The sequence below is a fragment of the Chiloscyllium punctatum genome, chromosome 5 (assembly GCF_047496795.1).
Source record: "Chiloscyllium punctatum isolate Juve2018m chromosome 5, sChiPun1.3, whole genome shotgun sequence".
NCBI classification, from domain to species: domain Eukaryota; kingdom Metazoa; phylum Chordata; class Chondrichthyes; order Orectolobiformes; family Hemiscylliidae; genus Chiloscyllium; species Chiloscyllium punctatum.
The window spans coordinates 5,573,561-5,861,918 of record NC_092743.1 but is presented as its reverse complement, the minus strand read 5'-3'; the positions used below and the strand labels follow the sequence as shown (position 1 = coordinate 5,861,918).

The window sequence follows — 288,358 nt, the reverse complement described above, 5'->3', positions numbered from 1 at the left end:
CGTCGTGCAGCTTGGCGTCTCTACAGTGACCCTCTCACTGCAGTCATCACCAATGGGGTGAAATCAAGCAATTTTAACATTTTTAGGGGCAGCCAGCAAGACTGTCCCCTTTCAACACTGCTTTTTATGTTGGTGATTGAACAATTGGCAAAGACCAATATACCAGCTCCAGAAGTGGGGTTAAAATTACACAAGATTTTGTTGTATGCAGACAATGTCCTTTTTTAAAATCAAATCCAGCAGTTTTGGTGCGTTGCCTGATACAATGCGTCTGCGTGTTTGGTGCCTTTTCGGGGTACAAGATTAATCTTGCCAAATCAGAGGCTGTGCCTATGGGTGGTCTTACGAAGGTGTTAGGTCTTGAGGGCGAATATCGATTCCCATTTAAGTGGTCACGGGGCGGGGTTTGTATATTTGGACATATTCATCATTTCAGTTCTGGATCTCTGTTCAAAGCCAATTTTGTACAATTATTCGGCAAAATCAAACAAGACCTTCAAAGATGGGAGGCACTTCCAGTTTCATGGTTAGGTCAAATAGCGCTTATTAAGATGAATATTCTACCGTGTTTGTTATACCCTATACAGATGCTCCCCCTGATTTTCGATGAGCAAACATTCAGGAGACTGAATGGCTGGTTTCAACTCTTATTTGGCATTGTAAGCAGCCCCTTATTAAATTAGCTAAATGGCAATTGCCTCGCAGATTAGGGGGAGTCGATCTCCCAGACATTCAAAACTATCAACTTAGCTCCCTTTTATCTTCCGTGAGTGATTGGGCTTGTGGGGACCCTCTTTCAGTCTGGTTAGATAACAAAACCTCTCAGGCAGGATGGCTCCTTATTAGCTTGTTGTTTCTGGACAAATGGGGACAGTTAGGGAATATTGCCATAACCCAATAGTCATCAGTACTGTTAAAGCATGGAGGACAATTCGGCAGAGGGAAGGTAATACTGGCAAAACATCTTCTCTTACACCTACTGTGGGTATGCTGGGTTTTCAACTGGGGATGATACATTCAGGATTCAAACATTGGGCAGCTCGGGGTGTGTCTTGCATGGGTAATTTATTTGAGGGAGACACAATGATGTCCTTTGATCAGTGAGCACAGAAATATGAGCTATCTAACAGGGACCTCTTTCAGTTTTTTTCAAGTTAGGAACTTTATTCAAAAAAAGACTATGCTTTTGATTGGACCCTACAAATCTGACATAGAGAGGAGGGTACTCAGCGCTAAGAGTACACTTTATATCATCAATTGGGGGTCGGTCTCAGGTGAGTTCGATCGACTCTGCAGATTGTGGGAGAGAGAGTTAGGTGTTGAAGTCTCCTCAGAGGCATGGGAAGATATTTGGGAAAACACAAGAAAGCTATCAGTTTGCAATAGGACCCATGCTTTACAGTTGAAGATTCTCCACAGGTTCCACTTGGCTCCAGGTCATTTGTCAAAATTAAATCAGGGGTATCTTCTGCATGCCCCAAGCAATGGGCACCCTTACCCATTGTCTTTGATCCTGTGGTAGGCTTCAAGCATACTGGAGCACTGTGGTGGGTGCAATGGAGGGGATTTTGGGTGTAAGGGTGGAGAAGGACCCGATTTCTCCTCTTCTTGGCCTGCCCAGTCTGTTCCCCATAGATGTGCAGAAGAAAAAAATGTTTCAATATCCTCACTTTCTGTGCAAGAAAGAATATCTTGTTAGGTTGGGTATCCGAAAATCCCCCCGGCCTGTTGGGTTGACGGAAGATTGTTATGGAGCATATCCCCTCGGATTTTCTCACAAGTATGGTACACCACAAAACTGAGAATTTCTAAAGATATGGCAGCCCTTTTTGGAATACCTGGACACAGCTTTGTCTGCCACACTAATAAGGGCTTTTATATAGCCATAACGATTGTGCTTTACGAGTCCGGGGTGGGGGGGGCGGTGAAGACGACTGCAAATGTATGAATATGTGAAAACTAATGTTCTCGCTATCCGAGAATGAGTGTTTGGCTGAGCTGAGTCATTATTATTTATTCATTTGTTGTTGGTTATTACCTATTTAGTTAAGTAGTTAGTTGGAGTTTTTAAAATGTTTTTAATACATATTTATACATTTGTACCTGAGGGCGGTTTGGGTTTTTTTAACACAATTTTGGTGTTCTTTCTTTTGAGTTGTATTATCTTGTATTTGTTGTAATATTAAAAAATCTAGTTTTCAATAGAAATATATTTTTAAAAAAGGATGTGGAATCTAGATGAGCAGTGTGAGATAAAACCCAGATCAACTATGATCTGACTGAATGTCAGAACAAGATAGAGGGGCTGAGTGGTCTTCTCCTGTTCCTACACTCCTTAATGCTGCTGACAGTTCCAGCTCCCTCATGAATTCAAGAGTTTTTTGGTGAAGGTGATTTATTGAAGAGAGATGGAACTCAAAAGTGGCACAATGTCTCTGCTATACATAATTGAAGCAGTCATCAGACAGCTATGGCTCTACTTAGGTATAGCTAATGAATTGCTCTATCTGTACTAACCAGACAACATCCCGAAACTATAATCTCCAGAGACATCTCGCTGCAGCACCAGTGTAATTGTTCCACTTCTGACATGGTCTATGTTTGTAACTTGTCGGAATTGCCAAATCAGTACAGAATTAATGCCAACTTAAAGACGGTTTTTGCACAGTAGATTTGAGCCCACTGGGAAAATGCAATGAGTTTGTGGAAACGGATTTCACTCAGTACCTTTAAGAGATGTCACAGAGAGCAAACCTTCATTAAATCCGCCTGCACTTGGTGCAAGTCCAAGCTCCCATAAGTGAGAGTCTGCACACAATTTAAATATCAGAAGTAAATGAAAAGCAGTTGGGGATTGCAGGGAATAGTCAGTCAGAGTATCTCTGGATTTTTTTCTTAAAGATAGAAATTTTAAATAGGATTTAAAAATCCTGAATTCATATGAAATTAAATGAGAGAACAAAACAATGATTAATTTATTTAATATTAGCGTCTTGCATACATATATAAATAAGATTTTCAAATGCCATGCTCTTGATACTTAATAATTCATATTTAATCTTCATTTCTGCCTTTGCCTATTTGTACAGGATCGGATTTTAAACAATTTTACCCCATTCAAGTTAAAATGACCATCTTTAAATATGATTTACTATAATTTATAAATTGATTTTGCAAATTTTGCCACATTTGTTTAACAGTCACAATGAATCATAACAAAGATTAACCCAACAGGCTGGCTTATTCTAAGGTAACTGTGTGTGTTTGCACATGTACATGTGTAGATATATGTAACTGTACATGTGTCTGTATATGTAAAATTGAGTGGGTGTGTGTGAATGCTTACATGTGCACATGCAAATGTATGTGTGTAAATGCATGTATGTAACTGAATGTGTATGTGTGTGCGTAAAGATGTGTGTAACTGTTTGCATGTGTAATTTTATATGTATAACTCTGTGTGTGCATGCACACAAATAGCTGTGTGTAACTCTGCATGGATGTAACTATGTGTTTGCACACATATAGCTGTGTATGTAACTACATGTATGTAACTGTGTATAAGTGTGCATGTGTATATAACTGCATGATTGTAAAGGTGTGTATGTACCTGCATATGTGCAGCTGTATGTATGTAACTGCAAATATGCAGCTGTGTGTAAGTATCTGTGCATGTGTAACAGTGGGTATGTAACTATGTGTATCTAACTGCATGTTTGTAACTGTGTGTATCTGCATGTGCGACTGGATGTTTGTATCAGCACATCTGTAACTGTGTGTATGTATCTGCACGTGTGTAGTTCCACGTGTGTAGTTCCACGTGTGTAGTTCCACGTGTGTAGCTGTGCATGTGTATGCACATTCACGTACAGAGCTGCATTGCCAGGACACAGGCAAACAGCACTGAAAGGCTTTATAACAGACACACTGCACACGGGGACAGCACCCAGTTCCTGGACTGCACCAGGCTGCTCTATTAGCTCAGACTTCATCCTCTGAACATCTCTGCCTTTCAGAGGGTGTAGACCTCACTCAAGCACATGGAGACACCATTAGGTAGGGCGTCTTGACATAGTAAGTCAAGGGTAGCCTTTCATACTAGTCTAGGGGATTGGCTCCAATCAGGAGTCCATTTTGGGTGCTCCCAGACAGGGGTCTGTATCTCTGGAGACCAGGGAGTGGGTCACGGTCAGTCCCAATGCTACATAGCATCAGTCCAGGAGGGGAAAGGTTATGGCTAATGCAGCTGGGTGGAGCAGGCTCAATGGGCTGAATGGCCTCCTCCTGTTCTTATGTTCGATTCTACTTTCATTTTATCTGTACAGTGATAGACATTCTCACAGTTATTTAGTCAAAACCAACGAGACCCTGCCCATTGACAATAATCGAGTTTTGAGAAGATTTGTAGTTTGTTGTAACGCTTTGAAGATTCGAAACAAATTAGAGGTATCCTTCAAGACCAATCAATAATACCCTTACTGGCATAAAATTCACTAAAGAGGAGGAAAACAGCAACAAACTGCCATTCATCGATGTCGCAGTAGAGCAAACCAGCATCTACAGAACAACAACACATACAGACCAAATATTCAACTACAGAAGCAATCATCCCAACATCCACAAACGAAGTTGCATCAGAACATTATTTCAATGAGCCACCACACACTGTAGCACAGAGGAACTACGCAGAGCAGAGGAAAATCACCTACACTATGTATTCAAAAAGAACAGGTACCCAATGAACACAGTCCGCAGATTTCTCAGCAACAAACCCAAAAACAAGCAAATAAAACATGTCCAGAAACCCTAGCCACTCAACTCTACATCAAAGACATCTCACAAATGACTGCAAGACTACTCAGACCCTTTGGCACCATGGTAGCGCACAAACCCACCAACACACTAAAACAGCAGCTAATGAACTTAAAAGACCCCATACAGACAACAAGCAAAGCCAATGCCATTTACTTGGACAAATAGGCAGAAAACTAGCCACCAGGATACATGAACACCAACTAGCCACAAAATGACATGACCCATTCTCACTAGTCTCTTTACATACAAATGAGGAAGGACACCACTTTGACTGGGACAATACATCCATCCTAGGACAAGCCAAACGGAGATATGCATGAGAATTCTTAGCAGCATGGCACTCCGACTGAAACTCTATCAACAAACACAGCGATTAGACCCCATCTACCACCCTCTGAGAAAAAGAACGGGAAATGACATCACCACAGGAAATGATGTCACTGACCCAAGGAAATGCAAACACATAAAAATAAAGCGGGCCATATCATCAGTGTCTCATCCTGATGACGTTACCTAGTATGGTGACAAAACATCTGAAAGCAAACCTTCATCCACAATAATCATGTTCAGGACATTTGCTTTCCCTGCTGATTGAGGCTGAAGAAGATTGTTGGTGCCATATTGGGAGATTAATTTCCAGTCATGAGTTGGCACCATCCTAAGTCCATCACCAGCCCCAAATCACAGTCTGATTTTACTTGTCTCTATTCATCTGATACTAGAATCTACATTTATACTTTTGTTACTTCCAGACTCGATATTTCTAACATGCTGTGATTAGTCTCACACCTGTTCATCCCTGAAAAATTCTGAAACCAAAGCTCTGACACAAAAATGTCAACTCACAGCGAATCATCAGCCCAGACCTACACTGGCTCTCACTCAACTAGCACATCAATTTCTAAATTCTCATCCTTGTTTTCAAATGCCCCCGTATCCTCACTCCTCCTGACCCCTGTAATCTCCTCCAAACCTCCGAGATCTCTGTGTTCCTTCAATTCTGGCATCTGGAGTGTCCCTGATTTTAATCTCTCCAACATAGATGGCTTCATCTTCTTGGAGTTCCAAGCTCTGACTCTCTACCTCTTCCTTCCCATCCCTTTTAAGATGTTCCTTAAAATCTACCTCTTTGATGAAGTTTACAATAATCTAAGACCATAGGATTCCAGAGTAGGATTAGGCCATTCAGCCCATCAAATCTGCTCCACCACTCAATGCGATCATGGCTAATCTGATAATCCTCAACTCCACTCTCTTGCCTTTTCCCCATAACCCTCAATTCCCCTTCCTGATCAAAAACCTGACTCAATGCCCCAGCCTCAACAGCCCTCTGAGGTAAAGAATTCCACAGATTCACTCCCCTCTGAGAGAAGAAATTCCTCCTCATCTCTGTCTTAAATGTCTGACCCCTTATTTTGAAATTATTCCCTCTGCTCCTAGACTCTCCCAAAAGGGGAAACAACCTGTCAACATCTATCCTGTCAAGTTGCGTAAGAATCTTAAAAACAAAAGATTACAGATAATGGAGATCTGAAACAGAAACAGAAAGTGTTGGAGAAGCTCAGCAGGACTGGCAGCATCTGTAGAGAGAGAAACAGAGTTAACATTTTGAGTCCAGTGACCCTTCGTTAGAACTGAAAATAGCCAGGGAAAGAAGTATTCATGCTAATAATGGAGTCGGGTAGTGAATAGGATATATGGAGATGGGGCTGAGAGGCGTAGAAAGAGAGAAAGGGATAGGTAAACAAAGAGATAGTTGATGGTAAGTCAAGAGAGAGATAAATGTTGGAAAGGGTCCTAATGAGAAGTGTAAATACTTGCGAATGGGTTGGCTGTGCTGGAAGCACAGGGCCTAGTAGTGAGGGGGAGGATAACAAATATAGAGGATGGTGCTCATGGTCTGAAATTGTTAAACTCAATGTTGAGTCCTAAAAGCTGTAAGGTACCTGGGTGGCACCGTGGCTCAGTGGTTAGGACTGATGCCTCATAGCACCAATGGCCTGTCCTTGCATTGTAGGGATTCTATGAAGACGAGGTGTTGTTCTCCATCTTGTGTTGAACTGGACAGGAGCACCATGGCAGGCCTGAGACAGAGATGTTGGCGTGTTGCAATCGCAGACCAAATACCACTTGCCTGTTCACCACACCGCCCAGGTGAAGCAGCAATTTACCTTCACTTCAGTCAATCTAGCATTTGCTGCTCACAATATGGTCTCCTCTAGAATGGGGAGAGGAAGCACAGACTGGGTGACTGTTTCGCAGAACACCTATGATCTGTCTGTACAAATGACTCCGAGAATCCAGTTGCCCCCTCAACATGCCATTGTGTTCCCAACCAACATTTCTGTCTCAGGCAACCTGTACTTGTGCAGTTAAGTTATCTATTTTGTTCTGAATAATACACACATTCAAGTGAAGAGCCATTAAGTTTGCTTTTTTACCCTTTTTTTGCTCTTTTGACCTTATTTACTGCAGCTTTTCTATGTTTGCACACTCTGTCCCTTCCTGCCCCTTCCTGGGTATTGATATCTATAATTGTCCTGTATTGCTGACATCACCTTTTAATAGAAACTGAAGGAGCTGCGGATGCTGTAAATCAGAAACAAAAACAAATTGCTGGAAAAACTCAGCAGATTGGGGCAGCATCTGTGGATAGAAATCAGATTTAATGTTCTGGGTCCAGTGACCCTTCCTCACAACTCAATAACCTATAGCCTCTTACTTTGTAAGCATACAGTTCCCCTCTTCCGGACTCTTTTCGCTCCCCCAGTTAGTTGAAATCGCTCTCTATGACCTGAGTTATCCACTTTGCCAAGATCCTGGTCCCAGCACAGTCCTAGTGAAGCCAATCCCACCAAAACAGCTTCCTTCTACCTAGTACTGGTACCAGTGCTCATGAACTGAAACCCATTCTCCCACACCAATCTTTGAGCCATGTGTTTATCTCCTTGACTTTATTTAGATTATTAGATTAGACTCCCTACAGTGTGGAAACAGGCCATTCAGCCCAACGAGTCCACACTGACCCTCCAAAGAATAACGCACACCCCTCTGACTAATCCACCTAACAACTATGGGCAATTTAGCATGGCCAATTCACCTGACCTGCACATCTTTGGAATGTGGGAGGAAACCAGATTACCCGGAGGAAACCCACGCAGACATGGGGAGAATGTGCAAACTCCACATGGACAGTTGCCCAAGGCTGGAATCAAACCTGCGGCTCTGGCGCTGTGAGGCAGCAGTGCTAACCACTGAGCAACCTTGCCACTCTTAGCCTATGCCAGTTTGACCAGGGCTCAGGTCATAATCGTGAGATTATTACCTTGGAGATTCTGCTTTCTACTTTCTGCTCCTAATTGCTCAAGGTCTTTCAGTAAAACCTCCTTTCTAGTCCTCCCAATGTTGTTAGTACCAACATGGGTAAGGATTCCTGGACCCCGGCCTTCCCTCTGTCTCCAAATTATTTTCCAGCCCCAAGGAAGTGACCTTAACCCTGGGACCAGACAGACACCACAGCATTCAGGACTCCTACTCACTACTGCAGAGAATAGTATCTCCCTCCATAATTACATTGACCCCTACCACCACTATGTTCTTATTTCCTCCCCCCAACTTTCTGCTGACCCTACTGTGTTCTGCACAATTTGAAAGAATCTCGTAATTATTGGACAATCACAGATGCTAAGGTTCCTCAATTTTAACCCCCTGGATCCTCAAACCTGCCTCACCTGCTGCCCCTGTAGACAGACAATTTGGTATTACCTAGACTGAGGGTTGTAATCATGTATCGCCTGGAGTGAAAGGTCCAGGTAATATTCCCCTTCCACAATGTGGTGCAATATCAACAGCTCAGACTCCAGCTCCACTACTCAGATCTGTGGTTTCTTTAGCTTAGCCAGTTACTACACGTGTTCACTCTGGATCACATTGGTATCCAGCAGCTCCCACATACTGCAGCAACCACACATCACCTTTACATCATTATTGACTCAGCACTACTTCACTGACTCTGTAAACCAGTACTGACCCTGTGCGCTTTCATTGCCTATCTCCCTGCACTGACTCAATTTGCTTGCATTGCCCTGTCTCCTGCACTGATCCTATCTTCTTGCATTGTTCTTTTTCCCTGCACTGACCCTATCTCCCTTGCACTAACCCTATTCCCCTGCACTGACCCTATCCCCTTCCACTGACCCTATCCCCTTCCACTCACCCTATCTCCCTGTACTGACCCTTTCTTCCTGCATTGTTAAGTCCCTTTACACTGATCATCAAATAACTGATTCAAACTGCATCGAAAGCAATCCTGTAAATCAAATGAACTGTGCACCTTTATCTTCCTGGTTATTAACTTACTGCTTTCCCCTCGACTCATAGAAAGTTAGCAAAACAAATCTGATAATTAATAACCAATTAACTAAAAAACAACGCTTCCTCTGTGAAACTGCAGGTTAATTACCCATTGCTGAAAAGCATTTGAAATGCAGCATTCTGGACAAATTCTCAGAACTCACTTTCTAAGTATTGCTACAAAACATTAACAGCTAATGAACAGTATATTACAGCTGAATACCAAGAAAAAAAATAAGTGGTAAACTAATGTTTTAATAGAGTTTAGATGATTTGCAAACTTCACTGTGAGGAGAGTAAAATAGACAAACCTTTGCCTTGAATAAAATAAATCTGTGAACTGTGGATGATGGAGATCTGAAGCTCACAAAACAGAAATTGCTGGAGAAACTCAGCAATCTGGCAGTACCTGTGGAGAGAGAAAGAGAGACACAAGGTTAATATTCCAAGTCCAACATAAGATACAGAAGTGGAAGTAGGCCATTCAGCCCATCGAGATTGCTCAACTTCTCAGGAAGCCTGCCCTCAGGAATTCAGCTTCTGAAGAAGTCAGACCAGACTCGAAGCATTAACTCTGTTCCTCTCTCCACAGACACTGCCAGATATGTACTCGATGGAGAAGTCACTCTGTGATGTGCTGTGCTCAATGAGTTTTTAAAAATTAATTCATGGGAATGTGGGGTTTGCTGGCAAATCCAGTATTTATTATCGAATCCTGATTTCCCAGAGGCCAGTTAAAGGTCATTTGCTGTGGGTCTGGAGACCCAGACCAGGTAAAGATAGCAGATTTCCTTCTTTATAGGACATCAGTGAAGCAGATGGGCTCAGTGACATTAGGATAGCTGTGTTTTTTTTCAAGTTCCAGATTTGTATTGCATTTAAATTTAACCACCTGCTCTGATAGGATTTGAACCCAGGACATTACCCTTAAGTTCTGGAGTACTATTCCAGTGACATCACCACTGCCTCCCCATGTACTTAGTAATAACTATGAAGCACTTAAAATAAAAATATTAACCATTGCTGATGAGTATGTTGTAAATAGAATCAAACACAGTCATCTGCAATAGCCAAAGTTTAATAGCTGGTACAGAGGCGAGAGCAATGGAGACCATTTAGCTTATCCTATCTTTGCCAGCACTAAGAGCTATTCAGTTAATCCCAATCTGTATATATCCTTCCCCCTCCAGCCCCTGTAAATCCTGATATGTTTTCATTTCCATCTTTGGAATAAGTATTGAATCAGTTTCTACTGCTCTGTCAAGCAGTGCACTCCAGATCATAACTCAACGCAAAAAAAAATCTCTTCACCTCCTCTCCAATTCTTTAGCCAATTATTTTTGCATCCTCCTGCTACCAACTCTCCTGCTGTTGGATCTTCTGTAATTACTGTGTCAGATTGCTTCAAATGTCTCTGCAAATTTCCTCTGGGTGCACTAGTTGGTCAGCAACTGCAGTCGGAGGTGCTGGGATTGGTTTGAGACTGCCCTTCCAGGTGAAAAGGAGTAGCCCAGGTCCATTGTGGGGGCACCACCTGAGCTGGTGCTTATCTCTCAATCAACGTTACCAAGCTGCAGACGACCTGTTCATGAACTCACTCTTGTTTGCGCGAGCTTGCTTTCTGCCAATGGGCCACCACACTTCCTACGTGGCAACATCAATCATCCTGAATTGACTGGAAGAGTGCTTTGGGATCTTCAGAAGTGTTTAAAGACACTACATAAATTCAAATGCTCATCCATCGCCACTGCACAGTTCTCTGGGAGATTTGGCAAACACCTTTCTTCCCTGAAGTGACTTGTGTCAGCTCTTGATTATTATCTGTTCCTTTGCGGCTCTGCTTAGTTGATGCCAGCCTTTAACTCTGAGGCATGGGAACCTAAGAACATCATCTCAGTGTACAAAATGAAGTTTCCTTTTGGGTTCTGCTCCTGAAAAGAACTGACAGCAATAACTTTCTGTAAAGAATTCCCCAGTCTTCCACCACTCCAAAAGCATCTCATTTGTCGATAGTTTTTATTGATTTGTTTTCAGGAAAGAATGTACAAAAATGAGTTGTGTTATTGTTATACTGTATAATTGAACACAGAGGGAATTTACACATATATTGGCAGGACTTTGCTGGGAAAAATAAAACTATTGTTTATGCTTCATTATTTGAACTGTGTGCAGATCTTTAATCTCCTGAGAATTTTGACTTCTCACGTCAAAGCATTAACTTACTCCTTAACTACTGGGAAACTAATTGTGAAGCTCTGGACTATAAAATCGACACAAATAATAATTTCTGTTATGGTAATCTTCTGGTAGATTATTTGCAGAAATAATTTGAACAGGACACATCTTCGTGGTAAATTAGTGGCAATGAAGTCTGTTATTAAAACACAAGTTGGCCAATCAGCTTAGGAAATGTCTATTTCTGCAACTGGCTACTGGATTGATGCTGCTTCCACAGAAACAGGAGAATGAATAGGCCATTCAGCCCTTCAAGCCTGCTGTACCCATGATTATGATCATGGCCAATCTTCTAACTCTGTCCCCAGTTCCTGCTTTCTCCCCAGACCCTTTGATCCCTTTAGCCCTCAGAACTGTATCTAACTCCTTCTTGAAAACATTCAATGTTTTGGCCTTAACCACTTCCTGTGGCAGAGAATCCCACAGGCTCCCCATTCTCTGGGTGAAGACATTTCTCCTCATAGAACCCCTACATTCAGCCCATTGAGTCTGCACCTACCCACCAAAGAACATCCCACCCAGACCTAGCCCCCAACTCTCTCCCTGTAACTCTGCATTTCCCATGGCTAACCCACCTAATCTACACATCCCTGAATACCATGGGCAATTTAGCATGGTCAGTCCAGCCTACCCTCACATCTTTGGACTGTGTGAGGAAACTGGAGCAACCAGAGGATACCCATGCCGACACGGGAGATTGTGCAAACTCCACACAGATTAAGGCTGGAATCAAGGCTGTGGGAGGCACGGTGGCACAGTGGTTAGCACTGTTGCCTCACAGTGCCAGAGTCCCAGGTTCAATTCCCGCTTCAGGCAACTGTCTGTGTGAAGTTTGCACATTCTCCCCGTGTCTGTGTGGGTTTGCTCCAGTTTCCTCCCACAGTCCAAAGATGTGCAGGTTAGGTGAATTGGCCATGCTAAATTGCGCATAGTGTTAGGTGACGGGGTAAATGTTGGGGAATGGGTCTGGGTGGGTTGCGCTTCGGAGGGTCGGTGTGGACTTGTTGGGCCGAAGGGCCTGTTTCCACACTGTAAGTAATCTAATCTAATCAAACCTGGGTCCCTGGCGCTGTTGGGCAGCAATGCTATGACTGAGCTAACATGCCACTCATCTCAGTCCTAATTGTATCCGTGGACTATGGCCCCTGGTTCTGGACTCCCTGGTCATTGGAAACATCCTTCCTGTGTTCACCTGTCTGGTCCTTTTCGAATTTGATAGGTTTTTATGAGATCCCTCTCATTATTTCAAACTCCAATGAATACAGCCCTACCTGAACCACTCTCTCTTGACATGCCAGTGCTACCATCCCAAGAATCAGTCTGGGAAATCTTTTGTTGCATTAACCTTTGTTTCTGTTGAGCTACATATAAACCCTTGCTCTGGGCATTCCCCAATCATTAAGAATTTCTGGATTTACACTGTAATTGCTCAGGAATGGTGAGTGAAATCTACTGTCCTTATCACAGTCTGGCTGACAGCAATTTGTTTAACTATTAACTGCTTTTGCAAATGGTTCAGTAAGACATTTATCTGCTCGAGGCAATGAGCGATTGTCAATAAATAGGCTTTACCAGCTATGCAAACACCTCAAGATTGAATTATCAAGAAGTCACCCACTCTGTGGCTGGATTCTTACCAGGTTCTGAGAAGCTGGGGTCAATGGTGAGATCGCTGTTAGAAACTGACGAGAGGATTGGAGAGGCCTGTCTCCATGTCAAGACCATTGCACTGCAACCTCTCGAGCAAAGTAGTGGGGTTCCCACTGGGCAGCAATGAGTTCCCAATTGACATTCACTAGTGCTTGTTAAACACCTTGTTAACAGTCCAACGCTGCACCCTCCTCCCCTCTCTCTCGCACACACACACACTCACGCACCATCAGGGAAAGTCAACAAGGAAACCAGAGCAGGTGCTTGTTGGGTTCATTTCACCACCTGCTCCAAAAGACACCCGCCCGTCATGTTCACAGCCAAACTACAGTCCCCACTGGCACCCAGCCAGACATCCCCTCCACCACTGGCATCCTACTTTCAATGAGACATTACGGGCAGCACAGTGGTTAGCACTGCTGCCTCACAGCGCCAGGGACCCGGGTTCAATTCCTGCCTCGGGCGACTCTCTGTGTGGAGTTTGCACATTCTCCCTGTGTCTTTGTGGGTTTCCTCTGGGTACTATGCTTTCCTCCCACAATCCAAAGATGTGCAGGTCAGGTTAATTGGCCATAATAAGTTGCACACAGTGTTAGGTGCATTAGTCAGGGGTAAGTAGGGGAATGGGTCTGGGTGGGTTACTCTTTGGAGGGTCAGTGTGGACTTGTTGGGCCTGTTTCCACACTGTCGGTAATCTAATCTATAAACATCATTACCACGCTGGCATTATTCAAAGCACTGGTACTGCACCCTGCAAAGGCTGACTGATCCAGGAGGGCACCTTGGCAACCAGCAGTGTATGGCTGTATCAGGTACAGGTCCTGCATGGAGAGAGGATGCCAGGCTGTTCCCTTACTCCCCCAGTGTGCATTCCCCTGGTGCTTACTGGTATGCCCACACAGCCAGGTGAATGGTAGGTAATAAACAATGGGCAGTGAGGGTGGTGTCAGAGTGAACCAATACCCTGCACACAAATTGCTAGCCCTGCTCCCAGAATTGGCACCCATCATGTACTCCCCCAAACCACTGCACCTCATTATTGGCCTAACCGTGATGCCACCGCACATAATGAAGTATTGATTATTCTATCTTGATCTACTTTAGTTTTAAATTTTAAATGATTCAAAGTGTTCAATGAGGTGGATCAGGTTTGACCTTCCTATTTAAAACCTATGCTGACTACCCTTGATTACATCATCAGTTCTACAATGAAACTTTGATGAAAGAATCTTTCCTCCCAATAACTTAAAGCTAAATACTCCCTTGTTATCTGGACTTGTTCAATCTCACTTTTAACTGCAGAATAAACGATAGCTACTCTGTAACCCATGGGCATTATCCTTTTACCGAATGGACTTTCATTTAAATAGCAGTCATGTTCTAGGGCCTTTACTCAATACCTTTCAATTTGACAAACTGCACCTTCCAAGCCCATGACTACCCCCAGTTGGGAGGATACAGGAGAGAGGGTAGACACAAACACTGCCCACTGGAAGCTCCCCTCCAAGCCACTCTTGAAAGGGAATCGGATAAATCTGAACGGCAATTGGAGAAAACAGCAGACTGCTCTTTCACAGGGCCAGTAAAGACAGGATGGGCCAAATGATCTCCTTCTGTGCTGTATGATTCTGTGGCCAGGATTTATCTCTAGAGAACAGGACTGCACATGATCTATACATTGCTGTAGCATCTGTCCTTTCTTGTGAAGGTCTGCAATGACCACTTGCCTCAGCAAGACGCCTTTGACCACTATTCTGAGTGAGCAAGGCTTCATTTCTTTGTTCCATCTTGGTAGGCAGCAGCCATTTCAAAGCATTCATCTACATTTATTTGAATACCACACACACACACACACACACACACACAATGAATTCTGCATGAATTTAAAATGTCTGCTTTAAACATTAATGCTCACGGGCAAAGGGCTTTTTACTCGAGACTTCAATTTCTTTCCCCCATCCACGGCTCCAGGGAACCTACAGCAAATAAATGTCTTGGTTTGAATTATCCTCAGGGACTGTGTAGCCAGTGGCAACCACATGGTTGTGAGGAGGCAAAACCACTTTCTGTGAAATATGAGATAAAACACAGAGGAGTTGAGTGCTTTTGGATTTGTTTATTTCTGTCTTTCCATTTTCCTGTCTTTGCAGTTGTGAAACAACTGGCACCGATATTTGAAAATGGAGCTTTCAATTTCCTCATTAATTATAAAATATCCATGTTGCTTCCTCTGATCATTTTCCCCTCTTGTTCTTTGGCTTTTTCTTCTTTATTGATGTCCTTGAACCTTCACCCTGAAGTTAAAACAAAAATTTGAGTGCATTGTTCAATAATAAAACCGTCTGAGAGACTCAGAACGTTGCAGCCAGTTGCAAAGGGACACAGACACCCAATGGGAGAAGGTTCGCGAGGATGATCTCCGATCGAGAGGCAAGTTGGGATTCTCTGGAGTTGAGAAGAATGGGAGGTGATCACATTGAAACATATCAGATTCTTAAGGGGCTTGATAGGGTCAACGCTGAGAGGATGTTTCCCCTCATGGGTGAGTCTAGGAGCAGAGGGTACAGTCTCAGAATAAAGGGGCACCAATTTCAGACAGAGATGAGGAGGAATTTCTTCTCTTTGAGGGTTGGGGGTCTTTGGAACTCCTTGCCCCAAAGAGCTGTGGGGGCAGAGTCTTTGTGTATATATAAGGCAGCGATTGATAGATTCTAGATCAGTCGGGAAACAAAAGATTACGGGGAAAGGGTGGAAAAGAATGTCGGATCAGCCACGATCCTATTGAATGGGTGAGCAGGCACAAGGGGCCGAATAGCCTACACCTGTTCCTATTTATTATTGAGTTACGACCAAACTACAGCAGATGCAGCTCGATGTTGAAAAGTATAATCTCAAGAAAAATAGACTGTAGCAATTCCAAATTGGCATGGAGAAGGTAGGTTCGGTGGAGAAAGTTAGCACCCTCGTACAGAAATTATTTTAAAAAGCCAGAACAAAAGCCCAAATTTGAATTAAGCAAGATGTGTAAAGAATTTCTTTGAAGGCCCCCCCCAAGACACCCAAACAAGCACAGTATTGTTCTCGATGGTGGGCTCTGCACATCAGGAATTGGCCCAATGGTCAGAACAGCTGCAAAAATATTTGTTCATGGGATCTGGGTGTCACTGGCCAGGTCAGCATTTATTGCCCATCCAAATTGCCCAGAGGGGAGTTGAAACTCAATGACATTGCTATGGGTCTGGAGTCATGTGTAGGCCAGACCAAGTAAGGGACAGCTGATTTCCTTCCCTAAAGGGAAATCCTTATCCAAGGACTGCATGAAGACTTGGCATTCACCGTTTGAAAGTGTTTAATTAGTAGATTACAATTTTTTTTCATTTTTCTTTTTAAATTACCCCTTAACTGTGTTGGTCTACCTGTATGTGTGTGAAAAAAGATACTCATTAGCTTAGCTTGTTGCTTAGCTTTGTTTTCTAAAGTTACAGTATTAATAATAAATTGTTAATTTTTGTTTAAGTTATAAACTTTGTGTCTAAGATCTGTCATTTGTAGAGTTTGGTTAGGAACAACGAATATTTTGATTTCACTGCGTTGCAAATCCGGTGATAGTTTGGCTGATTTGGTTTCACTTCCTGTCACTGATTGTAACAAATCTACATTAGATCAGATACTGGATTAGTGGTGCTGGAAGAGCACAGCAGTTCAGGCAGCATCCAACGAGCAGCGAAATCGATTTCGCTGCTCGTTGGATGCTGCCTGAACTGCTGTGCTCTTCCAGCACCACTAATCCAGTATTTGGTTTTCAGCATATGCAGTCATTGTTTTTACCTACATTAGATCAGGATCTTGTAGGCCTTTCTAAAAGTGCTCACCATTGCTCTTCCATCTTCTCTAAATACTTTCATAATTTTAAACACAAAGCCCAGCACCCCCCACCACCACCGGCTCCCCCTCAGTCCCCCTGGTCACTCCTCATTTCTCAGGGGAAGGCACCCGGTCTGTTCAATCTTTCCTCAGTGTTAACACCTTCATTTTATCCTTCTGCCAGCTGTACCCATCACTGCAGTCTGAGCTATTTTGCGTTGTGTCTTTGGTCTTACTGCAAGCTCGGCGTAACCTTCATCAACAAGGATATTTCTGGCACAGTTATTGATGTGCTTGAAGCGATCAGGGCCCAGTAAGATTCCTCCGTACCACCGCGAAACAACCACCAGCACGTTTCGTGCATCCAAAATCTGTTGAAGTAAAACGTTATGTAAGGAAAGGTCGCATTTAATCTTTACTAATAATCGCAGAGATGTAAATGAAAGACAAGATCAGTTGATTGAAATCTCACTTTAAGAGTCTCTATAAATCACAGGCTGGACACCGTTTGGAGTCCTCTGCCTAAATCTGACCACAGTCGAGAATCTCCCAACCACAGCCTCTAACCCCATCATCCGCGAACTTAGCACCGTCCGATTCTTCACCTACTGAAGATTCAAAACTCCTCACTCTCTCCTAATTCTGAAAACAGCCCATTATCGAAAGGACACAATTCCCTGAAAAGGATGCAGGGAACAATTACTCAAACATTTTTCATTCTTTCTGTAAAAGTTGATCATTACTTCCTTAATTTTGTATGTATCTACTTTTTAACAAATGTATCCTTTCATGGAATAAGGGCATCCTTGCTTTGGCAGACTGTGGCTAGTGGGTACCACAAGGATCAGGACTTCAGCCCCAGCTGATCACAATATAGATCAATGACCTGGACATGGGGACCAAATGAAACATAGCTTTGTGTCCTCACAACCTTGGCAAAGTGGGGAATGTGTACAATGAGGAAGTACAAAGCAGCTCCAAGAGGATTTCCACAGACTGAGTGAGTCGGTAAAAATCACAGCAGATGTGTGTCAAAATTATGGAACTCATTCCCCAACAGGATTATGGGTCTACCCACACAAAATGGGTGGCAGTCATTCAAGAAGGCAAAGTACTCCCACTCGACCTCTGGACCAGGAGATCAGAGTTCAAGTCCTACTGGCTCCAGTAACATCTCTGAACAGGCCAATTAGAAAATCACAGCAGCCAGCTCAACCTTTTCAACGGACAATTAGGGAAGGGATAATAAATTATTTTTTTTTAAAAAGGCAGACAAATATGAGATACAGTCAGGATTAGAGTGATGCTGGAAAAGCACAGCAGGTCAGGCAGCATCCAAGCAGCAGGAAAATCGACGTTTTGGGCAAAAGCCCTTGATCAGGAATACTGAGATACAGTCAGTTCTTCTATAACACAATGGTTGTGTTCTTGTGCAACCCCATGTGATAGAAAAATCACAATTTACCAACAGTGCTTAAAGTGTTGGTGATGTAGTTGCACTCCAGCCAACATAGGTTTAAAACGTTTGTGCTGTAGGAACAGCGTCCCCAATTTGTCAACTGCATTACAGTGAATTTGCGTTGACGAAACGTACATGATAACAGAACGACTTGTATCCACTTTGGTAGAATTAACAGAAATAATTTGCTTTTTCCAATTCACTCAAAGGATATGGGCATCGCCAAGACCAGCAATCAATGCCCATCCCTAATTGCCCAAAGGGTGGGCATTTATTGCAATCAAGATGACTGCCATTTGACTAGTACTTTATTCAACTATTGATTTATTTTATAATATCACAGTCGGATTTGAACTCATGTCCTCAAGAGCGAAGGCTCTGGCTTCCTACAGAAGTGACACCACGACCGACACCATCAGCCCCTGATAGAGCTCAGAAATGTTCAGTTACCTGCAGTAAATGCAGAAGACGACCACCAGCTGCAGTTTCTCCATCATCTTCACAATCTTGCAGGAATGTCTGTTTGTCCTCGCAATGTATCCTACACAATTAATCCCCACACTCTATTCATTATTCCAGTGAACACTCCCACAATTACAGATCAAAATACACATGTCTATGCTGCTATCACTTAAAATGCATAGCATCGGCAATAGCAAATTAATTTTTTACAATTATAATCTTTGACACTGGTGTCACATCAAGCATACCTGAGGGTGTCTCAATTTATAAAATAAAATCTAAAGCAGGCATGCCCTTTTTAACAGGAGTTTTTTAACATGTTAATCCTTACCATTGCTGCCAAGGGTCACCTGACATTTAGAATGCCAGTCAGCCGAGTTTCTGGAAGCTTCCAAATGTGGATTACGATGGAAACGTAATCTGGACAATTTCCCTGTGGCAAGTCATGCCTGCCACAGATAGGACATAACACAAAACAACAAGTCCTCAAGATTCTCTGCTTGTTCTTTCATGGGATGTGGGTATCCACACAAGAATGATATTTGCTGTCCACCCCTAATTGTCATCTGACATAGTGGCTTGCGGGGGGCACTCAAGAGTCAACCACATTGCTGAAGGTCAGGAGTCATGTGGAGGCCAGATGAGGTAAGAACGACAGATTTCCTTTCCTGAAGGACATTGGTGAACCAGATGGGTTTTCAATCATTATTGATAATGGTTACATGGTTACTTTAGTCTCGCTTTCAATTCCAGATTGTTTGCTAAATTAAAATGCCACCATCTGCCACAATAGGATTCAAACACATTTCTCCAGAACATTGACCTGCAGTTCTGGATTGCTAGACAAGTGACATTACTACCATTATGTCACCGCCTCCCCTCTTTACACATTTGCCAGGAGTGAACAAAAATAAAACTTTTCCAGGACAAACCTGGACAATTTTCCACATTGTTGGGTAGATGCCAGTGCTGTAACTGCACTGGAAGAGCTTAACTAGAGGAGCAGCAAGTTCTGGAGCACATGTCTTCAGTATGTTGTCAGCCACAATAAACAAAAACATAAACAGCTGGAGAAACTCAACAGGTATGGCAGTATTGGTGGAGAGAGAGACAGAATTAATATTGTGAATCTGGTATAACTCCTCGTCACACTACCGCCATTGCAGTAACCATTGCCTTTAACCGATAGCACGTCGAGTGAATCGAATTAGCTGAAGACTGGCACCAGGACCACTGGAGGCAGCCGAGATGGATCATCTGCCCGGCACTTCTGGCTGAAGATCGTTGTGAATGCCTCAGGCTTGTATTGTGCACTGATGTGCAATTGAGGATGGCGATAGTTGTGGAACCCCCCCTGGCTGAGGAGGGGATATGCCGGGCCATGAGGTTACAGATTGTGCTGGAGGTACAATTCTGCTGCTGTTGGCCCACAGTGCCTCATGGATGCCCAGTCTTGAGTTGCTCGATCTGTTTGAAGTCTGTCCCATTTAGCATGGTGATAGTGCCACACAACACAATGGAGGTTATTATCAATGTGAAGGTGGGATTTTGTCTCCACAAGGACAGTGTGGTCGACACTCTTACCAATATTTGCATGGACAGATGCATCTGCAGCTAGCAGACTGGTAAAGATGAGGTCAAGTATGTTTTTCCCTCTTGTTGATTCCCTCATCACCTGCCACAAACCCAATATAACAGCTAATAATTGACAGTGGTTTCATGGTCTCTGCTGCACTGTTAATTGCAGATTCATTAACTTAATGTAAATTCCACCATCACCTGAGTGGGTGTGGGACCCTTGTGTTCAGAGTAGTCCATATACAGTCAGAGTCATACAGCCTGGAAACAGACCCTTCGGCCCAACGGTCTACGCTGACCAAAGTCCCAAACTGTACTAGTCTCACCTAGCTAACATTTATGTGCTGGGTTATGTTACATGTCTCCAATGAAGCTGAACCCAGTCTTGAGGAACAACACCTCATTTGCTGCTGATCCACTTTGATATGATGTGTTTTATTATTGTCGCATGTACTGAGAAACAGTAAAAAGAATTGCATTGTGTGTTAACCAGACAAATTATACCTTACACAAATACATCAGGGTAACAGATCAGAATGCAGAACCTAGTGTTAACCTTCCAGCCTCGAACATTAAATTCCAGAACTTCAGAGCACGGCCTCCGGCCTTTTATTCTTACAGTCCCCACCCTCCCTGGCTGGCACAGCAGACCCATTTTCTCCTTATTACACCGAACATTGACACCTATTCCACATCTCAATAATTTCTTTATCATCCTTGTCACTGGTTTTGTCTTTTGCTCTGGGCACCCTCCCCCTTTGTCAACAGAATAAAATCCACCCTTTTCCAGCTCCTTTGAATTACAAAGAAGAGTCATAATGGACCCAAAACATTAACTCTGTTCCTTTCCCTCCACAGGCACTGCCACATCTGCTGCGTTTCTTCAGCATTTTCTCTTTTTATTTCAGATCTTCACCATCCGCTGTATTTTGTTTTGACACTGGGCCTCTCGATTCCAGCTCAGTGACAACAGTTTTGTTTTCAGTGATACATTTCTTATTCAATTTTGACCATCATTTAAATGTTACAAAATTCCTGACGTGACTGAACCAATTGGCCTTTGCTGTACCTGTAAGCATAGATGTTGTGTGTGGCATTCGCAATCTTTTTGTTCTGATAAAGTTCCTGTAGAAGCAGTTTCACCTAAAGAGGAGACAAAGCAGACAAACATCTAAACCTCTGAGTTCTGCAGTAGGTTTGTAGCATCTGCAGGACTAAAATTAAATTCAAAATAATGGATACCCTTCACTCTACAATCCCAAGTATTTTTACTGGCTGCGGATTTGGATCAGACCGTGGAAAAGAAAAGTATTAGCATTTCCATATTCTCCTGTGTGTGAGGAATGGGGAACAGATGCCAAATGACTCCTGTGTTGTCACACTTGCAGCTCACTGCAATATCAAAGCCAGCAACAATAACAGAGCAATTTCACTCTCACCTTTAGCAGGGGGGGCCTCTGAACAGACCACCCTGAACAAACTTGGCATTGGGGCAGAAACTGCTCAGTGTGGCTTTGACTCTGATCACACCACAGCGTGTTCACAGGGAGACACATCCAGGACAATCACCTCAAACAGAATGCCATTTTTGTTGACCTCAAAGACTGAAGAAACAGTCAACATGGTGGGGCCGCTGGTGAATGCTGGTCCAACTTGATTGCCCAATGACATTCATACAGCTGACTCACAATGGGCTGAGTTAATTTAAACCACGGGTCAACAACTCAGTTTGAGATGTCAACTGGAGTGAAGTAGGATTGTGTTTTAGTATCAGCCCTCTTTAACCTGTTCTTCACTTATGATCTTCACTGTGCTGATGAGGATCATGAAGGAGGAGTGCATCTCTGATACGGTCTTGATGGCTCACTCTTTGACTTGCGGCAGCTCAGTGTATAAGCTGTGTGGAGCGAACTGAATCAGTTAGAGACTAGAATATGAGAGTTGAGGACCTCACTGCAAGTCGCCCTGCATTGTAGCTTCGTAAAATTGTCTGCTGGTCCACCGTTATTTACGACTGGATGTGACAGGAATACAGGGCATGTAGGATTGGTTAGCTGTACAACCTTTAGCCCTGACAATCTGCTGTCAGGGCTAAATCGTCCTGTTTAGTGACTTCACCAGGTTGACACATCTAGTTCCTCCTGTTGACATACCCTGGTGGATATTTTCTAATCAACCCATTCAGAGATGTTACTACACACTTGTAGAGCAGAGGGGGACATGAGCCCGGGCCTCACAGTCCAGAGGAAGGGACACTACCACTGCACCACATGACCCATCTAGAGTAAAGATTTCACAGATATTTTCTAACCACCCAGATCAAAGATATTGCAGCTCAACCTCTGCAGGGGGTGGGCTTGGACCTGGATCCTTTCTTCTGAATGTCTCCTTTAGCCAGAGCTGGGCCCCAGCTTGATGGTAATGGCAGAGTAGAGGATACTCCAGGTCATGACAATACAGGCTGTGTTGGAGCTTGATTCTGCTATTGGTAAGGGCCCACCATGCCTTAAGGGCACCCAGTTCAGAAAAACCATTGCTAGTGATTCGATGGATATGAATGGGACTGGGAGGAGCAGCACCCCCAGCTGGAATGACAGCATTGCTGGGAGTGCCAGGGTGTGTGCGCGTGCGAGTGTGCATGCGCGGGGGTGGGGAGGAGGTTAGAGTGGTCACCTGTGTACAAACCTAGGAGGATGGGGAGGACAGGTCACTTTTGTCACAGTCCTAGATATCATTTGTGAACTCAATGAGAATCAAGAAACAGTGAAAATCTGATTTAAGATTTAGCAAAATGAAGTTTGAGGGGAGTCAGACGTGGAAGGCTTGCGATGAGTATGACAGTTTCTGCAAAGAAAAATCTTTAAATATGTTCCAGGTTGGCTGCTTTCCCATTGCTAAAACACATTCAAAGAATTGTGCAATTGTGCTAATGGGTGCCGAGAGCAGCGGCAGCCTTTCATATCCAAGGGAGGGAATGGTATCCAATTGCCAAACTAACCTCTTGTTGATCAGTGATCCCCAACCCCTCAGCTTCTCTCCTGCCTGATGTGTCACACTCAATAGTCTCATTAAACCGGGAAGCTAAGCTGCCCACACATATTTGTGTCATTCATGTTTCAAGTCATCAGAATTGAGCCATAGCCAAACTAAACTAAATAATTCACATTGCAACTGCTTACAGGAAATAGCTTGCCTGTGGAGGAATAGTGAAGACTAACTCGGAATTAAGAACAGTTAAGAAATGTTTTGTTGCAGAGGGTCAGGAAGTTGAAAATTAAATGCCCTTTTTAGTGGGATGAATGCACACTGACAAAAAAGAATCCTCTCTATAATTTATGACTTTCAATTTTTAAAAGTCCATTCATGGTTGTGGGTGAGCCTGTACTTATTCCCCAACCCTAGTTGTCCCTTGAGAAGGTGGGGGTGAGCTGCCTTCTTGAACCACTGCAGTCCATGTGCTGTAGGTAGACCCACAATACCCTTAGGGAGGGAATTCCAGGATTCTGACCCAGTGACACTGTAGGAACGGCGATATACTTCCAGGTCAGGATGGTGAGGGGCTTGGAGGGGAATTTGCAGGGGGTGGTGTTCCCATGTATCTGCTGCCCTTGTCTTTCCAGATGGAAGTGGTTGTGGGTTTGGAAGGTGCTGTCTGAGGATCTTTGGTGGATTTCTGCAGTGCATCTTGTTGGTAGTATACACTGCTGCTACTGAGCTTCGGTGGTGGAGGGAGTGGATGTTTGTGGGTGTGGCCAATCAGGTGGGCTGTTTTGTCCAGAATGGTGTCATGTATCTTGGGTGTTGTTGGGGCTGTGCTCGTCCAGGCAACAGGGGTGTATTCCATCACACTGGCTTGTGCCTTGTAAACGGTAGGCGGGTTTTGGGGGGTCGGGGGGTGTGTTACTCGCTGCGATGTTTATGGTCTCTGGCTTGCTCTTGTTGCTATTGTTTGTGTGGCACGTGTGGTGGTGGTGGTCCTCCTCCTCCTCCAAGGATCTCTGTACTCTGACCAGCCCACTCACAATTCTGAAAAAACCTCTATCCAATTTCCTCTCAACCTTCGTCTCGGAAAGGTGGAAGTCTCAAGTTCTTCCATGTATCTTCATCCCTGAAGATATTCTTGTAAGCTGCTTCTGCACTCTCTCAAATGTAGTCACCTCTTTCCCATAATGTGGCACCCACAGCTGTACACAATACTCTGGATGAGAGCTTACTCATATCTTGTACAAGTTTAACAGGCCCCTACCAATAACGACAAGGATACTGTATGTTTTATTTACTGCTCTCTGCCATACTCAATGATCTGTGCACAAGAGCACCCTGCTGCTGCACCCCCTTTTAGACTGAAAGGCAAAGTTGGGGTACAATGTTCTTCTTACCAAAGTGTATCACCTGACACTTCACTACATTGACCCTCACCTGCTACCTGTCCACCCATTCCACCAACTTGTAAATGTCCTTTTGGACTTGCGTCTTCACAGTTTACAATTTTTCCGCGTTTCAGGGGCTCCATTTTGAATGATAACTGGGTCATTAGGTATATTCAAGGCAAAGACAGGCAGATTTTCCATCAGTATGAATCAAGGATTAAAGGAAAAAGGCAGGAAGGTGGAGTTGAAGATTATCAGATCAGCAATGGTCTTATTGAATAGTGGAGCAGACTTAAGGGGCTGAATGGCCTGCTTCTGCTACTGATATCTTTTGGTTTTGTTGTCAGTGGTGACCATGACAACCATAATTGATTCTTGTAAAAACTCATAGGGGTCATTATGTCCTTTAGGGAACGAAATCTCCCATGCTTACCTAGTCTGGCCTGCATGGGAGTCCAAGTCCAGAGCAATTACTGCCCCCTGAAAAGGCCAAGCAAGCCAACCTGCTGAAGGACCATCAGAGATGGACAACCAGTGATGGTCTTACCAGCGATAGTCACATCCCACAAAAGAATAAGGAAAAAAGTTAGAGAAGGCAACTTAAATGTTGGCCTTCATTACAAAAGATGGTGATTAGATGTACAAATGAGTTACTACATCCGTAGAGGATAGCAGTGAGACTGTTCATAGAAGGTTCTCCAGGATGATTCCCGGGGAGAAAGGGTTTGTGTTGGGAGAAAACATTGAGAAGGTTGGACCTATACCATTGAAGCTGAGAAGAACGAGTACTGGTCTGACTGAAATAGAAGATTGAGTGGGCAAGGCAAATTGGATGCTGGGAGGATTCATCCTCTCGGGAGGGAGCTGGGGCTTTAGAACTGGGAAATTTTAAACCTTTTCCCATTTAAGATGGAGATGAGGAAAAATTTCTTCCCTCAAAGCTTGGGAATTCTCTTCTCAGAGGCTGGGTCATTGAGTTTGACAGATGTTTGATGACAAAGACATCAAGGGTATTGGCGAAGGAGAGCAAGAAAATGGAGAAGGTTCAAATGGGTTGAATGGCCTCCTCTTGCTCCTGTTTCTTACAATGTGATAGATTTTACCCCTAAAGGCAATTCTTTTCTTTTGCTCAATTCCAAAACCTATTCTCAAAAAGTCTCTTCCATACCTGCTGCCTCAGGATCTCTCCAGTACGTACTTCAGGGGCAGCACAGTGACTCAGTGGTTAGCGCTTCTGCCTCACAGCACCAGACCCTTGGGTGACTGTCTGTAGAGCTTGCACGTATTTCCCATGTCTATGTGAGTTTTTTCCAGGTGCTCCAGTTTTCTCCCACAGTCCAAGGATGTGCAGGTTAAATGGATGGCCATGCTAAACTGCCCAGAGTGTTCAGGGATGTGCAAGCTAGGTGGGTTAGCCATAGGAAATGCAGGTTACAAGGATGGGGGTGGGGTCTGTGTGGGTTTGATGGGCTGAATGGCCTTCTTCCACACTGTAGGGATTCTCTGGAATATTGCTACAATCTCTTCCCAAACTTTGGAATTTATCATTAGGCCATACAAATTAATTGGTAACTTTCAAAAACGGACCATGACCAATAATTGATGGCAGAAAAATAAATTGCTGGGGTGTGGAGAAGAGAGAGAGCGAGAGAAGGACTAACCTGGCTGCACTTTGAAAGAGCTAGCATCAAATGGACAGGGGGAAGGATCACCGTTCCCAAGACTGCTTGTTGTTTCAACTTGCAAAAATCTATATAAAAAGTATAAACAAATTTGCTAGGCCCATCTACAAATAAGCAAATTTGCAAAATAAATTTGTTTTTGCTTTTCTATAAATCAACAATTAATACAAATAAATGAACCTGAATACTTAATGATATCTTTTGTCTGGTCAGCACTTAATTCTGGGAGATAAGCAGACTTTTCATTAGGCCCATAATTGGCTGTATTCACTCCCTCACTTTGTGGTGCATTTTGCTACAACTTCATAAATTATACAAAGGCTGCAACTCTAAATGGACATCAAAGTATTCATGAAGCATCAAATCAGCCTTAATCAAGTCTTTTCTCCTTTGATTTCAAAAGCCTAATTTGATATCTTACCATCATTATATATTAACATAGGGGCGAGGATAAAAATGCCAAGTTAATGTAGTATGGGTTATAGTTTGCGAAGAGAAATTAAAATCTCTTTTCAAATCAAAAAGTTCTTAAAGAGCTCATAAAATTTCAATTAAATTCTCTTTGGAGATGTGTTTTTTTTTATAAACAAAGGCCTTCCTCATCATTATAAACATTTTCTTTTTCCAATCAGCCCTTAACTCATTATCAAACTCATCAGTGATATATTTATTCTACTGATAAAATGATTTTGATGAGGTTGTTAAAACTTCAAATGGCCAAGTAACCGAGGGAGCCTTCCCAGATCGCAGAATATCAAGAGTGCAACAGGAGGCCGTTTAGCCCATCATGTCTGTGCTGGCTCTTGGAGAGAGCAGCCTGATTAATCCCAATCCCTTCTGCTCTCTTCCCAGATCTCAGCAAATTCCATCCATTTCTCCAATTCCCTTTTGGAAGTTCCTATCGAGGCTGCTTCCACTGTCCTTTCAGGCATCATGTTCCAGATCACAATATACTGCATTAATTAGATTCTCCTCTACTGGGATCCTGAAGGGACATTGATGTAAAGCTTTCATCAGCACCAAATCACAAGAACACCAAATTTCACAGGGAACATCAATTTATACTGCATGAGAAAACAGACATTGATTGGCAGAGCCATCATTATGAAAAATGCACCAGGGAATAGTCGAACCCAAGCTTTTGTTTATTCAGACAGATTGCAATTACTGGACATGTTGTTATTGTATGCAGGGGGTAAGGTCCTATATAGAACTATGGATGTAACGTTCATCAAGAATAAGCATTGAAATTGGACTGATAATCTTAAATCTATTATTAATGTAATTCTTAGCATAATCAGGATTGTTTTGTAAGTGCTGTCCAATCGTGAAATTGCACCTAATGTTTGGAGTTTCACAAGCACCCATTGGTTGATGTGGTCAACACCTGTGCGGAAATAAGCAAGTGGCAATCCTCCTGCCCAGTTAGTACAGCACAGGGAAGACATATCTGATGCTTCCTGTATTACAGCAAAACATTGGACGAATAAATTTACTCACTCAGTAACTATGTGGTTTAGATGTCAGGTGTTATGGAGTGGTAGGCTTGATGGGCCAAAGGGCCATTTCCTGTGCTGTAGACCTCTATGGTCTTAGGAAAGATGAAGGAAGAATGGGACTAATTGTTGTCGGCAGAGAGCTAACACAAGCACATTGGCCCGAGTGCCTCCCCATGTTGTAAGATTCGATGATTAGTGAGTACCTTAACTTCCACATTCAAATACACACAACTCGCTAGCACACCACATTCAGCACTGTAAGAGGAGGATGAGCTTTAAACAAATGCAAAAACTCCCCAGTCTCCTGTGAGACAAAGGACAAAACTCCGTAATCTGGAGCATCAGAGATGCTGGGCCTGAGATTTCCCTGAAGGTTAGAATCTACGATGACTGCCCGCAGGATTCTGAGCATATCTGGAAGATCCACAATATTTCTGAGGCTCCGACAGCAGTTCTGTGCCTGTACCCAAGAACTAAGAAAACGCTGAAATGTTCTCTAATAACAGCGGAGTTGAAGGGGTCACAAGCAAAGCTGGTGGAGAGTTCTCCTGGGATGCTGCCCCATATTCATCCATCGATTGCCACTGAACCCAAAGACCTCTGGTTTTCCAACTATTCATTCAGCTTGCTCGTGGGATCTTGCTGTGCAAACACAAGCTGCTGTCTGTGCCCACTCAATGATGGTTATACTTAAAAATGGAATCATTGGATGTGAAGGTGACATGAGACAAATTAACTGTAGTTCCTGTGATCACAAAGGGCGGTCGAAGGCCATTACATAAGAACTTTCAAAGATAAACCCATGACCACATCCATCCAACAAAAGTAAACCAAAAAAGCTATGCAGTCATACTTGACTCAAAACAGTTTTTCTCTCTCCACAGATGCTGCCAAGCCTGCTGAGTTTCTCTAGAATGCTCTATGTTTGGACCACTTCTATCTAGAAGGACAAAGGCAAGCAGATACATGGGAACACCATCCCCTGCAAGTTCCCCTCCAAGCCACTCATCACCCTGACTTGGAAATATATCCTTCGCTGGTGCTGGGTCAGAAGCCTGGAGTGAGTGAACATGTGTGAGACCTCGAACAAATGTATGAGAACACAAGAGAGCGCGAGAAAGTGAGTTTATACACACGTGTGCGCGACTGAATGGGTGAAAGAGGGAGTGTGAGTGAATGCATGTGAGAGTGAGAGAGAGGGTGTGTGTGTGTGTGTGTGTCAGAGAGAGAGAGAGAGAGAGAGAGAGAGAGAGAGAGAGAAAGTGAATGTATGTGAGTCTGTGATGGTAGCTAACAAAATGGGCTGCAGTGATTCAAGAAGGCAGCTCACTTTCTCAAGGGCAAGTAAGGATAGGGCCAATAAACAATAGCCAAGCCAGAGACACACACACTCTCCCCATCAACAAACAGAAAAAAAATTATGAATCCCTGTAATTCCTTCTCCCTTTTATGAACATACATCTTAGCAAGTTTCCCAAGTACCTACCTGGTTAGGTGTCACTACAGGAGATAGATGTGCCTGAAATGTACTCCTCCGATCAGTGATTGGTTCTCCGTGAATTATTGGAGGAAGTTGTTCAACTGGAAGTTGATGGAAGAATGATGTGATGAGATATAGGTCAAACTGTACTTCCACTACCCGCCCTGTGTTGACGTGATCCAACTGGGACAGCACGACAGGGTGTAAGCTGAGAGGGCTCGAACAGGCCTGGCTGCAGAGTCTAAAACCCAGGGGTCACAGGCTCAGGGTGAGGGGTTGATGGCTTACAGAGACATAGTCATACAGCTCAGAAACAGATCCTGCAGTCCAACCAGTCCATGCCGAACATAATCCCAAACTAAACTAGTTGCACCTGCCTCCTCCTGGCCCACATCCCTCCAAACCTTGCCCACATATGTACTTATCCAAAGGGCAGATTTCTTCACACACTTGACTGACAAATTTTGGAAATTGAAAATGTGTTGCTGGAAAAGGTTCCTGAAGAAGGGCTCATGCCTGAAACGTCGATTCTCCTGCTCCTTGGATGCTGCCTGACCTGCTGCGCTTTTCCAGCAACACATTTTCAGCTCTGATCTCCAGCATCTGCAGTCCTCACTTTCTCCTAGAAAATTTTGGAAATTCCCTATCCCAGGTAGAGGCTCAGTTGTTGTCTGTATTCAAGTCTGAGATTGACAGATTTGTGAACTAACAGAGATAGGGATGGTGAGAGGTACTTGTGGGGGCAGTGCCTAAACAGTGAAGGAAACCATTATACGTAGGAGCAGAAGCAGGCCATTCAGCCCATCAAGTTTGTTCCATGATTCATTGAGATCTTGGCTGATCTGGTAATGCTAACTCCACTTCCCTGTCTTTTCCCCATTATCTGGTGTTCCACAGGGATCATTGCTGGGTCAACTGCTGTTCGTGGTCTACATAAGGATTTGAAGGAAAATATAGCTCATCTGTTTAATAAGTTTGCAGATGATACAAAGATTGGTGGAGCTGTGGATAGTGAGAAGTATTGTCAGAGGATACACTAGGATACAGATCATAGAGTCATAGAGAGGCACAGCATGGAAACAGACCCTTCGGTCCAACCCGTCCATGCCGACCAGATATCCCAACCTAATCTAGTCCCACCTGCCAGCACCCGGCCCATATCCCTCCAAACCCTTCCTATTCATATACCCATCCAAATGCCTCTTAAATGTTGTAATTGTACCAGCTTCCACCACATCCTCTGGCAGCTCATTCCATACACGTACCACCCTCTACGTGAAAAAGTTGCCCCTTAGGTCTCTTTTATATCTTTCCCCTCTCACCCTAAACCTATGCCCTCTGGTTCTCGACTCCCTGACCCCAGGGAAAAGACTTTGTCTATTTATCCTATCCATTCCCCTCATAATTTTGTAAACCTCTATAAGGTCACCCCTCAGCCTCCAATGCTCCAGGGAAAACAGCCCAGCCTGTTCAGCCTCTCCCTGTAGCTCTGATCCTCCAACCCTGGCAACATCCTTGTAAATCTTTTCTGAATCCTTTCAAGTTTCACAACATCTTTCTGATAGGAAGGAGATCAGAATTGCATGCAATATTCCAACAGTGGCCTAACCAATGTCCTGTACAGCCACAACATGACCTCCCAACTCCTGTACTCAATACTCTGATCAATAAAGGACAGCATACCAAACACCTTCTTCACTATCCTATCTACCTGCAACTCCACTTTCAAGGAGCTATGAACCTGCACTCCAAGGTCTCTTTGTTCAGCAACACTCCCTAGGACCTTACCATTAAGTGTATAAGTCCTGCTAAGATCTGCTTTCCCAAAATGCAGCACCTCGCATTTATCTGAATTAAACTCCATCTGCCACTTCTCAGCCCAATGGCCCATCTGGTCCAGATCCTGTTGTAATCTGAAGTAACCCTCTTCGCTGTCCACTACACCTCCAATTTTGGTGTCATCTGCAAACTGACTAACTCTACCTCTTATGCTCTCATCCAAATCATTTATGTAAATGACAAAAAGTACAGGGCCCAGCACCGATCCATCAGCCTCCAGTCTGAAAAACAACCCTCCACCACCACCTTCTGTCTTCTACCTTTGAGCCAGTTCTGTATCCAAATGGCTAGTGCTCCCTGTATTCCATGAGATCTTGTTGGAGACATGGGCAGAAAAATGGCAGATGGAGTTTAATCCAGACAAATGTGAGGTGATACATTTTGGAAGATCATGTACAGGTAGAAATTATACAGTAAATGGCAGAACCCTTAGGAGTATTGATATGCAGAGGGATCTGGGTGTGCAGGCCCATAGATCACGGAATGTGATAGTGCAGGTAGATAAGGTAGTAAAAATGGCCTATGGCATGCTTGTCTTTGCTGGAAGGGACATTAAGTATAAGAATAGACAAGGAAAGGGCGGTGACTGCCTGGGACATACTGCCAGAGGTGGTGGTGGAAGCGAATACAACAGCAGCATTCAAGAAGCTCCTGGATGAATACATGAATAGGAAGGGAATAGAGGGATATGGATCCTATAAGACAGTTTTAGTATGGAAAGGCAAAATGTCGCAGCACAGGCTTGGAGGACTGAACGGCCTGTTCCTGTGCTGTATTGTTCTTTACAACCTTCAATTTGCCTTCCTGGAAGGGAGAGAGGGGTGGATTATCAACCATATCTTTACAGAACAGCAGAACAGACTGAGGGACCAAATGGTCAGTGTCTGCTCCTATATTGTTTCAGTAATCCCATGGCACCATCCAGGACAACAAGAGGCCATTCTATTCCTCATCACAATGCCAATTCTTTGAAAGAACTATCCCATTTCTTTCCACTCTCCCTCCCTGCACATTTTCTGCCCGATTATTCCAAAATTTCTTCTGTTAGATTTAGAGTTACAATCCTACTTTGAGCTCTGATCACATTTGAAGATCCTTTGGTTGTTAACACACGATGAGGGATGAGATACGAGTAAAAGCTTGCTTTAAAATGATGAGGGGTTTTAATATCCAAGAGAACTGGCTGGAGGGCTAGTTACCAGAGGACACAGATTGAAGGTAATCTGCAAATGTCTCAGAGCGGGGATATAGGAGAATTTGTAACTCAGGTCGTTAGGATCTGGAGCGCGCTGTCTGGAAAGGTAATGAAAAATTCGATTCTAGCTTTCAGAAGCTAATGGATAAATACTTGAAGCGAAAATTTCACAGGTCTACAGGGAAAGAGTTAGGCAATGGGGGCGAATTGTTTGCTGTTTCAAAGCATAAGCACAGAAGTGATGGGCTGACTGGCCTCTTTCTGTGCTGTATCATTCTGGGATTATCAATGATATGGTTGCAGTAGAGGCGGAACAGTGGGAGATGTTGCTTGGAGTGAAGAATTTTACCGTTGGGAAAACGCTGGAGAAGCTGGAGCAGTTTTCTCTGGAGCAGAGATGGCTGAAATGGATAAAATAATGATAGGCTCAGATACAATGGGTATAAAGGTTCTGTTACTACTCCCTGGGAGATCAATGACCAGGGGATCATATAGGGAAACGTCGATTATTGAAACGAGATGGGCGGGCACTATTTAGTTCGGATAATTGAGGATTCAGTTAATCGATTCAATGCCTTTCGGCTGGGGTTCGGAGTTTTCTATTAAGTCTGCTCCCCTTTCAGGAGACTAGCAGCAGCACAGTGCACCCGAGCCCTCGCCCGCTCCACCCACGACAGGTGGACTGGACACCAACAAGACTGCTGCTGCCTTTTGGGTGATGAGTCTCCAAATAGGGCACACGCGTACACAGACACAGGCAGCCCTTTCTACTGCAACATTTTGACAGGTTACACCTTTGCCCTGTAGAGGACAATGTTGGAGAGATTATCTGGGGAAAAGGGGGAAGAGAGAGAGAGAGAGAAAGAGAGAGAGATTGCACATTCTCCCCGTGTCTGCATGGGTTTCCTCCGGGTGCTCCGCTTTCCTCCCACAGTCCAAAATTGTGCAGGTCAGGTGAATTGGCCATGCTAAATTGCCTGTAGTGTTAGATGAAGGGGTAAATGTAGGGTCTGGGTGGGTTACTCTTTGGAGGGTCGGTGTGGACTTGTTGAGTAGAAGGGCCTGTTTCCACACTGTAGGGAATCTAAAAAATTTAGAGACGGTGCCTGCGCTCCCATCAGTCCAGGACTGTTCTCGGCAGCACTTTTAATCACTGTAAACAAAAGAAGCGATCAGTGTTGGACACACGTCTTTAATGTAATGTTTCTGTCAGGACCTCGAGATCTCCTTCGGATAATCTGATTTTCGGATAATTGACATTCGGATAATAGAGGTTCCTCCGTAGATTGAAAGCAATTGTTGGAAAGAGTAGTTGGGAGTTGGGAAGGTGCTTTGTCCATCCAGGACAAACCTATAAATAGAAACAGGAGACAACAGCTTCGCTTCACTTGGAGGTCGCCACTGATGATGTTACCCAGCCAGGTAATGAAACGTCTGGATATCAAACCTACAGTTCAGCAAGCAAACCTACACCCTAAACCTCAACCTGAGCTACAAACCTTCACAAACCTTGCAAAAACCAATGGGCGCAACACGCTACAACTTGCCCGAAGATGGAAAAAGGAATGCCATCCGAGAGAATTCCACCCGTGAACAACTGTACTTCCTGAATGAATGTTTAAGAAAACAGATACTGCCAAAATGTCTCCAATATAAACCGTCGATAAAAACACCTCAAGCCAGAAGGTTAACAGAACAAAACGGCCGCAGAACGCTCCAAGAACTAATCAATGACGCCCACCACAGACTCCGAAAATACAACCAGGAAATTGCGCGCCAAAAACCGTTATTCAAACAAGCAACAAATCAAGAATGGCCAGATGTGGTAGAACGTGCCATAAACACCAAACAACGACAAACACAGATAAAGAAAATCAGGACCTGAAGAAAAAAACTGGGCAAACTCACAAAAAAGACAAACCCGATAACACAGGGGCATGGATAAAGTACTTATCAGACCGGACCCTATCAGACACAGAAAAAGCGGTACTAATAAAAGGACTAAATTTTAATTACCGAGACGCTGACAAGTAGGATTTCCTAGCGGCATTAGAAACACATTGAAGGACAACAATCTCACGGAAGAAACACAACAAACGATCAGACAGACAGTTGCACCTACTCTGAGCCGAAAGAGGGAAGGAAACAAACTGAACACACAAGAAAAGAAAGCCCTAGAAAACCTCAAAAAAGACAAAAACATCGTTATATTACCTGCAGACAAGGGTCGGCTCACAGTCATTCTGAACAGAAGGGACTACATCCAGAAAGCCAATGCACTACTCGCAGACACCAACACCTACCAACAGGTGGTGCTAGACCCGACCCCCACAACTAGAAAACAAAATTACATATCTCCAAAGAAAATTACACAATTCCGGACAATTAAACGAGACAGAATTCCAGAAAATGCAACCAGACGGGACCAACACCCCACGATTCTACGGACTACCAAAATTCCATAAACCAGGAGCCCCCCCCCCCCCCCCCCTCCTCCTTCAGACCCATAGTCTCACTACCCGGAACACCAACTTACAGACTGGCCAAAGAACTACACGCAAGACTGAAATACCTAGTAGAAGAGTCACAGCACTCCATCCACTCCACCCAGGAATTCCTAAAAATCATCAAAAACACCAAAATAGAGGAAGATGAAACAATGATCTCATTCGATGTAACAGCACTGTTCACCTCCATCAACATCGACCTGGCAAAGGAAACACTTACCACACTTTTAGAAGAGACCATCACACACACCCCAACCACCATCAATCACATACCAACGAAAACATCATGAAGCTGGTGGACCTGTGCCTCACCACCTACTTCACCTTCAACAACATAGTCTACAAACAAACCAACGGCACACCGTTGAGAATGAGATCTCTGCTATGAGAATGCAAAGACTAGAACAAACAGCCCGACCAACCATCAAACCAAAAATCTGGGTCCGCTATGTAGATGACACCTTTGTTATAACAAAACAAAACAAGATAGAAGAGACATTTAACATCATCAACAACACCCTCACAGGCATAAAGTTCACCAAGGAGGAAGAAACCGACAACAAACTCGCATTCCTGGACGTCACAGTCGAAAGAAAGGACAATGGACAACTACAAACCTGCGTATACAGAAAACCGACAAACACTGACCAAATACTTAACTACACCAGCAACCATCCCAACACACACAAACGAAGCTGTATCAGAACACTATTCCAACGAGCCACCACACACTGCAGCACAGACGAACTTCAGAAAACAGAGGAGAACCACCTATACAATGTATTCAAGAAGAACGGATACTCAAAAAAATACAGTCCGCAGATTCCTCAGGAACAAACCACGACGAGCAGACAAACACAGCCAGAAACCCAAACCACCTTACCATACATCAAAGAAGTTTCAGAAATGACAGCCAGACTACTAAGACCCCTCGGAATCCTAGTAGCAAACAAACCCACCAACACTCTCAAACAAAAACTAACAAACTTAAAAGACCCAGTACAACCCATGGACAAAACCAACATCATTTACAAACTTCCATGCAAGGACTGCCACAAACACTACGTAGGACAAACAGGAAGAAAGTTAGCCACCAGGATACACGAACACCAGCTAGCCACAAAAAGACACGACCCTCTCTCCCTCGTAGCCCTACACACGGATTTAAAAAACCCACCATTTCGACTGGGACAACACATCCATCCTGGGACAGGCTAAGCAAAGACATGCCAGAGAATTCCTAGAGGCCTGGCACTCCAACCACAACGCCATAAACAAACACATAGATCTAGGTACCATCTATCAACCCCTCAGAAAACGAACAGGAAATGACATCACCACAAACCCCAGGAACCCCATCCAGGAGAAAGATATAAATAGAAAGCAGGAGACAACAGCTTCACCTCACTTGGAGGTCGCCACTGATGATGTTACCTAGCCAGGTAATGAAACGTCTGGATATCAAACCTACAGCTCAGTGAGCAAACCTACACCCTAAACCTCAACCTTAGCTACAAACCTTCACAAACCTTGCAAGGTGCTTTCTTTTTGAACTCAAAAGGGTGATGAGAATCTGGAACCCAGTGCCTGAGGGAGGTCAGGGTAGTAATCCTCATCACTTTGTAAAACCACTTCGTTGTCCACTTGAGACATAGTAACCTGCAAGACTAGAGGATGAGAGTTGGGGAGTGAAATAAGGCTGGATGGTTCTTTCCTGAGCACAGACTCAATGAGCTGATTGAAAAGCCCTACTTCCATTTATCGGGGAGGCAATGACCGAGTAGTATGGTTACTAGACTATTAACCCAGAGACCCAGGGTAACACTCTGGGGACAATGGTTCGAATCCCATCCCAGCAGTTAGAAATCTGGAATTGGGAGTCTAATAGCAACCATGAAACTGTTGTTGATTGTCAGAAAATCCATCTGGTTCACTAATGTGTTTCAGGGAAGGAAATCTGCTGACCTGACCCAGTCTGGCCTATATGTTTCTTTAGACCCACAGAAATGTGGTTGACTCTTAACTACCCTCTGTCGGTAATTAGGGATGGGCAATAAATGCTGGTCTGATCATCAGCGACCAGATCCAGCAAATGAATTTTTAAAATGAATAGTACTTTTCACAACTTCACAGTTAATGGAGTTTTTATTAGTGTCATCACTGTTGTAACTTGGGAAACACTGCAATTGATTTTTTGAATATTTATATGTGGCGAGACCATCGCTGGCAAGACCAGCATTTGGAGCCCATCCCTAATTGCCCCTCAAATTCAGTAGCTTCCTCAGCCGTATCAGAATCAATCCTGGACTAATGTTACATATCGGCCAGACTTGGTAAGGATGGCAGATTTCCCTCCCGTTAGGTCATTACTGAACAATTGACAATTGTTTCATGGTCATCATCACCAAGACGAGATTTCAATTTCAGATTTCCTTTAGTAAACAAATTTAGATTTCACCAGACATCACGGCTGGGCTTTGAACCAGAAATACCCTGGAAGAATGGTAAACTGCGAGAGGACCCCAGAAGGACATGGACAAGGTGATGGAGTGGGTTTGTTGGTGGCAGACTACGTTCAATATGAAGAAGTGAGATGATGCGTTTTGATAGGAAGAACGTTGAAAGACAATGTAAAATAGGTGGAGGTACAATTCTAAAGGGTGCGCAGGATCAGAGGGACCTGGATGTATATATGCACAGATCATTGAAAGTTGTAGGATGGATGGAGAGAGCATTCAATAAAGCACAGTGTCCTCAGCTTTATTAATAGGAGTATACAGTACAAGAGCAAGTGGATGATGTTGAACTTACATGGGTCACTTTTTAGACCTCATTTGGAGCATTGTGTACAGTTCCAGATGCCAAATTATTGGAAAGATATGAATGTTTTGGAGAGAGCGCAGAAATGGTTTACATTAGCAGTTCCAGGGATGAGAAACTTCAGAGATCAGGATAAATTGAAGAAGCTGGCTTTGTTCTCCTTAGTGAGAAAGAAACAGAGAGAAGATCTGGTAGCGATGCTTTCAAAGTCATCAGAGGGCTGTATATTGTTGATAGGGAGAAACGGTTCTGGTTTGTCAAAAGGAACAAGGGATTTAATGAGATCAGCAAAAGAAGCATTGAAGTGTGAAAACTTCTTTCACCCAGTGAGTAGTTAGGGTGTGGAATGTACAGGAGACAGGTTCAACTGAGATGTTCAAGAGGGGCACTGGATGTGTATTTGGATAGAAATGAAGTGCGGGAATACAGGGAAAAAGCAGGAGATTGACATCGGGTATGACACTCGTTTGACGGGCTAGTAAAGGCAGGATGGGCTGAACGGTCTCAGTATGCACCATAAGAATTCCGAGATCTTTCTTTGTTCTTTCATGGGAGGTTGGCATGGGAAGGGGCAGTATTTGTACTCCATCCCTAATTACCCTGGAACTGAATGGCTTTCTGGGATATCTCAGAGGGCAGTTAACGGTCAATGACATTTCTTCTTATTTAGCAGCCTCTTGTGTCAAAGGCTTTCTGGAAATCCAAATAGATCACAACCACTGGCTCTCCTTGGTCTAACTTGTTCATTACCTCCTCAAAGAATCCTAATGGATTTGTCAGGCATGACTCCCCTTAACAAAGCCATGTTGACTCAGCCATATTTTGCCATGCACTTCCAAGTCTCCACAATCTTATTCTTAATAATGAACTCTAAAATCTTACCAAACACTGAGATAAGACTAACCGACTTACAGATTCCTGTCTTCTACTTCCCTCCCTTCTTAAACAAGGGGGTTGCGTTAGCCATTTTCCAGTCCTCTGGGACCCTTCCTGACCCAAGCGATTCCTGGAAGATCACTACTAATGAATCTACAATCTCTTCAGCATTCCCATTCTGCACTGCTTTTTGACTGGAGACCTGTGACCGGTGGTGTGCCACAAGAATCTGTGCAAGGTCCACTGCTTTTTGTCACAGAACATAGAACAGTACAGCTCAGTACAGACCCTTCGGCCCACGACGTTGTGTCGAGCATTTACCTTAATCTAAGATCAACCTAACCTACACACCCCTCAACTTACAGCTGTCCATGTGCTTGTCCAGCAGTCGCTTAAATGTGCCTAATGTCTCTGACTGTGCTACCTCTCTAAATCATTTTATATAATGATCTGGATGTGAACATAGCAGGTATGGTCAGTAAGTTTGCAGATGACAACAAAATTGGAGGTATGGAGCTGAAGAAGGTTACCTCAATGCACAATGGAATCTTGATCAGATGGGCCAATGGGCCGAAGCGTGGCAGATGCAGTTTAATTTCAATAAATGTGAAGCGCTGCATTTTGGAAAGGTAAATCAGGGCAGAACTTGTACACTTAAGGTCCTGGGACTGCTGCTGAGGAGTGTAACAAAGAGACCTTGGAGTGCACGTTCATAGTTCCTTGAAAGTGGAGTCTCAGGTAGCTAGGATCGTGAAGGCGGCATTTAGTATGCTCTCCTTTATTGGTCAGAGCATTGAGTGCAGGAGTTGGGAGGTCATGTTGTGGCTGTACAGGACATCGGTTAGGCCACTGTTGGAATACTGTATTCAATCCTGGTCTCCCTGCTATCGGAAGGATGTTGTGAAAATTGAAAGGGTTCAAAAAAGATTTATAAGAACGTTGCCAGGTTGGAAGGTTAGAGGGTTTGAGCTTCAGGGAGAGGCTGAATAGGCTGGGGCTGTTTTCCCTGGAGCATCGGAAGCGGAGAGGTAAACTTATACAGGTTTATAAAATCATGAGGGGCATGGATAGGGTGGATAGCCAAGGTCTTTTCCCAGGGTTTGGGGAGTCCAAAGCTGGACAGCACAGTTTTAAGGCGAGAGGGACAGATTTCAAAGGGACCTAAGAGCAACTTTTTACACAGAGGGTGGTATGTGTATGCAATAAGCTGCTAGAGGAAGTGGTGGAGGCTGGTACCATTGCAACATTTAAAAGGCATCTGGATGGGTATATGAATAGGAAGAGTTTGGAGGGACTTGGGCCGGGTGCTGGCAAGTGGGAGTAAGATTGGGTTGGGATATCTGGTCAGTATGGACTAGTTGGACTGTAGGGACTGTTTCTGTGATGTATATGTCTATGACTCTACCTCTTCAGCCCATCTGGTCCTGGTGATTTATCCACCATCAGACCTTTCAAGCTTTCCCAGCACCTGCTCCTTAGTGACTGGCCACTACACTCACCTCTGCCCCCTGATTCTCTTGAAGTTCTGGTATGCTGCTGGTATCTTCCACAATGAAAACTGATGCAAAGTACCTGTTCAATTTCTCCACCATTTCTTTGATCCCCATTAGTAATTCTCCAGCCTCATTTTCCAGCAGTACAATGTCCACTCTTCAGATATCTAAAATAAAACTCTGACGAGCTTACTCATATTTCACCCTCTCCTCGTTATTGCTTGTTTATGTATCCTCTGCTGGCTTTTAAAGTTTTCCCAATCCTCTGGTTTCTCATTAATCTTCACCATATGGTATGCTTTTGCTTTTATCGGAGAAAGTGAGGACTGCGGATCAGAGTCGAGAGTGTGGTGCTGGAAAAGCACAGCAGATCAGGCAGCATCTGAGGAGCTGGAGAATTGAAGTTCAGGCATAGGCCCTTCATCAGGAATGAGGCTTGTGGGCCGGGAACGTGGGGGGTGGGGGAGCTGAAAGATAAATGGGGGGATGGGGGGTGGAAACGGTGGAGCTCGGGGAAAAGGTAGCTGGGAATGCAATAGGTAGATGAAGGTGGGGAAAAAGGTGATAGGTCAGAGAGGAGGGTGGAGTGGATAGATGGGAAAGACAATGGACAGGTCAAGAGGTCGGTGCCAAGTTGGAGGCTTGGGACTCGGATAATGTGGGGGAAGAGGAAATGAGGAAACTGTAAAATGCACATTAATCCCATTTGGTTGCAGGGTCCTGAGGCGGAAGAGGAAGTGTTTTTTCTCCAGACATTGAGTGGCTAGAGTGTGGCGATGCAGGAGGCCCAGGGGACCTGCATGTCCTTGGCGGAATGGGAGGGGGTGTTGAAGTGTTTAGCCACGGGGCTCTGGGATTGGTTGGTGCGGATGTCCCAGTGATGTTCTCTGAAACAATCTGCAAGTAGGCATCTCGTCTCCCCGACGTAGAGGAGACCACACCGGGTACAATGGATACAGTAGATGACATTGGTGAAGGTGCAGGTAAATTTCTGTCAGATGTGGAAGGATCCTTTGGGGTCTTGCACAGAGGTGAGGTGGGGGGAGGTATGGATTCAGGTTTTGCACTTCCTGTGTTGGCTGGGAAAGGTGCCAAGAGTGGGGCGTGGGCTGGTGGGGGGGGGGCATGGACCTAACAAGAGAGTCGTGGAGGGAATGGTGTCTCCAGAACACTGATGGGATGGGGAGGGAAATATATCCCTAATGGTGGGGTCAGTTTGTAGGTTGTAGAAACGACAAAGGATGATGTGATGTATACGGAGGTTGGTGGGGTGGAAGGCGAGGACCAGGGGGTTCTGTCCTTGTTGCATTGGGACGGGTGGGTTTCTATGGGCAGCAATGTGGGAAGTGGAGGAGATGCGCTGGAGGGCATCATCGACCACGTGAGGGGGGAAATTGCAATCTTTAAAGAAGGAGTCCATCTGGGATTTTCTATGGTGGAATTGGTAATCCTGGCACCAATGTAATCTACTGTATCCATTGCACCCAATGTGGTCTCCTCTACAGGGAGGCTGGACACCAACTTGCGGATGGTTTCAGAGAACATCTCTGGTACACCCACAAAAACCAACCCCACTGCCCGTGGCTGAATACTTCAACTTCTCCTCCCACTCCGCAAAAAACATGCAGGTCCTGGATTTCCTCCATCACCAAATCCGAACCACCCGACACCTGGATGAAGAACGTTCCATCTTCCGCCCTGGGATCCTCCAACCACACAGGATCAATGTGGATTTCACCAGTTTCTTCATTTCCCCTTCCCCCACATTATCCCAGTCCCAAGCCTCCAACTCAGCACCGCCCTCTTGATCTATCCATTGTCTCTCCCATCTATCCGCTTCACCCTCTTCTCCGACCTATCACGTTCTCCCGCACCTTTACCTACCTATTGCATTCTCAGCTAGCTTCCCCCCCCCCAGTCTCACCCCTCTCCCATTTATCTCTCAGCCCCCTGACCCACAAGCCTCATTCCTGGCGAAGGGTTTATGCCCAAAACGTCAATTCTCCTGCTCCTTAGATGCTGCCTGAACTGCTGTGCTTTTCCAGTACCACACCCATGACCTTTGCTTTTATGCTGTCCCTGACTTCCCTTGTTGCCTCATCCTCTCCCTAGTTTGATGATGCGATAGCTTTAAGAGGTGTAGTTTGTCCTTTTTTAAAAATGAAGAAAGATTGAGAGAGAGGCGATGAGCAGTCTACTTGTTTGCTGCTCACTTCTCTGAAGGGCCCTCATAGTTTGCTCAATTAAAAGATGTTATATAAATGTAAATTTTCATCACTGATGGAGTTGTACCATAGTCCTGCTCACTTAGTAAGAATAAGGATTTCTTTGTAGCTTACCTTCTGAGCTTTCAGGAAAATCCACATCCACTGCTAATTGCTGAGGGGGTGGCTGGCACACAAGAAAATAATCATCTTGATCATTCACTTCAGCCTCTTCTGTTGTTTTCCGTGTTTCTGGAACTGTCAGAAACAACGTAGTAAAGTCTACACTTTAAAAATATATTGTTCCACTTTCTTCTAGATGAAGAACAGAAATTTAAACACAAAATCCAAGTCATTATTCCTTTCCTTTCAAACATCTTAGTTCAAATATCCACACTCTCCTTCACCACCAGACAATATTCCAAAGCAGTCCTCTCAAAACCCGGATTTTTGGAAAGGATCCTGCATACTACCTACAAAGTGAATGAATTCCCAGAGAACGAGAATTCAGACTGCTGCAGTCCCTAAGGTAAGCCATTCTGTCAGATCAGAAACTGCAAGAACATTCATTACTCATTGACCGACTGATACAACCACAAAGTGGTGACAAAACTCAACAGGTCTAGCAGCATCTATGGAGAGAGAAACAGAGTTAATGTTTCAAGTTTGGCATAACTCTCCTTCAGGTCTGGTGTAGCAGAGGCAAGTTCAGCTGAGGCTTTTAAAAGGGAATTGAATAACCACCAGGAGGGGGAAATGTCACAGAGCTATGGGAAAGGGTCAGGGAGTGGGACACACTTGGGAAAAGCTGGCAGGGACACAATGGGCCAAATGGCCTCCTTTTCACCTGCAAGCATTTTCAAATCACTTTCTGCACGCTGAATTCCTTAGTGAGTGAGTGAGTGATTGAGCAAGTCAGTGTATATTTGTATGTTCACAAACACATACGTGTAATCATTTATATCATTATCACATTTATACAAGCCATAATTTTTAACAAATTCTTTCAAGGGATGGTGTGTTGCTGGCAAGACCAGCATTTGTTGCCCATCCCTATATGCCCCTTGAATTTACTGGCTCGCTTAGCCATTGCAGAGGGCAGTTGAGAGGTGACTGAGGTGTATATAATTATAGTGGTGGTGGTGGTGGTAGTTATGTTGGTTAAGACTAGATGGGTGAAAGGGTATTTCTTGCACTGTATGAATCTATGAGAATCGACCAAATTACTTTGGGTTTAGAGTCACATGTAGGTCAGAAGGAGGTATATAAGATTGAGGGGAATGGAAAGGGTGAATAGAGAGCAGATGTTCCTCTTGGTTGAGGGGTCAGTCACGAGAGGGCACTGTTTTAGGGTAAGGAGCAGGAGATTCAGAAGGAATTTGAGAAACATCTTTTTCACTCAGCAGGTGGTGGGAATCTGGAATACACTGCCTGGGAAGGTATTAGAGGCTGGAAACCTTACAACATCTTTAAAAAAATGTGGATGAGCACTTCAAATATCATAACATTGATGGATATGGACAAATGCTGGAACTGGGATTAGTGCACTTCTGGTGGCAGTTATGGTGCACACTTGACAGGCTGAAGGGTCTTTTCTGTCCTGTATGAATCTATGATAGACAGACAAACAGAACATTACAGTGCAGTACAGGCTCTTCAGTCCTCAATGTTGCGCCAATCTGAAGTCCATCCAACCTACACTATCCCATTCTCGTCCATATGCCTCTAAAGTTGCTGTGGGTCTGAAGTCACATGTAGATCAGACCAGGTAAGGATGGCAGATTTCCTTCCCTGAAGGACATCAGTGAACCAGCTGGATTTTTACAATAACCTACAGTGCCTTTATGGTCACCATCACCAATTAATAAACTAAATTTAAGTTCCACCTTTGGCTATGGTGGGATTTGAACCCATGCCTGCAGGCAGTAGCCCAAGCATCTGGATAACTAGCCCAGTGACAATACCACTGTGCACTATCTTCCCAATACCTATAACATTCGAGATATATGCACACACCAGGATATATAAATTCTACATGGTCTAATCTGCAAGAGATGAAAGTGGATCAATTCCTATAAATTCCAGAATGTTTATCTTGATTCCTGACTTGTTTATACTATTATGACACCCGCTCATTGGATGGTCATAACTGACACTATTTGTAAAAGGAGAGATTTGATTCAAAGCACTTTCCAGTAAGCATATACAACACAGATGGTTCACTTTGGAGCTGCTAAAGTGTATGTGCAGGTGCAGAAATAGAATATCAGTAATAACACACAACAGGATTTGGCGACTACCTGCATCAGCTGATTGGGATTTGAGGAGAAGGAAGTCTCGAATCTTTCCCACCCAGAGGAACAGTATGCATTCTCCCAAGTTCTGCCTGAAATACATTAATCAACTCAAAATGTTCAGTCAGCCTAGGCACGACTTCAACTGTTTGACAACATCAAACTGAAAGTTTATTGTAGAACCATCGAACAATACAGCACAGGAGACCACTTGCGATTTTATTTTTTTTAGCAACTTGGAATGGTGGTGCCTGAATGTTTCTGTAACCTACCACTATCACAGTGGGGGACTTATGAACTCACACTTAGAGAGCAATAATTAGTAAGAAGAAACTAGTGTCTTTGATGAGGGGCTATGAGTACAACTTTGTGATTTCAGAAGTGATTAAGTACTTAAAGGGCATTTGCTAGGGAAAAAAAAAAGACATTTTAACAAAGCTATTGATCAGGACAATTCACAAGAATACAAACGTAAGTTTATACTACATGAGAGAAGATTACTGATCAGTGGACTCTAATTTGTACAGGTGATGCTACAGGAAATGTACTAGCTAATAATGATTGACAATTAACCACCAGGTTTTGTTTAAATCTCAAATATCAAAAACTTAAGTACAACAAACTTTTACCTATCCACCTCCATAACCAGCGCTCCTCAAACATTCCAGAAGATTCCCCCGGCCTCTGGAACTGCTTGGACGCCATTAGCCATGCAGCTGGTGCAGCCACCATCCCCACACCGATTGATGACGTCACTTCCGCCCCATCATGGCCCCTTCCACAGCCACTTCCGCCCCTCACAACTCCTTATGCGCCACACGTGACATCACTTCCGCCCCTCACATCATCGCGGATGTAACACGCTCAGTGACTTCCGACCCCATACTGCCGTGTTTGTCACCACTTCCACACCCACTCACCTGCATTCTGCTGACATGCCCCCCACAGATCCCACTGTCACTATCCCCACTCCCCAGAACCCCAAGGGGAATACTACCCCTGCTCATGACTCCACCCCCATTCCCCCCACCATCACACCCACTCCAGTTACAGGTTCCGCCCCCACTCCCAGCTCTACACCCACACCAGATCCCAGCTCCCGGCCCTGCCGAGTTTTCACCATCCCCCCAGACCTCCCCCTCACTGAGGACGAACGATCAGTCCTCAGCAAAGGACTCACCTTCATCCCCCTCCGTCCATGTAATGAATTTAATACACGCAGTGACGTAAACACTTCCTCCGCCGCCTCCGAGCTTACTTTCACAATCAGGACTCCCGCCCACCTTCCGAGGACCCCTTCGCCCACCTCCAGCACACTGCATCCATCTGGACACCCCGCGCTGGCCTATTACCTGCCCTCGACCTCTTCATTTCCAACTGCCGCCGGGACATTAACCGTCTCAACCTGTCTACCCCCCTCCCCCACTCCAACCTCTCACCCTCACAACGCGCAGCCCTCCAATCCCTCTACTCTAATCCCAACCTCACCATTAAGCCAGCAGATAAAGGGGGCGCAGTGGTGGTCTGGCGCACTGACCTCTACACCGCTGAAGCCAGATGCCAACTCGAGGACACCTCCTCCTACCACCCCCTCCACCATGACCCCACCCCCCATCACCAAATCATCATCTCCCAGACCATACAGAACCTCATCACATCAGGAGATCTCCCACCCACAGCTTCCAACCTCATAGTCCGGGAATCCCGCACTGCCCGGTTCTACCTCCTTCCCAAGATCCACAAGCCTGACCACCCTGGCCGACCCATTGTCTCAGCATGCTCCTGCCCCACTGAACTCATCTCTACCTACCTCAACATTGTCCTATCCCCCCTAGTCCAGGAACTCCCCACATATGTTCAGGACACCATCCACGCCCTCCACCTCCTCCAAGACTTCAGTTTCCCCAGCCCCCAACGCCTCATCTTCACCATGGATATCCAATCCCTCTACACCTCCATCCGCCATGACCAGGGCCTCCAAGCCCTCCGTTTCTTCCTCTCTCAACGTCCCCAACAGTACCCTTCCACCGACACTCTCATTCGTTTGGACGAACTGGTTATCACCCGTAACAATTTCTCCTTCGAATCCTCCCACTTCCTCCAGACCAAAGGGGTAACCACGGGCACATGTATGGGCCCCAGCTATGCCTGTCTCTTTGTTGGCTATGAAGAACAGTCCATCTTCCGTAGTTACACTGGCACCACTCTCCACCTCTTCCTCCGCTACATTGATGACTGCATTGGCGCCACCTCGTGCTCCCATGAGGAGGTTGAGCAATTCATCAACTTCACCAACACATTCCACCCTGACCTTAAATTTACCTGGGCCATCTCTGACACCTCTCTCCCCTTCCTGGACCTCTCCATCTCCATTAATGACGACTGACTTGACACTGACATTTTTTACAAACCCACCAACTCCCACAGCTACCTGGATTACACCTCTTCCCACCCTACCTCCTACAAAAATGCCATCCCATATTTCCAATTTCTCCGCCTCCGCCGTATCTGTTCCCAGGAGGACCAGTTCCACCATAGAACACACCAGATGGCCTCCTTCTTTAGAGACTGCAATTTCCCTTCCCACGTGGTTAAAGATGCCCTCCAACACATCTCATCCACATCCCGCACCTCCGCCCTCAGACCCCACCCCTCCAACCGTAACAAGGACAGAATGCCCCTGGTGCTCACCTTCCACCCTACAAACCTTCGCATCAACCAAATCATCCGCCAACATTTCCGCCATCTCCAAACATATCCCTGGTGGTGGGGTCTATTTCTCTCCCCACCCCTTTCCGTCTTCCGCTTTCTGGAAAGACCGTTCCCTCAGTGACTACTTGATCAGGTCCACGCCCCCCTACAATCCACCCTCCCATCCTGGCACCTTCCCCTGCTACTGCAGGATATGCAAAACCTGCGCCCACACCTCCTCCCTCACCTCCATCCAAGGCCCTAAAGGAGCCCTCCACATCCATCAAAGTTTTACCTGCATATCCACCAATATCATTTATTGTATCCGTTGCTCCCGATGCGGTCTCCTCTACATTGGGGAGACTGGACGCCTCCTAGCGGAGTGCTTTAGGGAACATCTCTGGGACACCCGCACCAATCAACCAAACCGCCCCGTTGCCCAACATTTCAACTCCCCCTCCCACTCTGCCGAGGACATGGAGGTCCTGGGCCTCCTTCACCGCCGCTCCCTTACCACCAGACGCCTGGAGGAAGAACGCCTCATCTTCCACCTCGGAACACTTCAACCCCAGGGCATCAATGTGGACTTCACCAGTTTCCTCATTTCCCCTTCCCCCACCTCACCCCATTTCCAACCTTCCAGCTCAGCACTGTCTCCTTGACTTGTCCTACCTGTCTATCTTCTTTTCCACATATCCACTCCACCCTCCTCCCTGACCTATCACCTTCATCCCCAGCCCCATTCACCCATTGTATTCTTTGCTACCTTCCCCCACCCTGCTCTCTGACCTATCACCTTCATCCCCACCCCCACTCACCTATTGTACTCTATGCTACTTTCTCCCCAGCCCCACCCTCCTCTCATTTATCTCTCCACCTTTCAGGCACTCTGCCTCTATTCCTGATGAAGGGCTTTTGTCCGAAACGTCGATTTTCCTGCTCCTCGGATGCTGCCTGAACTGCTGTGCTTTTCCAGCACCACTCTAATCTTGAAGCATATAGCACTGTCCTTTCAGACTGTGCAAATGGTGATTTTCTCTTTAAATTGATATTCTTGCAAATTGTCCTGATGAGTGCAAGACAAAAAAATGTCTTCTTTCAGAAATGCTCATGCTTTACACCAACAATTAACTATTTGTATCTTCAAGGATTTAAAATATTATGTCAATTCTGTCGTGGCATCTGCAATAGACACTTAGAAGTTTATTAAATTTCCCTCATCATAACTCATGAGGTGTGCCCATGTGGGTACTGGGTGAGTTTGTATTGAGGCCATAAGGGCAAAGAGTGATGGGTGGATGAATGGGCTTAGTATTGTTTTAACATAGGGACAATAATGGGCATGGGGGTGATGAGAGTTCATTGAGAGGAAATTGAGTGGGCTGCTTTGGAGGCTGGAAGGGATCATTGGGGTGTGTAAAGGCATATTGTTTGGCATGGTTTGGCATGGATGTGGTATTGGGGGGGGGTCAGGAAGTGAGTGGAGAGATAGTATGAGGGGTTGTAACTGGGATACAGCCACCTTGACACTGAGGAATGGTCCTTGAAGGAGCCTGGCAACACCCACACACCACACCGACCCCCCCCCCCCCCCCACCACTTCTAAGGCTACGTCTGAAACCATCCCCCTCAGGGTGGGGGCCTGAATTCAGCCACACCCCACCACCCACCTCCAGGATAAAGATTTAAACATTTAGGACACATTCGAGTCAGGTGTGGGAGTTGGGAATTTTCCAAACCCAGATCATTCACCTCCTAGCCCCTTTCCTCTCCCCGCAATCCCAACTGGGCAACCTGAAACATGGCGGCAAAGTGAGGGGCACTGTTTTCAGGCAAAATTACTTCTAACAGGGCGTAGCAAATCTTTGGAATTCTCTCCCTCAGAGTCTTGTCAATGTGCCAATGCTGCGTTTATTCAAGAGAAACGGATAGGTCTTTGATCTCAGGGTATGAGGGGATATGGACAATAGAGGAGAATGAGGAGAATTGGGGAGGGAGTGGCGTGGTGGAAATGTCTTTGGACCAGTAATCCCAGAGACAAAGGCTAATGTTCTCAGGACATGGGTTCCAATCCCTCCATGGTAGAAGGTGAAATATGAATTACTTTTTGTTTGGAAGGCTATTTTAATAGTGACAATTGTTGTAAAACCCTTTAAGGAAGGAAATCTGCTGTCCTTATCTAGTATGGCCTACATGCGATGCCAGACCTATAGTAATGAGGTTGACTCTTAAATGATGGAAGCAACCCACTCATTTCAAAGATCTTGCCAGTGAAATCCACATTTTATGAAAGAATAATCAACTTACAGATAGATTTCCTCCAAGCTGTTTGAAAGAGCTGTACGTTCTTGTCCTCTCAGCCATGATGCACTAAAATCAAACCAAAACAAAAATCAAACAAAATGTTGAACGCCCCTAAAGGAAACACAATTGTTTATCTGGTTCAATATAACAAAGGTGTTAAAATTAATACTACGTGCGTTCTAAGCACAGCCAGCAATTGAAAAGACAAAGTGGTCTGTTTTGAGCTTAAATTTCCACCTCCGGTCTCTCAACCAATCAGAAAAGCTCTGCCTGCTGGAGCATCAGAGTCGAGATTAGTGCTGGAAAAGCACAGCAGGTCAGACAGCATCCGAGGAGCAGGAAAATCAACGTTTCAGGCAAAAACCTTCCACAAGCTTGTGACTTGATGAAGGGCTTTTGCCCGAAACATCGATTTTCCTGCTCCTCGGATGCTGCCTGACCTGCTGTGCTTTTCCAGCACCACTCTAAATCTGGACTCTGATGCTCCAGCATCCACAGTCCTCACTTAATGCCTTTCTGGAGCATCAGTCATTTCCTCACACCATTTATTCTGAAAGTTGGCTGAAGATCTAGTCAAATTCTCCTAGTAACTGTCTGATCCTCAAACTGCTCTATAACATCATTTTTTTTCCTCCGAAAACAGAATGTGCTTTATTTTTCTGGTGAATAGTTTGCAGTTCAAGGTTCAATTTGGTTCTTGGAATCACAGAATCACTCTATTCGTCTACACTGACCCTCCGAAGAGCATCCCATCCAGATCCACCACCCCGATCCTTGTAACCCTGCATTCCCCATAGCTAACCCACCTAGCCTCCACAGCTCTGGACAGTATGGATACCTCAGCATAACCAATCCACCCTAACCTGCACAAGTTTGGACTGTGGGAGGAAATCAGAGCATCCAGAGGAAACCTAGGCACACACAGGGAGAATGTGTAAACTCCATTCAGATAGTCACCTGAGGTTAGAACAGAACCTGGGTGTCTGGTGCTGTGAGGCAGCAGGGTTAACCACTGAGCCACCGTGCCACTTGTGGTTAATCAAGACCAGTTGCAAACCAGAACTTATAACACATTGGTATTCTTCTGATTGAGATCGTGTATTGTCTTTCCCCAGTCCAACACTTTTGTAGGCTTGTCACATGAGAGCAGATGGATCAGGGCTCTAAGTCCTACACTGGTCCAACAGCAAAAGTTTCCTACCCAGACACAGGAAAGCTGAGCTGGGAAGCTACTTTCTTTCAGCTGGCTTCTCACAACTGCTCCAATCAATATCCAAAACAGAAAGTGGAGGCAGACAGTTATAAACACATGAGGTAAAAACAATGACTGCAGATGCTGGAAACCAGATTCTGGATTAGTGGTGCTGGAAGAGCACAGCAGTTCAGGCAGCATCCAAATAGCTTCGAAATCGACGTTTCGGGCAAAAGCCCTTCATCAGGAATAAAGGCAGTGAGCCTGAAGCGTGGAGAGATAAGCTAGAGGAGGGTGGGGGTGGGGAGAAAGCAGCATAGAGTACAATGGGTGAGTGGGGGAGGGGATGAAGGTGATAGGTCAAGGAGGAGAGGGTGGAGTGGATAGGTGGAAAAGGAGATAGGCAGGTAGGACAAGTCCGGGCAAGTCACTCTTCCAGCACCACTAATCCAGAATCCAGTTATAAACACAGGCAAGGTGGGCTCCAGGAAACAAGCAATTATCACAAGACGTGTGACCACCAAGAAATTCCTTTTTGAGAAAACAATTCCATCATTGACATGTTTAAAGAAAAACAAAAAACAACAATTCCGGTTATTCACAATCCTCCAAACACGCGTCCATAAAATTAGTTCGTGCAAAAGCCTTCATAACAATAGCTATCATCAGTGTTTCTGCTCAATTCCAAAGAATGGTTGGATGGTCATTTTCCTGGAGACTTAACAGCTTCCTCTCTCACCCAGTAAACCCAATTCTACCCACCACCTCCAGTAGCAGCAGTGAGAAGGGCAACCTCTGCAAATGCACAGTCACCAAACTCAATTTTTTTGGTTCCAGGTACTGTGGTGTTCCAGTAATTTAGTTGCTCACCTGGAACTATGTCTGCACATGTCTTAATTCCTGTCAAGTGCCCATTAATGTCTTCAGCAGAGGATGAAAATGATTGCAAACATTCAACAACTTGGGTTAAAGATGGGATTATAAACACTGAAAGAAAGAGACATGTTGCCAAAGCTAACAGACCATCTGTCATTAGATGTGAGTCTGCAATTGGACAGCAATTGTTGAAGATTCCAGAATGCCAGATAGCTCCACTAACACCAAATTTTTGATAATCATTCAGGCTGATATAGTGGCTCATGCATACTTGCTAAAGGCAACTTGCATTCTTACACAGGGACCAGTTCACTGCAAACAAAAGGCAACTTCAGAAGTTAATGATTCCCTGCTGCTTTTTCCATGACAATGCCTCAGCCAATCAGGACCCCCTCTTTCCTGCAGTATAGAGAGTGAGTGTTTGCAACCTGGCACCTTGCATTTGCCCTGAAGACTGGTGGACATTCTCATGGACATCTTCAACATCGCCTGGAGCTGCATCATTGTTCCAACATACTCCAAGGCTGCTAACATCAACCCCATGCCAAAGAGGTCTTCAGCGTCCTGCCTCAACAACTATCACCCTGTTGCCCTTACACCCATCATCATGAATTATTTCAAGAGGCTCATGAGGCATATTAAGACCTTGCTGCCCCCCCCTCACTGGACACCCTGCAGTTCACATATCAACTCAAACGGTCAACAGATGATGCCATTCCCACCACCCTCCATCTGGCCCTCACCCACCTGGAGAAGGAGGACACCTATGTCAGATTACTGTTCATAGACTTCAGTTCTGCATATAACACTATCGTTCCTCAGCACCTGATTGGAAAGCTAAGTCTGCTGGACCTAACTACCTCCCTTTGTAACTGGATCCTGGACTACCTGACTGGAAGATCTCCAACACCATCACACTGAGCACAGGGACCCCCCAGGGCTGTGTGCTCAGTCCACTGCTGTTCACCCTGCTGACACATGACTGCGCAGCAATGCACAGTTCGAATCACATCATCAAGTGCGCTCAAGATATGAGTGTAGTGGGTCTCATCAACAGGAATGACGAGTCAGCATACAGAGAGGAGATGCAGCAGCTAACAAACTGGTGCAGAGCCAACAACCTGTCTCTGAACGTGGACAAGATGAAAGAGATGGTTGTTGACTTCAGGAGGGCACGGAGCGACCACTCTTCACTGGACATAGACGGCTCCCTCACGGAAATAGTGAACAGCACAAACTTTTGTGGCATACACCTGGTGGAGAATCTCACCTGGACCCTCAACACCAGCTCCATAGCCAAAACAGTCTAGCAGTGTCTCTACTTTCTGAGCAGGCTGTCGAAAGCCCACAGTCCACAGCCCACCTCCCACCTCCCACCCCCCCCATCCCCATCCCCATCCCCATCCTCCTCACATTGTACAGAGGGTTCAATGAGAGTACCCTGAGTTGCTGCATCACTCCCTGGTTTGGGAATTGCACCATCTTGGAATATAAGGCCCCACAACGGATAGTGAGTTCAGCTGAGAGGATCATTGGGGTCTCTCTTCCCTCCATTGCAGACATTTACACCACACACTGCAGGAGAAAGGAGAAGAGCATTGTGAAAGACCCCACACACCCCTCAACCAAACTCCTCTCCCTCCTGCCACCTGGCAGAAAATACTGGAGCATTCGGTCTCTCACTGCCAGACTGTGCAATAGTTTCTTCCCTCAAGCTATCAGGCACCTTAACATAGTATGATCGAACTCTTTCCCATCTGAAATTCTTTGAATTACTGCTAGAAAAATGTCTATTATTCATCATTTTTCTATTACACTGTAACATGCATGTTTTGCACTAATGTATTTTAAGCCATGTATGATTGTGTGGTTTGTGTTGTCCATGTAGCACCCTTGGTCCTGCAGGAACGCTATCGCGTTTTTAATGCATCAGTTGAGTATGGTAGAAATGACAAATAAAAGCTTTTCTCTCTCTCTCTCTCACACACACACACACGCGCGCGAGTGATGAAAAGCTTCAGGAAGCTTATTGCTTACTTTAACTGATAGACGGGTGGAGCAGATGAAGGGTATTCAGGAGGAAGCATCACCTGGATAGCAAAGAACATAAGAGATGATTACACAGATTAATTTTACGTAGAATCACATGAAACTTACAATATTATAATTGGTCTAACTGGTCAATAACCGTGCTTCAAAACAGCCTTGTTCCATAATTCCCCATTTCCCATAATCTTCTATTCCTTTCTCCTACATGCGTTTAACTAACTGCCCAGTTAATGCTTCGTACTATATAAGGGTTGAAAGGCAATTTGATGGATGTGACTGGGGTCATGGGGCGTGGTAGGGTGTGTATCTAGATACAATCAATGGAGGATTGGGGATTGGTCTGAATAACTACATTCGCTGTTACCAGCTGTTGTCAGTAGCAATGGACTAAAACCATAAGTAATTGGAGCAGATTCGGCCCATGTGACCATGGATGTCTTTTAGACTTTAACATCACTTTCATGTCCAAACATTTGATTCTCTGAGCGACCTATATGCTGTGTATCTCAGCATGAAATATACTTTGTGAACTCAGCAAATAACAGAAGCCTGGCCTGCAATGCAGTTTTGCCTTTGCATGGTGAGGGTGGAGCAGACGAGACAGCAATTGGAGCACATACTGTACCTGTAAACAAACAGTCCATGTGGGGTTTTCTAATTCATCCACAACTCGAATACAAAATATCCTGGCAGCCTCATCAATGACACACCACTCATCTTCATAGATGGATGACAGCGCTTCAATCTCATCGATCTGATGGAGAAAAGAACTGAATTCTGAATTTCCGCCAAGTCATTCAAACATTTTTTGTGCTACAACTTTCAAGCTAAACATTGAACTGCACAGGATAAAGTTTCTTTACCAAGTTTTCTATCAACACAGATCTGCTTTATTCAATCTTAATGGAATAGAAGTTCCTTCAGTATCGCTGGGTCAAAATCCTGGAAATACCACCCCCCCCCCCCCCCCCCCAGAGCATTGTGGGTCCACATTCAGCACATAGATTGCAGCTGTTCAAGAAGGCAGCTCACACCCAGCTCAAGGGGCAACTAGGGACAGGCATAACACAGTAACCAATCCAGTGACACCCATGTCCCATGAATGGGGGTGGGAAGGGGGGGTGGGAGGGGGGTGGAGGAGTGGTGGGGGGTGGGGGAAGGTGGGGCGGGGTGGAGAGGGTGGTAGGGGAGGGTGGGAGGGTAGTAGGGGAGGGTGGGACGGGGTTGGGGGGGGGGAAGGTAGGTGGGGGGGGAAGGAAGGTGGGGGGGAAAAAATAGGAGGGGAAGTTTGGATTATGAGAAAACAGTGAAATGAAAAGCAAGAAAAAGATTAATATATGATTTAACTTTTTAAAGATCTCTGACAATTTACTAGCTGGAAGAACGCGTGTCCAAGTTTCTTGGTGCTGAAGAAGTTGTTTGATCCTCAGATATAGAGTTATACAGCACAGGAACAGGTACTTACCAGATATCCTAAACAGATCTGGTCCCATTTTCCAGCATTTGGCCCTTATCCCTCTAAACGCTTCCTATTTATATACCCATTTGGATGCCTTTTCATCATAATGATCATACTGTTAAAGGGTACATACAACCTTAATTACCTGAATGCTCTGTGCCACAGAAATTAACTTCCCCTTAATAAATGAAATTGTAGACAGTAAGGTGAGCTCCACAGAACCAACAATGGATTGGTACAAACTTCCAGTCACTAGATATAGCTTCCTTGTCACAGGTAGATAGTCAATTTGGGAATTAACAACAAAGTTTAGCAAATTCAAAATATTTCATGATTTCGTATTTTACATATTCAAATTCTCCCATCCTATTCAAACTCTCAGCTAGTTTCCATGTTCATGAGCAGTGTAATCACACAGATTTGAGAAGTTTTTATTCAGTGTATACTACATAGAGTGTTAACTGTGACTCAAAGAAGAGCAGTGACACCTCTCAGTCAGAATGTTCAAGGCACACCAACACCACAGAAATCTGGACTGATACTCCAGAACAGCACTGATGTGGCGCTACATTGCCAGAAGGCCAGTACTGATACAAAGACAGAGGTGAGATGGTAATGTCACTAGACTAAGGTCCTGTAGGCAGGAGTTTAATTCCCACTACAGCAAATAGTAAAATTTGAATTCATCAAAAACCTAATATTAGGAGTTCATTTATAGTGTTGCTGTAACAATTAAGCCATTGTCAGGAGCCATTAAAAGTGCACCCTGTAGACAATTCAGTATGAGTGCAAAATGTACATCCCATAAATGAATTGACAGAACATGGGAGAGGCTGGACCAGCCGCTATCTCTGGATGAGCTGACCAAGGCCCGCAAGTCCTTCGAAAGGAATAAAACTCCCAGAAGAGACAACTTACCAGTCGAGTTCTATTCTGATCTATGGGACTTTATTGGCCAGGACCTGCTGGAGGTGTATGTCAGTATGCTTCGGGCAGGTACCATGAGTGAATCCATGAAGAAAGGCATCATCACCCTCATCTACAAGCGGAAGGGGGAGAGGGAGGAACTCAGAAATTGGAGACCAATCTCACTATTGAATGTGGATTACAAAATCTTGGCAAAGGTCATCGCCAACCGGGTCAGGTCTGCTCTGGGGTTGGTGATTCACCCTGACCAAGCCTGTGCTGTACCAGGCAGGAAGATCGCTGAGAGTCTCGCACTCCTCAGGGATGCAATCGCCTACGTGCAGGACAGAGGGTTGGACACCTGCCTCATCAGCCTGGACCAGGATATCACATACGTATATGAGAGATATTTTCTCCAAAATGGGCTTTAGGGAGGGAATCTACAATTGGATCAGACTACTCTACACCAACATTGATTGAGACTGCACTGACAATGGGTGGGAATCAGATAGCTTCCCAGTCAGATCTGGAGTCAGGCAGGGCTGCCCTCTCTCCTGCCTTTTTGTGTGCTGCATAGAGCCATTTGCCGAGTCCATCAGGAAGGATGTGAGCCTGAGAGGGGTGACTATTCCTTGCAGGAGGGGCCTGCAGGTCAAGGCCTCCCTGTACATAGATGACATTGCCGTTTTCTGCTCGGATCCACTGTCCGTGCACAGACTCATGTGCATCTGTGACCAGTTCGAACGGGCCTCGGGGGCCAAGGTAAACCGAGGCAAGAGTGAGGACATGCTCTTCAGGAACTGGGCCGACCAATCCTCGATCCCCTTCACCATCAGGACCGATCACCTGAAGTTGCTGGGTATTTGGTTCGGTGGGGCTGGGGCAAGTGCCAAGTCTTGAGAGGAGCGTATCAGCAAAGTGAGGCAGAAACTGGCCAGATGGAAGCTACGGTCGCTTTTCAGCGTGGGTAAAAACCTGGTCATCAGGTGTGAGGCACTGTCATTGCTGTTATATGTGGCACAGGTCTGGCCTATTCCCAGAACCTGAGCCGCTGCAGTCACCCGAGCCATCTTCCAGTTTATATGGAGATCAAAGATGGACCGGGTCTGAAGGGACTCCATGTACAAAGATCTGGGCAACGGGGGAAAACACACCAAATGCCACCCTCACCCTGATGGCCACCTTTGTGTGTGGCTGCATCAAGCTGTGCGTGGTTCCCCGGTACGCAAACACCAAGTGTCACTACGTACTGAAGTTCTACCTGTCCCCGGTGTTGCGAAGGATGGGCCTGGCCTCGCTGCCGCAGAACGCTCCGAGTAGTTGGACCGTTCCGTATCACCTGTCCTTCGTGGTGAAATTTATGAAGAAAAACACCTTTGACCACAAGTCCATCAGGAAGTGGTCAGTACGTAGTGTCCTTGAGACCCTTCGGGAAAAGGAGAGGGCGGATCCTGTCGAGCGGTTCTCTGAGCAGACTGTCAAAGTCATTTGGCAGAATGCCTCATTGCCAGAACTTTCCAACAAGCACCAAGACATGGCTTGGCTGGTGGTGAGAAGGGCTCTGCCTGTGACATCTTTTATGCACGCCTGGACTCTCTGCCGCACCGCACCCTGCCCTCGAAGCGGCTGTGAGGGGGGGACAAGACTGTCACACACCTCCTTCTGGAATGTGCCTACACAGAAGAATTCTGGAGGGGAATGCAGTGGTTTTTGTCGAGGTTCGTCATGAGCAGCTCCGTGATGCGGGACTCCATGCTCTACGGTCTGTTCCCCGGGACGCACACCGAGACGAACATCAACTGTGCCTGGAGGATCATCAACTCAGTGAAAGGCGCTCTTTGGTCTGTCCGAAACCTGTTGATCTTCCAGCTGAAGGAGCTGACCCCAACTGAGTGTTGCAGACTGGCACATTCCAAGGTCCAGGACTACTTGTTGAGGGATACACTGAAGCTTGGGGCTGCTGCTGACAATGTACGGTGGGGAAAGACCACCGTGTAACATCTGCCTGCCTAAGAACAGGGGGCCCACCCAGTCATTTGGGCTCCGCTGACACCTCAGCTAAATATATGGATAGTAAACGTACAGACCTGTACATATGAATGATTACTCGATCTCTGTATGCAAAGAAATTGAATCTTTACATATGTATGGCATAACCAATTGTACAGATCATCAAAATATTTTATGAATAAAGTATATTTTTGAAATTTAAAAAATCCCATAAATGAATTAGGGAAAAAAACTCTAAGTTTGCTCTGCCATTGAATATGATCATGGCTAATTTTCATATTCCTGCCTAACCTCTATAACTCTTCACAGCCTTGTTTATCATAAATCTACACATCTTTGCATTCACAATATATAAGATTACATTTTATTATATTATTAAATATTTAAATATCTTAACAGTGGAAAGAGTGGGAGGCAATGGCCTAGTGGTATTATTGCTTGATTACTAATCCAGGGAGCAAGGTTCAAATCCTGACATGGCAGATAGCTTAATTTTTAAAAAGCCACTTCGTTCACTAATGTCCTTTAAGGAGGGAAACCTGCCATCTTTACCCAGTCTGGCCTACATGTGACTCCAGATCCACAGCAATGTGACTAACTCTTAACTGCCCTCTGGGCCATTAGAGACAGATTATAAGGGCTGGCTGAGAGATTGACACCCGCATTCTGTGAATATGTGAAAGTGTCCAAGTGGCTTTAAGACTCAGGGGTCCCTGTGAAAACAACATTTCTTCTTAGAAAAATGTAAGCCTTTATTTTACTTTAATCTGCCTTGCCTCTCTCCCCCACCCCATCCCCAGTGTGACTAACTTACTTGTTTCTGGAGGTTTTCTGCCTCACTCTGCTCCATTCACTCACTCAGGGATCATTGAGAGTTGCTGCCTCCCCAGGTTTGTTACAACTGGCCCAGCTGGTGCAGAACTTGCCACTTCCGCGGGTACTGCGCGTGCGCCGAGACTGACCCCGCCCCCTCCCTGTCAGTGGATAGTATGTATTCACATCGCGTCATAGGTCACGACCTCGTCCCCCCCTAACAACTTCCGTCTGCACACTGGCAGCCAGCTCAGCGGATTGACACACTGCCTTGTGTCTGGCGCCGACAGACCCGCTTTAGTTTTCATTCTGTCCACTTACCGGCTCCTGGCTTCTCCAGGTGAGCACGGATTGTTTTATTTTACACCTGGGATTCAATTTAAGTCAAAGGTTGACTAAGGAGGTCGCCATTTAAAACAGAGATGAGGAATTCCTCCTCAGAAGGTGTTGAATCTGTGGAATGCTTCACCTCAGAGGCTCGCTCGTTCAGTATATTCAAGTCTGTGATAGATAAAGTTTTAATTGGTAATGGAATCTAGGGTCAAGACAGCAAAATGGAGTTTTAATTTAATTTCTGACACATGGGCCTCACTGGCTAGTGCGAACATTTATTCCCCATTCCCCATTCCTAATTGCCCAGAGAACAGTTAAGAGTCAACCACATCTCTGTGGGTCTGAAGTCACACGCAGGCTAGACCAGGTAAGGATGCAAGGCAAAAATGAGGACTGCAGATGCTGGAAACCAGAGTCTAGATTAGAGTGGTGCTGGAAAAGCACAGCAGGTCAGGCAGCATCCGAGGAGCAGGAAAATTAACGTTTCAGGCAAAAAGCCCTTCATCAGGAATGAAAGCAGGGAGCCCCCAGGGTGTAGAGATAAATGGGGTTGGGAGGAAGGTACCAAAGAGTACAATAGGTGATTGGGGGAGGGGATGAAGGTGATAGGTCAGAGTGGAGCAGATAGGTGGGAAGGGCAATTGGTAGGTACGACAGGTCATGAGGACGGTGCTGAGGATTGAACTCAGGACCTTCAGATTATGAGACTGATGCACTGCCTACTGCCCTAAGAAGGCCACTGGGGTAAGGATGCAGATTTCCTTCCCCAAAGGCTGTTCAGAATAGCTTTTCCCCCAACAATCAACAATATCATTGTCAATTGTAGCTCTTAATTCCAGATTTTTATTGATTAAAATTCCACCATCTGCCATGGTGGGACTCATACCCTAGTCCTGAGATCATTACATGGGTCTCTGGGTTTATTGTTCAATAATAATTCTGCCAGGCCATCACTGGGTTTTTAATCAAATTTCAGGCTAATGTTGTGGAGATAGGTGTTTGAATCTTGCCATGGCTGATGGTGAAATTTAAATTCAGTAAAAATGTGGAACAAAACCTTCCTTGATGAACATTGTCAATTAACATAAAAGATCCATCTGGATCACAAATGCCCTTTAGGGAAGTAATCTGCTGTTTTTACTCAGTCTGGCCTCCATGTGACTCCAGACCCACAGCAATGTGGTTGACCAATAGCTGCCCTTTTGGCAAATGGGGTAGACAATAAATGTTGGCTGAGCCAGTGACATCAATCCCCAATGTTTGTTTAAACCCTTCAGAATCTTCTTTATTTCAACCAAATTAGCTCTTGTTCTTCTAAATTCCAGTAGAAATACCTTTTATCTTAGCCTGCTGGACACACTTTCCTCATTCCTGAAGAAGGGCTTATGCCCGAAACGTCGATTCTCCTGTTCCTTGGATGCTGCCTGACCTGCTGCACTTTTCCAGCAACACATTTTCAGCTTTAATGTAAATCCAACCTTTTCTCACAAAATAACTGTCTCATGTCAAATGTTAGTCCAATAATTCCTCTCCAATGCATTTACATCCTTCCTTGGCTAGGGAGATTAACATTCCACACAGTTTTCCAAATGTGATTTCATTAGTGTCCAATATAAACTCCCTACTTTTGTATTCAATTCACCTCCTAATAAACAATAACACTCTATCAGCTTTCCTAATTACTTGCTGTCCAGCATACTGACCTTTTGTGATTCATACACTGCAACACTTAAACTCCTTTACATTTCAGACACTTTGTTTTATTTTGGAACAAAATATATTGGATAAATGGTTGAAAAGGAAAGAAGAATATAATGTAATGAAGAAACATCAAGGGAACAGAATTTATGGGAGAGCTATTTCAATGAGCTAACCTGGACACCACAGGCTGAACAATATCTGTCTGTATGGTTCTATGAACTTGCTAGTTGTTCCTTGTCAATGCCATTCACAATGACAGGGTCAACTCCGAAAGAGATACTGAAGAGAGCCAGCTTTGACTCTTTACTAACACACCTGGCTCACTGTTTCTGGGCTGCATGATTTGGCCATATATATCAGTATATGTGCTGTATATCCTGTACAATCTATGAAGATTGATTGTCCATAAGACAATAAGATGTAAGAGCAGACGTAGGCCATTCAACTTGTCAAGAGATAATCTTCAACCCCACTTTCCTGCCTTTTTCCCCAAAACTCTTATTGCTTAAAAACCTGTCTATCTCGAATATACTCAATGATCCAGCCTCAACAGCCCTCCGTGGTTTAAAAAAAATCCACAGATCCACTACCCTCTGAGAGAAGAAATTCCTCCTTATCTCTATTTTATATGTGCTACCTGTTATTCTGAGAGTCATAGAGTCATAGAGATGTACAGCATGGAAACAGATCCTTCAGTCCAACTTGTACATGCCAACCAGATATCCCAACCCAATCTAGTCCCACCTGCCAGTACCCGGCCCATATCCCTCCAAATCCTTCCTATTCATATTACCATCCAGATGCCTCTTAAATGTTGTAATTGTACCAGCCTCCACCACCTCCTCTGGCAGCTCATTCCATATACGCACCATCCTCTGTGTGAAAAAGTTGCCCCTTACGTCTCTTTTATATCTTTCCCCTCTCACCCTAAACCTATGCTCCTCTAGTTCTGGACTCCCTGACCCACTCTTCACAAGGGGAATTAACCTTTCAGCATCCACCCTGTCAAATCATCTAAGAACCTTGTATATTTTATTAATGGATTAGCAACTGTTAAATTTTAAGAATTGACCAGCCAACTCTCTCTGGCAGTCCAGGGCCTAAGCCACCCACAAAACTAACCAATAAAGATTCCTGTCTAATGACATCAATTGTTGCTTGGGGAAAATAGGGTCAAAACTGGGAGAATATGTTAAAACCCCATAAGTAATTTGGAAAAAAAAAATCATTCCATAAATTTCGCTCTCTTTGCATTGAAATCTCAGAGCTGGAATTTTACAAATTGAATATTTTAAAAAATAAATATACAGTTAAAATATGTTTTGAGATAAAATTATTGGCTTCCACTCACTCCACCACCAACATTCAGCAGCAGCAGTGTGCACCATCTACAAGATGCACTGCAGAAACTCATCGGTGCCCTCAGACAGCACCTACCAAATGCACATCCACTTCCATCGAGAAAGATAAGAGCAGCAGATACTTGGGAACACCATCCCCCTGCAAGTTCCCCTCCAAGTCATTCACCATCCTGTCTTGGAAATATATTGCCATTCCTTCACTGTCGCTGGGTCAAAATCCTGAAAATCTCTCCCAAACAACATTGTGGGTCAAGTTATAACACATAGGTAATGGCAATTCAAGAAGGCAGGTAAAAACCAAGGACTGCAGATGCTGGAAAAGCACAGCAGGTCAGGCAGCTGCTCCTCTATTCCTGATGAAGGGCTTTTGCCCGAAATGTCAATTTTCCTGCTCCTCGGGTGCTGCCTGACCTGCTGTGCTTTTCCAGCACCACTCTAATCTAAATTCAAGAAGGCAGCTCATCAACCTTCTGAAGGGCAACTAGGGACAGGCAATAAGTGCTGGCCTGGCCACATTCCATGAGTGTATATCACCTTCAATGTTTCTTGGTGAAAATCCTGGAGCCCTATTCCTAACAGCACTAAAGATGTACATATACCACACAGATTGCAGCAGCTCATTAGTATAGAATACAGTGCAGTCAGCCTGTAATAAATTCTTGAACTATGTATGAACATAAGATGTATGTGTGAATCCTCACTGCTTCTTGATCAATTAGCATGTCAATGTTGTCTTGCACATTTGGATAGAAATTATCTTTTGGTTAAAAGCAGTACCAGTTTACTCCATTAGAGGGCAGCAATCATTTACAGTGCTTGATAAAAGTTGACAGGGGAGGTGCTTTGAATTAAACAAAAATGGAAATTGCTGGAGAAACGCAGCAGATCTGATCACAGTATTCAAAATGCTAGCTCTGTTTTCTCACCACAGGATGCTGCCATATCTGCTGAGTTTCACCAACACTTTCCATTTTTGATTTGGTAATGTACCTCTCTTCTGTTTTTTTCCCCTGTACATTATTTTTATTCAAAATGTTATCCATTGCTCTTTGTAATATCTCAGTTGAACCCACCTCCATCATATTTCTAGGCAGTGCATTCCCTAACCTAACTGCTACTTTTTAAAATCATTTATTCATGGGATTTGGGCATCACCGGCTAGGGCAGAGGGCCTGGAGTCATATTAGGCCAGATCAGGTAAAGACTGTAGTTTCCTTCCCGATGTTCTGGAAACCTGGGTTCAAATCCTACCATGGCAGGCGGTAGAATTGGAATTCAACAAAAAAAAATCTGGAATTAAGTGACAACTTGATGACCGTGAAATGATTGTTGTAAAAAGAACACACCCCGATCTACATCAACAGAGCAGAGGGTAAGATGGTTGAGAGCGTCAAATTCCTTGGAATGACGATAACTGACAGCCTGTCCTGGACTTCCCATGTAGGTGCGATGGTCAAGAAGGCACAGCAACGCATCTTCTTCCTCAGGTGGCTCGGGAAATTTGGTAAAGAAGGACCCTCACCAACTTTTACAGATGCTGTATTGAGAGCATACTGTCTGGAGTGTAATGGCCTGGTACGGCAACTGCTCTGCCCAGGACTGTAATAAACTACAGAGGGTGGTGTGCGCAGCCCAGACCATCAAGGAAGCCAACCTCCCATCCATGGACTCCATTAATGCATCTCGTTACCGCGGAATGGCTGCCGACATCATTAAAGTCCCTTCTCACCCCAGTGATGCTCCCCTACAACCTCTTCCATCAGGCAGGAGATACAGAAGCTTGAACACACACACCAGCAGGTTCAAGAACAGCTTCTTCCCTGCCATTAGTAAACTGCTGAATGGACCTCTCTAACTTCAAATAATGCTGATCTTGTTAATGTTGAACTCACTAGCACACACCCTGTGCAGTGTGATCTGTATGCCTTACTCTGTCCTAGTTTTTTTTCACCCTATGATCTGTCTGTCCTTGTTTACTATGATCTGTCTGTAGTGCTTGCAAACAAAGCTTTTCACTGTACTTAGGTACATGTGACAATAAATAAAAACAAATCAAATCAAAAACACATCATTTTGACTAATGTTCTTTAAGGAGGGAATTCAGCCGTGTGACTCCAAACGCACAGCAGTATAGTTCACTCTTAACTGTCTTCCTTGAAATCAGGGGTGGATAGTACATGCTGGCCTAGCTGGTGATACACAGGTCCTGAAAAGGAATGTAAAAGATCCGTCTTCATGGGAACATTTCTACCAATCATTCCATTGCTTAAATTGCATTTTGTCCTGATTTCCAATATTTTCTTAACTAAGAGACACATTAAGGACATGAAAACAATATTATTTTGATGCCTGTCTCTCCACCAGCATCTCCTGCCAATCCTTGGGTTCCTTTGTGCTAATGTCTAAGAGTTGCAATTCTGCTGAGCTGATGGAAACTGGATGCATCACATCTTCATCACATTTCATGGTGGCTACAGTATCCACATAGGGACTCAGCTCCAAGGGCTTAATATACTGCAAATAACCACAATGGCCACCTGAGGAAGAAGGGATATTGTTGTGCCTTCTTGACTACGTGGCAGGATCAGGACAGACTGTTGGTTATTGTCACTGCTCGGGACTTGATACTCTCGACCATCCCCACCTCAGCTCCACTGATGTCAAGAGGAGTGTGAGCTCCTCTGTTCTTCCTGAAATCAATGGTCAGTTCATTAGTTTTGCTGAAATTGAGGGAGAGATTGTTATCATTGCACCATGATACCGAGCATTCTACCTCCATCCTGACCCATCATTGTTTGATATCCAGCTTACAATGGTGGCGTCGTCAGCAAACGTTTGAATGAAGTTTAGCCATACAGTCATGAGTGTACAGTAGGAGGCTGAGTACACATCCTTGTGGGGCACCGGTGTTGAGGATTAAAGGCCAAAATTCCCAATACTTGCTTCACTGGAACCTAGCTTCCTGAGATTTATGCATGAGGACTCCTAAATCCTCTGTGCTGTAGCGCTTTGCAGTCTTTCACCATCTCAATATTATTCACCTCCTCTATTCTTCTTGCCAAAGTGTATAACCTCACGTTTTCCCACACTGCACTCCATCTACCAGGTTTTTTTACCCACTCACTTAACTTGCCTCTATCTCTCTGCAGACAATTTGTGTCATCCGTGTGGTGCTGAAAAAACACAGCAGGTCAGGCAGCATCCGAGGAGCAAGAGAACCAACATTTCAAGCATCAGCCCTTCATCAGGAATTGTTATGCCCGAAACATCGATTCTCCTGCTCCTCAGATGCTGCCTGACCTGATGTGCTTTTCCAGCACCGCATTCTTGACTCTGATCTCCAGCATCCGCAGTCCTCACTTTCTCCCAATTTGTGTCATCCTCACTACTTGCCCTCCCACCTATTTTGTGTCTTCCACAAATTCCCTCCTCCCAGTCACTGTTGTAAAAACTGTTCTCTACTTGCAGAGTCACTTTTAATTTCGCTCAGTATCAGGAACTTTGCAAATGTAAATTGGGATGGAGTACTTTGCTTTTTGTGAACAGCTGAAGGGTCATGCTGGTGTTTGCTATGATCTGCCTGTCTTTGGGAGATGTAAAGCTTACATCACACTGCTGCTGAAATGCAAGTAAGAATGTGTTATAATGGGCTCCATCCTGCCCTCAGATTCATGTTTAAAGTGGAGAAGCCAAATGAGATCTCTTTCCTCAATTTGAGGAATCAGCTGGGGGAGTCTTCATTCCAACTAATGCAAACCTGCCTACACTAGGCAGTCTGTACATTGGAATTTTTACAATTCCACATGCTAAAAGACTGGCCTTATCAACAAGCTCATTATCCCCTCTGTCACACGCCAGTGAGGCCAGAAATAGGAAGCTAGTGCAGTTAAATATGTGGCTGATGTAGGAGGGAGGGCTTTATTGGGATGTCTTCTGCAGCAAGAGGGACCTATACATGAAGGAGGGGTTGCACCTAAACTGGAGGGGCACCACTATCCTGGCAGGGAGGCTTGCTGGTGCCACTTGGGAAGGTTTAAACTAGTGTGGCAGGAGGAGGGAACCAAGAACTGAATCAGTAAGTGAAATTATCATGGACTTAGAGACTCAGGGCAGTAGGGTGAGAAGAAGAACAGACAGGGAGAGGTTACTGAACATGGCAGGATGGCAGTCTGAAGTGCATTTGTGTTAATGCAAGGAGTATGACAGGTAAGGCTTAGAGCTTGGATTAGTACATATAAGTATGACGTTACAGCTATTACGGAGAATTGGTTGGAAAAGGGACAAGACTGACAGCTTAATGTTGCAGGATTCAGATGTTTCAGGTGAAATAGAGAGAGATATAAAAGAGATGGGGGAGTTGTGTTAGCTGATTAGGGAGAATATCACAGCTGTACTGCGGGAGCACACCTTGGAAGGCTCATCCAGCAGGAATAAGAAAGGAGCAATCACTTTGATGGGATTGTACTACGGGCATCCAACAGCCACTGGGAGTAGATGAACAGATATGTGGACAGATTATGGAAAAATGTAAAAACAGTAGGGTTATTGTGGTGAGTGCTTTTAACTTCCCATATATTGACTGGGATTCCCTTAGTGCCAGGGACATAGCACTATTGACTGGAAACCCAATAGTTTGAGTACTTTAGATAGGTCGGTTTTTGTCCAGGGCGTGCAGGAGGGTTTTCTGACACAGTATGTGGGCAGGCCAACAAGGGGTGATCCTATATTGGATTTGGTACTGTCTTAATGAACCAGGCCCGGTGTTAGATTTAGAGGTAGGTGAGCACAATTTGGTATGTTTACTTTAGCGATGGAAAGGGATAGGTATACACTGCAGGGCAAGAGTTATAGCTGGGGGAAAAGTAATTATGGTGCGGTTAGGCAAGATTTAGGATGCATAGGATGAGGAATGAAATTGCAGGGGATGGGCACAATTGAAATGTGGAGCTTGTTCAAGGAACAGCTACTGTGTGTCCTCGCTAAATATGTGTCTGTCAGGCAGGGAGGAAGTGGTAGAGTGAGGGAACCATGGTTTACTGAAGAAGTTGAATGTCTTGTCAAGAGGAAGTAGGAGGCTTATGTAAACATGAGACATGAAAGCTCAATGAGGGCGCTTGAGAGTTACAAGTTAGCCAGGAAAGACCTAAAGAGAGAGCTAAGAAGAGCCAAGAGGGGACATGAGAAGTCTTTGGCAGATAGGATCAAGGAAAACCGTAAAGCTTTCTATAGGTATATCAGGAATAAAAGAATGACTAGAGTAAGATTAGGGCCAGTGAAGGACAGTAGTGGGACATTGTGTGTGGAGTCCAAGGATTTAAGAGAAACGCTAAGTGAATATTTTTCATCAGTATTCACACAGGAAAAAGACAATGTTGTCGAGGAGATACAGGCTATTAGACTAGATGAGATTGACGTTCATAAGGAGCTGTTAGCAATTCTGGAAAGTGTGGAAATAGATAAGTCCCCTGGGCCAGATGGGATTTATCCCAGGATTCTCTGGGAAGCCACTGAGGAGATTTCAGAACCTTTGGCTTTGATCTTTATGTCATCATTGTCAACAGGAATAGTGCTATAAGACTAGAGGATAGCAAATGTTGTCCCCCTGTTCAAGAAGGGGAGTAGAGACAACCCTGGCAATTATTGACCAGTGAGCCTTACTTCAGTTGTTGGAAAAGATTATAAGAGATAGGATTTATAATCATCTAGAAAGGAATAATTTAATTAGAGATAGTCAACAGGGTTTTGTGAAGGGTATGTCATACCTCACAAACCTTTATTGAGTTCTTTGAGATGCTGACCAAACAGGTAGATGAGTGTAAAGCGGTTGATGAGGGGTATATGGATTTCAGTAAGGCATTTGATAAAGGGCCCACGGCAAGCTATTGCACAAAATACAGAGCCATGGGATTGAGGATGATTTAGGGGTTTGGATCAGAAATTGGCTAGCTGTAAGAAGACAGAGGGTGGTGGTTGATGGGAAATGTTCATCCTGGAATTCAGTTACTAGTGGGGTACCGCAAGAATCTGTTTTGGGTCCTTTGCTGTTTTGTCATTTTTATAAATGACTTGGAAGAGGGCATAGAAGGTTGGGTTAGTAAATATACAGATGACATTAAGGTTGGTAGGGTTGTAGATAGTGCTGAAGGATGTTGCAAGTTACAGAGGGACATAGATAAGCTGCAGAGCTGGGCTGAGAGGTGGCAAATGGAGTTTAATGTGGAAAAGTGTGAGGTGATTCACTTTGGAAGGAGCAACAGCAATAAAGAGTACTGGGCTAATGGTAAGGTTCTTGGTAGTGTTGATGAGCAGAAAGATCTTGGTGTCTAGGTACATAGATCCCTGAAAGTTTCCACCCAGACATACGATATGTATGCTTTTATTGGTAGAGGGATTGAGTTTCGGAGCCATGACGTCATGCTGCAGCTGTACAAAACTCTGGTGCGGCCACACTTGGAGTATTGTGTACATTTCTGGTCACCGCATTATAGGAAGGATGTGGAAGCATTGGAAAGGGTGCAGAGGAGATTTACCAGGACGTTGCCTGGAATGGAGGGAAGGTCCTTTTGAGGAAAGGCTGAGGGATTTGAGCCTGTTTTCGTTAGAGAGAAGAAGGTTAAGAGGTGACTTAATTGAGACTTACGAGATGATCAGAGGATTAGATAAGGTGGACAGTGAGAGCCTTTTTCCTCAGATAGTGATGGCTAGCACGAGGGGACATAGCTTTAAATTGAGGAGTGATAGATATAGCACAGATGTCAGAGGTAGTTTTTTTACTCAGAGTAGTAAGGGTGTGGAATACTCTGCCTACAACAGTAGCAGACTTGCAATTTAAGGGCATTTAAATTGTCATTAGATAAACTTATGGATGAAAATGGAATGGTGTAGGTTAGATGGGCTTCAGGTTGGTTTCACAGGTCGGCGCAACATCGAGGGCCGAAGGGCCTGTACTGCGCTGTAATGTTCGATGTTTGATTTCTTGTGTTTTTACATTAGTAGGGGTCATGACATGTCCTTGGTAAACAGGGTTAAGGAAAATCTCAAGGCACTTTCTACATATGTAAGGAGCAAAGATAATCGCTCACAAATGGGTACATCCACTCAAAGACAAAGGAGGGAATTTATATTTGCATAAATATTCACAAAGGAGATGGTAGTGGTGGATGGTGGGTCCAGAGAGGGGTATGTTGATATTCTAGGGTGTGTTGATATAGCAAAAGAGGTATTGGGTGTTTTGAAAAGCATTACGATAGACAAACCCCCAGGGATTTGTCACAGAATGCTGAGGGAGGCAGGTGAGGAGATCATTGCGGTCTTGAACAAAATCTTTCTCTCCTCTTTAGTTACAGGAGAGATCCCAGAAGATTGGAGGACAGCTCCTATATTATTCCTTTGTTTAAGAAGAGCAACAGGGATAATCTGCGAAATCACAGATGAGTGAACCTTGCGTAGATCGTAGGGAATTATCAAAGAAGATTCTGAAGGACAGAATTTATTCACATTTGGAAAAATATGGACTTATTAGTTTCAGGCAGAATGACATTGTGTGGGTGAGATTATGTCTCACAAACCTGATTAAGTTAATTTGATGAAGTGGCAAAGATGATTGATGATGGCAGGGTGGTAGATGTTGACTTTAGCATGACCTTTGATTGGTCCCTTGTGTCAAATAGAAGGTGAAGATATTTGAGATCAGCAGTGAGTTGGTAAGATGGATACAGAACTGGATTAATCAGTGAAGACAGTGAATAGAAGCAGAAGGTGTGTTTCTGATTGGAGATCTGTGACCAGTCATGTTCCACTGGAATCAGTGCTGCAATCTTTGTTGTTTGTTATATTTACAAATGACTTTGGAGGACAATGTAGATGGTCTGATTAGTAAGTTTGCGGATGACACAAAGATTGGGGGAGCTGCTGACAGTGAGGATGATTGCTAGAGGATACAGCAGGATGTAGATAGGCTGGAAACTTGGGCAGAGAAATGGCAGATGGAATTTTGAAAGACAAATGCAAGGTGATGCATTTTGGAAGGACTAATGCAGGATGGAAGTAAATGACAGGACCCTTAGTAATATCAACGTATACAGGGATGCAGGTGTATAGGTCTATAGTTCCCGAAAAGTCGCAAAACAGGTTGATAAGGTGGTCAAGAAGGCATGTGACATGCTTGCCTTCATCGGTTGGGGCCTGGAGTAGAAATATTGGCACGTCATACTGCAGCTTATTGAACTTGACTAGCATATACAAAGATAGGTGGAGGGGAAGGTAGTATTGAGGAGGCAGAGAGGCTGCAGAAAGATTTAGACAGATTCGGAGACTGGACAAAGAAGATGGATTATAACATGGGAAAATGCGAGGTCATGCACTTTGGTAGGAAGATTAGAGGCATGGACTATTTTCTAAATGGGGAGAAAATTCAGAAATGTGAAGTGCAAAGGGACTTGGGAGTCCTCATCCAGGTTTCTTTGAAGGTAAATTTGCAGGTTGAGTCAGGAGTTAGGAAGGCAAATACAATGTTGTCATTCATCTCAAGAGGACTAGAATATGAAAGCAGGGATTCTGAGGCTTTACAAGGCTGGTGGTCAGACCACATTTAGAGTATTGTGAGCAGTTTTGAGCCCCATACTTCAGGGAGGACGTATTGGCCCTGGAGCGAGTCCAGAGGAGGTTCACAAGAATGATCTCAGGAATGAAAGCCTTAACATATGGGGAATGTTTGAGAACTCTGGGACTATACTCGATGGAGTTTAGAAAAATCTGACTGAAACTTATAGAATACTGAGTGGCCTAGATAGAGTGGATGTTGGGAAGATGTTTCTATTGGCTGGAGAGATTGGGACCCGAGGGCACAGCCTTAGAGTAAAGGGAAGACCTTTTATAACTGAGATAAGGAGAAACGTCTTTAGCCAGAGGGTGGGGAATCTATGGAATTCACTGCCACAGAAGGCTTTGGGGGCCAGATCATGATGAATATATAAAACAGAGATAGATAGGTTCTTGGCTGCCAAGGGGATCAAAGGCAATGGGGAGAAAGTGGGGAAAATGGGGTTGAAAAAACTTTCAATCATGACTGAATGGTGGAGCAGACTCAATGGGCCGAATGGCCTAATTTCTATTCCTATGTGTTATGGTCTTATGGTCTAACTTTAGTTCGGCCACACTTGAAATATTGTGCACAGTTCTGGTTGCCACGCTACCAGAAGGATGTGGAAGCTTTGGAAGGGTACACCAACAGTTTACCAGGATGGCTGAAATATCGATTCTCCTGCTGCTCGGATACTGCCTGACCTGTTGTGCTTTTCCAGTGCCACGCTTTTCGAGTCTGATCTCCACCATCTGCACTCCTCACTTTCTCCTAGCAATGCCCACATCTAATGAGAGAACAAAGGTATCTAGACAGTTTGAGCAATGGGCAAAGCAAGCTGTTTCACTCTGCCACTACGCAGTAGCAACATGAGTAGTGTCCTCCATGGACAGGATGCTGCCATAAAGTCAAGGCCATAAAGATAGTTCTGCCAATTTCACAAATGGGTAACGTGGTCAATGAATTTCAGCGCTGATATGATTCCAGGAGCCCAGCACTAACTCATGATGCTCCTTCAGAGAACTGGTGAAGTCATGAGGTCAAATAGCTATAACAATCCTGGGATTCCAGACATTCATTCACAGGAAAGGGTGGGTCAGTGGGCAGTTAAGAGTCAACCATATTGGTTTGCATCTGCAATACAGTAACGGCATGCAGAATCAGATAGGTTTGTACAATAGTTGAGAATGATCACCATTAAGTCAGTTCATTATTCCATATTTCTATTGAATTCAAACTTCACCATCTGTTATGCTGGTATCCAAACCCCAGGGAAACGCATGGCCTAGTGGGATTATCCTCAAATTCTCCTATTTATCCAGAGATCCCAGTAAATTCCAGGAGACCTGGATTCAAAACCTGTAATGAAATCTGGATTCTACTGATGATCATGAATTCACTGCCACCTGTTGGGAAAATCCTACCTGGTTCACTGCCCATTAGGGAAGGAAACTGTCATCCTTAACTAGTCTGGCCTACATGTGACCCCAAACCCACAGCAATGTGGTTGGCTCTCAAACTGTCCTAGCTGAATGTTAGCCTAGCAAGTGGTTCTTCCTTCCCACGAATGATTTTTTAAAAAATCCCCATAACAATGGTCTGGGATTCTGGTCTAGTGATGTTACCATAAAACCACTGCCTCCCTTGAGCTGTCTTCTTGAATCGCAGCCTGTGATGATATCCATGACTTGGAGGAACCAGTGTTGGACTGGGATGGACAAAGTTAAAAATCACACAACACTAGGTTATAGTCCAACAGGTTTATTTGGATGTACAAGCTTTCAGAATGACACTCCTTCATCAGGTGGTTATGGAGGTTAAGATCATGCTCACAAAATTTATAGATAAAGGAGTTCAGTGCCATGGAGATGTGATGCTGTAAACAATATTAGATTAAAACTTTCATCTTTTATAATGGGATATGCTGGTTTCTGTTCTTTGATATGTAAATCCCAGAAATACTTTTAAATTACATTCTCAATATAGCTCAGCTTTTTAAACAGTAGGTGTGAAGTCTGTCTGTTCCCAATGCTATGTCAGACTGACAAACCATCTGTATGGTGTTAGAGAGTTTTACATGGATTCATGCAGTTTTTGAGCAAAATCAAATGTAATTCTGCAAAAACAAATTCACCTCATAATCTTATATGTGTGCGCATGTAAGAGTGACAGATTGTGCATGTGAGTGTGTGTATATATACACTTGTGTGTAAGCTTGGTTAAGTGTGTGTGTGATGGGGTATGTATGAGAGGGTATGTGTGTCAGTGTGAGTGTGGGGGGTGAATGTGTGTATATGAGAGAGAACTTGGGTATGAGGGAGGGTTTGCATGTGTGTGTGAGAGAGTGTATCGTGCAATGGGGTCCCCTGTAGTGTGACATAAACCCAAGGTACCAGTTGAGGCCATTCCCATGGGTACCAAACTTTGCTATTGGCCTCTGTTCAGCCACTCTGCGTTGTTGCTTGTCCCGAAGTCTGCCTTGGAGGATGGTCACTCGAAGGTCCGAGGCCTAATGTTGGGGACTTAACCAAGCTCGCTCTCACACACACATACACACATACTATCATGTGCACTCACACCTGGAAGTGAATTGCCTTCTTGAGCCACTGTAGCCTATAAGGTGGTACACTCAGTGGTGTTAGGGTTTGAGTTACAGTTCCAGGTTTTTTGAGCCAGTGTCAGTGAATGAATGACAATACAAATCAGGTTGGTGGGTGGCTTGGAAGGGAATCTGTAGGTGGCAGTGTTGCTGTGGATCTATCCAGACCACCTCCTTGGTGGTAGAGGTTGAAAGGTGTTGTCATCAGAAGGGCTTTTGCCCGAAACGTCGATTTCGAAGCTACTTGGATGCTGCCTGAACTGCTGTGCTCTTCCAGCACCACTAATCCAGAATCTGGTTTCCAGCATCTGCAGTCATTGTTTTTACCTAGGAGAGTGAATATTGAAGGTGGATGGAGATTTTTCAGAAATCCTACAATTGGAAAGATGTTGTGAAACTTGAAAGGGTTCAGAAAAGATTTACAAGGATGTTGCCAGGGTTGGAGGATCCGAGCTACAGGGAGAGGCTGAACAGGCTGGGGCTGTTTTCTCTGGAGCATTGGAGGCTGAGGGGTGACCTTATAGAGGTTTATAAAATTATGAGGGGCATGGATAGGGTAAATAGACACAGTCTTTTCCCTGGGGTCAGAGAGTCCAGAACTAGAGAGCATAGGTTTAGGGTGAGAGGGGAAAGATATAAAAGAGACCTAAGGGGCAACTTTTTCACACAGAGGGTGGTACGTGTATGGAATGAGCTGCCAGAGGATGTGGTGGAGACTGGTACAATTGCAACATTTAAGAGGCATCTGGATGGGTATATGAATAAGAAGGGTTTGGAGGGATATGGGTTGGGTGCTGGCAGGTGGGACTAGATTGGGTTGGGATATCTGGTCGGCATGGACGGGTTGGACCGAAGGGTCTGTTTCCATGCTATATATCTCTATGTCTCTATGACACCCACACACTCACATGCACAATCTGTCACTCTGACATTGCGTGCATATATAAGCTTATGCAGTGAATTTGTTTTTGCAGAATTACATTTTATTTTGCTCAAAAACTGCATGAATCCGTGTAAAACTCTGCAAAGCTATTTTACATTCTGACACAGCATTGGGACAGACAGACTTCACACCTACTGTTTAAAAAGCTGGGCTATCTTGAGAATGTAATTTAAAAGAAGTTCTGGAATTTACATATCAAAGAACAGAAACCAGCATATCCCATTCTAAAAGATGGAAGTTTAAATCTAAGATTATTTACTGTATCATATCTCCATGACCCTGGACTCCTTTGGGTAAACAGTAAATTCAGCATGATCCACAACCACCTGATGAAGAAGCGACGCTCCGAAAGTTCGTGTTTCCAAATAAACCTGTTGGACTTTAACCTGGTGTGTGATTTTTAACTGTGACGTTATCAGGATAGTGCAGGCAGACCTAAAAAGAGAAATAACTGAAGGGTCTCAGTGGGTCCAGCAGCATCAGTGGAGACCGAAATGGGGTGAACATTTCGAGTACAAAATAACATTTCTTCAGATCCTTGATTTTCTGAGTTTTTCAGCATTTTCTGTTATCACTTTAGATTTCCGACAGCCGTAGTATTTTGGATTCATTACAGTAGAGAAAAGGCTCCTCGGACCAACGAGTCTGCTTCTGCTAAAAGCATACCACACTACTCCCACCTGCCATAGCCTTTAATGTTATGACACTTTAAATGCTCATTAAAGTATTTTTTAAAAGGTTGTGAGATATTCTGCCTCAACTACCCTCCCATGTAATGCGTGAAACGAGTGAAAACATTTTTTCTCAAATCTCCTACAACCCCTTCCCCCACCTTTCACTTTAAAAGTGCTCTTAACAGCGTCGAGACAGCTTTTCGATTCCACCACCTCGGCAGCAAATAATCCGAAACGCCACAGATCCTAAACGCCCTAACTTCAGACTATCGGAACTTTTAACACGTGGTTATGTTTTATTTTTGATGATTGTAACTCCCCGGTTCCTTCCTCCGCCCGGATGTCCGGTGAGAGATTCAAGGCAGTATGGGGGTGCCTGCAGTGGGATGATTGGGGAGGGGGTGGTGGTGGTGGTTAATGTAGTCTGGCTGCTGTTTGGAGGTTTGTCCTGTGGGGCTCTCGGTGCTGTGCTGTGCTGTGAGCAGGAACTCCCTCTCGCGGGGGAACCCCTGTGTTGGTTACATTGGCTGAAATTGTTACATTGTAGTCACGCGCTCCCGGGACAACATTCCATTGGAACTCGGTGTTGGCGGCCGCTGTTGTGGTAACCGTGGTCTTGTTGGAGCAGGTAAAACACAGCAAGGTTAGAACTGTGTGATGCTGCCATTGCGGTGAAGTAGTTGTGTTTTGTTTTTATTTGCAGTTATCATCAGTCGATCTGACAACAAACGCTCCTTCTCGTTGTGTGTCAGAGTCACAACAAAGCCCGGGGCGGGTCTCGGTTGTGAATTGGTGGGGTGTGAGTTCTCCTTTTGTTATTTGCCAGCTCGTACAGCATTGCTTGCAGACGGGAGAGTGTTTTTTTATTATTGTGTATGTGTAAGTGACCTCCTCCCCATTGTGATAGAGCCTGGGATCGGCATTAAACCTGCACTCAATTTGATGGCTTCAAAAGCATGAGGCATCCATACAGAAGAGGAAGTGGAGGACCCCGATTAAATTTAAAGCGAATGGGGCAGTACCCACAAATGACATAAGTAAAAGAGTTTTATTTTTAAATTCACGCCGAGTGGTTCATGTGTAGTTCACTAGTGGCTTTCAAGAGGGAATTGAATAAATACTCAAAACACTTTGAGGGCTACAGCAGCAAGTGTAGGGAGTAGATAAGTTCACATGCTCTTCCCCAGAACCAGTTTGAGGTTGAACAGCTTCCTCTATGCTGCAACTTATCTCTGAGTCTAGTTTCTCAGAGTTAAGAATCACCCAACACCAAGTTATAGTCCAACAGGTTTAATTGGAAGCACTAGCTTTCAGAGTGCTGCTCCTTCAACAGATGGTTATCAGTTACATCACACTAAACTTTTGCTATAAATTCTTTGTCTTACGATCTTATACTCAACAACCATCTGATGAAGGAGTAGTGCTCTGAAAGCTAGTACTTGCAAGTAAACCTGTTGGACTATAACTGGGTGTTGTGTGATTTTTAACATTTAAGAACTAGACTTTGAGTTCAAATCCCATTGCAACAGGTTGTGAGTTTTGCTTTGCTAGTGTAAAGAAACAGTATTTGGGGATTCTTTCATTGCAGTCAACAGAGATCTACAGTGCTGAAAAAGGCCCCTAGTCTCATTAGTCAAAAACAATCACCTAATTATTCTAATCCCATTGTCCAGCATTTGACCTATAGCTTTGTAGGCCTGAGCATTGCAAATGCACATCTAAATTCGACTCAAATATTCTGAAGATTTCTATCTCTACCACCCTTATAGGCGGTGAGTTCCAGACTCCTGAGTGATGTGTTTTCCTCACATGCCCCTTCCCTAAAATCTATATCCCAATCATTGATCCTTCCTTCCTTTCCATTCTATCAATGCTCCTGATAATTTTGTATATCTCAATCATGTCCTCCCTCAGTTTTTCTGTTCCAGTGAAAACAACCCCACTCTGTTCAACCTCTGACCAAAAGTTTTGGGTTTGGGTTCAGAAGTAGCTTCACCAAGTGCCAGAGCACCTGCAGAGTCTGTGGCTTGGAGAAATTAGGATTGCTGTTACTTAGTTTAATTTTCTGCCTCTGTTTAGTTATTTAATGGGACTGGTTTTAAGTTGTTTCTTGCACTTCAGCCCCCACACTCCTGATGTATGGGCACATCTAGCGAAGTGCAATGGGCAGATTGGGGTGAATTTCCTTGTAGGCCTGATCCTGGGCCTGAAAATGTGTTGCTGGAAAAGCGCAGCAGGTCAGGCGGCATCCAAGGAGCAGGAGAATCGACGTTTCGGGCATGAGCCCTTCTTAAGGAATGATCCTGGGCCTGGCTAAGATAGGCATCAGTAGGCCTGTGCAGTGGGCCATGTCACCCAATTGTCTGCCCCCCTTTTGTGGTTCCATCTGCATTAGGGGTGAGGACAAGTCATGAGAGACCACTGGAACTGAATGCTCCTTCTCTGGATTCTGGTCCATTACTGGACTCTTGTGACGTGTCTTCACTCCTAATTTGGATTTGATAAGTCTCAGGTATTGTCCAGTAAGTTTCTGGTTATTTGAATGTTTGTTATAATGTACGACTAGCGGCAATTTACGCTATTTATTTAAGACTCGTCAGAAGGATTTATGACTGTACTCAACCCCCAACTATTGTCTGATATTGTGAAGTTTTGCTACAGTTGTACGTGACATTGGTGAGACCTCATGAAAGGTTATAATTATCTGGAAGTCAAGAGTAGAGAAGGTTCATTTGACTGATTCCTGGAATGAAGATGTTACAAGGAAAGGTTAAACAGGCTGGGCCTGTATCCATTGCAGTTTAGAAGATTGAGAGATGACCTTCTTGAGAGACACAAAATCCTGAGGGGATTTGACAGGGTCAACTCAGAAGGGGTGTTTTACCTTGCAGGAAAGTCTGTGCCTAAAGGGCACAAGGTTAAAAAGTAAAAGATCTTCCATTTAAAAACAGACATGGAAAATTGTTTTTTTTCCCCCAGAGTGTCGTGCATCTTAGGAATTCTTCCCTGGAGAGTGGTTGTGGTTGCGGCTGCATCATTGATTGACTGTTTTTTAAGGCTGAGGTAGATAGGTTCTTGTCTAAAAGATGAGTCAAGTGTGGAGTTAAGGCAACAATCAATGATCTTCATCAAGGCATGATCTTATTGAATGGTGGAGCAGGCAGAATGGCCTACTCCTCATAGTTCATAGATTCGTAAAAGCTCATTTGGTTCATGTCCTTTAAGGAAGGAAATCTGTCATCCGTACACAGTCTGGCCTACATATGACTCCAGACCGACAGTCATGTGGTTGACTCTTACCTGCTGTCTGGAATGGCCATGCAAGTCACTCAGTTCAAGGGGGGCAATTAGGGATAGGCAACAAAGGCTGGCCTTGCCACTGAGGCTCCCGTCTGACAAAAAGAAAAAGTGGGAAAAACTTTGTTAAAAGTTTGAATAAAGCAACCCAAATCTTTTCTAACAGTCTGGGTATGTAGCAGGTGAGGACAGGTGTGAACATTTGAGTCTCCCTGTGAGAAATTGGCGAAGGTTATTTTGTGGAGGATCAAAGGAACTCAAACAGCAGCTTTGATTTCCACATTTAATAGTGTGTGTGCTTTCTGTGCAAGCAGCCCTCTCTGATTTACTCTGTAACAGCAAATAATAATTCACTGTTATTGCTGCCGCCAGATCTACCTCCTGGTGTCCGTGTGACTGGTTGAACTGAAGATTGTCCTCCATTGTAAACAATCTTAACGTCTGGGTTTGTAAGTGTTCAGTGTTCTCCAGTTCCTCTGGAACTGCATTAGAAGACAATGGATGAGAAACGTTAGAAATAAATTGTTTGGAGGCTTGTGTATTTGACTCCCCAAGACTTGCATTTCTAATATTTTTATGATGTCAGCACATCTTGGTGTCCAGAAGTTTAATGTTTCAGTACAGGAACTAGCAGCTAAATAATGCACAGTAGGCTCTCGTGCAGCAGTATGACATGACCCAATCAAGTTTAATATAGGATAAATCTTGATTAGCCAAGGCACTAGGAAGAACTCCAGTTCTCACTGAGGAGAATGTTGGTGGATGTCTTACGATCCCTTAAATGTGCCTTTGGGTTAATGCCGCATCTGCAAAACGGCATCTTTTCCATTGCTGGACTCTCTCAACCTGCATCAGGCCATTTGTTCCATCGAATCTGTACTGGTCAACACCAATCTGGCTACAGCACTCCCATTTTCCAGCATATGGCCCGTGGCTGTGGAGACTATGACCGTGCAAGCAAATGTCTAAATGCTGCTTAACGTTTCAAGAATTTCTGACTCAATCACACCCCCCACCTTTTCATAAGAAGCAGAATTAGACCATCCAGGCCATCAGGTATGCTCTACTGTTCAATGACTAATCTGAGAATCCCCACTTCCACTTTCCTGCCTTTTCCCCCATCACCCTCGATTTCCCCCTCCTAATTTAAAGACCCGTCTGCCTCAGCCTTGAATATACTCAATGCCCCAGCCTCGACAGTCCTCTGAGGTAAAGAATTCCACATATTCACTCCCCTCTGAGAGAAGAAATTCCTCCTCATCTCTGTCTTAAATGTGTGACCCCTTATTCTGAGATGATGCTCTTCGGTCCTACACTGTCCCACAAGGGGAAACATTGTGGAATATGAATAACATGTAGTCAGAGGTTGCTTATTTCTGGTAAATTGTGTGAAATGTGTGTTCTGAGCGTTGTGGCATTGTTGTGTTCTGATGTAATAATTGCACAAGTTTAAACCTAGGGAAGTGAAATTTCACTTTGGTAGAATTGCTGCAAACGGGCTGCAAAACATCTCTGAAGGAATCCTGTTACAACATTGAGGATCCAGGGTTTTATAAATAGAGGTGTAGAATACAAAACTTAAAAAAAACATGTTGTTTCATAGTGCCTTTAATATAATGAAATGTGCCAAGATTGTTCACAGCAGCGATTCTAAAACCAAGTATGACGTATGACCCAAAATTTGGTTAAAGAGGTAGACTTGAGGTAGTGTCTGAAAGACCGGGTGGGTCGACAGTTTGGGGCCCAGGCAGCTGAAGGCCAAGTCGCCAGTGATAGAGAGACTAACATCAGGGATACCAAATTAGTTGTGTCAAGATCTTGGACAGCTCTGGGCTGGAAGTGATAATGGAGGTAACCTGTGCTACATTTCTAGCAATCCCTGATCAAGGTCCAGCTGGAGGTGTTAGGAGGACCATCGAGATCTGGGAGGGGTTCACAAAATTGTAATGGGGCCCATTATGCCCATCACAGTTTTTAGTAACTGCTACCAATCTCCTGAATTTTCCCCATATTGTTCCCCACACTATTTCTATCCAAATGATCATCTTGGAGTCCTAGAGTCATTCAGCTTGAAAATAGACCTCTCTGTCCAACCAGTCCATGCTGACCATAATCCCAAAGTAAACTAGTCCCTGCACTTGGCCCATATCCCTCCAAACATTTCCTGTACATGTACTTCTCTAAATGTCTTTTAAATTTTGTAACTGTATGCATATCCATCATTTCCTCTACAAGTTTATTCTATACACGAACCACTCTTTCTCTGTGTTTAAGGAAAAACGGCCTCTCACGTCTTTTTAAAATCTTTCTCCTCTTGCCTTAAAAATATGCCCCTTAGTCTTGAAATTTCCCCACTGTAAGGAAAAGACACTCGCCAATCACCTCTCATGATTTCATAAACCTCTATAAGGTCAACTCTCAACCTCCTACACTCCAATGAAGAAAGCTTATCCAACCTCTCCCTAGAACCCAACCTTCCATTCCCAGCCAGGTCTGGTAAATCTCTTCTGAAGCTTAATAATATTCTTCTGATTACAGGGAACCAGAACTGGACACATTAACCCAAAAGAAGCCTCACCAACGTCCTGTATAACCTCAACACAACATCCCAACTCGATAGGAGCAGAAGAATTGACGTTTCGGGCAAAAGCCCTTCATCAGGAGAGAGCTGTCCACCCTGGAGACTCCCAGCCTCATTCCTGATGAAGGGCTTTTGCCCGAAATGTTGGTTTTCCTGCTCCTCGGATGCTGCTGTGCTTTTCCAGCACCACTCGAATCTAGACTCTGATCTCCAGCATCTGCAGTCCTCACCTTCGCATATCCCAACTCTACACTCAAAGGTCTGAGCAATGAAGGCAAGCATTCTTCTCGAATGCTTGGATTGAACCTGTCTCCTCCGCATTCCCAGGCAGTGTATTCCACATCCTAACTACTCGCTGGGTGAAAAGGTGGTTTTCTCCCACCACGCTTGCTTCTTTTACACTTCTCTTTAAATCTATAGTCTCTCGTTTGTTTTATGAGTAGTGGGAATAGCTTGACTCTATCTAATTTATCCAGTCAGTTCAGGGTTTTGAAAGCCTCTATCAAATCTTCTGTCAGCTGCCTTTCCAAAGTGAATACTCTAAACTACTTCAGTCTCTCCTCCTCACTGAAGTTTCTCATCTCTGGATCCAATTTGTAAATCACTTCTGCACTCTCTCCTCAATGCATTTGTACCTTTCTGATAACGTGGCACCCACAAATGTACACCGTACTTCACCGGAGGTCTGATAAGTGTCTTACACAAGTTCAACACCACCTCCACACTCTTACACTCTATGCCCCTGTTCATAAAGCCGAGACCATTCTGTGCTTTATTTACTGCTCTCCTGCCAGGGATCAATACCAGGGATGAAGGACTTCAGTTCATCTGGAGAAGCTGGGATTATTTTCCTTAGAGCAGGGAGAGTTAAGGGGATATTTAACAGAGGGCGTTCAACATTGATACTGAGGTAGAAGTATTTTTGATATGGAATACGGTGCTAGAAAGGGTGTGAAACAGATTAAATAGTAACTTGCAAAATGGAAATGGATAAATACTTGAAGGAAATATTTTCAGGGCTACGGGGAAAGGACAAAGATATTGGGACTAATTGGAGTGTTCTTTCCAAGAGTCGGAACGGGTACGATTGGCTGAATGGCCACCTTTGGTACTGTGAGCTTCTATAATATAAAGCATGACGGATGTGCTTTCCTGTTCCCTAAATTATGAAGTCCCCAATAAATTCAGGAATTCCCCATTAGAGTAGGGAATATCTTAGATTTGTTTTGGAGTTGTATTGTTGGGTCGCTTCGAGGATTAAATGCGGCGAACAGACTTATATCTGAAAAGTTTCAAATGGTACAACCAGCATCTAGAAGAGACCAGAAACGTTTTGGACAAGTATAGGTATGTGCCTGAGATCCTGGCCTTCTCCAGCACACACTGTCCGATTGTCAAACAACTTAATCAACTCAATGATTTGTCCTGAACATATTCACGTTGACTTTACTAAATCAATGCATATTGGTCCAAGTAACTGTTAATTTTGTCCCAAGTTATCATTTTGAAAATATTTCCACTACTGAGGTTAAATTCATCAGGGTTAGTTCCCTCTGCCAAACTCAGCAGAGGTGCACAACAGTGGTATACAATCTGGAGGGAGCTGTTCTGGGAGTCCTCAGCATTCACTCCAGATACCATGAATTACTCCGGGAAACCTTATTGGTTTCTCTCCACTTGCTGAGTGATCTGGTTAAATTCAGCCAATTTTTAGGCTTTTGTTTCCACTCTTTTAACAAGAATGTAACTTTTGCACTTCACCAGTCCTCTGGCACTAACCCTCTGTCTGAGGAGAGTTGGAAGATTATGGCCAGCAGCTCTAAAATTTTGATATTTATTTCCTTCCGTGGATGCATCTCATCTGGTTTTGATGTCTTATCACCTCTGACTAAAGATAGCCTTCCTAATTCTTCCTCCTCTATCAGGTTTGAGCTCATCCAGTATCTCAGAAACGATAACAGCCCTGTCGACTCTGCAAAGTCCTCCTCACTAACAGATGGTAACTGCTACCAAAATTGGAGAGCTCTTCCATAGACTAGTCAAGCAACAGCCTGACATAGTCATACTTACAGAATCATACCTTACAATGTCCCAGACACCACCATCACCACCCTGGATATGTCCTACCCATCCACAGGACAGACCCAGCAGAGGTGGCAGCAAGGTTGTGTGCCGTTGGGAGGGAGTTGTGAACATTGACTGTGGACCCCATGACGTCTTGTGGCTTCAGGTTAAACATGGGCAAGGAAACCTCCTACAGATTACCAAGTACCATCTTCCCACGGCTGATGAGTCGGTAATCCTCCATGTTGAACAACACTTGGAGAAAGCACTGAGGGTGGCAAGGGTACAGAATGTACTCTGGGGGGGGTTTCAATGTCCAGCACCAAGAGTGGCTTGTCAGCAGTACTACTGATCAAGGTGGTCGGGTCTTAAAGGAGGTGGCTGTCAGACTGGGTCACCAGCAGGTGGTGAGGAAACCAACAAGAGGGGAAAACATACTTGTCCTAATCCTTACCAATCTGCTGGCTGCAGATGCTTTTGTCCATGACCGTATGGATAAGAGAGACCACAGCACTATCCTTGTGGAGATGAAGCCATGTCTTCACATAGAGAATAACCTTCATTGTGTTGTGTGACACAATCACTGTGCTAAATGGGACAGACTCGGAACAGAGCTAGCAACTCAAGACTGGGCATCCATGAGGCACTGTGGGCCACCAACAGCAGCAGAATTGTACTCCAGCACAATTTGTAATCTCATGGTCCAGCATATCCCCTACCCAACCATATCCATCAAGCCAGGGAATTAGCCCTGGTTCAATGGAGAGTGCAAGAGGGAATGCTAGGAGCAGCATCAGGCATACTTAAAAACGAGGTCAACCTGGTGAAACGATCAAAAAGGACTACTTGCAGGCCATACAGAAAATGATAGACAGAGCTAAGCTCAATCCCACTGCAGCAGATCAGATCTCAACTCTGCAATCCTGCCATATTCAGTTGTGAATGGCGATGGACAATTAAACAACTGCACTGGAGGAGATGGCTCCACAAATATTCCCCTCCTCAGTGATGGAAGAGGCCAGCACATGTGCAAAAGATAAAACTGAAACATTTGCAGCAATCTTCAGCCAGAAATACTGAGTATATGATTCAATTTGGCCTCCAGTGGACCCCAGTGTTAAAGAAATGTATTCAGCCAATTCAATTCACTCCATATGATATCAAGCTAGAAGCACTGGATACTACAAAGGCTATGAATCCTGACAACAATCTTGAAATTGTACTAAAGGCTCATGCTTCAGAACTTGCTGCACCCTTACTCAAGCTGTTCCAATACAGTTGCCACATTGGCATCTACCCAACAATGTGGAAAATTGCCTGGGTCTGTCCTGTACACACAAAACAGAACTTGGACAATTACTGCCCCATCAGTCTACTCTGGATCATCAGTAAAGTGATGGAAGGTGCTGTCACGCAGCACCTGCTCAGTGACACCCAGTTTGGATTTTACCAAGGTCACTCAGCTCCTGTTAAGCAAATGGGTGAAAGGTAACCAGAGGTAGTCAGGAATGTGGATTGGAGATGATCAGATCAGCCAAGATCTTAATGAATGTTGGAGAGTCTGAATGGCCTAGTCCAGCTCCTAGTTCATATCTTATGCACATTCAAAGAATGAAAGACTTCTGAATGTAGTCATTGCCTGAAAAGGGATTTAGGACATCTGAGAAGTCCTCAATAAATGCAAACTATTTATTTTGTTTCACACTTCACAACACTGGGTGAATGTTCCTATCAATTCATTGACAGCCACTAGACACAAATAACCTCCAAAAAGCAGGACAAATCTGACTCAGCTAATTAGATTAGATTAGATTACTTACAGTGTGGAAACAGGCCCTTCGGCCCAACAAGTCCGCACCGACCCGCCGAAGAGTAACCCACCCATTCCCGTACATTTACCCCTTTACCTAACACTACGGGCAATTTATCATGGCCAATTCACCTGACGTGCACATCTTTGGACTGTGGGAGAAAACCGGAGCACCCGGAGGAAACCCACGCAGACACGGGGAGAATGTGCAAACTCCACACAGTCAGTCGCCTGAGTCGGGAATCGAATCCGCGTCTCTGGCGCTGTGAGGCAGCAGTGCTAACCACTGTGCCACTGTGCCACCCAAATGCTACCAAGCAGCACCTGGTTAGTAACAACCTCTTCATTGGCGCCTAGTTTAGGTTCCACCTGAGCCACAATGACATAAGATATAAGAGGAGAATTAAATACACTCAGTAACGTGGCCTCCACGGCCCTTTGTGGCAATCTGTTCCCCCGGCTGAAGAAATTCTTTCTTCTCTCCATTCTAAAGGGTTGTCCCTTCACACTCAGGCTGTGCCCATGGGTCCTAGTCTCTCCAACTGGTGGAAACAGTTTCTCCACGTCCACTCTATTCAGACCTCTCAGTATTCTGGAAGCTTCAGTCAGATCCCCCCCTCATCCTCCCAATCTCCATAGAATACAGAACCAGATTCCTTAACTGTTCCTCATATGACGAGCCCTTCATCCTCTGGGTCATTCTTGTAAACTTCCTCTGGACCCCCTCCCAAAACCAGCACGTCCTTCCTTAGATACAGGGCTCAAAAATGCTGTCAATATTCCAAATGCGGTCTGACTAGAGCCTTCTATAGCTTCAGCAGTACATCTCTGCTCTTATATTCTAGCTGTCTTGAAATTAATGCTAAAATTGTATTTGCCTTCCTAACTGCCAACTAAGCCTACACATTATCCTTGAGAATCCTGAACTAGGTCTCTCGACTCCCATTATGTATCAGACATCTGAAGCCTTTCCCTATTTAGAAAATCACTTACACCCCTTTTCTTCCTACCAAAGTGCATAATCTGTCACTTTCCCACATTTGAATTCCATCTGCCACCTCTTTGCCCAGTCTCCTGCAGCCTCTCTGCTTCTTCAACACTATAGTGTCCTCCGCCTATCTTTGTGTCATCTACAATCTTAGCAACAAGGGTCTCCGTTCTGTCATCCAAGTTGTTAATGTATAATGGGAATAGTTGTGGCCCCAACATTGACTCCTACAGAACTCCACCAACTGCCGTCCTGAAAAACTCCCCTTTACCCCACCTCTCTGCCTTCTGCCAGTCAGCCAATCCTCTATCCATGCCAATACTTTGCCCCTGACACCATGGGCTCTTATTTTACTTGGCTTCCTGTGAAGCATCTTGTCTGGAAATCCAAATAGATCACATCCACTCGATCTCCTTTGTTCAACTTGCACAAGGAATTCTAACAGATTTGTCAGGCAACTCCTCTCCTCTAATGAATCCATGCTGTCTCAGTCCTATTATACCTCGCTTTTCCAAGCTGTCTGCAATTTTGTCCTTAATAATTGCCTCTAAAATCTTACAACTAAAGTCAGGCTAGCAACCTATAATTTTATGTCTTTTGCCTCACTCCCTTCTTAAACAGCTTTGGTTCCATCATGGATAAAAAATGCTGAATTTCAAAGGTGAGGTGAGAATGGCATAAAAACTGCATTCGACCGAGTGTGGCTTTAAAGAGTCCTAGCAAAACTGGAATCAATAGGTATCGGGGGTAAACACTGATGGTTGGAGTCATACCTGACACACAGGAAGATGGTTATGGTCGTTGGTCAGTCACATCAGCTCCAGGACATCTCTGCAGGAGTTCCTCAGGGGAGTGTCCTCAACCCAACCATCTTCAGCTGTTTCACCAATGACCTTCCCACCATTAGAAGGTCAGAAGTGGGGTTGATCGCTGATGATTACACAATATTCAGAATCATTTGTGACTCCTCAGGTATTGAAGCAGTCCATGTCCAAATGCAGCATGAACTGGATAATATCCAGGCTTGGTCTAACAAGTGGCAAGTAACATTCATGCTACACAAATGCCAGGCAAAGACCATCTCCAATAAGAAACAATCTGATCATTGTCACTTGACATTCAATGCTGTTGCCATCACTGAACTCCCCACTATTCTGGGATTGCCATTGGCCAGGAATTGAACTGGACTTGCTGTATAAATACTGTAGTTACAAGAGCTGGTCAGAAGCTAGGAATACTACAGTAACTCACTTCCTGACTCCTCAAAGCCTGTCCATCATCGACAAGGTGCAAGTCAGGAGTGTGTTGGAATATTGCCCACTTGTCTGGATGGGTGTAGCCCCACCAAAACTCAAGTTTCATACCATCCAGAGCAAAGCAGCCCGCATGATAGGCACCACATCCACAAACACCCACTCCCTCCACCAGTGACACTCAATAGCAGCAGTGTGTGTTACCTACAAGATGCATTGCAGAAAATCATCAATGCTTCCCCGACAGTACCTTCCAAACCCACAACCGTTTCCATCTGGAAGGGCAAGTACCGCATATACACGAGAACACCACCCCCCTGCTAGTTCCCTTCCGAGCCCCTCACCCTCCTTACTTGGAAGTGTATTGCTGTTCCTTCAATGTCGCTGGGTCAGAATCCTGGAATTCCCTCCCTAAGGAAATTGTGGGTCTACCTACAGCACATGGACTGCAGCGGTTCAAGAAGGCAGATCACCCCCACCTTCTCAAAGGAACTGTGGATCTGAATTTCTGTTGTATCCAGGCCCAGTCTCGTCAAATTCTCCTCCAAGTTATAGTCTCGTCTTAAGCTGGTCTATCTCTGACTCCTCCCTTCCTAAGCATCTCTGTTTCTTTGACTGGGGATAGGCTAGCCACCAATATCCACCAAAAAAACCACTGACTCCCGCAGTTATCTTGACTATACATCGTCACACCCTGCTTCCTGGAAATACTCTATTCCATTCTCCCAGTTCCTCCATCTCCACTGCGTGTGTTCTGATGATGCGAACTTCGACAAGGGAGCCTCTGAAATGTCCACCTTCTTCCTCATCCGAGGGCTCCTCAGCACCCTGGGACAGGACCCTCAGCCGGGTCCAACCCATTTCCTGCACTTCTGTCCTCACCCCCTCTCTTCCCTCCTGCAACAGTGATAGGGTTCCCCTTGTCCTCACCTACCATCACCCCAGTATCCACATCCAAAGGATCAGCAGCTGCTATTTCCGCTGCCTCCAGTGAGATGCCTCTTCCAGACACACATTCTCCTCCCCTCCCTTCTCAGCCTTCCATTGAGATGGTTCCCTCTGGGACACCCAGGTCCACCCCTCCTTCACTACCAACACTCTTCTCCACCTTCCCCTCCCCCAACAGGACCTTCCCTCGTCACCGCAGACAGTGTAACACCTGCTCATTTACCTCCTCCCTCCTCAGTATCCAAGTGCCCACTCACACCTTCCAGGTGAAGCAGCGTTTTACCTTCACTTCACTCCATCTGGTCTACTGCATTGGCTGCTCAGTGTGATCTCCTCTACATTGGGGGAAACGAAGTGTAGACTGGGTGACCGCGTCACAGAACACCTACATTCTGCTGGCAAAAAAAGACACTAGGTTTCTAGTTGCCTTCCACTTGAACACACCACTGTTCCAAGGCCAATATCTCTGTCTCAAACTTGCTGCTCAGCCCAAGCTGGAAGAACAGCAAATTATTTCCCACTTGGGAACTTTACAGCCTTCTGAACTCAGCTTTGAGTTCAATACTTTTAGGACTTGCGGCACCTTCTGCTATGTCTTTATCTCACCCCGTACTCCAGGCCTTGTTATCACATGGTCTGCTAATACACACAACCCATTGTTAGTCGCACATAGTCCCCATTAACAACTATTCATTCACCCGGGCTGACCATTATCCACTTTTTTGTTTGTCTTCCTGTTCTTCTCCCTCCATTGGGCTTTATCTCCACCACCTTACCCCCCCATCTCACCCAATATTCTGCTTAAAAAAACAACTTTTTCCTAGCTGCCATCAGTTCTTAAGTAGGGTGGAAATTGGAAGCTAAACTGATAAACTTTTCCAATTCCAGACGAGAGAGGGAAGCAGCACCGATGATGTCGTCGATATACCTGAGAGAGAGTTGTGGGTAGGGGCTGGAATAGGACTGGAACAAGGAACGTTACACATACCCCACAAAGAGGCATCACTAGGGTCCATGTGGATGCCCTTGGTGACCTCACTGACCTGAAGAAAGTGAGAGGAGCTGAAGGAGAACTTGTTTAAAGTGAAGATGAGCTCAGCCAGGCAGAGGAGGATGCTGATCGATGGGCACAGTTCAGGCTTTTGTTCCAGGAAGAAGCAGGCAGCCCTGAGACCATCCTGGTTGGGGGAGTTGACGTGTGAAGGGATTGCACTGCCATAGTAAAGAGGAGGTGGCTGGAGGCTGCGAACTGGACATTCCGAAGCTGACATAAAGCTTGAGAGGAATGGTGGATGTAAATGGGAAGGGACTGGACAAGGGGAGAAGCAAACAAGTCACCGTAGGGAGAGATGCGTTCTTTGGGGCAGCTGTAGTCAGAGACAATGGGTCTGCCCAGGCAGTGCTGTTGGTGGATGTTTGGAAGGAGTCTCCTAATGCCGCACCAATCCCTTCTAACTATCAGCTTGGAGGCAGTCAGCAGGAGATCACCAGATGAAATGAGGTTAGTGACCGTTATGGACACTGTAGCCTAATGTTCCACGGTGGGGTCATGATCCAGGGGACAATAGTTGGAGGTATCTGAGAGAATCTGCAATGTAGAGGGCAGCATGCCATACCACAACAGCTCCACCCTTATTGGCAGGCTTGATGCCAATATCCAGGTTGGATCTGAGAGCACGGAGTGCAGTCAGTTCATGGGGGAGTAGGTTGGAATGGTTGAGGAGGGGGTCAGAGAAACTGAGGCAGCCAATGTTATGTCAACAGTTGTCGATGAACAGGTCGAGTGCAGGTAAAAGGCAAGAGAGAGGAGTCAGGTGGAGGAAGAATGTTAGAGGTGGCTGAAAGGGTCTGTAGCATGGGGAGATGTCTCTTAGCCAAAGAAATGGCCATGGAGGCGCAAGTGATAGAAGAAGAGTTCAATGTCACGGTTAATTTCAGATTGAAGGAAAGTAGGAGAAATATTTTACTCGTTAAAAACAAAAGACTGTAGGAATCTTTTAAAAAAAAATTAAGAACAAGGTAAATAAAACCAAGATGCTGGGCGTGATGTGTTGCATCTGTATGATTTGGGAGCTGGTGAACATCATTGTGATTCATAGTGACTGCATTTGTTTGGTTGCGTGAGGAACTCCGGCTCAGAGTTGATGAGTTGATGAGCTGGAGTCTGAGCATCAGACAGTGTGACACGTCGAGGAGGGGGAGAGTTACCTGAATGTTGTGTTTCAGATGGCAGTCACACCCCTTAGATTAGCGACCTTGAATTCAGTCAGTGGTCAGGGACAGGAGGGTGTGACTGTGAGCGAGGCAGATGGAGGGATCCAGGAGGTAGTGCTGAAGGATCCTCATCCCTTGAGCTTGTCTTAACAGGGTTGAGATTCTTGCTGTCATCCTGGGTGGTACAGAGAGCCATTAACAGCCAGGAGAAGAGAGAAATATAGTTGTAATCAGAGACAGTATAGTCAAGGGAATAGACACTGTTCTCTGTGGCTGGTATCAAAAGTCCTGAAGGCTGTGTTGCCTGCCTTGTGTCTGAGTTCAGGATATCTCATCTGGCCTGCAAAGGAACTTGGAATGGGAGGGCTAGGATCCAGTTGTGGTGGTCCCTGTATGTCCCAACGATGGAAGTAGAAAGAGGTTCTGCTGAGGGAATATGAGCAGCTAGGAGCTAAATCGAAAAGCTGATCCAAAAAGTTGATACTCTCCGGATTAACACCTAAGGCACGAGTAAATTGGTACAGGGCCAACCAGATTAAAGAGGTAAACGTGTGGCTCAAAGAATGGTGTAGGAGCAGCGGGTTTAAATTCATGGAACATGGGCCCCAGGACTGGGGAAGGAGAGAGCTGTTCCAATGGGGTGGGCTCCACCTGATTAGCGCTGGGACCCAGGTCCTGGCGAATTGCATATCGAGGCTGTGGATAGCGTGTTAAACTCAATTTTTTGTTTGTGTGTGTGAGTGTGGGGGGGCGGGGTGTGTGGGAGTTGGGCGGGGTGGTGGGGTCAGTTGAAAGGAAAATTATGGAAATTTTAAGAGTGGATGGCTCAGTAGAGGTTACTAAAATTCCCAGAACAAGTATTGGGTCAGAGAGTATGGAAAGGGTCCAGAATCTGTTTTCAGGCACAGCAGATATGGGGACAATTGTGGGAAGGGGAGCAGTCAGTGCAGGACTGAGGATGCATGAAGTATACAAAACAAGGTAAGTGAGCTTAGAACACCCATTGAAATTGGCAGGTACAATGTGGACATCACAGAGGTGTGGCTGCAAGAGGATCAGGGTGGGAACTAAATATCCAAGGATGTCTGTCCTATTGAAAGGACAGGGAGAGGGGGTGGGTTTCCCTGTTAATGAGAAATGAAATGAAATGAATAGCAAAAAGTGATGTAGAGATGGAAGGAGTAGAATCCATGTGGATAGAGTTGAGGAACCACAAAGGAAAAGAAGACCCTGATAGGAGTTATGTACAGGCCTCTGAGCAGTAGTCAGGATGTGGTGGCACAGTGGCTCGGTGGTTAGCACTGCTGCCTCCCAGCACCAGGGACCCAGGTTCGATTCTAGCCTCTGGTGACTGTCTGTGTGGAGTTTGCACATTCTCCCCGTGTCTGTGTGGGTTTCCTTTGCCTGCTCCGGTTTCCTCCCATAATCCAAAGATATGCGGATTAGGTGAATTGGCCATGCTGAATTGCCCCGAGTGTTCAGAGATGTGTAAGTTAGGTGTATTAGTCAGTGGGTTAATATAGGGTAGGGGAATGGGTCTGGGTGGGTTACTCTTTGGAGGGTCGGTATGGACTCATTGGGCTGAAAGGCCTGTTTCCACTCTGTCGGAATTTGACACGTGGGAAAGAAAATAAATCAGGAGGTAGAAAAGGCATGGGAGAAAGGCACTATTACAATCATCATGGGGACTTCAATATGCAGGTGGATTGGGAAAACCAGGCTGGTAGCAGATCCCAAATAAAGGAATTCATGGAATGTCTACGGAATGTTTTTTGTTTGGAGGAGCTTTAGGTAGAATCCATTAGGGATTTTTGATTTGATTTATTATTATCACGTACTGAGATACAGTGAAAAATAATGTTTTGCATGCTAAATGGGCAATTCTTACCTTACTCAGGGTAATAGAACAGAATACAGAATATAGTGTTACATCTACAGAGAAGGTGCAGAGAAAGATCAACTGTAATGTCTAAGTGGTCTGTTCATAAATCTGAGAACAGTGGGGGAAATGCTGTTCTTAAATCTGTTGGAACAGCAATTCTGGATTTGGTGTTGTGCAGTGAGGCAGACTTAACAGTCTTAGAGATATACAACATGGAAACAGACCCTTCAGTCCAAATCGTCCATTCCAACCAGACATCCTCAGTAAATCTAGTCCCATTTGCCAGCATTTGGCCCATATCCCTCGAAACCCTTCCTATTCATACAACCATCCAGATGCCTTTGAAATGTTGTATTTGTACCAGCCTCCTCCACTTCCTCTGGCACCTCGTTCCATACACCCACACCCTCTGTGAAAAAGTTGCCCCTTAGATCCTTTTTAAATCTTTTCCCCTCTCTCTCCTTAAATCTGTGGCCTTTAGTATTGGGCTCCCCCACTCTAAGAAAAGGCTTTGGCTGTTTAGCCTATCCATGCCCCTCGTGATTTTCTAAATCTCTATAAGGTCACCCCTCAGCTTCTGATGCTCCAGGGAAAACAGCCCCAGCCTGTTCAGCCTCCCATAAGTGCATACCTTCCAACCCGGGCAATATATTTTAGATTAGGTTAGATCCCCTACAGTGTGGAAACAGGCCCTTCGGCCCAACCAGTCCACACCGACTCTCCAAAGAGTAACATGAGGGGCATGGATAGGATAAATAGACAAAGTCTTTTCCCTGGGGTTGGGGAGTCCAGAACTAGAGGGCATAGGTTTAGGGTGAGAGGGAAAAGATATAAAAGAGAACTACAGGGCAACTTTTTCACAGAGGGTTGGATGTGGTGGAGGCTGGTACAATTACAACATTTAAGAGGCGTTTGGAGGGATATGGGCCGGGTGCTGGCAGGTGGGACTAGATTGGGTTGGGATATCTGGTTGGCATGAACAGGTTGGACCGAAGGGTCTGTTTCCATGCTGTACATCTCTATGACTCTATAAAATGCAGCACCTCACATTTATATAAATTAAACTCCATCTGCCACTCTTTTTGGCCCATTGACCCATTGTAATCTGAGGTAACCTTCTTCACTGTCCACTACACTTCCAATTTTGGTGTCATCTGCAAACTTACTAACTATACCTCCTATGTTCACATCCAGATAATTTATATAAATGACAAAAAGCAGTGGACCCAGCACCGATCCTTGTGGTACGCCAGTGGTCACAGGCTAAAAAGGTAAAAACAATGACTGCAGATGCTGAAAATCAAATACTGGATTAGTGGTGCTGGAAGAGCACAGCAGTTCAGGCAGCATCCAGCGAGCAGCGAAATCAACGTTTCGGACAAAAGCCCTTCATCAGGAATAAAGGCAGTGAGCCTGCAGCATGGAGAGATAAGCTAGAGGAGGGTGGGGGTGGGGAGAGAGTAGCATAGAGTACAATGGGTGAGTGGGGGAGGAGATGAAGGTGATAGGTTAAGGAGGAGAGGGTGGAGTGGACAGGTGGAAAAGAGGATAGGCAGGTCGGACAAGTCAAGGAGTCAGTAACTGAGCTGGAAGTTTGAAACTAGGATGAGGTGGGGGAAGGGGAAATGAGGAAGCTGTTGAAGTCCACATTGATGCCCTGGGGTTGAAGTGTTCCGAGGCGGAAGATGAGGCGTTCTTCCTCCAGGCGTCTGGTGGTGAGGGAGCGGCGGTGAAGGAGGCCCAGGACCTCCATGTCCTCGGCAGAGTGGGAGGGGGAGTTGAAATGTTGGGCCACGGGGCGGTTTGGTTGATTGGTGCGGGTGTCTCGGAGATGTTCCCTAAAGCGCTCTGCTAGGAGGCGCCCAGTCTCCCCAATATAGAGGAGACCACATCGGGAGCAACGGATACAATAAATGATATTGGTGGATGTGCAGGTGAAACTTTGATGGATGTGGAAGGCTCCTTTAGGGCCTTGGATAGAGGTGAGGGAGGAGGTGTGGGCACAGGTTTTACAGTTCCTGCGGTGGCAGAATGCCAGAATGGGAGGGTGGGTCGTAGGGGGGTGTGGACCTGACCAGGTAGTCACGGAGGGAATGGTCTTTGCGGAAGGCGGAAAGGGGTGGGGAGGGAAATATATCCCTGGTGGTGGGGTCTTTTTGGAGGTGGCGGAAATGTCGGTGGATGATTTGGTTGATGCGAAGGTTTGTAGGGTGGAAGGTGAGCACTAGGGGCGTTCTGTCCTTGTTACGGTTGGAGGGGTGGGGTCTGAGGGCGGAGGTGCGGGATGTGGACGAGATGCGTTGGAGGGCATCTTTAACCACATGGGAAGGGAAATTGCGGTCTCTAAAGAAGGAGGCCACCTGGTGTGTCCTATGGTGGAACTGGTCCTCCTGGGAGCAGATACGGCGGAGGCGGAGAAATTGGGAATACGGGATGGCATTTTTGCAAGAGATAGGGTGGGAAGAGGAGTAATCCAGGTAGCTATGGGAGTCAGTGGGTTTGTAAAAAATGTCAGTGTCAAGTCGGTCGTCACTAATGGAGATGGAGAGGTCCAGGAAGGGGAGCGAGGTGTCAGAGATAGTCCAGGTAAATTTAAGGTCAGGGTGGAATGTGTTGGTGAAGTTGATGAATTGCTCAACCTCCTCGCGGGAGCACGAGGTGGCGCCAATGCAGTCATCAATGTAGCGGAGGAAGAGGTGGGGAGTGGTGCCGGTGTAATTACGGAAGATCAACTGTTCTACATAGCCAACAAAGAGACAGGCATAGCTGGGGCCCATACGTGTGCCCATGCCTCCAGTTTGAAAAGCAACCCACCACCACCCTCTGTCTTCTATCTTTGAGGCAGTTCTGTATCCAAATGGCTAGTTCTCCCTCTATTCCATGTGATATAACCTTGCTAGTCAGTCTACCATGGGGAACCTTGTCTTGATGAGGGAACTGAAGGTAATGAAGGCAGACAGTGACCATAGTAAGTCAGAATTCACACTGCTGTTTGACAGGGATAAGATGTAATCAGATGTAATGGTATTACAGTTGAGTAAAGGTAACTACAAAGTCTTGAGGGAGGATCTGGCCAGAGTTGATTGGTTGGGGAGCCTAGCAGGGAAGATGGTGGAGCAGCAATGGCAGGGGTTTCTGAGGTAATTCATCCCAAGGAAGACAAAACCTACTCAAGGGGAGGATGAGGCAACCATGGCTGACAAGGAAGTCAGGGCCATCATAAAAGGAAAAGCATACAATCTAGTGAAGACCATTGAGAAGCCAGAGGATAGAGAAGTCTTTAAATTTAAAAAAAGGGGAAAAGATGAAAAATGAATGTGAGCTAGTTAGTAATATAGAAGCAAATTGCAGGAATTTATTTTACGTCAGAGGAAGGCTGAGGACTCTGGGTCTGTACGCGATGGAGTTCAGAAGGATGAGGAGCACTCTCGTTGAAACTCACAGAATATTGAGAGGCCTGGATAGAGTGGACGTGGAGAAGATGTTTCCACTCATAGGAGAGACTAGGACCCGAAGGCACAGCATCAGAATGAAGGGATAATCCTTTAGAACTGAGATAAGGAAGAATTTCTTCAGCAAGAGGATGGTGAATCTGTGAAACATATTGCTGCAGAGGGCTGTGGAGGTCGTCATTGAGTGTATTTAAGACTGAGACAGAGAGATTCTTGATTAGTTATGGCATCAACTGTTACAGGGAGAAGGCAGGAGACACCTGAGAAATGATCGAGTCATGGAGCAGATCTGATGACCTGAATGGCAAAGTTTTGCTATATCTGAAAACCTTGTGGTCCTTTGATTTATTGAAGCAGGCTTAAGGCTGAATGATCCAGTCGTGCTCTTTGTTTTCAAATGCGTGCTCATATTCTTGACCAAACTCTTGGGTAAGACCATATCAGAAGCCTTCTGATGGGTGGGACATTACAGTGAGAGAAAAGTTTGCATCGATAGTGCTTTTACAGATAATATTTGTATAGCCTACAGCTTCCAGGACATGGAGACATAACCTTATCAGTCCATGTCATTGCTATCCACATGTCTCTACTTACTTCATACAGTCCTTTAAATGTTGAAGTGAAGTATTTGTTGAGCAACTGCTGTTTCCTTTAGCTCCCTTTATAATTTCGCCATGTGTTATGGAGAGGTTAACATTTTGGTCTGTGTTACAGCACTTACATAAATGTTTTGCCAGTTCCCTTTACTGTTTGTTGCATGTTTTATTTGACTGGTTGATTTTTTGACTCTTCCCATTTTTGTTTCAAGTTTTTAATGTCCTTTGATACTTTTCAGCAAATCTGCTCAATCACGGAGCCAAAACATGTCGGGGAGGGTTTAAACTGACTTGGGTATGTGAGCCAGAAGGGAATTTTGGATAGTGGTACTAGGGTACATGAGATACAGGGAGAAGCAGATAATGCTAAAATAGAGAACAGTAAGTTAGTCGGCAGAGTCAATCTTGGAGAGAAGATAATGACGGTGAAATCAGTTTTGTGCTGCATTGGGTGAATATGTGGACTAAGGAGTTATAAGCACAGACTGGGATTACAGAGGAACCTCAATTATCCAAAGGACACGGGTGGGGAGTATTTCATTCGGTTAATCGAATGCTGGATAACAAAGTTTAGCCAAGCATTGTGACTTTGCGGTCTTGTCAGATAATCTGATATTCGGATAATTGAATGCCGGATAATCGAGGTTCCTCTGTATTAGCAATAACGGAGACCTGGCTCAAGAAAGGATTGGGTGTAATATAGTCCTGGATATGAGATATTCAGAAAAGATAGAATTGGAAGGTAAACAAAGGAAGGAGGATGGTTAAGGAGGGCCTTGCAAGAAGGATGTTTTAGTTGGATCAAGGAGAGAATTGATTTGACTGGAGCTAAGGATGGAATTACATTGCTCAGAGTAATCTGTACACCACCAAGTAATCTTTCATCAGCACATTGATAGTAAAAGGTGGTAAAAGGAGAAGTAAGCTGGTTAGGGAGTAAAAAGGGGCTTTACATGTGGAGGCAGGAGGCATAGCTAAGGGGTTAAATGGATAATTTACATTTATCTTTACCAGGAGGCTGATGCTGCCCAAGATGTAGTGACAGAAGAGGAAACTCAGTGACTAGAATGACTTCAAATTAATGATGAGGAGGTATTGGGTAAGCTGTCAGGGCTTACAATTGGTAAGTTCCTGAGACTGGATGAGAGTAGAAATTGCAGAATGTGTAAAAGTCTGCCCAGCAATTACTGACCAGTCAGTTTAACTTTGGTGATGAGAAAACTGGGAACAATTATTCAGGATAGAATTAATAGTAACATGGGAAAATAGATTTGTTCAGGGTTTTGGGAATCAGGCGTTTAATGAGGGGCTTGAGGGGGAATTCAGTGAGTGTGAGGGATTGGAGTGTCCATTATATATTTATGGAGGAGTTAATCTGATTTTTGTTTCTCTATATAACAATTCCTGGGTAACTATCCAGGTAAGATAATCAGTGGGGTAGACAGTGACAGCCTTTTTCCTCAGATGGTGAGCATGAGGGAACATAGCTTTAAATTGAGGGATGATCGATATAGGACAGATGTCAGAGGTAGTTTCTTTACTCACAGAGTAGTAGGGATGTGGAACGTCCTGCCTGCAACAGTAGTAGATTCACCAACTTTAAGGGCATTTAAATGGTCATTGGATAACATGTGGATGAAAATGGAATAGTATAGGATAGATAAGCTTCAGATTGGTTCCACAAGTCGGTGCAACATCGAGGGTTGAAGGGCCTGTACTTTGCTGTAATGTTCTATGTAAGTAAATTGGAACTGTCTAAATTCTCCAATTCCAACTTGCAAGGTTCTGGGAGGAAAGGAATTACCCAGGAAGTTTGAACATCCCAGGCACTTCTACCAAAGGTCACAGACTTCCCATGGATTTAGGAGGGATCTAGATGTATGTCGTGGGTCACATGTTTGATCTTGAGAGAAAGCTAGCTAGAAATATAAAAACAGATGTTAAGAGTTACTGTAGATAGTTAAAGGAAGTAGTTAATACAGCAAATGTTGGTCCTATAGGAAGTGAATTTAGATAACTAGTAATAGAATTGACAGGTATTTTGAATTGTTTTTCACGATAGAAAAACTACAAGTAACCCATAATAGATACATAGTGTCATGGAGATGTACAGCGCGGAAATAGACCCTTTGGTCCAACCCGTCCATGCCAACCAGATATCCCAACCCAATCTAGTCCCACCTGCCAGCACCCAGCCCATATTCCTCCAAACTCTTCCTATTCACATACCCATCCAGATGCCTTATAAATGTTGCAATTGTGCCAGCTTCCACCACTTCCTCTGGCAGCTCATTCCATAAATGTGCAACCCTCTACGTGAAAACGTTGCCCTTTAGGTCTCTTTTATATCTTTCCCCTCTCACCCTAAGCCTATGCCCTCTAGTTCTGGACTCCCTGACCCCAGGGAAAAGACTTTGCGTATTTATCCTATCCATGCCCCTCATGATTTTGTAAAAGTCACCCCTCGACCTCCGACGCTCCAGGGAAAACAGCCCCAGCCTGTTCAGCCTCTCCCTATAGCTCAAATCCTCCAACCCTGGCAACATCCTTGTAAATCTTTTCTGAACCCTTTCAAGTTTCACAACATCTTTCCAATAGGGAGGAGATCAGAATTGGACACAATATTCCAACAGTGGCCTAACCAATGTCCTGTCCAGCCGCAACATGACCTCCCAACTCCTGTACTCAATACTCTGACCAATAAAGGAAAGCATACCAACCGCCTTCTTCACTATCCTATCTACCTGTGACTCCACTTTCAAGGAGCTATGAGCCTGCACTCCCAAGGTCTCTGGAAACGGCTTGAATTCAGAAAGTGAATTTTGAAAATTACAATCAGAAGGGCAACAAACAACTTGTTGGAACCGAGTTGATAAGTGTTAGGCTCCTGATGAACTTCATCCTAGAAACTTTAAAAAGTGGCTACAAAGATAGTTGATGCATTGGTTCTAATTTTCCGAAATTTCCTAGATTTGAGGAATGTTACATTAGTGTAGAAAACAGTAAATCTAACTCCTTTATTCAAAAAGGGAGGGAGACAGAAAACAGGCTAGAACAGGCAAGTTAGCTTCACATGTATCACAGGGAAGAATTTAGATAACCTTGCAGATATTATCACAGGAAACGGTGAAAAATTCAAGGTAATCAGGCATATTTGGCTTGGTTTTTTTGAAAGGAAAGTCACGTTTAACCAATTTATTGAAATTATTTGAAAACGTAACGCATATTGTGGATAAAGTGGGGTTCACAGATGTACTATGCTAAATGCTTTCTTGGATTTTGAAGGTAATTCATGTTATTTTTAAATTTCTTTCCTATCAGGAATGAGTTCTGAGATTGAGGAGCAGGTTTTGCTTGAAGCTGAGGAACAGTTACTTCATCAGGCTCGAAATGGCGTCTTGGAAGAGGTTAAGCAGCTGCTGGATCGGAGGAAGCTTGAAAAGCTAGCTTTCAATATTAACTGCAAAGGTAAGTTCTCCTTTAAGCTTCACTGTGTGTTTTTCTTCAAAGTTTCCAATTGCCCCTCCTGAGTATTTGAATTCCTCGAATCTTGCAGCACAAGTGGAGGCCATTCAGTCCATCTTGTTTGAGAGTGTTGCCCAATAAATTCCACTCCCCCGTTCTATCGCCATGGCTCAGCAAGTTCAATTTTTCTCTAGGATTTATGGTTTGAAAATGCCATTGGAATCTGCTTCCACCAACCATTCAGACAGCAAGTTCCAATGTGCTGTATAATTTGTTCAAATGTGTCTCATTTGCCCTCACCAGTTTTTTTTTGTCAGTCTGCCTCCATTGGTGAATGACCCTCCTCCCACTAGGAACAGCCCCTGTTTATTTACCCTATCTATACCAATACGAATATGAATCTATACCAATATGACTGTTGAACACCTCTGTTAAATAAGCTTTTCTGCACAGATTAAATAAGACCTGGGAAGGGAAACAGGCCATTCAGCCCATCAAGTATGCTCTGCTGTTCAATGCGAACATGGCTGATCTGATAATCCACTTTCTCGCCTTTTCCCCATTACCTTCGATTTCCCTTCCTGATTAAAAATCTGTCTGTCTCTGCCTCGACTCAGCCCTCTGTGGTTAAAAAAGAAATTGCACAGATTCACTTTCCACTGAGAAAAGAAATTCCTCTTCATCCCTGTCTGAAATGTACAGCACCTTACTCTGATAACTACCAGGCAATGACCATCTTCAATAGCAGAGAATCTAACCACTGCCACTTGACATTCACTGGTGTTACCGTCACTGAATTTCCCCATGGTCAATCCACCTAACCTGCACGTCTTTGTGACTGTGAGAGGAAACCCACACAGGGAGAATGTGCAAACTCACCCAGACAGTCACCGAGGCTGGAATCGAACCCAGGTCCCTGGTGCTGTAAGGCAGCAGTGCTAACCACTTAGCCACCGTGCTGCACCTTGGCTGAAAGGGTTTTGAGGTTAGATGAGGCCGTGTCGATCTGTTGGTCGTATTTTTTGCACTTTTCTAGGATTGCCAAAATGATGATGACCCTGGCAAAATCAGATGGAGTCTGAGCCTCCTGATTATTTTTTTATCGAGCAGTTGTCTGTGGGTTGAGTAATTATCAAGTCACTCCTTTTCAGGTCGGAGCAAATCAAATTTTGGTTGGACCCCTCTCCATCTCGCCTGCTATTTTGGACACAAAGATGTTGTGGAGGAATTATTGAAGGTAAGTTGTGTTTTTTAGATGTTGTACACTGTGTGATTAATTTTAAATTTTTGAATCCAGCAGCATCAAAGATGGTAACAAGTGTTTTATTCTGTTCGATGATTGTGTGAACTTTTACCCTTTAGTAATATGAGTCGATGATGTGTGTATCTCTGCGTTTGGAAATATTATTACCTGCCACCTGAATTTGCAGGTGCTTATTCTGTGGAAAGAAGGTACCAACAGAATCATAGGAACCTAGAAAATAGGAGCAGGAGTAGGCCATTCAGCCCTTTGAGCCTGCTCCGCCATTCAATATGATTCTGACTGATCATCCAACTCAGACCTGTTCCCACTTTCTCTCCTAGACCTTTTGATCCCTTTAGCCTGAAGAACTGTATCTAACTCTGTGTCCTGAAAACTCTCAATGTTTTGGCCTTAATCACTTCCTTTAACAGGGAATCCCACAGGCTCACCACTCTCTGGGTGAATATGTTTCTCCTCATCTCGGTTCGAAATGGCCCACCCCGTATCCTTGGACTGTGATCCCCTGGTTCAGGAGTCCCTGGTCATCATCTTTCCTATGTCAAGAATAGAGTGGTGCTGGAAAAGCGCAGCAGGTCGGGCAGCATCCGACGAGCAGGAAGATTGATGTTTTGGGCAAAAGCCCTTCATCAGGAAAGGACTATTCTTGACTCTGACCTCCAGCATCTGCAGTGCTCCCTTTTGCCCATCATCTATCCTGTGTTTACCCTGTCCAGTCCTGTTAGGATTTTGTAGGTGTCTCCATGGGAAGCTGGATAAACACACAAGGAGAGGAACAGATGAAGTTTGATTGGTAGGAGGTTCAATTGGGATCTAAGTAGTGATGTAGACTGTTGGTTGCTGGTTTAAATTAGAGTGGTGCTGGAAAAGCTCCGCACGTCAGGTAGCATCCTGCTCCTCGGATACTGCCTGACCTGCTGTGCTTTTCCAGCACCACTCTAATCTAGACTCTGGTTTCCAGCATCTGCAGTCATTGTTTTTACCTTTGTTGGTTGCTAGTGTATATTCCAAGTGAGTATCAACTGATCCTGTCAGTGCAAAGAAACTTGTCCTAACAAAACAGGCTTCACTTCATTGTTTTAATGGCCATGATGTTGGAGTTAATCAGTGGATTATTTATTGGTCATTTTGTTGCTGATAGGCTCATGCAGATGTGAATGTGGCCAATGATGTTGGTGACACCCCGCTCCATCGAGCAGCTTTCACAGGACGGAAGGTGAGAACATTTTCAAGGATTGCAATTGTGATCTTTTAAACTCTCTCAAAATACCTATAATTTTGTTCAATACTTGCCAGGTTCTGTAAGCCAAACTTGAATATTATTTGAATTGAGTACAGTGGAAAGTTTATAAGTCTCCGCTTACAGCGCCATCTTAGGTACAGAGTACCTCGGTACAATCCTTCGTTACAGAATAGACAAATGAAGAAAAGAAAGTTACGACATGGCTATACACACTATAACTATATAGGTCAGAAAACACAAGAGTTGAAAGGACAATCATCACAGTCTCTCTCCAAAGGCTGACCACAGCAGACCAGCACAGGGAGCCACGTGATCTGACCTCAGCCTGCCACCGGGTTCCGTGCTGGGTCTCTCTGGCCTCTGGTCACTAGCATCCCTGCTTCAGAGACCAGGTGTCTGAGGCAAGGCGAAGGGAGGATTTATAATCATGGATCAGTCCCTGGCCTACATTGGGACCTCTCCAGCCCAGCATTGCCTATATTTTGAAGTAATCCCTCCTGATCTCTGTGAACTCCTGTAACCCTCCCAACTCTAGGCACTCCTCCAATCCTGATTTCTTGAGCAACTCCAGTTTTGAGAATGCTGGAGAAATTCAGCAGGTCTAGCAGTATCTGGGCTTTATATGTCGCTAATGTGAGAAATGGAGTCATACCAGACTTGAAACAAAGAATAGTCCAGTGCAGGAACACCCCTTTCGGCCCACCAAGCCTATACTGACATGAGAAGCCTTTCTAAACTGAAAGCTTTTTGCCTCAACACCATCCAAATAAAATAACAGCAGGTTTATTTGGAAGCACTAGCCTTTGGAGTGCTCTTGTTGGACTATAACCTGGTGTTGTGTGATTTTATAACTTAATCTGAAGATGAGATGTTGTTCCTCCAATTAGCACTTTGTAACTTTGTCCAATTTCTCCTCTTGGGTGTTCTGCGAAGTGATCACCTATTCTGTGCTTTGTTTCACCAATGTAGAGAGGTCTTTCTGTCTGTCTTTGTGTATCTGTGTGTGCCTGTGCACGTGTCTCTGCCTCTGTGTGTCTCTCTCTCTCTGCCTCTGTGTCTCTCTCTCTCTGCCTCTGTCTCTCTCTCTCTCTCTGCCTCTGTGTCTCTCTCTCTCTGCCTCTGTGTCTCTCTCTCTCTGCCTCTGTGTCTCTCTCTCTGCCTCTGTGTCTCTGTCTCTCTCTCTCTCTCTGCCTCTGTGTCTCTCTCTCTGCCTCTGTGTGTCTCTCTCTCTCTGCCTCTGTGTCTCTCTCTCTCTCTCTCTCTCTCTGCCTCTGTGTCTCTCTCTCTCTCTCTCTCTGCCTCTGTGTCTCTCTCTCTCTCTCTCTCTGCCTCTGTGTCTCTCTCTCTCTCTCTCTCTGCCTCTGTGTCTCTCTCTCTCTCTGCCTCTGTGTCTCTCTCTCTCTCTCTCTCTGCCTCTGTGTCTCTCTCTCTCTCTCTCTCTCTCTGCCTCTGTGTCTCTCTCTCTCTCTCTCTCTCTCTGCCTCTGTGTCTCTCTCTCTCTCTCTCTGCCTCTGTGTCTCTCTCTGACTCTGTGTCTCTCTCTCTCTCTCTCTCTCTCTCTCTGCCTCTGTCTCTCTGTCTCTCTGTCTCTCTGTCTCTCTGTCTCTCTCTCTCTCTGTCTCTCTCTCTCTCTCTCTCTCTCTCTCTCTCTCTCTCTCTCTCTCTGCCTCTGTGTCTCTCTCTCTCTCTCTCTCTCTCTCTCTCTCTGCCTCTGTCTCTCTCTCTCTCTCTCTCTCTCTCTCTCTCTCTCTCTCTCTCTCTCTCTCTCTGCCTCTGTGTCTCTCTCTCTCTCTCTCTCTCTCTCTGCCTCTGCCTCTGTCTCTCTCACATTTGCTAACCCTCCTTTGTTTTTTCAATTTGGTTAAAGGCATTCTATATGCTGGCATGGTACAGTGGCTCAGTGGTTGGCACTGCTGCCTTACAGCGTCAGGGACCCGGGTTCGATTCCAGCCTTGGGTGACTGTCTGGGTGGAGTTTGCACATACTCCCCGTGTCTGCGTGGGTTTCCTCCCACAGTGCTGAAAATGTGTTGCTGGAAAAGCGCAGCAGGTCAGGCAGCATCCAAGGAACAGGAGAATCAACGTTTCGGGCAACAGCCCTTCTGCAGTCCTCACTTTTTCCTCCCACAGTCTAAAGATCTGCAGGTTAGGGTGGATTGGCCATGCTAAATTGCCCAGTGTGTGCAGGCTAGGTGGGTTAGCCATGGGAAAATGCAGGGTTACAGACTTGGGGTAGAGGGGTGGGTCTGGTGGGATGTTCTCTGGTTGGTTGGTGTGAGGCGATGGGCTGAATGGCCTGCTTCCATGCTATGGGATTCTATGACTGCATGAATGTGAGTTGTGATTTTTGGTCAATGTTCCTATGGATGAGGGTGGGATGGTCCAGAGGAGAGGAGTATGTTGCTGTCCCCGTATGCGCTGTGAGAGGGAGATGTTGTGTATATTCCAGGAGCTTGTTCTGCTGCTGCTGCAGTTTGATGCTGATGCTGCCGTCATCAATGGAGATGGACAGACCCCAAAGGCTGTCACTCAGGACCAGGAAATCCGAAGCATGCTGGAAGGTAGGAACGAGCAACACTTGCATTTATTTAGCACCTTTCAGGAAGTGCTTTGAGCCATCGTCACTGTTATGTAGGAGGTGCTGAAAGTGATCAGTAAGATCCCACCCAAAGCAACAAGCAGAAAACCTGTTTGGTGTTGGTGAAGGGACACCAGGAGAACTCCCTTGCTCTTTTTCAGAATAGCCTCCTGTGGGGGGGGGGGTCCTAACAGGAATAGTCTCCTCTGTAAGATGGTACCTCTGACATCCACTCTGACACTCCCACTGCTGTGCTAAGTTCTTGAGATATAGGAGCAGAATTAGGCCATTTGGCCCATCAAATCTGCTCTGCCATTCAATCATGGCTGATATGTTCCTCACTGCCATTTTCCTGCCTTCTCCCCATATCCCTTCAACCCATTACCAATTAAACATCTGTCTAACAGGCTCAAGGAGTGACAGAATCCCTGCAGACTTCAAGGTGAGGAGCCACAGAGTGACATTCGGCTAAGTTGATGTTGGTTGTCAATAATTTTAGGAAAAAGCTTGACCTTGGAGATTGGAGAGTAAATGAATTAAAGTTTGCACATTGAAGCTTAGAATGAGTTGGAGAGTTGTGCTTAAGGTCGCCTGGGCAGCTGTGCCAGTTCTAACCTTCCCCTGGACGTTTGGAGTGCTGCATTCCTCACAATGATGGTTGAAAGGAGTTTGGGAGCTTTCCCAAGAAAAGTGGCTTGGTTGTTTTTCTCCTTACATCAGTCGATGGTGTTTGACCAGAGAGCGTTTGCAACAGACTGTCTAATTGGCGATTCTGTAAACATTTGTTTGAGAGAGACACTGCCTGTCCTTCTGAGTGTCTTGGCTATACTACTGAAGGCAGCACGATGAAGGTCCTTATCCAGATAAACAAGGGCGAGAAGATGTAGGAACAGATGTAGACCAATTGGATCAGCCATGGTTTTATGAACTGGAGGGGCAGAGTGGCCTAGTTCACCTCTCTCTCAACCTCATGCAAAACCAGAAATTTTTTAAAAATCTGCATTGTGCTCTGGTCTCGTCATTGGCCAGGAGAGAGCAGTAGGTGCATGGGAGCCAACTCTGTTGAAGTTGAACAATGTAATTCTGTCCTAAACTTGTCTTGAAAGTTTGTATCCAGGTGCAGCAGCTGATTAGAAAGGCAATTGGAATGTAGTTTATTGCAAAGGGAATGGATTGTAAACGTAGGGATGTTTTGGAGTTGTACAGGGTGTTGGTGAGACCTTGTCTGGAGCACTGTGTAAAGGTTTGGTCTCCTTACTGAAGAAATGACACAATTGTTGTTGAAGCAGCCTCAGCGAAGGTTCACTCAGCTCAGCTCAGTTCTGAAATGGACAGGGTTACTGTAATGGGGAAAGGGGAATCGGGTTAGCTCAGTTGGCTGGATTGTTGATTTGCAGAGCAATGTGATGCCAACAGCATGGACTCCATTCCCATCGCCAGTTTGGGGTTACCATGAAGAACTCCCTTTCTCAATGTCTTCCCTCGCCTGAGGTTAAATCCCCACCAGTCACTTCTCTCTAATGAGTGAGCAGCCCCTATGGACCGCTAAGACTTTGCGACACCACCACAACAACAAATGGGGAAAGGTTGGTCATGTGTGACCTGTATCGATTGAGGTTCACCCACTGGTGCAGATTCTTGGGAAGGAGACTGAAACTGAGGGCATTGTTTAAGAATAAAAGGTCTCCCTGCCTAGACTGATCAGATTTTTGTTTTCTCAGAGTGTTGTCAGACTGGATCTTTAATTTATTCAAGGTGGATAGACAAGGGGCTCAGATTATGGTGGGGTCAGACAGAAACGTGGAACAGAGACAGCAGCCTGTTCAGCCTTGGTCTTATAGAATGGCAGAATGGGCTCAAAGGGCTGAATAGCCTACACCTAGAATCGTACAGCACTGAAGAGGCCATCTAGCCCATCGAGTCTTTATGACCAAAATACACTACTATCCACTGTAGGCCTAGTTACCCACACTATGTCCATAGCCTTGAATGTTATGACACTTGAAGGGTTTGGAGGAATATGGGCTGGGTGCTGGCAGGTGGGACTATGACTCTGCTCCTAAGTATTTTTTAAAGGTTGTGACGTTTCCTGCCTCACTGCCCTCCTGGGCAGCTCATTCCAGATTCCCAGCATGTTCCAGCTGTAAACAATTTCCTCAAATCTCATCTAAACCTCCTGCCTTTCACTTTAAAATGATGTCCCTTGTTATTGGCCCTTTGACTAAGGGGAACAGTTGATTGCTATCTACCCTGTCCTTTCCCCCTCTTAATCTTATACACTTCTGTCGAGTCGCTCCTCAATCTTCTCTGCACCAAAGAATATACCCCAAACTTATCCAGCCTCTCTCCATTGCTGAAATGCTCCATCCCAGGCACCATCCTGGGGAATCTCCTCTGTACTCCTCTCCAGTGCAATCACCTCCTTCCTATCGTGTGGGGACTACAACTGGACACAGTACTCTAGCAGTGGCCTGACCAAAATTCTATACAGCTCCAATGTAGCTCTCTACTCTGATAATCTATGCTGTGACTAATAAAGGCTGGTATCCCATCTGCCACCTTAACTACCTTTTAATAACTGCCCTCACCTGTCACCTTCAGTGATCTGTGGAGAAGCAAAATCTTTCTATTCCTCTGTGCCTTGTTTCCTACTCCTGGGTCAGAGATGTACACCATGGAAACAAACCCTTTGCTTCAACTCATCCATGTTTACCTGATATCCTAAATTAATCTAGTCCCGTTTACCAGCATTTGTCCCATATCCCTCCAAACCCTTCCTATTCATATACCCATCCAGATGCCTTTTAAATGTTATTGCCCAGCCTCTACCACTTCCTCTGGCAGCTCATTCCATACACACACCACCCTCTGTGTGAAAAAGTTGCCCTTTAGGTCCCTTTCTACATCTTTCACCTCTAACCCAAAACCTATGTCCCCTAGTTCTGGACTCCCCCACCCCAGGGAAAAGACCTTGTCCCTGTTGGTCTTAAAAGGATTAACTGCATACATTGTTGGGCAGGGAAGAGGGGAGGTTGGCTGTCAGGAGAAATTCAGACTCTTTGTCAGTCTGAGTCCGGTTTGGAGTATTTTTTCAGTTCTTTTAAACTCATTCTTCCTTTTTCTTTTAAATACAGCTGCTGAAATAACACAGCAGAGGAAATCTGAGGAGCTGCTGTTGACTGCTGCACGAGAAGGGGATGTGACAGGAATAATTGTTTTGGTGAGCTCTGTCAGACTGGTTTTACTGCAACCAACATGTGTTTTTTTTTTAATGGGTTGGTCTGTTGTGTTTTCTTTGTCACATTCAGAAACCCGGGTAGTTAAAGGAAAAGAATTTCATGGCACTGGATGAGGCCATTTGGCCCATCCAGCCTGACCCCACAGAAGGGGCTGGCTTATTAATCCAATTCCGGTCTGGTCTCCCTCACCACACTCCTATAGATTTTTAACCTTTCAGTATTTTCCCAATTTGCTTCTGCAAATTCCTATGGAGTCTGCTTCCACTGCCCGTTCAAAGCCGCATGTTTGAGGTAGTAAAAGTGTGCTGCATTGGTGCGGGGTGCGGGCTGCAGGAAGATTCTCTCCTCTGGTTTCTGATCGCCTTCCTACCACTGGCACCACTTTCTGCTTAAGCTGTCCCTCACCACTAGGGGGTAGCATTTGCTGTGTACATGCTGTTCCAGTTCCGGTGTCAGACTGACATTGTCTGGGCCGCCTGTCAACAGCTCCGGTGTCAGACTGACTTTGTCTGGGCCGTCTGTCAACAGCTCTGGTGTAAGACTGACGGTGTCTGGGCCATCTGTCTACAGCTCCAGTGTCAGACTGACATTGTCTGGGCTGCCTGTCTGCAGCTCCAGTGTCAGACTGACGTTGTCTGGGCCGTCTGTCTACAGTTCCGGTGTCAGACTGACGTTGTCTGGGCCGCCTGTCAACAGCTCCGGTGTCAGACTGACAGTCGTCTGGGTCGTCTGTCTGCAGCTCCGGTGTCAGAGTAAGAATTAATTGAAATAGGAGTTGGCTGTTTAAGATGGAGATGAGGAGAGATCTCATTGAAACATGAAAATAGCAGCAGAAGCAGGCCATTCAGCCCTTCAAGCCTGCCCCACCGTTCAGTGTGATCACAACTGATCATTCCACTCCATATACTGTTCCTGCTTTCTCCCCACACACTTCATAGACGATGGGAAGGAAGATGCTCTGATCTCTGGAATGCCCCCTGAAGGGCAAGGGACAGCTCCTGGGAGAGCACCACCCCGTTTCCTTCCTGCTGCTGAAAGTTATCTCAATACGAATCTCAGTCCTAGCCACTCCAGCTGTGTTGCAGTGTGGGTCATGTATTATCAGGACATTTCAGCATGGGCCTGTATTATCAGGGACTATAGTGCTCTGAACAAGCTCCACTGACACCAGATTGTTTGATGTTCTCCTGCTGATGGGCTGCTGATATCAAGGTCATGGAGATGGGCACCCTCCCTATATTTCCCTATATTACATCTCATACCTGGAGCAAGGATGTACTCTCAAACCTTGACCCCAAGCCCATCCACACCATTTTCTCTGCGCACTACCCCATTCTCCAGACAGGCACCTGAGCACCTTTTACCAGGTTTGTTCCCTTCCGACCTGGCCCCAGATTCTCATGCCATTGGTCCTCTTGGATGCTGATCTTCCAGTGGCCAATCAGAATGTGAATAGACTCTCATCGCTCAACTAAATTAGTCGTCCACTTTCTGTAGATGACTCATACCGCACTCAAAATGTTATCCCTGTTTCTCTTTTCATAAATGCTGCCCAGACTTCCTAAGTCTCTCCAGCACTTTCTATTCAGATTTTCAGCTTAGAATCATAGAGATCTGCAGCACAGAAAAAGGCCCTTCAGCCCATAAAGTCTGTGCCAGTCAATAACAATCACCTATCTATTCCAATTCCATTTCCCAGCACTTGGCCCATCGCGTTGTCATTGCAAGAGCACATCTGAATATTTCTTCAATATGATGAGAGTTTCTGCCTTTCCCACCCTTACAGGCAGGGAGTTCCACATTCCTCATCACCCTCTGGGTGAAAATGTTGTTCCTTGTATCCCCTCTCGGCCTCCTGCCTATTATCTTAAATCCAAGGTCCCCTGGTCATTAATATCTCCATCAAGGGGAAATGTTCAATCCTGTCTACCCTATCTATGTCCTTCATAATTTTATCCATCTCAATCATGTCCCCTCTCAATCTCCTCTTCTCCAAGGAAAACAGTCTGTCCGATCTCTCTTTATCAGTGAAACTCTCCAGCCCAGGCAACATCCTGGTAAATATTCTCTTCACCCTCTCCAGTGCTATCACACTGCTATAATGTGGATTCCCGAACTGTACACAGTTCTTTACCTGTGGCCTAACCAATGTTTTATACACTTAGAGCATCATCTCCCTGCTGTTAAACTCTCTGCCTCTGCCAATAAAGGTAATGTTCTTTACTCCTTCTTAACCACTTCATCCACTTTTTACGTGCGCCCCAAGGTCCACGAATTCTGTGCTTCCCAGGATCTTGTATTAATTGTTTAATCCACAGGATTTTACTGTTGTGCATAATTTCCAAACAGTCCTCCATCTCCAATATATTTCTCCCACTCAAAAAAAAAAGTGTTAAACTGTTAATGCCTAGTCCCGGCCAGTGCAGGACTCGCTCAGTGTTATCAGTGTCACTCCAAGTCTTGGACGGGGGTTGAACTGTCAACCTTCTGCTTTAGAGGCGAGAGAGCCATCCACCGAGACGGGGGCCGACGATGTTGACTGTACCTTAGGTGAGCCGTAGTTGTCCTGTAAAACCAGTGTTCAGCTTGCTGCTGTAGAAATCTAACTGGAGTTACATTGTTTTCAGCTTAACAAGTCGAATCCACCCAACATCAACTGCGTTGACAAGCTGGGGAATACTCCGTTACACTGCGCGGCTTATCGAGGACAGAAACCGGCTGCCATTAAACTTCTCAAATGTGGCGCTGATCCCAGTATCAGGAATAACAACGGTAGGTCGCAGTTAAAAACGATGAGCGCAAGAAATGGGAGGATACCATTCGATCCCATGAACCTGCTCCAACCTTCAAGCAGATAATGGCTGATCTCCTACCTTAGCCCGACATTCATGCACTAACTCTACCATCCCTTCATTCTCTTTGGCCCGAACATTGAGTATATTGAATGAAGGTTAATAAAGGGGGAGACCTAGTTGAAAAACACTGGAATTAAGAGCAACATAGAGAGAGTGAAACCTTTCCTTTTAGGAGAGGGATCACTAATTGTGAAGTAGAGGGGATTAGAGGAAAATGTTTTTCACCAAGAAGATGCCAAATACCTGGAACTCACTGCTTCAACTGATGGGAGAGGTGGGAACACGCCTGTATTTGGATGAGCGCTTGAAATGCCTTGGATTACAAGGTTACAATTCAAGTGCTGGCAAATGGAATTAGAATGGATGGATGCTTGATCGCCAGCATGGAAATGATGGGCTGAAGGGTCTATATCCATGCTATAAAGACTCTGACTTGCAAATGACTGATTATCCATCTTAGAGGGTGAAAATTGTGAAAATTGCAAAGATTCACAATCCTCTGAATGAAGAACTCTCTCCTCATCTCAGTTTAGATTGGTTTGAAAACTTAGCTTGAGACTGCATCTCAGTGTTCCAGACTAAAACAAGATCTCAGTACTGACCCCGCTGAGTCCAAGTATCTTAAGTTTTAGTGAGTTTATGTCTACTTCTTGGAGGGAAAGTAGGCCCACTCTGTTTGAGCTCTCATGCAGCACAATCCTCCAAACCCAGGCACCGGTTCAGTGAGCCCTCAATGCTCTCTCTGTGTCTTATATTAACTTCAGGCTAACAACTCCTCTGGGTATTAGTGACTAGAATGCACTTTTAAAATTAATTAATAATATTAATTCTAATTGTGAAGGATGCCCAGTGAATTAGAATAAGGAGTTTTCTTTTCAGCTCAATTTGAGGTTTTGTTTATGACCTGGACTAAGTCTTAATGCTGGGCCTGCATCTATAACCCGTTCCCTAGTGAAGGTGGGGGTGAGCTGCCTTCTTGACCTGCTGCAGTCCATGTGCTATGGGTTGACCCACAATGCTCTTTGGGAGGGAATTCCAGGATTTTGACCCAGCGATACTGAAGGAGCAGCGATATATTTCCAAGTCAGGATGGTGATTTGCTTGGAGGGGAACCTGAAAGTGGTGGTGTTCCCATGGATCTGCCCTTCTCCTTCTAGATAGAAGTGATCACGGATTTAGAAAGTTCTGTCTAAGGATCTTTGGTGAATTTCTGCAGTGCATCTTGCTGATAGTACACACTGCTGCTACTGAGCGTCAGTGGTGAGGGAGTGGATGTTTATGAATGTGGTTCTGATCAAACGGGCTTTGTCCTGGATGGTGTCAAGCTCCTTGAGTGTTATTGGAGTTGCCCTCATTAAGGCAAGTGGGGAATATTCCATCACACTCATGACTTGTACCTTGTAGATAGTGGACAGGCTTTGGGGAGTCAGGAGGTGGGTCACTCGCTGCAGTATTCCTAGCATCTGACCTGGCTCTTGGAGACACCATGTTTATGTGGTGAGTCTAATTCAGTTTCGAATCAATAGCAACCCCCAGCATGTTGATAGAGGGAGGATTCAGTGATGGAAACACCTTTTGAATGTCAAGGGGCGGTGGTTAGATTGTCTCTTATTGGAGAAGGTCATAGCCTGGCATTTGTGTGGTGGAATTGTCACTTGCCACTTGTCAGCTGAGGTCTGGATATTGTCCATATCTTATTGCATTTGGCCATGGACTGCTTCAATCTCTGAGGAGACACAAATTGTGCTGAACATTGTGTAATTATTGGCAAGCCAATCATCTTCTGATCTTACGATGGAGGGAAGGTCATTGATGAAGCAGTTGAAGATAGTTGGGCCCTGGACATTACCCTGAGGAGCTCCTGCTGAGGTGACTGACCTCGCAACAACCACCACCATCTTCCTCTGTGCCAGGTATGACTCCAACCTGCGGAGTGATTGTCTCTTACTCCCTTTGAGTCCAGTTTTACCAGGGCACCTTGATGCCACACTCAGTCGAATGCAGCCTTGATGTCAAGGGCTGTCCCTCTCCCCTCCCCTCTGGAATTCAGCTCTTTTGTCCATATTTGACCCAAGGCTGTAATGAGGTCAGGAGCTGAGTGGCCCTGGCAGAACCCAAACTGAGCATCACTGAGCAGGTTATTGCTGAGCAGCTGCTGCTTGATAGCACTGTTGATGACACCTTCCATCACTTTATTGATGATTAAGAGTAGACTGATGGGGCAGTTACTGGATGGGTTGGATTTTTTCTGCTTTTTGTGTACAAGATATACCCAGGAAATTTTCCATACTGTCAGGTAAGATGTCAGTATTGTTATTGTACTGCACGAGCTTGGCTGATAGAGTGGCAAGTTCTGGAGCACAAGTCTTTAGTACTAGTGCCAGAATATTGTCAAGGCCTATTGCCTGTCCAGTATTCAGTGTCTCCAACTGTTTCTTGATACCAAGACATTGGTGACACCACGCTTAGAATATTGCGTTCAATTCTGGTTGCCCTTCTACAGTAGGGCTTTTGTTAAACTGGAAGGGGTACTGAAAAAATTAACAAGGATGTTGCTAGGACTGGAGGGTTTGAGTTATAAGGAGACGCTAGATAGGCTGGGGCTGTTTTCCCTGGAGTGTCGGCAGCTGAGGGGTGACCTTACAGAAGTTTATAAAATCATCGGGGGAACAGAGAAAGCCAAGGCCTTTTCCCCAGGGTAAGGGAGTCCAGAACTAGAAGGCGTAGGTTTAAGGTGAGAGGGGAAAGATTTAAAAGTGACCGGTGGGACATGTTTTTCACACACGGTAGTGTGTGTATGGAATGAGCTGTCAGAGGAAATGTAGAGGCGAATACAATTACAGCATTCAAAAGAAATTTGGACAGGTGTGTGGATAGAAAAAGTTTAGAGGGATATGGACCAAATGCAGGCAAACGGGACGAGAGTTCAGTTTAGGATACCTGGTTGGAAGGATGAATTATGCTCTGTCTATGTCACATGGAGTGAATTGGATCGGCTGAAGACTGGTATCTGAGATACTGGGGAGCACTGGAGAAGGCCGAGATGAATCGTCCACCCAGCATTTCTGGCTGAAAATTGTTGCGAATGCTTATCTTTTTGCAATGTGCTGGGCTGTTCCATCATTGAGGATGGGAATATTTGTGGAGCTGTTTAGTTGTCCATCACTGTTTGTGACTGGATGTGGCAACTCTGCTGCAGAGCTTAGGTTGTGGGATTGCTTAGCTCTGTCTTTCACTTGCTGCTTATGCTACTTGGCATGCAAGTACTCCTGTTTAGTAGTTTCACTAGTTAGACGCCTAATTTTTAGGTATGCCTGGTGCTGCTCCTGGCATGCCCTCCTGTGCACTCCACTGAACCAGCAACAGTGTTGGAGGTTGAGGGTAACCGTATAAAATCATGAAGGGCATGGACAGGGGGAATAGCCAAAGTCTTTGTTTTCTAGGGTATGAGAGTTCAAAACTAGAGGGCACAGGCTTAAAGTGAGAGGGGAAAGATTTAAAAAGGACCTGAAGGGTAATTTTTTCTTGCAGAGGGTGGTGAGTATTGAATGAGCTGCCAGAGAAAGTACTCTAGGACACCTGCCCCCGATGGGTACTCACTGCTGCACGCGTTAATCTAAAGTGACAGAATCTTCTAATCACTTCTTTATTTTCTTTGATAGACCAAGTACCATTGGATCTGGCTCGAGGAACAGAAATCAGACAAATCCTCAGTGGAAAATCAAGCAAGGTGTGTCCATCCATCCTGAAAATCTGTTAGTAGAACCTGTTTTAGTCTGTATAATTCAAGAAACTCTCCTGAGGTCGGCAGTGTGAAGATAGTAGGCTGTGTTATCATCCCAGAATGCCAGGGTGTGGGGGGACGGGGTTTGGGGGTCAACCCTGATTCTGTGGTGAATATTTGTCCCTTGGTTGACAGAGCCTAAACAGATGATCTGGCATCACATCGTTAGGACAATAAGGCGTAACAGCAAAAGGAGACCATTCGGCCCATTGAGTGTGAATCAATGAGATTGTGGCTGAACTGAAAATGCTTGACTCCACTTTCCTGTCTTTCTCCCTGTAACCCTTGATTCCATTACTGATTATAAAATTTTTGTGTCTCAACCTGGAATATGCACAATGACCCAGCCTCTGCAGTTTAAAAAAAAAAGTTCCACAGAATCTCTGCCCACTAGAGAAGAAATACCTCCTTGTCTCTGTCTTAAATGGGCAGCCCCTTATTCTGAGATGATTCCCTCTGGCCCTAGACAAGGGGAAACACTCTTGTTTTGTGAGCCTATTTTGTTTGCTGTGTTCACTACTGTATTACAGTGAGTATACTTCAAAAGCATTTCTTGGCTGAAAACTGCACTGGGGTGTCATATGGATGTGGAAGGAGCTATGTAAATGCAGAACTTTTTTCTTCCTCTTTTGTGCTTTGTCACTCTCTCTCACTTCATGAATATTCTCGCCAGGGTTGTTCACATCTCTGCTGCTCTTCCAGTGAGAGCTTTGACATCTACCTGAGAGTGCCAAAGGGACCTTAGTTTAACAGGTCTTTGGAAAAACACAGTATTGAACACACACAAGGCACCGTCATAATTAACAATTTTTATTACATAACGTGATAATCTGCGTTAAAAAATGTGGTTGAGACATGGTCAACCAGAGACCATTATTTATCTGCCATCCCTATTTGCCCTTGAGAAGGTGGTGGTGAGACACTTTCTTGAGTATAATTGCCAGCCATTTCAGAGGGCAGTTAAGAGCCAAACTGATGTGTCTGGAGTCCCATGTAGGCCAGACCAGGTAGGGACAACAGATGTCCCTCTCTAAGGGACATTCATGAACCAGATGGGTTTTTCCAAGGAGATTCCTAGTAATAATAGTCTTTTCAAAGAGCTGGCACAGACTTGATGGGCCAAATGGCCTCCTCACATTCTGTGATCATTCTACGATTCTGCTTTGATACCTTTTAACAATAACTTTGAGCTGTTAAAACAATGAATTACTAGCAGAACTTTCCAAAGTGCATAGTCATAGAGATGCATAGCACGGAAACAGACTCGTCAGTCCAACTTGTCCATGCCGACCAGATATCCTGCATTAATCTAGTCCCATTTGCCCAAATCCTTCTAAACCCTTCCAATTCATATACCCATCCACATCCTTTTTAAATGTTGCAATTGTACCAGCCTTCACCACTTCCTCTGGCAGCTCATTTCAAACACGTACCACCCTCTGTGTGAAAAAATTGCCTTTCTGGTCCCTTTAAAATCTTTTTCCCTTTCACCTTAAACCTGTGCCCTCTAGTTTTGTTCTCTTCTACTCTGGGGAAAATACGTTGTCTATACACCCTATCCATGCCCATTATGGTTTTATAAACCTCTCTAAGGTCACCTCTCAGCCGCCTCTGCTCCAGGGAAAACAGCCCCAGCCTGTTCAACCTCTCCCTGTAGCTCAAACCCTCCAACTGTGGAAGCATCCTCATAAATCTTTTCTGAACCCTTTCAAGTTTCCCAACATCCTTCCTACAACAGGGAATTGCACACAATATTCAAAAAATGGCCTATCCAATGTCCTGCAACATGATCTCCCCACTCCTATACTCAATGCTCTGTCCAATAAAGGAAAGCAGACCAAACACTTTCTCCACCACCCTATCTACTTTGACTCCACCTTGCAAGGAACTATGAACCTGCACTCCAAGGTCTCTTTGTTCAGCAACACTCCCCAGGATCTTACCATTAAGTGTATTAATATGAGACAAAACCAGAAATTGCCAGCCAAACTCAGCAGGTCTGGCAGCATTTGTGGAACGAAAGCAGAGTTAACATTTTGAGTCCAATGACTCGTTCTTCGAAACATCTGAAACAGTTGTTTTAAGAGGTATTTTCTTTAGTATTGCAAGGCCAAATAACACAACTAATGGCAAATTCATTGTTCTTTGTAGGGGATGTACAAAAAGGTGCACAGATTTGAAGGACCGCTTCTTAAGGTAACAGCTTTTCCAGTGTGTGAGAGACAATTTGTACGTTTTGATGGAGCCACAGTAGTTCAATTGAAAGAAGCAATCCTCCCCTGGATTAAAATTCAGGCAGGGGTTTGTGGGGATAGGTGTGGGTGCAGGGCTGTGGAGTGAGGAGGGTAATTTCTGGACATGGCCCATGTCTCAGTGAGATCTTGTAATGAATTTCCAATTTCTCATTTGTGTGCAAGAGTTAAAAATATATATCAAAAGGCTGTCGTGCTTAAATTTTCAAGTGTTGAGGCTGTTTTATTCCCCTCGACTCAAAACTTTGTGTCAAATTATTAAAGAGTTGATCATCATTCTGGTTGATCTGCGGTTCAGCTGGAATGGGAGAGGACTGTTTGGGGATGGTCCTGATTTGTTTGTTGTGATCTGGACACCACTGGCCAGGCTGCATTTATTGCCCATCCCTAATTGCCCAGAGGGCACTTAAGAGTCAACCACATTGCAGTGAGTCTGGAGTCCCATGTAGATCAGACAAGGTTAGGACAGCAGTTTCCTTCCACGTTAGTGAACCAGATGGGTTTTCATGATAATCAACAGTAGTTGTTGATTAGACTCTTAATTTTAGATTTTTATTGAATTCAAATCCAGGTTGCTCGAGCATTATCTTGTTTTTTGGATTAATAGTCTAGCCATAATACCACTAGGCCATCAACTCCTCCTGAAATATCAAATGTAAATTTCAGTGGGCTGAGAAGTGGCGATTAGCATTCACACCACACAAGTGCTAGACAATGATAATCTGCAAGTAGAGACCGGCTAACCACCACCCCCTTGACGTTCACTGGTATGACCATCATTTAATGCCCCTAGGGTTTACCAATGATGGGAAGTTGACTGGACTCACCACAGAAACACTTTGGCTACAAGAGCAGGTCAGATTCGAGGAATCCTGCAGCGAGTAACTCACTTCCTCACTACCCAAAACCTGTCCACTATCTACAAGGCACGAGTCAGGAGTGTGATGGAATACTCCTCACTTGCCTGGAGGGGGGGAGGGGGGGGAGGGCAGCTCCAACAACACTCAAGAAGCTTGACATCATCTAGGACAAAGCAGCCTGCTTGATTGGCACCGCATTCACGCCCTCCACCACCAATGCTCAGTGGCAATAGTACCATCTACAAGATGCGCTGCAGAAAATCACTAAGGCTCCTCAACCCACGACTACTTCCATTTAGAATGATGGGCATAGCAGGTACAGGGGAACACCACCCCCTGCAGGTACCCCTCCAAGCCACTCACCATCCTGACTTGGAAATATGTCACCATTACTTCAGTGTCACTGAAACAAAATTGGATTAGGTGAATTGGCCAAGCTAAATTGCTCGTAGTGTTAGGTGAAGGTGTAAATGTAGGAGAATGGGTCTGGGTGGGTTGCGCTTCGGCAGGTCGGTGTGGACTTGTTGGGCCGAAAGGCCTGTTTCCACACTGTAACTAATCTAAAAAAGAAAATTCTAGAATTCCCTCCCTAGGGGACTTTGTGGGTCTACCTACAGCACATGGACTGCAGCGGTTCAAGAAGGGAGCCCACTGTCTCCTAAGTTAAAAGGACAATAAATTCTGGTTTGGACAGTTGTGTTTACAGCCTGTGATGGAAAGAAAAATGTGCTGTGTTCCCTATGCGACAGGAGTGACTACATGACAAAAAGGTACATGATTGGCTGTAAAGCAGTTAGAGACATCAAGTACTGGATTAGTGGTGCTGGAAGAGCACAGCAGTTCAGGCAGCATCCAACGAGCAGCGAAATCAAAGTTTCGGGCAAAAGCCCTTCATCAGGAGCCAGAGACATCAAGTAGTCCAGGAGATTGCAATCTGACAGGTTTTTGTGGTGTAAACATGTAGGGGGGACAAGAGGAAAGGCCTGGGTTGCTACAAAAGGTAGCCATTTGAGTCGACTGTGTGGAACACAGCTATAGTTTGGAGGCAGTAGCAACCTTTACCTTTTTTTTAAAGAAACCCTGCACATCCTTTCTGTAATGCAGTGACCAAGACTGCTCACAGTGCTCAGGTTGTGGTCTAGCTAATGATTTATACAGTTCAAGGATAACACCAACAAAAGATTTTATCCTGTCCTGCTGCCTTAAGGAATCTGCTGACATTTACTCAGAAGTCCCTCATCTTCTCTGCACCTCTCAGTACTCGCCCCCTTATTGGGTATTCCTTTGCTTTAGTGGACTTCCCCAAATTCATTGCCCCCAGAGTTAGTTGAGGTATGATGCGTCATGAATGGTGGAGCGTGTTTGAAAGGCCTACTGCTGCACCCATCTTTTACTTAGGTCAGAGTTGTGCTGGAAAAGCACAGCAGGCCAGACAGCATCCGAGGAGCAGGAAAATCAATGTTTCAGGCAAAAGCCCTTCATCAGGAATAGAGGCAGGAAGCCTCCAGAGTGAAGAGATAAATGGGAGGGAGTGGGGCTGGGGAGAAGGTAGCAAAGAGTACAATAAGTGAATGGGGGTGGGGATGGTGGCGATAGGTCAGAGAGGAGGGTGGCGTGGATAGGTGGGAAAGAAGATAGGCAGGTAGGACAGGTCATGAGGACAGTGCTGAGCTGGAAGGTTGGAACGGAGGTAAGGTGAGGGGAGGGGAAATGAGGAAACTGGTGAAGTCCACATTGATGCCCTGGGGTGGAACACTTTTGCTTGTTATCCTTAAACTGTCTAAATTGTTAGCTAGACCACAACCTGAGCACTGAGAGCAGTCCTGGTCACTTCATTACAGAAAGGATGTGCAGGGTTTCTTTAACAAAAAAGATAAAGTTGCCATTGTCCCATAGGACGACAGGGCTGTACTGGGGAGAGGGAGACGGAGAAGAGAAAGAGAGAGACCGAGCGACTGAGACTAAGACCCATGGGGAACAACAGAACAGGAAGAGGCCTTTAAACTTCTCTAGTTTATTTTCATGTCCACCAAGATCGTGCCTGATTCTCTACTTCAGAATCCCTACAGTTTGGAAGCAGACCATTCAGCCCATTGGGTCCACAACCCAACCTCCAAAAAGCATCCCACCCAGATCTACCCCCACCTTATCCCCAAAACACTGCCTTTTCCATGGCTAACCCACCTAGCCTATATATTCCTGGACATTATGGGCAACTTAGCATGGCCAATCCACCTAAGCTAGACTGTGGGAGGAAACCAGAGCACCCGGAAGAAGCCCACACAGACACTGGGGGAATGTGCAGACTCCACCCGAGGCTGGAATCATCCGGAGAGGCAGCAATGCTAACCACTGAGCTGCCACGCTGCTACCTGAACTGTCTCTATCGCTCAGATCCTTACCTAAGGTCAAGTTGACTCCTGGCTTCAGAGCAGAGAGCTGCAGGTTTTTACTTTGCCTTTGTGTGTGAACAGACTTGTTGCTGCCACCCACAACAGCCCCCTGGCTGAGATTTGAAGGTTCTGGACTCCTTTTCCCCACCCCATCCCCACTCTCCCACCACCAGAGCAAATAGTTTCTTTCAATTGACCCCAGAAAGTCCTTTAAATCACCTTAAACCCTTCAGATAGATTGTTAATTAAACTTGGTGCTGGAAAAGCACAGCAAATCAGGCAGCATCCGAGGAGCAGGGAAATTGATGTTTCGGGCAATAGCCCTCCTTCATTCCTGATGAAATACTTTTGCCCGAAATGTCGATTTTTCCTGCTCCTCTGATGCAGCCTGACCTGCTGTGCTTTTCCAGCACCACTGGTGGGCAGCACGGTGGCACAGTGGTTAACACTGCTGCCTCACAGCGCCAGAGACCTGGGTTCAATTCCCGCCTCAGGCGACTGACTGTGTGGAGTTTGCACCTTCTCCCCGTGTCTGCGTGGGTTTCCTCCCACAGTCCAAAGATGTGCAGGTCAGGTGAATTGGCCATGCTAAATTGCCCATAGTGTTAGGTAAGGGGTAAATGTAGGGGTATGGATAGGTTACGCTTCGGTGGGGCGGTGTGGACTTGTTGGGCCGAAGGGCCTGTTTCCACACTGTAAGTAATCTAATCTAATCTAATCTAATAAGTAATCTAATCACTCTAAACTAGGCTCTGATTTCCAGCATCTGCAGTCCTCACTTTTGCCTTGTTAATTAACTTTCTTTACTCAAGAGCTAAGTTAGGGCTGTTGTGGTGGAATGGTAGTTCCCCTCCCTCTGAGCTAGGAGGCTGGGGTTCAAATGCCAAGTGCTCCACAGGTGTGTAGTAACATTTCTGAACAGCTTAGGTGGGAAATACCTACAAACGGAAGCTGCGTTGCCTATCCCCATGAATAAACTGTTTCCGCCCTCTGCTGGAACTCTGCGGTATTGTTGCCAAATCGAGCAGGTCAGGATGTGTTTGTGAAGACAATCAGTTAACATTTTAGGTCAATGATCATTCATAAGCACGGGTCATTTTGCAGTCCTGAAAAATCATTAAGTTACAATGTTAACCTTGGTGTTTTTCTCCAAAGCTGCTGCCTGAGTTTTCCCAATATAGTATATTTTTATTTCAGTATTTTGTATTTTTGTTTCCGCATTCTAGTCTTCGCAGCTTTTGGTTTTGTATTCGTGCACCTCAGCTAAAATGATTAGAAAACCCTGATCTTCTTTTACAATAATTCCCATCTATTTTGTTTTTCTAGCGTACCCGGTTTTTTGGCTGGAATATGGTTTGGGTGGTTTTGGAACATGGAGTATTGTCATGGTTTCACAATCAGTAAGTGTGATTAGATTACATTTATGTGATGTGGAGTGAGAAAGCTACACCTCTGTGCCAGTAGGACGAAGGTTCCAATTCCTCCCACATCCCCCTCACACTCTCCCTCTCTTTCTCCTTTTGAAGGTCAGATGCGAAAGCTGATGTTTCCCGACAAGGTTGCAAGAATCTAACACAAGCTGTTTGTACAGTAAGATCTGTTTAATTGTTGCCTTTGAATGTTAGAATGGTCACAGCATGGAACAGTAGGAGGCTGTTCAATCATTTTTGCCTTCACTGGCTCTCTAGCAAGTCACACTTCCCTGCCTTTCCAAGTAGCCCTGTTGCCAAACCTACTGAATTTTTTCAGATTCTGAATTCACATGACACCAGGTTATAGTCCAACAGGTTTATTTGTAATCACAAACTTTCAGAGCGCTGTTCCTTCAGGTAAAGTTTTTTTTTACAGCAGTTTGTCTATTTACCCTATCCATGCCCCTCATAATTTTGTAAATCTCTATAAGGTCACCCCTCGGCCTCCACTCCAGGGAAAACAGCCCCAGCCTGTTCAGCCTCTCCCTATAGCTCAAATCCTCCAACCCTGGCAACATCCTTGTAAATCTTTTCTGAACCCTTTCAAGTTTCACAACATCTTTCCGATAGGAAGGAGACCAGAATTGTAAAGCATCTTCCCTGACCAGGAATCGAACCCAGGCCTTGGCAGTGAAAGTACCAAATCCGAACCACTAGCCCATCAGGTGTTTTTGTTCCTGATTTCCAGTATCTGTGGGTCTTTCGTTTTCCCCTTCTGGTGTTTATCCAATTCCCTCTTGAAAGCCTCAACTGAACCTGCCTCCATCACACTCTGTAAGGGTGTGTATTTCTCAAGTTTTTCTCATTCACAGCAGGTTCAATGGGCCAAATGGCCTTTTGCCGCTGCTTTGGGAGCACGGTCAGGGAAGGAAGGAAAAGTCATTTAGGACTGAGTCGAAAAATAATTTCTTCACCTGTTTGGGAATTCCATAACCATGAGGACTATGGATGCTCCATGGTTGGATATAACAAATACTGGAACACCCAGATCTTTGATCTCTTGGTGATGTGAGGGATAGGGGAGTGTGTGAGAGAGTTGATGCCCAGGATCAACCAGGATTGTATTGATTTCTGCAACAGCCTCGATGGGCCAATTTACATTTGGAAATTTCAGACTGAGATAATGTGTTGAATTTTAGTTGTCTTCTACAGATTTCTCATCTTTGAAACGTTTTTTCACCAAGGTTAAAGGTGCAGAGGAGAGAGTCCTTTCAATCAAGTGCTTTGATGACAGTATCCACATCTTTAAAGTGCACCCGAAAAGTGTTCCTGCTCAAACAAGTAAAGTGAGTATTCCGATATGGAATAAAAATCTATTGGTTACTGCTTCCTCAGTCCATAAGTGAGATGTAGCATTGTGTGGGTGTCTGGTTTGTAAGGCCTTCAGTCATTTCCATTCTCTCTCTCAATTTCTGCCCTTTGACTTCCAGAAACGGTAATGTTTCCCTCATCTTCACCTTCCACCTCCCGATTCAACAAATCACCTACCATTTCCGCCATCGCCAACACGATCCTGTTAGCAAACACTTCACCCCCCTACCCCCCCCGTTAGCAAACACATCACCCCCCCCTCCCCTGTCAGTAAACACATCACCCTCCCCATCAGCAAACACACCCTCCTGTCTCCCCCGTCAGCAACCCTCAGGGGGCATTCCTTCTGTCACATCCTGATCTAATCCTATATCACCAGCAGACTCTGTGATGCCTGTCCCCGTGACACCTCCCAGTTAGCAATTACAGATGAGATGTCACCTGTCCTTTCACCTCCATCCTACGGCCGAACACTCTCCCTGCACATGAACCTCTGGTTAACTTGTTAGAATTTCTCACTTAGCCATCCGTATGTGCTGCTCATGTAATATTTTCCTCCTAAACTCTGTTTCACTGTCTACATTTGCTGCCTGACCTGTTAGCTATTTCCAGCATTTTGTTTTTAATCAGTAATAGCAGGTTACCTGGTCAGTGTAACATTCCTGTTGTAGGGTCTTGCTGTGTGCACCATTTCCTGTGGTATAATAATGATTGCACTTTAGGAAAGCCTCAGTGGCTGTGGATTGTGAAAGGCGCCAAATAAATGCAAGCTGCCACTTTAATATTTTAGCTGTGAAGATGGTGCTGGTTATAAAAATGTTTCAAAATTCATTTGGATTCATTGCAATGCAATCAAAACAGAAGTACACAGCAAAGAAGGAGGACATTTAACCCATCATATCTGCACTGGTCAACAAAGATCTGACTTCACAAAGCCCACTTCCCAGCTCTTGGTCCCAAGCCTTGTAAGTTATGACAATGTGAGTGAGCATCTAGGTGGTAGTTCATGGAATGGTTACAGTGCATGAAACGGTCATTTGGCCCATCGAGCCTGTGCCAGCACTCTGCAACCTAGCTTGTCCCCCTACCCTGCTCTTTCCCTGCAGCTCAAGCAGATGTTTTCCCTTCTGCTGCTTTGCCAATTCCAGTTTGTAAGCCACAGTGTAACCTACCTCCACCATAGACTCAGGCATTGCATTCCGGACTGTAACCACTCGCTGTGTAAAAGGCAACACTTTTTGCAAAATAGGTTCTTTTGCTAATTATTTTTAAATTGGTGTCCTGTTTCTCAACCCTTCAATTGGTGGGAACAGTTTCTTCCTCTCTGTTGTGTCCAGACTCCTCATGATTTTGGATTTCGGACAGCTCCCACCCAGGAAGACCGCTCCAGCCAGTCTAATCTATCTAGGTCTCTGGATTGCTTATCGATTAATATAACTAGACCACATGCAGTTAGACTAGAATGGTGCTGGAATAGCGCAGCAGGTCAGGCAGCATCCGAGGAGCAGGAAAATCGATTCCTGATGAAGGGCTTTTGCCCGAAACATCGATTTTCCTGCTCCTCAGATGCTGCCTGACCTGCTGTGCTTTTCCAGCACCACTCTAATCTAGACTCTGGTTTCCACCATCCGCAGTCCTCACTTTTGCCCACATGCAGTTAAATGTCTGTTTAAAAAAATATGCAGGATACATTTGCATAATTATAATGAAGCTGTGACCATTTTAATGAAACACCTATTTTGAAAATTTAATAGTCTTGTATTGTATGATTGATTTTCTGTGTTTGGTAATTTTTGTATCCTTCCAGCGACTGACATTTCACCATCTTATTTACTTTGACCAGCTGATTCTGGAATTTCTTTTCTGTTTTGTTTCTAGAAATGGCTTCAGTCAATAGAAGAACATTCTGCCTACAGCACTCACTACTGCTCCCCTGATCAGTTCAGTGATGATGATGAAGATGAAAATTTAGCATCTGTCGAGTCTCTTCAGGAGTCATTTCAGGTGCTTTTTGAATCACTAAACTGTGCATCTTGTAGATGGTACTCACTGCTGCTACTGAGCGTCGGCGGTGGAGGGAGTGGGTGGTTGTGGTTGTGGTGCCAATTAAGAGCTGCTTTGTCCTGGATGGTGACAAGCTTCTTGCATGTTGTTGGAGCTGTACTTAGTTAGGATTTTGACCCAAGAGCACCGAAAGACTGGCAATATATTTCCAAGTTTGTGAGCACGAGGAATGGCCGAACAGGCCTGAGGGGCCAAATGCCCAACTTCAGTTCCAATCCTTAACTTTGTATGAATCGATATTTGTTTGTAAACAGTATGGCAGCTACACCCCTGATACTCACAACCATTACATTAACAAGGACGTGGGCGACAGATACATGGGAATACCACTTCTGCAAGTTCCCTTGTAAGCCACTCATCATCCTTCACTGTCATAGAGTCAAACAGCATGAAACAGACCCTTTGGTCCAACTCGTTCGCATCGCCTAGACATCCAAATCTGATCCAGTCCTGTTTGCCAGCATTTGGCCTGTATCCCTCTAAATCCGTCCTGTTCGTATACCCACCTGGATGCCTTTTTAAATGTTGTAATCGTACCAGCCTCCACCACTTCCTCTGGCAGGTCATTCCATACACGTATCACCCTCTGTGTGAAAAAGCTACCCCTCAGGCACCTTTTAAATCTTTCCCCTCTCACCTTACACTTTGGACTCCCCCACTCCAGGAAAAAGTCTTTGGTTATTCACCCTATCCTTGCCCCGCATGATTTTATAAACCTCGATAAGATCACCCCTCGGTCTTCGACACTTGCTGAGTCAAAAACCTGGAATTCACTCTCTAATGGTATTGAGAGTTTTCTGACACTCCAAGGACTGCACCGGTTCAAGAAGGCAGCAACCATCTGGAGTGGCACGGTGGCTCAGTGGTTAGCACTGTTGCCTCACAGTGCCAGGGACCTGGGTTCGATTCCTGCCTCGGGTGACTGTTAGTGTGGAGTTTGCACATTCTCCCCATGTTTGCGTGGGTGCTCCACAGTTTCCTTCCACAATCCAAAGATGTGCAGATTAGGTGAATTGGTCATGCTAAATTGCCCATAGTGTTCAGGGTGTGTGGGTTAGGTGCATTAGTCAGGGGTAAATGCAGGGGAATGGGTCTGGGTGGGTTACTCTTCGGAGGGTTGGTGTGGACTTATTGGGCCAAAGGGTCTGTTTCCATACTGTAGGGATTCTATATCTATATCATATCTTTGCCAGGGCAACTAGGGATGGGCAAGAACATCCTCACTTTTGACCTTATGACAAAGGGTAGGTCATTGATGAAGCAGCTGAAGATGGTTAGGCCTAGAACACTATCCTGAAGAGCTCCTGGAGTTGGGATGACTGACCTCGAACAACCACAACCATTGTCCTCTGTGCCAGATATGCAATTGCAACATTTAAAAGGCATCTGGATGGGTATATGAATAGGAAGGGTTTGGAGGGATATGGGCCGGGTGCTGGCAGGTGGGACTAGATTGGGTTGACATATCTGGTTGGCATGGATGGGTTGGACCGAAGGGTCTGTTTCTGTGCTGTACATCTCCATGACTCCGTATTCCAACCAGCGGAGAGTTTGCTCCTATTAATTCCAGTGTTGCTAGGGTTCCTTGATGCCACACCCAGTCAAATGTAGCCTTGATATCAAGGGCTGTCACTCTCACCTCACCTTTGGAGTCACAATTTTTTCATATGTTTGGACTAAAGCTGTTATCCCAGTCAGGAGCTGAGTGGTCCTGGTAGAACATAAACATTGGTTATTAATTCAATTAATAAAATCTTGAATTAAAAGCTGATTTTTGTATTGGTGGCCACAAAAATTACCAGTTGTTGTGAAAATGCCATCTGGTTCACTTCATTTTAGGGAAGGAAATATGCCATCCTTATCCAGTCTGGCCAACATGTGACTCCAGTCCCACAGCAATGTGGTCGACATTTAACAATCTTTTTTATCACTCTTGGGACATGGGTATCACTGGCTGGCCTCATTTATTGCCCATCCCTAGTTGTCTCTGAACTGACTGGCTTGCTAGGCCATTTCAGAGGGCAGTTAAGAGTCAAATCACTTTGCTTTGGGTCTGGAGTCACATGTAGGCCACACCTGGTTATGGACGGCAAATTTCCTTACCTTAAGGACATGAGTGAACCGGATGCGTTTTTTTCGACAATTGACAATGGATTTGTGGTCTACTTTGGGGAGACTGGACGCCTCCTAGCAGAGTGCTTTAGGGAACATCACTGGGACACCCGCACCAATCAACCACACCGCCCTGTGGCCGAACATTTCAACTCCCCCTCCCACTCTGCCGAGGACATGGAGGTCCTGGGCCTCCTTCACCGCCGCTCCCTCACCACCCGACGTCTAGAGGATTAGATTAGATTAGATTAGATTACTTACAGTGTGGAAACAGGCCCTTCGGCCCAACAAGTCCACACCGCACCCGCCGAAACGCAACCAACCCATACCCCTACATCTACCCCTTACCTAACACTACGGGCAATTTAGCATGGCCAATTCACCTGACCTGCATATCTTTTGGAGTGTGGGAGGAAACCGGAGCACCCGGAGGAAACCCATGCAGACACGGGGAGAATGTGCAAACTCCACACAGGGAGTCGCCTGAGGCGGGAATTGAACCCGGATCTCTGGCGCTGTGAGGCAGCAGTGCTAACCACTGTGCCACCGTGCCGCCCTCATCTTCCACCTCGGAGCACTTCAACCCCAGGGCATCAATGTGGATTTCACCAGTTTCCTCATTTCCCCTTCCCCCACCTCCACCCCAGTTCCAACCTCCCAGCTCAGCACTGTCCCATGACCTGTCCTACCTGCCTATCTTCCTTTCCACTTATCCACTCCACCCTCCCCTCTACCTATCACCTTCGTCCCCACCCCCATTCACCCATTGTACTCTTTGCTACCTTCCCCCGCCCTCCTCTCTGACCTATCACCTCCATCCCCACCCCCATTCGCCTTTGTACTCTATGCTACTTTCTCCCCTTCTTCCCCCCCCCATTTATCTCCACTCTGCAGGCACCCTGAATCTATTCGTGATGAAGGGCTTTTGCCCGAAACATCAATTTTCCTGTTCCTCGGATGCTGCCTGACCTGCTGTGCTTTTCCAGCACCACTCTAATCTAGACAATGGATTTGTGGTCGTCATCAGATTCTTCATTGCAGATTATTATTTAATTCAAATTCCACCATCTGCTATGGATTTGAATCTGGGTCCCCAGAATATTAACTGAGTTTCTGGATTAATAGTCTGGCATTGCTACTACTAGGCAATAGCTTCCCCTAAACTATCCTCTAAAGTGGTTTACCAAGGGCGCTGAGTTCAGGGGCAATTAGGGATGAGTAACAATGGCTGGTCTGCTCAGTGATGCCCACACCTTAATAACTAAGTAAAGATGGATGGAATAGTCTTCGGAGGGTCGGTGTGGACTCGATGGGCTGAATGGCCTGCTTCCATGCTAAGGATTCTATGATAGATAGTCGTTACCCATTTGCAAAGAGATGTCACTGATGTTCATGCCACCAGGAGGCCTTGTGTGCTGATACTGTGATGATCTGTTTGCATTGCAGCTCCCTCTGTTGGATAGCTGTAGCAGTGCATTTGAAAATAATATGTTGGGAGCCTCCGCCACTGCCCCATTAGCTCAGTATGTTTCAAATTTCGTTAAACTCTTGTGTTGGCCTTTATTTTCTTCAGAACTGCTGACTTAGAGTTTGCCTGCAGGCTATCTTTCTCCCATATTTGTCCTGAGTGGTTCATAGCTTTAGCATAAGGGTGGAGGGAGGCAGATTTAATACAGAGATTAGATTAGATTCGATGAGATTAGATTCCCTACAGTGTGGAAACAGGCCCTTCGGCCCAACAAGTCCACACCGCCCTCCGAAGAGCAACCCACCCAGACCCATTTTCCCTCTGACTAATGCACCTAACACTATGGGCAATTTAGCATGGCCAATTCACCTGCAAATCTTTGGATGAGGGGGACTTACTTCTCTCAAAGGGTCGTGAATCTGTGGAAATCACTACCACGCATGCGTTGTGTGGGCGACAAAGAGTAAATTTAAGGAGGAGAGAGATTTTTAATTAGTAACTGGTTGAAGAAAGCAGATAGATGAAGTGGAGTTGAGGCCGAGATGCGATCACTCATGATCATATCAAATAGTGGAGCAGGCTCCAGGAGGCCGAATGGCCTCCTCCAGCTCCTGGTTCTTATGTTCAATTAGAAATTGGAGCAGGGGGGTCAGCCATTCAGCTTGTCTGCCACTATGTCACTCTGGTTAGGGGTCCTCTTACCACTGGAAGCAGATGAAGTAAGGAGAAACGATCAGAATCTACCATCATTTCAAACACCTTTTATGACATCTACCACTTCACCTTCTCCACATTAAGTGAAGTCTCTTATTCCTGGTATTGTTCTGATAAATCTTCATCTGCACTGTTTGCAAAGACTTTACGTGCTTCTGAAAGTGTCGTGCCCAGAGTCCTCCAAAGGTGAGATTTTATCTTTTGCTACAGCGAGGCAACTCCTTACACGCTTCAGGCACATCTAGACATTGATAAGATTGCAGAAGAGATAGGAACCTAGGAATCAGGAGCGAGAGTAGGTATTTCAGCCTTTTGAGCCCACACCACCATTTAACATGATCATGTCTAATCTTGTCTGGTCTAAACTCCACTCTTTTGTCTGCTCCCCATAGCCCTTCATCCCACTTTACATCAGAAACATACCTATTTATTGAATCTGTTGATGGATTCTGGGGCAGTGTACACCACAGATTCACCACCCTCTGAGAGAAATAGTTTCTCCTCATCTCAGCCTTGAACCTACGTCCCCTCACTCCATATCCATGCCCTCTTGTTCGAGACTGTCCCGTAAGGGGGACAATCTGTTCAACGTCCATCTTATCAATCCCCTTCAGCATTTTATATACCTCAGTCAGATAACCCCCTCATTCTTCTGAACTCTAACACGTACAAGCCTAAAGGTATTCAACTACCCCTTGTACAACGGCCCTTTCATCCCCAGAGTCAGCCTTGTCAATTACGCTCAGTGCCACCACATCCTCACACGGGGATGACTGTTGCCCACTGAGCCATGTTGAAAAGGTATAGGTTGAAAGGAACTCCTTAGTGACAGTAGTATAGCTCATCTGCGTTGGGAGATGGAGGTGGTCTGATTTTTTCAGATGGTACTGAAGTTAGGTGAGGTTGCAGTCATGGACCAACAATAGTACTCTGATCATATTTGTAAATGAATTGATCTCAGTCTAGTGAGGGACAGATGCCAGATCTGTGTACGAGTGACCCAATGGGCCAAATGGCCTCCTTGTGTGCTGTAGATGACACTATGAAAACTTCCATTGGTCTGTCTTGTTCAGAAGTGAACATCAGTGAAGTAAGACCATGGGTCACATTTTTAAGGTGAGAGGAGAGAGATTTAAAAAGACATGCAGGACAAATTATTTTACTCAGAGGATGGTTTGTGTGTGGAATGAACTTCATGAGGAATGGTAGATGTTGGTATGGTTACAACATTTAAAGGACATATGGATAAGTACATGAATAGGCAAGGTTTGGAGGGACATGGCCCACACAGGTGGGACTAGTTTGGGATTATGTTCGGGACGGATTGGTTGGACTGAAGGGGCTGTTTCTGTGCTGTATGACTCTATGACTGAAGCCAAACATTTGAACTTCTGTGAGCAATCATCTCCCGATAGGCAAGTTAACCTCTTGTTTTAAGAAGATGCAGAACAGAGAGAGCTGCAGGTTCATGAATGTTAGTCTTTGGAGGTAGTCTCATAGAGTCATACAGCATAAATACAAACCCTGCGGTCCAACCAGATTTCCAAAACTTAACTAAACCCTTTTGCCTGCCTTTGGTCCATGTCCCTTGACGCAAGTTATTAACATTGGCAGCACGGCAAGTTAGGGATAAGAGATTTTAAAGAGGGTCACAGAAGATCCTGGATTTCATGAAAGACATAGCATTTGAAAACAAGGTCATTATACAAACCTGGCGAGGTTTTTTTTAAACTACACTGAATTGTTGTGATCTGGAACATATTGTCTAAAGGGTGGACGAAACAGCTTCAGTGGAAACTTTCAAAAGGAAATTTGTGAAATGTTTGAACAGCTATATTTCCTTGGGCTGTGGGGTAAGAGCAGAGGGAATGAGCTGTTAAAGAGCCAGCAAAGACCCAAAACAACAAATGGCTTCTCTTTGTTGCATAGTATCATAACAATAAAGTACCAATTAGGAGCAGAAATAGACCATTCGGCCCTTTGAGTCTGCCTAGCCATTCAGTAAGTTCATGGCTGATCTGTTTGTAACCTTGATTCGACGTTTGTGCCCCCTCCAATAACTTTGAGTCTCTCTTTAGTCCAGAGTCTATCCAACCCCTGGCTGAAAAATATTGAACTTTTCAGCCTGCACCGCTCTCTGGGAACAGAATTCCATTGACCTATAACTCCAAGCGATAAAATGTATCTTTCTCTCCACCCTAAATGGGAGACCCCTTAGTTTTAAATCTGTACCCCCAGCTTGCATGTCTTGTTATGTGGTTTGATGCCACACTGAGTTTGGGTTCAAGACAGACTGACCATGGAGAGGGCAAAGTTAAGAACTGTTTAGTCTTAGCCTTTAAAGTAGTGCTATTTATGATCCATTAATATGAAATAGCATTGTACATGGTAATTATTGATATATCAGACTCTGATCTAATAGTTATATTAGGTATGGACTAATCTATATTCTTTGTGTATTCATGCCAATGTGTTCTTGAGAGTCTCTAAAGTTCTAGTCTAATGTAGTGTAGTTTATAATTTTGCCTAGTTTCGTGTTATAGTTTCTGTTCTAACTCCACCCACACTGTACTATTTATGCTCAGTGATGTGCAGCTCTGTGACATCATTGCAAAGTTGCTCGAGGTTCCTGAAATCCTTATACAACACTCGGCTCCTCCATAAGGGGAGCATCCTCTCAACGTCCAGTCTGTCAGGTCCCAACCAGATCATATATGATTCAATAAGATCACAATTCAATCTCCTAAACTCTACTGAGTGTGGGCTCAGACTGTCCATCGCACAATAATGTACGGTTATGGACCAGACCAGAACCCCTCAAAATATTTTAAGAAGGTAGCCTAGACCCTTGAGTGGCACGGTGGCACAGTGGTCAGCACTGCTGCCTCACAGTGCCAGAGACCTGGGTTCAATTCCCACCTCAGGTGACTGACTGTGTGGAGTTTGCACGTTCTCCCCGTGTCTCCGTGGGTTTCCTCCGGGTGCTCCGGTTTCCTCCCACAGTCCAAAGATGTGCGAGTCAGGTGAATTGGCCATGTTAAATTGCACATAGTGTTAGGTAAGGGGTAAATGTAGGGGTATGGGTGGGTTGCGCTTCGGCGGGGCAGTGTGGACTTGTTGGGCCGAAGGGCCTGTTTCCACACTGTAAGCAATCTAATCCAAAAAAAAACCCTAACTTTTTCTTATATTAAAAATAGATGTGAAGTACTGTGTTCCAGGTGTGATGCAGTTGGTCAAACTACTTGACATTAAGCAAAACACAATTTATTTAACACTATAGTTAAAATACAAACAAAACAAGAAAGAATAATAATTTAACCATTGGAAACTTAATTGAATAATAGATACAGTAACTATTACTAATTAGCTGTTCCATTTCAGTAACATCCCATAAACACATCCCTTGGCAAAAAGGCGAATTTTGACACAGATTTTCGCATGCTGATCTCCAATCCTGGATGAAACAATTTCAAGAGAAAATTTAGAGAATTGCAGCTTGGAAACATTCACTGAAGCTTCCAACTCTTTTATTTTCGATCCCAAAAGCTTCTACTTCAAACTAAACCTAAAATCTAAAGAAAACTAGATAGCCTGGTCACGCGGAGCTGGCCGCACTCAGGCTGCTTCCATTGTTCCAACATTTGAAGAAAAATTCCCAAGACCTCACAAATTGTTGACTTCCTTAGAGACCGATTAATGCCTCTGCCTTACAACCTCTGTTTAAAAATATAGAGGACAAAGTAACCGCTTAAAGTGACAGCACCAGTACCAGTCAAAACTCTGTTAAAATATATGTTGGAATTGAGAAGTTTATAATATGTCTTTTGTAACTGAGTTGTTTGGAGGATTGAAAGCTGTGTTTGTTCAGACAAATACAGCTGCTGCTTAGTAGATGCTTCAGCAAATAATCCATGGGGTTGTAGTGTTTGAGTTGCCTGACTGGTGCCGACAGATGATCAAGTCCCACCTTGTCACTGTCACAATCTTCCAGCTGCTGCCTGTTTGCAAAACCACTTCAGAATGACAGCAGCTGCTGCCAGTGTTTGTATCTTGCCCGCACTGTAGAAAGCTACCAGTTTCCTCCTCCATTCCAGCTACAACCACATGTGAGACATTTCTAAAAATATTCTCTGAAAGTACCTGTATGATCAGTGATTTAATGTTGGCTGTGACTACAGGAAACTGTGTTTAGTGGCAGCTGTATTTAACTGGACGAATACTGTTTCAATCCTGTCAACAGTTGATCCAGTATGTTTAAGAGCTACATGCTACTATATTTCCAAAAGGTACTTATAAGATTTTGCATGAGAGGTACTGACTGATAGTAAGCATGATGAGTTTTCAGGCAGTGCATTTCAGATCGTCAAAACTCTGTGCATTTATTTAAAAGAACATCTATATTCACATTTTGCCAATTGCGCTTCAGTCTCTGATTACTGATCCTTCTGCCAATGGTAACAGGTTTGCCTTATTGAAGCCCCTCATAATCCTGAACAAATTTCCTCTCTCCGCTGCTGTAGGGGAACCATATAATCTTCTCCCCTCTCTCGAAATTCACTGAAGCCCCTTCAGCTTAGGAACAGTTTTATAAATTGGAAGAAACTGAGGACTGTAGATGCTGGAGATCAGAGTCGACAGTGTGGTGCTGGAAAAGCACAGCAGGTCAGGCAGCATCCAAAAGGCAGGAGAGTCAACATTTCGGGCAAAAGTTCCTGATGAAGGGCTTATGCCCAAAACATCGATCCTCCTGCTTCTGTGATGTTTCCTGACCTGCTATGCTTTTCTAGCACCACACTCTCGACTCACATTCTGATAAATGTCCACTGTGCCCATCCTCCAAGGTCTTAACATCCTTCCATCCCACAACCACTTCCATCTAGAAAGACAAGGGCAACAGATACAGGGGAACACCACCCACTGCTATTCCCCTCTCAGCAACCCACGGTTCTTACTTGGAAATATATCGCCGTTCCTTCAGTATCACTGGGTCAAAATCCTGGAATCCCCTGCATAAAGGTGTTGTGCGTCTACCTACAGCACATGGACTGCAGTAGTTCAAGAAGGCAGCTCCCCCCACCTGCATGAGGGGCAACTAGGGACGGGCAATAAATGCTGGGCCCAGCCAGTCTGTAAGGGCATTTTAAAAATCCTTCTTGAAGAAGGGCACTCAGAATTGACCACATGCTTCGACAGAGGCCCAACCAGAGACTTAGTCTGCCTCTCTGCCTCTTAAAGTAATTCTAAAAGGGTAATGTCACCCTTTTCTCTCACATGGTATTTGAAATCTGAAAACACCTCCCCCCTTTTTAAAACAAACTGTTAAGGCTGGGGGTGGGTAGAGCAATGGAAAACTTCAAAACAGATTGTTGGAATCTGTTGGCTAAGAGAATAAAGGGATGAGATACAAATCAGCCGTGATCTAGTTGCCCAGCTTTGCAGGGGCACAAATGGCCTCCTCCACCTCCTGTATTCCAAATGTATGTCCTTAAGCAACATATTAACTGTGTGTAATGCCTCAAACATTTACTGTGAAGGAATGAAGTCTGTGTAAAAGTTATAGACTCTTCCTCAAAGCATGTTAGCAACAAGGAGTTCATTGCTTTATGAGCTGCCTGTTTATTTTGCCAGCGTAAGGAAAGTTAATCCTTTGAAATCGGTACATGTGCTTAATATGTGTCACCTTGAAATGGTGCCCTGAGCAATGATAAATTGCTGAATCTGCGGCTTGTGTGCTTATATCTCTTGCATACTTAGGTGTGCTGTAGAAAGCTCTGTCGATTTAGAGCAGACGATTTAATCATTACAGAATTCAAACTTAGAAGCTTAAGGCAACTTTCTGACCTGCAGTGCTTTCAATCAATGTTTTATAAAATACTGAGTCTCTGTGGAAACGCGATCTACTTCTGTACGTTCCTAATTAATATTGTGCACTGAATCTGTGGTTAGCCCAGTGATACATTCGGGAGAAACCCCTTTACCAGGAGTGGTATGAATGTGATATCCTTTACCACAGGGAGTGGTTGACCTAACTGGAAAGTTCCCTCCGAGCCACTCGCCACCCTGGCTTGAAAGTATGTCACTGTTTCTTCAGCATCGCTGGGTCAAAATCCTGGAATTCCCTCCCCAGGGGCATTGTGAGTTGACCTACAGCAGGGTTGGAATATAAAAACACCGTTGTGCTACTGAGACTTTATAAAGCTCTGGTTAGGCCCCATTTGGAGTACTGTGTCCAGTTTTGGTCCCCACACCTCAGGAAGGACATACTGGCACTGGAGCGTGTCCAGTGGAGATTCTCACAGATGATCCCTGGAATGGTAGGCCTAACATACAAGGAACGGCTGAGGATCCTGGGATTGTATTCATTGGAGTTTAGAAGATTAAGGGGAGATCTAATAGAAACTTACAAGATAATACATGGCTTGGAAAGGGTGGACGCTAGGAAATTGTTTCCGTTAGGTGAGGAGACTAGGACCCGTGGACACCGCCTTAGAATTAGAGGGGGTAAATTCAGAACAGAAATGCGGAGACATTTCTTCAGCCAGAGAGTGGTGGGCCTGTGGAATTCATTGCCGCAGAGTGCAGTGGAGACCGGGACGCTAAATATCTTCAAGGCAGAGATTGATAAATTCTTGATGTCACAAGGAATTAAGGGCTACGGGGAGAATGCGGGTAAGTGGAGTTGAAATGTCCATCAGCCATGATTGAATGGTGGAGTGGACTCGATGGGCTGAATGGCCTTACTTCCACTCCTATGTCTTATAGTCTTATGGGTTCAAGAAGGCAGCTTATCTTCCCCGTCTCAAGCGCAATCAGAGACAGGCAATAAATGCTGACCCAGCCAGTGATGCCCATGTCCCATGAACAAATTTTAAAATATTTTTAAGGGAAAATGGATTAAACATATGAGACGGAAAGGTATTGAAAGGTATCAAGTCCAGAATGCACTGCCTGTACTTGGTGAAGGCAGATTCAGTTGAGGCAGTCAAGAGGGCCATTAGATGGTTACTTAGATAGAAACAATGTACAGGATTATGAGAAAAGGATAGGAGATTGTACATTAGATCCAATGCAGGTAGAAAGGCCAAGTGTCCACCTTCTGCACTAACAATTCTGTGATTTGCACCTGGTTACCTTAAATGGTGGGAAGGTAATAAAAGGTACACTCAGGTCATTCTGGTGTAACACGTGTTTCAGTAGCACGACTTAGCTATAATGTGATTGATGAATTGTGGATGCTGTTTAGATATCGCAAAGTTTCTACTGAATGTGTATAGCAATTTTATATAGTGAACTTGTGGAGTGTGATTTTCTAAAGCAGTTTTCTATAATGCAATTTTCTATAGAGGGGGGTTGTGGAGGAACGCAACTGTCACATAATAGCAGAACTACCTGTATTTATGGAGAAGGTGATGGCGTAGTGGTATTATTACTGAACTATTAATCCAGACGTCCAGGTAATGTTTTGGGGACCAAGGTTTGAATCCTGCGTGACAGATGGTAGAATTTGAATTCAGTTTTAAAAAAAAAATCTGACCTTAACAGGCTAATGATGACCATGAATCCATTGCCAATTGTTGGAAAAATTCATCTGGGTCACTGATGTTCTTTCGGGAAGGAAATCTGCCGTTCTGACCTGGCCAAGTTTACATGTGCCTCCAGACCAACAGCAATGTGGTCAACTCGTAACTGCTCTCTGGGCAATTAGGGATGGGCAGTGACTGCTGGCCTAGCTGGTGATGTGCCCATCCAATGAATAAAAGAAAATATATCAATAGCATTTCTACTCCCTCCTTCACTCTTGCAATGGACTGGATTCTCATCCCTGTTTTGGGAGGAAATTTTAAGTGCTTCTCATTTGAAGGTACTGTGTGTTTTAGTCATTGCTGTTAGGTGCCAATAAATGTAGTGACCCCCATGGAATAGTCACACTCCTGAGAGTGGGCTCCCCAGAATCGATTGACATGACAGTCTGACAGAGCTGACTTGCCAACGGATGTCCTGTTAAAGCACCCGAGCAAGCAGTGCTCCCAGAAATCAATTTGAAAACTGTTGCCCAAGTGCAGTGATCAGGCAGTGCCTTCACCCACTGCCTTTCTGATTGTCCTGCTCCCTGATGGGGGCAGCCAGTGAGGTGTAGTAGACCCTGTCATGGTAGAAAGACATCATTGCAAGTCATTTGCATTAGCAGTGCACACCCCCATTTATTTTTCTACTTGATAGACCTGGATATTTATTCCCGGAGTCACCTGAACAGTGCAAATCCCTGATAACCTTGTAAAAGTAATCCTCTGGTTGTACATCTGGACATAGGTCATGATGCTCATTGGAAGAGCTGGTGCAGGCACAATGGCCCAAATCTCCTCCTGCACTGTAACAGTTCTGAGATGTCACCGGTGTAGTAGTGGCTACGTTCCTGAACTAAAGTCAGTCATGGCTCAGTGGGTGGTATTCTCATTGCCCAGTCAAAAGGTTATCTGTCCAACACTCACTGCAGCATTTTTAAAAATTCATATGTAGGACTTAGGCATCACTGTCTGGCCAGCAATGGTAGCCCATCCCTATTTGCCCTTGAGAAGGTGGTAGTGAGCTGCCTTCTTGAATTGCTGCAGTCCACTTGCTGTGGGTTGACCCACAATGCCAGGGGGAGTGCAGTCTTGTCAGAAGCGTCCTACTTCAGATGAGGAGCTAAACCATGGGCCCACCTTCTCCCTGGGTGTCCATATAGATCTGTCAGTTTTGATTACGCCAGATGATCTTGTCACTCTCTCATTGGTGTTTACAGGAACTTGCTGCCCGTCAATTGACTGCTGCGCTTCCTATGTTTACAGTTTCAAATTTGTGACTTATTGTAAGGCATCAGAAATTCATGAAAGGCATGGCATAAATTATTTTTCTTTACTGATGCAGGTGATTTGATTTGTCAGATTTCATGAGGGCAGTTATCCCCAGAGTGGGGTCCTGGACCCTCCTGGATCTGACTCAGGAGGTGAGTGACTAGTTGGTGGGCCTAGAAGCTGATCATCTGTGAATAGTAATGCCTGTGGTTCACCAATATCTTGGAATAATAGGGGATTTGAAGCAGGCATTTAAAAAGTGTAAACCTGTTTTCTTCTTTTGGAATATTCACATTTTCATTTTTGGTGAACAGACTGTACAAACCAGCCAGCAGAAGCTTGAGAAGGAAGTTTCAAATTTATTAAGCATGATTGAAAGCCCTGGAATTGCAAAAGGTAATTGGTGGCATTTGTGACCATACTGAAATAATGTTTCCTTTTGTAGTTACCTCATTCTGCTTTGAGAACACCATTTAAAAATGACAGAATTTAGTTCTGGGCGGGGAAGGGATAAGAACTTGAAATTCTTGAATTGTATGTCTGTTCATGTGCCTTATTATTTTCAAGGCTGAGATAGACAGACTTTTAATCAGTGAGGGGAAAAGGGGATTATCAGATCAGCCATGATCTCATCGAATGGCGGGGCAGGCTCGATGGGCTGAATGGTCTACTTCTGCTCATATGTCTTATGGGTTTTTGGCTTCAAAATTTGCCTCTTTCCCAATCTCAGTTTGTTCTTGTAGTCTAGTATGGGGAGATGATGTTGTGGTGGTCGTATCACTGGACTCTGGGGACAGTGGCTGCCAGAATTTACATGAATAAATCTGGAATTGAAAGCTAAGTTCAGTGATAGTGACCATGAAACTATCATGAATTGTTGTAAAATTCCATCTGATTTACTAATGCCCTTTAAGGAAGGTAAACTGCCAGCTTTACTTGCTCTGGTTTACTTGTGACTTCAGATCCACTGTGATGTGGTTGGCTGTTGATTGTCCTCTGAAATGGCCAAGCAAGCCACTCAGTTCAAGGACAGTTTGGGATGGGCAATAAATGCTGAACTTGTCAGACATGTCTGCATCCCATGAAAAAGTAATTTTTTAAAAATCAGTAGACTGAGGCCATTCGGCCAATTATGGCTGTGCTGGATCTTTTGAAAGAGCAGCACAAGTAAATTTCTGCTCTTACCCCATGGCCCTGAAAATGTTTCCTTATTAATTCAGTTTCCTTTATGAAAATTTCCATTGAAGCAGCTTCCACTATCCTTTCAGTCATTGCGTTCCAGATCGCCACAACTTGCTGTGTTTAAAGAAAAGAATATCAATTTCACATAAATTACTGCCTTTCTTTACATTCAGCTCTCCTTATAAATCTGAGGATCAAGGGTGATTTTAAACATCCTTCTCATTCTGTTCTGCCACCTTCAAGTATTGGTAGGAACGCCCTTCTCGGGTTTTTAATTACATATAAGATGTAGAAGCAGAAGTAGGCCATTCAGCCCATTGAGTCTACATTCAATGAGATCATGGCTGATCAATTCCTGCCTTTTCCCCATAACCATTGATTCCTCTTCCTGATTAAAAATCTGTCTGCCTCACCCTTGAATATACTCAATGCCCCAGCCTCGATAGTCCTCTGTGATAAAGAATTCCACAGATTCACTCCTCTCTGAGAGAAGTAATTCCTCCCCATATCTGTCTTAAATGTGCAACCCCTTATTCTGAGATAATGCCATCTGGTCCTAGACTGTCCCACAAGGGAGGCAATCTTTCTACATCTAACTCTGCCAAGACCCCTAAGAATCCTGTATGTTTCAATAAAGTTACCTTTCATTCTTCTATATTCCAATGAGCACACTCCTAACCTAGCAGGTCAGGCAGCATCCGAGGAGCAGTAAAATTGACGTTTCGGGCAAAAGCCCTTCATCAGGAATAAAGGCAGAGAACCTGAAGCGTGGAGCGATAAGCTAGAGGAGGGTGGGGGTGGGGAGAAAGTAGCATAGAGTACAATAGGTGAATGGGGGAGGGGATGAAAGTGATAGGTCAGGGAGGAGGATGGAGTGGACAGGTGGAAAGGAAGATAGGCTGGTAGGACAAGTCAAGGGGACAGTGCTGAGCTGGAAGTTTGGAACTAGGGTAAGGTGGGGGAAGGGGAAATGAGGAAACTGTTGAAGTCCACATTGATGCCCTGGGGTTGAAGTGTTCCGAGGTGGAAGATGAGGTGTTCTTCCTCCAGACGTCTGGTGGTGAGGCAGCGGCGGTGAAGGAGGCCCAGGACCTCCATGAGCTCAGCAGAGTGGGAGGGGGAGTTAAAATGTTGGGCCACAGGGCGGTGTGGTTGATTGGTGCGGGTGTCCCGGAGATGTTCCCTAAAGCGCTCTGCTTGGAGGCGTCCAGTCTCCCCAATGTAGAGGAGACCGCATCGGGAGCAACGGATACAATAAATGATATTAGTGGATGTGCAGGTAAAAATTTCGATATGGAAGGCTCCTTTAGGGCCTTGGATGGAGGTGTGGGAGCAGGTTTTACAATTCTTGCGGTGGCAAGTGTAGGTGCCAGGATGGCAGGGTGGGTTGTAAGGGGGCGTGGACCACCGCAGGAACTGCAAAACCTGCACCCACACCTCCTCCCTCACCTCCATCCAAGGCCCTAAAGGAGCCTTCCACATCCATCAAAGTTTTACCTGCACATCCACCAATATCATTTATTGTATCCGTTGCTCCCAAATGCGGTCTCCTCTACATTGGGGAGACTGGATACCTCCGAACAGAGCGCTTTAAGGAACATCTCCGGGACACCCGCACCAATCAACCACACCACCCTGTGGCCCAACATTTCAATTCCCCCTCCCACTCTGCCGAGGACATGGAGGTCCCGGGCCTCCTTCACCGCTGCTCCCTCACCACCAGATGCCTGGAGGAAGAACGCCTCATCTTCTGCCTTGGAGCACTTCAACCCCAAGGCATCAATGTGGATTTCAACAGTTTCCTCATTTCCCCTTCCCCCACTTCACCCCAGTTCCAAACTTCCAGTTCAGCCCTGTCCCCATGACTTGTCCTACCTGCCTATCTTCTTTTTCCACCTATCCACTCCACCCCCTCGCCCCCGACCTATCACCTTCATCCCCTCCCCTGCTCACCTATTGTATTCTATGCTACCTTCTCCCCACCCTCCTCTAGCTTATCTCCCCACGCTTCAGGCTCTCTGCCTTTATTCCTGATGAAAGGCTTTTGCTCGAAATGTCGATTTTACTGCTCCTCGGATGCTGCCTGAACTGCTGTGCTCTTTCAGCACTACTAATCCAGAACCTGGTTTCCAGCATCTGCAGTCATTGTTTTTACCACGCCTAACCTACTCAACCTCTCCTCATAAGAGTGTTCCCACTTCATAATCAGGATCTGCCTAGCGCATCTTCTACATACAGTTGAACCTGCCTCTATTACAATCTCCAATAGCATGTTTCAAATTCCGTGTTCACAATACTAATCACCTTAAATCCTTGTTAGAGGCGTCAAGTTGTACAGCACGGAAACGGACCCTTTGGTCCAACTCATCCATCTGACCAGATATCCTAAATTAATCTACTCCTGTTTGCCAGCATTTGATTCCATATCCCTCTAAACCCTTCCTATTCATTTACCCATCCAGATGCCTGTTAAATGTTATAATTGTACCAGCCTCCACCACCACCTCTGGCAGCTCATTCTGTACAGGCATAAAAATATTCTCTGGATCTCTACCCTCTGCCAACAGAAATGTTTTTTCCCTGTCTGGTCTGTTCCGATTCCAAATGATTTGGAAAAATGCGGTTATGACAGTTGATAATAAACTTGAGAATCAGGCTGCGAAGAGAAGGTGCAAAATGGAATTGTAAACTCTTTGCTACCTAGAGGACAGAAGGAGGCCTTTCAGCGTTTCTGTTTATCCTGATCAACAAAGACCACTTTCCATCTCTTGGACCTTGGACCTGGGAATATGGCAACGCAAATGAATATCTAAATGCTGCTTAAATGTTACGTGAATTTCAGACTCCTTCACGTCTGGACGAAAACTTACTGCTCCACTCTCCTCCTCGCCTTCTACCTTTTACCTTGAATTTATGTCCTCTGGTTATTGACTCCTCTAGCAATAGTGAAAGTGCCTTCCCAACCACCTGATCCATGCTCCTTATAAAATTAGACACCTCAGTCAGGTCCCCGTCAACCTTCACACTCCAATAAAAACAACCCCAACCTTTCCTGAAACATCAGACACTCCAGCCCTGACAGCATCCTGCTAATTGTCCTCTGAATGCTCTTTTATGTAATTGAATTCTGAAAGCAAATTATCAAAACAGTTGTCAGCTTAAAAGACAATCCAGAAGTCATCTATAGACGTCTAAACCGTAAAAGAGTGCAATTATAAGCAGTGAAGTTGATTAGGGACCAATAAAGGGAATGTAGGGCATGACTGGGGTATTAAATGCATGCTTTGCATTTGTCTTTATTGAAAAAAAAATACTGCTTAGGCCATGGAGAAAGAGGGGGTGGTTCAGAAACTTGAGTTTAAAATTGATAAGCAAGAGAGATTGGATCCCTGGTTCTCCAGGGATAAGGATGCAGGATCAGTTGTTCGTCCTGATATGACACTCTAGACCTTGGTGTAGAGGGCACAATTTCAGAATTTATGAATGTTAAATGAGGAAACACTGCAAGCAGTGAAGACAATAATGTGCAAATTCAAAAGAACGTAGACAAGGTGGTGGAATGGGTTGACAAATAGCTGATAAAATTTAATGCAGAGGGGTGTGAAATGATTTATTTTGGTAGGATGAACACAATATAAAATATGGGGTGCACTAACAGAGGGAGCTGGGTACTTATGGCCACAGATTGAGCTAAAAAGACATATGGGCTTCAGAAATAGGGGCCTAGAAAACAAGTTGTCATATGTGCATCAAGCTTGCAAATTGTTGCATTTTAAGCCTAACTACAGTTAAGCTGGATGTCAGCACTCATTGATTAATTCTTCATTTGATGTTTTGCTGCAGGATTACCTCCCCGACTATTACAGAAGGTGAAAGATGTAGCTGAGTTATCCAGAACTGCATGTATTACACTCAGCAACTGTGTTCTTTTCATCTCAAAGCAAGAAGCGGTTTGTATTGTTCATATTGTATCTAATAGGTCTGTGATGAATGGCTAAAGAATACGCTATAGCATGTAAGAGGAGGCCACTCGGCCTGTTGTGCCCGTATTGGTTCTTTGAAGGATCTGTATGACTGCAACTTTGCTTTTCCATAGGCCTACAACCATCTTCCTTTTCAGCTGTAAGGAATTCGAGGAAATGTCTTCTCTGAAGTCATAAGAGTGCTAGAACATTTGAAATAGGAGCAGATGACACTATATGACCCATTGAGCCTGACTCATGATTCAGTGAGATCATGGCAGATTGACTAAGAGAAAATGAGGACTGCAGATGGACATGCAAGTCCTGGGCCAAACTCTAACCACCCAACACCTGGAGGAAAAATGCCTCCCCTTCTGCCTTGGGACCCTCCAACCACATGGTATCAATGTGGATTTCACCAGTTTCCTCATTTCCCCTCCCCCCACCTTATCCCAGATCCAACCTTCCAACTCAGCACTGTCCTACTTGTCCATTTTCCTTCCCACCCATCTGCTCCACCCTCCTCTCTGAAGTATCACCTTCACCCTTACCTTCATCTATCTATTGTGTTCCTAGCTACCATCCTCTCCCCCACCCCAACTCCCTCCTATTTATCTCTCAGCCCCCTTGGGCTACCCCTCATTCCTGATGAAGAGCTTATGCTCAAAATGTTGACTCTCCTCCTCCTTAGATGCTGCCAGACTGGCTGTGCTTTTCCAGCACCACACTCTTCGACTCATGGCTGATTGACCTTAGCCAAACCTTCCCTTTCTTTTATTCTTTTAGATGTAGGTAGGTGTCACTGTCAAGGCCGACATATGTTGTCCAGCCCTAATTACCGTTAAAGCTGATGGTGAGCTACTTTCTTGAACTGTTGCAGTCAATGTGCTGTAGTTAGACCCACAATGCCTTTAGAGAGACATTTTGACCCAGTGATACTGAAGGAACAGCGATATATTTCCAAGTCAAGATGGTGAATAGCTCAGAGGGGAAGGTGCAGGGAGTGGTGTTCCCATGTATCTGCTGCTCTTGTCTTATTGTCCATCCTTAACTGTCTTTTAATTGAGCGAGTTGCTCAGATATTTGAGGGTAAGAATCAACCACATTGTTGTGTGTCTGGTGTCACATGGAGGCCAGACCAGGTAAGGATTACAGATTTTCTTCCCCAAACTGCATTAGTCACCCAGGTTGCCCTGTGCTCTGGAATTTTCTCCATAACTGTCTCCCCCTCTCCCTCTCCCTCTCCCCATCTCTCTCTCTCTCTCTCTCTCTCTCTCTCTCTCTCTCTCTCTCTCTCTCTCTCTCTCTCTCTCTCATATGCCACTTAAAACCTACCTTTTCAACCAAGCTTTTGATAATTTGCTCCAATGTCTACATAGGTGGCTGGATGTTGAATTGTGTTTTAGTAAAGCTCCTATGAAAAACCTTCATATGTTCTAATGTCTCAAAAGATGATACGTAACTGCAAGTTATTGTTGATACCTAGAGCTTTCTAACAGAAAATTGTGCGCAGTTTTGGGCCCCGTATCACAGGAAGGATGTACTGGCTCTGGAGCGTGTTCAGAGGAGGTCACGAGAATGGTCCCAAAAATGAAGAGCTTACCATATGAGGAACGTTTGAGGACTCTGGGTTTATACCCGATAGAGTTTAGAAGGATGAGGGGGGATCTATCTGATACATACAGAATAGAATCATAGAGATGTACAGTATGGAAACAGACCCTTTGGTCTAACCCGTCCATGCCGATTAGATATCCCATCCCAATCTAGTCCCACCTGCCAGCACCTGGCCCATATCCCTCCACTCCTTCCTATTCATATACTCATCCAAATGCCTCTTAAATATTGCAATTGTACCACCCTCCAACACTTCGCCTGGCAGCTCATTCAATACATGTACCACCCTCTGTGTAAAAAAGGTGCTCCTCAAGTCTCGTTTATATTTTCCCCTCTCACCCTAAACCTATGCCCTCTAGGTCTGGACCCCTCGACCCCAGGAAAAATACTTTGTCTATTTACCCTATCCATGCCCCTCATAATTTTGTAAACCTCTAGAAGATCATCCCTCAGCCTCCAATGCTCCAGGGAAAACAGCCCCAGCCTGTTCAGCCTCTCCCGATAGCTCAGATTCTCCAACCCTGGCAACATCCTTGTAAATCTTTTCTGAACCCTTTCAAGTTTCACAACATCTTTCCGATAGGAAGGAGAGCAGAATTGCACGCAATATTCCAACAGTGGCCTAACCAATGTCCTGTACAGCCACAACATGACCTTCCAACTCCTGTACTCAATACTGTCACAATAAAGGAAAGCATACCAAATGCCACCTTCACTATCCTATCTACCTGTGACTCCACTTTCAAGGAGCTATGAACCTGCACTCCAAGGTCTCTTTGTTCAGCAACACTCCCTAGGACCTTAGTATTAAGTGTACAAGTCCTGCTTAGATTTGCTTTCCCAAAATGCAGCACCTCGCATTTATCTGAATTAAACTCCATCTGCCACTTCTCAGCCCATTGGCCCATCTGATCCAGATCCTGTTGTAATCTGAGGTAACCCTCTTCACTGTCCACTACGCCTCCATTTTGGTGTCATCTGCAAACTTACTAACTATACCTCTTATGCTCACATCCAAATCATTTATGTAAATGACAAAAAGTAGAGGGCTCAGCAACTATCCTTGTGGCACTCCACTGGTCACAGGCCTCCAGTCTGAAAAACAATCCTCCACCACCACCCTCTGTCTTCTACCTTTGAGTCAGTTCTGTATCCAAATGGCTAGTTCTCCCTGTATTCCGTGAGATCTAACCTTGTTAATCAGTCTCCCATGGGGAACCTTGTCGAACGCCTTACTGAAGTCCATATAGATCACATCTTCCGCTCTACCCTCATCAATCCTCTTTGTTAGTTCTTCAAAAAACTTAATCAAGTTTGTGAGACATGATTTCCCACACCATGTTGACTATCCCTAATCAGTCCGACCTGGACAGAGTGGATGTTGGGAAGATGCATCCATTGGTAGGAGAGGCTAGGACCCGAGGGCACCGCCTTAGAAGATCTTTTAGAATAGGGATAAGAGAGTGGTGAATGTGTGTAATTCATTGCCACCGGAGTCTGTGGAGGCCAGGTCATTAAATATATTTAAGACTGAAATAAATAGGTTCTTGAGTATCAAAGGGATCAAGGTTTATGGGAGAGAGCAGGAAAATGGGGTTGAGAAACATATCAGCCGTGATCGAATGGCAGAGCAGACTCCATGGGCTGAATGGCCTAATTTCTGCTCTGATATCTAATAGTTTTATGGTCTTAAGATTAATACTGTGGCAATTGTTTTTGAAAATAAAACAGCTGGATTGACATGTGATTGGGAAAATATTTAAGTGGCGGGTGAACCATTACGACATCAACTGTTGGAAAAATAGTGTGTTTGGTTATATTCCATCATTTCTTTGGATCCCAATAACTAAGTGTCTTTGAATGTTGACTGTATGGAGTTATTTAGTCAGAAAATAATGAAAGTGGAAGCTGAATGTATTAGAGGTTGCAAAGTTTTGCACTTCAGGGCCACAAGATAATGAGAAAGTTTATAACTTTGTATGGTGCTGGAGAAACTCATAAAGTCTGGCACTAACTGTGGAGAGAGAAACAGAATTGATATTTTGAGTCCAAAAGACTCGTCAGAGCTGCAGAAATGTTTGAAAGAAAGACAACCATTCGAGATTGATAAGTTCTTTTTGTCTCCACAGATGCTGCCAGACTTGCTAAGATTCACCAGCATTCTGTGTTTGTTTCAGAGTTCGAGCATCTGCAGTATTTTTCACAGTTGGTTATATAGTTCTTTTTACAACAAAGGACATTAGATTAGATTACTTACAGTGTGGAAACAGGCCCTTCGGCCCAACAAGTCCACACCGACCCTCCACAACCCACCCAGACCCATTCCCCTACATTTACCCCTTCACCTAACACTACAAGGCAATTTAGCATGGCCAATTCACCTAACCTGCACATTTTTGGACTCTGGGAGGAAACCGGAGCACCCAGAGGAAACCCACACAGACAGTTGCCTGAGGCGGGAATTGAACCCGGGTCTCTGGCGCTGTGAGACAGCAGTGCCACCATGCTGCCCTAACCTATTTGTTATATAACCAATCAGACATTTGAGCTTTTGTAATGTTAGGAAACACGTTAATTTGTGCAAAGCAAGGTTACTGAGCAGACAATCTTGTAATAGTATTGGTTGGGAGATAAATACTGCCCAGAGAAGCATGGAGATGTCTTCAAATTGGTGCCAGTGCATCTTTCTCATTCACTTGAGGGCTCTGCTCTGCTTTCGGCACAGGCAACCCGTTTTCACCTATTTATGGTCCCTGTTATCAGTTTTTTTCCTTCTCCTTGTTATAACAACATCAATCCCTTTGCCTAAATTTTGTTGTCGCTCTCTGGGCTCCATATTTTCCTATCTGTGCATTCCTTCACCACCTTCCTCCATATGCCACTTTTTCCTAGCTACAGTCAGTTTTGAAATAAAACGAGTTGCTGGACTTGAAACGTTAACTCTGGTTTTCCCTCACAGATGCTGCCAGACCTGCTGAGTTTTTACAGCAATTTCTGGTTCTCTTACAGATCTGCAGGTTTTGTTTTGTTTTATTCCAGGATTAATGGTGTGGGCAAGGTGAATGTACGAGAAGCTGCTGTAGCAGTGTAGTGGAGAGGTTGAGGAACGTGTTTGTCCATGTGGCAGGTTGTAAGTTAACACATTCTGGTACACTCTTTACATTAGTGGAGTCTGATAGTGGGGTGGGCGGGACTTGGAGCACGGAAGGCGGGGCAAGGTGCGGTGGGGGGGCGTGGCCGGGGTGTCGGTGGCGTACTGAAAGGGCGGGGCTCGGAGCCTGGTGATGGCGTGCCAAGGGAGGGGCGTGGTCATCTCGTGGGTTCCTTCAGGAGGCGGGGCCTGGTGCCGGTTGGAGGGTCTCCCGCCATCGGGCGACGCTCGCGGCTCCGGGACACTGACCCGATGCGAGGCTCGAGCGGCGGCGGCGAGTGAGTGACCGACCAGGGCTTGTCTGACCCCGAGCCACCCCTCAGTTTTACCCCTCTGAATCTGACCTTCCCCCTCCCCATCTTCCCCCCCACTTCTCTCCTACACCCCTCCCAACACTCCCCCCCCCACCCCCCACCCACACTCCTCTCCCCGTCCCCCCGCATTTCCCCTGTCTCCTCCCCCCCCTTCGCCCCTGTCTCCTCCCCCCCCTTTGCCCCCGTCTTGCCCCCCCTTCGCCCCCGTCCCCCCGTCTTACCCCCCCCCTTCGCCCCCGTCTCCCCCCCTCTCCCCCCCCCTTCGCTTCCCCCCTCGCCCCTGTCTCCTCCCCCCCCCTCGCCCCTGTCTCCCCCCCCCCCTCCTTCGCCCCTGTCTCCCCCCCCCCTCCTTCGCCCCTGTCTCCCCCCCCCTCCTTCGCCCCTGTCTCCCCCCCCGTCTCCACCCTTTCCCTCCCCCCCCCGTCTCCCGCCCCCGTCACCCCCCCCTTCGCCCCCGTCTCCCCCTCCATTTCGCCCCCGTCTCCCCCCCCTTCGCCCCCGTCTCTCCCCCCCACTCGCCCCATGCCCCCCCACTCGCCCCATGCCCCCCCCCGTCTTCCTACCCCCCCCCCCCGTCTTCCTCCCTCCCTCACCCCCTGTCTTTCTTCCTCCCTCCCTCCCCCCCCCCCCCGTCTTCCTCCCTCCCTCCCCCCCCCGTCTTCCTTCCTCCCTTCCCCCCCCCCCCCGTCTTCCTTCCTCCTACCCCCCCCGTCTTCCTTCCTCCTACCCCCCCCCCCCCGTCTTCCTTCCTCCTACCCCCCCGTCTTCCTTCCTCTCCCCCCCCCGTCTTCCTTCCTTCCTTCCTCTCTTCTCCCCCCCCCCCCCCCACCCCCCGGTCTTCCTCCCCCCCCCACTCCGTCTTCTTACCCCCCCCCCCCGTCTTCTCCCCACCCCCCCGTCCTCTGCCCCTCCCCCCCCCACCCCGTCTTCCCCTCCTCCCTCCCCCCCGTCTTCCCCTCCCCCCGTCTTCCCCTCCTCCCCTCCCCCCCCGTCTTCCGCCTCCCCACCCCCCCTTATCCTCATCCCCTTTGCCCCCCCTGCTCCGCATGCACCTCCCCCATACTTTTCCACTTCCCTACCCCTTCCCCCCCCTTTTCCCCTTCCCTTCCCCTTCCTTCCCCTCCCCCCTTCCTCCTCCCCCTTCCTCCCTCCCCCTTCCTTCCCCACCCCTCTCTCCCCCCCACCCCTCTCTCCCCCCCCCCACCCCTCTCTCCCCCCCCACCCCTCTCTCCCCCCCACCCCTCTCTCCCCCCCCCACCCCTCTCTCCCCCCCCCACCCCTCTCTCCCCCCCCACCCCTCTCTCCCCCCCCACCCCTCTCTCCCCCCCCCACCCCTCTCTCCCCCCCCACCCCTCTCTCCCCCCCCACCCCTCTCTCCCCCCCCCACCCCTCTCTCCCCCCCCACCCCTCTCTCCCCCCCCCACCCCTCTCTCCCCCCCCACCCCTCTCTTCCCCCCCCACCCCTCTCTTCCCCCCCCACCCCTCTCTTCCCCCCCCACCCCTCTCTTTCCCCCCCCCACCCCTCTCTCCCCCCCCCACCCCTCTCTTCCCCCCCCCCACCCCTCTCTTCCCCCCCCCACCCCTCTCTTCCCCCCCCACCCCTCTCTCCCCCCCCCACCCCTCTCTCCCCCCCCCACCCCTCTCTCCCCCCCCACCCCTCTCTCCCCCCCACCCCTCTCTCTCCCCCCCCACCCCTCTCTCCCCCCCCCACCCCTCTCTCCCCCCCCCACCCCTCTCTCCCCCCCCCACCCCTCTCTCCCCCCCCCACCCCTCTCTCCCCCCCCCACCCCTCTCTCCCCCCCCCACCCCTCTCTTCCCCCCCCCACCCCTCTCTCCCCCCCCCACCCCTCTCTCCCCCCCCCACCCCTCTCTCCCCCCCCCCACCCCTCTCTCCCCCCCCCACCCCTCTCTCCCCCCCCACCCCTCTCTCCCCCCCCACCCCTCTCTCCCCCCCCCACCCCTCTCTCCCCCCCCACCCCTCTCTCCCCCCCCACCCCTCTCTCCCCCCCCTCCCCCCACCCCTCTCTCCCCCCCCCTCCCCCCACCCCTCTCTCCCTCCCCCCCCTCCCCCCCCCCCCCCTCCCCCCCTCCTCCCCCCCCCTCCTCCCCCTCCACCCCTCCTCCCCCTCCACCTCCCCCCTCCTCCCCCTCCACCTCCCCCTTTGCCCCCCTTCCACCCCCCTCCTCTTCCCCCCCTCCTCTCCCCTTTCCCCCTCCTCTCCCCTTTCCCCCTCCTCTCCCCTTTCCCCCTCCTCTCCCCTTTCCCCCTCCTCTCCCCTTTCCCCCTCCTCTCCCCTTTCCCCCTCCTCTCCCCTTTCCCCCTCCTCTCCCCTTTCCCCCTTTCCTTCCTCCTCCCCATCAGACCCATTTGCTGCTGTCCTTTTGGTATCTGTCAGGGCGGTGAGGCTGCTGTGTTGCCCTCAGTAAACTGATCAGCTAAGCCCTCCCCTCCGTCTCTATCGTTAGCCACTCAATCACTAAACTTGCCAAGCTGTTCAACAAGGGGGGAAACCTTTGCTCAGCAGTGATGCTCAGTGATACCTGTATCACAGATGCATACGCGAATACTGCGTTCAGAAGCTTCATAAATGTATGTCATTCAGAAATCTTTACTGTCCGGTGGCTGGGGGAAGAGTTAGCAGAAACAGCACTTCTCGGCGATATATTGCGGACATTGCAGATTTTCAATTAAAAAAAAATAAAAATCCAGAACCTAAGCGTATTCCCACTTCGTTCTGAGGCATTTCTTCGGGACTTAGAAAAGTAGAGATATGTGACAGGTGTTCAGCAAGTGCAAAGAAGCAAGGTGGGAGGTGCTAATCGCTCAGTTTAAAGTGAGCTGCATTGGACCATTGCTGCAGGGCGAGATCGGAGTTAAGAGCCTGCTACTGAATTTAAATGACAGGCGACCAAAATCTTGGGCTTGGAGAATATTTACAACGACTTGCAGGTAAATTGAAGTAAACAAAGGCAACTTTTAAATGAATAATCTTTTAAACATTAACCCTGTTAGAAGCTTTCTCAATGCACAAATCCTTACATTTACAACTTCTAAATAGAAATGTTCCGCTCTGCTGTGTAAATAAGATTTTTCTACTGGGATTGTTTTAACTGGCGCACCCTTGTGTTCATGAACGCAAAACCAATTACTATTTATAGGCTGTGGGAACGTATTGAATTTGCACAGTACCTTTTGGTTTCAAAAACATGTGGATAAATTGTCAGTAATTGTAACTAGCTTTGCGCAAAGAATAGAATTTACGGTGACTTTTTAAAATTAAAGAAAAAGCCATCTTGAACATTTACTTTATCCCTTTTTCCCATATCAAGCACCTGTTAAACGCAAGGGTGAGTGGGGATTTTGTTTTCAAAACATTACAGCAAACAGAATTTTGAACTGTTGAGATGAGTCTGTAGTCATTCCTTGTTTGTCAAAGTATCCACACTGAATATTGGTAAGCTGTGCATTTAAATAAATATTATTGTTAAAGAAATAACATTATAAATTTAAAGTCATATTTGAACTATTCAAATAGAATTGCTTAATTAACCTAGTTCATCAATGAGAAAGTGTTAATCTTTGCAGCACTACTTTAAAAACTCAATTTTAAAATGTAATCTTTATGAAGGTACTACTCACAGCTCAGTTGAAGGGAAATTGTGCTATTTAGGTATTTAATTTATAGAAGAAGAAACCGCCATAAAGCCCTTAAAGTTTAAGCAGTTAAGGTGAGAAAGAATTATTGTTCATCCCGGTTCAGTTGTTAGATTTTATTGAGGATTGATGTGGATGTGGTTTATCCAAGGGTGAAATGAGCAATTCTGATAAAATTTGATTAGATTACATTACATTACATTACAGTGTGGAAACAGGCCCTTCGGCCCAACAAGTCCACACCGACCCACCGAAGCGCAACCCACCCATACCCCTACATTTACCCCTTACCTAACACTACGGGCAATTTAGCATGGCCAATTCACCTGACCTACACACCTTTGGACTGTGGGAGGAAACCGGAGCACCTGGAGGAAACCCACGCAGACACTGGGAGAGCGTGCCTGAGGTGGGAATTGAACCCGGGTCTCCGGCGCTGTGAGGCAGCAGTGCTAACCACAGTGCCACCGTGCTGCCCATTTGGGAGGTTCTGCAAGTCTACCTTTTGCAACATTTAAATCGCTGCTAATTACTTCACAAAAAAGTATAATTGGACTTGTGTTGAGGGGGATGAGATGGATCAGATGGTAGAGTTTGTGCTTAGTTCATGAAAAGGAGCTGGATTAGAAGCACAACCTCACCTAGGTTCCAAGTGCAGCCAGCATTTGTAGTTGTGTCTCAGACTTGAAGAGGCTTATGGTTCTGTCCATTGATTGTATTCACCCTGTTGAGGTGGCGCACAGAGTGTAGCATTCATAAGACCATAAGATATGGGAGCAGAATTAAGCCGTTCAGCATATTGAGTCTGCTCTGCTAATTGATCGTGACTGATGCGTTTCTCAGTCCCATTCTCCAGTCTTCTCTACGTGACCTTCGACTAACTAAGAACCTAACTTGTTGTCTCAAAGGCATGCAATCACGTGGCGTCCATAGCCTTCTGTGGCCATGAGTTCCACTGATTCGCAACCCTCTGGCTGTAGAAATTCCTCTTCATTTCAGACTGAACAAATTCAAGGCAACATTTCAACTGGTTGCAAAGGTGAATAAAATCTGCTGCTATCCTGACCGATGGTTTCACATTTTGAACAAAACAATATATCATTATACAGTCAAGTCTGTGATCTTAAGGGGAATAGAGAAGGTAATAAAACTGCTGGTTGGATACTTAAGAGCTAGGTGGTCATGGTCGCAAAGGTAGAGCCATATCTTTTGGGATTGAAATTAGGAAAAACACATAACACACACGGTAGAAAATGTTGGACCTCTCTTCCGTGGATGGAAATTGAGGCTAGATAAATTGTTAATTTTAAAACTGAGTGTTGTCGATGTTTATTAACCAAAGTTGTAAAGGGATGTGGAATAAAAATGGATATATGGACTTCGATTGCAGGTCAACCATGATCTCACTGATTAGCAGAACAACAATTAAGGAGTTAAATAGCCTCCTGCTATTCCTGTGTTCGGTATGGAAAATAATATAAATATCATATAGATATACAGCACTAGGGTCCCAGGTTAGATTCCAGCCTTGGCTCTGTGTGGAGTTTGCACATTCTCCCAGTGTCCACATGGGTTTCCTCCAGGTGCTCCGGTTTCTTCCCACAGTCCAAAGATGTGCAAGTCAGGTGAATTGGCCATGCTAAATTGCCCATAGTGTTAGGTGCATTAGACAAAGGGAAGTGGGTCTGGGTGGGTTACTCTTCACAGGGTCGGTGTGGACTGGTTGGGCCGAAGGGCCTGTTTCCACACTGTAGGGAATCTAATCTAATTTAATCTAATAGAATATCAACAATCAGATTAAGCACAGACTGGCTTTATTGTTTGGAAGGTTCATCTGACTTCTTTCTTGAGTAAAGGACTTGTCTTATGATGACAGATTGGACCTTTACTCACTGGAGTTTAGAAGAATGAGAGGTTTTTTAAATTATTCATCTGTGGGATGTGTGTTTCACTGGCCAACATGTAATGCCTGGTTCCAGTTGCCTTTGAGAAGATGGTGGGGTGAGCTGCCTTCTTGAGCTGCTGCAATCCATGTCCTTAGATAGATCCACAAGGCCATTATAAAGAGAATTCCAAGGTTTTGACCAAGCGACAGTGAAGGAATGGTGATATATTTCCAAGTCAGTTTGTGTGGCTTAGAGAGGAACTTGCAGTTGGGGGTGTTCCATGTTTTTCTAGTTGTTCGTGATCATGGGTTTGAAAGTTACTGTATCATGATAATATTATGAAGGGACGTGGCAGGTTGGATTCCAGGAGGTTAGTTCCTCCAGAGCAAGAGACTAGAACTGAGGGATACACAGATTAATAAAATGAGATCAGAAGACAGGATTTTTTTTGAGGTAATTAGAGTTTGAAATTCCCTTCCCCATAAATTAGTGGAGGCTCAATCTTTATTCAAGGCTGTTTGAGTTTTGATAGGTAAAGGAATCAAAGTCTGTGTGGAGTTAGGCAGGAACTTGGTGTTGAGAGCAAGATTAGTGTGATCATACTGAATGTCACAGCACACTAAAGGGCCGAATGGGCTGACGCTTTCAAATTCAATGTTCCTACGTATCTTTTGTCTATTCTCATGATGGGAGTTTTACATGTGCAGTTTTTGCACCGTTTTGATTTGATTAATTATTGTCACAGTACAGTGAAAAGTTTGTTTTGCATTCAATAGAGGCTGATTATATCATACAAAAATCATAGGGTGATAGAAGCGACCATAATTCTATCTGTTTTAAAATAGTGGTGGAAAAGGATAGACCAGATCTAAAAGTTCTAAATTGAAGAAAGGCCAATTTTGACGGTATTCGGCAAGAACTTTCGAAAGCTGATTGGAGATAGATGTTCGCAGGTAAAGCGACGGCTGGAAAATGGGAAGCCTTCAGAAATGAGATAACAAGAATTCAGAGAAAGTATGTTCCTGTCAGGGTGAAAGGGAAGGCTGGTAGGTATAGGGAATGCTGGATGACTAAAGAAATTGAGGATTTGGTTAAGAAAAAGAAGGAAGCATATGTCAGGTATAAACAGGATAGATCAAGTGAATCCTTAGAGTATAATGGAAGTAGGTGTATACTTAAGAGGGAAATTAGGAGAGCAAAAAGGGGATATGAGATAGCTTTGGCAAATAGAATTAAGGAGAATCCAAAGGGTCTTTATAAATATATTAAGGACAAAAGGGTAATTAGGGAGAGAATAGGGCCCCTCAAAGATCAGCAAGGTGGTCTTTCTGTGGAGCCGCAGAAAATGGGGGATGCTGAATGAATATTTTGCATTAGTATTTACTGTGGAAAAGGATATGGAAGATATAGACTGTAGGGAAATAGATGGTGACATCTTGCAAAATGTCCAAATTACAGAGGAGGAAGTGCTGGATGTCTTGAAACGGGTAAAGGTGGATAAATCCCCAGGACCTGATCAGGTGTAGCTGAGAACTCTGTAGGAAGCTAGAGAAGTGATTGCTGGGCTTCTTGCTGAGATATTTGTATCATCGATAGTCACAGGTGAGGTGCTGGAAGACTGGAGGTTGGCAAACGTGGTGCCACTGTTTAAGAAGGGCGTTAAAGACAAGCCAGGGAACTATAGACCAGTGAGCCTGATCTTGGTCGTGGGCAAGTTGTCAGATAGATGCAAGGTGCTGTATTTTGGGAAAGCAAATCTTAGCAGGACTTATACACTTAATGGTAAGGTCCTAGGGAGTGTTGCTGAACAAAGAGACCTTGGAGTGCAGGTTCATAGCTCCTTGAAAGTGGAGTCACAGGTAGATAGGATAGTGAAGAAGGCTTTTGGTATGCTGTTAAGGTGAAAGGCAAGGCTAGTAGGTGTAGGGAATACTGGATGACTAGAGAAATTGAGGTTTTGGTTAAGAGAAAGAAGGAAGCACATATCAGGCAGCAGAGATCAAGTGAATCCTTAGAGAATAAAAGCAGTAAGAGTATACTTGAGGGAACTCAAGAGGGCAAAAAGGGTCATGAAATAGCTTTGGCAAATACAGTTAAGGAAAATCCAAAGGGATTTTATAAATATGTTAAGGACAAATGGGTAAGTAGGGAGAAAATAGGTCCCCTCAAAGATCAGCAAGGCAACCTAGAATCACAAGAGATGGGGGAGATACTAAGCGAGTATTTGCATCAGTGTTTACTGTGGAGAAGGACATGGGAGGTATAGAATGTAGGGAAATAGATGGTAACATCTTGAAAAATGTCCACATTACAGAGAAGGTGGTGCTGGACATCTTAAAATGCATGAAAGTGGATAAGTTCTCAGGACCTGATCACGTGTACCCTAAAACTCTGTGGGAAACTAGGGAAGTGATTGCTGGCTCCTTGCTGAGATATTTGTGTCATTGATAGTCACAGGTGAGGTGCTGGAAGACAGGAGGATGGCTAACATGGTGCCACTATTTAAGAAAGGTGGTAAGGAAAAGCCAGGGAACTGTAGACTAGTGAGCCTGACATCAGTGGTGGGCAAGTTGTTGGAGGGAATCCAGATGGACAGGATCCACATGCATTTGGAAAGGCAAGGACTGATTAGGGATAATCAACATGGCTTTGTGCATGGGAAATCCTGTCTCTCAAACTTGATTGAGTTTTTTTTTAAAGAAATAACGAAGAGGATTGATGAGGGCACAGTGATGGACTTGGTCTGTATGGACTTCAGTGAGGTGTTTGATAAGGTTTCCTCATGTAGACCTGTTAGCAAGGTTAGATCACATGAAATACAGGGAGAACTAGCTAATTGGATACAGAAATGGCTTGAAGATAGAATTCAGGGTGGTGGTGGTGGAGAGTTTTTCAGACTGAAGGCCTGTGACCAGTGATGTGCTGCAAAGTTCCGTGCTGGCTTCACTGTTTTTTGTCATTTATATAAATGATTTGGATGTGAATGTAGGAGATATAGTTAATAAGTTTGCAGATGACACCAAAATTGGACGTGTAGAAGGTTACTTCAGAATACAATAGGCTAAGTAGTGGCAGTTGGAGTTTAATTTATATAAATGTGAGGTGCTGCATTTTAGAAAGGCAATTCAGAGCAGGACTTACAGACTTGATGGTAGGTCCTGGGGAGTGTTGCTGAACAAAGACACCTTGGATTGCAGGTTCATAGTTCCTTGAAAGTGGAGTTGCTGGTAGATAGGGTAGTGAAAAAGATGTTTGGTATGCTTTCCTTTATTGGTCAGTGCATTGAGTATAAAATTTGGGAAGTCATGTTGCAGCTGTACAAAACATTGGTTAGGTCACTTTTGGAATATGATGTGCAATTCTTGTCTCCCTTCTTTCAGAAAGATGTTGTGAAACTTGAAAGGGTTTAGAAAAGATTTACAAGAATGTTGCCAGGGTTGGAGGGTTCGAGCTACACTGGGAGGGTGAATAGGCTGGGGCTGTTTTCCCTGGAGCATCAGAGGCTGAGGGGTGACCTTATAGAGGTTTATAAAACCATGAGGAGCGTTGATAGGGTAAATAGACAAGGTCTTTTCCCCGAGTTGGGGGGAGTCCAGAACTAGAGGGCATAGTTTTTGGGTGAGAGGGGAAAAAACTTAAAAGGACCTATGGGGCAACGTTTTTTTGCAAAGGTTGGTCGCGTGTATGGAATGAGCTGCCAGAGGAAGTGGTGGAGGATGGTACAATTACAACAATTAAAAGGCATCTGGATGTGTATATGAATAGGAAGGGTTTAGAGGGACATGCGTCAAGTGCTGGCAAATGGGACTAGATTAGGTTGGGTTGTCTGGTTTGATTGGAGGAGTTGGACCAAAAGCTTTGTTTCTGTGCTGTACTTCGCTACGACTATCTATAGATCTAAAATGTTACAGGGACATGGTTCAAATCCTACCATGGAAGACATTGATTTTTCAAATTCAATAAAAATGGAGTCTGGAATAGAAAACCTTGTCTAATGATAACAACGTAAAATTGTCAGAAAAACCCATCTGGTTTATCAATGTCCTTTTTAAGGAAAGAAATCTGATGTGCTCAACAGGTCAGGCCTATATGTGACTCCAGGTCCAAAGCAATGTGTTTGACTCCTAGGGATGGGGAATAAATGCTTGCTTAGCCAGTGACACCCACATCCCATGGATGAACTAAAATAATAAGCTCATTGCCTTGGTATCAAGTAGATTTCATCAGGCAGGCAGGACCTACCTTACTGCTGTTATTGGACTCAGTATCCAGCACTTCTTGCTATATAAGTGCCTGTGAGTTCTAATGCCTTCTCGAGGGACGTAGCTACAAAGTAAAGTAAAGAAAACTGAGCAAATTAGAATTGAGATTGTTTTACATTATTTTCAGTTTTCTTCCCTGCAGCATGTTATAAATTGAAATGTAAAATTATAATTTGTTGTTTGGAAACAAATACTGTATTGAATTGTTCCAGGGCTTCATTTCCCAAGCAGTGGAATGCAGTGGTTATACATAAAATCCACTTCCACCATTGACAGCTATGTCTTTAGCTACATAGACCCTAAGCTAGTGTGTCCTTCCTAAACCCCTCTTCGGTAAGAAATGGGAGCAGGAGTAGGTCATCTGGCCCTCTGAGCTTGCCCCGCCATTCAATAAGATCATGGCTGATCTTTCTGTAGACTCAGCTCCACTTATCCACTCGCTCATTATAGCCCTTAATTCTTTTGCTGTTCAAAAATCTAAGTATCTTTGCCTTAAAAAAACATTCAATGAGTTAGCTTCAACTGCTTCACTAGGCAAGGAATTGCACAAATCCAGAACTCTGGTTGAAAAAGTTCCTCCTCAACTCAGTCCTAAATCTGCTCCCCATTGTTTTGAGGCTATGTCCCTTTGTTCTAGTTTCATCCATCAGTGGAAACAACCTCCCTGCTTCTATCTTCTCTGTTCCCTTCATTTTATATGTTTCTCAGATCTTTCTCTGTCTTGCGCTTTCTCTCTCTCTCTCTCTCTCTCTCTCTCTCTCTCGTACAATGTGACATTATAAACGGTTAAGTGATAAATGTTTGTCTTGACATTAATATCTTGCAGTTAAATATATAAAACAAATTAAAGTGAAGCTCTTTTTTGGAAAAATATTAGTATTGTATGAGTGTATTCTGTAAGATGTTGCTACAATTATTTCTGTAGATTTATCCATTGTTTTTCATCTTTGAGCATAACTTAAACTACAGATCTGAAAGGAATGTGTCAGTAATGTATTTTTAGTAAACACACCTGTTAACGTTTAAAAGTTGATTGATGTTATTTTTAATAGTTTAAAAGGGTACTTTAAAGTGATATTTACATCCCTACTTGGCTCCCCTCCTTTAAGACGACTAGAGTTTTTTTTGCTTAAAAAAACAGAAATTGCTGTCAAAACTCAGCAGATCTGGCAGCAACTGTGGGAAGAAAGCAGTGTCAACATTTAGAGTTCAGTGATTCTTCATCAGAACTGTTTTTCCTAGTTGGACTCTGTTAACTCTGTTTCTCCCTCCATGGATGTTGGCTGACCCGCTGAGTTTCTTCAGCACGTTTTTTTAATTCCAGCATCTCCAGATACAACCAAAATGTGTAAGTGACATAGTGAAAACGTTACACTCCAGATTTTCCTGTCTCTAGTGACTGGATCAACCTGGGAAGATGTGTGTTGGGACTGTTCAGAAATCTAGATGCACTGACTCTGTGGGAATTGTCTTGGAAATTGTATCATTGGGTACATAATAATTCAATTATTTGAACTCTACCAAAAATGTACCAGACTCCTATTTAAGGTTTGAGATTTTGGAGTGCTCTGATTCAGTTACTTGTATAGACTGCCTGAAGAGTTAGAGTATTAAAATCTGCTGTAACTCCTGACTAAGTATTAAACTGACCCCTTCAAACCCACACACTGACATCCCCCTGCCACTTCTTCTGGACTCAACCGCGCTTCTTCCCCTGCCCACCCCCACCCCCACCCCCATCCCCAGAATTCCCATAGATGTTTTGACACATATCCTGACTACCCTACCTCACTCACCTGACATACAGCCACTTTACCCAACCAAACCCAGTAGGTCAAAGACATAAAATATTTTGCTGAAGAAGGCTTTCAAGAGGGGAAAGATGAACATTAAATAGAAATAATATTAAAAGTTATGGGAAATGGCAGGTTATCAGCATTATGTCAAAATTGTTCCCTCAGACACACACAGGACCAAATGCCGTTGTCCTGATAATGTACCAATTCTGTGATCTCCATAAAAAGTAAATGATGAAAAATATCCAAGATGAATATTTGAAAGGAATATTGTGTGTTGAGATTCTGTATAGTTGAAGTACGGGTTAGAATTCTGGTGGTATTAGTCGAGGCAAGCAATGTTTTGGTGTTTAAAATTGCCACCGATTGACAGTCTAACCTTTTGGGAATCTGAGTGTGTAAGTCAAATGTTGACAATAACAAAAAAGTCCCTGTGGAGCTTCTGGTCTCCTTGTACTTCAACACAGCTCTGAGTTCTGTTCTCAATCTGCTGCAGTAGCACCAGCTCTTGGATATGGTGGTAGGGGGAGAGGTGTGGGATTTTGTGGTGATGAAAAGCAGGATAGTTAGTAGTGATGATGGGATAAAAAGGTGAAATTAAATGAATGAAAAGAAATTTAACATTTAAGGGTACTCAGAAGGGGAAATTTATGCAGAGAAGAAGGGGTGCGGATGGCCATGAAATGGGAATGGAGGACATTGGGAAGGAGCAGATTTTAAGATTGGAATTTCACTTGGAGGAAGAATAGCCTTAATTTTATTAAGGTGAGGAAAGAGTGCCAACTGAAGATAGCAGATGTTAAACATCTACAGTTTTAGGTTTGGTTAAGCCTGACCTTTAACGAGATGAGACATACTGTCCAATGTAAACTGGGAAAATCTGCTTATGGGTAAAACAGCTGAAAAACAATGGCGGGTGTTCAAAAAAGCATTTTAACACAATACAAAATTTGTTTATGTTCGGAACTTTTACCCGCAAACGGCAGTGGAAGTTGAATCAGGTGTTAATCTTAAATCGGAGTTGAAGTTTTGTTGCAAAGGTATCAAGGGACATGGGCCAAAGGCAGGTATATGGAGTTAGGCCACAGGTCAGCTGTTATCTCATTAAATAGTAGAACAAACTCGATGGGCTGAATGGCTTCCTCCAGTTCCTATGTTTTTCTGTGACATTTAATAGGAGCTTGGAAGAGTACCAGCTTCATTTGGATTGACTATTTGCTTCCACTGTTGGATGAGTGATTACCTCCACAGAAGCTGGGTTCAAAGATATTAAATGGAGAACAGTTAACTTTATAAACTAGGACCAGAAAGGTAGACTGCTCTGTATGCTGGAGAGGTTTGGACTTGGGAGGGTGACTATTGAGTTAACTTGTTAATGCTTGAAAAAGAAAAGTAAATATTATTAAAACCTATTTAAATAGGTCCTGTGACAGTCTCATGAAGTCTTAAAGTGTTTCACTCCTGCTAAAATGTGTTTGAAGTGCAGTGACTATGTTGGAGAGTTAAACAACTTGTAGTTTGAACACAAAAGGCTACAAATAGACATAAGACCAATAACCAGATATGAGATTGATTCTTGGGATGTTGGGGCTGTTCCTATGAAGAGTGAATGAGTTGGTGTGTCTATTTATAGAGTCTCTTTAGACGAAGGAGATGCCACCTCATAGCATATAAAATTCTTTGGAGTTGACAGGATGTTGCTCTGGCTGTTGTAAATTTCTGTAATTCTATCTTGCATATTACTGGGAAAATAAAAGCATTTGCAAAAATACCAAACTAAATCAATTTGCTGGACTTACTACATTTTGCGCCAACGGCCCAATACTCCTGGCATCAGTTATCTTTGTCTAATTACCTAATGTGTCATACCTGAGCTAGTGCTTAACAACCTTAGTAAACTATCCGAAAATTATTTACTGTTGACTGCTTGTATTAGATAGCTGAAATCAAGGGGAAAGTGAGGACTGCAGATACTGGAGATCAGAGTCGAGAGTATGGCGCTGGAAAAGCACAGCAGGCCAGGCAACATCCCCGAAGAGCAGGAGAATTGAAGTTTGGGCATAGGCCCTTCATCAGGAATGTGAAGGGGGAGGGGTGGGGACAACACAAGTAATATTCGTGCCACACAAATGTCAGACCATCTCCAGTATGAGGAAATCTAACCATGACCTTTTGATATTCTGCGGCACTACCATCAAAGAATTCCCCATTACCAACATCCTGGTGCTTACCATTGACTAGAAACTCAACTTGCCATATAAATATATTGGTGACATGAGCAGTTACAGGCTACAGCAGTTACACCTCCTGAGTCTCCAAGGTTTATCCACCATCTGCAAGGCACAAGATAGAAATGTGATTGAATACTTCCCACTTGCCAGCTTCAACAGCAAGAAGCTTGACACTCCAAGACAAAGGCACCCACTTGATTGGCACCACATCCGAAAGTATTCAGTCACTCTACCACTGAGCTCAGGATCAGCAGTATGTATGATCTACAAGGTGCACTGCAGGAATTTGCCTAAGCTAGCACCTTCCAAACCCAAGACCACTTCCATCTGGAAGGACAAAGGGAGGAGATGTGTGGGGATACTACCAACTGCAAGTTCCCCTCCAAGCCTCTTACCATCATGCCTTGGAAATATATTGCTGCTGCTTCAGTGTTGCTGGCTCAAAATCCTGGAATTTCCTTTCTCAAATCATTTTGCAATTCTCTACAGCACTTGGACTGCAGTGGTCCAAGAAGACAGCTCACTGCCACCTTCCTAAAGGCAGTTATGGATGGGCAATAAATGCTGGCCAGCCAGACTGCCCACATCCCACGAGTGAATTAGAAAAAAACCTGTCAGAATGTGGAGCTTGCTACCTACAGTATATTAAGGTGAAACACCGATCTACTAAACGGGACAATAAAAGCAAGTTCAGTTTAGTATGTTGATAATGTTATTCTGGATTAGTGGTGCTGGAAGAGCACAGCAGTTCAGGCAGCATCCAAGGAGCAGCGAAATCGACGTTTCGGACAAAAGCCCTCCATCGGGAATAAAGACAGTGAGCCTGAAGCGTGGAGAGATAAGCTGCCAGGCTCACTGCCTTTATTCCTGATGAAGGGCTTTTGCCTGAAACGTCGATTTCGAAGCTCCTTGGATGCTGCCTAAACTGCTGTGCTCTTCCAGCACCACTAATCCAGAATCTGGTTTCCAGCATCTGCAGTCATTGTTTTTACCTTGTTGATAATGTTCGATGAGGTCAGGTGGGAGGAGACCCATATGGAGCCCAAATGCTGAAATAGATTGGTTAGTTATTTTTAGTTAGCCTTTTTGTGCTGTGAGTTCAATGTAATGAAGGAGGAACTTGAAAACCAGGAATCTATTTACCATTACAGTGAAATTTAGAGGATATAATTGGGGTGTGCGGGTGTGCAGTAGTAAATTGGTAACAAAGGAGCTTGTTGGAAGACACTATTTTAATGAAAAAGACTATTTGAATATAAATGATACAGAAATAACACTGGAGAATTGATTGACACTTGAGGAAGAATAAAGAAGCTGGGCAGGGTCGACTAAATGATCACCACTTGGCTGAAACACTTGATAATGTGAAATCACTTTGAGCTATTTTCAGCTTTGTCCTCAATCATTTGGTGTATTATCAACGTACGGATCAGGAGGTTATGTGAAGTATACTGGAATAAAAGCACTTCAGAGGGTTAAATTTATCTGTCTGTCTTTTTAGAAAGGTGAAAAATCAAGTGGTTAAGAGGAGCAAAAATACTTCAAAAATAATTGCTTGCAAAAAGTCAGAAATGGTTAAAGTGCAATTTTAAAAAAAAAACGAAGTCTAATTGAATAAAAGTTGGTTTACAAGATTCAAACAATTTTTGAACCTTGGGTTTTGTAAATGTGCCTCTACGGGTTTTAAATTGCCCTTTAAATTGTGAAGGAAAATCTAGGTTTTGCTCTTCAGAACATTTTAGCATGGATTTGATCTAAATAAGATATTTGATAAAATCTTAGATCCTGTTCTGTAATTTTATACGAATGGAAACCTTTTTAGGCTTGCTTTGTTTTGCTGCCAATGTTGTGACACATTAAAACCTTCTCACCATTGCAAAAAGTCACCTGCCAGTTATGTTTTGTGTGTAAGGATTACAGGTAAACAGCTACCTACTTGTTGTCAAGTGACGTGCTCTTATCAAAATGTCTTTTTGAAATATAGGAGGCCAATTTTTTTTTTTTTGCAAAGCTGTTACTCGCACAATAACAGATTTGTTTAGCTCATTGTGTTTTTAAAACAAAAAGTGCTTCATTGCTAATTGCACAGTGTTTTGACACTATAGCCTATCAACTAGCTGGAGTGGGCTGTTCTTGAATACACCTGCTTGGATTTTCCAGCTCTGCCCTCCAGCACTTACTGTGTAGAAACATGACGTAGCGATAAAGAGCATTGTGTTGGAGTGTTACTGAAGCTCAGGTTTTTGGTGTTTGCTTGGAAGAGGTAGGCTGAAAGTTGACTTGGAACACTTAAAATATGCTAAGAAGGATTATTTCGTGGCTAAATGTTAGTGATTCAAAATGAGATCCGGCTAATTTGCAAACACTACTACATTTCCACTAAGCTGCTGTGAAGTCCTGAATACTGTAGTCACACATTTCTTGCTGTCATTGGAGACGGCATTTACAGCTGGGGTGTTGCCATAGGCTTTGGGATCCTAATATTTTTAATTACTTACCGGGATACAACCTATGAAGGTTTATAGAAGAATCTGTACATTGAAGATCTATGGATGAAATCTTAACAGTGAGTATTAAGATATCTGTGATGTGAGTGGTAGTGCGAAAAAGAAAATTTATGCAGTTTGTTCTGTAATGTATAAACGATTGAGAACGGAGATAGGGTGGAATTTCTTCACCCAAAGTGGTGTATGTTTGGAATTTTCTCTCTGACGGCAATGTAGTGTCATTTGTTAGATTTCAATATTTATAAAAATCAAGTGATATGGGTATAGTGCAGAAAAATGGTGTTCAAGGCAAAGATTAGTTATTACGAGAAAGTGAGGACTGCAGATGCTGGAGACCAGAGTTGAAAAGTGTGGTGTTGGAAAAGCACAGCAGGCCAGATAGCATCCGAGGAGCCGAAGAATCGACGTTTCGGGCATAAGCCCTTCTTCAGGAGTGAGGCTGGTGTGCCAAACGGGCTGGGGGGTGGGGGGGGGGGGGGGGGGGTGGTGGTGGAGTGGAATTTGGGGGAGGGGCACTGGGAATACGATAGGTGGAAGGAGGGAAGGGTGAGGGGGTGGGGGCAGAGAGATCGGGAAGAAGATTGCAGGTCAAGAGGGCGGTGCTGAATCCGGGGGTTGGGACTGAGATAAGGTGGGGGGAAGGGAAATGAGGAAGCTGGAGAAATCTGCATTCATCCCGTGTGGTTGGAGGGTTCCTAGGCGGAAGATGAGGCGCTCTTCCTCCAGGCATCGTGTGGCCAAGGTCTGACAATGGAGGAGGCCAAGGACCTGCATGTCCTTGGCGGAGTGGGAGGGGGAGTTGAAGTGTTCAGCCACGGGGCGGTTGGGTTGGTTGATGCAGATGTCCCAGAGGTGTTCCCTGAAACGTTCCGCTAGTAGGTGGCCTGTCTCCCCAGTCTAGATGATACAGTAAATGGTGTGTGGAGGTGCAGGTGAATTTGCGATGGATATGGAAGGATCCATTGGAGGGAGGTGAGGGGGGAGGTGCGGGTGCAAGTTTTGCACTTCTTGCGGTTGCAGGGGAAGGTGCCGGGAGTGGAGGTTGGGTTGGTGGGGGGTGTGGACCTGACGAGGGAGTCACGGAGGGAGTGATCTCTCCAGAACGCTGATAGGGGTAGAGAGGGAAATACATCCCTAGTGGTGGGGTCTGGTTGGGGGTGGCGGGAATGACAGAGGACGATACGATGTATCTGGAGGTTGGTGGGGTGGAAGGTGAGGACCAGTGGGGTTCTGTCCTGGTGGCGATTGGAGGGGTGGGGTTCAAGGGCGGAGGTGTGGGAAGTGGAGGAGATGCGATGGAGAGCATCGTCGACCATGTCGGAGGGGAAATTGCAGTCTTTGAAGAAGGAGGCCATTTGTGCTGTTCAACAGTGGAATTGGTCTTCCTGGGAGCAGATGCGGCGGAGGCGAAGGAATTGGGAATATGGGATGGGAGGAGGTGTAATCTAGGTAGCTGTGGGAGTCGTTCATTTTGTAGTAAATGTCTGTGTTGTGTCGGTTGCCCGAGATAGAAATGGAGGGGTCTAGGAAGGGGAGGGAGGAGTCTGAGACGGTCCAGATAAATTTGAGGTTGGGGTGGAAGGTGTTAGTAAAGTGGATGAACTGTTCAACCACCTCATGGGAGCACGAGGCAGCGCCGATACAGTCATCGATGTAGCGGAGGAAAAGGTGGGGGATGGTGCCAGTGTAGCTGCAGAAATGGACTATTCCACATATCCGACGAAGAGGCAGGCATTGCTGGGGCCCGTGCGGGTGCCCATGGCTACTCCTTTCGTTTGGAGGAAGTGGGAGGATTGGAAAGAGAAGTTGTTCAGAGTGAGGACCAGTTCAGTCAGTCGGAGGAGGGTGTCAGTGGAAGGGTACTGGTTGGGTCGGTGGGAGAGGAAGAAGCGGAGGGCTTGGATGCCTTCGTGATAGGGGGTGGAAGTGTATAGGAACTAGATGTCCATCGTGAAGATAAGGCGTAGGGGGCCGGGGTGCGAAAATCATGGAGGAGGTGGAGGACGTGGGTGGTGTCCCGAATGTAGGTGGGGAGTTCTTGGACTAAGGGGGACATGACAATGTTGAGGTAAGCAGAGATGAGTTTGGTGGGACAGGAGCAGGCTGAGGCAATGGGTCGGCCGGGGCAGTCGGGTTTGTGGATTTTGGGCAAGAGGTAGAAACGGGCGATGCGAGGTTGTGGGACTATGAGGTTGGAGGCGGTGGATGGGAGATCCCCGGAGATGATGAGGTTATGGATGGTCTGGGAGATGATGGTTTGGTGGTGGGAGGTGGGGCCGTGGTCAAGGGGGCAGTAGGAGGAGGTGTCCACGAGTTGGCGTCTAGCTTCAGCGGTGTAAAGATCGGTGCGCCAAACTACCACCATGCCTCCCTTGTCTGCTGGTTTGATGGTGAGGTTGGGGTTGGATTGGAGGGCTGCACGTTGTGAGGGTGAGCGGTTGGAGTGGGTGACGGGTGGACAGGTTGAGGCGGTCAATATCGCGGCGGCGTTGGATATGAAGAGATCGAGGGCGGGTAAGAGGCCAGTACGGGGTGTCCAGGTGGATGGGGTGTGTTGGAGGCGGGAGAAGGGGTCGTCAGAGAGTGGGTGAGAATCCTGGTTGAAGAAGTAGGCGCAGAGGCGGCGGAAGAAATACTCAATGTCTTGCCGCGTGTTGAACTCATTGATCTGGGGGCATAGGGGGATGAAGGTGAGGCCTCTGGTGAGGGGGATTAGCTATTATCTGACTAAATAGCAAGGCAGGCTTGAAGGGCTGAATGGCTTGTGTTCCTGCTTCTTATGTCCTTAACATCAAAGGGATTCAGGGTAAAAGCCACCTCCCCACACACACACACACGCACACTTCTATTATAATCATTGTGCATTTTATTAAAGTCAAACATGATCAAGACTTTCATTTACAAACAGCTGACTTCTGTATTCTATTTTGAATTGCTTGTAATATTTTGGAAGCATAGGAATGTGTATATATTATCTGAAGAGATCTTTTGATCTCAATTCTCCCTTAGTTTGAAAAACACCATTTCTAGCTATAACTCTCGTATCTGTTTGATGTGAATGTCACATGCATAAACTGTGTTCCCTCTGGTATTGATTCTGTGGCCACAATATTTACTAGATGCGGAGGTGTTACGCTAGGGACACAAAAGTGTGGATTTCCAGCAACAGCATGGAATTTTCTTTACCCGGATTCCTCAAATGAAGGCCAGCCTAATTAGCTTATCAAGTAAAGAAGGATTTGGAAAAGACCACAGGTTTGGAGCGGGTGGTAGGGAGTCATAAATTGAGGGGAATGGATTCGGTGGGCAGTCTGTCTTTTGGAGTATCAGATGATAACATGAAAGATGACATTGCTTGGAGGAGTGATGTGTATATCTGTTAGAATGAAAGGAATTACCCCTGCTTCCCTGCCCTAGAAGCTGTAAGAGTAAGAGATGTCCTGAATGCTCCCCCCCCCCCTTTGACTCTTTCTGGGTTTCCCAACATCATGTATACTTAGGCAATATCCGTAAAAATTAAGGTCTCGATTTAGTTGTAATGACTTGATGTTTAGGCCTCCGCTACCGAGCCGCAACCACCAGTGCTGAGAGACTCAAATTATGAAAGCATAAGAGGCCAGATTTGGAGACGTGATGGTATCTCAAACTTGTAGCTTAGGAGAAGGAGACACTGATAGCAAAGGACAGCATGAAGAAGGGATTTTAAAACCAGTCTAAGGATTTTGAATTTGATGCCATGTTGAAATGGGTTCCAGCGCAGGTAGGCAAGCACAAGAAGTGTTGGGTGGATGAGATTTTCAGTTAAGTGATGGGTAGTGCAATTTTGGATGGTGGTACAATTCATGTAAAAGTCAACAACCTTTAAAAGGAGATTTGAATTCTCAGTGACCAGCTCAAAACAACTAAATATTACTAAGGAAACTAATGATTTAAACCAGGAAAACACACCCTTCAATTTCTAACCTGATTGAACATCTCAAGCCACATTCAGAAGATATACTGTGCTCTCTGCAGAATTTTAGTCTTTACAAAACCAGTTTAAAGCAGCTTCCAATTGGTTTGCTTATCCCCCATGTCCATTGTCTGCTGGGAATAGTTCCTGTCAGTTTTCTGAGAATCTCTGAGCTGTATTTCAGAAGTAAGGCCCTGTGGTCCAATAATTGCTCCTTCCAGCCATGTCAGGACAAATCTTTCACTAATTTCCCCAGGTCCCATCTCTTTTACTGAAAAACAAGCTTTTCCTAGAATTCTGCCTGATGGCTAATGGAAACATCGTTTTCTCCTGCTGTTTCCCTTTCTGTCTCTCCAATTCTTTCTCTTTTTGTCTCTAGAGATTTTTGAATTACACTGCCTGAGAGTGTGTAAGCATGTCCATGTCAAAGCCAGCTACTCTTTCCTACATTGGATCCAAGTGTGAAAGTTGACGTTTAAGTTCCCCTTTGCTAATCAAGTCAAATAGACTAGGCAGAGCAAGTAGATCATAAATCTGTCTCCACTGTTCCTGATGTGAAGGTGCCAGTGTTGGACTGGGGTGGACCAAGTCAACAATCATACAACACCAGGTTACAGTCCAACAGGTTTATTTGGAATCGCTTTGAAAGCTAGTGCTTCCAAATAAACTTGTTGACTATAACCTGGTGTTGTGATTTTTGATTTTCTCCACTATTCCAGTTTACCTTGAATTAACAGAGACAACTTAAACCACAACTCCTCATTGAAATCTTTCACTCATAACAATGAGCTTAAGGTAATAAAGGTTGAAACTGGAAGGTTAGGCAGGTTTAGGGGTAACTAAGACATGGATGAGAATTTCACCAGTAAATGATCTGAGTTAGGCTCATGTTGGGTGATTATGTGGAGGTGGATGTTTACAACCTTAGTGGTGGGATGTAGGTGAAGTCAGAAGCTCATCTTGGAGTTAAATTCAATACTAAAGTTGTAGTTGGTCTGCATTAACTTCAGGCTGTTGGCTGGGAAACAATGCAGGGAATCAGAGACACTGGTTTCAGTCTTCCTAATATTGGAAGTCATTACAATAATATTTGCAAGAGGCAGATCAGTTTTTACAATAACATGTGGATAGACAAGTCAGTAGGTTTGGCTGGTACGTAGCATAATATTCCTTACTTAAAATTACACAACAGTTGACAATTTTTTTCAAACTTAGGCCTAAATATAATTTAATGTTAACAATTTGTTCTAAATATTGTGCTGTCATTACTTGCTTGAACTGTAGTTCTGAGCAATCAGGTGAGACTCCTCATTCAAATCAATTTGATCTTGGCTTTCTAGTTTCCACTTAAATTTGTTTGCATATTGTCTTTGTTATCTAAGTAACTTAAAGAAAAATTGGACTGGGGGGGGTGTGTAGGGTCTGTCAGTGGGGGCATTTCAAATACACATAGAATATCTTTGACTTTAAATCCATAACCAGATTAAAATGGCTGTTCAAATATTCTCTTGTGCCACAGCCAGAGTAATTAAAGTAGTTCTGATCACTCATAATATTATATAAAGCAGACATTAATGTTCTTAATTGCTCCTCTGAGCATGCACAGAGTGCTTTTATTTCCCTGTAAATGTAACTCTTGCAGCCCAAGCACTACTGCAAAAGCTGATTTGTAAATAATTTATTCAGACATTGGAAATGTTTCCGAAGAAAGTCCAAGTTGACTAAGTCCTTGCTAGTACCATTATGTCTATATCTAAACATCACCCAAAAATAGCATTACTTCAGGGAATTTGGGAGACGTGATTTTACAGAGGTAACGTGATGATAATTAACTACTCTCTGTTTATGACAGAATTACTGGCAGAGCAGCTCACAAGCCCCAGAAATGAATGGCTTGATTTAAGCAATTCAGCAACTGCATCTTGTATTTATACGGTAAATACTCTTAACACGGTAAAACATCCTAAAGTTATTTTCAAACAAAACTTTTCAAGTCACATAAGAAAATAATAGGACAGGCAACCAAAACTTGATGAGAGGTCAGTTTTCTAAAGCATCCTAGCAAAAAGGGAGTAAAGAGAGAGCCACGGATTTGTGAAGGGAATTCCAAAGTTTTGGACCCAAGCAGCTGAAGGCATGGTCACTAGCACTAGTAATAGAAATTGGAAGATATGCAAACAGCCACAATTGCAAGTACAGAGATCTTGGAAAGCTGTCGTCCTGGAGGAACTTTGCAAAGATAGAGAACAAGTGAGATCCTGGACAGATTTGGAAAATAATGAGACTTTAACATTTAGACTTCAGAAGGGAAGCCTTTATGTCATCAGTTATGGCTTGATGGATGAGTTAGGATATCAGCTGCAGTGTGTCATGACTCACTGGGGTAGCGTGCTGGAAATCCAATCCCACTACATCTGGAAAAAGAAATACACAACAACCTGATTTTCAGACCCAGTTTCATAGGCATGTACCAAGCTTCTGTACCTAACAAGGATTATGACTTATTGTAGATCATTAGTTTCGAGCTATAGGTAAACAATTAAACTCTGTAACTTAAAACTCTAAATCCCTTGTAAACTTCCCTTTACAAACACAGGAAGACAAACCTGTATGGAGAAAAATAATCACATAGGCAGAAGAAAACCTGCAAGTATAGTTCTGAAGTCTTTGATTACAGGATCTGTTGGGTTGTTCTTGCTGAACCAAAGGTTTCTTGCATTCAAAACAGTTCTTTCTTATCTCAGTCCACACTTCTAAAAAGATTTTTAAAATGTTTCACCAGCTCCCATTGTGGGATTTGAACCATTAACTTGGACCTCTGGATTACTAGTTTGTTGGCAATACCACTCTGCAACTGCATCCCCTTAAGGGAAAGTGTTCTCTCCTTAATGATTTACTCTCTAAATGTCCACTTCTGAAATTTGTAGGACCCAGGGTGTTAATGTTATATTTATTTTTCTAACTTATAGGTGTTGTTTGTTCTGTTAAGGATTTACAAAATTTGCATGCCAGGATTGGAGGTTTAGCAGTGCCTTTTTGTTTTGGAACACTTTAGCTAAGGGCTTAACCAACACTGAGTCACAATACATTGTAAATATTTCTGGTTCTATCAAAATGAATCATACAAACTGGGTAGCCCACATCATAAACATTGTGTACAACATTAGTTGCCTTCCATTTCCCATGATCTAGTTGCAATAATACACATTAGATGTATAATAAACCTCAGCTCTGTTGTTGACACACTTGCCTCCAAGTCAAAATTTTATGGATTAAAGTCTCGATGCAGCCACGCTCAGACAGAGGGACCTGGGAATTCATGTGTGTAGAACTTTGAAGGTGTCATAACGCTAAGAGCAGAAAGCAAAGTATATGGGGTCTGAAGCTTGATAGAGATACGAATGCAGATAAATTATGCTGTACTTGTATAAATCTTCTGTTCTTCAATCCAATGACAATTCTGCATTTCTGCCTCTTGAGAATTCCCAATTTTAGTTTCTCCTCTATTGATGGCCACACCTTCTTCAGTTTTCAATGACCTAAACTCTGGAATTTGCTCCCTATACCCTTCTGCCTGTCTACTTCACTTCCCTTCTTTAAGACACTTCTTAAAACTAACCACTTCGATGAGGTGCTTAGTCATGTGGCATAGTATCATTATGCCTCAATGTATTACTTGTGATTTTCGAGAAGATTTGTAGCTCAGGTTGTACGTTTGCCCGCCTAGCTGGAAGATTTGTTTTCAGACGTTTCGTTACCATGCTAGGTAACATCATCAGTTGGCCTTCAGTGAAGCACTGGTATTATGTCCCACTTTCTATTTATGTGTCTTGGTCTCTTAAGGTGGGTGATATCATTTCCGGTTCTTTTTCTCAGAGGTTGGTAAGTGGGGTCCAAATCGATGTGTTTATTGATGGAGTTCCAGTTTGAATGCCGGGCATGTTGCATGCTGTTGTTAGCCTGAGTTTTGTTTCCTGTTCTGGTCACCCCACTTCAGTGAAGATGTGAGGCCCCTTGAGAGAGTACAGAGGTGATTTTCCAGAATAATTCCAGTGCTGAGGAATTCTAACTGGGAGGTGAAATTGGGTTGTTCTCCTTGGAGTAGATAAGAGTTTATTACCTTGTAGATTAAAGACAAGATAGACAAAGAAGTGGTAATGATCAGGAATATGCTATCTCTGTGGTAGAATTGGAGAATAATTTCAGAAAGAAGTTGAATGGCCATTTGACCAAAATAAACTTTTCCAGCTGGGAAATGAGATTGAGTGGATTTGTTCCATGGGAAATCAGCAAAGATTCAGTGGACTGAATGGTCTCCCCCTGTGTCATTATGGCTTAGTCTAGACTGACATTCCCTATGCAGTACTGGTGGAAAGCCACACTGTCAGCTCTAAGCAGTTATTTAATAGACACTGGCTGTATTCCCAGGTGGATGTAGAATATTGCATGGCATCATTTCAAGAAGTTCAGGGGAGGTCTCCATGGAATCCTAGCCAGCAGTTGTCTGTTGATTGACGTCATCTTTGCATTGCTGTTTGGGAGACTGTATTACATGTAAATTAGCTGCCCATGTTCTTACATTGTGTAGTCATTGGTATAATGTTCAGTTAGCTGTAAAGTGTTTTGAAATGTCCTAAGGTTGTGACAGGAGATATATAATGGAATTTACTTCCTCCTTAATTTTTAGTGTCTGTATTTCCATATCTTAAATTGATATTTGACTTTGTCTGGTTTTATTAACAAAACAAAAATAACTTGCTTTTGATGTCTTAGCAGTATCAGTGCTTATTGAGAAGGTGGGGGGAGGGGGAATGCTTGTGATTCTGTGGGGATCATTAGCAACAGGAAGGACGATGTTCATGGGATATTTAATTGTTTATATTTGTGTATGCGATGAAGGTGTTTGCTGGCTAGACTATGATTTATTTTCCAAAGAGCACTAAGAGTCTATCATATTGCTGTGGGTTTTGATCACTTCTTTACAGTGCGAGACTTGAACAAACTGTCAACCTTATAACTAGCTACTAGAAGCATTCTATCTTCACTGTGGAAGGTCTATTTGCATTGTCAGCTGGCAGGTCAAAATCTCCAGCACCAAAGTACTGTATACATGGCACCAAGAGCATGCTCACCAGAGCTCCATTCCACTGGTCAGTCATGTAGTTCACATGGAGCATTCCCATATGTCAAAAATTGTAATCTATAGCCAACTAAGTGCGAGAAACTATACTGCTAGAGGGCCATCCTTGGGTATTGAGACATCCTGAAAGTTAACCTTAGATTTACAAGTTTGATCAAAATACATGGAAGAAATAATCTTGATTTGATTTATTGTTGTCACATGTACAGTGAGAAGCTTTGTTTTGCAAGCAGTACAAGCAGATCATAACATACAAGGACATACAGACCAAAGGGTGTTTAGACAGAACGAGACATACGAGGTTACAACTGCACAGGATGTGCAAAAAAGCAAGATCAACATTAGATTGAAATTAGAGAGGGCCATTCAGCAATCTAATGACAGCAGGGAAGAAGGTGTTCTTGAATCTGTTAGTACATGTGTTCAAGCTTTTGTAATCTTCTACCTGACTGAAGAGCGTATTACTGAAGTGGGAGGGACCTTTGGCAGCCTTTCTATGGCAACGAGAAGGGTAGATGGAGCCCTTTGGGAGGTTGCCTTATGTAATGGTGTGGGCTGGGTACACAACTTGCTGTCCTGGGCAAAGCAGTTGCCACACCAAGCTGTTATGTACCCAGATAAAATGCTGTCTATGATGTATCTGTAAAAGTTGATGAGGGTCCTCATGGACATGCTGAATTTCCTTAATCTCCTTATGAAGAATAGGTGTTATTGTGCCCTCTTGACTGTCACATCTATGTGAGGCCCAGGACAGATTGGTTATTGTCACTCCTAGGAACTTGAGGCTTTTGACCCTCTCCACCTCAGCTCCATTAATTTAGATCAGGATGTGTCCTCCTTTCTTCCTGAAGTCAATAATCAGTTCTTTTGCTGGCATTGAGAGAGAGCGATTATTATCATTGCACCACGACACCAAGCCCACTATCTCCTTCCTGTATTCTGATTGATCGTTGTTTGATTTCTAGCCTAAAACAGTGTCGTCATCAGGGAACCTCTATATGGCTTTTGTATGAAGTTTAGCCACACAGTCATGAGTGTGCAGGGAGTACAGTAAGGGGGTGAGAAACAATCTTGGGGGGTGCCGGTGTTAAGGATTATCACGGAGGAGGTGCTGTTGTCTATCTTCACAGATTGCAGTCTGTGGGTCAAGAAGCTGAGGATCCACTTGCAGAGGGCGGAGCTGAGACATAGGTCTCAAAGCTTTGAGACCTGTTTGTTTGGGGTTATAGTGTTGAAGGTGGAGCTGTGATATTGGTACCCTTTATTGTCCATATGTTCCAGGGATGAGTGTAGGGCAAGGAGATGGTGTTCACTGTGGACCTGTTCCTTCCAACTTACAAGCAGAAGTTGAAAGAAGAGGACCCATCACAGAAAGTAGTACAGTGCTGATCTGAGGCAGCAGAAGAGCTTCTCCAGGACTGCTTGAAATTGGTAGCCTGGACCATACTCAAAAACTCAGCGGACAACCGAGATGGGTATGCCACACCATCACGGACTTCATTAGCAAGTGCTCAGCATTGTGATCTGATTTTACAAAGTGTGGGCAGAGTATTGAGTGGTAGGCTTCTTTAGTTGTGTTGCAATGGTCAAGGATGTTCAGTCCTCGGGGACAGGAGGCACGTTGGTGGTATTTTGGTAAGACTTTCTTGAAGTTGGCCTGATCAAAGTCACTAGCTGTGATGAATAAGGCCTTGTAGAATTTCGTCTCCAAGCATCCTTCACCTCAGCCTGAGATGGTATGCAGCTGCTGTCAGGATGGCAGATATGAACTCACATGGTAAGTAGTAAGGATAGCATTTTACTAAGATCCAAATGGAGACGTTTCTGTCATCAAACGAGCGTGGTCAAGACAAGTGAGTATGGTGCAAGGCCTATGCTTCCATCTGACTCCCAATGCTGACTTCATGAGTCTTTTCAGTCTGTTATGCAAGTTGAGATTTGGCCTAATGAATGTCAAAAGCAACAGGAGAATCTATCATATTCGATATAAAGATCAAGCAATAGAAATGGTCTGTGTGGAAAGTACAGGGATCAAGTGAAATAAAAAAGTCAGGAAGTCAAAGAAAGAGTATGAAAAATGTTAGCAAGTGAGGTAAAGGAACACCCAAAGATGTTTAACTAGTATATAAAGAGCAAAAGGATAGTGAGGGACTTATCAGAGATGAAAAAGGGAACTTGGGTGAAGATGCTAAGGATATTGGAAAATTTTAAATGAATTTATTTTTGTCTCCATATTTACAAAGGGATGATGTAGATAGAGTAATCCAAGAGGGGCAGTGTGAATTCTTAAAAAGTAATCATAACAAGAGATATGTTAGAGGAGTTGGAATCCTTTGAAGTATAAGTCGCCAAGGCTGGATAGATTGTTTCCTGGGATAGTGGTGGAGGTCAGGGAAGAACTAGCAGATGCTCTGAAGATTAGTTTCTAATCTTCACTGGACACAGGTAAAATACTGAAGGAATGCAAATATGGCTCCATTGTTTAAAAAGGGTACTAAGGAAGTGCCAAACAATTTTAGGCCAGATACACACACTCCAGTGATGGGCAAATTGTTAGAATCAATACTGAGAGATTGATAAACTGTTACTTAGAAGGGCATGGACTAGTCAGGGATAGTCAGCATGGCATTGTTAGGGGGAAGGTCATACCTTACAAATTTGATCCTCCTTGCAACTTCCTCAAAGAATTCAATGTGAGAAGTGTTGTGTACATGGATTTTAGTAAGGCAGTTGGCAAGGTGTGATATGGCAGTCTGGTCGAAAAAAGAAAAAACCAGTGGGAGATAGGTAATGTGTTGAATTGGATCCAAAGCTGGCTTAGTAACAGGTAACAAAGAATAACGGTCAATGACTGACTTTCCTTGTGAATGGAAAGGTATTTCAAACTATTCCACAGGCCTCCGTGTTGGGATCCTTGATGTTTGTCTTATACATTTAAAGGTTGGACTTGAATATGGGGTGGCACAATTGAGAAATATGCAGACGACACAAAAATTGGCCATTTTGTGGATAGTGTAGAGATAGCTATAAGCTCCAAAATGATGTAGATGAGTTGTTGGAATTGTCAGGAATGTGGCAGGTTGAGTTCAACTCTGGGTGAGGTAATGCATTTAGGGAGGTCAAACTGTAAAAAGGCATACACAATAAATGGGAACATACTGAGAGGGTACATTAAGTGAGTGATTTCCGTGCAAGTGCAAATGGAGCAGTACAGGTAGATAAGGGTATAATTAAGGCGTATGGAATGCTTTCTTTCATTGGTGGAGGTATAGTAGACATATAATAATGAAACTGTATAAGACACTGGTGAGGTCACAACTGGAGTATTGTGTGCAGATCTGGTCACCACATTACAGAAAGGACGCAATTGCTCTGTTGTGTGCTTAGAAATTTTAATAGAATGTTGCCAGGGCTGATTGGAGAGGAACATAAAAGACTGAGAGCTAACATGATTGAGGTATACAAAATTGAGGGGTGGTGGTAGAGTAGACGGAAGGTACCTATTTCCCTTGACAGAGTTAAAACGGGGGTTTGGATTCAAGCTAAATGGCAGAAGGATTAATGGGGAATGTAAGGAAAAACCTTTATTATGCAGAGGGTGGCAGGTGTCTGGAATTCACTGCCTCGGCCGGTGATAGAACATAGAACATTTTAGAACATTACAGCGCAGTACAGGCCCTTTGGCCCTCGATGTTGCACCAACCTGTCATACCAATCTGAAGCACATCTAACCTACACTATTCCATGTACGTCCATATGCTTATCCAACGACGACTTAAATGTACTTAAAAGTTGGCGAATCTACTACCATTGCAGGAAAAGCATTCAATACCCTTACTACTCTCTGAGTAAAGAAACTACCTCTGACATCTGTCCTATATCTATCACCCCTCAATTTAATGCTATGCCCCCTCGTGCTCGCCGTCACCATTCTTGGTAAAAGGCTCTCCCTGTCCACCCTATCTAACCCTCTGATTATCTTGTATGTCTCTATTAAGTCACTTCTCAACCACCTTCTCTCTAACGAAAACAACCTCAAGTCTCTCAGCCTTTCCTCGTAAGACCTTTCCTCCATACCAGGCAACATCCTGGTAAATCTCCTCTGCACCCTTTCCAAAGCTTCCACATCTTTCTTATAATGTGGTGACCAGAACTGTACAAAATACTCGAAGTGCGGCTGCACCAGAGTTTTGTACAGCTGTATCATAACCTCATGGTTCCGGAACTCGGTCCCTCAATTACTAAAAGCTAAAACACTGTATGCCGCCTTAACAACCCTGTCAACCTGGGTGGCAACTTTCAAGGATCTGTGTACCTGAATACTGAGATCTCTCTCTGCTCATCTACACTACCAAGAATATTACCAGTAGCCCAGTACTTTGCATTCTGGTTACTCTGACCAAAGTGAATCACCTCACACATGTCCGCATTAAACTCCATTTGTCACCTTTCAGCCCAGCTCTGCAGCTTACCTATGTCTCTCTGTAACCTACTACATCCTTCATTACTATCCGCAACTCTACTGTCCTTAGTGTCATATGCAAATTTACTAACCCCCCCTTCTATGCCCTCATCCAGGTCGTTTATAAAAATGAAGAACAGCAGTGGACCCAACACCGACCCTTGCGGTACACCGCTAGTAACTGGACTCCAGGATGAACATTTCCCATCAATCACCACCCTCTGTCTTTCAGGAAGCCAATTACTGACCCAAACTGTTATATCTCCCACAATCCCATTCCTTTGCTTTTTGTACAATAGCCTACTGTGGGGAACCTTATCGAACACCTTGCTGAAATCCATATACACCACATCAACCGGTTTACTCTCATCTACCTGTTTGGTCACCTTCTCAAAGAACTCAATAAGGTTTGTGAGGCACGACCTACCCTTCACAAAACCATGCTGACTATCCCTAATCAAATTATTCTTTTCTAGATGATTATAAATCCTATCCCTTATAACCTTTTCCAACACGTTACCAACAACTAAAGTAAGACTCACTGGTCTATAATTACCAGGATTGTCTCTACTCCCCTTCTTGAACAGGGGAACCACATTTGCCATCCTCCAGTCTTCTGGCACTATTCCTGTAGACAATAGCGATTTAAAGATCACTGCCAAAGGCTCAGCAATCTCCTCCCTGGCTTCCCACAGTATCCTAGGATAAATCCCATCCGGCTCAGGGGACTTATCTATTTTCACACTCTGCAGGATTTCTGATACCTCCTCCTTGTGAACCTCAATCACACCTAGTCTAGTAATCTCCTCGACAACATTGTCATTTTCTAGAGTGAATACTGTTGAATAGTATTCATTTAGTGTTTTCCCCTATTTCCTCTGACTCCACACACAACTTCCCACTACTATCCTTGATTGGCCCTAATCTTACTCTCGTCATTCTTTTATTCCTTAAGTACCTATAGAAAGCCTTAGGGTTTACCCTGATCCTATCCACCAATAACTTCTCATGTCTCCTCCTGGCTCTTCTGAGCTCTCTCTTTGGGTCTTTCCTGGCTACCTTGTAACCCTCAAGCGCCCTAACTGAGCCTTGACATCTCATCCTAACATAAGCCTGCTTTTCCTCTTGACTAGAGATACCACTTGCTTCGTAAACCACGGCTCCCACACTGGACAGCCTCCTCCCTCCCTGACAGGTACATACTTATCTAGGACACACATTTAGCTTTTCCTTGAATAAGCTCCACATTTCTAATGTGCCTATCCCTTGCAGTTTCCTTCTCCATCCTATGCTTCCTAAATCTTGCCTAATCACATCGTAATTGCCTTTCCCCCAGCTGTAACTCTTGCCCAGTGGTACACACCTATCCCTTTTAGATTAGATTAGATTAGATTACTTACAGTGTGGAAACAGGCCCTTCGGCCCAACAAGTCCACACCGACCCGCCGAAGCGTACTCACCCATACCCCTACATCTACATCAACCCCTTACCTAACACTACGGGCAATTTAGCATGGCCAATTCACCTGACCTGCACATCTTTGGACTGTGGGAGGAAACCGGAGCACCCGGAGGAAACCCACGCAGACACGGGGAGAACGTGCAAACTCCACACAGTTAGTCGCCTGAGGCGGGAATTGAACCCGGGTCTCCGGCGCTGTGAGGCAGCAGTGCTAACCACTGTGCCACCGTGCTGCCCACTTCTATCACCAAAGTAAACGTAACAGAATTGTGATCGCTATCACCAAAGTGCTCACCTATTTCCAAGTCTAACACCTGGCTGGGCTCATTACCCAGTACCAAATCTAATGTGCCTTACCCCTTGTTGGCCTGTCTACATACTGTGTCAGGAAGCTCTCCTGCACACACTGGACAAAAACTGACCCATCTATAGTACTCGTACTATAGTGTTCCCCGTCAATATTTGGAAAGTTGAAGTCCCCCATGACAACTACCCTGTCTGTCTCACTCCTATCGAGAATCATCTTTGCTATCCTTTCCACTACATCTCTGGAACTATTCGGAGGCCTATAGAAAACTCCCAACAGGGTGACCCCTCCTTTCCTGTTTCTAACTTCAGCCCATACTACCTCAGTTGACGAGTCCCTAAACATTCTTTCTGCAACTGTAATACTATCCTTGACCACCAATGCCACACCTCCCCCTCTTTTACCATCTTCACTGTTCTTACTGAAACATCTAAATCCTGGAACCTGCAACAATCATTCCTGTCCCTACTCTAGCCATGTCTCCGAAATGGCCACAACATCGAAGTCCCAGGTACTAACCCATGCTGCAAGTTCACCCACCTTATTCCGGATGCTCCTGGTGTTGAAGTAGACACACTTCAAACCAACGTCTTGCTTGCCGGTGCCATCTTGCGTCCCTGAAACTTGATTTTGAACCTCCCTACTCTCAACCTTTTCTATACTTGAACTACAATTTTGGTTCCCATCCCCCTGCTGCATTAATTTAAACCCACCCCAATAGCCTTAGCGAATATCCTCCCCAGGATATTGGTACCCCTCTGGTTCAGCTGAAGACTATCCTGCTTGTAGAGGTCCCACCTACACCAGAAAGAGTCCCAATTATCCAAGAATCCAAAAACCTCTCTCCTGCACCATCCCTGTAGTCAAGTGTTCAACTCCTCTCTCTCCCTATTCCTTGCCTCACTAGCACATGGCATGGGCAACAAACCAGAGACAACGACTCTGTTCGTCCTAGCTCTAAGCTTCCATCCTAGCTCCCTGAATTTCTGCCTTAAATCCCCATCTCTCTTCCTGCCTATGTTGTTGGTGCCTATGTTGTTGGTACCTATGTGGACCACGACTTGGGGCTGCTCCCCCTCTCTCTTAAGGATCCCAAAAACACGATCAGAGACATCACAAACCCTGGCACCTGGGAGGCAACACACCAACCGTGAGTTTTTCTTGTCCCCACAGAACCTCCTATCTGTCCCCCTAACTATGTCCCAATGACTACTACTCTGCTCCTCTTCCCTTTTTCCCTTCTGAGCAGCAGGGACAGACTCTGTGCCAGAGCCCTGTACCACACTGCTTTCCCCTGGTAAGTCATTTCCCCCACCCCCCCCCCCCCCCCCCCAAACAATATCCAAAACGGTATAGTTATTGTTGAGGGAAATGGCCACAGGGAATCCCTGCACTGCCAGCCGGTTCCCTTTCCATCCCCTGACTGTAACCCATTTGCCTTTTTCTTGAACTGAGGAGTGACTACCTCCTCTCAATAATCCTCTCTGCCTCCTGAATGATCTGAAGTTCTTCCAGCTCCAGTTCCCTAACGTGGTTTTCGAGGAGCTGGAGTTGGGTGCACTTCCCGCAGATGTAATCAGCAGGGACACTAGTGGTGACCCTTACCTCCCACATTCTGCAGGAGGAACATTCAACTGCCCTAACCTCCATTCCTACTATTCTAAATTCCCAAAGAGACTGATGAAAACATAAGGAATTAAAAAAAAACTCATTACCTTACCAATCTGGCGCACAGGCCCTTTTTTTTTGGTTAGAGGAGGAGGATGGGTAGTGTTTCAGGTAACTCAACCACACAAATATGTCTTCCCAGAAGTCTTTTGCTCCTCTGGCAAAATGGAGGCCTGACTCCTGAGGTAAGTTGCTTTTAATGCGGGAAAACTCGCCCTTCCCAGCAGCCCTCCCTTCACCTCTCCTTCTCTCCTCGCCGCTCTGGCAAAATGGAGGATGGAGGCAGAGACCCTAAACACACACTTTTGAAAAGTACCTAGATCTGCACCTTAAAATGGTGTAAGCTGTGGGGCTATTGGCCGTGTGAGAGAAGGTGGGATGAGAAAACCATCTGGGTGTTTAAGGGTCGGCATGGACAACATGGGCAGAATGGGCCCCCTCTATGCTGTACTATTTCTATTGTTCCATGATTACACACAATTCCAATATTCTGCATTTCACTGTCTTAGTTGTGGCCTTGGCATCTCTTGGTAAGACAAAGCAACCAACTTGGAGATTTTGGAGATTTCTAATTTCATTAGCAGGCACTCATTGGATGGCTGGTGGCTTCATGCTTTGCACTGCTGCCTCACAGCGCCAGGGACTCCAGTTTGATTCCGTTCTCTAGTGACTGTGTGGTATTTGCACAATCTGCATGGATTTCCCCTGGGTACTCCTGTTTATCCCCGCAGTCCACAGATGTGCAAGTCAGGTGGATTGGCCATAGTAAATTGCCCGTAGTTTTCACAGATGTGCAGGTTAGGTGGATTAGCCATAGTAAATGCAAGGTTACAGGTATAGGGTAGAGGGGTGGGTTCCTCTTTGGAAGGTCACTGTGACTCAATGGGCCAAATGGCCTGCTTACACTGTAGAGATTCTGATCTGTAAATCAACAACGTCTGTGCTAGCTCAGCCTTTTCATCAGCTGGGTGATGGCCATATTCCCAAAACCTTTCTGTTTGATGAATTAGCCACCGCGTCATCTAAGCTGCCAGCGCGATATGATATTGTCATGTTTTGACACTAGTGACTGGGGAGAGTTGCTGAAGGCTTTAACTGCTGGAGTTCTGTGGGGAGTTGGGAGAGGCGTACAGAAACAAAAGCCTCAGGGACTAAGAAGAGCTTTTGGAGAAAACAAATGCTGTACATCTCAGACTTTCACCTGCAATAAATGTGGCAGAAACTGCAATGTCAGTGTAGGGCTCCTGAGCCACATCAGGTGATGATTAGCAAGTGTTGACCTCCATGGTTTAGATTGTCAACTTCCCAGGTGGAAGGCTGCCAGCATTCTATGGTTATTCCAGTTGTGAAAAGGAAGATAGAATTGAGGTAAGAGGCCACCTCAAAAGGCCAGTTGACCTACTCCTCTTTCATATCTGATTTTATGATCAAAGCTTCTGTTAAGTATTCCTCGCCTAAACATCTTTCAGAATGCATCATTTTGCATGGATGCCATCACTGCTTCTTTTCTGATGGCAAAGGGTCACTGGACTCAACATTCAGTTTATTTCTCTCTCTGCACATGCTGCCAGACCTGCTGAATTCCTCCAGCATTTTGTTTCAGATTTCCAGCATCCATAGTTTATTTTTGTTTTGAGTTTAACTTTGGATTAATGAATAATTGTGCTAATTAAGAATTTATATTGATGGAAATATATTAGAACAAAATAAGTTGCGGTATTGTCAGATGTATTGGACCTTACTGTCTTGATCTTATGTGAATGTTGACATTCATCTTGAGCTGAACTAGTTTATAGCCAAATAAATCATATCACGAGGGACTGAAATAAAGGAATTGAAATTGTTTTGGTATTGCACAATTACTTTTAAAGTAGATAAACAAGATTATGAAACAAATCACGTGTTAGTGAATAATTCTGGTTTTCCTATTTGCTCTCAACAAATCCCTTTATTAATTTGACTGTAAGTAATAAAAAGCTGGAATACTCAGCAGGTTGCACGGCTAGTTGTCTGTACAAAGAGGAGCAGATTTAACCTTTTCAGGTCGGTGACTTTGCATCAGAATTAGGATATGTTGGATGTAACAGATTATACAAGAGTCTCATTGTTCTGATGTAAGATGTTCAATCTGAAAGGTTAATTCTTGGTGCAACATTGAGGGCCGAAGGGCCAGTACTGCGCTGTAATGTTTAATGTTTCTCTCCGCACAAATACAATCTGGACCCTGCTGACCATTTTGAGTTTATCCTTCAGATTTCCAGCAGCTGCAGTATTTTTCTTTTGTAGGCAAAAACATCTTTCTTAGGATGCTTAAAGGCAGCACAATCTAAAAGTGTGGCGCTAGATAAAGCACATCAGCTCAGGGTCAGCATCTGAGGAGCAGGAGTGTCGCGTTTTGAGCATTAGCCTTGATGAAGTGTTAATTCCTGAAACGTTGACTCTCCTGCTCCTTGGATACTGCCTGACCAGCTATGCTTTTTCCAGCGCCATGCTTTTCGACTCAGACTCTCCAGCATTTGCAGTTCTCACTTTCTCCTACGACAGCATAGTTAGCACTGCTGCCTTGCAATGCCAGGGACCTGGGTTTGAATCTACCCTCTGGCAACTGCCTGTGTGAAGTTTGCACATTCTTCCCTTGTCTGTGTAGGTTTCCTTCCACAGTCCAAAGATGTGTAGGTTAGGTGGATTGACCCTGGGAAATTGTCCCATAATGTCTGATGATGTGTAGGCTAGGTGGCTTAGCCATGGGATATACTGGGTTACAGGAATGGGATGGGTCTAGGTGGGATACCCTTTTTGGAGGGTTGGTGTGGTCTTAATAGGCTGAATGGCCTGTTTCCACTCTCTAGGGATTCTATGAATGTATAAATAAGGATTTAGGAAGACCAGACAGCTTCCTGCAATGCTGTAAATAGTCTGGTTTCTATCAATAGTGAGAATTTGGTGCATTTGAGTCTTTGTTTTCTAGTTTAAGTTCACTTTGCCTTCTAATCTAAGCTTGCCTTTTGAATGCGTTCAAAGAATTTACTTAATGCTGGGGTGCATTTCTGCTGTTTGCTCTTCAGTTCTGTCCAAGTAGGCATTGCTTTTTAGTTATAAAAACAATAGTGCTAGAAGAGCTCAACAGACCTGGCCAAATATATGGAGAGAGAAACCGAGTTAGTCTTTTGAGGCTGATACACTCCCCTTCAAAATTGAAGGTGTCTAGAAAATGATGGTCTAGCAGTTGACAAAGAGGGAGAAGGAATGAATGGAACAGATTGAGAGGGTGTTCACATCAAACAGTAAGGGAAGTGCTGAAGCTAGTAGAGGAAAAACAAAGGTGGGTGCTAAGGGCAAGTGTGAGTAGTTGAAAACTTGCTGACTCCATTTACCTTGACTATACTTTCTCACTTGCACTTCGTGTAAGTAATCCATTTCATTTTCCCAGATTCTCTATATCTGATGCTACTTTCTAAAGGGTGTCTCTGACATGTCCTCTTTTTTTCCCTCAGTTGTGGATTCCCACTACTCTGGTTGATTCCCCCCTTGGGTTATCAGCTGTGTTTGACTCCTGTCCCATCCTTCAGCACTTTGCCCTGTGACCGCACCCCCCCCTCCCCTTCTGTCCCTTTCAAGTCAACAATATGGTTCCTTTTGTCCTTGCCTTCCATCCCCCTTGCCCCAGCAGTTAAAGAATCATTCAGCAGGATGTTACAACCAAAAATGTCTTCTACTCCCCCTCCTTTTTCAGCATTCCCTTCGTGATACCTAGGTCTGATCTTCCCCCACTCTTAACGCTTCCTCATCTCCCATGCTACCTCCCCATACAATCACAAATGGTGTAATATATGGTTTTTATGAGGTCTCCTCTACATTGGGTAACCAGCTTGGAGAACATCTCCACTCTGTCCATAAAAATTATTCCCACCTTCCAATTGCTTGCTGTTTCAGTGTACCACTTGACCGTCATGTTAATTTAGTCTAAGTCCTGTCGTAGTGCTCCAGCTAAAATCAACCTAAGCTGGAGGAACAATACCTCATTTTCCACATTTTTAGGACTCAAAATATTGAGTTTAGTAACTTCAGAGCATGAGCACTGACCTTCATTTTGAATACCCCCCACACCCAGTGTCTCTCAGGAAATCCAATCTGTTATTGACTTCTTCACACCTACAGTTAAATGGTATTTTGCATCAATATCAATTTACTACTACCATTAACACTCCTTTTTTGAATTTTGTTCTGACCATCTCCTTCATCTGTTCCACTTGCTCCCTCTCTCCTTTTTCGAGCATTATAATAACCATTATTTTCAAGCGTGCCTTTGTTCAGGAGAAGTCAGATTAAAACTTCTGTCTCTCCATTGATTCTGTTGGACCTGCTGATGTTCTTCAGCATTTTCTGTTTTTTATTTTTGAATTTTTGAACTTTTGAACTGGGTAAACCCCCCTGTTTAATTTAAACCAGCAACACAGAAAAGATTTATCTCTTGTGATAATCTGTGAAAACTTAAGAGGCCAAGAACTATTTTAAAGTAAAAAATTAACCATTTTATTTCTTAAAGTATAACAGAGAATAATTACTAACAACTATTTACACCTCCTTCCTCTAACCTAGCTTTTATCTTCTACACTATTAGTCCGATATAATCCCCAAAAATTCCAGTTTTCAATACCAGCCAGCTGTCGAATCTTTTATTTGGCTCTTCCTGTGTCGTCTTTTCTTCTTCTTAGGAATTATACTTCACAGGTCACAGATTGATAAAGCTATCTTTAAGAGAGCTAATCTCCAGGCAGTCTGCAGATGTTGTTGGCCAAGCAGTTCTCCTCCCAACCTTTCAATTTTTCCCGGTCTTATACCCCCAAAGCATTGGATTGTGTTATTGGCTTTTAAGATTGTGAATATACTAAATTCAAACTTGATTAGATTTTGGTATTTTTTGAGGTATTACTTAAACTGACCTAATTCGAATCTGTTTTGTTATTTCCAAGTACCAAACTAATTTAGCTTTCGACCAAATGTTACATTGTTACCTTATTCAGAACACTTGGTGCTGTCAGGTAGTTCTGTTAGCTTTTAACTTGTAAAGGTACAGTACACCCACATCTTCATAACATCAGTATTTTGCTTTTATTATTGTTCATCCGTTGTTCTGGGTATTGAATTTTTTTCTGTGCATGAGATGTGGGCATTGTTGGTTGAGCCAGCATTTATTGCTGAGCCCTAATTGCTCTGGAGAGGATTGTGGTGAGCTGTTTTCTTGAATCATAGCAGTCTTTGAGGTGTAGGGGTACCCAAAGTGCTATTATGAAGGGAGTTCCAAGATTTAGACCCAGCAATACTGAAGGAATGACAATGTATTTCCAAGTCAGGATAGTGAGTGGCTCGGAGGGGTTCTTGCAGGGGGTGATGTTCCCATGCACCTGCTGCCCTTGTCCTTCAAGGTTGTTCAGAGCTTGTTTTCATCCCACTTCTGTAAGCATTCACACCCCGTCCCATCCTTCTGCATTCTGATTAGCGATTAGCAATGAGCAGGAGCAGTAAGCTGCTTTTATTTTAAAACTGTTCCCACCTTCCACTCTGCCTGGTGAGACCATTGATGCTAGGATAAGCTTCCCTCATTGTGCAATATAACATACTGGAGGAGAAAGTGAGGACTGCAGATGCTGGAGATCAGAGCTGAAAATGTGTTACTGGAAAAGCGCAGCAGATCAGGCAGCATCCAAGGAGCAGGAGAATCGACGTTTCGGGCATAAGCCCTTTTTCCTGGAGAAGGGCTTATGCCCGAAACGTCGATTCTCCTGCTCCTTGGATGCTGCCTGACCTGCTGCGCTTTTCCAGCAACACATTTTCAATATAACATACTGCCTACTTCAGCTTTTCAAATGAGCCATCTCATTGATCGCTGTGGTGTTTGTTTTTTATTGGGAAGTGGTGGTGATGTGGCTGGGCTAGAAAGTTTGGTCCCTCCAGCCTGCTATGCCATTTAGTAGGAACATGGCTGATTCAATATGCTTCATGTCCACTTTCCACAGGTTTCCCTAAAACCATTGATTCCCCTATTGATCAAAAATATATTTCAGCCTTAACTATATACAAGGACTCTGCTCCCACAGCTGTCTCTGGCAAGAAGTTCCAAAGACTCCCAATCCTCTAACAAAATAAATTCTTCCTCATTTCAGTGGTAAATTGATGCCTTGCCCCTTTAATTTTGAGACTGTGCTCTCTGGTCCTCATTTCTCCCATAGGGTAAACATCCTCTCTGCATTGACCCTGTCAAACCCCTTAAGAATCCCACATGTTTCAATGTGATCACCTTTCATTCTTCTAAATTCCAGTGAGCAGAATCCCAATCTGTTTAATCTTTGCTCATAAGACAATCCCTCCATGATGGGGATCATCTTAGTGAAACTTCCCTGAAATGTCTCTAATGAAATAATATCTTAGGGGACCAAAACTGTCCACTGTTGTCTCACCAGCACCTTGTACAGTTGCTGTAAGACTTCCCTACTGTACACTCCAGCTTCTTTGAAATAAAGGCCAATATTCCATTCGCCTTCCCGATTACCCGCTGCACTTTTTTGTGTTTTGTGCGCAAGTAGCTGCAAGTTGTGTTGCTGCTTTCTGCAGTTTTTCTCCATTTAATAATATTCTGCCTTTTTGTCCTCCCTTCTAAAATGAGCATTTTCATATTTTTCCACATTATATTACTACTACCAACTTTTTGCCTATTTAATTCATATCTCTCTGTAAATTGTTTGTACCTCTTGCAACTTGCTTTTCCAGTTACATTTGTCATCTGCAAATTTGGCTGCCGTACATTTATTCTTTACGATTCAATCAGTTTATAATAAACATACTTTTTACTTGCACAATTTCTTTTTTTTTGAAGTGCAACTCAGATCATGCACCTGGAAATCTGTATGCAGGAGATTGACTTCAGCAATTTTAGATTAGAGTGGTGCTGAAAAAGCACAACAGATGAGGCAGCATCAGAGGAGCAGCAAAATCGACATTTCGGGCAAAAGCCCTTCATCAGGAATCCTTTTCCAGCACCATTCTGATCTCCAGCATCTGCAGTCCTCACTTTCGCCTTCAGCAATTTAAGAACCATCGCTAGTACCTTAAGTGGTGTGCAGTAAATGCTGACTTTGCTGGTAACATTCAAATCCATGTTCATGAGAGTAGGCTTAGGAGACTGATGACTTATTCCTGTTCCTATTTCTTAAGTTTGCACAGACCAAGTGGGCACTTGAGATTATTTTCCATGTCTCTTCAGATGAAGTGTTTATTTTGTGTAGGGGGATAGCGTTCAAAAAAAAAGTTTGACCTGTGTTTAAGAGGATTTAAAAAAAAATTAACCTCTCTTAAATATTGCATCTGCTTATTTTCCTTGCCCTTTACCTTCTAAAAATGCTATTTCTAAATATTCTACATGTAAATGTGCTCAATGTGAATTGGTTTATGTACAGTGTGTCCTGGTGAAAAAGAGTATAAACTCAGTTTCCAGTAAAAGTTGACTTTTGTGGGATTCTCAATTTCTCAGCAACTGTATTGAACAGACTTCGATTTTTATTTATTTATGTTGACAAATAAACTCAAAAGGGAAATTAAGTGTTGGTAATTGGTGGCCATCGTATGAAACAAAAGACTTGTAAAGGAATCGATTTAAGAGCTAGCTGCATCTATTTTCAGAGGAGCTTGGACCTCAGTTTATTGTATCTAAAACCAGTGTAATAATCTGGTGACACTGTAAATATTAGCTCAGCATAGCAGTGTAGTGTTTCAATACCAGTTAAAACTGGCAGCATGCTGGACAAATCAGCAAAAATAGTCGTTCTATTTTGATCACATGAAGATTGGTGCTGGTAGATGTGCCATGTTGATTCAGTTGAACTTGAGTAGTTGTTACATCTGTAAAGAGCTTAGATAATCATCTTCCAGCAGATAATCCTTAACAGTATTTTGGTCATGGATGTAAGTGATTTGCGTGGAGTTATTTTTCTGTCGTAGAAAATATTTTTATTCCTTATCAATGGAATTTAAGTAGCTTAATTGCATGTGCATGTTTGATTTTTTAAAAAATAGTCACATTCAAGGCTTTGAAATATAAATGAGTTGTAGTTATACAGTGGTAGTCTTTCATAACACCTAGGGGAGTTCAAAGTTGAGGGCATAATTTTAAGGAGATAGGAGAAAGATTTAAGAGACCTGAAGGACAAATTTTTCATACAGAAGGCATGTCCGTGGAATGAACTGCCCGAGGAAGTAGTCAATGCGGATACAGTTACAAAATTTTAAAAGATAATTGGACTGTAATGTGAATAGGAAAGGTTGAGAGGGAGAGGAATATGGGCCAAACACAAGCAAATGGGACGAGCTTAGTTTAGGGAAAATTGTTTAGCATGGACGAGATGGATGGAAGGGTCTGTTTCGTGTTGTATGACTATAACATGGCTGTTAAGATCCATCACATTAAAATGTTTTATAGCTGGACCCCATTAATAAGAAAACCCCTATCTTCTCATTTAAATAAAGATTTACTACTTTTGGGAACCAAGAAATCCCCATGCTATAAATGAATTCCAGGTTTGTTGAACCATGTCATAACACAGTGCAGGGTTATTGGTTAGGCAGGGGATTAGCACCAAGTTTAAATGCTTAAAGAGCCAGTGCAGATCGGGTAAGCTAAATAGCTTTACTGCACTGTATCAATTCTGCGATTCTGTGACTTTCACTGTAGTTGAGTAAATTGTGTGCTTTACTGACGAAGCTTACCTCTGAAATAAAATAAATTATAACTTGAACACTTGAGGGGTCAGGCAGTATGTAAAACAGTATAATCCCTCAAATTGTTAACCTTTTATTTGAATTTCCAGGTTGGGAGTGGTAACTTTTGTCATTAACATTTTACTAAATTTATTCTTTGAAAAACAAGCGCACTCTACTTTAATTTAAAGTACTGAATGAATGCAAGAGCCATGCTGTTAGATTGCACAATGGCATCTCCCCAATAATTTAGTCACAAATTTTCATCAAACCAATTTGCCTGTGATGCAGATTGCAAACTGAAAATGATGTGGCTTCTAAGAATGTCTGGCAGAGATGTCACCAAAGTAGACTTGGTTCCACTCGTACAGATGCTGTATAATTAGTCACAACTGTCTAATCTGTCTGTATTTGTAACTTATTTAAATGGCAGAATATCTGCATTTGTGTCGTGACCTCTCCAGCTTTTAAAAAGAACAAGCAGGAAGGAGATGTTTATAGAATGAGAAACTGTAGCAAATGGATTTCAATTCAGACAAGTGCAATTTCATCCACTTTTACTTGGGGATAGAACAGCATCCTTTGGAACTGGTAAGATGTTAGACACAATGGTGGTCTAGGTGTACAAATCATAAAGCATAGAAAGCAATCAAGAAGACTAATAGAAAGCAGGTCTTTCAGGCAGCATCCAAGTAGCTTCGAAATCGACGTTTCGGGCAAAAGCCCTTCATCAGGAATAAAGGCAGTGAGCCTGAAGCGTGGAGAGATAAGCTAGAGGAGGGTGGGGGTGAGGAGAAAGTAGCATAGAGTACAATGGGTGAGTTGGGGAGGGGATGAAGGTGATAGGTCAGGGAGGAGAGGGTGGAGTGATTAGGTGGAAAAGGAGATAGGCAGGTAGGACAAGTCCGGGCAAGTCATGGGGACAGTTACTGAGCTGGACGTTTAGAACTAGGGTGAAGAGCTTCAGGGCAGAGGAAATGACCTGGGAGTTGCAGTGGGAGAGGGACTCCGAGATTCTTGTAGAGAGAGGAGGAAAACTTCTTCAAGGCAGGCATCCTTGCAAGAGGATTCGCAGTAGGGTTAAAATCAACGAGGTAAAAACAATGATTGCAGATGCTGGAAACCAGATTCTGGATTAGTGGTGCTGGAAGAGCACAGCAGTTCAGGCAGCATCCTTTTACCTCGTTGATTTTAACCCTACTGCGAATCCTCTTGCAAGGATGCCTGCCTTGAAGAAGTTTTCCTGCTCTCTCTACAAGAATCTCAGGGAGTCCCTCTCCCACTGCAACTCCCAGGTCATTTCCTCTGCCCTGTAGCTCTTCACCCTAGTTCTAAGCTTCCAGCTCAGCACTGTCCCCATGACTTGTCCGGACTTGTCCTACCTGCCTATCTCCTTTTCCACCTATCCACTCCACCCTCTCCTCCCTGACCTATCACCTTCATCCCCTCCCCCACTCACCCATTGTACTCTATGCTACTTTCCCTCCACCCCCACCCTCCTCTAGCTTATCTCTCCACGCTTCAGGCTCTCTGCCTTTATTCCTGATGAAGGGCTTTTGCCCGAAACGTCGATTTCGAAGCTACTTGGATGCTGCCTGAACTGCTGTGCTCTTCCAGCACCACTAATCCATAGTCAAGTTTCACCTATGCAAAACCAGACCTAGAATCCTGAGAGTTTAAAGATTATTTTTATTTTCAGTCACCTCCCATTTTACACTGATCAAAATCTTCAGTTTACTCAGAACGTCATCACCTACTTCTCATTCCACCCAAAGTTCAATTTTCATGTTATTCCTCGCATATTGATTGATGCCGACTGATGTCCAAAGCATTAAATTTTAAATCGTCTGGTTCTTCAATCCATCCTTAATCTAACCTATCTCTGCAGATTTATTAGAGGTGATGCATTTAATAGGAAGCTAGATAAATACATTGAGGCGAAAGAACTAGAAGGACGAGTTGGCATACAATTAAATAGGTGGGAGGATGTTTGTGTGAGCATCGACATATACTTGTTGGGCTGTGTGGCTTATTCATAAGTTGCACGTTACTAGATAAGAATAAATTGAAAGTCTATTTTTGTTACTCTGCTCAATTTTATGCCAGATCAATTTTATTCCCCTGAGATTTTTGAGATTTTGAAGCAACTGTACAAACCGCACTTCACGTGCCGTCACAAGGGCACCTGTGCAACCTCCAGGGAAAATGAGCAGATTGTGTAAACATTTTGCACTTGTATCTTTGTTCCGCACCTTTTCATGACTTGAGTTTGCCATTATGGTGGGGTGATAGTGGCATAATAGTAATGTGACTGAGTAATAATCCAGAGGCCTTTGCTAATGCTCTGGGTAGACAAATTCAAATCTCACTGGTGGAATTTAAATTGTTAATAAATCTGGAGATTAAATCTAATCTTGGTGATAGTGACCATGAAATCAGCATTGATTGCCTTCTTAAAAACCTATCTGGTTCACTATTATCTTTTCGGGAAGAAAATCTGCTCTGTATATCTGGTCTGGCCTCATTGTGATTCCATATACATAACCATGTGGTTGACTCTAGCAAGCCACTCATTTCAAGAGTAATTAGTGCAATTAAATATGGGCCATGCTAGCTGAAGAAGGGCTTATGCCCGAAACGTTGATTCTCCTGCTCCTTGGATGCTGCCTGGCCTGCTGTGTTTTTCCAGCACCACATTTTTTTCAACCATACTAGCAATGCCCACATCTCATGAAAGAATAAATAAAACAAACATTGTCCAGCAGTTTACTTTTAAATGTTTATGATTGGAAATATCAAAGTCAGGAATTAAGTTCTCTCTGACTGTGATCAGGGTAAACTATCTCTGAACCATCTTCTTCCCCTTCACTGGCTAACAGACTATCTCACTGGATTTCACAATCATAACCAGACTGGTGCTGATGGTGTTTCTGTTTTGTTCCCTGTACTGTCACCTCTCTCAGTACTTCACAGTGAGGGGCGACATAGGTAAAAGAAAAAACACAAAATGCATTCTGAATTAACAGGGGATTCCTGTGGAAGTTCTCATAGCCTTATAAGCCCTCCAGATTACCTCTGAAGAAAACCGACAATGTTGCATGTAATACATCGACTCTGGCTTTATTTATTTTATTTACTTGGGATTGCGTTTGCTTCATTGCACTTGAATTGGGTACTATTTACTACTTCTTGCATCAGTGCATCTAAACAAGGCATTAATGTGAGTAAGCACAGCTGTTTCAGTCCAAATTAAGCTGAGCACTTCAAGCATCACAACCAGCAATTTTGACATTGACCTTAATGCAAGTGATTAATTATTTTTGGTTAATTTAGGTAACTGCCTGTTGTAAATGTGCTGAGGGGCTGTGCTGTACTGGTTACCTTTGCATGAGTTTTACCCTCATCTCATTTGGCCATGCTTGTTTAACTACACTACTGTGAAGTGCTGTGGGACATTTGCCTGCGTTCAAGGCAATGTAGCGATGAAAGTTTTTTTTAAAAAAAGTTGTTGTCACTGAACCTCTATCTTTTCTGCTTGTGATTAGCCCTCCATTATCACGCAGAAATTTTTATTGGGAGATTTATCTTCAAGCAATTGTGTCCATAAGATTTTAAACTTTGGAGTAAAATTGTCTTGACCACGTAACTTGTTTGTACTGGTGTCAGTTTGGCTTGAAAGGGAATATATCTGACCTTGAGTCAGAAAGTCATGAGTTCGAGCTGAACTGCAAAAATCACATTTGAAAGTGTAGTGCTGATAAGAGTGCAGCATTGTTGAAGATGCCTTCTCTTTCAACTGAGGGTTAAAGTCTTTATTTACCCAAATGCAAAAGAATCAACAGCAGAACATTCTCGATTGGCTGTTCGTCGTCCCACAATCAGCGGCCATTGCAATTGATTTAGTTTGTTTCTTGTTGTTAGAGATAACTCGATTTGTAATGAAAACTTGTCGATAATTGCAATTCAGAAACAGATTATTCAGCTCAACTTGCATGAGTTGACATTTGCATCCAGTTCTCAGTTGATAGTGTTCTTATGGCATAGTGATAGAGTCCTTATCTCTGGACCAGGAGGTTCAAGTCCCAGAAGTGTGTCATAACACACCTGAGCAGTTTGATTGAAAATATCTATCCTAAAGACCTGTTTTATTTAATGTCAAAATTAGTGTGTGTGCTGGAAAAGCACAGCAGGTCAGGCAGCAGCCAAGGAGCGGGAAAATCGACATTTCGGGCAAAAGCCCTTCATCAGGAAAGGCTTTTCAAGGGCTTTTGCCCAAAATGTCGATTTTCCAGCTCTGTAGAAAGAAATTTTCCTATGCTCTAAATTTTACATTTAACCTTGAGTTTATGCCCCCAATTCTTAACTCCTCTATCACGAGAAACTGTGATTTCCATTTCCACATGTTTTTGTTCTGAATTAATTTTAAATATACTAATCATCCTGTGAAATCTTTGGGTAGCAAAAGGGCAAATTTTTCAAGTTGTTTTTATATTTATATTTTAGCAAAGCAATTTCACCCTGATAAGGTAATCCTTATCTGAAGACTCTGTATTGTTCCACAAACACTAAAATAAGTGCTGCATGCAGTTGATCAACTAAGATCAAAAAGTGCAAGTTGCCTATTGCATTCTCCTGGGAAATTGGGGCAAAATTTAAATAAACAGAAACATTAACTCTTTCTCTTTCCAGAGATACTTAACCTACAGTTGGACGGCACGGTGGCTCAGTGGTTAGCACTGCGGCCACACAGCGCCAGAGACCCAGGTTCGATTCCAGCCTCTGGCGACAGTCTGTGTGGAGTTTGCACATTCTTGCTGTGTCTGAGTGGGTTTCCTCCAGGTGCTCTGGTTTCCTCCCACAATCCAAAGATGTGCAGGTTAGGTGAATTGGCCATGCTAAAATTGCCCATTGTATGCACAGATGTGTAGATTAGGGGTAAATGTAGAGTTAATGGAGAATGGGTTTGGGTGGGATACTCTTTGGAGGGTCAGTGTAGACTTGTAGGGCAGAAGGGCCTGTTTCCACACTGCAGAGATTCCATGGATTCTATAAGGACTGCTAGCATTTTCTGTTTCAGATTTCCAAACCTGCAATATTATACTTATGAGCTATAACATAACAATTTGACTGTGATATACCACTTTTTCTGTCTTTGTTGCAGTTTTAATTAGCCTTCTCATCATTTTTACTCTTACACAAGTGTTAATATAGACAATCGCATACAGATAAACTTGTTGATTTTTCTCAACAATTTGACTATTGAAAGGCAAGAACTAGTCATGAAACAACTGATATAGCCTTTAATAAATGATTTTCAGCGTAGCTGTTGTAAAACCTAAAGTATGTCACCGAGCCATTTAGGGGAGGTATTATGTCAGATGACCAAACACTTGATCAAAGAGTTAGATTTTGAGTATCTTAAAGCTGGAAAGTGCAATAAAGATATTTGAGAGGGCATTCCAAAGCTTTGGAGTTAAGGCAGTGAAAGGCACAGCCAGTGATGGAGAGATTATGATTAGAATTGCATGAAGACCAAGATTAGTGGAGATTCCTGAGTACTTATTCACCTGCCTTTCTAAAGATGTTGAATCTGCTTCTGCCCTTTCAGGCATTTGAGATCACTTCTCTGATCAAACTACGTACAATGTTAGCACGTTAGCCACACTCAGTGTAAAATGCTGCAATTTGGTTTTTGCACCTGAATTAGGAAACTGAATAAGTCAAATTTCAATTCTTGATAATTATCGGCCATGGTGTCTCCCTATTATTGTCACCCCCACCAACTCTTGAACATTCTTGGACCACTGTGCACCTCCAGTTCTCTTGTCTCTCCTTCGTATGTTTCATGTCATCATTGAAGCCCTTCCCTCCATTCCTTAAGACTGTAAAAACTCTATGATGTGCTTCTCAATCGCGCTGTCTCCTGAGTCAGTTCTGATTGGCTGGCAAGAGTGTTCTGAACCAATCCACACTTTTCCTATCTGGTATGAATTGTTGCCTCTATGAAATTTGGAATTCTTGTGTCTGTCCCAAGCGTAAGACAAAAATAAAATTAGAAAGCTTGCATCTTTTCAGCAATGCAGGAATCAAGTTCTGAACTATCTAAGTATTTTTCTTTGGCATCAAAATAATTTTGTTGAATTGCGGAAGTGAATCAGCTGAAGAGAGGACTTTTGGCAATAGCCGTCTTGTTTTGTTGAGCCCTTCTCTTGTGCTGCCTTAGTTTACTGCATTACACCCAAGATCCGATTGTACTGAAGTACAAGCCCCATTAATTGGATCGCTGTGCCAGAATTCACTTGTTGCTGAAAATGTGTTGCTGGAAAAGCGCAGCAGGTCAGGCAGCATCCAAGGAGAAGGAGAATCGACGTTTTGGGCATGAGTCCTTCTTTAGGAATCCTGAAGAAGGACTTGTGCCCGAAACGTCGATTCTCCTGTTCCTTGGATGCTGCCTGACCTGCTGCGCTTTTCCAGCAACACATTTTCAGCTCTGATCTCCAGCATCTGCAGTCCTCACTTTCTCCCAGAATTCACTTGTACTTGTTCTGGTTGAATTTAACATTGTGATCCAGGAGCAGGATCTTAAGATCATAAGAATTAGAAGCAGAATTAGGCCATTCAGCCCTTTGAGTCTGCCCAACTATTTGATCATGGTTAATACGTTTCTCAACCCCATTCTCCTCCCTTCTCGCCATAACCCTTGTTCCCCTTACTAATCAAGAACCTATCTATCTCTGTCTTAAATCTACAAACTTACTTGGCCTCCACAGTCTTCTATAGCAATAAGTCCCACAGATTAACTCACCCCTCTGGTTGAAGAAATTCCTCCTCCTCTCAATTTGAAAGGGTTATATCGTTATCCTCAAGCTGTGCCTTCGAGTTCTAATCTCTCCAGTTGGTGGATGCATCTCCTCCACGTCCACACTATTCAGATCTCAATATTCTGGAGGTTTCAATGACATTCCTCTCACCCTTCTAAATTCTATTGAATACAGATAGAGTTCTCAGCCACACCTCATGACATGAGTATGCCATTCAGCCTGCTCTGTCATTCATGGTTGATCTGATTATAACCTCAAATCTGCATTTATGCCTACCCTGATTACCTTTCACCCCCTTGCTTAAGAATCTGTTGATTTCTGCCTTAAAAATATTTGAAGAGCCACCATTTCAGGAAGAGCATTCCAAAGATTCACGACTTCGGAGATAAAAATGTCTTTGTTTAGAAAGCAAGGGCCAGCTATTTAAAACAATGATCCTTGTTTGTAGATTCCCCTATAAAATGATGACCCTGTCTACCCTATCAAGAACCCTCAGAATCTTATATATTTCAATTGGTTCATCTCATAATCTTTTCAACTCCAGAGAACATGAATCAAACCTTTTGTCATATAACAATCCGTGAATTCCAGATGTTAGTCCAGAAATAAACCTTCCCTGAACTGTTTCCAGTGCATTAACATTCCTGCTTAATTGAGGTGATTAATACTGTACTCTGGATGTGATCTCACCAATGCCCTGTGTAACTTGAGCAAAACCTCAAATTTTGTGTTCAGTTCCTCTCATACTAATGATAATCTGTTAGCTGTCCTAATTGCTTGCTGTACCTACTCCGTGATGTTGTATTTTATGCACTGGGATTCTGCATCCCAGGACTCCCTGATCTCAATTAGTAAAGATAATATGCTTTGTGCTTCCTATCAAAGTGGACAGTTTCACATTTTCCCACATTACACTCTATTTCCTAAAACTTTGTCCACTCACCTAACCTAAATATATATTTTATCATTGTATAGCCTCCTTGCATCCTCTCAGAACTTAGCTTCCCCCTTATCTTTGTGTCATTATCAAATTTGGCATCTATACCTTCTATGACTTGATCTAAGTGTTAAGTAAATGATAAACCATTGAGGTCCCAGCACTGAACCAGCAGTGGACCTACCCAGGCCCTGATCTGAAACATTAATGCTCATTCTTTCTCCACTGGTGTTGATTTAACAAATTTGTTCTGATGTGAGTGTCACTGGCAGGGCCAGCATTTACTTCATCCATTCCTGCTTCTGCTGGAAGAGATACTGTTGATCCATCACCTTCAATCACTGTAGTTCTTCTGATTCCACTGAGTGGTAGCTGCCATTTCTGTTTTATACTTTCGATTTCTGGCCTCCACCTCCTGATGTTGCTTGGCTTGCTGTGTTCTTCCAACCTCCTGCTTGTCTATCCACAATATTTATACCCATTAGGCCTCATGACCTTGTGTTGTTCCTTGTTACTGTGCCATCTAGTGGTAGAAACATCATACTGCACTATGGATTACTCGGTAATGCTTCATAATAATCTGTAGATCGGTGTGACAGGAGCAGGCCATTCAGTCATAGAGTCCTTTCAACAATTCAATTAGATCATTGACTTCTCTCCATTTTCAATCTTTTTCCCTTTGCCCAAATAAAAGGCAAGCCATTTGATTTATTTATTGTCACGTGCACTTAAGTACAGTGAAAAGTTTAGTTAATGAGTAGTATTGGCAGCAAGGACATACAGATCATAGGGTGAAAACAAAACTTAGAGACACACAGGTTATGTCGCATAGGGCATGCCCTAGGCAAGATCAACATTAGCAAGATCAGCATTATTTGAGGCTAGAGAGTCCATTCCTCATTCTTAGAAAGGCCAGGAGGAAGTTCTTCCTGAACCTGCTGCTGCATGTGTTCAAGTTTCTGTATCCGGAAATGATTCTAGGAGAGCATTACTGGGGTACGATGGGTCTTTGTTGGCAGCCTTTCTATGGCAACAAGCTGTATAAATGGATGATAGTATGGTATCTGTGATGGTTTGGCTGTGCACACAACCTTTTGTAGTTTCTTACAGTCCTGGGCAGAGGGGTTGCCGTACCAGGCTGTTACGCACCTGGACAGTATGCTTTAAATGGTGATTTGGTAAAAGTTGATGAGGATGCTTATGAATATGCCAAATTTCCTGAGCCTCCAGTGGAAGAAAATGAATTATTGTGCCGCCTTGACTGTCACATCTACGCGGGAAGTCCAAGTCATTGAGCGTCTTTAAGACAGATGAATAGGCAAGGGTTACAGGGAGAAGGCAGGAGAATGGGGTTGAGAAACATATCAGCCATGGTCAAATGGCAAAGACAACTTGAGGGGCTGAATGGCCTAATTCTGCTCTTATGTCTTGTTTCTTAATGTGGGGAAAATGGGAGGTAACACACTTTTACGGGCAGCATAGAGGAGATGAGTATTGTTTAAATGGAGAAAATCTGCAGAAAGCAATGGCACTGAGTGATTTAGCAATCCTTATCCAAAAATCATATGAAACTGGCATCCAAGTTCATCATGTAATATGAAAGACAAATGGAACTTTGTCCTTTATTTCAAAAGGAATGCAGTACAAAAGTGGAGAGGTCTTGCTAAAATTATACAAGGCACTGATCAGATCTCAGCTGGAATACTGTGAATAGTTTTAATCCCCTTTGTCTAAGGAAAGATATACTGACATTGGCAGGAGTTCAGAGAAGGTTAACTAGATTGATTCCATATATGGAGGGACTGTCTTGTGAGGAGAGGCCTATACTTATTGGAGTGCAGAAGAATGAGAGGTGACCCTGTTCTGACAGATGAGGAATTTCTTCTCTCAGTGGGTAGTGAATCTGAGATTCTTTTCCACAGAGGGCAGTTGAGGCTGGGTTCTTGGTGAAAGTGATGTCTGGAAATCAGAGTTGAGAGTTGAAGTGACATTTCGGTATAAGCCTTTCATCAGGATGAAGGGCTTATGCCCAAAACATCGCTTCTGCTGCTGCTCTGATGCTGCCTGACCTGCTGTGCTTTTCCAGCACCACACAATCGAGACTGGGTTCTTAAGTATTTTCAAGACTGAGATGGACAGATTTTTAATCAGTAAGGAGAATCAAGGGTTATGAGGAAAAGGCAGGAAGGTGGAGTTGTGGATTACCAGATCAGCCATAATAACATTGAATGGAAGAGCAATCTGATTGGACTGAATGGCCTACTTCTGTCCTACATCTTAATGACCCAGCCTTGACAGCCCACTGTGGTAAATCAGTTGCGCAGTTACTTTCCATATCTGTCAGAAATTTGCCATTGCTGAAATCGAAGTAAGTATTGGTCAGGACACCAGGCTCCTGAACTCTCCCTTCTCCTCTTAATAATAGTGCCTTAGGATCATTTTTGTTCACTTGAGAGAGCTGATGAGCCCTTGGTTTAATGCTTGATTTGAAAAACAACACTTCTGACAGTGTAGCACTCATTCCTTAATGCTGTGGGATGTCAGCCATAATTATTGTGCTTGCGTCTCCTCCAGTGGCATTTGAACTATTAAAATTCAAAAGTGAATATTAAGCTTGGGAATTTTGCAAATACCATTTATATTTTTCTTCATGGCACTCAATTCTTGGATTATTCCTGTGTTGATTTGACTCCTAATTTTCTGATTGTGAAAGTTAATTTTTTTTCATTGCTTTCATCTTTCCATCCTTCTTATTTGGTTCCCACTAACTTTTGCTTGTTTTTCTTTACCTTGTCCCTTCTGCCATTAAATTATGCAATGTGACAGTGTGGCTGTTTGATCATCCTAAATTGCTGTTTATAATCTCCTCATGTCACATTTGGTTCTGTTGCCAGTTTTGTTAAATCCAAATCCTTTGGTTACCAACTGTTTCATAAATTCTTCTTTTCTCTCTCCTGATCTTTGTTTCCACTCCCCTTATTGTCTCTACTTCCCTCATTGTCCCCTTCTCTCCACCACTCATATTTTTTGCACTCCATTTTCTTTTTCCAGGTGCGTAATCTGCGATTAGAGCAGGAGCAAGAGAAAAACAAAATACTTTCAGAAGCTTTGCAAACTCTGGCCTGTGAACATCATGAACTTGAACAATCTTTAGTCAAAGGGTCCCCTCCCCAGAGCGTATTGAGTGATGATGAATTCTACGATGCTCTTTCAGGTCAGTGAATTTTTTTTCTATTGATTCATGAGATGATGGTGCTGCTGCCCTTGAGCTGAGTGGCTTGCTAGGCCATTCATAGGGCTGTTCGGAGTCAATCGGGTGCAGTCAACTGAAAATAGTTCCTTCCTTAAAAGTCAATTATCGAGTCATAAAGATGTACAGCACAGAAACAGACCCTTCCATCCAACTCATCCATGCCGACAAGATATCATAAATTAATCTACTCCCATTTGTCAGCTTTTGACCCATTTCTCTCTCAACCCTTCCTATTCATAGGCACCCAGATGCCTTTTTAAATGCTGTAATTGTACCAGCCTCCACCACTTCCTTTAGAGCTCATTCCATACATGCACCACCCTCTACATGAAAACGTTACCCCTTAGGTCCCTTTTTTAAATCTTTCCTCTCTCATCTTAAACCTATGCCCTCTAGTTTTGGACTCTCCCATCCTAGGGAAAAGAACTTGTCCATTTATCCTATCCATGTCCCTCATGATTTTATAAATTTCTATAAGGTCACCCCTCAGCCTCTGATGCTTCAGGGAAAACAGCCCCAGCCTCACCCTATAACTTAAACTCTCCAACCCTTATCCTTGTAAATTTTTTCTGAACCCTTTCAAGTTTCACAACATCCATCCTTTAACAGGGAGACCAGAATTGCACACAGTATTTCAAAAGTGGCCTAACCAATGTCCTGTAGAGCCGCAACATGATCTCCCAACTCCTGTACTCAGTGTAATGACCAATAAAGGCAAGTGTATCAAATGCCTTTTTCACTATCCCGTCTACCTGTGACTCCACTTTCAAGAAATTATGAAGAGGAATTGAATTTAAATTCTGTCAGCTGATATAGTTGGGTTTGAACTCGTGAGCCCAAAATATTACCTTGGGACTTGAGATTACTACCTAGTGACAAAGCAACTGTCTCTGCAGCAAGGAATGTACTCTTAAAAAGAGTACGATGGAGGTAGATTCAATCCCAATTTTCAAAGGGATTTTTTTAAAAAAACTGTGAAGAGAAAGAGTGCTATTGGATAAAGGGGGTGGAGGGAGGGGGTTGGAATTGCTGATATTCCTTGCCAAGAGCTGGCAGGGACACAAAGGGCTGCTTCCTGTAATATAACCATTCTTCCAATCAGCTCGTTAATCTGTCTACATCATCCGGGTGAACAGATCACATCTGTTATACCAGAGTATCTTTGAATTCTTTGTGAGCAGAGAGATGAGCTGCAGGTGGATGGAAATAAAAGCTGTGAAAGAAGCAGAAAATTATACAAAGGCACATTGTACAAACTGAGTTAAATGGAAGTGTTGTCCTGAGTGCCAGTCTGCATTTTGACTCACTGTAAAATAAATAAATGTACTGATTGATACTGAGCATTGTCCTTTCAAATGTTTGCTTCCACTCTCTTTGGAAAGGCTGAAGAAATATTCATGCAAAAAATGAAATATTTAGGCCAGTCATGATGGGATAGCTTTGCACTGATTTACATACGTATCTTGCGGGTAGGTAAAATGCGTCCCAAGCCCAATCCATAAAAGAAAGATAATCGTCCCACTAGTGAGTGCCTGATGTCACTGGAAGTTGAACTTGTAACCAAGTGTATGCAGAATATAATCAGAGGTAATGCTAAAGCTATGGTAGTCTAAGGATAGGCTGTTGCTAAAATATTCTCTCTAATATTGGATGCGGAGAGGAAGGAGATTCCGGTCATACAGAGCACATAAAAGACAATGCCAGAGGGGAAGCTGTGGTGGGCGGGGCGGGGGCGGGGGGGTGGTGGTTTATGATTAAAAAGGTGGTAGATGATTTAAGAGTAGGACTGATTAAGGTGGTGTCCAAAATTAAGATGGTATAATGAAATAACCTCCACTGTTTGGTAACTTTGCAAGTCAAGGCTGTAAAAAATGCAGAATGAGAGTTTGGGAGGTTTGTCTTTTGAGTAGAAAAGTTCCAAAGCATTTTTACCAAGTTGTAGAGTTATTGATGGACTGGATTGGCTGTGATGTACTTTAGAAAGAAAGTAAGATGTAGTAACTCTGGAGAGGTTGAGGAAAAGAATTTCCAAGTAGATTGCTGTGATGCTGAAAGTCACATTGTGAAGTACTGGTATATTAGCTTGGATTACAGACTTAAAATCTGGTGTGGAGCTTGAATTCCTAATTCACTCGTAATCCACAAAGTTTTAAAACAAGCTTGAGAGAAATGGTGGTGTGTGGTAATGTTACTGTAAAGGCCCAGGCTAATGAGTTGGGAATGTGGGGTCAAATCCCACTGTGGCAGCTAGTGGAATTTAAATTCTATTCATAAAGTTTGCTATAAATTCTATGAACAGAACATAGTTTTAGTAATGGTGACCATAAGACAACCTTTGATTATTGTAAAAGCCCATCTAGTTCACTGATATTCTTTAGAGAAGGAAATCTGCCATCCTTACCTGATTCAGCATGTGTGTATGAGCACTGATCTACAGCATTGTGGTTGACTGTTAACTACCTTCTGAAATGGCCTCACAACATCACAATGAGGGATTAGCGACAAATACTGACCTTTCCAGCAACTTATCAAGATCATCCGGCCAATCTTTTGCCCTGACTTCCCTTTCCTAACCATTAAGACTTGCTCTTATTCCCCATAATGGAGAAACTGTCAAATATGGGACCTCATCATCTATGTATTTCAGCCAGTTACATACAAGCTGATGCCTCTAGACTACATGAAATACATGTGATGCTGGTATTCTGGTTTACCTGACCGCCAGGAAATAAGTTGTATAATGTGAAAATAAATCTGAAGTGTTAGAGGCTTCCTGTGATAATGAAACATTTTGTCAAGTCAGCCCTTAAGCACAGGTTCCAGGGAATTGCCTGTCGTATTCTCATTTGGAATGGAATGGAATAGGTTCATGAGTGTGCTTTTTAAACCTTGTTCTTTCATTAGATGTGAAAGCATGTGTTGCCTGTACCCTATTTAACTTCAAGAATGTGGTGATGAGCCAGTTTCTTGAATCACTGCTTGATTTGGTAATCTTATTGAAATGGATAAAAGCGGAGGGTATTTGACAAGGTAGAATACAAGGTGGATTTATCTCTTGTGAGGTGGACTAGACACAATTTGAGATTGAGATGGTCCTCTAAAAGATAGAGTTGTGATTTCTTATCTCTCCAAGGATCATTTGTGGATGGTGTTTTTTTTTCCTAGAGAAAGAAAATGAGGTTGGGTTATTGAACTTACACAAGGCAAAGTTGGACTGAATTTTTACCAAATTAACCATGATCTCACTATGTTGGAGCAGGGAACATAGCACAGTACAGGCCCTTCGGCCCTTGATGTTGTGCTGGCCTTTAACCTACTCTAGGATCAGACTAACCTACATAGTGCAATGAAGACTATCTTCTATGTGTTGCTTACATGTCCCTAATGTATCTGGCTCTACTACCACCGCCGGCAGTGCATTCCACGCACCCACCATACTCTGTGTATAGAACCTCCCTCTGATATCTCCCCTAAATCTTCCTCCAATTATCTTAAAATTATTCCCCCTTGTGACAGACATTTCCGCTCTGGGAAAAAGTCTCTGGCTATCCACTCTATCCTTCTTTGCTCCAATGAGAAAAAACCCTAACTTTCTCAACCTACCTTTATAAGACATGACCTCCAGTCCAGGCCGCATTCTGGTAAATCTCCTCTGGACCCCAAGATTCCTCTATTCCTCCACACTGCCAAGAATCCTGCCTTTAACCCTGTATTCTTCATTCAAATTCGATCTTCCAAGGTGAATGACTTCACACGTTTTTTAGGTTGAACTCCATCCGACACTTATCAGCCCAGTTCTGTATCCTGTCAATGTCCTGGTGCAAACTACAACAGCCCTCCACACTATCCACAACTCCTCCAACCTTCGTGTCATTGGCAAGCTTACTTACCAACCCTTCCACTTCCTCATCCAAGTTATTTATAAAAATCACAAAGAGCGGAGATTTTAGAACCTATCCCTGTGGAACACCACTGGTCACCGAGCTCCAGACTGAATACTTTCCATCTGATACCACCCTCTGTCTTCTATGGGCCAGCCAATCCTGTATCCAATGCCTGTTATATGTTTGACAAGTTGTAACTTTCTCTGAACAGCTAGTGATAGGTATCACGACTTTGGTTTTTTAAATGTTTGGATGCTACATATGAGAGCAGGAGGCTTTGTGAAATGTGTGGAGGATCAGAGAAGACAGACAGCAGCTTTCTGTTTTTAACAGTATATGTATAGCTTCCTGAAGTTGCTGTCTGATTTGCTCCTTAATAACAGTGGGGCTGAGAGTGTCACCATTATTTGTACTGCAAAACTCAGCACATTTAATAATTCAAACATTGATTTCAGCGAGTGAGATCAAACAGTTTCAACTTCTATATTTGGAAAGCACGAAGTGGAAAGTGTAACCACACATTTAAGAGTTAACTATGAATTAATCACTTTGAAATGCATTTATTGTTTTCAATAATTTGGCTAGTGTATTTACTGTGAATTAATTCATTGTGTTGCTATCATCTGTTTGCTTCACTTTTTTGATTTTTTTTTAAAGTTGACGAACATTCCAAAGGTACTGCATAACTTGCTGGCATTATGAGCTACAGACTGCTGCATGACATGGTCATCTACAGGAAAGGTTACTAATCTGGCTTTAGAAAAACACCAATAAAAGTCCAAAAATTGTTTACAAGATCTAATGAGAAATTTAAAACTGAATGAAAGAATGAAACTTAAGAAATGAGTGGTAAAATAATCGTGACCATTTGCCAATGGAGTGACACAGATTATTTAACTATCCTGTATTTCCTATACGACTGACAAGGTGGCTGGAAAAAGCTTAAGAATCAAAATTACAGTTGCAGTCCAACTTGCAGAAGCAAGTCAATTATGAAGCATTCTACGGAATAGGAAAGAAAATTGTGCTACATTTAAAAACTGCTAAATCTCTAAAAAAAAAAAACTGCTAACTATGATCTCCAGCATCTGCAGTCCTCACTTTCTGCTAAATGCTCAGAATGAGCCTGAAAAAAGCTACCTGCTCCAAAAGACACCAGCAACTTAACAGTTGTCCCCATTGCCCCTATCTTGTACTGGGAGAAAGTGAAATCTGCAGATGCTGGAGATCAGAGTCGAGCACAGCAGATCAGGCAGCATCCAAGGAGCAGGAGAATCGACTTTTCCTGATTGAGGACTCCAGCCTGAAACGTTGATTTCTCCTGCTCCTCATATGCTGCCTGACTTGCTGTCTTGTACTGCACAGATAGTGTGATATTGTCTATTTCTAGTGCCCACTTGCACAAAAAAACAGAATTCAAGTTGCCCCATGACAAAAGTAGAACGTAGGCATCCCTAACTCCATAGCCTGCTGTATTTCCCCTTGCCATTCTCATCTATTGGATGCAAACCATGAAGTACCCCTCCCCCATCAGAATAAAATTAACTAAATATGACCCTCTACTGGATTAGTGTTGCTGGAAGAGCACAGCAGTTCAAGCAGCATCCAATGAGCAGCGAAATCGACGTTTCGGGCAAAAGCCCTTCATCAGGAATAACCGAACCGTCGATTTCGCTGCTCGTTGGATGCTGCCTGAACTGTTGTGCTCTTCCAGCACCACTAATCCAGTATTTGGTTTTCAGCATCTGCAGTCATTGTTTTTACCTACCTAAATATGACCCTCTCCTACTCGAGGTAAAATTGGATGTCATCTTCCTGATTAAGTAAAAGCAGTGCTCAGAAACCATTCCCACTGAGGATAAACATTTCATTTTGTTATGCATTCGCAGGACATGAGTGTTGTTGGCTACGCCAGCTTTCATTGCTCTCCCCCAATTACCCAGAGAAGGTTGAGAGTCAACCACATTGCTATGGGACTGGAATCACATTTGGCCAGATTGGATAAGGATGGCAGTTATCTTTGATGAAGGATATTCATGATCCACCTTGGCTTTTACAACAATTGACAATGGTTTAATCGTCATCTTAATTTCAGATTTCTTTTGAATTTGAATTCAAATTCAAATTTCAAATTCAACAATCTGCTGTGGTGGTTTCAAGCCCAGGTCCCAAGAATATTGCCTGTGTCTCGACAGCTTGTGACCTCATTACAGCCTTGGTTCAGGCATGGATAAAAGAGCTGAATTCCAGAGGTGAGGGGAGAGTGACAGCCCTTGACATCAAGGCTGCATTCGACAGACAGACTGTGGCATCAAGGGACCTTGGCAAAACTGGACTCAATAGGTATTCGAGGGCAAACTCCGGTGGTTGGAGGCTTACCAGACACAAAGAAAAGGTGGTCATGGTTGTTGGGGTCAGTATCTCAACTCCAAGCCATCTCTGCAGGAGCTCCTCAGCTTCCCCAAAGACTGTCCACCATCTGCAAGGCACAAGTCAAAAGTGTGATGGAATACTGTCAGAGTCAGTGCTAGAAAAGTACAGCTGGTCAGACAGCATCCGAGGAGCAGGAGAGGAAACATTTTAAGCATAAGCTCTTCATCAGGAATATTCCTCACTTACCTGGATGAGTGCAGCTCCAACAACGCTCAAGAAACTTGACGCCATCCAGGACAAAGCAGCCCACTTGATTGGCACCTCATCCACAAGGATCCACTCCCTCCACCACACACTCAGTAGTAGCAGTGTGTCCTATCGACAAATTCACAATGATCCTCCGATAGCACCTTCCAAACCATGACCACTTCTATCTAGAAGGACAAGGGCAGCAGACACATGGGAACACCACTCTCTGCAAACATTCCCCTCCAAGTCATTCTTCATCCTGACTTGGAAATATATCTGTACTCCTTCACTGTTGCTGGGTCAAAATCCTGGAATTCTATCCCTAAAGGCATTGTGGATCAACCTACAGCAGGTGGACTGCAGTGGTTCAAAAAGACACCTCACCTCACCACCTCAAGGGCAACTAGGGACTGGCAATAAATGCTGACCCAGCCAGTGATGCCCACATCCCACAAAATGAATAAGTTTAAAAAAAAACTAGTGCACAGGCCATTACCACTAGTCCATTTGCCCCTATCATCTCGCTTTCAGTAGTTTGCTTGTGGGATTGAGATAGATTGAAAAATTGGAGTTTTTATCATATAGCAAATATAAATCCCCAAACCCATAAGGCATCAGAGTAGAAGGAGAACATTAAGCCCTTCAAATCTGCTCCTCCATTCAATGAAATCCTGGCTGATCTAATAACCCTCCATTCCACTTGGCTTTTCCCCATCATCTCTGTTTGAGTAGAACCAAGCAATCAGCTCATGATTTGCTGAGTTTAAGGTGATTAGTCAGCTCTTGGTAATGTGCATCATTGTTAGTGCCTCTGCAAGTGAATGAGAATTTTTGTGGTGACTCCAGCAGAAGAGCACAAGTGGAACAGTTATTGTAGATGACTTAAATTTGAGTGGTAGTATCTGTTACCCTGGACCAGGAGGCCCATGTTCAAGGCTTTGGTTTAAGTCCCACCTGCTTTAGATATGTTATAACATTCTGAACAGGTTGATAGAAAAATAGGTTAATGAAAATGGATCATCTGTGGAGAGATGGAGGCAAATTAACTAATCCGATTAGAGATTGTCTTAACAATCAGAAGGAAAGTGACAAACCAATTAGCTTAATCTTTTAAAGGAAGGTTATCTATAATGCACTTAATAGTTGTTCTGTGTACTTTTATACTGTTAGCATGTCACATTTTCACACAATGTGCCCCCAACCATATTACCCTGACGTGGAATTTATATTAAATAATGTGGAATTAAATTGAAAAATATATCCATACTTAAACTAAAATAGCAGCACAAGAACTGAAAGACTGAATCAGGTAAGCACGACAGCTACCCATTATATAAAATCGATTACTTTCCAGAAGTTGAGTAATGAAATTGGAATTACATCGTGTGATGGGATCTAATCTAATTTGCATTTTATAATCCACACTTCCAGCAGCCTGGTGATCTGGATCATATGCCATTTCCATGTATACTAAATCAAACTGCACCATAAACAAGACAAAAATAGAGTAACACTTCATGTGATACTCAAAGACCTTTGATTTTCATTACTTGATAAGGATGGAGAAAAAGCAATAGCTGCAGATACTGGAAATTTGAAGCAAACAGAATGCTGGAGAAACTCAGAAGGTCCGTTCTACATCAACTTAAGTTCACATAAAACTGCTGTCTGTATCCTTATGGGCAATAAGCCTGTTCACCCATTATCCCCATATGCACTCAGTGCTGAGACTGCTATTACTTTTGTTTTGTTTTCCTCATTTCTGGTTTGGGACTGGGAATTGAACTTTGACCAGCAGTTTGTTTTTAATAAAGAAAAGCTGGGAGCAAAAGACAGATATTTGCTGTTGAAAACTGTCCTGGAAAGATAATATAGATTAATTATAGCTCTAAAGATACTTGAGACAATAGATGATGCTATTGCTCAGGACTGATTGGATGTTGAATTGGTCAATCAAGGAAATACTGGTACTTGCCAGCCAACCACAGAACATGTTGAAAATACAAGAGAAAACAGGGAGTAAGTGAGGACTGGAGATGCTGGAGATTAGAGTTGAGAGCGTGGTGCTGGAAAAACACAGGTCAGGCAGCATCCTGATGAAGGGCTTTTGCCCGAAACGTCAATTCTCCTGTTCCTTGGATGGTGCCTGACCTGTGCTTTTCCAGCACCCACACTCTCGACTACAAGAGAAAATAGTCAATGTGGCTGACTGGGTTTGGGCAGGAGGCACTTTTCTCAGGAAGGTTTCCAGACTTTTATTTTGGTTTTGCACTCTCTCATTTCTCTTCAGTTATCAACTTGTTGACGTTCTGACAAAAGGACCTGTTTTTCAGAAATAAGTAGAAGTCTTCAGAGGATTGCTATAATTGTTTACATTACTGGTGACTTCAGAGTTCAAGCAAGATATTCCATTCTGTGTTCCTATAATGCTACCTAAGGATTTCATGAAGGCCTGGTCTTTGTCAATGAGACGATTATCAAACTAGCAAATTGCAATTCTTTTAATTAAAAAAAAATCCCTGTTGGTGTCGAATGGAGATTTAATGATCAAAGATGATTGCGTTTTGATCATATATATTAATTAGATTGCCTTGTTTATCTGTGGTCTGTGAAAGTTAGAATATTTATAAATTATTATTTTTTGTTTATGTTATAAAGTTGGTGTCTAAGGTCTATTGTTCATCACGTCTGGTCAGGAACAATTGTGCACATTTGAAGGTTTTAATTTGAATGTTTTCATTTCACAGTTGTGAATCCAATGGTAGTGAGGCTGTTTTGATTTGGCTTGCTATTGCTGCATTGTAACACAATTGGGGGTTCATCTGGGATCTTGAAACACAGACAATGTAGGTCTGAAATTGGATTTTGATGTGCTTTAAGGTAATCTGGTCCCAAGTTCTAATGCAGATTTAACATAGCACCAAAAATTATTAAAGACTTTTTGCAAGTGTCAGAAGTTTCTCTGATACAGTGGGTAAAGCTACACCAGCAGCGTTAGCCAGCTAACTGAATTTGGAGTGAGCTGGGGATGCAGGCATCATAGATTTAATATTGAAGCAGTTGAATTCAGGGGAAATACCCAAGAGGCAGGTAGTCCAGGTGGAACAATGGATAAATCGGTGAACTTTGAGTTGCTGTTCAGGTAATTGGAGATGGAATTCCAAAAGGTAGAAAAAATATAGGGAGAAAAGATATTAAAGGAGAAAAATAATCCAAAGAGAATTTGAATAGAAATGGAGAAATGGCAAGCTAGATTTAAATAATTTATAGAAGTATGCTTTTATCTGCCAACTTGTACTAACCTCAGGCAATAGACCTAAATCCTCCTGTAACAAACATGGAAAAAAAAGTAATTCTCAGAAGCATCTTTACTCACTTAACATTGGAAATCCGTGCAAATAGCTTTCACTGCAGATTTTGCTTTCACTTGCTTTCGTGCATGCAGTCTCCTCCTCGTTATAGTTTTCTCTTCCTTGTTCTTCTCTCCTGTATCTGGCTTCACTAGAGCGTTTCATGATGAGAAGTTCTGTGTATTGTGAGAGATAGACATATTGTGGAAGTAGTTTCCATCCTGCACCTTGTAAACTATAATCCCTGAAGCAGATGCTGGTGTCTTCACCTCGGATGAATTCCCAGCTCCTGTTGATGTATTCTGTTCAAGCATTTATAGTTTTAAGTACGTTTCAGAGGCACTCTGATATCTAGAATCACATTGACAACCCGTGCCACAAAACAACCCAGTAAAACATTTGCAAGTTAGCAATGGTGTAAACACTGGCATTAAAGCAAAATAGAGTGGATGCTGAGGGAAAAAAAGTATTAATAGAAAATGCGAGGCAACTCAGCTGGTCTGGCTGCATCTGTGCAAGGAGGAACAGTTAATATTTCCAGTGTAATGTAACTCTTCTTTTGGAACTGAGGGGGGGCTGAAAAAGTGATAGTTTTCATGGTATAGGAGAGAAGAAGCTAGAGCGGATGGTAAAGTGCCTGCAGCAAAAGGCAAAGTAGTAGAGAAACCTAGATGAAAAATAGGTGTTAATGGAAGGTGCTAACAGCAGAATACTCTGAGAGTTAAATCCAAGTAAACAAAACAGTGGAACATCAAAATGGAGGCCAGAGTTTCTGATCCAAAGTTTTTGAAACTGAGTGTCGAATCCTGAAGGTTGTAAAGTACCTAAGTGGAAAATAATGTGCTGTTCCTGCAGCTGAGCTAAACCTAGTGGAGTGAGAAAATTGAAATATTATGAGTGTTTTGTGTAGATTGTCAGAACTGGTATTTTTAATGCTATAGGGCCATTTTGCAGAAAGGAGATATTGGACATTGAGTTTGTGATCAGAGTTACTGCATCCGTTGGGCTTAGATCACGTCAATAACACACTGTTCATGATCTATTGCTTATTATTATTCCAGCAGACTAACGTGAATCTGTTTTTTTTTCTCCCAACTAATTTGCAATGGCAAGCTTAAAACCAATTTATGTTCCTTGACCTATTTACCCACTAACAGCAATACCAAAAAAGGTTTTTGTTCACTAATTTTGCCTATCTTTCCTAGCTATTTTTAGGGGAACAGTTTGAAAATGAGACCATCAAATTATTTTTCTTTATTTTCAATAATTTGCTTTTTTAAAGTACATTATTGCCTCAACATTGTAGAATTGGCTGACCTGTGAATAAGATCAGTGGAAGTTCATTGCAAAGCTGGCTCAGCTGAAGCAGTTGGCTTTGGATTCCATTGACGTCAACCATTCTCACTTAAAATTCATGAGCATGAGGCATTTTGTATTCTGCAGCAAATGCGTGACTTTAATGATCTGGTACTGTTGGTGAAAATCATTATTGTAAACTGACAATGCTGACATTTACTGTTCTTGTGATCTTTCTAAATGTAAAACATGTACAACAAATATTTAGTCTGTAATAAGGCCTGTCACACAGATCTTCAGTTCCACAAAGTGCAATGACAAGATTTAAAACTGGTCTGTGCGTTTGTGTTACATGTAATGTCAAAGGAAGGGGGCCGATGAAGTATTTTGCTCACCGTGGTTTGGTTACGTTTGAATAAATCTTCAGCACTGTTTTTGAGAATGGCCATATGCAAGTCAGGTTCAATGTAAATTTAGACTATCACCAGAAGGATTCTGTAAACAATACTGTACAGAGTCAGGTTTCAGAGCTTGGTGCAGAGTGAATGGTATCAGTTGTTAGAATACATTTCAAAGCAAGACCACACAGCTGCATTAACATGGTTTGTTTCTGAATGCAGATTCTGACTCTGTGGACTCTCTGAGTGGATTTGAAACTGTAACAAGCCAGTCAGCAGAGGACGAGCCTTTGAACTGCAGCAATTGTGAGAGGTCAAGTATGTCCGAGCAGGAAAAGCATCTGCCACAAGCCAATGGAATCACAAAGTACAGGTGAGCCAAGAAACCAGAGGCAAGAGCATTGTTTGTAAAATATAACTTAACTGTACCCAGAGCTCCCAATCAAACCATTCACGACTTAGCACAGAGTACAGTAATTGAATAAAGGTGTTGACAAAACTGGATTTTATTTTCTGATTTGTGGATGGTAACATGATTTAGGTTCTCTATTAAGTTTCCAGTTTGTAAAGCACTTATCAAAACATTTAGAAAATGTGTTAACCATGTATTGTAAATATTAAGGAAGTGCTTTTTGAAAAAGGACTGTCAAAAACATTGCATATGTAGGATTTTGATTAAAGTTGTGAAATGTTTGTACTCTAGGTATCATTGTATTTTTAACATTCAGAGTTAATGGCTATAACAGCATTTATTCCTCCCTCAGCCCTTGAAACAATGGTGATAAGCTGCATTATAGCAGTTCAGCAGCATTTATACAAAGTTACATTAATCTTTATTTAGGCTTGTTGAAGTTGTCCAGGACTTCAATGAGGCCACTTCTGGAGTTCTTTGTACAGCTCTGGTTGTCCTGCTATAGGAAGGATGATATTAAATTGGAGAGAATTCAGAAAAGATAAACAAGGATGTTGCTGGGACTTGGAGGGTTTGAGTTATAAAAGAGAGGCTGATAGGCTGGATCTTTTTCCACTGGAGCATGAGAGGCTGAAGGGCAACCTTATAGAGATTTATAAAATCATGAGGGGCATAGATAAAGTGAATAGCAAACATCTTTTCCATAGGGTAGGAGAGATCAAATTAGAGGACGTAATTTTAAAGTGAGAGGAAAAAGATTTAAAAGGGATCTGAGGGACAATTTTTTAACATAGGGTGGTTTACGTGTGGAATGAGCTGCCAGAGAAAGTGGTGGATGCAGGTACAATTACAACATCTAAAAGACATTTGGACAGGTACATGAATAGGAAAGGATTACAGAGATATGGGCCAAAATCGGGCCAATGGAGCTAGTTTTGTTTGGGAACTTGGTTGGTATGGATGAGTTGGACCCAAAGGTCCACTTTTCTGGCTGTATGACTCAATGTATTTTATTTTATGCTATATGTATGGAATCATTTAAACTAACTCATTTTATGAATGAGTGTTTGACATATGGACCAGATAAGCAAGTTGAGTTGCAAATATTTTGTCATGTTTTGACCAAACTGCAAAGAAAGAAATGTTTAAATGTAATGAATTAAAAAAGTGGAAACATTTTTGTTTTTATCTTGTGGCACATTTGAAAAACTGAATTCGATCGTAAGATCTAAATTTTAATGAACTGTAAGAGATACTCCGATCTCTAGTATCACCAATGGTGTTCATTCTCTTAGTGATTGAATGACCTCCTAATTGTTTGGTATTGTGGTTATTTTTGATATTGTATTGATATTTAACTTAAAAGATTAGAAATTTAATTGATTGCATTTGGACTATATTGGACAAAAGCTAAACAGTAAGCCATTATGTTGAGGCTTCTTGGCTCCTTGCTCTAGAATATTTTGGATGAGGGATATAGTCTTACTGGTAGAGTTTAATTTCAGATTGGCAATCGAATGGGTTGAAATTGTTTTCTTTATTTGCAAAATTGTTATTTGTATTAATTAGGGAAGTAGTGAGAACTGCAGATGCTGGAGATCACAGTGGGTAAACAGGGGAGCTGGAAAAAAAATAGGTCAAGGAACATCGGAGGAAGAGACGGGTTAACGTTTCAGGTCGGAACTTTTCATCAGGACTGGGAGAGGGAAGGGTTTTGCAAAATAAATAGAGGGAAGGGATACGGGCTATGGGAAAGGTGGGTGGGATGGCGATGGGTGCGTGTCTCCCACTGCAACTCCCTGGTCATCTCCTTAGCCCTGAAGCTGTTCGACCACATCCTGAGTCAGACCCACCTATTGCTATCCCACCCAACTCCATTTATTTCATAGCCCCCTTCCCCCAGTCCTGATGAAAGGTTGACTCCCCTCCTCCTCTGCTGCTGCTTGATCTGCTGTGCTTTTTCCAGCTCCACTCTTAATTAAGGATGATGTGGAGGAGCCGGTGTTGGACTGGGGCAGACAAGGTTAAAAATCAACTAGGCAAAAGTGAGGACTGACAGTCCTGATGAAGGGCTTTTGCCCGAAACGATGATTTTCCTGCTTCTCGGATGCTGCCTGACCGGCTATGCTTTTCTAGCACCACTCTAATCTAGTAAATTAAAAATCTCACAACACCAGGTTATAGTCCAACAGGTTTATTTGGAGGCACTAGCTTTCAGAGCGCTGCTCCTTCAGGTAGCTGCTGATGGACTATAACCTGGTGTTGTGTGACTCTTAACTTAATTAGGGAAGTATACTAATCTGTACAAACAGAACAGACTGTACCAGTATTTTTTGCATCACAGGGAAGTCATTAATGAGATGAGAATGTCAGCAGTTTACTTATTGATGAATTTGTATGTTGAACAACGTGTGAATTATGAGTGCAAGAATATATAGAATGTATCCACATCTTGTCCCTAATTTCAAAATTTAGTGCTGTTGGGTTGTGAATACTATGAATGCATGCATAATTAAACTCCCTGATTTTTGCCCCCCAGTATACCTCACTTCATTTTAAGAGGAAACCATTGAAAAGATGTGAATTTCTCCAACATTTTCTCTGTGTGTTGAGTAAAATTGTCAAATTAAATACACTTATTTCAAGCTGAGTTGAAACTCACTTCATAGAGTCTGTACACTTACCTGAGATCAGGATCTCGCTGTGTGCGCAGCATTTTACTCCAGCTTCAACAGTAGACAGTAGAAAGCGAGTGGGATAATATCATGGTGCCTTCCCAAATTTTCATCCTTGCTTTTCGAATTTACCCCTGGTCTTAAATGTCCCCATTTCTGAATGTCTTGGGCTGCCTGGGCCCTAAGATCGAGAGTTCCCTCCCCAGGCTGCTCTCCATCTCCACTTCTCTCTCTCCTTTTAACTAACTTCTAGTCATTTCACTATTCATATCACTATTCGGCTTGGTGTCAGATTTTGATCAATAATGTGACTGCAAAGTGGCTTTTGAGGTGCTATAGAATTGCAAATTGCTGCTTTTGCAGCAGGTCACAATTTTCATGAATCTTTTAACTACAGAAAAATGCCAAGTATTAGTAGAATTATCCTGCAATGGACTAAGGTAGTGTTACAGAATTCAACAGAAAAATCAGTGTCGCTGCTGAGGATGAACAGGTTAAAATTATTTACATACTTGTGAGGTAGTGCATTTTGATAAGGCAATCCACAGCAGAATTTATACAGTTAATGGTAGGACGCTGGGGAGTCTTGCCAAACAAAGACACCTAGGGGTGCAGGTGCATAGTTCCTTGAAATTGGAGTCACTGGCAGACAGGGTGGTGAAGGTGTTTGGCACACTTGCCTTTGGTTAGAACATTGAGTATGGGAATTGGGACATCATGTTGCAACTGTACCCTTGTATAATACTGCACATTGAATTAGCTGTGTTTATGTGTTTCTGCTTTATGAAGGAAAGTGCTGGAAACACTTGGCAGCTTAGTCTGCAACTGAGAACTTTAAGATCATTAGAAGTCTTTTGTGATGCAAATCCTCTGAAATCCCTCGCAAAAAAGCAGTCTTTGCAGTTTCATGGTTAATGTTGCCATAATCCATGTGAAGTGGGAACTGTTGGTAATTCTTTTGAACAGTCACATCCCCATGTGACCAGACATAAATGGCAATCAAAGATGATTCTTCCTGCTGAATGGCTGTGTTTAACTGTGATGTAAAAGTTAGATATATGTTTACTGATGGTTTATGAATCATTTGATAAACTTTCTTGTTCCCCCATAGTGAGGGCGTCAGTTATTGGCCAGTAAAGATGGTTCCAGATTGTTGACTTAAGTAACCCTTAAGCAAGTGTCCATCTCACCACACTCTGATTGCTTTTGTTCGCACCACTATTGATGATTGGGCACATTTTTATTCATGATTGGGCATTGATTTCTCATGTGTTGACATTGATAGAACAGACCTTCATGAAGCAAAGACAGAAATTGGTAAAACTCAGCAAGTCTGGCAGCATCTTTGGCAAGAAAGGGGAGCTAACTTTGAGTCCAGTGATTCTTCTTCAGAACTGTTAGCAGCTAGGGAAAACTGGTATTTATGCTCAAGACTAGGTGGGGGAGGGGTGAGGGTGGGCAGAGAGATGAATGAATAGGTGGAGATGGAGCATCAGGAGAAGTATGAAACGGGTAGGTAAACAAGGAGGTATGTACAACAGACCAGAACAGAGAAAAGCTGAATAAAAATGATAATAAGAGCTAAGAGTAGGAAAGAATGGGTGAGCTGCAGTGAAAATAATCCATATAATGTGATAATAGGCCTAGGAGTAGGTGAGAATGGGTGATTTGTGCTAAAAAACTGTCATAACAGGACCGGGTGTGGGGTGGGTAAAAATATGGAAGGATGGAATCAGGCTCTGAAGGTATTGAACTCTGTTGAGTCCTACAGGCTGCAGGATCTCCAATTGGGAAATGAGATGTTGTTCAAGCTTGAGCTGAGGCTAACTGGACCACTGCAGCAGACCTGTGACAGATATGTTGGCATGGGAACACCAGTGGTATGTTGAAGTAGCAGGTACCTGGAGGCATATGATATTATCAGTGTCAGATTTTTGAGATCGGTAACTTCTAATGTTTGGGAGGTGAGGGCTATTTTCCAACACTTAAATCCAACACCTTCACATGAGATTAATACATTTTATATGTGTTGTCATAAAGAAGAATTATTTATAAAAGAAACAAGCAGTCAAGGTTCAAAGAAGATCAAGAACTGTAGAAAAAGGCAAAAGTATGTGGAAGTCTGGATATAAAAGGACAACAATTTGTATTTAGAATAACAGCTGCTTGTGATTACCTAAGAAAATATACACACAATCAAGTAACCTCAGTAAAAGAGGATGAAGTCGAAGTGAATATTTTAGTTGGCTGATGAATGAAGAAAGTCCAAGAAGTTATCTAATCCAAAAATGACACTGATAAAGAGGTACATCACAAAATCCATCTGCTAATTCAGCCGATGGTAAATTGCATATTCAGACTTGACAATCAGAATAACTGAAAAACAGAGGACGCCCCTGCAAAGAAATGACAACAAGATTTCAGCTGGAAAAATCAGAGCACAAAACAAAATGAAGTGCAGCAAAGCAGTAAGACTGGATGACATGCCAGTGGGGGCATGTCATAATGTACAGGTCCTGAACAAGTTACTCAGTTTTGTTATGTAGGAGAGAAACCTCCAAGGCCATGGAGGCAAAACATTTAGATCTAGTATTAGAAGGGAGAGAAAGGCATTCCAGTGCAAACACTACCTGTGAGTTAACTTGCAATCACACATCTTCAAGGCATGGGCCATAGACTGAGTTCAGTTCAGAGTCATGTACTAAAGAAGCACCACATGTGCCATATCTTTTGAGACAAGTGATGGAGCCATATGGGGAAGGTAAGTGCAATGTGAAAGTTGTGTTCATCAAAGTAGAGAAGACCTAGAAGTGAAAACCTAGGGAGAACGTCTGGTGATGTGTTAGAATCCATGGGATTTCTGAGAAATACATCTAACTGTTAAAGGGCAGGTATAGGGAAGCTCAGGCAAGATGAATACTCGGTATCAGGGAGAGTGATTTTTGAGATCAATGTTGGATTTTGCCCAGAATCAGCACTGAGCCTTTTCTCTTCCTGGTGATCATGGACATTCCAACTGAGTAAATTGGAGGCAAGAACTAAGGTCGTTGATCCTTGCAGAAAGCATTGGACCATGTGCTAAGGATGAGGAGAATGTGCCTGAATCTCTGCAAACTGGAGAAAAGCCCTGGAAGATCAAGGTACATAGGACAGGAGGCCCAAAACCCAGTTTATGGACAGTTTGAGAAGAGGATGGGAGTGAAAGTATAAAAATTGAGTGGAGAAAATGAATTTCAAAAAAAGATACTCGTGGGATGTGTGCATTGCAGTCTGGCCAGCATTTACTGCCTGTCCCTAGTTGTCCCTGAGAAGGTAGAGATAATCTACAATAAACAATAGGTGCAGGAGTAGGCCATTCTGCCCTTCGAGCCTGCGTCACCATTCAATATGATCATGGCTGATCATCCTTAATCAGTATCCTGTTCCTGCCTTATCTCTATAACCCTTGATTCCACTATCCTTGAGAGCTCTATTCAACTCTTCAGAATAATACAGCACAGAACAGGCCCTTCGGCCCACGATGTTAAATGTTCTTTCTTAAATGAATCCAGAGACTGTGCCTCCACTGCCCTCTGGGGCAGAGCATTCCACACAGCAACCACTCTCTGGGTGAAGAAATTTCTCTTTATCTCTGTCCTAAATGGTCTACCCCGTATTTTTAAGCTGTGTCTTCTGGTTCGGCACTCACCCATCAGCGGAAACATATTTCCTGCCTTCAGAGTGTCCAATCCTTTAATAATCTTATGCCTCAATCAGATGCCCTCTCAGCCTTCTAAACACAAGGGTATACAAGTCCAGTCACTCCAGTGTTTCAGCGTAAGGTAGTCCCACCATTCCAGGAATTGACCTCGTGAACCTACACTGCACTCCCTCAATAGCCAGAATGTCTTTCCTCAAATTTGGAGACCACACCAGGGCCCTGTACAGCTGCAGAAGAACCTCTTTGCTTCTATACTCAATCCCACTTGTTATGAAGGCCAGCATGCTATTAGCCTTCTTCACTACCTGCTATACCTGCATGCTTACCTTCATTGACTGGTGTACAAGAACACCCAGATCTTTGTACTGCCCCTTTACCTAAATGGATTCAATTTTCCCACTTATCTTTGCTATGTTATACTTTTTCTCTTTTAACTTTATATGTTTCTTAACTTCCCTCATCAGCCACGGCCACCCATGCCGCCTCCTAGGATCGATCTTCCTTTTTTGGAATGAACTTATCCTGCAACTTCTGCATTATACACAGAAATATCCGCCATCGTTCCTCCACTGTCATCCCTGCTAAGGTATTGCACCATTGAACTTTGGCCAGCTCCTCCCTCATAGCTCCATAGTTCCCTTTATTCAACAGAAATATTGTCACTTCTGATTGCACCCTCTCCCTCTCAAATTGCAGATTGAAGCTTATTGTATTGTGGTCACTACTTCCCAATGGCTCCTTCACTTCGAGGTCCCTGATCAATTCTGGTTCATTGCACAATACCAGATCCAGAATTTCCTTCTCCCTGGTCAGCTCCAGCACCAGCTGCTCTAAGAATCCATCTCTGAGACACTCCACAAAATCTCTTTCTTGAGGTCCAATACCGCCATGATTCTCCTAGTCTACCTGCATGTTGAAATCCCCCATAACAACTGTAGTATCATCTTTGCGACAAGCCAATTTCAGGTCCTGATTCAACTTGCATCCGACATCCAGACTACTGTTTGGGGGCCTGTAGATAACTCCCGAGAGGGTCTTTTTACCCTTAGAATTTCTCAGCTCTATCCACACTGACTCTACATCCCCTGATTCTAGGTTCCCCCTGCGCAAGGGACTGAATATCCTCCCTTACCAACATGGCCACCCCACCCCCTCTGCCCATCAGTCTGTCCTTACGATAGCATGTGTAGCCTTGAATATTCATTTCCCAGGCCCTGTCCACTTGAAGCTACGTCTCAGTTATCCCCACAATATCGTATCTGCCAATTTCCAAAAGATCTCAAGCTCCTCCATCTTATTTCTAATACTTCGTGCATTCATGTATAGTATTTTTAATTTGTTACTGCCCTCACCCTTCCCATCAACTCCTATTTCACTCAACCTTACAGCATGATCCCTTTCGGAGTTTTCTGCCTCATTGATACAGTTGTCTTCCTTGACTTCCCTTGTTCTAACTTTCCCTTCAATTTCCTTCTTAAACATCCAGTTTGTCCCCTCCACCCCGCTACTTAGTTTAAACGTAGCTGTATTGCAGTAACAAACCTGCCTGCCAGAATGCTGGTCCCTAACCTATTCAGGTGCAAACCGTCTCTCTTGTATAATTTATGCTTACCACAAAATATACCCCAGTGATCCAAGAATTTAAATCCTTGCTTCCTGCACCAGTTCCCCAGCCACACGTTCAAGTCCATTATCTCCCTGTTTCTGGTCTCACCAGCCCGAGGAACTGGAAGCAAACCGGAGATAACCACCCTGGACATCCTGCTTTTCAGCCTTCTTCCTAGTTCTCCGAAGTCCCACTGTAGTATGCTACCTTGAACTCCTGCAGCCCACATGCTGTAAGGTGATCCACAATGCCCTTGGGGAGGAAATTCCAGGATTTTGACCTAGCGACAGTGAAGGAACGGCGATATATTTCCAAGTTAGGATGATGAGTGGCTTGCCGGGGGTGATGTTCCCATATATTTGCTGCCCTTTCCTCCAAGATCGAAGTGGTGGTGGGCTTGGAAGGTGCTTTCTAAGTACCTTTGGTGAATTTCTGCAATGTATTTTGTAGACAGTAGTAGCAGCAGTGTATAGAGAGCTGGTGAAGGAAACCAGAGTTTAGATCCGAGTGGTGCTGGAAAAACACAGCAGGTCAGGCAGCATCCGAGGAGCAGGAAAATCGACGTCTCAGGCAAAAGCCCTTCATCATTCCTGATGAAGGGCTTTTGCCTGAGACGTCAATTTTCCTGCTCCTCGGATGCTGCCTGACCTGCTGTGCTTTTCCAGCACCTCTCTGATCTAAACTCTGGTTTCCAGCATCTGCAGTCCTCACTTCTGCCCTGAAGGAAATGGATACTTGAGGATGTGGTGCTAACCAAGCAAGCTGCTTTGTCTTGGACGGTGTCAGGCTGTTTGAGTGTTCTTAGCTGAACCTATCTAGGCAAATGGGGAATATTCCATTACACTCCTGACTGCTGTCTTGTAGAGAGTGGATAGGCTTTGAGGAGTCAGGAGGTGAGTTTCTTGCCTCAGTACTTCAAGCTTCTGACCTCCTCTTGTAGCCATTGTTTATGTGGCAAGTCCAGTTGAGTTTCTGGTCAACGGTAACACCATAAAATGTCAAGAAACAGTGATTAGATTGTCACTTATTTAATATGGTCAATGGCTGGTATTTGTGTGGCACGAATGATACTTGCCACTTGTCAGTCTAAGACGAGAGATTGTCCAGATCTTGTTGCATTTGACCATGGACAGCTTTAGCATCAGAAGTGTGGTGAATGGTGCTGAACTTCAATTGCTGGCGAACATCCTCAATTCTGACTTTATGATGGAGGGAAGGTCATTAATGGAAGTAGCTGAAATTGGTTGGATCTAGCACACTACCCTGAGGAACTCCTGCAGAGATGTCCTGGAGCTAAGATGACTGACCTCCTATAACCACAATCATATTCCTACATGCTAGTATGTCTCCAGCCAACAGAGAGTTTGCCCCGATACCTGTTGATTCCAGATTTGCTAGGGCTCCTTGCTGCCACACTGATGTTGTAGTAATTGGCTGGTTTAGATTTGTCCAGCTGTTTGCATACAGGACATACTTGGGCAATTTTACACATTGTAACTGTACTGGAAGAGCTTGGCTAGGGGAGCAGCATGTTCTGGAGCACAACACTTCAATACTGTTGCTGGAATGTTTTCGGTTCCCATAGTCTTTGCAGTATCCAGTGCCTTCAACTCTTTCTTGATATCGTTTGAGTGCATTGAATTGGCTGAAGACTAGTTCCCTCCAGGGACTACTAGCGAAGGCCAGGATGAGGCCACCTGGCACTTCTGGTTGAAAATTGTGAACGCTTCAGCTTTATCTTGTGCACTTGCGTGCTGGGCTCTTCCATCATTGAGGGTGGGGATATTTGTGGAGCAGCATCCTCCAGTGAGTTGTTTAACTGTCCACCACCATTCACTAGATGTGGCAGGACTGCAGAGCTTAGGTCTGATCTGTTGATTGTGGGATTGCTTAGCTCTGTCTATCACTTGCTGCTTATGCAAATAGCCCTGTTTGGTAGCTTCATCAGGTTGACACTTCATTTTCAGATATGCCTGGTGCTGCTCCTGGCATGGCCTCCTGCACTCTCCATTATACTAGGATTGAAATCCTAGTTTGTCGGTAATGGTTGAATGGGAGAGTATGCCAGGTTGTGCTGGAGTACAATTCTGCTTCTATCATGGCCCACAGTCTTGATTTGCTAAATCTGTTCAAAGTCTGTCTCATTTGGCATGGTGATAGTGCCCACAGCACAAATGAAGTACTTTGTCTTCACAAGGTCTATCCAGTGGTCATTAATTGACACTCATGAACAGCAGCATCTGCAGCCAGCAGATTTGGTATGGATGAGGACAAGTACGTTTTTCCCTTTTATTGATTGCCTCACCACCTGCCACAGGCCCAGTCTAACATCTGTGTCCTTTAGGACCCAATCAGCTCAATTGGGCGTGTGGGCGGCACGGTGGCACAGTGGTTAGCACTGCTGCCTCACAGCGCGAGAGATCCGGGTTCAATTCCCACCTCAGGCGACTGTCTGTGTGGAGTTTGCACGTTCTCCCCGTGTCTGCATGGGTTTCCTCCGGGTGCTCCGGTTTCCTCCCACAATCCAAAGATGTGCAGGTCAGGTGAATTGGCCATGCTAAATTGCCCATAGTGTTAGGTAAGGGGTAAATGTAGGGGAATGGGTCTGGGTGGGTTGCTCTTCAGCGGGTCGGTGTGGACTTGTTGGGCCGAAGGGCCTGTTTCCACACTAATGTAATCTAATCTAAAAAAACTCAATCACTAGTGCTGCTGCCGAACTACTCTTAGTGGGCATTGAAATCTCCCACCCAGCGCACATTTTGTGCCTTTGCCACCAAGTATTGTTCAACATGGAGGCTTCATCAGCCAAGGTAGGATGGCATGTGGTAATCAGCAGGTTTTCTTGCTCATGTTTAACCTGAAGCCACGAGACTTCATGGGGTCTGGAGTTAGTGTTGAGGATTCCCAAGGCAATTCTTTCCCGACTGTATTCCACTGTGCTACCACCTCTGCTGAGTCTGTCCTGCTTGTGGGACAGGACATATCCAGCAATGGAAACCTTTTAAGTATGATACGAAAGCGGCAGGCCTGCAGAGATTAGAGTAAATATGACCACGTCAAGCTGTTACTTGACTAATCCGTGAGACAGCTCTCCCAAGTTTAGTGCTCGCCTCCAGATTTTAGTGAGGAGGACTGTGCAGAATTGACAACTGTTTCTGCTGTTGTCTTTTCCTGTGCCTAGGTTGATGTCAGGTGGTCTACCTGATTTCATTTCTTGTGTAACCTCCGCCTTCACGCTACCTTGGAATAAGTTGTGATTGCTGGTCTAGACTCTGGTGATGCATCACAAATGGACTGCATTGCCTAGTTTTGGAGAAATAGTTGTTTTGCCATTCTTGCTTTGGATCAGAGAATGAAAAGTTTGCAGTGAAGATTTTTGATGAATGTGACATTGCTGTTAATGATTGAGTTCCTGGGGATTTGTTTTAAGCCCCACTCACTCTGAGTGAGTTTGTCCGTGTACCCACTGAGCCTTGTTTGTGAGGCTGCTGGGTGTATGGCTGGAGTGAAAAGGAGGTTTGAAATCTTCAGCACTTATGCTGCAAGGATCACTTATATTTTTTAGATCAGTAAAATTGCTTTAAAGTGAATTGGTTCAAATTAAAGGGAGCTTATAGCTTTGCTCTGTAGACCTTTGGACATTGAGACAGTTTGGCACAGTGTCAAGGAAAAACTGGAAATCCTACCTCTTTGGTATATCTGTAATTTGAAACTGACTGATGTTGAATTGCAATCTGAAAATGAACTTGAGACCCATGTCCATTGTCAATACCATATAAATAATACAGAGGATGGAGTGACCATTCTTGTTCATCCACCTTCCTGAGGATATTTGTCCTCGCTGATCTATATTATATTATGATCTGAGCCGATAGAAGTACTGGATATGTCTGATCCCAGAATTGAAACCTGGCTTGATAAACCATATGGCTAATTTTATTTTGAATTGATAAATGTGGTGGTTAGTCGGTGAAATATGGTAGTTATTCACATGAGACTGCATATATTATTTAACGTCAGTATTACAAAGAAGAAAATAACAACCAAGTGAAATGGATGTGAAAGACAACTTAAAACATCTTAATGCAAAAAGCAAAACACTATCCATTACAAAGACTCAAATCCAGAGATGCTGTGCTCCTTTTTCAATTCTTTAAATTTCTACTGAATTGACTTCTTCCAGTTTCCTTACTGTGGGCTATGGAGACAATTTTATGAATCTTTTGTATGTCTGAGAGCCTAAATATTCTCAGGGGAGATGATGGTCTCATGTTAATCTCCAAGGAGAAAAGTCTCAACTTCATTCTATCTTTGTGACTGAAGTTTCTCATTCCTGGAGCCATGTTTTATAAATTCTGAATGTGGATGTCTCATTTTATTAGAATTGAACCACTTAAGAGGTTCAGCGTTCACATTTGTCCTTAGTAGCTTCCTTTCTGACCTGAGGAGGGGATCTTGGGGAATTCCTAGGTATCCTGGCTATTTGCCTTCCTTTCACCCTCCAATTTTCTTAACCTTATGGGTATGACAGAGAAAAGTTTTAGTTTGATGGACGAGTTTATAATTATCAGCCATTTATGCTGTCTACTGGCAGTTGCTACCCTTGGTCTTCAGAAGGGTTCTAATTACAAAAGGTAATGAATTTATAAAATTCTTCTATAAAGAATAATTTTGCTGAGCGCATCATATGTCACGATTTTTTTCTAAAGCCTGTATTTCCACTTGGCAATACCCTCTCAAAGTCCATATAGAATTGTCAGGCTGCTTCCTTTAAATTTCTGAAGTTTCACCTCTGTGCTTGGGTGCTAACTCAGCCTTTTTTACAGCCTTGCAGTCCATAGAAATCTCTGACAGTATGCATCAATTTCACTGGTTTTGTCAGTGTGCTCTGCACTGGTAATGTCTAGGTCTACCCAAACCATTTCATTTGGTCCAGTACTTCTCAATATCTTTATTGGTTTATTTTCTGGATGAAAAGGTTAAGGATATCTCTCACTTTCTCTGTTTTAAAATATTCAGAACTTAGTGATCTAATTCTCTTGACCTGTAGCTGAGAATTTTCTTGCCTGTCCTGAGCCATCACTTCCTCCTATTAGATTCTAAGGAAACATATTCTCTTTGTACTATAGCTGTTGTTTTAGAACATAGAACAATACAGCACAGAACAGTCCCTTCGGCCTACGATGTTGTGCCGAACATTTGTCCTAGCTTAAGCACCTACCCATGTACCTATCCAATTGCCGCTTAAAGGTCACCAATGATTCTGACTCTGCCACTCCCACAGGCAGTGCATTCCATGCCTCCACCACTCTCTGGGTAAAGAACCTACCCCTGACATCCCCCCTATACCTTCCACCCTTCACCTTAAATTTATGTCCCCTTGGAACACACTGTTGTACCCGGGGAAAAAGTCTCTATCTACTCTATCTATTCCCCTGATCATCTTATAAACCTCTATCAAGTCACCCCTCATTCTTCGCCGTTCCAATGAGAAAAGGCCTAGCACTCTCAACCTATCCTCGTACGACCTATTCTCCATTCCAGGCAACATCCTGGTAAATCTCCTCTGCACCCTCTCCAAAGCTTCCACATCTTTCCTAAAGTGAGGCGACCAGAACTGCACACAGTACTCCAAATGTGGCCTTACCAAGGTCCTGTACAGCTGCAACATCACCTCACAACTCTTGAATTAAATCCCTCTGCTAATGAACACTAATACACCATAGGCCTTCTTACAAGCTCTTTCCACCTGAGTGGCAAATTTCAAAGAGCTATGAACATAGACCCCAAGATCCCTCTGCTCCTCCACCTTACTAAGAACCCTACCGTTAACCCTGTATTCCGCATTCTTATTTGTCCTTCCAAATACTCATTTTTAATACCCATTTCTTTTCCAGAAGCCCCTTTTCGGAAGATTCCTTAAGCTTTCCTACTATGCAGTTGGTGTACCATAGAAGCACACAGAACAGGAACAGAAGTAGTCCATTCAGTGTTCAGCCCTGCTTTGCATTCAATATGAACATGAGTTATAATCCTATTCAGTGCCCTGTTCCCACTTTCACCCATGCCCTTTGATCCTTTTAATCCTAAAAACTGTATCTAACTCCTTTCTTGTAAGTATTTAATGTTTTAGCCTTAACCGTTTTCTGTGGCAGAGAATTCCACAGGCTCCCTACTCTCTGGGTGAAGACATTTCTCCTCCTCTCAGTCCTTGATAGCTACCTGTATCCTTGGAATGTGACCCCTGGTTCTGGACTCCCCAGTCATTCAGAACATCCTTCCTGAATTCATCCTATCTAGTCCTGTTAGAATTTTATAGGTTTCTATGATCCTTCCTCATTCTTCTAAATACCAGTGAATTTTTTCTTCCAGAACTTGTTCTGAAGAAGGGTCACTGGACCTGAAATGTTAACTCTGATTTCTCTGCACAGATGTTGTCAGACTGCGGAGATTTTCCAGCAACTTCTGTTTCTAATTTTCAGAACCACCAGCTTTTTAGGTTTTTATCATTCTTCATATGAGTTCTTCAGGTATCAGTCTGGTCAGTCAGTCCCATTCCAGCCATTAGCTCTGTTAAAACAATCTTATTGCAATGTGTGTAGGTTACTTTCTTTAAATTTCTTTTTAGAATCTTTTCTATTTCTTTGGTGTCCTTCAGGTTTTCTGCTTCAATTTTCTTGTGGTTCCCATATGACCAGTTCCCCATTTCACCTGTCTGTGTGAGGTATCATAGATATTTGCCAGAACATCTGCTTCTTGGAACTTTGATACCTGATGCTCATAAGTTTTAAGGTTTGCTGTGATGCTATTTTTGAATTCTTGCATGATTTCCCTTGTATTCTCAATATATTTCTCTAACTTCAATGATTGAAACTACTGATCATACAGCATTTTTTCTTTTGCAAATTTTACAAATGTCCAATTAGTTTCCTTTCCTGAGTGCTAAATTTTAATTGATAAGCTTCAGAGACAAGCTCATATGTATTAAATATTCTTTTCAAAATAGTTTCCTAATCAGCAGATTGTTTTTCTCAAAAACTGATATACACATACATAATATGTATCTATAAAAATACTCTAACATTGAAATCCAGACCCTTGGGCACTTTGTCTGCCCAGCTACCTTTCAAATGAGGTGAAATACCTTCCAACTCCATCCTTCAAATTTAGGAACTAAATGTCAATTTCTAGTTAAATCAAATCCTTTGTTCAAACCTGAATGTCATCTGAGCTATTGCCTATTTATTTCTTTAGTCTAAGCTTGCCTTCTGGTCACATTACATTGTCCGATATCTTTATCTCTTTGGAGTTCAATTTCTCTGACTTTCTTTCTCCTCTCTTGCCTTTCAAGTTTTTTGATTTCTAATTCTCTTTTCCTTTTCTGCTCCATTTCCTTCCTTTCTCCTCCTTTTCTTCCAATTCAAGTTATTTCAATTTGCCCTTCTGTTCAAGTATTTTAAACTTTCAAACCTTTTCAATTTGCTTTTCAGTTTTATCTAAACCTTAGCAGTTCTAGCAATGACACATCAAACCTGGGGTTCCTTCTCTCCTCTTAGCCAAAATAGCTTTATCATTACTTGAAGCATCTAATCCTAATGATATTTTGTTCTTATTTCTATCCTTCCTTTATCTGCTCTGTCTTTTTAACTTCAGTCAAAGATTTCAAATATTTTCTCTTCTGCTTGCAATCTTAACAACATTTAGCGTCATTTTGAAAGTCCAACCTGTGCAATAAACTTCATCCCAACACTATTTTTTATATCCAGAACCACCATGTATCTTTTTTCTTAAAAAAAACACAAATCCCTCAAATTCAATGAATTCTTATCCCGCCAAGAGCCCCTCAGTTGGTTATAATCCCAAGTGATGGTACCATTGAACAAGTCATGCTTGAATTGCTTGAGTCTTTAATTTTTTTCACAAATTAATGTTGTGCTTAGTCACAGCTGCTTATTAGTACAAGGCTAAAGGTGTTCTTTAACAACAGAACACATGTTTATTCCACAAAAAGAGAAAAATATGGACTAAACAATATAGATATCAAAAACAATTTAACAAGAGCTTAACACAATCAGAAAAACAAAGTTTTATGTATAAAAAGGTGACAGTAAAGTAATAAAATATTATCCATGAGGCAGAGAGGGAGCATTTGCAGTTCAATACAAAGAAGTGTGACATGATGCATTTTGGTGGAACAGACCATACAAAATATGGTGCAGGATCAGAGGGATGTTGGTGTATCTGTGCATATATCATAAAAGATGCCGGGACAGGTGAAGAAAGCATTTATTGAAGCATACAGTATCTCAGGCTTAGAATGGATCCAAAATACAAGAGCCAGGAGGTTATTCTAAACATGTATTAAACAGTTGTTAAACTTCAGATGGTGTATTGTAAAGTTCTGGACAACAGGATCATAGGACACAGAATTTATAGTAAAAATCAAAGTGTCATACAACTGATGCAGGTGCAACCCCATTCAAGTGATTAAAGACTTACCAGCAATTTAGGTTTGTTCAATACATTGCATCAGTTGTATGATACCTTGCTCTTTTACTATAAAGTCTGTGCCCTGCGATCCTGCCACACTAGTTACCTGATGGAAGGAGCAGTGCTCTGAAAACTTGTACTTTCAAATAAACCTATTGGATTCTAACTTGATGTTGTGCCATTATTAAAGATATAATGTGGTTACACGAAAGGGAAATTATATTTAACAAACACATTGAAATTATTTTTAAAAGTACCATCTCTTAGTTAAGGGGACTGGTCGCTGTTACACACTTCAGTGCTCCAGAAGGCAATTGATAAGGTGCCACACAAAAGGTTTTTGCAGAAAATAAAGACTCATGGTTTAGGAAATAATATATTGGTACAGATAGAAAATTGGCTGGTTAACAGGCAGGAGAGAGTTGGCGTAAATGGTTCTTTTTCAGGTTGGTGAGCCGTAATGTGTGGGAGAATGTAGAACTAAGGATCACTGTTTAAAAATAAGGGGATGCCCTTTTAATAAGATGAGGAAAATAATTGACTGGAGTCTTTGAAAATCTCTTCCTCAATAGGTGAAGTCTTTGAATATTTTTAGGTCAGAGATGGATAGATGCTTGGTAAACGTGGGAGTGAAAGGTTATCTGGGGTAGGTAGGAATATGATATAATCAGATCAGCCACAAATATAAATGGTGGAGCAGGGAAATGGCCTACTCCTACTCCTCATTTATATCTTTATATGTGTTTATGTAAAAATAATGATAAATAACAATTATGCCTATGAGACATATTGGTTAAGAACCAGGCTGAATATGGAAGGCTCAGTGAGATGCTCAAAAAGCAAATTAGTTGCCAAAAGATTGGCAAATGATGTTAAATGGAATCCCAAAGACTTGCAGGTCTATAAATAATAGAACAGTGGTAAAATGAGAAGTGCAACCATTAGGAACCAAAAGGGGGATTTACACATGGAGGTAGTGGGTGGGCATGGGTATGCTATTAAACTATTACATGAATACTTCATCCAGACTGAAAATGCTACCCAGGTCATGGTGAAAGAAGAGCAAATTAATTTAAAATTGATGTGGTGGTATTGGATTGGCTGTGTACTTAAAGTTGACAAGATACCAGGACGAGATAAACAGCATTCAAGGATACTGAGGGAAGTGAGCATGGAAATTATAGGGCATGTGTTATTGTTTTTTAGTCTTCCTTAGACTCCAAGGTGGTGCCAGACGATTGGTTAATTGCAAATGTTAGACACTTGTTGAAAAAAGATGCAAGGATAAGTCAAGCAACAGCAGACCAGTAAGTTTAATCTCAGTGGCTGAGAAGCTTCTAGAAGTAACAATTGAGGACAAAATTGATAGTCACACAAAAAAGTGCAGATTAATTAAGGAAAGCCAGCATGGATTTCTTCATGGAAAAGTTTAACTCCGTTTATCTACAGATTAATTTCCATCTTGGATGGAGATGTGAGTGTTGCTGGGTAGGTCATAATTTGTTCCCTGTCCCTAATGCAGTTGAGAAGATGGTGGTAAATCACTGCTTGAACTGCTGCAGTTATGTAGTATATATGCATCTATATTGTGATTCGAAAGGGAGTTCTACGATTTTGATTCAATGGCACTGAAGGAATGATGGTATTGTTCCAAGTGGAGATGGTGAGTGGCCTGGAGGGTAACTTGCACGTAGAGGTGAGGAGTGTCAGATCAGCCATAATCCTACTAAATGACAAAGCAGCCTTGAGGGGCTGATTGGCTTACTCCTATTGCTATGTCTTTTGGACTTGTGGTCTTTGGGTTGTTCTTATCCTTCAGAGGTGCTGTGGAGGAGGCCATGGTGAGCTACTGCAGTCTGTCTTTTATGTCAGTGCCAGAGGGAATCAGAGTTCAAGATGGCAAATGGAACTGATCAAGTGGGTTGTTTTGTCCTTGAAGGTGTTGAGCTGCATCCATTGGAAACAAGTGAATGAAAACAAAATGCTGAAGATTCTGAAAAGCTGAAAGAAACACAGAATTTTGAATAAACTTTAATAGATCTGGCTGGAGAAAGAAACAGAGTTACTTTTTCAAGTCCAGCATGACTCTTCAGAGGTGGATGGTTTGGGATGGTGAACAAATACTAATCAAATTAACTGTTTTGACCTGCATGGTGTCAAGGTTCTTGCGTTATTCCACATTTGTGGTAGTGTTGAGGGATGGGCATGGTGGTGGTAGGAGGAGAGTGTGTGTGGGCTAGAGTGTCTGGAGGGAGGGAAGTGAAGAGGTGGTGGGTATAGAGAGAGAGAGAGAATATGTTTGGATCCAGGTCTGGTCTGGCAAAGGAATCTTGGCTACAATACAGCAGATGGAAGTGGTGGATTTGGCAGTGTGAGGTACATATGGAATCTTTAGAAACTTACTCAGAAGTTCGATGACATATTTAATAATCTATAGTTCCCTGTGTATTAATTTTCTTAATTTCATTGGAACCATCCAAGTGCTTCACTTTAAATGGAGTGTTTCAGTAGGTTTCAGGTATAGGTGAATTGCTTAGCAGAATCTTAATTTCTCAGGCAGTTCCTTTGGTATACACTAAAATGGGGGAATCTGCAGGGTCCCCATGTGCAACTCCCAACCACACTCAACAAATGACTACCTCACGTCTGGAAAATGCACTGTGTTTGTATATGTGCTTGTGTAACAAGCCTGTTGCAAAGCAAAACTTCACATCCCTAATAATTAATTGAAAGACAAATTAGATTTTCAGAAATTAAAACTTTGGTTTACTATATGCCTAATTTAAGACCTGATGTAAGTGCTGTAAAGATAGCGTTTGGTGATTTAAAACACTCTGTAACTGTTTTTCCTGTAGTATTTTGTGTTCTTTGTTATCTTGTATTTATGTTGTATCTTTTTTGACTTCAGAATGTTGTGAAGTGCTTTACAGTCAGTTGGTATTTCTGAAATACAATCATTGTCCTAATGAAATACAGCAGCCATTTTGTGCCCAGCTAGCTCTCACACATACCAAGATACAAATGATCAGATAATCTTTCTGTGATCTTAGTTGGGAGATGAGCTGTAGCCAGAATACCAGAGGTAAACTTCCCTACTCTTCCACGAATAGTGCAGTGGGCTCTTTTTGCTTTCAGCTGAGATTGGTTCAGGGAGCTCATTTGGCATAAAAATTGAAAGATCTGTGGATGCTGTAAATCAGAAACAAAAACTGAAGTTGCTGGAAAATCTCAGCAGATCTGGCAAAATCAGAGTTAAAGTTTCGGGGCTGGTGACCCTTCCTCCAAACACTTAACTCTTAGCGATAAACTCCAGGTTGGAGTCCCACTCCAGGACTTGATGACTAGGTGGATGTATTCATAAAATAGGCAATTAGATTGAATATCAACCTTAAAATTCTTATATTATGCCTATGGCACGTGTAAGCAGAGGAACCCATGGTCAGTTGTGCTTGGTTTGGAGAAGTGCCCCTCAAGCTAGAAACCCTTGTGACACACTAGACAGGAAAATGCAGATGTGTTGCAACATGCACCACGAGGCATAAAAGGACAAAACAATTTGATTGTGGTTTTATTGTGTGACTTCCAGAATGGTAAATGGTCAGTGCAATGTCTGTGACCTTTTCTTATTACAGTGGTTATGTTTTGAGCAAAAGTTGTTGTGGTATCCTCATTCTTCGTCCTCCTCGTCCACCTCCTCCTCCTCGTCCACCTCCTCCTCCTCGTCCACCTCCTCCTCCTCGTCCACCTCCTCCTCCTCGTCCACCTCCTCCTCCTCGTCCACCTCCTCCTCCTCGTCCACCTCCTCCTCCTCGTCCACCTCCTCCTCCTCCTCCTCGTCCACCTCCACCCACTGTTCCCCCCTGTTATGTTCACTAGGATTCTGGTACATGAGTAACATATTGGAGAAGTGTGATACAAATAGATATTGAATAATGGCCTAGATCAATATATAATTGTTATGATGAAATATATTCTGTGCAAACAACTAATTACAATTTATAAATAAATTTAGGAGACCATTATTGATTAAATAATTACAAATTCAGCTGGTCTTTTGTACACTAACCAGAGGAGCTAACAGGTTCTGAGAAGAGTATATTGATCAACGATTAAATCTAAAAGATTCTGTTTCTTTCTCCCTTTAGAACAAGCTTGCCAGCTCCAATGTTTTCTAGAAATGATTTTAGTATATGGAGTATATTGCGTAAATGCATTGGAATGGTGAGTAAATTTGTTGCTCGACACTTATTTAGTTTTTTGATCGTGGAACTAAATTCCATTACGTGAGAGGGAGGGAAAATATCGCTTGAAACATGCTCACTTTACTAATAGATTTTCACTGTTGCACTGTCTTCTTGGTGGTAGAACTGTCTCCACTCTGGAATGTGCCAATTAGTTATGGAATAGGAGCAGGAGTAGGGCACTCAGCTCCTTGAGCCTGCTCATTAACAACATGGGTGAACTGATGACTCCAAATTCTGCCCACCTCGATAACGTTTCAACACCGTGCTCACCAAGAATCTATTTATCCCTGCCATAAAAATATTCAAGTACCTACTTCTGAGGAGTAATGTTCCAAAGACTGTTGGTTTTATGTGATATGCAGTTCTGTTTCTCCTTTCTTCATTCTTTCAAAAGTGTGAGCATTACTGGCAGTCGAAAGGAAGGTTATTAGTGAATCAGGTGAGTTTTAATGACAGTGGAGGATGATCTCACAATAAGGACCATGAGATGAGCTTTATTTTCCAGATTGATGCAATTTTAATTGCACCCACTGCCATAGTGGAATTTAAGCCCATGTCCCCAAACATTGGACTGGGCTTCTGGATTATTAATCCAATTATTTGATCGTTGCATCATCACCCTTTTTCACTGTAGCCATTTCAACTGTTACTGGTGTGCATTAAAAAGTTGTTACTTTTACATTTTTCTCAATACCACCTTATTTAGTCTTGCTGGTAAATGTGAGATGCTTGTGTAGCTGTCAATTTGAAAATAAACTGATTGTAAACTAAATGTAAACTCTTCCTGAGTCATTACCAGCACAACCAAACCCACTACAGTTGACTACATTTTTGTCAGGTTGATTCACTGATTTTTGTGATTTAAAAAAAATTCATTTGTGAGATGTGTGGGGTGCTGGCTGACGATTTATTGCCTGTTCCTAGTTGTCCTTGATAAGATGGTGGTGAGCTGCCTCATTGAACTGCTGCAATCCACATGTTTTGGATCCACAATGCAATTCCCTCACAAACAGCAGGATTTTGACCTAGCAATGCTGAAGGAACAGTGATATATTTCCAAGTCAGGATGGCAACGATAAAATAATCGTTGAATCTAGATTGTGGTGCAATTAGGACTAACTAATTAAGTATGCATTGGTGGTGGAGGGAATGGATGTTTGTGAATTGGTGCTAATCAAGCGAGTAGCTTTGTCCTGGATGGTGCCTTGAGTGTTGGAGCTGCACCCATCCAGTCAAGTGACAAGTATTCCATCACACACCTGACTTGTGCCTTGTAGAAGGTGGACAGGCTTGGTGGAGTCAAGAGGTGAGTTACTCATAGTTTTTCTAGCCTCCAACTTGTCCTTAGATTAAATTCCCCTATGCTGTAGAAACAGGCCCTTTGGTCCAACAAGCCCACACCAACCCTCCAAAGGGTAACCCACCCAGACCCATTTCCCTCTGCCCAATGCATCTAACACTATGGGCAATTTAGTATGGCCAATTCACCAGACTGTAGGAGGAAACCAGAGCACCCAGAGGAAACCCACGCAGACACAGGGAGAATGTGCAAACTCCACACAGACAGTCAGCCGAGGCTGGAATCGAACCCGGGTCCCTGGCGCTTTGGCAGCAGTGCTAACCACTGAACCACTGTGCCACTTTTGTAGTCATTGTGTTTATGTGGTGGGTCCAGTTGACTTGTAGTCAATGGTACCGTAAAGGATGTTGAAAGTAGTGGATTTCAGTGATTCTAGCACCATTCAATGTCAGAGGATAGTGGTTAGATGGTTCCTTATTGCTGATGGTCATAGACTGCCATATTTGTGGCACAAATGTTGCTTGTCTCTTAGCCCAAGCCTGGATTTTGTCCAAGTCTTGCTGCTTTTGGACATGGGTTACTATGGTATCTGAGGACTTGCGAATGGTGTTGAACATTGTGCAATCATCTGCAAATATCCCCACTTCTGACCTTATAATGGAGGGAAGGTCAGTGATGAAGCAGCTGAAGATGGTTGGGCCTAGGACACTATCCTGAGGAACTCCTGCTGAGATGTCTTGGAGTTGAGATGACTGACCTTCAACAACCGCAATCATCTTCCCATACACCAGGCATGACACCAACCAGTGAAGAGTTTGCTCCCTGATACTTACTGATTCCAGTTTTACTAGGGAACCTTGATGCCACACTCAATTGAATGGAGGCTTGATGTCAAGGGCTGACACACTCTTCACTTGATAACTGAAGATGTCCTGCTCACTTTGTCTTCTCACCTTGAATGGATATGTAACAAGCTTAGTGAATGAGAACCAATTGACCAAAGCAGTTTGTTATCTATAAGGATCTCTAATAATCAGAGCAGTCAGGTATTTAACCCCTCATAAGCAAACCACAAAATCATGATCACCACAAATCTAGTGACAGCCCCTAAATATATTTCTGGTATTGTCTGAGAGGAATTCACGTCAACCTGTGCAGATCTTTAGCAACTGAGGTCCTTTGGAACATCTGCCACCTTTCCCAACAGGGGTCATGAGGCTAGTTGTCGTTTTCGTTCTCCGTTCCAAGCATCTGGAAACTTGATTTCCAACCATTCTTCATTTCACTCCACATCTCCCCCCAACCGAAAACAAGAATGCTGTGTGTCTATCTGCTAACGTGTGGATGTTTCCCATCCACCGTAAAACTCCTGTGGATGTTGAGATTTATTTTTTTCATGCTGTATATAAAAACTTTCAGTCTTTTATCAATACTGCTGCAGGGAATTGAACCACATGTGGAGCAGTTGATTGCACTTTTTGACTTATTCATTTGTTCATAACAGTGCTAATCACAGAGTACTAGTAAAAGTTACTGCATTGACATCTGTATGTTCTTTATTCCAGGAGCTATCTAAGATTGCTATGCCTGTTATTTTTAATGAGCCACTTAGCTTTCTCCAGAGACTTACAGAATACATGGAACACACATATCTCATCCATGAAGCTATTAGCTCCCGTAATTCATTGGAGCGAATGCAGGTACAGTGTAATCATTGCTTCTTACAGTTATCTATTTGAATCAAGATTGTGTTGCAATTAGGACTAACTAATTAAGTATGCACTGTAAGGAAGAAACCTTTCTATTAGAAAAACTAGAATGCTGCTTAGTAAACACTGGAATTATTTGCCTAAACACACTGTCTCTATATCTCTCCTCCTTTCTTTTAAACCCCTCTCTACCTGTACTGATAGCCCATTATGTGGCTTGGTGACCTATTTTGTTTGACAGCTCCTCTGTCGATCACCTATATCGTTGTAAGATATTGTAGCGAACCACTTAGCTATTTTTCTTTTCCTTTCGTCCTCACGTCTCCTTGTCTATAATGTGTGAACGTGCATGCTCGTAGCAGTAACTAATGATGCTTTCAGCCTGCTCTGTCATTTGATAAAATCTCAATTCCTCTGCCTTCCCTGATACATGTTGAACCCCTATCTCTCCCTTAAAAATATTGAATGCTTTTGATTCCATACATCTCTGGAGAATGGAAACTCATAGACCCTCTTCTCTTTGTGAGAAACAGTTTCTCCTTGTCTGTCCTGAATGGGAGAACCCCTTTTTTTAAACTGTCCCTAGTTCCAGTCTGTCCCACTGTCCTTGAAATCCTTTCAGTATCTCGTGTCAAGTCATAGGGAAGGACAGCATGGAAACAGACCCTTTGGTCCAACTCTTCAGTGCTGACCAGATATCCTAACCTAATCTAGTCTCAATTGAGAGCACTTGGCCCATATTCCCCTAAATCCGTCTTATTCAAATACCCATTCAGGTGCCTTTTAAATGTTGTAATTTTACCAGCCTCCACCACTTCCACTGGCAGCTCATTCCATGCACCACCCTCTGCGTGAAAAAGTTGCCCCTTAGGTCCCTTTTATATATTTCCCTCTCACCCTAAACCTCTGCCCTCCAGTTTTGGACTCCCCACTCCAGGGAAAAGACTTTGTCTATTTATCCTATCCATGCCCCTCATGATTGTATAAACCTCTCTATAAGGTCACTCCTCAGCCTCCGACACTCCAGGGAAAATGACCACAGCCTGTTCAGCCTCCCCCTGTAGCTCAAATCCTCCAACCCTGGCAACATCCTTGTAAATCTTTTCTGAACCCTTTCAAGTTTCACCACACCCTTCCAATTGGAAGGAGACCAGAATTGCACGCAGTATTCCAAAAGTGGCCTAACCAATGTTCTGTACAGCCACAACATGATTTCCCAACTCCTTCACTCAATACTCTGACCAATAAAGGAAAGCATACCAAATGCCTTCTTCACTATCCTATCTACCTGCGACTCCACTTTCAAGGAGCTATGAACCTGCACTCCAAGGTCTCTTTGTTCAGTAACACTCCCTAGGACCTTACCTTTAAGTGTATAAGTCCTGCTAACATTTGCTTTTCCAAAATGCAGCACCTTAAATTTATTTAAATTAAACTCCATCTGCCAGTTCTCAGTCCATTGGCCCATCTGATTAAGATCCCATTGTACTCTGAGGTAACCTTCTTCGCTGTCCACTACACCTCCAATTTTGGTGTCATCTGCAAACTTACTAACTCTTATGTTCACATCCAAATCATTTGTATAAATGATGAAAAATAGTGGACCCAGCACAGATCTTTGTGGCACTCCACTGGTCACAGGCTTCCAGTCTGAAAATCAACCCTCTACTGCCACGCTTTGGCTTCGACCTTCGAGCCAGCTCTGTATCCAAATGGCTAGTTCTCCCTGTATTCCATGAGACCTAACCTTCCTAACCAATCTCCCATAGGGAACCTTGTCACACGCCTTACTGAAGTCCATTTAGATCATGTCCATTGCTCTGTCCTCCTCAATCCTCTTTGTTATTACTTCCAAAAAACTCAATCAAGTTCGTGAGACATGATTTCCCATGCACAAGGCCATGCTGACTATCCCTAATCAGTCCTTGCCCTTTCCAAATACATGTAAATCCTGTCCCTCAGGATTCCCTCCAATAACTTGCCCACCACCGACGTCCGGCTCACCGATCTATAGTTCCCTGGCTTGTGCTTACCAACTTTCTTCAATAGTGACACCACATTAGCCAATCTCCAGTCTTCCAGCACCTCACCTGTGACTATTGATGATACAAATATCTCAGTAAGAGGCCCAGTAATCACTTCCCGAGCTTCTCACAGAGTTCTAGGATACACCTGATTAGATCTTGGAGACTTATTCGCTTTTATGCATTTCAAGACATCCAGCACCACCACCTCTGTAATATGGACATTTTTCAAGATGACACCATCTATTTCCCTGCGTTCTGTCTCTTCTATTCCTTCTCCACAGTAAACACTGATGCAAAATACTCGTTTAGAATATCCCCATCTCCTGCAGCTCCGCACAAAGTGTGCCTTGCTGATATTTGAGGGGCCCTATTCTCTCCCTAGTTACCCTTTTGTCCTTTAATGTATTTATAAAATCCCTTTGGATTATCCTTAACTCTATTTGCCAAAGCTATCTCATGTCCCCTTTTTGCCCTCCTGATTTCTCTCTTAAGTATATTCCTACTGCCTTTATACTCTTCTAAGGATTCACTCAATCTCTCCTGTCTGTACCTGACATATGCTTCCTTATTTTTCTTAGTTAAAATCTCTTTTCTTTAATCATCCAGCATTCCCTACACCCTATACTGTCTCTGGACTCTCATGATCTCAATTTTAAAGGCTTCCCATTTTTCAGCTGTACCTTTACTGGCAAACATCTGCCCTCAATCAGCGTTTGAAATTCCTTGCCAAATACCGTGAAAATTGGCCTTTCTCCAATTTAGAACTTCAACCTTTAGATCCGATCTATCTTTTTCGATCACTACTTTATAACTAATAGAATTATGGTTGATGGCCCCAAGTGCTCCCCCACTGACCCCTCAGTCACCTACCCTGCCGATAATACAGTGCTAATAAGTTGATCATCCCTTTCTTATTTCTCAGTTCTACTCAAAAGAACTTTCCTGGATGTATTCCCAGAAATATCCTCCCTCATTACCGCTGTAATGCTATCCCTTATCAAAAATGGCACTTCCCCTCCTCTCTTGCCCACCCACCCCACACCACTACCACCACCCTGTTTCTATCCTTCCTGTAGCATTTGTATCCTGGAATGTTAAACTGCCAGTCCCGTCCATCCCTGAGCCACCTTTCTGTAATTACTATGCTTTCCCAGTCCCAAGTTCCTAATCATGCCCTGAGTTCATCTGCCTTCCCTGTTAGGCCCTTTTGCATTGAAGTAAATGCAGTTTAATTTATCAGTCCTACCTTGTTCTCTGCTTTGTCCCTGCCTGCCCTGACTGACTCACTTCATTTTGTAACTGTACCAGTCTCAGATTGATTTCTTTCCTCACTATCTCCCCAGGTCCCATCCCCCCACCTTACTAGTTTAAATCCTCCCAAGCAGCTTCAGCAAATCTCCCTGCCAGTATATTAGTCACCTTCCAATTCAGGTGCAATCCATCCTTGTACAGGTCACTTCTACCCCAGAAGAGATTCCAATGATCCAAAAATGTGAACCCTTCTCCCATGCACCAGCTCCTCAACCACATTCTATCTTCCTATTCCACTCCTCACTAGCTCGTAGCACTCTGAGTAATCCAGATATTATTACCCTCGAGGACCACCTTTTTTAAACTCCTGCCTAACTTTCTGTATTCTCCCTTCAGAATCTCATGCTTTTTCCCTTCCTATGTCGTTAGTTCCAATGTGTACAATGACCTCCTGCTGGTCCCTCTCCTCTTTCAGAAGATTCCTGGTCAAGGAATGTGAGTTTACATATTCAGCTAATTTATCATGACAACAGCATTTCTGTGGGCCCTCTTGTGACACAGTGGTAGTGTCCCTGCTCCTGGAGCAGAGAGACTAGGTTCAAGTCCCACTTGCTCCAGAGGTGTGTAATAACATCTTTGAATAAATCAATTAGAAAAACAGATTAATAATAATTTAAAAAATCAATATTCTAAGCTACTTCCCCGGTGTTCTGTTCATTTGGCTATACAATACATTTTTTAAAGAAACTTAGATTAGACCAACTTTGGTGGGAAGTTTGACTGCTTTATCTGTTCTGGATTAATCTCACCCTTGGAGACCATATTTTTGATCTGAATTGCAGTCTCCCTTGTGTATACAATGATCCTGTGGGTTTAGACAGCTGATGAACAACAATTGTGTTAGCCCTTAATTCCCTATTTCCATTTTTTCCACTGCAAGTGCTGGAAGAGGCCACTTTCCAATGACAGTGTGTGATGGAAGCTAAAAGGTGATGGAAACCCAACTCAAGTGTTTGTGCTCCAAGGAAAATTGACTTTTGTTAAAGAAGAAAACCAAATTCAATTTTCAATTATGTATTTATAATTATTAAACAATTGATGGCAAGGGCATACTTTGGATAAAGTATTATCTTACCTCTTAGACATTGCTTCCTTTTAGCATAGTTCTATTTGTATTCATTTAGACTGCTATTGATAGAGCTTTTGTAATGACTGTGATCCTAATGGTTATAGCTTTTAATTTTATTCAGAAGTAATAATTTGCTGTATTTATTATTCTTAAAACAGTGTGTAGCAGCATTTGCCGTTTCAGCTGTTGCGTCTCAGTGGGAAAGAACAGGAAAACCATTTAACCCACTCCTTGGAGAGACGTACGAAATGATTAGGTGAGAAACTTATACAAATATATCAGCTTACTAACTTATTTTGTTTCAACCAGTTAAAATTGATGATTTTTTGCATGTCACTCTTTAGTATCATTCTGAGAAAATTGAGTATCATAAAATAAAAACAGTGGGATACACCCTAGAGTTCTGAGAGAGGTTGCTGAGGAAATAGCAGAGGCATTGGTTGAGATCTTTCAAGAGTCACTGGAGTCAGGAAAGGTCCCGGATGATTGGAAGATGGCTGTAGTAACCCCCTTGTTCAAGAAAGGATCAAGGCAAAAGATGGAAAATTATAGGCCAATCAGCTTAACCTCGGTTGTTGGTAAAATTCTAGAATCCATCATTAAGGATGAGGTTTCTAAATTCTTGGAAGAGCAGAGTCTGATTAGAACAAGTCAACATGGATTTAGTAAAGGGAGGTCATGCCTGACAAACCTGTTGGAATTTTTTGAAGAGGTGACAAGTAGGTTAGACCAGGGAAACCCAGTGGATGTGGTCTATCTAGACTTTCAAAAGGCCTTTGATAAGGTGCCACACGGGAGGCTGCTGAGCAAGGTGAGGGCCCATGGTGTTCGAGGTGAGCTGCTGGGATGGATTGAGGATTGGCTGTCTAACAGAAGGCAGAGAGTTGGGATAAAAGGTTCTTTTTCAGAATGGCAGCCGGTGACGAGCGGTGTCCCGCAGGGTTCGGTGCTGGGGCCACAGCTGTTCGCATTATATATTAATGATTTGGATGAGGGAACTGGGGGCATTCTAGCGAAGTTTGCCGATGATACGAAGTTAGGTGGACAGGCAGGTAGTACTGAGGAAGTGGGGAGGCTACAGAAGGATCTGGACAGGTTGGGAGAGTGGTCCAGGAAATGGCTGATGGAATTTAACGTGAGCAAGTGCGAGGTCTTGCACTTTGGCAAAAAGAATAAAAGCATGGACTACTTTCTAAATGGTGAGAAAATTAATAAAGCCAAAGCACAAAGGGATCTGGGAGTGCTAGTCGAGGATTCTCTAAAGGTAAACATGCAGGTTGAGTCTGTGATTAAGAAAGCGAATGCACTGTTGTCTCTTATCTCAAGAGGGTTGGAATATAAAAGCAGAGATGTACTACTAAGACTTTATAAAGCTCTGGTTAGGCCCCATTTGGAGTACTGTGTCCAGTTTTGGTCCCCACACCTCAGGAAGGACATACTGGCACTGGAACGTGTCCAGCGGAGATTCACACGGATGATCCCTGGAATGACAGGTCTAGCATATGAGGAACGGCTGAGGATACTGGGATTGTATTCGTTGGAGTTTAGAAGATTAAGGGGAGATCTAATAGAGACGTACAAAATAATACATGGCTTTGAAAAGGTGGATGCTAGGAAATTGTTTCTGTTAGGCGAGGACACTAGGACCCGTGGACACAGCCTTAGAATTAGAGGGGGTCATTTCAGAACAGAAATGCGGAGACATTTCTTCAGCCAGAGAGTGGTGGGCCTGTGGAATTCATTGCCACGGAGTGCAGTGAAAGCCGGGACGCTAAATGTCTTCAAGGCCGAGATTGATAGGTTCTTGTTGTCTAGAGGAATTAAGGGCTACGGGGAGAACGCTGGTAAGTGGAGCTGAAATGCGCATCAGCCATGATTGAATGGCGGAGTGGACTCGATGGGCCGAATGGCCTTACTTCCACTCCTATGTCTTATGGTCTTATGCTGGAGAAACTCAGCAGGTCTGGCATTATCTGTTGGGAGAGAAACCTAGTTAACATTTCAAGTCCACTAAAGCCGCCTCTTTCAGACTCCAGTTCTAAAAGGAGAAAGGAATGGGAATTCATGCTGGCAGTGTTGAGATGAAATGGGATGAGGTTGGAAGGGTAGGTGCTTGTGTGGAGCACAAATACCTCACGTGAACTTTTGGATTAAATGACTTGTTTCTGTGCTGTAAATTCTATGTTGGCCTCACTTATTCATTCTCATTTTTGAAGCAACTATATTGTGTTCAAGGTGTATTCCAGGTTTTGAGGAAGTCTTAGAGTCATACAGCACGGAAACAGGTCCAACCAATCTGTGCCGAATATAATCCCAGACTAAACTAGGCCCACCTGCCTGCTTCAGGCCAATATCCCTCCACTATTTTCCTATTCATGTTTCTATCTAAATGTCTTTTAAATGTTGTAATTCTACCTGCATCCACCACTTCTTCAGGAAATGCATTCCACACATCGACCACCCTCAGTGTAAAAAATTTGCCTCGTCTTTTTTAAATATCTAGGAAGAGGTTGAATAAGTTAGAGCTGTTTTTCCTGGAGCATTGGAGGCTGAGGGGTGACGTTATAGAGGTTTATAAAATCATGAAGGGCATGGATAAAATAAACAAAGTCTTCCCCCTGGGATGGGGAAATCTGGAACTAGAGGGCATAGGTTTAGGCTGAGAGGGGGAACCTAAGGGACAACTTTTTTACTCAGAGGGTGGTGCATGTATGGAATGAGCTGCCAGAGGGAAGTGGTGGAGGCTGGTACAATTGCAACATTTTAAAGGCATCAGGACGGGTATGTGAATAGGAAAGGTTTAGAGGGATGTGGGTTAAGTGCTGGCAAATGGGACTAGATTAGGTTAGAATATCTGGTGGACATGGATGAGTTGGACTGAAGGGTCTGATTCCGTGCTCTACATCTCCATGACGGTATGATATCTCTCCTCTCACCTTAAAAATCTGCCCCCTAGTCTTGAAATTCCCCATTTTAGGGAAAAGACAACTACCATCAACTTTATCTATACCCCTCATTATTTTATAAAAGTCTAATAGCTTGCTTCTCAACCTCTTCACTCCAGTGAAAGAAGTCCCAGCTTTTCTTTATAACTTTAATCTTCCATACCCAGCAACATCCTGGTAAATGGCTTTATGAACCCCCACTAGCTTGATAATATCATTTCTATAACTGAGCGACCAGAACTGGACACAGTATTCCAGAAGAGGCCTCATCAATGTGCAACCTCGACATAACATTCCAACTCTATACTCAAAGGTCTGAGAATTGAAGGCAGGTGTGCCAAACACCTTTTTAACCACCTGTCTATATGTGACGCTCTCCTAGGTTACTGTTGTACAACACTACTGAAGGCCCGATCATTAATCGTATAAGTCCTATACGATATATCATTTGTTATATCAAAATGCAATATTATACATTTATCCAGATTGAACTCCATCTGCCATTTATAATCTCTTTTATAATCTTAGATACCTTTCACTGTCTACTATGCCACCAATTTTGGTGTCAGTGATCTAGACTGACACTCCAGTTCAACACTGAGGACATTTTGACATGTGGAATATGGTGCCTTTAGAGAAGGAGTTAAACTGACACCCAGGGTAAATGTTGATAATCTGAACATGCTATTTGAAAACAAGTCCTGGCCATCGATTTCTCCCTCAGCCAAAAGCATACAACAGATGTGTACAGGCATCCCCCACTATCCAAATGTAAAATGTTCCCAGGAAATCTTTCGAAAGCTGAAAATGGCGTAAAGCGAAGATGCATTATTTATATGAGAAAAATGTTGCAGTTTTTCGTAAAAGTGCAAATCCTCTTCGGATTCGCGAAAACAGGTACTAGTGTAGGTTTTTGTAAAAGCAAAGTAGTACCAAGAACAAAGAAAATTTAAAACCCAGGAACAGGCCCTTTGGCCCTCCAAGCCTGAGCTGATCCAAATCTACTGTTTAAACCTGTCGGTCAATTCCTAAGCATCTGTATCCCTCTGCTCCCCACCTACTCATACATCTGTCCAGACGCATCTTAAATGAATCTACTTTGCCTGCCTCTACCACCTCTGCTGGCAACGCATTCCAAATGCCCACCACCCTTTGTGTGAAGTACTTGCTACGTGTATCCCCCTTAAACTTTCCATCTCTCACCTTGAAAGCGTGATCTCTCCTTATTGAATCCTTCACCCTGGGAAAAAGCATGTCTTTATCCACCTTGTCTATACCCTTCACGATTTTGTAAACCTCAATCAGGTCCCCCCTCAATCTCCTTTTTCTTCTAATGAAAACAAACCTAACCTGCTCAACCTCTCTTCATAGCCAGCACCTTCCATACCAGGCAACATCCTCGTAAACCTTCTCTGCACCCTCTCCAAAGTGTCCGTTTCCTTTGGTGATGTGGCGACCAGAACTGTACACAGCAGTGTAAAGCGAATATTCGAAAAGCAAGCGATACCTGTACGTGGATTCTTCTTGTGTCTTCACCTACATAGCAAAAAACACTGTTTCAAAGTAGTTCACAATTCTTAAAATGCTTTGAAATGTGCTGGTTAATTTTCAAATGAAAGTCTACCTGGTTTCTACACAGTTTTGTGCAGAGTAATTATACACTTCTATGAAGAGAAGCCAGGATGTGTGTGAATGAGGCACGAATTGGTCATTTGAACTCCCTCTCTATTCCCCTTGAGATTTGTATTTGTCACATCCTTTTGACTAAGACCAAGAATCTGTTCACAGAGAGTGGTAAGAACGTGGAACTTGCAACCATGTGGAGTTGTGGAAGTAAGTATTAGATATATTTAAGGGGAGGCTAGACAGACACCTGACAAATAAGCGAGCACATGGTTACCATGATTAATTTAGATGAGGAAAAATGGAGGAGGCTTGCGTTGAGATGAAATATCAACAAAGATTAATTGGGCTGAATGATCTGGGTTTTTTTGACTATTCATCCCTGGAATTCAGGGGTCATTAGCTAGGCCAGCATTTATCGCCCATTGCTAATTGGTCAAAGGCTAGTTAAGAATTGATGAAATTGCTGTGGGTATGGAGTCACATAGTAGGCAAGGCAAAGGTGGCAGTTAAGTGAACATAGCAAATCAGGGCAAAACTTAGACAGTTAATGGTAGGGCCTTGGGGCCTGTTGCCGAATAAAGAAACTGAGGATGGAGGTGTATAGTTCCTGAAAGTGGAGTTGCAGTAGATAGGGTGATGAAGATGATGTTTGGCACACTTTCATTCATTGGTCAGTGTGCTGAGTACAGGAATTGGGAGGTCATGTTGCAGCTGTACAGAACATTGGTGACACATGTTTAGACCACTGCGTTCAATTCTGGCCTCCCTACTGTAGGAAAGATTTTAAACCTGAAACATCTTTCGGGTGAAAGGTTAAGAAAAAAATTACAGGGATGTTGCCAGGGAATATGAATAGAGAGGCTAAATAGACTGGGCCTTTTTCCCTGGAACGTAGGAGAGGGGTGACCTCAGAGGTTAATAAAACCATAAGGGGCATGAATAGGGTGAATAGCCAAGGTGTTTTTCCCAGGATGCGGAAATCCAAAACTAGAGGGTATAGGTTTACGAATGAGTGGAGAAAGATTTAAAAGGGACCTGAGGGGCAACGTTTTTACACAGAGGTGTATATATGGAATGAACTGCCAGAGGATCATGTTCAAGGCATTTGGATGGGAACATGAACAGGAAGCGTTTAGAGGGGTGTGGGCCAAATGCTGGCAAAAGGGACTTGGTCAGTTTAGGAAACTTGGTCAGTATATATGAGTTGAACCAAAGGGCCTGTTTCAATGCTATATATCTCTGACTGTGTTAGGGAACCATTTAGGTTTTTCCCTCCCAACAGTCATGGTTTCATGGTCATCACTAGACTCTTATTTTCAGATTATTATTGAATTCTGTCATGCTGAGATTCAAACCCAGGCCCCCCAAACATTTGCCATTGGACAATCACTTACTCCCATTATGTGCTTGACTATCCTTTGTAACCTATAGAAAACATCTTGAGCTCTGTGTTTTGCTCCAAGTCTACAGTAAATCCAAACAATAAGATTAAGTTAGGCTGTGAAGTATTAATTTTCAAATGCATAAAGTTTTCTTAGTTCTGAAGTACCTGTAGTTATGTTTGTATCTTGAATTGGTTAATGTTATGGTCACCTGTTTTATTTTTTGCAGGCAGGATCTGGGATTCAAGCTTATATCTGAGCAAGTTAGTCACCATCCTCCCATTAGTGCATTCCATGCTGAAGGATTTTCTCAAAACTTCATTTTTCATGGATCCATATACCCAAAACTCAAATTTTGGGGGAAAAGTGTGGAAGCAGAGCCAAAAGGAACTATGACATTAGAGTTTTTAAAGTAAGTGATAAGCATATAAAGTTAATTAAAACAAGTGGATGGAATTAAGGTTCAACTATGATCAAACTAAAAGGTGGAACTAGCTTGAGATACTGAATAGCCCCCACTTATTCTGATTTTTTAAAAAACTCACTAGATGTGGGTGTCACTGGTTGGTCCAGTATTTATTGCCCAGGAGAAGGTGGTGGTCATGAGCTGCCTTCTCAAACCCAAGCAGACCAGTCAGTGTGGTTAGAAGGAGTTCCGGGCTGTTGACCCAATGACACTGAAGAAACCGAGATATTTCCAAGTCAAATGTGTAGTTTGAAGGGAAATTTGTAGGTGGTGGTGTTTCCACGTACTTGCTGCCCATGTCAAGGTTAGCTAAGTTGGATGGGCATCTGGTTTATGATCGAGAGTGTGTTGCTGGAAAAGTACAGCAGGTCAGGCAGCATCTGAGGAGCAGGAGAATTGATGTTTCGGCCTGGAGCCCTTCATCCCTGAATGAAGGGGATGGAGGGCTCTGGCCCGAAACGACAATTCTCCTGCTCCTTGGATGCTGCCTGACCTGTGTTTTTCCAGAAACACACTCTTGACTCTGATCTCCAGCATCTGCAGACCTCACTTTCTCCTATCTGGTTTATGATACAGAGTAATGCCAACAGTGTGGGTTCAATTCTTGCACAAGCTGAAGTTACCATGAAGGGCGCTCCTCCTCGAACTCTTGCTCACCTGAGACATGGGTAAAACAGTTTAAAACACCATCAGTTGTCTTACTGTAATAAGATTATGGCAATTTTACTTTATCTATATGGAAAGGGTTGTAAATTTGGAAAGTGCTGCTAAGGAGTCTTGGTGAATTTCAAGAGTGCATCTTATAGGTGGGTTCTTTTTCAGTTCACTCATGGGACATGGTCACTGCTGGCCGGTCAGTATTTATTGTCTGTCCCTAGTTGCCCTTGAAAGGTGTGGTGAGCTGTCTTCTTGAACTGCTGCAGTCCATGTGCTGTAGGTTGATCCACAATGCCCTGAGGAAGGGGATTCCATGAATTTGACCCAGTGACAGTGAAGGAACAGCAATATCTTTCCAAGTCAGGATGGTGAGTGACTTGAAAGGGAACTTGTAGGTGGTGATGTTCCCATGTATCTGCTGCCCTTGTCCTTCTTGATGGAAGTGGTTGTGGGTTTGGAAAGTACTGCCTGAGGTGAATTTCTGCAGTGCATCTTGTAGATAATACACACTAACTGCTGCTATTGAATGTCAGTGGTGAAAGAAATGGATGTTTGTGGATGTAGTGCCAATCCAGTGTGTTCCTTTGGTGTCAAACTTCTTGAGTGCTGTCGGAGCTGCACCTATCTAGGCAAGTGGGGAGTATTCCATCACACTCCTGACTTGTGCCTTGTAGACAGTGGGCAGAGTTTGGGGAGTCAGGAGATGAGTTACTTGCTGCAGTATTCTTAGCCTCTGACCTGCTCCTTTAGTCACTGTTTAAATGGCGGGTGCACTTGTGATTCTTGTCAATGGTAATCCCAAAGATGTTGTTAGTGGCGGAATCAATGATGGTAAGCCATTGAATGTCAAAGGTTGATGATTAGATTGTCTCTTATTGGAGGTGGTCTTTGTGTGATGTAATGTTCCTTGTCACTTGTCAGCCCAAGCCTGGATATTGTTCAGTTGTGCTGCTTTTGAACATGGTTTGCCAGGGGATATGAGGAGTTACGTATGGTGCTGAACATTGTGCAATCATTGGTGAACAGGCTATTGATGAAGCAGCTGAAGATGGTTAGACCTAGGACACTGCCCTGAGGAACTTCTGCAGAGATGCCCTGGGGTTCAGATGCCTGACTTTCAACAACGACAACCATCTTCCTATGTGCCAGGCATGACTCATACCATCAGAGAGTTTACCCCCTATAATACCCATTGATTCCAGTTTTGCTAGGACTCCTTGATGCTACACTCAGTCAAAATTGGCCTTGATGTTAAGGGCTGACACTCTCATCTCCCGTCTGGAATTCAGTTCTTTTGTCCATGTTTGAAGCAAGGCTGTAATGAGGTCAGGAGCTGAGTGGCTCTGAGAGAACGCAAACTGGGTAGGTTATATTTGAGTAAATGCTGCTTGATAACACTGTTGATGACCGCTCCATTACTGATAATCGAGAATAGACTGATGGGGCAATGGCTAGTTGAGTTGGATTTGTATTGTTTTATGTATACAGGCCAAACCTGAACAATTTTCCACATCAGTTGGATTCCAGTATTGTGACTATGCTGGAGGAGCTTGGTTAGAAGAGCAGCATGTCCTGGAGCAGAAGTCTTCAGGAATGTTGTCAAGGCCCTTAGTCTTTGCAGCATCCTGTTCCTCAAACCGTTTCTTAATATCATGTGGAGTGATTCACATTGACTGAGGACTGGTATCTGTAATGCTAGGGACCAGTGAAGGATGCAGAGATGGATCATCTACTTGGTACTTCTGGCTGAAGACTTCAGCCATGTCATTAGCACTTACATGTTGGGCTCTTCCATTGTTGACAATATGAATATTTGTAAATCCTCCTCTTCCAGTGAGTTGTTTAATTGTCCACCACCATTCATGACTATATATAGCAGGACTGGCTGTGGGAGTGCTTAGTTCTGTTTGTCACTTGCTCCTTATGCTACTTGGCATGTATGTAGTCCTGTTTGGTAGCTTCACTAGGTTGACACTTCACTTTTAGGTATGGCTGGCACTGGTCCTGCCACACCATCCAGCACTCTCTATTCAGGCCAGGGTTGATCTCCTTAAGTTGCAGATTGTGCTGGAGTACAATGCTGCTGCTGTTGGTCCTCAGCACCTCATGGATGCCCGGTGTTGAGTTCATAGATGTCATAGAGTAGTACAGCATGGAAACAGATGCTTCGCTCCAACTCGTCCATTCTGACTAAATATCCTGAATTAATCTAGTTCCATTTGCCAGCATTTGGCCTATATCCCTCCTGAGTTCTTCCTATTCATCTACCCATCCAGATGCCTTTTAAATGTAATTGTACCAGCCTCTACCACTTCCTTTGGCAGCTCATTCCAGACACACACCACCCTCTATGTGGTTCCTTTTTAGATCTTTTTCCTTTCACCATAAACCTGTGCCCTCTAGTTTTGGAGTCCCTCACTCAGGGGAAAACACCTTGGCTATTCACCCTGTCGATACCTCTCATGATTTTATAAACCTTTATAAGGTCACCCCTCAGCCTCTGACGCTTCAGAGAAAATAGCTTGAGCCTGTTCAGCCTCTCCCTGTAGCTCAATCTTTCCAACGAAATCCTTAAACCTTTTCTGACCCCTTTCAAGGTTCACTAAAGTCCCTTCTCTATGAGGAAGACCAGAATTGAAAGCAGTATTCCAAAAATGGCCTAACCAATATCCTGTACAGCTGGAACATGACCTCCCAACTCCTATCCTCTATGCATTAACTCCTATCCTCTAAAGGCAAGCAAACCAAATGCTGTCTTCATTATCCTGTCTACATGTCAGTCTAATTTCAAGAAACTATGAACATGCACTGCAAAGTCTCTGTTCAGCTCCCCAGGATCTTAAGTCCTGCCCTGATTTGCCTTTCCAAAATACAGCACCTCACATTTAGCTAAATTAAACTCATCTGCCATTCCTTGGCCCATTGGCCCATCTGATCAAGGTCCCATTGTACTTTGAGATAATCACCTTCACTGTCCACTACACCACCAATTCTGGTGTTAACTGCAGACTTACTAACCATACTTCCTATATTCACATCCAATCACTTATATAAATGATGAAAAGCAGAGGTCCCAGTACTGATCCTTGTGGTACACTGCTGGTCACAGGTCTCCAACCTGAAAAGCAACCTTTCACCATCACCCTGTGTCTTCCACCTTCAAGTCAGTTCTGTATCCAAATGGCTAGTTCTCCCTGTATTCCATGAGATCTAACCTTGCTAACAAGTCTACCATGAGGAACCTTGTTGAATACCTTACTGAATTCTGTACAAATTATGTCCACCACTCTGCCTTCACCAATCCTCTTCATTACTACTACAAAAAATTCAATTGAGTGAGTGAGTGTTGGAAGTCTGTCCTATTTACCATGGTGATAGTACCCCATCACACAATGGAGGGTATCCTCATTGTGAAGGCGACTTTGTCACTTTGTGGTCACTCTGTCCATTGCTGTTATGGACCTGCACTCAGCAGATTGGTAAGGATGAGGTCAAGTATGTTTTCCCTCTTGTTCCTTCACCACCTGCCGCAGACACAGTTTAGCAGCTCTGTTCTTTAGGACCCGAATAGCTTGATCAGTGGTGCTGTTGCCGAACCACTCTTGGTGGTGAATGCTGAAATTTCCCACTCAGAGTATATTTACGTTCTTGCCACCTTCAGTGCTTCCAAGTGTTGCTCAATATGGAGGAATATTGATTCATTGGCTGAGGGAGGATGCTACATGGTAATCAGCAGGAGGTTTCCTTGCCCACATTTGACGTGAAGCCAGACCTCATGGGGTTCAGAGTCAGTTTTTAAGATTCTCAGGGCAACTCCTTCCTCACTGAGTATAATCTCTACTGGGTCTGTCCTACTGGTAGGGTCTGGGTTGTTGGCTGTAAGCTGTGATTATGTCAGGCTGTTGCTTGAGTAGTCTGTGAGATAGCCCTCCCGAGTTTGGCAGTTGCGTCCAGATGTTAGTGATGAGGACTTTGCAGGGTCAACAAGGATGTTTCTACCGTTGTCTTTTCCAGCGCTTAGGTCGATGCTGGCTGGTCTGTCCATTTTCTTTTTTTTTGAACACTTGCTGTTGAGCATCAGAAGTAGAGAGTGGATGTCTGTGCAGAAACCCTTCCAGATGCTCTTGAGAACCAACCTGTTTTCAAGTAAATGTTAAGTTTCTGCTGCTTTGGAAACCACAAGAATTGTTATGCAGCTTGACTTGATGAATTTGATTGTATTATGTACAAGCAGCGATAAAGAACATTTAACAGTTTGCTTTCAGGCAAGCTGTTCAGAATATTAAATTTGAACTCTTGTAAACTGGTCTTGGATACTAATCCAATGCTAAGCAATGGGTATTTTGTAACACTGCAGTTTACCTTCACTTACGTCCCCATCAGGTTGTAAAAAGGAAAGGTAATTGTTTACTAATGGTTATTACAAGACTGCATTCTTGTATAAGGATTTGGATAAATTTGAGTGATTGTCTGAGTCCACGAAATGTGCTTATGCTTTCATATAACCTCCATGTACCCCTGATTAGTAGAGGACATTGTCATAAGTATGCATTAAGCACAATTGGAGTAGAGTTGGAGAAGAATGAAGAAACCAAAGAGTTGTTTGTTCTCACCTCAGTCTTGGAATCAAATCTTTATAGCTGTTTAACTTCAAAATCAGGTTGGTCTTTGTTAAATGTGTGACAGATAAGCTTGTATCCTTAGCATAAGCCAAGGGGAACATATATTAATTACGCAGACACAAAACATTTATAGATTGGCAGTGTTTGCTGACACCAACAACTGCAAGCAATTACGCAAACTTGTTCATCAGGGAATGCATGGTTCTAAGCACTGATGCCATCACGTGGAATTGGGCTTCAGTGGGTTAGGGTTAGGATGCCAGATGTGGGACCCCTGGACTGAGAAGGGACGAGGGCCCAGAAGTTGGGGAGTAGGGTGGTACAAGAAGGAACCAAGGCATTCTTCCCCTCTATCTCCTTACTGCACTCCCCTCCAGCTGTCTTCCATCCCACCTCGCCTCTGGTGCACCTCCCGGATCCCAACATTCCCATCTACCACTGCCACACCCCTTCATACATACCATTTAAAGTGGTGCATAGCACTCATGCAATGATATCAACAAAAGTAGCCTTTGCCTACAGAACATCAATCCATCAGCTGTCAGTGATTTTTATTTTGGCTAAAGCTACATGCTTCCTTAGATTGCCAAATAGAAGATCATTTGTGCATTTGTTCCATTTTTAACAGCGTTATGAAGGACCTATAAAGTGCCAAATTTTATATTGATCGCACACATTCAAGTGTTAATTCAAAACGCTTTAATTGGCAGGGGACCTGCCTGATGCCTGAAAGGCTGGCTGAAATAAATTCAGGTTGGCTTGCACCCATTTCTAGTCTGTGGTGCAAAATTGCAGGTAATAAACTCAAAAAGCCCAGATTCAACAGGAATGTGATACATTTTGGACAGATCTGTTCTGTAGCATGCAGCTCATTAAGAGTAGCAAGAAGTTTTTAATTCTGTATTTGGTTAAGCTATGATCCCGGCAGTACTGATTCAGACTACAAAAATGTTCCGATTCTTAGTCGTAACCTTTCTTATCTCCATGAGCATGTGGACAGTTTCTTTTCTTTTGCAAAGAAATAAGCTGGCACACAAAATGAAAGACCAGAAATTGTAGAATTAACAGGTAATTTAAAGAAGGACATGACTTTCTCTTTCAGATCCTGATGACCCTGCTCCATGTGACAGCATTTGAGATTAATGTTTTACTTTTTCTCACAGGCACAATGAAGCTTACACTTGGACAAATCCGACTTGCTGTGTCCATAACATTATCGTTGGTCAGCTTTGGATTGAACAATATGGAAATGTTGAAATAATTAATCACAAGTAAGAGTGAATGAATGACATCCTTCAGATTTTCAAAATTAGTGCAATTTTAAGATGTAATTATGAACATGATTTTTCCATAGAACTGGGGAAAAATGCATTCTGAATTTCAAGCCATGTGGCCTTTTTGGTAAAGAGTTGCACAAAGTTGAAGGTTACATTCAAGACAAAAGGTAAGCTTAATCTGTTCAGGCGGTTGTATTTAAAGATAATCCTTTGCCCTTAATGCTGTGATTGACGTTGATGCCACGTCATCTGAAACATTGCAGCAATGCTAAACCTGCTGTCTAGCTTCAGCTCGACAAATTCTGCTAGTCACATAGCAGTTTTGCATCACGCCTTAGAAAGGTATTTGGGAATACAAAGAAAAGATAGATGTATGTAGTTACATTGCAGATCAACCATGATCACATTGACTGACAAACAGACTTGAAGGGTTATGTGACTTCCTTTTGTGATTTTATTCCAGTAATGCTGCTGATTTCAAATAACCTTAAAAATAAGGTAGCTGGATGTTTATTTATACATCTAACTTTTATCATTACTTTAGCTGCACTTGTAACAAATAAGGTTATTGTGCCAAGCTAAGTCAATCACACCAGTACTAACACGTGTACAGTAGGATGAGAGGAGTCATAGATTCATAATGCATGGAAACAGACTCTTCAGTCCAACTAGTCCATGCTGACCTAGTTTCCCAAAACTAAACTAGTCCCGCTTGTCTGCGTTTGGACCATGTCCTTCTGAGCTTTTCGTATTCATGTACCGTCCTCTTGACTTGACTTGTCCCACCTGTCAATCTTCCTTCCCACCTATCTGCTCCAACCTCCTCTTCAACCTATCACCTTTACCCCCACCTCCATCCACTTATTGCACACTCAGCTACCTTCCCCCAGCCCCTCCCCCTTCTGTTTATCTCTCCACCCCCAAAGCTCCCAATCTCATTCCTGTTGAAGGGCTTTTGCCTGAAACGTCGATTTTCCTGATCCTCGGATGCTGCCTGACCTGCTGTGCTTTTCCAGCACTACTCTAATCTTGACTCTAATCTCCAGCATCTGCAGGACCCAGTTTCGCCCTCTGCAGAATATAGGTCCAGCCCAGTCGATTTACTCTTTTCTCACTGTGTTAGTTATTTTGTTGCTCTCCATCTGAGGAAATGTCATTTTGTAGGTAAGGTGGTCAAAACAGCACACAGTTGCCTTCAGAAGCATGAGGTCACTGTCATTACACTGAGTACATCAATTGTTGTTCTGACTTAGGATTCAGACAAGATACTCGGGGAAACCTGTCAGAACCACCAAATTGTACCAGGATAGTATCATACAGGTATCTCACGACAGGTATGATACATCCCAAGTACAGTTTTCTTATTTGTATCTTGAAGTCAGTCTGATTTGGATTTCAATGCCTATTTCACAAAACCATGAGCAAGGATTATAAGGACTCTCTCTTCTCAGTGAAGAACTCTTCCTATTCCTGGACCATCCTGGGAAAAGAACAACTCCACTATAAATCTTTTTCACACTCCTGATATAAAATACCAGAAGTTTCTATGTAAATCTGATCAAATGAATGAGACTGTCCTCCATTATTTGATGTACTTCTGATTCCCATCACAATGTGGTTTCACTTCCATTTTCATTTATCTGTTCCCCTCACACCTCCCCCATTAGGTTAGATTACCCTAATCATACTGTGCAACATCTACAAGGCACAAGTCTTGGGACAAGGAGGGTGATGGAAAACTCCCCACTGGTCTGGATGGGTGCAGCCCCAAACACACTTGACACCATCCAGGACAAAGCCGCCTGCCTGACTGGCCACACATTTACAAACATCCACACCTTTCCACCCCACCCCCACCCCCCATCGATGCTGAGTAGCTGCAGTGTGTATCATCTACAGATGCATTGCAGTGACTCACCAAAGTTCCTTGCAAACCTGTGATCTCTACTACCTAGAAGGAAAAGAGCAGCAAATATATAGGAGCATGTAAGTTCCCCTCCCCAAACCACATGACATCTTGATTTTGGAATTCTGTCATCGTTCCTTCATTGTCACTTGGTCAAAATCCTGGAACTTCAACTTTAGCAGCACTGTTGGTGTCCCTTAACTACATGGACTTCAGGAATTCAAGAAGGCAGCTCAGCATCACCATCTCAAGGGCAATTAGGGATGGGCAATAAATGCTTGTCCAGCCAGTGATATTCACATACTGTGAACGGATTTGAAAGTGTGTGGGCTTATTCAAGGCAAATTTCAGGACTGCGATGCAGCTTTAGTACTGTTCAACTGAAAGAAAATGTTGGCTGAACAAGCTCATGCTTTTATTCCATCAGCAGAGATGAACATCATATAAAATCAGAGTATTCATAACATAATCCTCAAATGAATGTATTGCTGGTAATGCACCAATTGCTTGCAAGGTTTGGACAGCATTTCTTCAGAAAGTACTTTTTTCTGTTTGGAGTGAGAGGATGATCAAATCAAATGGAGTAATGACATAAGAGCAACGCTCTGCCATTCTATGAGATCTTGGCTGGTCTGATAATCCTCAACTCCACTTTGCTGCCTATTTAACCCTCGATTCCCTTACCAAATAAAAATCTGTCTCTCTCAGCCTTGAATGTAACGAGCCAGCATTGATAGCCCACTATGGCAAAGAATTCCATTGATTCATAAACTTCTGAGAGAAGTTTCTCCTCATCTCTGCCTTAAATTTTGTAGCCCTTGCTCTGAAATGATGCTGTCTGGACCTAGACTATCTTACAAGGGAAACAATCTTTCTTCAACCCTTTTAATTCCTTTAAGAACCTTTCTTATGTTTCAATAAGGTAACCTCTCATTCTTCTACATTCTGACAAGTACAAGTCCAATCTACTCAACCTGTCCTCATAAGACAGTCCTTCCATACCTGGTATCAGACTAGTGAACTTCCTCTGCACTGCCTCTAATGCCAGCATAGCTTCAATAAAGGACCCACAACTGTTAACAGTAATCCAGCTGGATGGTGATACTTGTGGAATGGTTTGGTGGGATTTGGGATGGTCAAGTAGAGACAGAGGATAGAATGGTAGTTGGGATTGCTAAGTGATAGGGTTGGATGGCAGCGGAGTAGGGGGTTAAGATAAACTGTTCCTGGTCAGGACAGGACTGATGGCTAGCCAACCTTTGTCAGTTGGCAAGTTTGCATGTTTCAATTCTCATGCCAAAGGAGCTGTTCCATTGTTCAGATAATGTAATGGAATCTCACAACACTGATGAATTAATAATCTTTCATTCTTGATTACGCTGCATCCTTTCTGTGATCTGTCACAGTAAGAAGAAGCTCTGTGCTGTTTATGGAAAATGGACAGAGTGTCTGTGGGCAGTTGACCCCAGTACATTTGATGCCTACAAAAAAAATGACAAGAAAAACTCAGAGGAAAGGAAGCTGAGCAAAACAGTAAGTATGGGATCGTTCTGAATTAATTTTAAAATGAACTATTCCAGAAGTTTGGCTGATTGATGTTATTCTTTACCCTGTGTAATAACAACCAGTAGCTCCAGCAAGGATTTGTATTGAACTGGATTCATTTTGGCTTGTTCTTGACTGGGTACCAGTTTCCCAAGAAACAGAAGAATTCTAATCATTCTCTGTGTATACCTCTAGAGCCTTATCCCTCACCATCTCGAACCTCTTCCAGCTCTGCAGAACTCCACACTATCAAACCTCCCATGTTGTTTTTGTATCTTCACCCCTCCCTTCATCCCATTGTTAGGGTTTGTATCTTCAGCCTCTCAGGCTCTTGCTATTGATTTCCTTCCCAAACATCTGACTCGCTCCATTTGCTTCACCTTCCTTATAATTTTGTAACATTTCCTGGCCTCACCGAAGTGGGGGTAGTATTTGAGGAGGAAGGGGAATAATAAAGTATTTCATCAGGGCAATGACTTGGAGAACGTCTCTTGTAATGGACGAGGATATGGTTGGGATACAGAAGGACTTCCTTCTGAATCGAGGTGAGCTGTCATTTAGATAATTTAAAGGCCATGTTTACAGGAATTTTCCAGACCTACTAGAATTTTGTCTGTGGCAGAGTAGCCCCCCAGTTAATTTAGGAGGCATCTGGTCTGATGTAGGCAGTCTCCCTGGGGTTGGGGACTATTGTAAATGAGAAGGCAAATGGGATGTAGGTCTTTCTTGCAAAGGGGATGGAATATAAATGCAGGGATTTCTTGTAATAAACTGTGCTATGCAATGGTGTGAATGCAGTTGGAGTTTTGTATACAGTTTTAGTCTCCTGATTTAAGGAGACACCTACTTATATTGGAGGAAGTTTCACTTGGTTCCTCTATGGAATGGGGATCATTTAATGGGGGAAGATTGAGCAGGCTCAATAGATAGTCGTTGGACCTCAAAGGAATGAGAGGTGAACTTACTGAACCATATAAGATCCTGAGGGAGCCTCTCAGATTAGTTGAACTAGAGGACACTTTCAAAATAATCAGTCTCCCGTTTGAGACTGAGATGAGGAAAAAATGTCCTTGGAGAATTGTTAGTCTGTGAAATCCTCCTACCTCAAAAGCAGTGACGGCTGAGTAGTTGAATATATTCAAGACTTGGTTTTACAGATTTGTCATAGACGAGATGCCCAGAAGTATGGGGGATTAGCAAGAAAGTGGAGTTGGGTATTACCAGGTTAACCATGGCCTTATTCATGGAATAGTGGAAATAGTGGAGTAGATTTGAGGCCCTAGCTATCCTATTACTGCTCCTACTTTTGGAACTTATGAAGGCTCCATGACCCTAAGTTGTGTCACTGGATAGGAAAGACTATTCCTGAGAGTCCAGTGGAACACCTAAGGATCTGCCAACTTGTTCCTGCATAATTCAATTTTCTACTTCTGTCTTCAAGCGAACCTCTGTGTTGAGGTGCCTTTTGATACCTGACTTTCCTCTGCTGTATCCATCTCTCCTAATGGTTATCCAAGGCTCCAGAGCTACCAACCGTCAGATTGGGACTGAATTATCTACACCCCTCAGACAGTCTGGAAGCAGCCTTCAGGAAGATGTCAAAACATATTTGACCAAGTTTAGCCTTGAGATCCCCATTTGATGCTGAGCTCAGTGTCGTGAAGCCCCATGTTAAGTCTTCAACCATTTTGATGCACTGAAATCCTTCAGTAAAAGTCAGTTCAACATAGTCCTACCAAACCATGGGGCTACCTTCTTTAGAAACCAATGGTGATGGTTTTACCTGAGGGTCACCATGCCTCAGGAAAGGGAAGAGATCGAGAGAGTCCTTCATGGTAACCTCAGCTGATGTGGGAATTGAACCCATTCTGTTGGTTTCACACTGCATTGCAAATCAGCCATCCAGCCGACTGAGCTAACCAACCCTCAATAACCCTTAAGTAAACCTTATTGCTTGAGTCTCCTATCTAATCTCCCGCAGATAATCACAATTATTCAGATTGGAGTGATGCTAAGTGCAGTAAGAAGGCTATAGGTTTTCTTAGTAATGTCTAAAAGTGGTCAGTATCCATTTCTTCTTCTTCGTTCATTTGCCCATCTGTAACTATTTATTGGAAGTGGTATTTTCAAAGACTTTGCAGTACTGTATTCATATTTGTTGAAAGTAACCTGGTTTTATTGGTTATATAATAACATGAATCTTTTATGGTGCACTTATCCTAGCCAGTCGCTTCAGAGAAATCAGAGCCAGATGAAATGCCACTGCCTGACAATTCTGAAAGTGTACAAGTTATACCAGGGAGTCGCCTGCTTTGGAAGATAACACCTAGACCACCAAACTCACAACAGGTTTGTCTCCAAATTCCTGTTTGATTAGGATTGGAACAGGGAGTCTCTAAAATTACTGGTAATACAGCTGGACCAAACATGCAGAGGTTTAGGCTCTTGCTATGGGGATATAGTCCAAATCCAAACACAGCATGGTGAAATTTTAAATATCTGCAATTGAAAGCAATGATTGCAACCATAAAACTGTCACTTTTTATAAAATCAATCTCCTTCTCTATTGCCTTTTAAGGAAGGACATCTGCCTTCCTTACATGGTTTGGCTTTTGTGTAGGTATTACTATGTTACCCCCAACAATTTTATTGACTCATAACTTCCCTCTGAAATGGCCAAGTAAGTCATTCAGTTCAAGGACAGTTAGGGATGGGCAACAAATGCTGGCCTTGCCTGTGACATCCACATTCCGTGAAAGAATAATGAAAAAAGATTACAATTTATTTGAAGTATTATGACAATAAATGGTACTGCCGTCTTAAGTATTTCAAAGTCACATTAAATGCTGCATTTCAATTAAAATCCGTCTGTTCTCAAATTCTTACATTCCTCCTAAAGTCTCCATGTGTTTTATGCATTGCTGCACCCAGGTCTCCCCTTAACTATGGTTAGTGTCTATCCCTTCAGCCACCTTGATCCATGAATAGAGTTCATTATGAACTTCTTCCTCGACATGAGCCCAAAGCGTGGACTGATGTGCCAATACAGTGCTGAGCGACTGATGTGCTGTTAGAAGTCCAGTCATTAGGATGAGATGTTAAACAGAGGATCGTGTTTTTCCCTCAAAAAAAACTCTCATTTACTACTTTGATGAAGACTGGTGTACAAGCCTGTACTTATCCCTTGGTCAGCATTACAAACAAATCTGGTTATCACATGCTTGTGGCATCTTGCAGCATACAAGATTTGAGATGCCTGCCATCACAACAGTGACTGTTCTAAAGTGCTTCTTTGGCTGTAAAGTTCTTCGGTGTGCCCTGAGGTTGTGAAAGATGGCACAGAGATCAAAGCCTTTCTCATAGAGCCCATGTTAAGTGTCAGTAGTTTTCATTTCTGTGGCATTGGACTTGAGCTAAATCATTTTTGTAGAATGTTTTTGGAATATTTTTCAGATGTACAATTTCACCAACTTTGCCATGTCACTGAATGAGCTGGATAAAGAAATGGAGAGCGTTATCGCACCCACTGATTGTCGATTCAGACCTGACATTAAAGCAATGGAAAATGGTGATATAGGTATGATCAACTGTTAAGTTAGAAATAGTTCTAGGCAGAAACATGGAGGATTTTCTTTTACTTGGAGTCTCATTATCTATTTCTTAACATTAGGGAGTGTGTCAGTAAAACCTTTGGTCTCTTATCTGAGGAAAGATGCTCTGGCTGTTGAGGGAGTACAACAAAGATTTACTAGACTGATTAATGGGATGGCTAGGCAAAAGTGAGGACTGCAGATGCTGGAAATCAGAGTGGTGCTAGAAAAGCACAGCAGGTCAGGCAGCATCCGAGGAGCAGAAAAATTGATGTTTCGGGCAAAAGCCCTTCATCAGGAATGAAGGGCTTCCTGATTAAGGGCTTTTGCCTGAAACATCGATTTTCCTGCTCCTCGGATGCTGCCTGACCTGCTGTGCTTTTCCAGCACCACTCTGATTAATGGATCAGTCTTACCATCCCATTCATCAGAACCTGGATGAATTAGGACTATATTCACCTGAGTTTAGTACAATGAGGTGGGAATTCCAGATGCCTATGAACATCTAACAAAAAGACAGGGTAAATGCAGAAAGGATGATCCCACTGACCCTGGAGACCATGACCAGGGCCATAGTCTAAGAAACCGAAGGGCCTGTTTCCACACTGTAAGTAATCTAATCTAATCTAAAACAGGTAAGCCATTTAGGAGTGAGATGAGAAGAAATTTCTTATCCAGAGAGTGGTAAGCCTGTGGAACTTTCTGCCACAGGCAGTGGTTAAGTCTAAAATATTGAATGTTTTCAAGGAGTTAGATATTGCTGTTTGGGCTAAAGGGGTCAAAGAGTATGGGACGAAAGCTAGAACAGAACATTGAGTTGGGAATCAGGCCACGATCATACTGAATGTCACAGCAGGCTTAAAGAACTGAATGGCCTACTCCTGTCCCTATTTTCTATGTTTCTATGATACAGTATAGCTAATAAAATGAACTTAAATTACTTAAAATTGTATAACAAATTTAATATTAGATAATTGAGGGCAGTTCTCCTGACATCAGGAATTGTACACAAGTACCCTATCCTCCTTCCCATTTTGCCCACTCCAGTGGCTTCTATTATATTCCTCCCTGTATATCAGATATTAAATGACTTGAGTACTTGATGTGCTTAAAAGTTTGTGAATCCATGTGGCTACATGGGATAGCATCTTTTGGTACTTTCTGGTCTAAAGTTGGCTATTCTGTATAAGCAGAGGTATATCAACATACAATTAACAACTCAATTCTGGATTTTATTATGCCAAAAAAAAGTGTTATGAAAATAATAGAGTAGATTAATGGAATTCCTTCCTTAATACTGCTGATTGTTTTTGGATGGGTTTTTTGAAGTGCAAGATTAAATAATAATAGTGTAATACCTGCATCTGAGGGTGGGTAGAATGGAGTATCATGCTGTGGATATAATTGGTGAGGGAACAATGATACCTTGCCACCATGCCTCTCTAAACTCATCCATTGTTCTAAAATATCAAACTGCATGTCCAAAATTCATAACTGATTGAGTAGTAATTTATTCTACATAAATGTTGGGAATATTGAAGTCCCCATCACATATACTGATCCCCATCACACATACTGCTGCCTAGCCATTGATTCTGTCCCTCCTAGTAATTGCATGAGGCTGCCTCAGTCTATCACAACTTTGCTGTCCTGTTTGATCCAGAACTTCTCAAACACCTATCAACGCATTCCTCAAGATTGCTTGTTTCCACCTCCATAACATTGCCACTCTTTATGCTCCACCTGAAATCTTCTGGAACAAAAACCCTTACTCATGGCTTTGTTGCTTCCAGACTTGATAATTCAGATGTAAGCCTGTCCAGCCTTCTATGTTCTACCTTCTGTAACTTTGGTTATCTAAAATTCCACTGTCTGTACTCTAAACTGCACCAAATGCTGTTCACTTCTTATCGCTTGCATGTTAAACAGCCTGGTTAAACAGCACCTCGATTTCAAAACACTCATCCTTGTTTTCAGACACTGTGACACTGTGGTGTTATTCTTCCCTAATTCTGTAATCTTCATCTCTCCACTTCTGAGATGTCTGTGTTATTCTGATTCTGGCTCTCGAACATGCTTTTAATCACTGCTTGGGTCCTGAGATTTGCAATTTCCTCTTTCAATCCCTCTCTCCTCCTTTCAGGCTCTCATTAAAACCCAATTCTTTTACCCAACATCTTGTGCATGGTAGTCATATCTTGTTTTATGCTGCCTATATGAAGCATGTTAACATGTCTTATTACACGCAAGATGCTATATAAATCTAAGTTATTATAGTTGTCTGCATGGATTATCTGCAAGATATATATTTGACCATTTGGGAATTTTAAAGAAGAAAACTATTCTGAATTTCTATTTGTCAATCCTGCTCATGATACAAATGCAAGATAAATTTAAGGGCTGACTGCTAAAGCTGAACACACATTACTACTAGGTCCATTACAGCAATGTAGTTGCTGGTTTAGCTACTGTGGAACTACAGATGAACACGCTTGTTTGACCTTTTATAGACTTAGCCAGTGAAGAAAAGAAGAGATTGGAAGAAAAACAACGAGCTGCTCGCAAGCAACGAGCCAAAACAGACAACGACTGGAAAAACAAGTTAGTATTGAATCTTCTCAGTTATGTATGGTTTTAGATATAATGAAGAGACAAGTTAAGCTATTTTCTCCATTTACTGCTGCTCCTGTACAAAAAGTAAATTGAAAAATTAAAATGACTTCTGTATAAATTCAAATCCAGCTTACCCTTTCAGAGTAGAGTTAATGATACTGAATAATCAATCAAACTATATGTTTAAGTTTTTGTTTGAGTTCCCAATAGCATTGACAGCCTGAATTAGATTAGTTCTCCCTGTAAATTTGTTTTTTCTTCATTTACGGGCTGTGGGTTACTGGCTAGGCTTGCCCACCCCTGGTTACCCAGAAGGCAGTGAAGAGTTACCTACATTGCTGTGGATCTGGTGTAAACATGGGCCAGACCACGTAAGGATGGCAAATTTTCATCCTTAAAAGACATTTGGGAACCACTGGGTTTTTTAATGATCTACAATAATTACATGGTTGTCATTAGGCTAGTTTTTAATTCCAGATTTTTTTTTTATTTCCATGAATTTTTGAATTCAGATTTCACCATTTGGCTTGGTGAGATTTGAATCCATGCCCCCAAGGTATTAACCAGAGCCTCTGGATTATTAGCATATTGACATTACCACTATGCGTCACCACCGATCCCTTATCCTGGGAATATGGCTCCTAGTTCTAGACTCTGTAATTTCCTTTTCTCTGCATGATCTCCTCCAAAGTCCAACATTCAAGCATGGTTGTGACCTCCAAAACCTGAAGTCAATGCTGGCATAATGTACACAGCCGAGCAGCTAAAGGGGATGTTACTCAATATCTACCCTGTCAAACCATCTAAGAATTTAATCCTCACATTCTTCAGAAAATATGGAGCCTTTTCTATTCAATCTCTGTGCCTGGGGCGGCTCAGCCAATCCTGTGAACCTATATTGCAGCATTTCTAAAGGAAGCTATTCTAAAGGGGTATGGAGATGGAAACTATTCACAGTACTTCTGCCAAAGCTCCATTTAATTCCAAGAGCCACATCAGAATGGCAGAACAGACTTAACGCGCCTCATGGCCTAATTCTGCTGACATATCTTATGGCTTATCTTACAGTTGCCCTTCTACTCCAACACCCTTGGTTATTAAAGATAACATTTTCTAGGTCTAAGAGTAATAGCATGTCATCACAGGGAGGTGATAGTATAACGATAATGTCAATGTGCTGATAATCTAGAGGCTCTGGTTAATGTTCTGGAGGCACGGGTTCAAATCCCGCCATGACAGTTAGTGAAATTTGCATTCAGTAAAAATCTGGATGAAAAAAGCTAGCCTAGTGTAATAAATCACAAATTCCTATAAGAACAAATCTGGTTCATTAATGCCTTTTAGGAAGGAGAACTGACATCCTTATCTGATCTGGCCTATACATTACTCCAGACCATGCACATCCAAACACCTCATCTACTGTGTCTGTTGCTCTCAATGTGGTCTCCTCTACATTGGGGAGACAGGACGCAAATTCATGGAATGTTTCAGAGAACATCTCTGGTACGTGCACCAAACAACCCTACTGCCTTGTGGCCGACCACTTTATCTTCCCCTCCCACTCTGCCAAGGGCATGCAAGTCTCACCACCCCCCCCCCCCCCCCCCCCCCCACCCCCCAACCTGATCCCAGATCCAACCCTCCAACTTGGCACCACCCTTTGTCCCACCTGTCCATCTTCCTTCCTACCTCTCCTCTCCACCCTCTGATCTGACCTATCACCATTACCCCCTGCACCTCATCCACCTCTCACCTTTCCAACTACTTTTCACCACCCCCAGCCCCAAACCCCACTCCTATTTATCTCTTAGCCTCTTCCCCAATTCCTGATGAAAGGCTTATTTCCAATACGTCGATTCTCCTGCTTCTCGGATGCTGCCTGACTTGCTGTGCTTTTCCAACGCCACATTCTTCAACTCTGACTCTCCAGCATCTGCAGTCCTCACTTTCTTCCAGACATACAGTAATACAGTTGACTGTTAACCAACCCCAGAAATGGTCAAACATACCACTCAGTTCAAAGGTAGTTAGGATGGGCCAGTAACTGTACATCTCATGAAAGAATTAATTAAGAAAATGTTAAGGAAAACAGCTAAAAATGTGTACAGTACATAGCAAAAAAAATTGAATTAGTGTCCAGTTTATCATCTGAGAGTACCAGATTTGAAGACCCATTTACTAGTTTCTCGAATATTTTTTTAAAATGAATTGCATGCAGGAGTCTAATCGAAGGCCTGTAAACAATCAGAAACTTTCAATACTGTTTAACACACCCTGTGGGTGTGGTTTGAAGGTGGTCTGGCTTTTGAGCACAATATTTTGACCATGATGTATTGTCAGTGCTGATTGCTGAACAGAATAATAATTTTGCAGTGGCACTTCTGTCAAGAATTTAAAACTGTAATGTCTAATCAGTTGGTTCAGTTCTGAGCACGTCACTGTTTTCAATTATCTTGAAGACTTGATTTATGCATGCAGGTTAGTGTTGTAAGTACAGGATTTCTGCTTGCCCCACTTTGAAAATTTGCACATGTAATGAATGTCTTTCTGACAGAATTAAATACTGATCCCATATTATGTAATAATCTATACTTATTTCTACTGTTTCTCTAAAGGAACCAATTGGCAGAGGGTCCCAGGTTTGGCTTATTTGTATTTTATTGTTGGTTTTCTATCATTATTTTAAAATTTTAATTTCTTTGCATAACATTTTTTTCCACTGAAATGAACTCTTAACCATAGACCAAAATTGATAAGAGGGCACTCCTATTTAAAACTGACTGACTCTGACCAGGCAGATACAGACTAAGAGAAATTCACTGATAATTTCTATTTTACTCAGATCACAGAACAGTCAGCATTACAGCAGAAATGTCAAAACTTAAAGTGGGGTATCTGAAGGGCAGCACGGTTGCTCAGTGGTTAGCACTGCTATCTCACAGCACCTGGGTAACAGGTTCGATTCCAGTCTCGGGCAACTGTCTATGTAGCGTTTGCACATTCTCCCTCTGTCTGTATGGTTATCCACAGTAAATTGCCCATAGTGTTAGGTGCATTAGTTAGAAGGAAATGGGTCTGGGTGGGTTACTCTTCGGAGGGTTGGTGTGGACTTGTTGGGCCGAAGGGCCTGTTTCCACACTGCAGAGAATCTAATCTAATCTAATATTGAGTGCATTTCAAATATCGATAGGTTTACCCAATCTTGGTTTGTGATTGGCTATTATTGTGATAAACAAGATGTTAGTGTCTTGGTAAGACTCTTGCTTCACTGCCAATTTGTTAGTTTCTTCGTTTTAAAAAAATATATAATGCCTTAAACCTGCTTTGTAGTTTTTGTAGGTGCTGATCATATTTACATGGCCATCTTGTTTACAGATTGTTTACAACACCAATACAGGCCACTCAGCCAGCAGATTATGCTTAACAAGAGATGTCCTCTAATCCCCATCTCATCAGCATCACTTTCTCTTCCTTTCTTCCTTATTAATTCCTCCAGCCTTATTTTAAATGCATCTGTACTTTTGCCTCAACTCTGCCTGGTTTGTCTAACTAAGTGTCTGTGACCATGAGAAAGATAATTTAGATTAGATTCCCTACAGTATGGAAACAGGCCCTTCAGCCCAACAAGTCCACATGGACCCTCCAAAAAGGAACCTATCCAGACCCATTTCCCCACCTAACACTATGGGCAATTTAGCATGGCCAATTCACCTGACCTGCACATCTTTGAATTGCGGGAAGAAACTGGACCATCAAGAGGAAACCCACACAGACACTGGGAGAATGTGCAGACTCCACACAGTCGCCTGATGTGGGAATCAAACCTGGGTCCCTGGCACTCTGAGCCTACAATGCTAAGCACTGAGCCACTGTGCTGCCCCATGGTGGCAGACTTGATCAATTGTGCTATTTGTTTGGTTTAAGCAAGTACAGCAGTGATTTGGCGTTATGGTGATTAGTTTTGAAAATTGAGAACTATTGCTCATGTAATTCCAAATATTGGGGTGGTTTCTCCTTGACCTCAATTGGCCTCCATTCTGGAGGGCTCCTTGGTGCCTTTCTCAGTCAAAAACAGTCTTGATGTGATCAATAGCAGTATTCGTATGTCTGTGGCCACATTGAAGCAATGATGAAGTTTGAAACCAAGTGATTTGTGGTGGAACCCAAAAGTATACGTTGGGATGAAAGTTATTGACAAGATGTTACCTAATGTCAAGTTTAATGTTAGCTTCAATAACTCTACTGATGATTGTGCTACTAGCAACTCCCAATCATTATAGAACATAGAACATAGAAAAATACAGCGCAGTACAGGCCCTTCGGCCCTCGATGTTGCGCCGACCGAAGCCTACCTAACCTACACTAGCCCAATAACCTCCATATGCTTATCCAATGCCCGCTTGAATGACTATAAAGAGGGAGAGTCCACCACTGATACTGGCAGGGCATTCCATGAACTCACAACCCGCTGAGTAAAGAATCTACCCCTAACATCTGTCCTATACCAACCTCCCCTCAATTTAAAGCTGTGTCCCTAGTAACAGCTGACTCCATACGCGGAAAAAGGTTCTCACTGTCAACCCTATCTAAACCCCTAATCATCTTGTACACCTCTATCAAATCGCCCCTAAACCTTCTTTTCTCCAATGAGAACAGCCCCAAGTGCCTCAGCCTCTCCTCATACGATCTTCCTACCATGCCAGGCAACATCCTGGTAAACCTCCTCTGCACCCATTCCAATGCCTCCACATCCTTCCTATAGTATGACGACCAAAACTGCACACAATACTCCAGATAAGGCCGCACCGGAGTCTTATACAACTGCAACATGACCTCAGGACTCTGGAACTCAATTCCTCTACCAATAATGCCCAGTACGCCATATGCCTTCTTCACAGCACTATTTACCTGGGTGGCAACTTTCAGAGATCTGTGTACATGGACACCAAGATCCCTCTGCTCTTCCACACTACCAAGTAGCCTACCATTAGCCCAGTAATCCATCTTCTTGTTACTCCTACCAAAGTGAATGACTTCACACTTAACTACATTGAACTCCATTTGCCACCTTTCTGCCCAGCTCTGCAACTTATCTATATCCCGCTGTAACCTGCCACATCCTTCTTCGCTGTCCACCACTCCCCCAACTTTCGTATCATCCGCAAACTTGCTCACCCAGCCTTCAAGCCCCTCCTCCAGGGCATTTATAAAAATGACAAACAGCAATGGTCCCAAAACAGATCCTTGTGGAACACCGCTAGTAACTGCGCTCCAAGATGAACCTTTACCATCAACTACTACCCTCTGTCTCCTTCCAGCCAGCCAGTTCCTAATCCAAACCTCTAATGCACCCTCAATGCCATACCTCGGTAATTTTTGCAGTAGCCTACCATGGGGTACCTTATCGAACGCCTTGCTAAAATCCATATACACCACATCTACTGCTTTACCCTCGTCCACTTCCTTAGTCACCTTCTCCGAGAACTCAATAAGGTTTGTGAGGCACGACCTGCCCTTCACAAAACCATGCTGACTATCCTTGATCACATTATTCCTATCCAGATGTTCATAAATCCTATCCCTTACAATTCTCTCTAAAACTTTGCCCACAACAGAAGTGAGACTCACTGGCCTATAGTTACTAGGGCTGTCCCTACTCCCCTTCTTGAATAAGGGGACCACATTCGCTATCCTCCAGTCTTCTGGCACTATTCCTGTAGACAACGACGACATAAAAATCAAGGCCAATGGCTCTGCTATCTCCTCCCTAGCTTCCCAGAGGATCCTAGGATAAATGCCATCAGGCCCAGAGGACTTATCTATTTTCACCCTTTCCAGTATTCCCCGGACCTCTTCCCTACATACCTCAAAGCCATCCATTCTAATCACTTGTGACTCAATATTCGCATCAGCAACAACGTCCTGTTCCTGAGTGAATACTGACGAAAAGAATTGATTTAGTGTCTCACCAATCTCCTCTGCCTCCAAGCACAACTTCCCACTACTATCCTTGACTGGACCGATACCTACCCTAGTCATCCTTTTATTCCTGACATACCTATAGAAAGCCTTGGGGTTTTCCCTAATCCTACCAACCAAGGACTTTTCATGTCCTCTTCTCGCTGCTCTTAGCTCTTTCTTCAGATCCTTCCTGGCTACCTTATAACTCTCAATCACTCCAACTGAACCTTCATGCCTCATCTTTACATAGGCCGCCCTCTTCCCTTTTACAAGGGATTCCAATTCCTTATTAAACCACGGCTCCCTCACAAGACCCTTTCCTCCCTGCCTGACTGGTACATACTTATCAAGGACACCCAATAGCTGCTCCTTGAACAAGCTCCACATATCATTTGTGTCCTTCCCTTGAAGCCTATTTTTCCAATCCACGCATCCTAAGTCATGCCTCACCGCACCATAATTTCCCTGCCCCCAGCTATAACTGTTGCCCTGCAGTGCACACTTATCCCCCTGCATCACTACAGTAAAAGTCACCGAGTTGTGGTCACTGTCCCCGAAGTGCTCACCTACCTCCAAGTCTAACACCTGGCCTGGTTCATTACCTAGAACCAAATCCAGTATGGCCTCCCCTCTTGTTGGTCTGTCTACATATTGTGTCAGGAAACCCTCCTGCACACATTGGGCAAACACCGACCCATCTAACGAACTAGAGCTGTAGCTTTCCCAGTCAATATCTGGTAAGTTAAAGTCCCCCATAACAATCACCCTATTACTTTCACTCTTCTCCTGAATCATCCTTGCAATACTTTCCTCTACGTCTCTCGGACTATTAGGAGGCCTGTAGAAAACTCCTAACAGGGTGACCTCACCTTTCCTATTTCTAACCTCAGCCCAAACTACCTCAGATGGCAAGTCTTCCTCCATCGTCCTTTCCACCGCTGTAATCATTAGCTGAGTTATATTTTTTAACTTGTCATATCTAGGTATCTTGTATATGACTAGAAAGGAACCAAATAGAATTGCCCACTGTTTCTGGTCAAAGTAGTATGCAAGCACTTCACACTTGAATCCTGCACTCCTGCTGGACTGCAGCATATTCTGAGGGTGGCTCAGGTCCATGGATTGCCTCCTCCAATCCAAGATTATAATTGCTCCATCGTTCCTAATCTGATGTGAAGGGAATTCAAGGGTTTTTTTACTCTGTGACACAGTTCCTTCCATAAATCCATAAGACAGGAGCAAAAGTAGGTCATTTATCCTCTTCAGCTTGTTCTGCCATTCTATGAGATCATGGCTGACCGGTTAGTCCTCAATTCCACTTTAATGCCTTATCTACTTTCCCTTACTGATTAAAAATCAGTATTTCAGCTATGAATGTACTCAACAGCCCAGTCTCAACAGCTCTCTGCGGTAAAGAATTTCACTGATTCACTACAGTCTGAAAGATTCTTCCTCAGCTCTGTCTAGAACGAATAAACCTTTTTTCTGCGATTATACCCTTATTAAGCAAGTGCTGCTTCAGAGCAGTGTTGATGCTATTGTCCATCACTTTGATGATTGAGAATCCATTGATGGGATGATAATTGGTTGGCTTAGATTTTTCCTGCTTTTTGTGTGCAGGACATATCTGTCAATATTCCACATTGTCAGGTAGATGCCAGTGTTGTAGCAAACCTGAACAACTTGGCTTGAGTGTAGCAAGTTCTAGAATTTGTGTCTTCTGTACTATTGCCAGAAGGTTGTCAGGTCCCACTGCCTTTACAGTATCCAATTCCTTATTGATGATGTGTTGGGTGAATTGATTTGATGGAGACTAACATCTGTGGTGGAGACCTCTGGAAGTGGTTAAGGTAGATCATCCACTCGGCACTTATCAGGAGATTGTTGCAAATGCCTCATCCTTATCTTCTGCCTCCTTTATTTTCCCTTATCCCATATGGCTAGCTTTTCCCACTAACCTCGTACGTGGACCTTCAAAGGTCTTCTGAAAGACAGCCTATTCACAGGGTTTCCCTTATCTATTCTACTAGTTACATAGAGAGCAGTACAGCGTGGAAACAAACTCTTCGTTCCAACTTGTCCATGTCAACCAGATATCCTAAATTAATCTAGTCGCATTTGGCCCATATTCTTTTAAACCCTTCCTATTCATGTATCTATCTGGATGCCTTTTTAAATGTTGTAATTGTACCAGCCTCCTTCACTTCCTCTGGCAGCTCATTCATACCTGTGCCACCCTCTGCGTGAAAAAGTTTTCCCATAGGTCTCTTTTTTTAAATCTTTCCCCGCTCACCTTGAACTTATGCCCTGTAGTTTTGGACTCCCCAGCCCTGGAGAAAAAACCTTGGCTATTCACCCTATCCATGCCCCTCATGATTTTATAAGCCTCCAAAAGGTCACTCCTCGATGTTCCAGGGAAAATAGCCCCAACCTGTCCAGCCTCTCCCTCATACCCTCCAATCCTGGCAACATCCTTGTAAATCTTTTCTGAACCCTTTCAAACTTCACAACATCCTTTCAATAGCAGGGAAACCAGAATTGCGCACACTATTCCAACAGTGGCCTAACCAATGTCCTGTACAGCCATTACATGACCTCCCAACTCCTATACTCAATGCACTGACCAATAAAGGCAAGCATAGCAAACACGACCTTCACTATCCTGTCCACATGCAACTCCACTTTCAAGTAACTACAAACCTGCACTCCGTGGTCTCTCTTCTCAGCATCACTTCCCCAGGACCTTACCATTAAGTGTACGAGTCCTGCCCTGATTTACCTTTTCTAAAATGCGACATCTCACATTTATCCAAATTAAACTCCATCTTCGACTCCTTGGTCCATCCTCACAAAAGTCTAGTAAATTTGTTAAGCATGATTTGCCATTCATAAACCCAATTGGACTTTGTCCAATTCCAATAATACTTTCCAAATGTTCTGTTATCATGTGCTGGTTTGTAATTCTGTTTTTTGCCTGTCCCTTCCTTTTCAAGTCGTGGGGTTACATTTGCTATGTTTCAATCTGTAGGTACTGCTCCAAAGTGTATAGAATTTTGATTACATGAAATGTTGTGGAACAGGACCTAGCAGGAGACCATGATAGAGGAATCTGGGACATTGATTGATAGAAACGAGTGAAAGTGTGAATCCCATTGCCAGAGTAGCCTGCATGACATTTCTTTCAAATTGGACCAGCTATCAAATGATGCTGAGTGACATTTTACTTTCATTCATTCAGGGGATGAGTGTTGCTGGCAAAGACAGCATTTGTTGTCGGTCACTAATCATCCAGAATTGGATGCCTTGCTAGGGCTATTTCAGATGGCAATTGAGAGTCAACCATGTTTCTCTGCATCAAGAGTCACATGTAGGCCAGACTTGGTAAGAATAATAGATTTCCCTTCTCAAGGGCATTTTTAACTGGACTTCTTTTTAAGCACAGCCATCTGATAATGTGGTCACAAATACTGCTGCCACTGTTTTTTAAAATATCCAGATTTACTTGATCAGTTGAATTTACATTTTAGTTATTGTGGTGAGATCTGACTGAATTCCTGACCCTGGGTCTTGGGATTGCCAGTAAAATAATGCAATTACCATATTGTTTCATCATCTGGAAGTCAATTCATGCTTGTTAAATGTAAAAAAAGGTCTGTTTATAAATTAAATGGACAAGAAATAAAGTACCATATCTTCCTAGTATAACCATATACAACATTTAATGAGCTATTAAAGTTCAATCAAATTCTTTCTTCTTGCTTTTACCTATCTGAATTGTTTAAAGTCAGCTATTGTGCTTACATAACAGTTGCACTAGATAACTTCGGACAAGGCTTTTAATGGTCCAGAATTTATCTGAAGTAGAACACTAGCTCTAACGCTGTTATCAGCTATGGACGCCAACCTGTTGTCCTCCATGCACAGAACTAGCAAACATAGCAATTGAAAAACCCTGAAATTCGCAACTACAAAAATCAGAATGTGAAGCCAGTGCTATAACTGAAACTAGTAGCTGCTTTCTATAGAAATGGTGATTTCATTTCAGTGGGGTACATTACCATTTTACGTTGGTCTTTACTGAATAAATTCTCTCTAAGTTGTGTGTCATGACATCATTTTGCTGGTTTGAACGTCTGACAAGCATGCCCAGACTCTAAATCTTCCATGGTGCATTCTTTATTGCAAAATTGTAATGGATTAAATAATATTTGATTTGTGAAATAAATTTTACTTTAGTTAAGCATTTTGTTGAGTTATAACCTATAAATATAAATATTTGAAGAATGCAGCATATCTTTTGCTAACTAAATCTAATACATTTCATTCTGTACATGCATTCCCTTAGAACAGTGGTGTCCAACCTTTTGAGTGTGTGGCAGGAGGTCAAGGATAGATAAGCACATCTAAACCAGTCAATGGATTGGAGAGTTAGACATTAGGTGTACACCTTATGACTATGCTTTTCCCTTAATTGAACAGTACAGGCCCTTTGGCCCTCTATGTTGTGCTGGCCTTTTACCCTACTAAGATCAAACCAACTTACATACCTTTCATAGAACATAGAACATTACAGCGCAGTACAGGCCCTTCGGCCCTTGATGTTGCGCCGCCCTGTCATACTAATCTGAAGCCCATCCCACCTACACTATTCCATGTACGTCCATATGCCTGTCCAATGACGACTTAAATGCACTTAAACTTGGCGAATCTACTACCGTTGCAGGCAAAGCATTCCATACCCTTACTACTCTCTGAGTAAAGAAACTTCCTCTGACATCTGTCTTATACCTATCTCCCCTCACTTTAAAGTTGTGTCCCCTCGTGTTTGCCGTCCCCATACTTGGAAAAAGGCTCTCCCTGTCCACCCTATCTAGCCCTCTGATTATCTTGTATGTCTCTATTAAGTCACCTCTCAACCTCCTCTCTAATGAGAACAGCCTCAAGGCCCTCAGCCTTTCCTCCTAAGACATTCCTTCCATACCAGGCAACATCCTAGTAAATCTCCTCTGCACCCTTTCCAAAGCTTCCACATCCTCCTTATAATGCGGTGACCAGAACTATACACAATACTCCAAGTGTGGACATACCAGAGCTTGGTACAGCTGCAGCATAACCGCCTGGTTCCAGAACTCAGTCCCTCTATTAATAAGGCCAAAACACTGTATGCCTCCTTAACAACCCTGTCAATCTGGGTGGCAACTTTCAGGGATCTGTGTACATGGACACCGAGATCTCTCTGCTCATCTGCACTACCAAGAATCTTACCATTAGCCCAGTACTTTGCATTCTGATTACTCTGTCCAAAGCGTATCACCTCACATTTGGCCACATTAAACTCCATTTGCTACCTCTCAGCCCAGCTCTGCATCCTATCAATGTCTCTCTGCAACCTACTACATCCTTCGTCACTATCCACAACTCCACCGATCTTAGTGTTGTCCGCAAATTTACTAACCCATCCTTCTAAGCTCTCATCCAGGTCATTTATAAAAATGACTAACAGCAGTGGACCCAACATTGACCCTTGCGGTACGTCGCTAGTAAGTGGACCAAGATGAACATGTTCCTTCAACTACAACCCTTTGTTTTCTTTCAGCAAACCAATTACTGATCCAAACTACAATGTCTCCCACAATGACATTCCTCTGCATTTTGTATAATAGCCTACTGTGGGGAATCTTATTGAACGCTTTGCTGAAATCCATATACACCACATCAACGGGTTTACTCGCATCTACCTGTTTGGTCACTTTGTCAAAAAACTCAATAAGATTTGTCAGGCACGACCTACCCTTCACAAAACTGTGTTGACTGTCTCTGATCAGATTATTCTTTTCTAGATGGTTATAAATCCTATCTCTTATAGTCTTTTCCAACACTTTACCAACAACTGAAGTGAGACTCACTGGTCTGTAATTACCAGGGTTGTCTCTACTACCCTTTTTGAACAAGGGAACCACCTTTGCTATCCTCCAGTCCTCAGGCACTATTCCTGTAGACAGTGATGATTTGAAGATCAATGCCAAAGGCTTTCAATGTACTATCTTCCATGTGCCTATGCAGGAGTCACTTAAATGTCCCTAATATATCTGACTCTACAAACACTGCTGGCAATGCATTCCACTCACCCTCCAGTCTAAGTAAAGACCCTACCTCTGACATCTCCCCTAAACCTTCCCCCAATTACCTTAAAATTTATGCCCCCTCATGATAGACATTTCCGCCATGGGAAAAAGTCTCTGGCTATCCAGGTGAAAGTGAAGCCTACAGATGCTGGAGATTAGAGTTGAGAGTATGGTGTTGAAAAAGCACAGCAGGTCAGGTAACATTCAAGAAGCAGGAAAATCAACATTTCGGACAAAAGCCCTTCATCAGGAATCTAATTCCTAATGAAGAGCTTTTGCCCAAAACATCGATTTTCCTGCTCCTTGGATGCTGCCTGACCTGCTGTACTTTTCCAGTGCCACGCTCTCATCTCTGGCTATTCACTCTATCTAGGCCTCTCCACATCTTGATTTGGAAATGCTGGTGTTGGACTAGGGTGTACAAAGTTAATAATCACACGCCGCCAGATTATAGTCCAACAGATTTATTTGGAAGAACTAGCTTTTGGAGCGCTGCTCCTTTTATCAGGCGGTTATGGCCACAATCACCTGATGAAGGAGCAGTGCTCTGAAAGCTAGTGTTTCCAGTTCAACTTGTTGGACTATAACCTGATGTTGTGTGATTTTTTTAACTCTCAACATTTTGTATACCTCTATCAAGTCACCTCTCATCCTTCTTCACTCCAATAAGAAAAGCCCTAGTTCCCTCAACCTTTCTTCATAAGACATGCCCTCCAGTCCAGGCAGTATTCTGGTAAATCTCCTCTGCACCCTCTCTAAAGCTTCCACATCTTTCCTATAATGAGGCGAACAGAACTGAACACTATATTCCAAGTGTGGTCTAACCATGAATCTATAGTGCTCCAGTATAATTCCCCTACTAATGAAAGCTTCTTAACAACTATGTCAACCTAGGTGGCAACTCTGGGGGATCTGTGGACATGGACCCCAAGATCCCTCTGTACCTCCACACTGCCAAGAATCCTACATTTAACCCTGAATTCTGCGTTCACGTTTGACCTTCCAAACTGAATGACTTCACACTTTTCCAGGTTGAACTCCATCTGCCACTTATTAGTCCAGTTCAGCATCCTGTCAATGTCTTGTTGCAAACTCCAACAGCCCTCCACACTATCTACAACTCCTCCAACCATCGTGTCATTGGCAAACTTGCTAACCCACCCTTCCACTTCCTCATCCTAGTCATTTATAATAATGACAAAGAACAGAGGTCCCAAAACCAATCCCTGTGGAACACCACTGGTCACCGAGCTAAATATCTTCCACTGACCACCACCCTGTGTCTTCTCTGGGCCAGCTAATTCTATATCCAGACAAAAAGGTTTCCCTGTATCCCATGCCTCCTTTCTTTCTGAATGAGCCTACCATGGGGAACCTTATCAAATGCCTTGCTAAAATCCATGTACACCGCATCCACTGCTTTCCTTCATCAATATGTTTTGTCACATCCTCAAAGAATTCACTAAAGTATGTGAGGCATGACCGCCCCTCACAAAACCATGTTGACTATCTCTAATTAAACTACAATATTCCATGTAATAATAAATCTTGTCTCTCAGAATCCTGTCCAATTCTTTGCCCGCTACTGACGTAAAACTGGCTGTAGTTCCAAGGGAATAACATGTGCCACCCTCCAATCATCTGGCACCCTAATGGACAGTGAGGATGCAAAAATGATCACCAAAGGTACAGAAATCTCTTGCCTCACTTCCTGCAGTAACCTAGGATATATCCCGTTTGGCCCAGGGAATTTATCTATCCTTATGTTGTTTCAAAATTTTCAGCACATCCTCCTTCCTAACATCAACCTGTTCTAGCAAATCAGTCTGTTTCACGCTGTCCTCGGAAATGTCAAGGTCCCTTGAATATTGAAGCAAGGTATTCATTAAGTAAACTTCATCTGGAGATCTGGAAGGTGCTAATTACTGATAGGTATGAAAATGCTGCCTCCTAATAGGTGCAAATCCATCAGCCCTGGAGTAGCTTTTAACCGTCATTTAGAAATCAATCTGTAAAATTTGCACAGAAGCTTGCAAATGAGGCAGAGGCTTTGTAGTCCATATAGAAGAGCTCCAGGATCACATTTAGTCTGTTGGACACTTCTGTTTGAGGATACATTCTTTGAAAATGCTTCCTAATAATAGTGTGGTCTTATGAACTCTATTAAATGTTTACTATTCTGTATAATGAATTCGATTGAGTGGTATGAGTCCCAAACTGCAGTTACTTTCTTTTAATAATATTAGTTAACAAGTGCTCATGTTTTTTTCGAATATGATTTGTTACCAGGTGGTTCCATCAAGGACCCAACCCCCACACTGGTGCATCAGACTGGCTGTACTCAGGAGGCTACTGGGATAGGAATTACTCACACTGCAGTGATATTTATTAAGTCAGATGGGAGAACTAGCCAGCCAGTACCTCTGACTTCTACGAGCAAATTTCAGGGCATATGTTATTTCGTGACTTTTTAAAAAAAAACAGCAAAACCTCAACCAATGTAAATTTAGTCCTGTTTGAGTTTTTTGAGAGCTTTTCATATTAAATACTGCCAAGAATGTATGAAATAAGTCTCTTAATCAAAGTATCACTGATAAACGTCTTTTCTCTCTTCCAATTGTTGCACATTCGTTGAAAACTATTTTGGAAGTGCCCAACAATGGAACTCTTTACCCACCTCTGGCAATTTACTTGTAAGGTAATAGGGGGCATAAAACCGCCTGTTGTATACTTTAAGATGGTTTATGATAAGGGACTAAGATAAACAATTTGCACTGGAAATAAGTGGGAATAATACCAGCAGTTGAATTCCTACAAGCCATTTATTGTATGGCACTAAGATAAGCTACTTCTACACAATCATGCTATCCTTTAATTTATGTTCCTCAAAAACCTAATCATTTATCACTATGCTACAGTATTTTAACTATAGGTAAGTTTTGTTTAGACCCATTATAGAGCTAGATAAGAACTGTGCCTATAAAATGGCAATCTCTGTGCTGTTTTATAAACAGTCTTTGGCCCCATTAAAATTCATAGGAATTGTATAAGATATCCATTAGTTGAAAATATATTTCTATGCACTTTGTTTCCTTAGAGTATAAGTTCAATTCCAATATCAGGTTACCACTGAACAGAAATATCTCTGACAGAAATGCATTTAGGAGGAGTATTTTGTCACTTGTGCAACATATTTCATCCTATTTAGAGTCTTTGGTGATCTTAATACTTATCAGGGTTTTTTTTGTTTTGTCTTATTTAATGTGTGTCTTTGTTGCATTTGACTTGTGTGTTTCCTTCAAGTGATTAGTTTTGTTCAGGAGTTTGAAAGACACAGCAAGCTTTGTGAACCTTGTTTGGAAAAACTGTATAGCTAAAAGTGTAAAATAAATTCTGTAATTATTTGTACAGTAATCAGAGCTTAAGTTCTAGAAATCTGGAAATTTTAAAAAAAACTTAGGTTGAATATATTTGAGCTACAATATTTGAAGTTGTGATCAGTTGTACGAGTGAAGATTACCAATTGTGGAAAACACTCCCATTGTAAATTCTTAATTCTAGTCACTTAAGATTTCCAATTTATCTGGCCTTTGCAAAATTATATTAACTTACTATTTATTAACTGTTTTCTACTCCAGGTATGACACTTAACCCTCTGTAGCAACTGGCAATGGGAGTAGTTTTCTGTTCAAATACATAAGCTTCAAATGTGAAAAGCTGGAATTCGTTAACTAAATTCTCATAAATCTTGAATGAATTTAAGTAATATTTTGCAATTATGATGCATTGCAATTTGAAATTGTTTTGGATTCAGTTAAACTCTTGATTGGATTGAATGCACACTTGGTAGTTCACCATTTCCAGTTAGAATGTCTTTATCTCTTAATTTCTCCAAAGCTTCAAATTGAAATCCATCTCTTATATCTTATCTCAGCCGTTACCGATTGTCAAAAGTGGTGTGTGTATTGCACAGAACTTATGCAATATATTCCTAGAAATACATATCTTAGAAGTGATGAAAAAGCAACACTAAGTTAGATTTTTAATACCGCTTTGTCATTTAATACAAGAATACTGAATGTAATATTGCAGCTAAATAAAGGCTTTACAAAATGTGTAGATATAAATCATTGTCTTTATATGGTATTTTTAAGTGCTGTGATGGAACAATGGATAAAGTGTTCTGTAGTGAGCTTCTCAGCTGCTGAGGTCACTGCCACTGCGGAACTGTGATATGATAGGTGTTAGTCATTCTGCATTCTGTTGCTAGGTAGCAACGTCCTTAATGTGATAAATTATGAAATGGAAGAGAAGCAGGATCTCTGGGAAAATCAGGATCACCAGAGATGTGATACTGAGTAAATAGTTGGAGCTGTGAGCTTGCAAGTGGCTGGGTCCTGATGGACTTCATCCTGGGGTCTTTTGGAGTTAGGCTATGAGATATAGGAGTAGAAGGCACAGTGGTTAGTACTGCTGCCTCACCGCGCCAGAGGCCCAGGTTCAATTCCCGCCTCCGGTTACTGACTGTGTGGAGTTTGCACGTTCTCCCCGTGTCTGCATGAGTTTCCTCCGGGTGTTCCGGTTTCCTCCTACAGTCCAAAGATGTGCAGGTTAGGTGAATTGGCCATGCTAAATTGCCCATAGTGTTAGGTACGGGGTAAATGTAGGGGTATGGTGTGGGTTGCGCTTCGGCGGGGCGGTGTGGACTTGTTGGGCCGAAGGGCCTGTTTCCACACTGTAATTAATCTAATCTAATCTAAAGCAGGCCATTCAGCCATCAAGTATATTGGGTAGATCATCTTTAAGAAAGTGTATGGGTGCTTTATTAGCCAAAGTGTAGAGTTTAAGAGCATGGGGGTCATTTTGTAACTATATAAAAAGTAAGTCCACAACATTTGTTGTGAAGGTTTGATTGCATTGTAAAGGGTGAAGAGAAAATTTATCAATCTTCTTTGTTACTTCTTCAAAAAACTCAGCTGAAAAATGTGTTGCTGGAAAAGCGCAGCAGGTCAGGCAGCATCCAAGGAACAGGAGAATCGACGTTTCAGGCATAAACCCGAAGAAGTCCTGAAAAAGGGCTTATGCCCGAAACGTCGATTCTCCTGTTCCTTGGATGCTGCCTGACCTGCTGCGCTTTTCCAGCAACACATTTTTCAGCTGAGTTTTTTGAAGAAGTAACAAAGAAGATTGATGAGGGCAGAGCAGTAGATGTGATTTATATGGACTTCAGTAAGGCGTTCAACAAGTTTCCCCATGGGAGACTGATTAACAGGGTTAGATCTCATGGAATACAGGGAGAACTAGCCATTTGGATACAGAACTGGCTCAAAGGTAGAAGACAGAGGATGGTGGTGGAGGGATGTTTTTCAGACTGTAGGCCTGTGACCAGTGGAGTGCTACAAGAATCGGTGCTGGGCCCTCTACTTTTTGTCATTTACATAAATGATTTGGATGTGAGCATAAGAGGTACAGTTAGTAAGTTTGCAGATGACACCAAAATTGGAGGTGTAGTGGACAGCGAAGAGGGTTACCTCAGATTACAACAGGATCTGGACCAGATGGGCCAATGGGCTGAGAAGTGGCAGATGGACTTTAATTCAGATAAATGCGAGGTGCTGCATTTTGGGAAAGCAAATCTTAGCAGAATTTATACACTTAATGGTAAGGTCCTAGGGATTGTTGCTGAACAGAGACACCTTGGAGTGCAGGTTCATAGCTCCTTGATAGTGGAGTTGCAGGTAGATAGGATAGTGAAGAAGGCATTTGGTATGCTTTCCTTTATTGGTAAGAATATTGAGTACAGGAGTTGGGAGGTCATGTTCCAGCTGTTCAGGACATTGGTTAGGCCACTGTTGGAATATTGCGTGCAATTCTGGTCTCCCTCCTATCGGAAAGATGTTGTGAAACTTGAAAGGGTTCAGAAAAGATTTACAAGGATGTTGCCAGGGTTGGAGAATCTGAGCTACAGGGAGAGGCTGAACAAGCTGGGGCTGTTTTCCCTGGAGCGTCAGAGGCTGAGGGGTGATCTTATAGAGGTTTACAAAATTATGAGGGGCATGGATAGGATAAATAGACAAAGTCTTTTCCCTGGGTTCAGGGAGTCCAGAACTAGAGGGCATAGGTTTAGGGTGAGATGGGAAAGATATAAAAGGGACCAAAGGGGCAACTTTTCACGCAGAGGGTGGTACGTGTGTGAAATGAGCTGCCAGAGGATGTGGTGGAGGCTGGTACAATTGCAACATTTAAGAGGCATTTGGATGGGTATGTGAATAGGAAGGGTTTGGAGGGATATGGGCCGGGCGCTGGCAGGTGGGACGAGATTGGGTTGGGATATCTGGTCGGCATGGACGGGTTGGACCAAAGGGTCTGTTTCCATGCTGTACATCTCTGACTCTATGAATGTACTATCACACAGAAGGCGGTTGAGGCCAGGATGGATAGGAAATAGCTGTTCTTGTTAGTTTCGGGGGCAATAATGAAGACACACAATGTTAAGGTGAAGGGCATGTGATTTAGAGGGGATTTTTTCAACCAGAGGGTGGTGGGCTCTAGAATGCACTACCTTGGGAGGGTCTAGATATGAGAATCGTGACAACATTTAAAAATGTGTGTGCATTAGCATGATCAGCATTCAAGGTTACAGGCCAATGTTAGAAAGTGGGATTTGTATTGACAGGTTGACAGGGATTAGGTGGTCTAAAGGGCCTTCTTTGTGCTGTACATTTCTGGAGTTCTGTTTCTTCATAAATTACTATGAACCCTTCTGAGAATTTAGTAGTTCCTCAAAAACCAGTATTAATTTTAAACATGCTGGATTGATTACATAGTGAAGTTTTTCCACTGCCTAACTTATATGCCACATTTAACAGAACTACATTGCATCCTTATGAGGTTTTGGCCAAGTGAAATGTCAAATCAGCAAAGCTTGAGTTCCATATTTTCCTGCATGTCCTACCAGAATATCTACTGACAATATCATGGGTACCATTATTTGATGAGCAACAGTCTATTCCTCATTGCATGTCTGTGAAGATGTCTCCGTCTCCACCTCCTCGTCAGAGTTCCATTTTTAGCATAACACTCTTGAGTTCCTCCATCCTCATCTTCACTGAGAGTTGTGTTAACTAACTTAACTCCATGTCTCTTTATAGGCCTTGATTTAAAAAAAAAGTCAAGCATGTTTCTTGTGATATCATGTTGACCCCTTACTTTGTTAGCCATTGATCTGGTCCCATATGAAAAATATCTGGAACTTGTCCTTGCAACCATTTAATTTCTTTAATACCACTTTTGTGATTATAGATGAAATGGTAACTTGCATTCCAGCTAAATCAATGCCTAGAATCGACTCAATCCAAGTAATTTCTGAACAACTACTACCACTGTTCCAGATATCAAGTCACATTCTAGTTTGTACTAAAGAATGCGTACAATTTATCCTGTTCATTAAAACTTTGGTTTTCAATGCGCTCTAGAGAAAGTTTTCAGAATTCAGAGTTGGTAATGCCATTGTATTTCAGTGGCAGTGGCTAGTTTGTCTTGTGCCTTTGCTTGGCACAAGGGATACTTTGCACTTGTCAGCACAGCCTGGATATTGTCCAGGGATTGCTAAATTTTGACATGGATTGTTCTTGGCGGCCTGGCATAGCCTTCTATCTTTATTTGAAAGTACTCAAAGGTTGTCCTCATAAGAATGGGGTAGGATGCTCAACTCATCGACCGCCCGTTCCGCCGTGCTACAGTGCAAAATCTTAATAACCTCAGGAGACAGACACAAGGTGCACTGATAGGGTACTTTTTATTGTCCAGTATTTCCCGGGAGCCGAAAAATTACACCACATTCTTTGCAACTTGCAGCACATTATCACTGAGGGTGAACACCTCGCCAAGATCTTCCCCACACCTCCAATTTCTTGCCTTTAAACAACTGCCAAACCTCAAACAGAATTGTTTGCAGCAAACTGCCCAGCCTTCAGGACACCATGCAGCATCTGCTGTGACAGGGTTGTAAGACATGTCACAGTGTCGACGCAGATACCACCACTATATGTGGGGACACACCCACCATATGCGTGGCAGGTACTCATGTGACTCGGCCAATGTTGTCTATCTCATACGCTGTCGGCAAGGATGTCCTGAGGCATGGTACATTGGCAAGACTGAGCAGAGTCTACGGCAATGGATAAATGGACACCACACAACAATCACCAGCCAGGGATGGTTCTTCCCAATCGAGGAACACTTCAGCGGTTCAGGACATTGTTCCTCGGACCCTCAGGTAATCATCCTCCAAGGCGGACTTCAGGACAGGCAACAAAGCAAAGTGGCCGAGCAAAGGCTTCTAGCCAAGTTTGGTACCCATGGAAATGGCCTCAACTGGGACCTTGGGTTCATGTCACACTACAGGTGTCCCCGCTGCACTAGTCACTCTCTCGCTCGCACGCGCACACACCTACAGGCCCACACACACACACACACACACACACAGACCTTCTCTCGTACAGAAGCTCTCTCTCATATGCTCACACGTACACCCCCAATACACACATCCTCTCACAGATTTATACCTCTTTACACACACCCCTAAATGCACGCACACAGATGATTGTGGAGGAATTTGTACTTGCAGAATTACATTTTATTTTGCTCAAAAAATACATAAATCCATGTAGGATTCTGTACACTGGGACACAGGGAGACAGACTTTAACCTCACACCTTCAATGCACTGCCAGAGCTGAGATGGCACCTATTGCTAAAGATACGGTGGCACAGTGGTTAGCACTGCTGCTTCACAACGCCAGAGACCCGGGTTCAATTCCCACCTCAAGAGACTGACTGTGTGGAGTTTGCACATTCTCCCTGTGTGTGTTTCTCCGGGTGCTCCAGTTTCCTCCCACAGTCCAAAAATGTGCAGGTTAGGTGAATTAGCCATGCAAAATTGCCCATAGTGTTAGGTGAAGGAGTGACTGTAGGGGAATGGGTCTGGGTGGGTTGCGCTTCAGCGGGTCGGTGTGGACTTGATGGGCTGAAGGGCCTGTTTCCACACTAAGTAATCTAATCTAAGTATATCGTGAGAACGTAACTTTAAAAAGGCTCTGGAATTTACATATGAAAGAACTGAAACTAACATGATCATTCTAAACAGTGAAAGATTTGATCTAAATTTGTTTAATATTACATTCCATGATACTACAATCCTGTTGCTATAAATCCTGTATCTTATGATTCTGCTGCAAAACAACCTAATGAAGAAGCAACAACTCAAAAGTTAGTGGCTCTAAATAAACCTGTTGGACTGTAAACCTGTTTTTTTTTGTGATTTGTAACTTTGTCTTTTGTCTTTGAGGTGATTCTAGAGGAATCTGCTGGCAAGGACTGGGTTGGAAGGACTGTTATTCTGAACTTTTCATTTGTTCATTTTTCTGATTCCCCCAACCTAAGAATTTGTACTTAAGATTCTGTACCTAGGTACCTTAGGTGGTACTGTAAGTGGTGGCTTGTAAACTTGTCACGTACTAATAATTACAGTGAAAATAAAGCTACTTTGAATTCATATTTAAGGAATCGTGAAAAGTGCTGACTATCATCCAGTCATTAGCACATCACCACAGTTTTGATCTTATGACAAAAAGTCATTGAATTAACTTGCAACTTGGCCTCTACCTTGCAAAGCTCCTCCAGTAATATTCAGAGTTTGAGATGATTAACCTCCAAACCACAACCATCTCTGTTCGTGCCCATTTCCTCAGTTTTTCTATGGCTTTTTGGTGTGACAGAAAGACAAATACAGCCTTGATGGCAAGAGCACTCATTCTCGCCTCCCCTCTGGAATTCAGTTCTTTTGTCCATGTTTGAACCAAGACTGTAATGAAGTTAGGAGCTCAGTGGCTTTGGTGGAAAAAATGGAGTGGAGGTGAGTAAATTATTTATCAGTTTTATACATTTGTTGAATATGGGTGTCACTAGCAAGCCTAGTATGTATTGTCCATCCTTAATTGCCCAGAGGACAGTCAAGAGTCGACTGCATTGCTGTGGGCCTGGTGTCACTTGTAGGCCAGGTAAGAACAGCAGATTTCCCTCCTTTAACAGCATTAGTGAATTAGGTTGATTTTTTACAACAATCAATAGTAGCCTTTAGGCTAGCTTTTTATTCCAGATTTTTATTGAATTTAAATTTCACCCTCTGCAGTGATGAACATTAACTTGGGATTCTGGATTTCTCATCAATGACATTACCACTAAGCAAGTGCTGCATGATTAATGCTGTTGATCAAGACTGGACTGATGGACTGGTCACTAGCCAGGTTTGATTTTTTTTAAATACAGGACATATCCAGACAATTTTCCACATAATTAGTTGATGCCAGTTTTAAGGCTGTATATTATTAAGGGTTTTGCCATTTCCTGTATACCTCTCTCCTGCATTAGACCTTCCAAAATGTATCCTCTCTTATTTGTCCATATTAAATTCCACCTGCCATTTCTCCACCTTATCTACAGCCTGCTGTATCCACAGGCAATCCTCTTCACTACCTGCACTTCCCCAATCTTTGTATTGTCCTCAAACTTTCTAATCAGCCCACCTACTTTCTCCTCCAAATTATTTTTATGTATATTACAAGTAACAAGAGTTCTGGTACTGATCCCTACAGAATACCACTGGTCACATATCTCTAGTCAGAAAATCAACCTTCCACCATTACTCACTCTTCTCTGACCAAGCCAGTTCTGTATTGATCTTACAAGCTCATTGTGGACCCCACATTACTTCACCTTCTGTATCAGCATGCCATGAGGGACCTTGTCAAAGACCTTGCTAAAGTCTAAGTAGATAACATCCACTGCCCTGCTTTCAAGAGAACAAACAGACCCTGTAGTTTCCCACACTTAAGGATGATGGATGCAAGCTTCATCATGAGCAACAGATTATGCAGTAGTGAATTGGTATACAATACTGACCACAAATCAAATCCTAAAAGCATGTGAATACCTCCTGGAAGAAAACATCCAGGTAACATAGCTCTCCCCAATGTGTCAGTATTTGAAGCTTTGACTCTAGCTCATAAAGTATTCGAGTTGCAGGGTGATTGCCAAGGATACACTGGTGTCCACCAATTTCCATACACTATAGCTGCAAAACATCGCCTGCCCTGCTATCAACATTGTAAAAAATTGGAACAGTGGCTTCTCCCTCACTGTCAAATTCCCGCACTCGTTAAATTCCTGAGTTTAGTACACCATCAAAATTGTTCTCTATCAATCTCCCCTCCATTGTTTTAATAGTAGCAAGTCAGCCCTAGCTGACCAGGCAATGAGTTCTAGCTAGCCACCTAATGAACTATGCATCAATCGCTAATAGATGTTTATCACTGACTAAGACCGGGAAAGAAAGTACAAATTGTTTAAAGTTAAGTCAAACATAACTAAATTTTATAAAACACTAAGTACTTAGCTCAGGAATTTGCTGATAAGGAATTCTAAGTAATTCTTAAAATGATTACCTTTAATTTAAAATCAAAGTAATACTGCCAAATAGAACATTAATAAATGGATTGTGTAATTAAAAAACCATTCAATTTCAAATCCATTTTTAAGCAGAGAGTTTCAATTTAATTTTGTGTCCTAACCTTTGCTAAGTATTTGCAGCTTTATGTTACTCTAATAAGGATACAGAAGTATGTTTCATTTAGAACGATGGAAATAATTCTCATACTGTGGAAAAGCATCTGAATGAACTGAATCACCTGATGGATTGATGTTCATTGCAGAATGTATCTCGTTTACAGTTGTGCTCAGGCTTTCAAAACGATTCACCAGATTCTGCACTTGGAACTCCAATGTGCCAAGTCGTACATATACCTTATGAAAAATTTCAGTTAAGACATTAAGTACTTCCTGTTGAGTTTCTGAATGAAAACGCTGTACATCCATGTGAGAATCTGGAACATGCCTGTAATTGTGGTAAGCAGAACCCTCATTTTCTGAAGCTGAAGTGTTGTGTCTTAATATATTTTCATTTTGAGAAGAGGATGATATAGAATCCATTTCCTGTATTTCATTTACAGCATTAACTCCT

At 43.5% G+C, this 288,358-nt stretch overlaps 2 protein-coding genes across 9 annotated transcripts; one reads left to right on the top strand and one right to left on the bottom strand.

Annotated features, from left to right (window-relative positions):
• Positions 1-15,154: 15,154 nt before the first annotated feature.
• Positions 15,155-59,098, bottom strand: impact (impact RWD domain protein). 3 transcript variants are annotated; one of them, XM_072569700.1, is made up of 11 exons: positions 58,977-59,098; positions 54,413-54,541; positions 53,776-53,828; positions 49,674-49,736; positions 44,682-44,767; positions 42,517-42,639; positions 29,454-29,548; positions 21,486-21,559; positions 18,827-18,917; positions 17,080-17,288; positions 15,155-15,347 (listed from the first exon to the last, which is right to left on the bottom strand). In XM_072569700.1, exons 1-10 carry the CDS (start codon positions 59,010-59,012, stop codon positions 17,082-17,084), a joined length of 957 nt encoding a protein of 318 aa, XP_072425801.1. In that variant the 5' UTR covers positions 59,013-59,098; the 3' UTR covers positions 15,155-15,347; positions 17,080-17,081. The 3 variants fall into 3 exon arrangements, with proteins under 3 accessions (XP_072425801.1, XP_072425803.1, XP_072425802.1); XM_072569702.1 differs by having other exon boundaries at positions 17,154-17,288; XM_072569701.1 differs by lacking the exon at positions 29,454-29,548 and adding an exon at positions 26,448-26,536.
• Positions 59,099-75,677: 16,579 nt separating this feature from the next.
• osbpl1a (oxysterol binding protein-like 1A) lies at positions 75,678-280,407 on the top strand. 6 transcript variants are annotated; one of them, XM_072569693.1, is made up of 29 exons: positions 75,678-75,795; positions 99,574-99,720; positions 100,869-100,954; positions 102,120-102,194; positions 104,670-104,781; positions 107,933-108,018; positions 110,665-110,809; positions 114,555-114,622; positions 116,828-116,872; positions 121,508-121,581; positions 121,708-121,771; positions 122,838-122,939; positions 124,843-124,968; positions 138,471-138,552; positions 143,182-143,288; positions 201,271-201,433; positions 213,245-213,395; positions 234,051-234,126; positions 237,015-237,149; positions 241,724-241,821; positions 247,748-247,930; positions 254,427-254,534; positions 254,618-254,707; positions 257,853-257,979; positions 260,215-260,340; positions 261,445-261,568; positions 264,092-264,182; positions 266,810-266,833; positions 278,570-280,407. In XM_072569693.1, the coding sequence occupies exons 2-29, from the start codon at positions 99,576-99,578 to the stop codon at positions 278,670-278,672; spliced, it is 2,916 nt and encodes a 971-aa protein (XP_072425794.1). In that variant the 5' UTR covers positions 75,678-75,795; positions 99,574-99,575; the 3' UTR covers positions 278,673-280,407. The 6 variants fall into 6 exon arrangements, with proteins under 6 accessions (XP_072425794.1, XP_072425799.1, XP_072425797.1 ...); XM_072569696.1 differs by having other exon boundaries at positions 75,707-75,810; XM_072569695.1 differs by lacking the exon at positions 75,678-75,795 and adding an exon at positions 75,908-75,966.
• Positions 280,408-288,358: the final 7,951 nt, after the last annotated feature.

Bases quoted from the DNA above. Each gene is read 5' to 3' on its own strand.
- osbpl1a (XM_072569693.1), top strand. From the start codon at position 99,576: ATGAGTTCTGAGATTGAGGAGCAGGTTTTGCTTGAAGCTGAGGAACAG. The intron at 110,810-114,554 runs GTAGGTCGCAGT...TTTCTTTGATAG, and splicing joins CAGTATCAGGAATAACAACG to ACCAAGTACCATTGGATCTG. The intron at 241,822-247,747 runs GTGAGAAACTTA...TATTTTTTGCAG, and splicing joins GAGACGTACGAAATGATTAG to GCAGGATCTGGGATTCAAGC.
- impact (XM_072569700.1), bottom strand. From the start codon at position 59,012: ATGGAGCAGAGTGAGGCAGAAAACCTCCAGAAACAA. The intron at 18,918-21,485 runs GTACAGCAAAGG...TTAATTGTGTAG, and splicing joins CACAACATCTATGCTTACAG to GATACATTGCGAGGACAAAC. The intron at 17,289-18,826 runs GTAACTGAACAT...TTACTTCAACAG, and splicing joins GTCTTCTGCATTTACTGCAG to ATTTTGGATGCACGAAACGT.